The sequence below is a fragment of the Cheilinus undulatus genome, linkage group 13, assembly GCF_018320785.1.
Source record: "Cheilinus undulatus linkage group 13, ASM1832078v1, whole genome shotgun sequence".
NCBI lineage: Eukaryota > Metazoa > Chordata > Actinopteri > Labriformes > Labridae > Cheilinus > Cheilinus undulatus.
Window position 1 is genome coordinate 24,706,559 of NC_054877.1, and position 218,497 is coordinate 24,925,055.

Sequence of the window (218,497 nt, forward strand, 5' to 3'; positions counted from 1 at the left end):
TTTTAGGGCCAGATTACGATCTCAATTTTAACATGATTTTTTCATTCCATTTTTAAGACAAATTTGTAAGTTAATAACCAGAAAAAAAAATCCTCAGTATAATTTTTAAAATACTGTGTCAACAAGTCAGGTCTGTCTTAAAATCATCTTTTTTTTGTTTCTGTGATATTTTCATTAGGGACATGCAAGGACTTGCTGGACTCCTGATATCAAGAGGTACATCAATTTGTTTATGTAGTAATGAGTATGGAGTGTGCTCAATGCCAGACCTGAAACAGCAATATTTGGATAAAAAACTAGGCCAGTTTTGATGCTGAGCTCATGTTTACAGCAGCACTTAAGTCTAAAAGTCAACTTCTACGTTCAGCTGTCTAGCAGTATGATTGAGATTTTCAGTGTATCGTAACTCGTGGTTTTTATCTCAAATCCAATAATTCTCAGCAGCAAAGCAAACAATGTTTTGACCTGAATTAAGCAGTTTGACATATAAAAGACCTTAACTCATTTGGACTTTAAACCCGAGTCTCCTCTCTACAATTCATACAGATACAGATAAAAACAAAATTATTAGCCCCCAAATGGTGTTGAACAGAGAAAGAATTTTTTTACACAACTTTTCCAAACATTCTAGTTTTATTTTATCTAATTTTTATGTTGAATTCCTTTATTTTCTTTGCATATAAAAACAAAATTATTTCACCCCCCCCAAAAATCTACCAGGGTCAAAATGATCAGCCCCCTTTAGAGCCGCCTTTTGTTGGGCCAAAGCATGAACTATTGTTACAATGATATGCTTTGACTATTTTTTGTTTTTTTTTATAATTAAAATTTTATTTGCTTTTATGTCAATGAACAAAAACAAAGAATAAACAAAAAGAAATCTATAATTACAAACTTAAACAAAACAGGCAGGAAGCATGACTGACATTGATAAAGATAGAGTACATTTGATACAATAATGCAGGAGCTGAACCATTATACTAATGTGCTTATACAGTCCATCCTTTCCTTGACCAGATCAGGTTCTTACTTCCAGAATATGCCGGCTAAAATCGGCCCACTGCTCCTTAGATAAATCATCCTTCTTGTTTAGTTTTCCAAGCATCTTTTCACATGCAACTATTGCCATAATATCTTCTTTCCACATCTTCAGTGTCAAAATTTTTGGCTCCTTCGAGAACCGCAGGATTAATCAAACACGTTATCATCCAGTCATCAATACTCTAAATGCATTCTTGCTTAAGTGAGGTACAACTGTTTTGTCTCCGAGGAGACATGACTGTGGCAATCTAGGCAAACGACATTTTAACCAATCTTCCATAAGATCCAAAACACATTTCCATAATGTCCCATAACACGTGAATATAAGTACCACATTCTGTTTTATACTTCCAACACAAACCATCTTTATTTAATCCCATATTGTGTAATCTTGTAGGAGTGTAATAGTATCTGTTAAGGATCTTATATTGTATAAATTTTCCCCTGGCTTCTTTAATACATTTCCCATTATTGGAGAGAATCCTGTCCCATGTTTCATCATCTACTGTATATCCTAGATCTTTCTCCCAAAACCCCTTGAGATTTCTTGTTTTGTTGTTGCTTAACCATGGGCATATTTCATACCATTTGACGCTTTAACCGAAATTACTGGAAGGTGAAAATATTGTTCAATTATATTTTTCTCCTGAGGAAAATGAAATGTTCCTTCCATACAGTGTCTTATTTGTAAATACTTCCAAAAATATCCACGACCTTCCAAATTAAATTTCTCCCTCATCCTGTTATAAGACAGAAAATTACCATTCTCAAACAAATCTGTAAGTGTTCTGATATCATGTCTTAGCCAATGGGCTTAATAAACTGTTTGCTTGCCTATTTTTACTTTAGGGTTAAACCATAAAGATGCATACTTCTGATTATTTGGAGAGATTTTACACATTTTATGAACCTCCAGCCATACCTTCCTAGAGTGAAGCAAGATAGGATTTATCCTGACATTTTTATCTTTCTTTAATATTTGTGATAATACCTCGATAGGTTTGAAAGGGGAGGTAAGCTCCTGTTCTATTAAGACCCAATCTAAGTCATCACTTCCATCCATCCAGTGTCTTGATATTTTAACCATTTCAAATGAAATGCTGTAGTATTATATATTTGGAAGTGAAAGGCCTCCAACTGTCTTGGGTTGACAGAGTTTGTCTAGATTAATTCTAGGTTTTCTTCCCTCCCAAAGAAAATGTTTTATCATGTTGTTGTACCTTTGTAGTAATTGGTCAGGTATATCCATAGGTATCATTCCAGTTAGCTAATTTATCTGTGGAACAATGACCATCTTAATTATATTAACTTTTCCCCATAAACGTAACCTAGTCCAGTTTTCAAGATTAACTTTGATCTTTTTTAGTAGTGTTTCATGTTGGAGGTCATAATTTCTCCTATCTCTGGATTCAGTTCTATTTCTAAATATTTCATACCTTTAGGAAACCACTTAAAATTGAAACTAGAGAGAGAGTTAGGGGTGCAAGTTTGAGAAACAGGCATAGCCTCAGATTTGTGCCAGTTAATTATATAACCAGACACCTTGATGCTTTGACTTTTTAATGCTTAAAGCTTGTAAAATCATGTTAAAACTGAGGGTTCTCTTCCAAATTACTCACAGCGTAAAAACTTCAGTAAGGTTTTGAGCTGTGTCAAGAAATGGAGTGAGAAGTGATATCAAGAAATTCAATGAGAGACACACAGAACAAGTCTGGCAGAGGATGGACAAGAAAGATTTCAAAGACTCTGTAAGGAAAACTAGTGAGAGATGTGTCTAAAGATCCAAGAACAACTGCCAAGACATGAAGGACTTAGCGAAGTCAGGAACTGTAGTCTCAAAGAAGACCATCACAAGATCTCTGCACAGGAATAGACAGGGAGGTTACAAACCAAGAAAAACTCCACTTCTAGCCTGGCTATGCTTTGCTGCTCCCTCTGCAAGCTGCTTTTAGCAACCCTCCTCCACCCCAGCTCCTTCTTTATGCCATATGTGCTTTAATCAATGTCATTCTGTAGTCATTGGTGCCTGCTCTGCCCTGGGTTTATTGCTGCTGCTTGTCCTGCCCCAGGCTTTCCTTGTAGGCACAGAGCAGAGATGTATTCTGTTCCTGCTTGATACTTTCCACATAGGCTTGTGGAAGGGCAGGGGGATCCCAGAACAGCCACACTGCCAAATAGAAATAACAACAATAAACGTAATTTAATAACTGCTGAGAAATGGATAACCCCAATTTATGAGTATTTCTTGACAAAGTGGTTCTGACTGAAATGGCTGTTAAAGAAAATAAAGCCTTGCAGACTTCGACCAATTTGAAATTTCTTTAATGGATTTGTCAAAAGTCCGTTCATCACTAATCCCTACATTTATTCATTAAATCATAAAAATATTCACTAAATCTCCATCACACTTGATCCATCTCAGCAATTTGTTCTTAAAGAGTGCCACATGGTTCTAATCTTGGACCATCCTATTTTTCAGAGGAAAATAACCGAGGAGTCAATGACCTGCTTGCTGTTACGATAAAGATGCTCTGGACTCCTTTGTAGTTTTGGCAAACCTTTAAACAGTTCAGTGTAGATAAGTAAGAGCTACACCCATATGTAGCTATCTTATCAGCATGGCACTAGCATGGGCTCTAATGACAGCTGCCGAGTGCAGTAAACCCACTAAAGGAATCCTGCGTGTGATGTTATACAAGTCATGCATGAGGGTATATCTGTCTTTGGGTGGAAAATTAACCTTAAATCAGTTTTTCATTGAATGAGTATACACATACAGTGCCGTGAAAAAAGTATTTGCTCTCTTTCTGATTCCTGAGTTTTTTGCATATTTATCAAACTTAAATGTTTCAGATCATCAAACCAATTTTTGGATTTCACAAAGACAACCCAAGTAAATAGAAAATGCAGTGTCTGGATGATTATTTAATTTCTTAAGGGGGGAATAAACCCAAACCTTTCTGGCCCTGTGTGAAAAAGTAATTCCCCCCTGAACCTAATAACTGGTTGTGCCACCCTTGGCAGCAATAACTGAAATCAAGTTTTCGCGATAACTGGTGGTGAGTCTTTCACATTGCTGTGGAGGAATTTTGGCCCACTCTTCTTTGCAAAATTGATGTAATTCAGCCATATTGGGGGGTTTTCCAGCATGAACTGCCTGTTTAAGGTCACACCACAGCATCTCAATTGGATTCAAGTCCGAACCCTGACTGGGCCACTCCAAAACCTTCATTTTGTTTTTCTTGAGCCATTCAGAGGTGGACTTGCTGGGATATTTGGGGTTGTTGTCCTGCTGCATAACCCAGGAGCGCTTGAGCTTGAGGGCATGAATTGATGGCCAGATGTTCGCCTTCAGGATTTTCTGGTAGACAGCAGAATTCATTGTTCCATCAATCACAGGAAGTGGTCCAGGTCCTGAAGCAGCAAAGCAGTCCCAGACCATCACACTGCCACCACCATGTTTGACTGTTGGCGGGATGATCTTTTATCAACTGCTGTGTTAGTTTTACTCCAGATGTAACAGGCCACACACCTTCCAAAAAGTTCAACTTTTGTCTCATCAGTCCACAGAATATTTCTCCAAAAGCCTTGGGGATCATCAGGATGTTTCTTGGCAAATGTGAGATGAGCATTTGTGTTCTTTTTTGTCAGCAGTGGTTTTGGCCTTGGAACTCTCCCATGATGCCATTTTTGCCCAGTGTCTTTCTTATGGTTGAGTCATGAACTCTGACCTTTCTCCATTTGTGTATAATGGCTCTGACTGTGGTTTGCTGGAGTCCCAAAGCCTTGGAAATGGCTTTGTAATCTTTTCCAGAGTGATAGATTTCAATCACCTTGTTTCTCAACTCTTCTTGAATTTCTTTCCCATGACGCATTTCTTTCTGAGATCTTGTAGCCTACTTCACTTTGTCCGACAGCTTCTGTTTAAGTGATTTCTTAATTCAACAAACCTGGTGGTAATTAGGCCTGAGTGTGGCCAGTGAAATTGAGCTCAGCTCTCCAAAAACTGTGGTGAATCACAGTTAACTCATGATTTAACAAGGGGGGATTACTTTATCACACAGGGTCAGATAGGTTTGGATGTTTTTCCCCCTTAAGAAATTAAATAATCATTCAAACACTGCATTTTGTATTTATTTGGGTTGTCTTTGTGAAATATAAAAAATTGGTTTGATGATCCGAAACATTTAAGTGTGATAAATATGCAAAAACATCAGGAATCAGAAAGGGGGCAAATACTTTATCACAGCACTGTAGAACTTTCAAATAGTCTTGTATAATTATTAGCAGTGATTATTTGATCCTAAATTTGATCCACAATTTTATGAAGGGTAGGCTTAGCTGCTCCTAAAATCTTGGAATCATGACATTTCCCCTTTTAAATCAGGACCAGATCTTCGTTTAGAAAAAAGTGTTCCACAAGCCCTAAATAGAGCTCCTTTAAGGTGAACAACTATTAGGAACAGTGAGTAGGACTTCTCTTTGGAGGCTTAAGCACTTTTCAAATAGAGAAGAAAATACTGACACTGAAGAATATCCATATTTAACAACACCAACAAAAAACATATGCAGACATTTTGGTCCATTTTAGACTTTCTGTGGTGCAAAGTGAGGCATGCATGATGAGTGTGGTTCACTCCACGGGTGCATCTGATCACTGATTACATACACTAGTACATTTTAAATGTATGTCATCTTCTGACTTATTTTATTCTTCTGTCTTTTGCACAAACAAAAAATTAAAACAATGAATCATTCTGCTATGAAACCCCAAATTGTGTCTGAATGGAACTTGTTAGTTCATGCAGGACACCCAGACGTGAACAGCTAATGGCCAGCTGATCCCAGTTATTGGCTCCCAGCTCCCTGCATGCAATAATGTTGATGCACCCTGCTGCTGCTACTGGAAAAGCTTACCTCCACCACCCCAGCCTCCTCCTTCTTAGCATAAAGCTTTTTGCATCCTCGTATTCAGATTCATGCTACTATGGATGAATTGCTTTTGAGCTAATTTCATTGTATCTAAAATATATGGTCAAATGTATTTATCACTATGGGGATTTCTGGCGATGTGCTCCCTGAGAAGTCAAAGCAAGCTGCTTGACTAACCAAGGGAGCATCTTTTAAGGAGAGCCTTCTATGCCAGGTAAAACTGTATATCCATCCTGCAATAAAAGGGTTAAATGTGTGACTAGTGTTCCTGAATGAAATATACTGTCAAAAAATCATTATACTTTGCAGTCATAACTATATTCCATGTGGTATTTTGAGAGTGGTCATTAAATCTCAGTTTATGTAACAATGTCATTTAGCAGAGTAAGTACAACACAAGCAAGATCTAGAGAAGACGAAACAACATTAGTGAGTACCACAAAGTGCTTCAAGTCCTTTTGAATGCAAGTGCTGCCATGCAGTGTTAACGGCAATATCAACTTTAACCATCTTCCCACTAAATGGGGACTTCTGAAAGAGTTATCAGTTATCAGATATCAATCTTTGTTGCAGGATGTGGAAGCATTTTGCTACCAACAGTGCTCATGTTGGCCTGGCTAGAGTTAATATTGTACCACAACGATCAACCCTGGATTCTTTTTGTTTGCACAAAGTTCATCTTAGGACATCTGCGACACACAAAACAAATAAGCAAATCCAGTGCATTTCGTGCCCTAAATCTTTTGTCAGATCTTTGAAACGACATCTAGTGAGGTCTGTGTAAACGAACCCATATGGCATAGATTAGTGCCAGATGTGTGTCTGCTATGTTTGTTTCACGTGTGTAGAAGATTAGTAAATCCAGTTTCAAGACACATGAAAGCAGCAGCCGCAGCAACCAAACATAGTGGCAGTGTAGGCTGAAAGACTATCTCTAAAATGTAAGATTTTCAGGTTAATCTGGTAAGATTTTATGAAAGTTATGTTCTTAAAATTGTTTCTCAGTTGTTTGTTGAGTAAGTCATACAATTACCATTTCATTAACATCAGTATTTTTTTAGTTTAATGAAGAAATGTGAAATTTTAAAAAGTCTGATGAACTCAATCTGTATAACTGATTTATGTGCAGTAATATTTAAATTACAAATCAATATTTCTCTTTTTAAAATATAGTTTATTCTTGACTTTCACTGAAAAACCACCAATGTAGAATTGAACTATTGTGTGGTGTGCTGTGATGCAACAGTAATAACCTCATTAACCCACTCCATTCTTATGAGAAATACTGTAATGTTTTGTCAAATGAATTATTTTTAAAAAGTTAATTACACACCCACAACAGTAAAAGGTAGTAGGCCACTTGTAGTTTTAATCAGGCAGTTAACCGTACAGCTTTACAATGCAGGGACTGTTTTTCAAAACAGTGGTGCTTAGTATCATAAAATAACATCTAACAAGGTTTATAAATACATTTACATGCCAAAAATACAATCAGAGTTCAATCACTCCAAACTTAAGATTACTGTAGCTGTTGTAATATAATACTGAATCATCAGCTCAGGAGATAATGAGTAAGCAGTATCTGACAGATACTGCTATCTGTTATGTTGTGTAGCAATAACTAATTTATTGTTGCAGCTAAGCAAACCTTCAATTGCTCTGGCATAGTTTTAGCAAGTGGGCAATTACACTGTAAAACAGTGAAGCTCAGAGACTGCAGTTCTGAGAAGTTACAAGCAGAAAAGAAGAGCCTGTATAAAACTTTACCATTAACTTGCTGTGAAACCAGTACAGTTACATTTCATTAATGCATGACCTATCTTGATCAACAGGTTGAGCATTACATGGGACACGGAGGTGATTAAAGATATCACTTACTCCTTCTGGCATTCGGGTTACACAAACAAATCTGTGTTCAGTTCTACAAAATATCAAATCAGACTGCCTTACAATCATTACTGTCCAACAGCGTGCATAAAAAATACCATCAAAGCAACAGCACCTTTCTTAAAGTTTAAAAGCATTTTTTCTTCAAATACATTCAATTATTTCATCATTATTAATGAGAGCATATGAGAAAAGTGTAGAACTTCAAACGGTAAAACAAAGTGCATTAATCTCATAGTACTGAATCTATAAACAAATGCAGCCAAGCACGATTTTTAGATTTGACTTGTTTCTTTTTAGTAATGTTACAATCACATTAAACTCAATGCACACAGGCCACTGTGGAAGTTAATTCAACTATTTTCAAAGTGCAAGATAAGAGTGAATAGCCATGAAACATGATTATCAGATTAAAGCCAACAGACATGATTAAAGTTTTAGAGCCATAACAATGATTGTTTTAATATCTGAGTCTGTATCGAAACTGAACATCTCTGTCAGGCTGCATCGATCCAAAACCCCAGCGCCTGAAGTCGATTCCTGGTATCGTCTCATCCGGGTTCTTCAGCTCAAAATCAAAGTAGACCAACATGAGGAAAACAAACTGTTTCAACTCGTTGGTGGCAAAGAAACGCCCAGGGCACATGGAGACCCCAGCACCCCAGGGCATGGTGTAGTACTTCACCTTCTTCCCTCCTTTGTAGAAATCTGTTTTCCTTGATCCATCTGGATTCAGAAAGCGGTTGTACTTGAATGACTGTGGGTCTGGGTGGATCTCAGGGTCAATCTGAACAGCGATGTAAGGAAACAGAGCAACTCTGTCCCCCTTGCGTATAGAATATTCACGCCCATCGGCCATCTTGATGGTCATATCCTGGAGCACTGCTCTGGTAAGAAGGGGTGCAGCAGTGAGTCGTAGGGTTTCTTCCACAGTGCTGTCTAAGACTGGTGTTTTCATCAGCATCTCACGTGTCAGGTCAAGCAAAGGGCCACCACGTTTGACTTCCTGCCCAGACTCCCTCACGACCTTGTCGACCTCTTCCTTCACTGCTGCCATGGCTTCTGGGTGCTTCATGAGGAAGAGGAGCAGCCAGAAGGCAGACGGCCCGGTGTTTCCCTGAGAGGCCCACAGGAGCACAAACATGTACCTGTCGATCATAGACTCACTCTCTCCCAGCTCTTCTTTGGCCTGCTGCATGTCCCACACCCAACGACTGATGTTGTCCTTTATCTTCATTTTCTGCACCGACAGAGTGTTCCAGAAGTATCCCAGAAGCCTCTTTACCTCCATCCTTCCCCTGGGTGTAAGGACCCCGTAAGCCAGGTTGGGAAACAGCTGGTCATATTTACGGAACTCATAGAATAGGGCCTCTGATTCAGCTCTGTCTTTCTCTTTGGCTTTTTCTTCACTCCCCTCTGACTTGTGTGGCCAGTTACCATAGAGGGACAAGTAGCCAGCCCTGAAAACAACATTGTAGCTGTACATAAACAGTCCCTCTTCCACCCAGGTCTTTTGGTCAGCAGCTGATCCCATGGTGTTCAACATCAGGTTCTGCAGATTACTCATCATAGCCTGTGTCATCACCTCTAGGCCGTCCCCTTTCAGATGCTTGTTGCTGGAATTCTGGAGAATGTTGTGGTCGGATCTATCGGCTTTGTAACCAAACACTCTGTGCACCAGATGCACGGCGAACTCATTGAAGTCCAGCTTTTCTCGGCTTTCCTTCACAAGCGCCCCAAACGACAGAGGGTCCTGAAAGAATGTGATGTAAAACCCTCCCAGCTGCACTGTGAAAACATCGCCATGCTTTTGCATCATCCTCTCTAGGAACTTTAATGTGTTCCTGCGAAACTCCAAGACATGACCCAGCCAAGGGATGAGCCCCTTGTCCAGAGGAGGCTCTCTTGGTCTTCGTTGTCGAAACACTCCGAGGAGGTAGAGCCCTCCAATCAAAGCTGAGAGAAAGGCCAGAAGGATTGGCAGCAGCAGCCCCATGTCTGATTTCTCTGCGAGCAACACAGGGGTTTGGAGTCAGGGTCCAAATGCAGCGTGATAAAAAGAGTTTTGCTCCTCCCTTTTCTTCCTGCCTATGGTATTCCAGGAACTACTCAACCCTCTTCCACTAAAATAGAAATAGAAAGTGAGTCCCATTTTATTTTGCATTGTACCAAATATGATGACTTCAGAGAAGTATTGCTTCATGAAATGATTTGCCAAAATCCTGAAATTCAGCAGTTGACTGATGAGCAAAAATTGGAATTGCTTTTTAAGTTTGATGTGTTTAAGCTTGCTAATTTTGTCTCAAAAGCCTGGAAAAAAAAGACAAGATACTTTATCTAACTAATTAATTAATTTTTAGTTTGTCTTCATCTTCCTTTCTGTTCTATAATGATGAGAGAACTACCATGCACTCTGATCCTGGTTTTGTTTGAATTCTTGGTGTCATGTAAGCCCATGTGGGCTGGGCACATGATTGTATGTATGACATAATAATAAATTCAAAACTTCAAACTTCAAACTTCAAACTTCCACTTAAAGACAAAACTGTGAAATTTACACTGACATAATCAACAGTATTTCTTTGGGTAACAACATCTTAACCAGGTCTAAACCACACAGATGCTGTTGAATAAAAACACCTTGTTGTGTTTAATGAGTTGTGTGTGTTTTTCTCTATCCTTAAAGTAAGCACATCACAGTGTAAGAAATGTATGAGTCAATCTTTGAGCAATGCACTCAGAAACTGAAATGGAAGATTTTCTAAAATTAGTTTCAGCGCACTTTAAGTCATCCCATGTTTTTACATGAACAGAGATTATGCACATAAAGTTAGACTAAGCAGATGTAGTCACAGTCACAAAGTAGAGCAAACACAGCTGAGTAATGGTTTTTGTGTTGACAGATAATCATCATGTGAACGTTTCTGATAAGAAAAGCACACTGAAAGTCACATGCAAATGCATTTTTCAAATAGGTCATCAACTGAAAACAATTGTGCACTTTTCAAAGTCTGTGGAAAGCAGGGGAGTGAAGTTTCAAATATGTTTATTTATTTGCACTAATATGTAATGTGACAAGTGACACAAATTTCCAGAGGTGTAGGACCAATTTTCATCCTCTTTGCTCCTTTTTTTATTAGCTGTTACAGCCAAGAGTTGCATTGAACAAATGTTTTAATTTTAAGCATTGTCAAGAATTTGCTTGGCAATTGCATTAGATTCATAGTTCCATTTCTATGTTATATCACCATTTAGAGATCAAATACAAACCTGTTTGAGCAAAGTGGAATAACTATGAATATAGCCATGACCCTTACAATAACTGAGTGTAATCATGTGGCCACAGCTGATTTAATGTCTAATCTGAAAAGTCCGCAATTTATTCAACATCAGGACCCTGACAACCTAAACTCTGACTGAAACCTGTGTAGAGACCTTTATGTAGAGCAAATGTCCTACATGTCAGAGCTGAGTTTTTGCCTGTCTGACATAGACAGGTTTATGCACGATCTCTTTACCTTTCTGCCCTCTGCTACTATTTTAAGTGTATTTTTTGTATCTGTGAGAACTGGACGATGTCTGTTTCACTATAGAAATGAAGCAACATGAAAATAAGCAGAGAAACTCCTTAAATGGCTCAGTGTGTATGTCGAAGTTTCCTAAATCAATATTTAAAGCACTGAATTCACTGTAAGTCTAAAAATATTAATTCAAAATGTGTGCCACTTTGTTTCAAAGTCTGCACAGTGGAGGGTCATCTGCTGGCAGTGGTTTAGTGTCAGCAATCACAAAAGTGGACCTATAGCACCACCTGCTGGATTGCATAGTAAGAACATTAGTTAAAAGCAGCTATGGCAGGAAGCTGACAGTAGGCTGTTTCTTTCTTCTTTGAATGTTTCCCTGCTCATTGTTGAAAGGATCAAAGGACACATACTTTTTAATCTATCTATTTAGAGAGGAAAGTGAATAAAGAAGGACACTAGAGAGTGGGGAATAAAATACAGGTAAGGAGCAACAGGTCTGACATGAATCTAGGCTGCTTGCTTTGGAGGACTACAGCCTCTATTGGCACCACCAACCCACTAGGCCAAGAGTGAATCATCATGAAAGTCCACTTTCCCTCCTAAATCCCCTTCACTAGAAATCTTATTGATGCTGAAGCTAATTGGACAATTGTGTTACATGACAACATGAGTTTTCTTCCAGGGTAAACTAGGACTAACAGATTAAATAGATAATAGATTGTCTATTTAATCCAGGGGTTCTTTACCTTTTCAGACAGGGACCCCCACTATCCTTGTGTTAAATAATGTCATATTACATACAGCCATAAACACTCACTTGGCCTTTCTCAACACTGGAATAAGAACAACAAAACATAATCTAACCATCTTTAGAATAATATTTTCTGTAGAAATGTGTTGTAAGAAAGGTTGGAAGCAGATGTAACCCCTGGCTTAATCCATGTAGCAAATGAAAGTCGTGTTTTGGCAGTAAACTATGGCCAAAATGCTTAGTTCCTTTCAACCTCTAGTAGGTACTCCTCCCCCCAGTAGGAGGCCTCTTCTTGGTCTCGGTTAAACAGAGATGTGTCCATTAGACTGTCATATATTAGCTTGATTTGGTACCCTTCCCCACACTTCCTCTGCTCCAGAGTCTGGTTACTGACACTCGCTGCTGTGCATATAGGTTTGAGTATAGCTGTTGTGCTATGAAAACCCATTTCATGAAGCTTTGGATCCACAGTTCATGTTCAGATGTAGCTCTAGAAGAAGTTTTGAGACTCTGTAGTTAATGATTCACTACACTAAATCTACACCCAAAATAATTTGGTGGTTAAGTTATGAGAACAGTTTCACTTAAAGCTTTAAAAGTTTAAGAGATAGCTCTGACAGCAAAGGTCAGATGAGGGCGTGAAATAGGAAATGGTTACTGAAATCATCAAAACAAGCAGGCTGAGAGCTCTTTAAGAGTGTATGTGGACTAAACTTCAATGTGTAGGAGACAGGTTATTGTCATTTTTATTCAGGCATGAACGATGATATTCATCCTGTGTCATATTAGTCACAAAACATCTATTTGGTTAAATTACTGTGAGATTACAAGTGACATGATTGCATTCAATGAACCCTCAAAACACTTTGATAACTTGACAGACGGACAGACAGACAGACAGACAGACGGACAGATAGATACTTTATTAATCCTGAGGGAAATTCAAGAAAGGATGATAAGATAATAGGAAATGGTAAAGGCCTGTTTAAAAAAAGGTAAAGGCCTGTTTAAAACTGACAGTTATAACTTTATAAAATGCAAATAAACTTATATAATTTTTGTATTTGTAGTTGATTAAGTTATATACATAAGATAAATGTGCAGAGTTGTGAGTGTATTCTGGCTTCTTCTGATCATGTATACTTCTGAGTGAATTTTCTTTGTTGCCATCAGATCTCATAATGTTTTACCTGTTTGTAAAACTAACTTCCATTTAAAATTGTTCATTCCTTGCAATCAGATTATTAAATGCTCCTGAGGTTCTTTAGGTTTCAATGTTTTTTTCTCTCTTTCAGTCGTTTGTCTTCTACCCTCAAAGATCATTTTATCATTTAAGGATATATCTCTAATATCTCATTATTTTTTGGCAACCTAATTAATATCAGCAGTTTTTAGGTCTTGTTGTGTATTTTAGCTTACACATTGTTACTTTCTGTGTCAATGTGTTTTATCAATGTTTTATGTACAAGCTGCTATGAACTAATTGCCCCATGAGGGATTAACTGAATTAAAAGTTGTTGAATTGAACTGAAGATGCGTTACTACATTGTTCTTACTGCTATATTACTGAAGGATTCATTTAAAATGTTAACTATTTATGGGATATGGTACTACATTGCAGTGTTAATCAAAAGATAAATGAAGAAAAAATAGCATTTCAAATAATGATCTTAAAGGGTTATCTGGAAGATAAATGCCTGGTGATCCCAGGCCCAGCCCTCCTTCATTCATCTCTGTCTTTTAATCCACAGTGGCCTGGCCCAAGATAACTAGGGACAGATACTCAATAATTGCATAAATGTAACGCCACATGCTCATTAAGTCCTCAAAGCATTTTCATTTCCATTTTTGGGAAGATTGAACAGAAGCTTGAACAAAAACATGATTAGCTACTTCTTAATGAGGTATAAAAGACCTACTCTACTGAATTGCTGAACTTGCTTAATTTATTGATTTAGGCCTCACAAAAAACACAGTACAAATCCTTTAATTAGCTGCCCCAGCTGGTTTCACCTGATTCAGACACAATGACGTTATACACCATGTTAGTTAGAAATTCAACTTAATAAGATTTATTATCAATTAAGGAATTTTTATATATCAATCAACATATGATTGTATTTTATCAATTATTATGATTATTATTATTATAAATAATAAATATAGGTTTTTGAGGTAGTTTTGCCTCAAGTAACCTAAACAAGGGTACTGAGCTAAAAATGTAGACTATAAAAACGCATTATTAGAATGAGCCAAATAGCTTTTTTCGGACGTTGTTCTCAAGCGGGTGCCGCACGTTGCAGAAACGTGCAACCACGAGGCGTCATGACCTGGGCCCACTGTTGCGTCATTCCAGAGATCAGCACACAGATCAAGATCAATCCCTTCCACTACAGCAATCACCGCTCCAATAGGCCGCATGTCTCTCGTGCTGTGGTGTTGAACAATAAACCTTTAATGTTAACAGAGATTACAGAAATGCAGAAAGCCCTGGAGTATCCACTGACAACGGGATAACTTAGAGTAGCGGGACATTGAGATAGTGACCGTTTAAAAACTTACTTTTCTTTATATCATCCACTTACGCAATAATGTGACAGACACAGATAGAATTACAGCCTGGTGGGTAGAAAATCTGCCGATTGCGTAAAAATTCTCAGATCTATTTTATTAAATACAAACGAATCGCTCATTTGGAAAGGAGAACCATCTCACTCTAATATCACGGTCTTTGTTCTTGAGAGGGCTGAACATTTGAAGCTGCGTTCAATGCACGTCGGATTTTTCCGTCACGTCAAAATGCTGCACTGTAAAAATAGCACACAGAGGTGGAAAAGGTGCGAGACTATTGTACTCAGGTTTCTATGGTTGGAATTTACTTGAGTAAAAATAATGATCCGTAAATCTACTCAAGTAAGAAGTTTATAATTTAAACTTTACTATAAGTACTTTGTAAGTATTGAGAAATCATACAATAAAATATGATCTTTTCTTAGTTGCAAGAAAAAACAACACAATTTGGATCTCCAACTTGTTTGTCCAGGTAAAGTCACGTCTTTATTTGTTTTGGGATGTGATGTGGAATCGTTCTCTTTCTATGTGCTTCTGTGTAGTCAACAGAGGTGGAAGAAGTTTGTACTCAAGTAAAAGTAGGCTACAGTTACTCTGGTTAACCCTTTAAAGCTGATTGTATCATATTTCATACACACTTTTCTGAGACCTCTGTCTTATCCAGTGGTTTTCAGCCTGGGGGTCAGTGCCCTCAGGAAGACACTGAGAGGGGATTGCCAGATGCCTTCCAAAAAATAAACATTTTCAAATGACTTCAAATTGGTGTAATTTACATTTAATTAACCATGAATAAAATAAGTTAAATGTACATAGTCTTTTGGTGAGATGTATGCTCTAATCAAGGTAATGTTTAAGAAAAATCTTGAAATGTAGGTCTGCACATGACTATTCTTGAATGTGCATGGCTGTGTTCAACTATGCTTCAACCACCTTCAGGTACAGTGGGGGTCCCTGGCCTCTGGCCCCTTTATTTTGAGGGTTGTGGGATGAAAAGTTCGAGAACCCTTGGTCTAATCAACATGATGAATAATTTCCTTAAAAAACTTTGGTATACAATCTGATAAATGATTATAAAAATGCCTCCTAGTGGATGTAGCAATTGCCAGAAATGTCAAATGCATTAAATGTGATACCAAAAAGTGAAATTTTGAGGCAGTTTTTCTTCATTTGTATTTCAGTAGAAGGTTAAATAAACACCTCAGTTCCAAAAAGCAAAAAAAAAATCTGCCTATTATTGGTACTGATTAAAAAAATACTCTATAGTACAAGTATCCCCCCCCCCAAAAAAAAAAACAAAACAAAAACAAAAACAAAAACAAAAAAAAGACTGCTTAATTACACTAATTTGAGTAAATGTAATTAGTATTACCCCTGCTAGTACATGAGCTCATGAGTATAGTCTGGTCTGGTTTAATTATACAAAAACAATTTTATGATTAAGAAAACAGCTCGTGACAATTATTTTGTATATTATATTCCTGAATTTTTTTTTGGTTAGTCTAAATGTTATCTTTTAAATTCTACATCACTAAGTGCTCATTCAACACATTCACAACATAATTTAATAACACATAATCGAATAAATAAAAGCGCGACAATTTCCGGTTACTCTTTATCTTTCCAATTTTATTCTTTACCTTGAACATAACGCTTGGTTGATCAGCTGCTGACGTCAGAGCAGCGTGCAGAGGCAGTTACATCACGTACACCGGCTATTTCCTTCATACAGTTCGTGCGATCTGTCGATCGTAAGACACGTAAAACCTCTTTTGGATAATATCTTCGCAGGCGAATTAAACATCAAATCTCACTCTTAAACAGGTACGTGTCACTTAAGGTTTTTGGGGGTGTTACTGAAGGTTTTGACTCTTGTCATGACTACAGACGTTGTTCTCGATTAATTTAGTCCCTGTGGTGTTTCCTGTTTTTGGCTTTTGTCCAAACTATCAGCAACAACAAATGGCGTAGTTTAGTTTTGTACTAAGATTGGTGTTGCTTTCAAAATAATGGTTCTATGAGCTATTAAGCCCTCTAGAGGGGTGTGACTCCTCTCTGCCCTTCATGCGTAACCTCTGAGCTGTTCAAGTGATATCATTAACATTAGCTCGTAACAACGACTTACTAACGAGCTTTAAGGAAGAAATAAACAGTCATGTATCAAGTGGCTCCTAATTGAACCCCTGTTCATAACTGTAACACATGTAGTCAGTGAAGACTTATTTTGAAGGAACACTGCCCCCCCTACAATGAACGAGCTAGCATGTCATGTTTGGTTATACCATCGACTAGATACTGTTGGTGTTCCTAAACTTATTATTTTCTTTTCAGTCAAAATGTCTGATTACGAAGAGAATGAGTCCAAGTTTATGCGAAAAGCGAAGGAAAATCCATTCGTCCCAGTAGGTGAGTACGTGTTGTACTTTATGTGTTACATCATGGAGGTAATTCCAAACTTCAGCTGTAACAAAGAAGTTGCCTGTAAGTGCACCCCAATGTCCTGGATGTTGATTTGTATTTTTGTCCCTTTGCAGGAATGGCTGGATTCTTTGCCATTGTTGGGTACAGACTGCTGAAAATGAAAAGTCGGGGAGATACGAAGATGTCAGTTCACCTGATTCACATGCGTGTCGCTGCCCAAGGATTTGTGGTTGGAGCCATGACTCTTGGTAAATAACCTAGAATAGCACATTATGTTACAGATATTATCTTCATTGTTAAAACATGCTTGTATTTTTATGTTCTCTTTCTATGTTTTTCCATAAATAACTTGTCCTACTTTTGACAAAAGTGTTAAAATAGGGCAAGCTTGTATCTTTATTCACACTTATGATAAATGCCCTGAAGATTTGGGGTTAGGCTTTTGATAAGGCGTTACGGCTGTCGTGTAATTTATCTCCTGTTTCTTGTCTGTTTTCAGGGGTCGTGTATACAATGTACAGAGACTTCATACTCAAACCCAGAGAAGAGCAGAAAGCAGTCACACACAAGTGAACATGGACTCTTGCACTGATATTTTAAGTCCCTTAATATTACCTCATATTAAGGTGTGTAAAACCTTTTTTTTTTTTAGAGATGTGTCATAGTTTTTGTATGCACACGTCCCTTCACCACCTCACCGCTACTGTATATATTTATAACTTATTGATTAAAAATCCTATCCTCTAAATAGTGTACCAGATGGTAAGGCCATCACTTCTGTAATGAAAAGCAGATTCATATGTTATACTGTGTGTTTGCAGTGGTAAAGCCAGCTTGTTTGCTACGATTGTGATAAGGTGACATGACACTCAGAGGTTTGCTGCCTTTAATTTGAAGTATATAAGTTAAATGACAGTAAAACAGTGTGAGTAGGCTCAGTAAAGATGTAAACAGCAATGGGAGGTAGCATGATCTTTTTCCCATTGTCATTGTTGGGTGATCTTTTACAAGCTGCAGTGTTTTACATACTATCTATGATTTTTTGCCAAATTAAGAATACTTGCACCTTCATCCATTTAAAAAAAAATAGTTTGCCATGTAAGTTAAGGGATCAATACTGAGGGCTTTGACAACAGGTGATCTTCTGAAAGCCTTATTTTTTACATGGACACAAATTGACCATTCACAGTGTCAGATTATCCCCTAACAACTTTCTTAACAGCTTGTAATAGCTTATTTCCACTCAAAACAAATAAAAATGTTTGCAGAAAAAGTAGTTGTTTAGATTACTGGAATTATTATATAATAAATGTAAAACCAGGTCCTTTTTTCCATGCCATTTTCATTATGTTGTGACGTGGGTCCAGTGTTTCATTACAGCAGCATAATACTGCACATCTTCATGAGAGACGCAAGCTAAAATACCTGAGGTACACCTACAAACTTTGTAGTAGAAATATCATACTGTACAGCCTATCTTGTGATATGCTTACGTATATGCCTTGTTAAGTTATTAACAGAGATGTGTTGAGTTGTTGTGTGCAAATACAGAGGAATATTTTTGAAGGTTTTTAATTTTCTTTTGGAAATAAAAATGACAATGACCTGTCTCTTTGCTTTGAAATTGTTTGGTTGTGAATGTGTTCTAAACATCTCCATGGTGCGTTGAGACTGCCTTTTCACCACTGTGGCTTTTTCTTATACATGCTAAGGCACAGTCTGTTGTCTGTGGTGTGCATCTAAAACTAAACCAGTTAAAAACTGTAGTTAGCAATTTGCCTGTACGAAAGAAGATGTCAGTTTAACACAAATAGTTTGATGTATAGCCCCAGAAATAATAAATACCTAAATAAAAGATAAATTAGGGATGTGAGATAATATCAACATGATATTAGTATCAGCAGGTATTGGCTAATAAGTTAACTATTGGTATAGGCAGGTATGAAAATTTCTGCTCATATTTACATTCAATACATAGGCTGTAAATATCAGTGTATATCAGCTGTAAATATTGGATGTTTGTACACTAAAGGTAGTGGGGTTTGAGGCAGGACCAACATTAGCTTTAAGTCCTATTCTTTTATCTAATCCTTAAAAGTAAAAGAGTGAGTAAAAGACTAAGGTTTGTTTCTTTGTTCATCCTTAAACCTTAACGTGTGTTTTCAGGACCAAAGTTTTATGTCTGAACTACATTTATACATCAGTATCAGCCAAAGTGAATAAATATTGGCATATCAGATCTCAGGAAATATCCAATATCATGCATTCATGTGTCAGGCGAACAATGAATGTGACAGTGATAATGTGATACTTTCAGAAGGCTTGGTTTCAGTTAGGTGTATCTCTTGCACACACCTAAATGAACAAACTCTTTCCTTGTGTGTAATATCAATCTTTCTGCTTGTAAAACCTTGAATTACAACATGTTAAGTGCTCTTTTTATTGTACACCAACAGTGTCCAAAAGTTCCAACCCATAAAACCCTCACACAATTTTAAACATTTCCCTACCACTCCCACCAAATGAGACTTATCTGCCTAGTCACTGTTTATAGTCCCACCCTAAAACCTTATTTAAACAGGAAATGCATCACTGCAATTCACCATAATTAACCTCATCATTGACTTTGGAACTCCTGTGATTGCATAGTAGGTCTATTGCTCATGATTGAGAAGACAATGAGTCTTTATGAAATCCAGGAAAGAGTGAAATTATGATCTTGTGACACTGAATGTCTGCTCACAAATGACGCAATGACAGGGCACAGCTATCAGTCGTTTGATTGTTAAAATTACAGCTCAGGAGAGTGTATACCAGCATGATTATGCAAATTCTGAAGCTCTTAACAGCTCCAGAGGTTTTAAACAGAACCTGCCATGTCATCGTAATAAAAGTTGTCTCTTACCTTTACACCAAGTTTGAGGGACTACTGAGGCATTTCAGAGGCTTCTACTGGGGTCACTATCAACAAAGAAAAGTAAAAGCACAATGGTATGTTTCCACTGTTAATAAATGCATGATCATTAAATTGTTAGGAGTAACTGTTACAAACAAGTAACTGGTATGAGCCGCTGTGACAGCACTTAATTATTCAACCTGTTTGTTATTTTCAATGAGCATAACCGACACAGTGGATCACCTTAATACAGTTTAGAGGTAATGTACCGAATGTCTTCCTCTAGTGGCCATTTTGGATATTACACGAATACCAGGATGCTACTTCTTTTTTCACACTTACTAGGTGAAATATTCACTCCTGGCAAGCTAATAAATGCTCCAAGATATCTCTTTCACTTCTATTTATGGTTTAAAAGCAAAAAATATAAGCTGGGCAACCACACTCAATGGTAACATTAAGCTAATTTTGGTCAAAATACAAGCACCTTTTAGCTAACTTTCAACCTCGTTTCCCGCTGATTATTGTTCCGAGAAACTATTCGTCGGTTAGGAATACTGTCAAAATAAAGCATCCCCAATTTGAGACAAATATTTTTTAAAGAAATACAACTTATTAAAACGCAGCTCTAGTTGATGAGGGAGTTCTGTCCTTTTGTTCCCATTGCTACTGTCTTGGTCCCGCGAGATTTTACCATGTTATCGTGTCTACCGTTGCTAAGGACGCGAGAGCTTTGTAGGAAAGCTACTCTCCCGGGGTCCAGCAGTTTTTGATGTGTTTTTGAAGGAGCTACACGGATAATAAACGGTAAGCTATACCATCCTTTTACAGCTTTCACTTATGACGCTTAGTAAGAATTTAGAAGACGGAGGACATGGTTCTGACCGGAATTTGACGTCTTAACATGTTTCATTTACTAACAAGACATACGTCGCCAAAGTCACCTATCATTTAGGGAAGACTACCGCTGGATTCATAGTAAATACTCTTAAACATAGCCTAGACAAGTATTAATGGGTGATTTTGCAGAAACGTGCATTTTAGCTGATTCATACTTTAAAAAAAAAATTAAAACCACATATTATTTGAACGATCTTACTTCCTTAAGAGAAAAATTCTTTAAGCACCACATGTCTGTCCCAGTTATCATGTATATTGTCGATTCAGAAAGTTTTCAGACCCCCTTTACTTTTTAGAATTTTCCTCTGTAGCCTGATTCTATAGTAATATATATATATATATATATATATATATATATATATATATATATATATATATATTCTTATTAATCTACACTCAGTTTCCCATAATGACAAAATTAAAACAGATTTATGTGCAAAATTATTTGATATAAAACTGAAATATCACATTGACATGTTTTCAGACCCTTTTTGCAAGAACACTTGAAACACTTTAACTAAGGTACCTCCCATTCTCATGATTTTTCTTGAGATATTCCAACACCTTGATTGGAGTCCACCTGTGTAAAACTTACGTGATTTGACATTATTTTGAAAGGCACACATCTTTCCATTGAAAGCCTTAGCTGACAATGCATTTCAGAGCAAAAACCAAGCCATGAGGTCAAAGGAACTGCCTGCAGAGCTCAGAGACAGGATTGTTGCGAGGCACAGATCAGGGGAAGGCTACTAACAAAAACTATTGCACTGAAGGTTTCCAAGAGCACAGAGGCCTCCCTGATTCTCAAAAGGAAGAAGTTTGGCACAACCAGATCAATCCATGTAAAAGCCAAGTGGGCTTTCATGTGTTTTGCACTGGCCTGGGGCTTCCAGATCAAAGAAACATCATTCTTTTTGCAAATTATATTTATTCAATGTATCATATAACAATACAATTGTAGTAGGAGTAGTTTTTTTTTTTTTCGTCCAGTGACAGAACAGTAACAACAACAACAACCAAAAAATAAATACATAAAATAAAGAGAGGCAAGGAAAGCACACAAAGTGGGGATGAAAATTCAGAAATGCTAGTGAAAGAGAGAGAAACCTAAGACATATAATGACATTTTAAACAGGATTGCAACATAAGCAGAATCCAACATGTTTTATGGCGTCAAGGATGGCCCAAATTAGAGATATGTTCAGATAACAGTACTTTTTTCCTGGGATGCATTTAAGGCATAAATACAAGGATTGATATCAGGATTTGCAGCAACAAAGGAAAGCAGATTTGAATGACAAAACTGAGGGAGGAAAAACAATTGTAGAGAAAAAACACAATGTGTAATAGTCTGTAATAGAACTTTAACTGAAATACAGGATATAAAGTTGAAACCTGACAGCCTGTTACTCAAGAAAGGTAACAGTTTTAGACAATGCTAACAAACTTAGTTCTATTTATGCTTATAAATCAGGTAAACATTTAACTTCACTAGTGAAAAAAGTTCTCAAGAGACTACCTATTTATCTAAAAGATAAAGCATCACACTTAATTTATAGAAATAATCAGACGATTAACAAATAATTCAGATCATTTAATGAGAATTTATATACATCTGAAATAAAAGAACTCATCCCTTCCTAAAAGCACTTGATTTGAAATGCCTATCAGAGGAACAAAAAGAAGAACTTAATAAAGAGTTTACATGCAGAAAATCACAACGTCCCCTTAAAAAAGCTTCAAAAGCAGATGGCCTTCCAGCGGGATTTTATTCATTAGTTTAGTCAAGTATAGAGCCGTTCTTTAGGGAATTGGTCAACTCTGCCCATCAAAATCATAAACTTTCAGAAACAATGTATTTGGCAATGAACCCAGCAATGCCAAAGTCTTGCACAATGCAATACAGCATCTGATTGCAGACACACTACTTTATTTCATTGTAATTATTTTCTCCTTTCTCTTTAAATCATAGATCATGGAGCATGAGGATGAACTGAATGGCCTGCGACTTCAGTTCCAAGAGCTACAAAAACAGCAGGAGAAACGAAAACTCGAAAGAAAAAAGGAGAAAGAAAAGGTTGAGCTTAGTGCTAGTGTTAACCAGGATGATTTGGATTTATCTCAGCAAGGAGTCCAGGCAGACAGCCTTGAAAGTAGGTGAGTGAAGTGTTATGCCTCTCTTATTAATTTTGGATTTTCACGAACACAGTATTAATCACTAACATAAATTAGTTTGAACAGTTGTGATTGCAATATAATCTTTCAGACTACTACAGAGTGAGAATGAAAAGTTGCTGGACCAGCTGAGGGGGCTAAAGGATGAAAATGGTCGCCTCTTCAAGCTTGTCAGTGAGAAGGATTTTGAAATTAAACACCTGAAGAGGAAAATAGAAGAAGAACGACTGGCTTTTGCTGGTACATTATCATAACTTTGTTTTTCTCAAAAGTAATGTTCCAGATTAATCAGTGACTTATCTTGACTCATCCTCTTGTCCTTGTAGGTACACCAGGCTTAGCAGGTGATAAAGCAGCTGCAAAGATTGTTGAGCTTTCTAGGAAGAATAGAGAACTGACTGCTGAAATAGAGCATGAAAAGATTAAATCTAAACAAAACAGCAACAGAATCAAAGATCTGGAGAAAGAGGTTATGTGCATCATTTAAGCTGATTTGAAGAATGGACATTTGTCAAATCAAAACACTGCTGAAACAGTACATAACATATAAAGACGTAAATGTTGATAGTTCATGCTTTTTTCTACAGCTGCAGGGTGCTTTGGTAACATCAACACCTGGGCAAAAGACTGATAAGAAGTCACAGAACAAGAGTTCATCTGATGGCACAGAGGTAATTATTTATGAGCAAATTCACAAAAGGACAGTTCTTAGTCATCCTGACTGTGATGAATAAGGCTTTAATTGAATCATATTTAATTGTTTTTGATTTTTTTTACAAAAGCAGGAAAATCCAGTGGTCAAATCTTTGCAGGAGAAACTAGCTGCTGCTCAGCTGAAAGTGATCGAGTATCGTAATCAGGTTCAAGCTGTTAAACAGGAGTTGAAAGTTGCACAGAAGGTATTTATTATTTTCATCTGATTTAGACTCAAAAGAAAAATATGAATCAAGAAAGCTTGGATCAGGGACTTTGGGAAAACCAGCAAGACACAGGGAAGAAGCTAGATTTTGAAATGATTCCCCCTGAAAATGTCAAGCCCAATCCATCCAAACACATTCAAGCAAAATAGCTCAGGCTATGTTCACACTCCAGGCCTTAATGCTCAATTCTGAGCTTTTCTCAGATTTGATTGTTTTGTTTGCCTATTCACACTGCAGTCACCTTCCAAAAGATCAGATACATATCTGATTCAGAACCATATACGAAAGTGGCCTGAATCCGATTCGAAATGGTCAGATTCAATGTGACTTGCTCTGTTCACACTGTCAGAAAAAATCAGATACGAGTCACACGTGAGCAAAAAAATTAGATTCAGGTCACTTTCAACTGCAGTGTGAACGTAGCCTAGCTTGCGGTGCGAGTACAAGAGGGAGTTTTACATTTTGTTCAGCCTGATTTTACAGTTTAATTAAAGAAAAGAGAAGAAAATGTCCCTGAAGTTGTTTTTCTTACTTGTTTAATGCAACTAATATTTATAAATGTGAGCTGCTATTGTGACTGCAGGTTTTGATCAGTGAAGTTGGGGAGGAGGTCAATTTCCAGCAACTGCTGAGCTGTCCAGGGAGCTTCAGAGGCCGGTCCCAGCAGATCCTGGCTCTTCAGACAAGGGTAAGTAAAAATTTGTGGTGATTCCATATAATATGTAAAGTCACTTTGCAGAATTCAACAAGTCCTGCCATTCAGTCCTCCTAAAACCGGACATTGGGCAACAGGTGAAGGACCTTGAGCTGCAGCTGAACCAGGCAACCCAGCGAAAGCAGCCGAGTGTCCTGAGTATAGAGGAAGAGTTTCAGGGCATGGGGGTCCTACAGAAAACCCCACCTCAGGAAAGGAACCTCAGCTACATCCGCGCCATGGAAAAGGAGAAGAGAGAAGCTTTTGAGGTGTGTGCAGTGAGTGTATTTGAATAGAAATAAGATTTTGTTTATGCACCAAAGGTCACCTTTCATATTTGTGCAGAGGATTTCAGCAGACTATGAGGCTCTCCTGAAGGACCATGAGGATCTGAAGAAGAAGCTGGAAGCATCAAAAGCCAGGAGCAAATCTCTGTCTGGTGAAATGAAAACTTTAAAGGTCCAGATCTCTACCCTGCTGGAGAAGGGAAAACATGATGATGAGCTTGTGGATGCCCTGTTGGTAAGACATTATTATTCCAAAGATACATAAATATCTACTCATAATATAAATAGACATATTATACTTTCTTAATTCTGTGCCATAGTAGAGAGCATTAGAGCATGTATAGCTGCATTTTTTCATTTCTGTGTTTAACACAGTGAATCGATATTTTTTTTTTTTCCAGAAAAGAAGCTATGATTTTAGATTGTTTGCTGTGTGAAATGTTCTTTTCAAAATACTGTAACTGGACTTAGGTTTTCATTTGAAAACAAAAGAAATATATAATACATCTTTTTTAGCTTGGCTGTTGAAGTCAAGTTATTTGATGTGTGACAGCGGTTAAGCCCAGCTTACAAATTGGGATGTCGGAGCAGCAGCTGAATTGAGTGATAAAATGCATTAGAAATATAATACAATAAATAAATACGATATAATAACAAAACTCTTACCTTGAAACGCATACAAAATAACTTTAAAATCAGGGATTCAAAACCACATTTACAAGTCTCAGGCTGGCTGCACACTAGATGATCTTAAGCCAGAGATTAGGGCCCATTTTTCTCCTTCAACAGTCTGGGGGTGTGACCTGACATGAGGCTTGTTGCACCTGATTATTTATGTACTAATAATGCTCAAATGTGTGGTGTCAATGACCTTCTCACTGCTTAAAAGCAAGCCAGAGCCTGACCCCCTGATCTAGGATCATAAGTATCAGGCGTGTTTGATGTTCACTACACTAGGTTAGGCTGACTTGGATGGAATACACAACAATAATGTGTGGACTCGGTAGCATTACCAACTGGATGTTGCTTGCCTTTATGGTTCTCAAACCTAAATATATAATTATATTTTCTTCTCAGCCAAGATTGCACCCATATCCTGGACCCATTTTTTGTTTTCCGCTGCAAAATAGCACACATGCCAGAGCCAGCTGATGATGTTGGTCATCCTAAATATCACTGTGAAGTTTGTTGACTAAACTATGACTAAAAATAGTCATAATTTAGTAAACTTTTTCCTTTTTTCCATGATGAACACTAGACAAAACCTAGGTAAAAATATGTATAGATAAATGGATCTTTGATGATTACAATTTTGATGAAAAGTAAGTTTAGTTTTAGTCAAGGAGACTAAAATGAGAGTAAAATATCAGTGCTGGACTGTTGGTCATCAAGATCCATGATATTTCTCTGCTGCGCATATAACCTGTAAAAATACAATCAGAGATTGGATAAAGGGCATTTAAGATATGCTAGAATTTTCTCTATATTTTTTTACCTTTTCAGAAGGACGCTGTAAAATACAATAAGAAGAGACGCAGTTTAAGAAACATTTAATAACTTTTGAACCATGAATTGTAGCATCTTTCTGTTTCTTTCCTCTGGAAGCTGGCCATTGTGACACTCAAAACACTATCCATGACTTTAGAGGCTTTTCCAGAGAGCCTGGAACTTTGTGGACTTTCCTGGATCTACAAAGATTACATCCACACCAGTATATCTGACATTAAAGGACCTAAAACCAATAGCAGGCTGTTCCGTTGTCATGTCATGCTTTATCAAAATGAACAACTCACATGGTGGAGATGGCCTGAATAGCTCATAATGGAAAGAGAGCAAGACAGACAGCCTGTGATATGGCCCTCTGTGCCACTGTAGACAGGAAATGCTTTGAGAAATGGCACGAATAGAGCCAATACAAGAAGCACACAGACTGTGAAACTATGTGAATATTTTCACTTCATATTTTCAACTCTATGCAAAAACTTCTTATTCATTATTGTTTACCGTGTGTAATACATTAAAGTATTTTTGTTTTAATTCCTGTTTAGTTTATTCTTTGACTTTATAGTTCCATAACATCTTTAAAATTCAAATGACATTACTGGAACATACATATCCTTAAAGCCCAGGCTGTCTTATGAAAGAAGATGTTTAAAGCGTCACTGTGCACCACAGGGTTGACGTTTTACAAGCTTTTTAAGACAATCTATCCAGACAAGGCATAATGGTTAAAAAATAGCTTAAGGCTCAAAGGGTTAAATAATTAAAGTATTGGTAGTGCATTGATAGGAATTTTTTTTTTTACATTTATATTAGTTTTATAGTATGGCTGATAATATTAGTTCAAAACCAAAAAGGTTTTGACTTAAAGCAATACAGAAAATGTAAGAACCTTATTTTGATTAAAACTGGAGGAAAACTTTATAGAGTGAAGATGACTACAATGTGGCTAAAACCAAAAGACCTTTTTATCCCAAGACTAAAACTAAATTGAAAAAGCCGCCAATATTAATACTGCTCAATATCTGTTTTTCTTTTGAAATCATGTTTGATCAAGCCAGATTCTGTGAATTCACCATTGTGAAATCGTTACTAACAGCATGTCCATGGTTTTGCGATTTGGCCAAATTGTCTAGTAGATGATAACTTGTTGAAACTGTTCTTACATCTGTGGTCTCCAGCCTTTTTAAAATAGGTTAAGATTTGATTTGTCTAGTCTGTAGTCAGCCTAAACCCACCACTGACGAGAGGAAGAAGGGTTCTCGGTAAAACCTCCACGGTTCAGTGTATTTCTTCCTGCTCTTACAGAAGCAGCAGTCCCAGATGCAAGAGGTGCTGAAACGGCTCAGCCAACAGCAGAGAGTACAGACCAAAGACACCCAGCCAACCCCGAGACCACAGCAGAGCAGTGAGTCTTCAGAGCACAGCCCGCTCAAGAAGCTCCAGGAGATGCTTTCCCTCAAAGATGCCAGGATCAAAGAACTAGAGGAGGAAATGCAGCAGCTCCCTGTCAAGGTGATTAAAAAAATCACTGAAGCCTCATGACATGTAAACTCACTCAAGCTTGACATGAGACGTTTCAGTCTACTTAAACCCTCCTCTGTCATTCACATGGACTGTATGTTCACAGCTGTTGCAGGAAGAGAGCGGTGACAGACAAACAAGCCTCAGGACAGAAGTGTGCAGTTATGGATTTCACCCTGAAGAGGGAGACATTATCAAAAGAATGGGAGCTATAGGGTATGTGTGCTGATGGTTTTAATGTTGAATGATAGATGGAGTTTGAATGCTATTTGATTACTTATGAAAAATTATTTACTGACATTTATTAAGACTGTTGATCTTGTGTAAATAAATCAGCTGTGATAACTGCTAATTTTGTCTGGCAGCCTCGCAGTTTTTAAGTTGTTTGCTGCTCCACAGCTTTGAGAGTGCATTCTGTTAGGATCTCTGCTAATATGACAGACTTTTTCCCCAGATCTGTATAGATTTGGTCATAAACTAGTGATTCCTTCTGTGGGAAGCAGAATAGAAATCAAGTAATTGAAAAAGATGCTTTATATAAAGGTTTTTTTTTCCCACAGTTACGTCTGTTACATAACCTTTGATGTGTTATAAATTGATGTCTAAAATTATACTAAATTCCATATCCTTTGCGCTTAAGGCTACAAGCTTCTTAAAACATCAAGTTTTTGGCTGATGTAAGGGCATTGATTACTCATTGTCAGGAGTATTTAGCCCGGAGAAGGACAGATTGCTTAACAACCTATACACAAAGATCTATTTTTATCCATTTTAGGTCTCTAGATGTCACATGCTCACAAGATTCCGTATAGTTTTCTTACATTTACATTAAAAACCGGCAGACAGTCTTTGAAAGCAATGCAGAATTATCTGACAGCTCAAAATGTCAGATATTTATTTTGAATAAAGGCCCATTCTAAAAAAAAAAGTTTTCCATCAAAGTTTTCAGGCTGTCATGTGAATGAAAATCTATAAACTATTTGGCCAAATTGTTAGTGAAGTACCAGTTTATTTTGTTAAGGCAAAGCAACGTTTCCTTCAATTACAGTCACAAAAGCTGAAGTGGATTATGTCCTCAAGAAGGATTGAATTCAGCTGATAAGTTCATATTAAATTGCTGTTGCCCCCTTTAAGTAGCCCCTTGGATTTTGAATGTCCATCACTTGTGCAGTTTAGCCTTCATTATTCTCTGACACAAACTAAACTTACTTTTCGACAGTTTTAGCACCAAATGTGTAGTATTTAGTGAATAGTCAGTTGTTTTTACTCCAAAAGTGTTTTTATTAAACTCTAAAAGATTATGCTTTCCATAATGAACAAAATAAAAACAACTCTAAAGCAATTGTACTCAATACAGAGTAATAAAGAACCGAGCTGTCAGAACTTTTTTTACTCTGTTAAAGAGTTGTACTTAATCCTTTCAGCGCTGTATTCCATACTATATAGAGTAGTTTTTTCTACTCATTATAGAACAATTTCTTCTCCATAAACAAATTGGTAACACTTTATGTAGAGCTCTATCTATCTCTAAATGGATGTATGCCCCTCCATTTATAAAAAAAACTACATTTTTCTCTAAATGGATAACTCTGCTGCTTTTCCACCTATAAATGGAGGGACAACAAAAAAATGTTGTTTTTTTTTGCCTAAGCATCAGACTTGGTGTTCCACTAAAGAAACAATTGTGATGAACACATGACAAGGATCAAGGAGCAGAGTACGAGAAGAGGTAGTCAGGTTAAAGGAGTTTATTTCACAACAACAATAGTGTAAGCAATGGTGAGTGTACTGGCTGATGGTTGACGGAAGCCCTGCAAAGAGGTGGAGGCACTGCAAAAAAAGAACATAATAGAGTTAGACAAGGCAAAAAAAACTCACCGAAAAATCTCTGGATTCAAAGGTTGAAGAGGAGCCAGTTCACCTGACTAGAAGCAATAGTACACACAGGTGTCTAAGGCTACGTTCACACTCCAGCCCTTAATGCTCAATTCTGGTCTTTTTTCAGATCTGATTGTTTTGTTTGCCTGATCACATTGCAGTCAACTTAAAAAAAGATCAGATATGTGTCTGATTTAGAACCACATACAAAAGTGACCTGAATCTGATTCGAAAAGGTCAGATTCAATGCGACTTGCGCTGTTCACACTGTCAGAAAAAAAATCAGATATGAATCATATGTGAGCAAAAAAAAATCAGATTCAGGTCACTTTTAAGTGCAATGTGAATGTAGCCTAACAGTTCATCACGAGGTGAGGAGGTCTTGATTGTCAATTAGCTGCAGCTGGGACTGTCCGTGAGTGATGGCAGCTGAATTAAAACATAAGAAGAGGGTGTGGTTAAAGTTTTACTCCAGCACAATCTCATCAGTGCTGGTAATAAATACACCCAAAAAATAAGAGTAAATAGTACTATTTTTGAGTAAGATACTTGTAACTGGAAAAATTACTCCCCAGATTTTCCTGTGTTTACTGTAATATGGTACACTTAAATGCAGTACACTGAACTTAATCACAGTAGGCACTGCTGCTGTTTTGCACTAACAGGAAGTGACATTGGTGTAACTACCTCTGTCTTCTTCTTTTACCTTTTTTTTTATAACAACAGACATCTAACAGACATTGGACGATTATCTTAATTCAGACAGCTATTTTCACTTAGTGTTGAATTCATATCACTTGTATTTCATACTTACATTCAACTCAATAAAACACAATTACCAGTGTCTATTAAAAGTATTTACCCCTTGGATGTTTTACCCTTGTATTGGTTTTGTAAATCAATCAAATCAATAAATCATTATAAACAATGGTCAATATAATATGGCTTTTTTGACAAAAAACACCCTCTTTAATGTCAAAAGGAAAACAGATTTTTACAAAATATTGTCCATTAAATAAAATATGCTAGTAATCTCACAACTACTAGTGAAATGGGGATCATCAGAGTGCAGTGAATGTGTGTATGGTGACTGTAGTGTAAAATTAACCTGACATGCCAGAAAGACTGTTTCATATATCCATTGCATGTATATTTCACAATTATTTTGAAAGCTTGCTATCAAGACATTTGGGAAGGACAGGACTGTTAAAATATTCTTGGAAGTTGATTGGATGAACATTCTGATGAATCCACCAGCTTTGCAAGGTTAGAATAAAGACACCTTTGTTTGGAAGTTCTAGTCACTGGTTAATCAATATTCCTGGCTACCATTACACCATGAAGACAAAAGAACACTGCAAGCAACTCAGAGAAAAGGTTATGAAAAGTAAAAGTCAGGTGACGGATACAAAAGATTTCCAAGGCACTGAACATTCCCTGGAGTTCAGTTAAATCCATCATGAAGAAATGGAAGGAATATGGCACGTGTAAATCTGCCTGGATCAGACCGTCCTCACAAACTGACAAACTGAGTGCAAGGAGACCAGTAAGACAGGGTACCAAGATACCTATGACTACTTTAAAAGAACTACTGTTGACTGGATTCTTCACCAGTGAAACCTTTATGGAAGAGAGAAAACCATTTTTGAAGAAAACTCAGATCCTGACCGGAGTTTGCCAAAAGGCATGTGTGACTGCATGGTCAAGTGGAAGAAAGGTCTTAAGTCTGATGAGACCAAAATGGTGCTTTTTGGCCATCAGACAAGACTCTATGCTTGCCAGACACCAAACACTGCACATCACCAAAAACACACCATCCCCACTGTGAAGCACGGTGGTGGTAGCATCATGCTGTGCATTTTGGACAAGGATTTATTTTTCAGCAATACAATGACCAGGTGCATAAAGTGAAGGCCACACAGAAATAGTTTAAAGACAGCAAGGTTAACGTTCTGGAGTAGCTGAGTCAAAGCCCAGACCTCAATCCAGTAGAGAATTTGTGGCTGAACTTGAAAAGGGCTGTTCATGCCCAATCCTTGTGCAACCTAGCAGAGCTTGAGCAGTTTTGAAAGAATAATGGAGCAACACTGCAGTGTCCAAATGTGCAAGCCTGACTGATCAAATGCCTTTTATAGACACTGTACAGCTAATCAGTGGTGGATGGGGGCATAATTGAGACTAGGGGTCTTTTTACTGAGTGTTTATCCTTTCAGTAGGGTACAAGTTTGTTCTGTTTATTTCAAATTTTACATACAGGCAAGTGTTTTTGAGGTTTGGGATTTTTTGTATAGAGGTCTGAAAATCAGATCTTTGTTTCTTTTTCCCTCTGAAGCTTTATATATTTTGTCCCCATCAACGGAAATGTCATTATTCCACCTGATGACTAACTGTGAGACTTTGTCTCCCGCAGGGACACAGAGATGAAAAAGATACTATTGGAGGCAGAACAGAAGAATCCTCCAGTGCCCCCCAGGATACAAATCCTGGAGCAACAACTGGAGAGCACAAGACTAGATCCAAAGTGAGGGCTATGAAGGCAGCAAGGTTAGAACTTTACACTGATGCTATATAACAGCCTTATGTAAGTAGTAACATGTCATTAAGAAGCTTTCACATATGATGTTTTCACCTGTCTGTCTTTTCTGTGGCAGTCAGTATTTGTTTCCATCAGGAGTAGTGTCTCTCATCCATGGGTGGCAGGATTTTCTCAGCAGCACTAACCGTCCAGAGAAAAAACTGAATAAACTATATATATAGTTAATAACTGAATTCCCATCTTTGCATTGCTGAGATTATTTTCATCAAAGAGGAGGATTTCCATGTTTTTCCAATTCACCATAACAGTCGACCATGTCAGTGGTCACTGCCTGCAGACAGAGCTTATTATGATGTCTGGCCTGCACGGAGATGCTCATGCTCTTCTATGATGTCTCCTGGCTGGTCGTTCAGCTGGAGGAAACAGAGGTGCCAAGGGCACAGCTAAAGATCGCCATCCACCGTGACCTCGGGCTCAGCTGTGACGTGATGAGACAAGTCAAGCGTGTTCTTTTTTTTTTTTTCTTGCAAGCTCTGTGGCAGCCTAGACAAGACACTAAGCAGGGAAAACGGGCTGGTTCCTGCTCAGTCTCACGTCCAGCTGAGCCCTACCTTCTCCTGTCACAGTGACACACAGCAGGCCACAGGAAACAAGCTCCCCTTTTCTGCCACTTGGACATCATATAGATCCTCTCAAAGGGAGGTTTTGATGGTTCTTTTGTGCCTTTGCTGACCTCAGTTAACCACTTGAGTGCCTGTAATAGCAGCAGTTTCCAGCTTCACCCTGATGACATCAGACAGGAACTCCCACTGATTACATAGATGTTTGACACTGATCGGCTGCTCTTCCTACGCTGTCTTAAAAATGCCACTGTCACATTTTATCAATCCTGTGGATGCCTTTTCTGCCGCTGGGAACCTTACCTTAATATATGGCAGCAAGGCTTACCATCAGGGGGGATTAAGGGGCGAGCTTTCTGGGGCTCAGCCAAATGGAGGGCCATAGACGCCAGCAAAATTCTGAGAGACTGTAAAGTTGATCTTTGATAGCCATATTTTATATTTAATATGAACAATAACCACCCAACCTACCAAAAAATAAATGTTATTAATTTATTGCTGTTGTACAATAAAGCCTTTTTCTCTGGACAGAATCACACTTTTTGGTTATGTTTACAATGTGGATGGATCATTAACTAAACCATTTGGAAAGAAATGTCAGACTTGATAAGCCATGATGTGCACAAACATAAGGAATAAGGTAGAAAGAACAGAAATAACTTTAAGGGAAAAGTAATTAAATAATTGTGAAAGAGGTGAAAAGGGTGACAGATTGGAAAAATTGGGTTGAAAGTGGCAATAATGGGTAAAAAGAAGCAAAAGTGTGATAAATGTGGCAGAATGAGGTTAGGAAAAGCACAAAAAGGGGTCAAAATGGTGAAAAACGGATAAAAAGTGGTACAAATTGGATAAATAGGCATAAGATAAATCAAAATTTGTTTAAAAGTGGCAAAGGGGCTGGTTTAAGTGGTGAGAAGGGGTAAAGAAGGGCATAAAAAGGTAAATAAAAAAACCTGTGAAAAGCAGTTTCAAAAGTGGCAAAAATTGGTTAAAAATCCCTTTTCTTGAAACAGAATGGCCTTATTTGGTAATGATAACAATGTGGATAGGCACATTAACTAAACCTAATTGGTAAGCTGTGATGCGCACAAACATAAGGATGTTTTAACATACAGTAAGAGAAACCGATACAACTTTAAGGGAATAATAATTAAGCAATTACAAAAACTGGTGAAAATTGGAAAGAAAAATGGTGGAGAGGTTAAAAGAGGTGAAATTGTTAAAAAATGGCAAAAATAGGGGAAGAGATGCAAAATGGGTTAGAGAGGCAAGAGATGGCAAAAATAGGATAAAAGCAGCAAATAAGATGAAGAAATAACTACATAAAGCTGTATGCGGTTCAAGTTGCAAAAATATGAGTTAAAAGTGTACAAAAATGGGCTAAAAGTGGAAAGTGTGGCACAAGTGAGCAAGAGCAGTGGTGAAAAGCGGTTAAAAAGTGACCAAAAATGCTTAAAGAAGCGAAAATGGGCTGAAAAGTGGTAAAAATGGGTTAAAAGTGGCAAAGAAGTGGCAAAAATGAGTGGAAACATTGGTGAAAAGAGCAGTGACAACATTGTTAAATAGTGGCATGAATGAATAATTTCAACTTCAGAACCCAATGATAGCTTCACATAATTTTCAGCTCCAAAATGAGGGAGCTACCAGTCCAACCCACATGCAGTGATATCATCAATAAATCCCAATTGAAGAGGGCCCTTCCTCTGGGTTTTTCAGGGCCCCTGCCAATACTGTAGGCAGGCCTGTATTGCAGGTATAAAGAGCAAAATGTCAATTTTTTTGAAAGTTTTAGCTGACCCGTGTGACATCCAGTTTCAACAATGAAATGGCAACAAAATCTCCTTCATGGCTGTAACAGTCCTGAAGTTTATTAAATGTTTTCCTTTTGCCTTCTGTAAGATTTTGACAGGCCAGTTCAAACAGTAAAAATCCTTCTGAAGTTTTTAGAAAACTTCAGTATTCCTTTTTAATATTACTGCTAATCGTTTCTGACTTGAAACCAGCTGTGTGGGAATAGCGGTTGTGAATGAATGTGGAGTCAAGCTGCACAAACTCCCACTGTAGTCCTCCATATACTCCCTAGAGCATGTCACATGCGTGTACAGTGTGTGATTTTCGAGCGTCTTAATCCAAAGGTTGTCTGGATACGCATAGCCTCTGCATTTAAACTAACATCCGAGTTTTTTTTTTCATCCAATGTAGCCAAAAGGGTTTCAGCAGAAGCCCCCCTTCCTCCTCCTGCTTCTACTCTCCCCTCCACATCACGGTTAATTTAAAACCATGGCTGCGTTAGTGTGCTCCTTCAAATACCGCACTATTTCTTCCAGGACCCTGTGGGAGATTGGCAGGTCCCCATTGGACTGAGCGAGAAAGTGCCACAAGACAAAAATATCAGCATTTGGACATGATGAAGAAAGCCTTTATGCACAGGGTAACAAAAAACAGCTTGTGTTAAATACCTCCTGGATAGAAGGTGAGGCCTGCTTTAATGTAGACAAGTGGGATATGTCATTGGATGAGATAACATTAGCCTACATAGCCTCCAGGGCTGCCAAATGTGCCTCAAATGTAGCAATGTACGTCAGGATGTGTGTTGATGGAGCAAATACTAGTCATGGTCTCTTACTGCACCCAATTCCAGGCAAAATGTTTAACTTAATAAATTTTTGTTTGGTTGTTTTTTAAACCTGCCATGACATAACTTTATGTTTTCCAGAAGTCATGTGGGATATCTCCCCAAATGTGCATAAACAAGAGCTTTATGTTAAGCATGTGTAGTTGATAGGAACATGGCCAGTAGAAACTGCATTTGGGTCTTAAATAAAGTTTCCTGCTCTTCATTACTCATTTTTAATTTCGGTGAAAAACCACTGTTGACACAGATTAATTTGGCCACTCTTGTTTGCTCCAGTGATTAAAGAGTATCATCACTCTCAAATAAATTACACTCAGCCAAACAATTTTAATATTGTTTTATGTAGCTGTATTACGCAGAGAGGTGTAGATTTATTCCAAAATGCCCAATAACCCACCAAACCAAACACAAACTTATGTAAACACAGCGTACGTAAACAGCCTCAACTATTTGTCATTCCAGGTTTGAATGACTCCTTTCTCCATCCTTCTCCTCAGAGGTATTCCCTCGTTCTGGACCGATGCTTCCTGCAGACCATTGACTGCATCCAGAAACTAAAGTAAACAGTGGAGCTGTGAACGTAGAGGTTAAAGTTAGCCATCAGTATATGAGGGATCTGTGAACTTTACTCAGGCCAGAAAACGGTTTGTGCCCTCTATGAGTCCATTCATCTCCCAGTGCCTCTCATTTACATGTAATGGAAAGAAAATAAACAGCGGGCTCCTAATGTGCTCATTTACAGTAAGTAGATATAAAGTAATGAGCTGTTATCTTTGTGAAGACAGGAGAGAAACACTGATGAGTTTTTTTGCAAATTAATATAGATAAAAGTCTGCAGGATGAGTTAAGTTGCTAACACACGTGACCACTCATTAGATTGATCTTGATTTTCATCTGTGCCTATTGCACGCTTAAACCAAACTTTTTAGTCATGCTCTCCTTTTTTATATGCTTTTCTTGGCTTCCTATTTGCCTAAAGGCTTTTTCTGTGTCCTCATATCAGCAACCTTGAACAAAGGTGACATGGCCTGCAGTGATTGTCATGTCCTGTCAACCTTTTATGATGTGTTTTGAAATTTAAATTGGACACAGTTTTGGAAAACCCACCTCACAAGGAGCAAAATATCAGCCTCAATCTGCACAGCTGTACCCACATTCTCCACCTCACACGCTTCTCTTCTTTCAAAACTGACTGTGTCTGCTGAGCCCAGAGTAGACAAAAAGATTTACAGTGCAACAAGGCCATTTAAGAAAGTTGTAAAGGACAGTTGCAGCTGTCTGAACTGAGCTATTGCAGCCCAAATGACTGATGGTGTTGTCTGTTTGTTGTCCAGTTTGTCAAGTTGCCAACTGCTGGTTTTAGAAAGAAAGGCATGTCATATCTTTTAACAGCAAATCAGCACCTTGGCGAAACTGCTCCAGGAATAACTGTGAAAAACTGACAGAAAATGGGATTTCTACCAGCCTCATACTCATGGCATAAATTGGCGTAACCTCTAGGTATTCAATCAAAGCACCCACAGATTATTCCAGAGAGATTTAATACGAGTTGAACAATAATTTATTGTACATATTTTGATGAGAGAGAAATGGTAGGGATAGGATTCCCCTATGGAGTCTAGATACTGTTAATGAGGGATGCAGGATCAGGTGAGGAGTAGACTTCTGAGAAGCTGGATCAGGACACCAATAAGATGATAAACTGAATGGAGATGGCTGGGGTGAAGGAGGGTTGCTGCAATGAAATTACAGGTTGACTGTGAAAGAATGGACTATAGATTTCAAATACGACAGGTGCATGATGATTGGTCAAAGAAGGATTTGGGAAATCTAAATTTCATAGCCACTCACTATCCTTTTCCTCATCAAGAACATACACTATAAGTTATGTGCAGCTATAAGACAGGCATAGAAGGCAGTAATGGAAAAATGGAGTCATTGCCATGAAATGATATTGTCCTCGCAGTAGCAGTGGTGTGAACTAAGGCTTTCAGAATGTAGCTTGTTGCAAGCAATTGCAGGTTTGAAGCCTTCTTGTTGCCAATCTTTAATTTAAAATGTTTTAACTGCTTAACTCTGCAACTGAAACACAGCAAGAAATCTAATGAAGAAACTGGGCATACAAACCACCTTTTGCAGTTTGATAAGGTGCAGAGGACTAACGTTTGGACGTGCACTGCGTCTTCATTAGAGCAAACAGTAGTGGTTTAAATCTCTCCCTTCTAGAGAGGTGTTGTTGAACAAACTCCTCAGGAGATAGGTTTCTTAAATGCATGCTCATCACCATTGAATGACTCAACCCTCTGTGACTGACACTGTAGACAAGAAGAAACAGATTATTTAAAGTTCAATAACTTCTGAACCATACATCAACCCTAACTTTATTTCCTCTTGCAGCCTGCCATGACACTGTCCATGCCTTCATAGCCCTTATGGAGGATTTTCTAGCAAGCCTGAAACTTGGGTGACTGTCCAGGTCTTTCAAGATTAAATCCACACCAGTCACTCTGATATTGAACATTTTTGTCAATTTTTCATCAAGTTTTCGATCATATCTACTGCTATCCACCATATTGTTTTCCTACAGTGGCTGTGGCTCTGTGTCACTCTAGACAGGAACTGCTTTGAATAAAGGCCAAAAACAGCCAGTACAAAGAAATGCTAGGACTTTTTGTAAATTTGTACATATTGTAAAGATTTTGTTTTGTTATTGAAGGATAATTTTTTTACTTTTTGGTCACCGTGATATGGGAACACAAGTTTGTGCTAAGAAGGTCATAGTCATGATCATTTATGTGTTTATTGTGTTTAAGACAGTAAGTTCAGGTGAGACAAAATGGTTAGAAAATAGCTCAAGGATCAGAGGGTTAATGAAGAATGTATTATTTTGCACAGTTTGTCGTAGCAGGTGATTTACTATCTATTAAAATTGTTGGCCTATGTATATTAAATCACAAATCAAAGCCACAAGTCAAATACCTTGATGTATCCTCTTTTCTATTGATATGTGCATATGAAAATACTATTAATGTGTGTCTTTGGCTTTTCAATTGAAGCATGCTGTGAATATGAACAAAAATGCAATGGGAAATCCTTTCCTTTCCATCATGTACTATGTGCTTTTTGTTGCGTATGTTAGCTGGAATTGTAGTTTGGGTTGACTTTAGTGTTGTCTATTGCTTTTCTCACTACTACCTTGTTTTTATTTTTAGCATGTTTTAAAGAAAGAAAGAAAAAAGGCAAGAAATAAATCAAAGCTTGACAAACAGGGAGCAAAATGTAAGCCCAAGATTTAATGGCTGGGTAATTTAAATTCAAGAGAATACTTCTCCGGATGGCTGGCCGGAGAGGTGATTGCTTATGATTTCACAGGTGTCTCCCTATGGGCATTCTCGGTTGAGTGTTTGGCAATTAGCACAAGGGCTGCCAGTTTTTAATAATATATGTTGTGTGTGTAGAGTTTTTTCACTTAGTGTGAGGCTGTGAATTCGCACTTTTTATTTGGGCCCTGACTGATTTTTGCCTCTTATGTTTTAAGTTTCCATAACAGGATTTAATTTTTTAGTTTTTGAGTGACAGTAATAAAACTGTTGTGTGAAAGCAATCATCTTCATTTCAGTATTTTGTTTCTTCATTGCACTCAGTAAATATTAATTTTCTTTATGGCTATCATTATTTAATCAACTGGATGTACAGAAAAGTGGCTTGTTTATGGAACCAATAAAATAAAAAATAGACATGATAATTTAAGTGCTATAAATTGTCCTTTATCAAATAATACAAGCAGAAGTGAAGAGGTTTCTCTGGATGGTAAAGAAATAGGAATATGTCCTTGTGGTGACTTTGGAGTCCAATTTCATAGCTGTGTTTTTGTTTTTCTGAAATCAGCAAAAGAGCCCAGATAGACTCCAAAACACTCTAAACTCATGCCAGGGTTTCCGTGAGAGCTGCACTCTTTGACACACAAAAGTATTTTGCAGTTTTTAACCCTCCTTGCTCCACTTTAAAGACTCTTTCCGCTCCAAATTGCTGCTTTTACTGCCAATCTTGACTGTTTGTTCGCCGTCGCCTTACTCCCAACTCCAAGATGGAAGAATAATTTACAGACTCCAAATTGAAGAGTTTACTGTGTTTTAGCCTCCTCAAAATAATACATTCAAGAAACATACTATCTCACATGTGATGGTCATCTAGGCAAAATATGATGCTCTTGACATGTGATGCTGCATTTTTATGTACCTGTCAAAGCAGATGGACGTGTAGTGTATACATTAAAACATGCCTTTTTATTTATAGCCAGTTAGCAGCAGAGCTGGATGTTTGATTCACTGGCTGTGTAATGTGTGTGTCCATCATCACTGGTGCAGATATCCTCATGGTTTTCAGCCAGTTGAAGGGCAGGTCTTTTAATGGATATATAGGCTAGTTGTTCTAAACCGCCTTTAACATGTGTGGACACAATGCATATTGACATTTTGCACACAGTTCTGACCTGTTGCCTTCTGGAGATGAGTGCCTCTCATGTCAGGCTGCTGCTTTTTATGGTTTTACCTTTTTCTGATACTTCACAGCAGAGAGAGAGAGAGAAATAATTAGGAGAGAAAAAAGGATGGCATGCCTTCTCATCACCCCAGGAAGCTTTTCACTACTTCCTGAAATTCTGTGTGTGCATCATAAATACAAATGTGTGAATCTATGTTTTAGCACAATAAATACATCCACTCACTGATACTTAATGGCTCCTCATTACATCTGCAGATAATTTTCAACCACTTTGAATGGATGCGTTAAAAACTGTACGTAAACAAACAAGAAATATTCCATGTTTCAAAGCTCAACCAACATTCCTAAGATGCATCATTAAAACAGAGCCAACAACCAAATCAAAAATATACATGTAATTATTTCTGTCTTTCTGTGCCATGAACAAGCTGAAAGCCAGCAGAAAAGACAGTGTGTAGTTAGGTGATACACCTTGCTAAAAATAGCACAGATTTCAACACCCTAAGCAAAAGCTCTATCACCTTACTTGTCCTCACCCCCTGATACCCGGCTTTAATGGCTCAGAGCTTGTTTCTTCCCTCACACAGGATCACACAAAATCTCTCCAAAAGGAGGCCTTTACTCCCTGTGCTGCAGTATGACAAGTGATTTGACCTTCAGTATTTCAGAGGATGTTGTCCACTTAAACTGGACCCTGAGCAGGGGGTTCTTTGGAGAATGCTTCACATCATGGACCAAAAGAAACCAGTGAAGGATTAGGGGATTAACTGAAAAGCAAAGATGTTGAAAATAAGCAGTGACAATGTGCTGAAATACAGTGAACCCCCCAAGTATACACCTCCTTGGATGTTTTACCCTTTTATTGATGTAATAAATCAATCTTCTTCTCAGCAGCTGACACTGGAAACCTTGTGGATTGTAAAATGAATATGGCAAAATCAAGGAAATCCTCGAGGACAATCTTTTTCAGTTTGCAAAAGAACTACGTTTTGGGAGAAGATTTATTTTTCAGTAAGACAATGGCTGGAAGCATCAGCAAAAGCTACACAGAGATGGTTTAAAGACAACAAGGTGAATGCTCTGGAGTGGCTGAGTCAAAGCCCAGACCTCAGTCTAATAAAGAATTTGCAGCCAAACTTGAAAAAGGTGGTTTACGTGATGCCCGTGCAACCTGTCAGAGCTTTAGCAGTTTTGCAAAGAAGAATGGAGTAAAATTGCAGTGTCCAGCTGTGCAAGCTTGACTGAGAACCATCCACACAGACTCAGTGCTGTGATTGCAGCCAAAGGTGAATCTACTAAATACTGACGTGAAGGGAGCGGATATTTATGCAGTCACTTATTTTACCTTACATTTTTTTTTTTTTTTTTAAATTGACATTACTTTCTAGAAATCTGTTTTCAATTTGGCTTTGAAGAAATTTTATGTATTTTTTGTGTAATAAAAAGGTCTAACTATATTGTGCATGACTGATTTATAAAACCAATAAAGCGTAAAACATCAAAAGAGGGGAATACTTTTTTATAGCTACTGTAAACAGGAATCAAGCTTGGCTAGAAATCATTCCTAAAATTTTTTCCCTTCCAAAACCAGCATTATGGCTGCTTAATGAATTACGTACATATAGATTTGGCTCTGTTAAGAAAGTCACATTGGACAAAGCTCAAAAGGAAATTCATGTTAGCTTAATATTTCTGATGGCTTATGTCAATATCACTGGCACTGCTCTCTCCTGGCTAAGAGCTTACCTCACTGACAGACAATAGTTCATTCACATCAACAGATGCACCTCCTCTTAGAGACCCTGTAAAGTTAAATGCTAAAGTGATGCGATACTAAAGTTCAGTAAACTATCTGTTGATAGACACAGTCTATCCCTGCCAAGTCTGTCAATAAAAGCCTCCAATGTTAAGCATCACTGAAGACTTCATTTTGAAGAACAACTTCAGGAAATGGAGTGTTTTCAGCAGCAACTTAGACGTCTCATTGCGGGAGAGAACATTAACTTTGCATAACTCAGAAAATGAGATATAAGAAATACCTGTTGAATTAAATACAGGATGAGAAAATAAAACTGAGACTTTTTAGCTCTAAACTGTCTGCCTGTTATGACATAATTGTGATTGTTTCTCAGGTTAGCTCACACAGAGAGCTGACAGGTCCAGCAGAGCAGACGGATAATTTCCTCCAGTCAGGTTATAGCATTTTGAAGCTTACTATTATAAACTTGGAGATTTTTGTTTTTTCTTTTGGACTTAAATTTTGCCTGGTGGTTCATGGCCTGTCATACAACAAGCCTAAATAACAGATTTATCATCACTTTACACAATCTTAAAGCTCTTTTTTGACAAGGTGGCCCCTGAGGCTCACTGCTTGGACTCCTCTTGTTCATTACCTCCACTTGGAAATATCATCATCCATTATAACCCTAACCCTATCTGCCAAAATAATATTATGGTTGAGCACCAGTTTCCTACACTAAGTTCCGATCAACCTGTCAATCTGACATCATGACTATTTACCCAAAATTGTTTGAAATTTTATCTTCAAAACTGACAACTCCACCCTTTTTCTCTCTCTGAATGTCTTGTTATCATTTTGGACAGTCACCCTTGTGTTGATCCCTTGAGCAACACGTCACCTAGCTCACTAAAATAATCTTTTGCCCTAAAACATAGCCTCCATCTGTCCATTACTACCATTCCCTGCTGCTGAAACCTCCATTCATTCCTTTATTACATTCACACTTGACGGCTGCAATAGCATCCTTTGTGCTTCGTCTTCCAAAGTTATCAATAAACTTTCCACAACTGGCTGCTATGATCTCACCCCTGTCCTTTAAAATTCCCCTTTCCTAGTCCACACAAAACTAAATGCAAAAAAATCTGCATTTTTTCACACAGAAAATCTCTGTGTTTGGCACTATTTTGAGAGGCAACCTTTGGCCATGTGCTCTTCTGCCTCAGTGTATCCTGCCACCAGACCAGCAATTAGATCTCCAGGCTTCGACAGGGACAACAATAACGAACCAAACTAAAAATATTATTTAAGCTCAGTTCATTAAAAGAATAAAGCAATAAAAAAAAACACAGCCATAAATTTACTTGCATTCTAAATTTCCATTCAGATCTTCTGGTCGGGGCCAGATTTTCCTAAATTATCTTTGGAAAGTTGAAGAACGTCTGTAACACAGTCCAAAACAACTCATTTTTTAGTTTTGCTCTACCTTAGTTTGTTGTTGTCTGTCGAGGCCTGCATGCCCAAACAGCTGATAGGATATGCTGAGGTGGAAGAGCACGTAGCCAAAGTTGCCTTGCAACATCGAGTCAGACACAGAGGCTTTCTGGGTGAAAAATAGAAAGTTTACAAATTTTTCAATACAGTGTACATTTGAGCCAACTTTTTTTTTTGGTCAATTTCTACATAAAACTCACTAATTTACAATTGCAATTGCAATTACAATTACAATCAACATAGAGCTTACTCTTCATGGTTTTTTAGGTTGCTATCCTTGGTTATAAACCCTCTCTGCTCCCTCAAAACTTCCCTCCCATTGAAGAGAACTTGGACCTCAGTAGGAATAAAATAGGAGCATTATAATGGTACTGATAATAAATGCTCTCTCTCAAACATTTAAATGATCTGGTTAACAACTAAAATATCCAACTTAACTAAGCTAATGCATTTTAAAAGCCTCAGCCACAGTAAAACAGATTTGTTATGGTAATTAGTAATTGCCTGATTAAAGTCTTTAACTTTCTTTTGATTAGGACGGCAATGTGCAGGACGAAGTATTATGACTCATTCATGAGCCGTTCTAAGAAGACATTTCCTCTTAGAACACATTTCTGCAATATTCCTAAGTGTCTTTATTGGGTTTTGTAAGGTTTATGGCGAAACAGAAACCCTTCCCATATAGTGTTAACAAATTTATTAGACCACCTGTCATATTTGTCTCAAAGACCATCCAGCATCATGAAGTGCTTTAATGCAAACTCTTTCAGTGAGCTCTCCACATTTTACCATTTTGAACAGGAATGAGGAATTTCAAACTGAATTCACCCAAATTTGAGCCAGCTCACTGGGCTTCTCTGAGAAGTCAGAAATTAATCAAGCGCAACATTCAACCACTAAAATGAATTTTTCTGTTCAGGAATGCAAGTAAATAACTATAATTTGACATATTAATCAAGAAATAATAATGTGCTTTACTATTTTTCAGCTTTTTTTTTTGGAAATCAGTAAATTTAAAAATTCATGGATAACACTAATAATTATATTTTAGCATTAAAAATATCATTTGGGTTAAAGACCTTCTACATATTGGTGTATTAACCATTGCAGAAACATAAAAAATGATTTTGGTAATTACCAATGCTGTTAATTTAGGGCAGCTGTGGCATAAACCTTACTTTGGTTAGGGTTAGGGTGGTCTAATAAATTTGTTAAGCACTGTAACAACCTGCTCTGTTTACTTTTTAGAGATAAAGACACATCTTACTACCAAGCTGTTAGGCTCAAATTACTCAAATTACACAAACCATTACCAAAAATCAGCTAAGCTAATTGTCCCGTCGTTTTTTTTTTTTCTTTTCTTTCTTTTTTCTTTCTTTCTTTCTTTTCCCCTACAGGAAACAGACCAACATCAAAAATAAATGCTTTCCATGGCTTGATATAATAGAAGCCCTCCTAAGTCTGTGATTAGAGCCTTGTAACTAGCTACTGTCTGCTTTTTATTTTTAGGAGTGAGTTCCTAAATGGATCATTTTGTTATATGTAGTTGGCCAGTCAGAATGAAGTATGTTATAAGTCTGTGAGAAAACATTTAGGAATGAAAACTAAACAAGACAAGACATGGTAAGACATGAAATACCAAAGACTGATTTCAAGCTAGTATATGAAGTGATGGGATCTGTCATTATAATTCTTTATGATGTGAAATCAGCCCTATTTTAACAAAGGTGTGATAAAGAACATCAGGAGAAGAGTATGAAGCAGCATCATAATACACACGAGGTTGCTTTATAAACATTATCACCCTCGCCTGCTGCCATGTTGCTAATTTTCCTGAATATTTCCTTCTGTGTTTACCTTGACTACAAAAAGAAATTTGGGTACTGGCAGGAAAAAATGCTGGCAAAGCAAGGGCAAAAATCTGGTCATGTTCACTGGACCTTATTTGAACCATCTGAAGAAAAATATCTAGAAAAATTTTAAAAAGATATTGGTGAATGAGGCCAGTCTAGTGATTGTGACATGGACTTTTATTGTGTACTTTCTCCAGCACAAATTCAAGAAAATTCAAGAAACATTTCTGAAGATTTTGCTATTTAAGGCCTATTGTTGCTACAGGATAATCATGTTACTCCAGGATGTTGAACATTCAATGACAAATCTAAGAACCTGAGGAGGTGCACAGCTGATGTAGTGCTGGTTTAGTGATTGCATTCAACACCTCTGACAAAAGCCAATAATGGGAAGGTACCTCTGATTAAAGCTGAGATCTAGTGTACTCATTATCACCAAAAAAAAAAAAACACTCAAGGAGGAGTTCAGGCAAACATCACCTATCTATTGTCATCAGGGAAACAAGACTTAAGAGCTCTGTATACAGTATCAAAGTGTGCACTCCTTAATCTATAGACATTTGTGTTGTGTCCCAGTTTCTATGACAACGAATGGTTGAGTTATATTTCTTTAAGACAAGCTGGTGATGCAAAACTTTCACAGAGCCAAAGAAAGACTTATAAAATTTAAATTCATTGACCAAAACTCCACTTTGATGAATGACATTTTTAGTACAGAGCCTTCAATGACACTGGACTGATGCTGTTAATTCCCATATGAACTCTTTCTTTCTTTGCACTTTTCTGTCTGAAATCTATTGGATGTGTGTGAAGTGTGTATATTGCCTGGATGTTATTGCAATTAGACTGTCAGAAGATATGCCTTCATAAAAATAACTAGACAAGTGTCCCTGTATGTGCCTATATACGGTAGATATTCTGTTCGAAAAAATACAACACAGCATTCAGAAAGTGGAAACTTCCTCTGGTAAAGTAACGTATTTCCAATAAAACTGCTCTTATTGATGCACTAACCTTGAATATATAGTGGCACACAATTGCAAACTTTTCAGAGTGAAATAGGGGACACAATATTTAGTTTGGTGTTTAAAAGGAGTGTATAAGGGAAAAATGAGTATTTGACCAGTAGTTTTAATAAACTCGTTTAATTTCATTTTTAAACCTCCCCTTTCTCCAAATGGCTCCCCTGAAAAGAGATGTATACCACCAACACCATCTAAGAATAATTTTGATACATTTCTTACAAAATAGAATTTAAATTTAAAAAGGCATGACTCACCAATGGCAGTCACTTGAACTGAACCTGTTCTTTGTTGTCTTCTTTGTGCGTCATTGCCATATCAATAGAGGCAGATCCGCCACACAAAGGCATGCAAGTAGACGAAAAATATGTGAGTTTTCACAGACATAATAACTTCATGTTGCCGTGTCTCCTGATGACAGGGTCACTTGACGCCCTTTTTAACTGTATTTTAGATATTAAATCATGGATGGCAGAGAACTTTTTAGAGCTCAACCAGGACAAAGTGTGAGTGTGACCATTTCTCTCTCAAGCCAATGCAGAGACATTGAATCATGCTTTTATCACTTGTAGAATTGACTATTGTAACGCTCTTCTTTCTGGTCTCTCTAAAAAAAATATCTCACACCTGCAGCTTCTCCACGACTCAGCTGCAAAAATGCTGACAAAGACCAGAAGGAGAGAGATCACATTACACCGGTTTTAAGGTCTCTGCATTGGCTACCCCTAGATTTTAAGATTTTTTTTTTTTTTACTGTTTTTTGAAGCTCTTAATGGCCTTGGCCATTCTTATTTTTCTGATTTGCTTTTACCTTATGATCCCAGTAGAGCCCTTAGGTCTTCAGGACGTTCCCTGTTAACAGTCCCCAAAGTAAGAGCTAAATTCTACGGTGAGGCATCTTTTTATTACTACAGCCCCCGTCTGTGGAACAGCTTAGCTGAAGACCTGAGGGCTGTGCCTAATGTTAAATTTTTTTTAAAGTAAACTCAAGACATACCTTTTTGGTCTGGCCTTTTACTAAATTTTAGATCATTAACTGAATTATTTTTTAGTTTTTTAGCATTTCTCTCTCTCTAGTTTTGATATATTATCTTTTAGTATTTTATCCTCTTATCATTATCTACCATAATCATAATCTTTCCTCATTTTGAATTTTTAAGATGGCGTTTCCAAAGTATTCACCTTCCTGCTTTTACTAAATCCCTTGCTCATGATATAAAACGGACTTAGTAAATAGATTTGAGCTTTTATAGCGCTTTTCTAGACGTCTGACTACTCAATGCGCTTTACTTGCCAATATTGTGTTTGGATTAAGGGGTGGGGATGAGGCAACAGGGATGAGGAGGGAGGGATGGGGTGGGGTAGTCATGTATTCTTTCTTTTATATTCTGTTTGTGTGTAAAGCATTTTGTGCTACATTGTTTTGTATGAAAAGTGCTATACGTATAAAGATTGATTGATTGGTCGATTGAATATGCAACTGCAGATTGGCTGGCTTGCTGAACATCGACCAGCCAGCTACATTTGGACATTTTGGAAATGTGTTTTGGGTCATTATCCTGTTGTAGGATAAAATTGGCCACAAGCAAATGCTGTCCACAGAGTATGGCAGGGCATTTCAAAATCTTGTGATAGCTTTCCTCCCCCAGTCTACCTCGTCCAAAGCCCCCCAGACCATCATGCTGCCTCCAACTCACTTGACTGATGGTTTTAGGCACTATTCTTGCATTTTTGCATTTGTTCTGCGTCTCAAAAAATGTTCTTCTGATTGATCCAAAGACCTAAAACTTGGACTCATCTGTGCACAACACCTTTTTCCAGTCTTCCAGTGTCCAGTCCTTTTGCTCCCTTATTATTACCTCCGCCAAGGAGGTTATGTGATCGGATGGGTTTGTTCGTTTATTTGTTAGTTTGTTAGCAACATAACTCAAAAAGTCATGGACGGATTTTGATGAAATTTTCAGGAAATGTCAGAAATGGCATAAGGAAGAACTGATTAGATTTCGGGAGAGATATGGATCACCGTCTGGATCCAGGAATTTTTTAAGTATTCTGTACTATTGGGAGATAGGGCTAATGGCGGAGGTCTGCACTGTTACCACTTTACACCAGGAGATGGCGGACATGAGTAACTTCAATCCAAGCAGCAGTTTTTGGGTGTATTTCTATTCAAAGTTTTGGAGTTTATAGAGTTTGAAAGATGCACGTCTGGTCGAGGAGACGAGTCAGAGCGTAACAGAGAGAAAGACAGCAAATTGTAGCGAGAATACTCAATGCTTGGAGGAATAGAGGAATATTCACCCTCTGCCATGACTTCCAGTCGTCCGGTGAGACCATGGGTGCGTCTGATGGCACCCATAGCAAAGCCAATGCTTTGCCTCACCGTGTTTCCACCCCACCGGGGAGGGAGTAATCGGTGAATGCCGTGGTGTATATGTATATACATATAGGTGACTATTAAATTTTGATCATAAATTGATTCAGTAAAATTAATTTAGTGTCAACGCTGTGCTTTTTAGTCCGAAAACTCGCATATTTTTTAACCTGCCTTTATTTAATATGCCGGCGATGCACAAAGAAAACAACAACGGCAATAGAAGATAAGATATGGCAGTGCTCATCCAGCTGTCGGTATGAAGGTGAGGTCCTCAGCTGCATCCAGTGACTCTTGAAAATGAGTGTCTTAAGTATTGAAAAGGGGTTTAAAGGCAAAAATGATGAAACGTGTTAAAATATGGAAAAAAACATGGTTAAAACTGTCAAAAAAGGGTGAAAAAGTGTGAAAATGGGTTATAAGCGACAACAATGGGTTACTAAGGCAAAATAGGCAAAAAAAAAAAAAATAATGGGTTGAAACTTGCAAAAAAACACTTGCCTCTGGTTGTGAAAAGAGGCTAAAATGTAGCACAAATAGGCCAAAGGGGGTGATAATGTTTCAAAGAGTCAAAAAAGGGTCAGATGCATAATACATTTAGCAAAATGGTTGGAAATAATGACAAAAGGGTTAAAAATTGGCAAAAAATAAGTGATTTGAACATTATGCTACAGGTGTTCTAATCTCATCTTTAGAAACACCAAGAATGGAAATCCATAGTCAATTCTGAACAGAAACAAAGATCCACTCTGGTGTAGCATGCTTCAAAACTGGAGCCGTTAGCATACCAGTTCTCATTTTACCTCACTAAAGAAGAAGTGGATTTTTACTCCCTGATTCTGAGGCAACAAATGCGATGACGCTCACAGCCATTTGCTTTACTGTCCTTTGCAGGCCATGCTGATGGTTAAATGTACTGCCCATCCCCCCATACTGAGTTAACTGCCTGTCCCCAGCAGGATGGGCTGGCTGTAAACCACACCAGGTCTATTAATTAATTAATGTACCCTAACTGCAGGGCTGGCTTCCTCCATTGAAATGAAGCACTTTTGTTCTGCCTGCAGTGTGAACTGCTTCTGTGTATTTGGGTTCCTGCAGAAAGGAAAGGAGAAACGGAGGTAGAGGAGAATTTCAGCAGACAACTGTGGATGGGAGGGAGCCATCAGCACCGTTGTGACCATTAATCACCCAGGGCCATTGTGATCCTGTCCTGTAAACGGCGCCAGTGCAGGCAGGCGGGCAGACAGAGGAGGAGAGGAAGAAGAGGCAGAGGGGAGAGTGGGCAGGGTGGCTGCAGGGACAAAAAAGGGGCAAAGAATGGTTGATCAGCCTGTGTGTCCACCACAGCTCCTGCTGCTGCGAGGCTGGGGAGCAGTGCTGCTGTCTCAGTGCTTGTCCTCTGTGTTCTCGCAGATCCCGGATCCTGAGGTAAGAGCCTGATACATTACGAGTCCTCCACAGGTCTCTGGTAGGAATCATCCAGAGAATTTCTGTGTGGTGGGTACAGGTGCTCTGCTTTCTTAAGGGTTGTTATTGTCTGTGTGCTGGGCTCGCCTGACTTAATCAGGAGCATGTGAACATATGTTGAAACCTGATACATATTATGTTCTTACAGCATGATCAGTCAGGCACCGGGTGCAAACAGGAGGATCAATGTAGCGAGTCCTTGTATGACAAGTTGTTTTTGTGCTTTTTCTCTGAAGAGAGGAGAGAAATAAGAAAGAAAATGAGACACAATCAGTTAAATCCTGTTTTTCTAAATCAAGCTTGTAAAAAGTTTGCCTCTTGTGCACAAATGTAACAGAAAAAGTGCCATATTGCAAACAGGCCATGCCTTTATGAAGGATGCATGTTCATACAAGTTGTATGACAGAAGACAAATTGCATTATGAGAAACCCTACTGGGTGAAATTGCTGTATGCATGCAAGAAGACAGAAGATAAAGGTGCTTTCATATTCATACCTACCCAACCCTCCTTACACATTTGTCTTTCTTTGAACCCTGCTGCATTATAAACAAACTAAAGGTCTCCAAAGGCATCAGAAAATGCTGGACACTTCGCCTCACTGACTGCGTGCATGACGTACACATAGCTTTTAAAAGGAGATAAAGGGAAGCTTGCTTTGGTGGAAGGAGCTTAATGAGGACGTGATGCTCTAGTGGGTTTACCAAGGTTATGATCAATACTCTCATCCTACGCAGAGGGCAGACAATAAGTGACATCACTTTGCTCCCATGTGGTTCATGTAGTTATTCCACTCATCCTTCAGTTAGGGACAAATAATAAAGAAACAATGAAAAATATATGTGTATATTGTGCACTTTAACACAAGTTTTAAGTAATCTGTTTTTTTTTTTCCTATTTTTAGATGTTAATCCCCATTTAGATCACACTAATCTCGATTGATTAGTCCCTTAAAAGCCTTCAAAAAAGAAAACCTGACCAGACAAATCCAAACCTATTGATGAGTTGAAATGTGGTTATCTCACTGTTAACTGGAGGTACTTTGAGGTCTGTATGTGATAACTTTGTCTTGTTTGTTACACCAGAAGAAAACTTGAGGCTTACAGCCTCTAATCCTGCCATATGAAACGGCCCAACAGAGGAAAGGACTTATCATTACATAATCACTCTTGAGGCCAATGCTGGTTTTATCTAAGAGCAGTGCTGCAAATCTATATCAAGGCTTATCCTGCTGTTGGCGTTGCATAAATACAAGTGTATTGAGCGGGATTGTTTTGCAGCATTCTTTTGAAAGTTTGCAGCCCTTTAGTGTTGTGCAGGAGACAAATGAGGGCTCTGATGGCATCTCATACTCTCACTATCGGCACTAAACCTTTGTATAGTGCATTACATTTGAGAGGAAAAAATGGTTTTGCCTTTTCCAAATGCTACAAGCCTGGAAACAAAGAGGCTCTGGAAAAGTCCCCTGTTTGTTGAGTTTGATCGTCCTTTGGGCCGCTGTTACAGACTCTCGAAAACAAAAACAAGATGTGTGTGCTTCTTTTTTGCCTTTTAGAACTGGCAAGCATAATTTATTAGCCTAACTGCAATTTTTATATCTATGTGGGGTAGGTTTTTCAGTTAGAACTTTACAGATTAGATATTTTGGTTATCTACTGGTGAATTATTTTACATCATCTGTTTCACCAGATTTTTCTTCAGTCATCTACAATATTCTGCACGGCACTTTGTCTAACCTGGTGCAGCTTTCTATGCCGAGGCTTTGCTGTGTCGGCCTCTGGCTCTGTGAGGTTGGAGTATGCTTGATCCTCACTATGAAAATTTAACATGTCATTGTTATGTAAGTACAGGAGGATGAAAAGAGGAGGATGAAAGAATCTGTGAATACTGAGAGTTAAATGAGATGGAAAATGAAATTAATTTTATTCGATACTGTCTGATGTATCAAGATCTACGGGAAACATTATTTAGAAAAGTTAAGGAACCTGGTCTTGATTTAATTTATATGGATGACAGTACTTTAATGAAATATCTTTCTGATAATAGTTTTGCTTTGTCTGACTATCTTACTACTATAATTGGAGAGCTGTCTGTCTGGATGTCTCGATTTGCAAACCTCCAGTTGTCATTCATACCTCTCAGAGGACTTCTTGGGTATACTGGGTCGAAACTGGAACCATGACAAAATCATAAATACAGTATGTATAGATTTTGTTTAAAATAGCAAAATAGCTGTTTCTAGCCTCAGTTTGCCCCCCCTCACGTCCCCATCCACCAAAACCGCTGATGTGCTGACGTACGCTGAGTGTAGTGCGTCACTTTGGCGTATATATAGTTAACTACAAGCACCCTCGCAATTTAGCTGCTTTTCTCTTAGCCTCCTTTTTTTCTCTTTCACCACAACTTAGCCTAGCTTAGCCTCACCTTCTTTTGCTGCTTCTGTCTCTCCTGCTCAGTGTGCCAGATGTTCAACTTTACCCGTCCTCCTCTACCAATAGTGGGATATGTGTTAAATGTAGTTTATCTGTAGCTCTGGAGGACAGGGTACCTCTTTAGGAAACGCACCTCCACACCACTGAATCCAATCCTTTATTCTCAGCTCTAGCTAGCCAGACCCCTTGTAGCCAGTGAAAGTCAATCTAGCAATTCATTGATGAGCTCTAACCTATGTCATGAACTATTTTAAATCTGTTATGTTTCTCTGTCTTGTTTATTGCCTGAATTATTTTTATGCTGAGCCTAAGAGCCTAAGGCAAATTTACATCTTTATGGAACAATAAAGATGTATTCTGTTCTACGCTATTCTGGAGCAGCTGGATAGATTTTAAGCACAAGCAAACACCAACAATGAAGAGAAGTTAGAGAGAGGGGGGAATGTCTAAAGGTTGTCCTCTTGGGTTGATCATATCGAACAGATGATTGAACAAATGTCCCACTTCTATAAAAACCTTTACACTCTCCACCCTTGTTGTTTCCCCCCTTGTTGTTTTTTTCTGTTCACCCTCACACTGATGTTATTAGTGAAGGCAGCAAATGTAATAAATATCATTATTCTGACCCAGTGCTTGATGGTTTATGGACCCAGGAATAGAGTTTCCAAGACAACCTTTCATTATTCAATCAGATGCAGTAGACAGGAGATTTTCTCACAATGATTTCTTATTAGAAAATCTGTGCTGTGATGGCTAAGGTAAAGTGATCCAGCTATTGATTTAGCACAATGGCTAAAAGAGTCCCCATTCCTAAGCTATAGAGAGATATGTTTAGAAATATGAGACATGTTTGTTTTGGCCTTTAAAGGTTGATATTTGACAGAGAATTAAAAAAAATGTCAGAGGATGTGACATTTTGAATACAACCATCTGTCTGCTCTCATGCCATTGAGGTGTGAAGGTTTCAGCTCTTTATGGTGTTGAGTAATATTTTTTTTTTTTTCAAAGACACATCAACAAAAGGTACAGGTGGAATGTATATTTTTTTGACCTATTGAAAAACACAGCTGTTTTTTTCAAGCCACCTTTTTTGTTTGTTTTGCTTCCATTACCACACACATTTAATCAGCATCATATGATTTAAAAAATTAAATTCACTTTCATTTCATGTTAATTTTTCTCCATAATCTCTCCCTTTTAATTTCTTCGTCTTCATTAATTTTTTCTCTACTGATTGACTACATATGTAATTCTTATTTTGAAGTCGGTCAGCTGCCTCACTGCATAGCCTTGGCATTTAATTAAGTGAGCATCCTTATCATCACTGGTTTATGTTATTTCACCTATTTACAAAAAGATCAGTGCTTTAAGGTGTAGGTAGGAAAATAGGATGGATGGATGGATGGATGCATGGATTACTGGTTGGGTAGGTCGGTAGAATGAGCCATGGATGGGTAGAAGAATGGATGGATGGATGGACGGACGGTTGGATGGATGAATGAATGGATGGTTGGAAAGTTGGATGGATGATAGATAGATAGATAGATAGATAGATAGATAGATAGATAGATAGATAGATGACTCTTAGGTAACCTAAAGATAACCTAGATAAGTTTGACGTGTTATTATGCTTGAGTTATATGGTTTGTTTTCTTCTTAAGTTTTGTTCCCTCTTGTGCATCAAAGCCTGTTTTATTTGCTGAGCCAGCTTCTTAAAAAATCCTTGTCCTCTCTTTTGTTCACAGCTTTTACCCACAGATCCCCCGAAGAAGCCTGATCCTGTCAACTCAGAGACTGTAGTTTTCTGGGGACTGCGGTTATGGCAGGTCATCGGCATCTTCTCTGTCTTTGTTTTAGCAGTTGGTCAGTATATCTCCTAAAAACATTTTGTTGAGCCTTACCCAAAACAATCTTTAAATAGAGCACTATATTTAACGTTTAACTGAGGGCCATGTAAGTAAGACTGCAGCCATTAACAGCCAAAAAGTAGTGATGATCCCAGGCAGATAATTCCACATCCAATTATATTAGACCTGCATTCACTTGACAAGTCAAGAAAACACTCAAAACTGTTAAAAATTAAGATTGGTTTATTTAAAAGGGATGGTTTGCATGTTGGTAGCTTTAGCAGTGCTAACAATGCCATGCCATACAACTCACATACCAAAGCAATGGGCGTCAACATTCAACATAGTCTCCTTACAACTTTATCTCCTGTTTTTGGATCAAAATAGTTTAAATCCATACTGTTTCTTAGAGGTGCAATTGGTGCTATCAGGTCATTGTTGTTTACATTGTGTTACCAAGCAAGGCAGTAGCCATTAACTGTAGCTATAGTGCCTACTAGTGGAGGGCAGCTGTGTCAAAGTTTAGACCGAGTTTGCAAACCACTACTGTGAGATCAGCATCCGTCAGAACAGCAGGGAGTTAATCTGCCTGTACAATATTTAAGATTTTTTGAATCAACTTTATTCATGAACACAGCATTGCAGTTGCATTTATAAAACAATCACTTTGCAAACGTTTCAGACTGAGCAACATTTCATAAATAAAACCGGGAAAAAGGTCAGATGTCTCATCCAGGATTAAATTGTGTATAGACCCGTTTTAGGAGGAGTTATCTAAACAGTGGCTCATTTTAGCTTTGTTAACTTTAGCTAAGGCAAACAAAGCTGCACTAGCTACATAGTGAACATTGCAATGTAAGCCAAAGTAACTACCTTAGTTTTAGGTTAAGCTAACAGAGCTAAAGCTAGCCATTGTTTGCATAACTTCTTCTAAAATGGGTACATCTTTGGCAAATGTAGCATAATCTAGCATAGCTAGCATAGCTGTGATTACTGTAGCTTCAGCAACATTAGTTATGTAGCTATGTTACCTATGTAGCAATGTAACTTCATTAGCTTTAGATTTAGCCATGTAACCTACATATAGGGTTTCCACCTTTAAAATAAAGGACACCCAACACTCCTCAGGGCCACAACCACAACAGGCCAGAGGAATGGGTTACCAGTACCATGCCTATTATTACTATTTTGAGTTTTTGGTTTTTTTTTTTCTGTTTTGTTTTGTTTTGTTTTGTTTTTTTAAGCCAGTCAGTAACACAAAGAGTGTCTTCTTAATACACTGAAAGTTGCAGTTACACTGCAATTTATTTTTAAAGAAGTGCTGTCAGTTAAAGAACGTGGTTGGAGATTTATATTCTCTTGTTGTTTTGAAAGATACTTTTTTTTATTTGTTGTTTTGAAGGATCATATTTGACCTCTTAAACCCACGCCTCCAATATCAAAAGAAACTATTCATAAATCCTTTACATAAGGTTTAAATAAATACATTTTTATGAACTTGAGTAGATTTGCCAACCAGTTATTTTACTTCCAATTAAGTAAAATGTATTCAAAGACACTTCCCTTTTACTTGAGTAGCTACATGACTCCTTCAGTCTCCTCCCCTTTACATCATTATATAAAAGAGCAATGTTAGCACAGTTTGAATTAAATATTTGGCATCTGTCCGGGGGCAGTGTCTGAGATCTGCATGCAGACTGTCTTGAATGAAATAAACTTAGGTTTTGTTTTTGTCACCCTTCTTTCAGTCATCACTCTCTGCTGTATTTTCAAATGCCGGATCCCAAGAACTAAAAAGGAAATTGAGGCACGGCACGCGCAGAGGCAGGCCGCCAAAAAATATGCCAACACGCTAGAGACGGTGCCACCTCTGAATGAGCTGACTGAGATCCCAGGATGTGAGTACCTCTACTAATATATCTCTCTCTTACTTATACAACTTCAATAATTTAGCAATAAATCAACAACATTGGAAGCACAAGCTGTTAGTCTCTGATAATGGCTGTGATGCCTTTTACCTTATTGATCGCTATTGATGCCACTGAGTCCTTTAACAATGCATCAGACAATCAGACAAATGGGAGACTGGAAAAGGATTGAATTTTTGGACATCAAAGTCCTTTTACATGACTTATTTATGCAGAGCACATGATGCCCCCTTCAGCCCATTCTGTGATTGCTTTACACAAAAGCTTTCCACAGATCTGAGCAAGCATGTGAGTTTGAATGTCTATTTCTAAGCAGTAGAATGTTTTTCTAAATGGTCAAATCTATCAGGTCTCACAAGGCTCTGCTGTTGTAGTGCCACTTTCTGTAATTCACTTCTTTTGCTGCCTGTGTGCTGTTATACTTCTTTTCTCTTCTCTTCTCTTCTCTTCTCTTCTCTTCTCTTCTCTTCTCTCCTCTTCTCTTCTCTTCTCTCAGCTATCCCAGATGCTCCTGCCGTACAGACGGTCTCTGAGCAGGTCGAAAGTGAGCCCTCAGTCGTTAGGCCCAGTGAAGAGCAACTCAGCTCCCTCACCTTGTCAGACACAGGATGATCTCTTCTTTTCATCCCTCATCTTCTTTCATACAAATCATTTTTTTTTATAAATCACAGTGTCCTCATTAGTAGCTTCTCTTTCAATGTCACACAGCCAAGTGTTAGAGACTCCTTTTATTGCATCTAACAGCCACACATCCTGCCATCAGCCCATTCAGCAGTCCTTTTATCAGGACATACAAGCGCAGTATAGAAAAATATTTAAAAAATCAGAGTGTACTAAAGTGGAAATCTAATTGAAGTGCTTTCTACATTTCCTTGGAAAGTCAAATAAAGCACTATAGAAATCTTCCAAACCTTTCTGTAATTTTTTAGACTTTCACCATTCTGAAAAGCATACATGCTGATTTTAAGATATGTGAGTGACAAACATGCACTAATAAACATCTAGAAACAAGGCACTGCAATCAATTTCAAGTGAAGATAAACATCTCAAAGTTATTTCTGTTGTTTTTTTGTATGTCACTTGAGGCCTTAGAAATTCTTTCCTATGGTTTGCAAAGTCCATTAGATCTTAAAAACCTGTAAAGTGAAATCCAAAATTTGTGTCTTAACACACTGTTGGAATATGGTTGCTGTAAACATGTGAAAACACTGAGATTTACATGTGACGGAATTTTGGATTGAGACTGTTAGAAAGTTTTTCACCTCTTTCCTGGCTGGGATTAATTTAGGCAGGGCAAATATGTGGGCTGCAGATGTCTATCCTGGAGCAAATTTTACTGCCTCATTTTTCCTGATTTTGAAGCTTAATTTTATAAAATTAGAGATTTTTATTTGACTGAAATTTGACCTGGGGGTTCATAACATAGTGACCTGTCATACGACAAACCTAAATACAGATTTATTTTCACTTTACAGGGTCTTTAAACCGTGCCCCTGCTACAACACACTGTTATTATCCTCCACCATCTTCTCACAGAAGCAGGAGAGGATAGGGAGAAGCTCACATGAAAAAAACATGTATGAAACATGTTTTAGCTTCTGAATGACACATAAACAAACTGAATGAAGCACCATTGCTTCAGTGTGAACACAGAGCTGATTACAGTAAACCCAGAGTTTTGCCTTATCTGTCATTTTTTTTTATGGGCTATGCAACATTTCAGACTTTCTCAAGTCACTTTGTAAGTTTCATGAACAGGAAGAGAGCGGTTTATCTCTGCCATAAACCGGCATATCACTGTCTGCCCCAGCACTTACAAAAAGCCTGCATTTATTAGGGTCTGGCTGCAGGCCATACATCTCTGACGCCCCCTTTTTTAAACTGTTCATTTGAGACGTTGTCTATGTCAGAACTTAAATACATGCTAAAACTTTAGAAATAAAATCAGATTAAACTTTTGTTTAGGGTCAGGCTCAGGGTAAAAGTAGCGGTTATGATACCTAAAGATAAAAGTAGAAAACAAGACCTGGAATACCTAGTTACCTAATGTTTTATAAAGCTGAGTAAACAGTCTGATTATAGGAAGAAAGCGTTCCTCCTTGAAAACATTCTAATCAGCAAAGGTTACATAGCTCCGTTAGCTATGTAGATAACATAGCTACATAGCTGATCTATCTAATAAGGCTAAAGCACACAAAGTAGTTAAGTAAGCTGGATAGCTACATTATCTGTGTAGCTACATTAGCTTTAGCTATATTTTCTAAAGCTTACATTGCTAAAGCTAACTTAGCTACACTGGCTTATGTAATAATGTTAATTACATATCAGGCATAACTACAGTATGTTAGCTGTAACTTAAGCTAACAAAACTAAAGCAAGCCAAAATTCATCTATCTACTTCTAAAACAGGTTGATACATAATTTAATCCCAGATTAGACCTCTGACCTTTTTTGTGTTTCATTTATGAAATGTTGCTTTGTCTGTAATGTTTGCAATATGGTTATAAACAAAATGTAAAACTGGAAATATGTTGAACCACAATTATAGGACTTCTGTTCTGACAGAGGTGGGTAGGGGACTAGGTTAACCTTATGAGCAGAATGCAGCTGCCTGACTCTGTGCCAGAGAAGAGAAAAAGTCAGTTTCTGGCTCAAATCTCTGTTATGATACTTTAAATGATCGTTAGACCACTGTGGCTGATAGATTTGGCAAATTTACCTCACAATGAACAAAAATGCAGAATTTAACTGACTGTTAACTTTCAGTAAAGGCAGTGACATCAGCTAACAATGGACTGTACTGAGATGAACTGCTCTGTGATTTTGTATTGTAGTGTTAGAGGGGCGGGGTCATTTCCACTGTGGGCTCATGACATCCATGCCCTCATATTTGCTCTGCCCACATGAAACCAAGCCAGGAAAGAGGTGAAAAACTTTCTAACGGTCTCAATCCAAAATTCAGTCGCATTCAGATCTCAGTGTTTTCACATGTTTACAGCAGCCATATTCTAACATATCTGGTGTGTTCAAAACCTTTGGATTTCACTTTACAGGGTCTTGAAAGCACAAGAATCTGTCAGCTTTGAGTAAATCATTTGATTTGTTGTTGTTTTTCATTGTCAGCAGCGAGATGGTGCATGCAGCATGCCTGTATGTGCATTGTGATTGTTTATTTCCCCGAGATACTTCTTAAAGAAAACTATCACTCCTGCTGTCTGCTGCAAGTGTGAATAAATCTGATTTTTCCTGTCAGCTACACTGGTCTCAGCTGTTTTTCTGCATTCTCCTTTTCCTCTCTCTTTCTCTGAGGACTCTGGTTTGGTTCCTTGTGTGCTATCCCAGCTGCTTAGCTGTGGCCTTTTCAGGTTAAGAAATGTGACAAATAGGGACTGACATCTGTCTCTGCCTGTTCCTCTACATGTGACATTATGCATTTAGATGCACCAATGCATTCATCGATTATTGCGTGGTTAATTACAGGGAGGAAAATAAAGCACTCAGATGTCAATAGGTTTTTTTTCTTGCATGATTACAGCGTCAAACTCCCATTCTAATCCTACTGTGGCGAGACCGTGTAACTCTTCAATCACCAGAAGCACCAGGGAGAGTTGAGGTTTTAAATCCTCTTGCGTGACTATATGAGCATCATCCATGTGGCTGGGAGGGAGCCTAAAGGGGACGCGCACTGACTGCAGCCTTTATAAAGAATCATGATGAAAACATTTATTAGCTGATGAACTCCCTACAAGCCATGATGTAATGGTTGCTTTCTGAGTTACTTAGGAGGAGAACCGCATTGATCTAGCAGCAAATATGCAAATTATTACTTTTCTGCAGAGATTATATAATACTTAGGATGCACTAAAATGAATAATGCAGTAAAATCATTCATAAAGCAAATATAAGAGAGAAAAAAAAACAAAGTTTCCTCTTTAGAAAGTGCGCTTGCAAAACAATGGTGCGCTTATGAAATCTTCCTCCTGAGGATTAACTTAAATAACATCAGACATTACTCAATTACATTTTGTAAATGAGGATCAAGAAATGCAGAATCTTATTGTCTGAGTGCATGCATGGATAACAGAAGCTTGTCAAATCTGTTTACATGTTTGGGGATAATTATCTAACAGTGTATTCAAGGACACAAAATGCGTAACTCGGAGGGGCGGACCCCTTTCCCCATAAATTGACCTTTAAGATACGAAAATATGACCCATTTAAGAATTTCTTCAACACTGAGGTATTCTTACCAAGCTGTAAAAAGCCTCTTAGACAGTATCTTCACAAGAGAAGAAAGCCAAGAGCCTCTTCAGTTTCACAGCCAATGTTTGCTGCAACCACACTGAGAAGGGATAACACAGCATCGTTTTATCCTGCGGTCCCCTTTGTCCCTCACACAGACAGAAAATAAAATAGCTGCATTGAAGAGACAGCGTGATATATATATCATAGTGATATATCAGTCTCTCTGTGTGCATCAACCTGAGGTACCTGCTCCTTTTATCAAACAAAGGCAGTTATGCCAGGTAGCCTGATATAATCTTCTTTCTTCTGAAACTCTTTACTCATTCATCTAAATGGGTAACAAGGAAAAGGTCATTAAAGGGTCACAGCACATTGACCAGATTTAAATGACTTGCAGAAAAACCTTTTTAGATGTTCTAATATACAGCTGTCCCCCTTAACATCCTCACAAGGACTACGACTACGATACCAGTATAGCTTTTCTTGCTGAAAAGCACTGTTTGCTGTTTGACCACAGCTGCCCTGTATCTTTGACTGGGAACATTGTATCAATGCCGTCAATGATGATTAAGGTTACCAACTTTTTCAGTAAGTCTCAGTCTGCAAAACATCTGAACCTATGTGATCATATATTAACCTGACATGCCAGATGGATTTGTTTCACACATCCATCTGGGAAAGCTTCAATAGGAAACGTTTGAGAAAAGGCAGAGGCTTTGAAAAAACTCGGAGTATGACTGGATGAACATTCTGTCTGTCACATCTCTACGGGCCAATCAGAGCAACAAAACACAGGACATAGCAGCTATTGAGCTGCGTGTGTGCAGCTACCGAGGAATAATGCCTTTTAACGAAGAAATGTTGTCAAGTTCTGATAAAACTTACGCTTCAGCAGCATCCACGCTAAGCTCTTCTGCCATAATTGCACTGGCCTCTTGCTGCTGCTTGTTTACTATGTCACGACTGTGTCGTGCCTGAAAGTACTGCCCCTCATTGCTGATTGGTCCTGTCACTTTCTAACCGGGCCCAAATGGTTCAGATGGGAGCTTTGCAAGATGGATTCACCAGTGAGAAACAAGGAAACGGGCGTATCCATCTGCTTTGCAAGGTTAATCGTATATGCGGTTTCAGTGAAACTATTTTGAATGTTATATTAAAGGTGACATATACCCATTTAAAACTTTTTTTTTTTTTGCCTAAGATTTATTTTTGGGCATTTTGGTGCCTTTATTGGATGGAGGGGGACGGTGGATGGGGTCGGGGGTGGGGCCGGGGGTGTGGGTGGGGGGCCTCAGGCTGGATTTGAACCCCAGCCGCCCATGTATATGGGGAGCGCCTTTGACCACGAGGCCACCTGCCCCCCCCCATTTAAAACTTTTAACACAGTCCCATTTGGTCTAAATGAAACATATGTGCCATGCTTTGGTCAAAATACAACTGGATAAAGCACAAGAGGATCTAAATAGTCCCCCTCAGAATGCTCAGTGTTAGGCCCAGTCCACACGGAGACGAATTCAGGAGTATACATAAAAGATTTTTGTTGCATCGGCATTTCATCCACAGGGAAACGGCGCTTTGGGAGGCCGTAAATGCTACTTTTTGAAACCGGATACCAGAGTGAACAAATCTGTAAATGCTTAACGTTTCATCTCCGTGTGGACACTCAACCACATCTTTCTTGAAATGATTACATCATACATAGCGTAGCCACTTATGCTGCATGCGCTGTCGAATCAAAGCAACACTGGTGGATTACAGGGTTGTGTTCGTGCTGCAGATGCTACTGAGCTTATTATGGCTTTATCAGCAAAATCTGATGCTCCTTTACCACCACTGAGAACAGCACGGTAGATGTTCTTAAATCCGACACGCAGAACAACCAGAAGGACAAGTAGGAGAAAGTTTGTTTTCTGTAATCTTCTTCTCTCTTTTGGTGCATTTCCGTGGCAGCGCCACTTACAGGCCTGGCATATATACTACAGCGTTTTCAGTTGTTCTCAGTGGTTCTGTGCTTACACGGACATTTCCTGAAATCCTGTGTTTACGGAAAACTTTTTCAAAATGAAACGGAAATATATCTTTTTTGTCTCCATGTGAAATAATAATAATAATTATAATAATAATAAGTTTATTTATAAAGCACCTATCAAAAACAGCAAAGTCACAAAGTGCTTTACAAAGAGATAAAAGAAACACAGGCAATGATGCAAAGGCACAATGAAAGAACACACAGTCAGTACACTAAAACAGGTTAAGTAAAGGCCAGACCAAACAAGAAGGTCTTTAGCTGCTTTTTAAAGGAATAAACAGTGTCTATTGATCTTAAAGCCAATGGAAGTGAGTTCCAAGGATTTGGAGCAATGACCTTAAACGCACAGTCTCCTTTGGTTTTAAAGGGGACATATTATGCAAAAATCACTTATTCAGGCTTTTCTAACAAAAATATGTGCCCCTGGTCTGTCCACAATCCCCAAAAATAAGAAAAGTCCATTCCCTTCCACCCTTTCTTTCTCCACCTTTTAGAAAATGTGTGCTGAAACAAGCCATTCTCAGATTTTACCTTCATGATGTCATGTTGGGAGTCAGCACCGGCCCCAGGTTCGGATGACCCTCCCTGCTTGGAAGAAAGTTCTGCCCTCGTCTGCTGATCTTCCTCTCAGCTGCCAGCTGAGAAGCCGGATAGTTCAATGGGTTACCCTGCTGACTATAGTCTGGAGATTGATGGTCTGAATCTTAGTCAGGACCTAAACTTTGGATAAAATCATCTGTAACCTTGTAACATCAGGAGCGCCACGTCCATTTCCTGAAAGGGGCGTGGTCAGGGGCGGAGTCAGACAGATCAGTAAAATTTAAAGCCACAGACACAGAAATGGCTCGTTCTGAGCGGGGCTGAAACAGACAGATTTTTAGACATGCAAAAATACAATACCAGAGTGTTTTTTTTTTCAGCAACAAATTTCACAGACATGTTTTGAGGACATCTTAGAACAATATAAACTTGTCTTAACAGGGTGAAATATGTCCCCTTTAAGTCTGGAGTGTGAAACAACCAACAGACCCTGATCTAAGTACCGAAGAGTCCTGCTGGGATTGTAAGGTTGTAAAAGTTCAGACAGGTATACTGGTGCTTGACCATGCAGGGCTTTAAAAGTAAACATAAGAATCTTGAAATGTATTCTGAAATGTATGGGAAGCCAGTGGAGAGAATGTAGAATTGGTGTAATGTGTGACATTTTTGAGGACTTGGTTAGTAGTCTGGCTGCAGCGTTTTGAACTAATTGTTGATGATTTTTTCCAAATGTTCAGACAATTTAATTTACCACATGTGGATTCCAATCAAGGTGTAGAAACATCTCAGCAAGCATTAAGAGAAATGGGAGGAAACTGAGTTAAATGTCAAGTGTTGATTATTTTACTGAGATCAGCTGACATTTATGGTCTAAATTTCCCCTAAAGGCGAAAACAAGAAGAATGCTTATTGTCTCTGTGATATGAGGCATACAGTATGTGGAAGCTCCTCACAGCATGGATTCATCTTGTGGCTTTATTAACATACTGTTACAGCTCCAAATGTCCCTATGAATATGCCATTAGCTGAGTATCTATACTGCCTGCAGTGAGCATCATTAATATTAAAAAGACTTCAATTTTCAGCTGAAATAAAGACCTTTACTACTGCCTTTCTAATGACTTCTGCACATGCACTCAAAGCTACGCTCTCCAGTGGTCTTAGATTTTGTTCTCAGCTAAGAAAGCTGAAGAGTGTTAATCTCAATTAAGAAAACTTTGGTGACTGTCAGAATCTTCTCAGCAACTGTGTGAGAGGGTTTGAAGAACTAATGTTTTCCTGAGAATGGCTGGTGAATAAAGCACAGTGTATGACAGGTAAATATGGATTTTAAAAAAGCTTCGTAGTTACAGCTCTTCATTTAGCCTTCACCAAACCACATAGGCCTCCAGTGGTGAGTCAGCTCTGAATGCATGTCAAAGAAAAGAGACACGGTAAAATTCACCCTGACTGAAGCGGAAATGCACCAACAAGAATGAGAGTAGGAAAAAAAAATGTTCTACAATAAGTCAGCTTTCACTATAAAATAAAGGTCCAAAATAAGTTCAGGTTTCCTTTACCCCCCTCCGGCAACCTCTGACATCTGGATTGTGTTTGTCGCTGGGTTTCCTGGTCCTCGTTTGTGTATTCAGTGTTACTGAAGCATTTGAAAAGCAAATGTTCATGCTGCTACTGGGGGAAACATAGAAAAAAGAAAAAAGTAATCACACCCTGTTTGGCATCAACAGGAATCTGTCCTCTGAGCAATTTTCACAGCCTTTACACAATAGTTGTTGAAGTGTAAATGATGCAATGTGTAAAGTCTCACACGTGGCTCTTTGGAAGGGTCTGTTAGAGCCCAGGAGCTTTAACGTCCGCTCTGTTGTAAAGATATACCTTTTCTTCGAAAACTCTTGGCTCTGATGTTAGAAATTAATTAAAATACCTGGAAAATGTTTCAGTTCTACAGTTCAAGGATGAGGATTCTTTGTTCTTCATGTGGTGGGTCAGGACCTAAAAGAGAGACATGTAGATGCATCCTGTGATAACAAGTACATTTCTGATTTCTTGACTTAATTATTTTATCTTGTGATAACAGTCTTTTTCCAATGAGAATATGTTAGTAGGGTTTTGTAGGGAGCCAATGTATAGTAAACACAACATTATTATCTTTATGAAATGTATAAAGAGAATGAAATGTAAGAAATACATTGATGAGAAAAAGACAACAAAATACAGTAATTAAAAAATACAGAATAATGATCATGATAGTGGCTATCAGTGATAATGATTGATAATGATTGTAAAAAATAAAAATAACATGAATATGCACATGGGATGATGTGCATGTAGGGTTTTACCTTTAACGTTTGGTATCCTAACCATTACCTTAACTTTAAGCCTTAGCCTAAATGGAAATTTAATACAATTTTATTTGCAAAGTTTTGGTGTGTATTCCTGTTCTGAGATATACAACATCTCAGATGAATGGTCTACAGCCAGACTGTCTTGTAAATGTCTGAAAACACAAGACTTTTGACTTGTCCACTGAGCTTTGTTCAGGTTTTTGAAGTGAAATGACATATAAAGGAGAGGTGACATCTTTATTTTACATCACTGTGGCTGCAGGGAGTTATTGCAGTGGCTTAACCAAAGTGTGCTGAAAGGGATAATAGTGATTAATTAATGTGATTAACACAAATTATTGCTCTAACTATGAACCTTAATTGTGATTAATCCATTAAAGCTGTCATGGGTTTTTTTCTGTGATCAGATACATCTAGCTCCAAACTAAAGTGGTTGATAATTTTCTTTAATTTAGGACATTGTCAATCCATCACTGACTGTGTTGCGCCTGAATGCACTGAATAAAAAAATGTTCATTGAACTGAACAGTTCAGTTTTCAAGTCATGAACGGGAGCATGAGCGTATTTCTCGCTGGAGACAGAGAATGAATGTTGATGCCCTGAGAGGTATGGAGCTCTGACAAATCAGTGTACTGGAGCAACATTTCCTGTGATCGTAGAGGGGACTGTGTTCTGAGAAAGAGAAGATCGTGTAGCCAACTACATTTTCAGCGACTGCTTTTAAGTGTAAATTGTTAAACACGTGCTTGGATGCTTTTTAACATGTAGCAAAGTAGCCCAAAAGCCTACAATACTTACACTAAAATTAACCCTTCTCAAATCAAAGTGAAAAATGTATTTAAAAAAAATACTAAAAAAACAAGCACCCCATAAAAACTATTCATTTCATTTAATGAGAGTAAATGTAGTTTGCTGCTTTCCAGAACTGTTTACTACGTTTCTATCACAGGCAGTGAATTATCTTTAATAAGCATTAAGACTTCAAACAAGGGTGAGTGTGGACTGATGTGGTGCGTTAATTTCAGTGTGATGTACTTACCATAGTTGAAGGTAATGGGGCTGTATGCTCTATTCCAGCAGTTCTCAACCTTTTCTCTAAGGGGGCCTTTAAAATTTTGAAAAATCCTAAGTCACCCCGTACAAAGAGCATTTAAAAAAATCACCTCCCTATGACTGATGAGGGATTTATGGAGTAATAGAATGAGTGAGATAAATCTCTAAAGCAGTCTTGTGCATCTGTTTAAATGCCTTGGATGAAATGAGTAGCGGTCATGCAGATCTTAAAAATGCACTTTGATGTGTTTCCCACTCCATGATCACCTGCTGATGTGACCCCTCCCCCACATTATCCTTATTCTAATTTGACTTTAGAAGCGTATTCTAATTATTAATGCTAGGATAGCCAAAGATCAAATATTCATAGTAGGCTAATTCTTGCTTACATATAAAACATTTAGAAGGCACCCCAAGGTGCCATGGTACCCCTGTTGAGATAGGCTTCTCTGTTCATTCAAGAGCGTCTGAAATAAAGAGCTCAAAACTGCCTGCAACTTTTACAGAGGAAAGGACGCGTTGGGGACGATGGTTGAATCAGTGTGACACCAGCCTTTGACACTGGGAAATACTGCACTTATCACTGAAGTATGCAAAATGATAATGTAATGGTATAAAGATTCCTTCTTCTATTATGGGAACTTTTCATCTCTTCTAAACAAAGACAATAAAAAAAGAGCGTAAAGTGGTTATGGTAAGCTTCTAGCTGAGGTTTTTATCTTGTTAGAACTTTTTTGTGTATAGCACAGGCCAGGTTAAGCTGGCTGTTAGCTTGCTAGCTGCATGTCTACCTGACAAACTTGATTTAAACTTGAAAACAGTCGAGTTAATTTGGCTAATTAGTAGTCAAAAATATAATTACTGGCCACATTCCCTTGGCAAATACTAACAACATCTTTTCATGAATATATAAAAACCAGAAGATGAAGTGTGATTGGTTGTATTAGCTGCACTCCTCTCATGTGGAATAAACTACCACAGAAAAGTATGTGTGCTGGTAATAGCTGAAACCTGAGGCACTGTTGTCTGTCCTTCCATTTATTCATTCATCTGTCTGTCTGTCCCTCTGTCCGTTCCTGTGGAGCCGATATCTTAAGATTGCTCTGAGAGATTTTCTTCAGATGTTGCATAGATGTCCAATTGTCAAGGCCGTTGGACTTAATGGTGATCCCTTAGGATCTCTATGAATCACATTACAGAAAAACTTCTCCAGCCTTTCTTTTTCACCCACCACTACTTACCTGTCCAGCTATTGGATACCCTATGGAGGCATATCACAGGTTTAGTTCTAGGTATCTAATATTTTGAAACAATTTTTCATGTGGACTTTTCAGGTGAAGATGGCTTCTAGTAAGTGTAATGAGAAGTTTTGTCAACAAAGAAGAATGAAAAAACAGATATATTTTCATAAATGCCTATTCCTTACCTTTTTCTGCTTTAAGTGAATCCTAAATAGGAATGAGGGAGACACCATCTGACACACAAAGCTTACAACTAACTTTTGTCCTCCTTCTGTTACACAGAAAGCACTTGAAGCGATGCTATAACAAGAAGAAACAGACCAGAGAAACAGATGTGTCTTCATTACATACAACCTACTTAGCCTGGCCTTCTGTAGCATTACACTCTCTCTTCATCATAGCACTCCAGGCAGGACCCCAATGTTACCTGATGCAGCTGTGAAGCCTTCAGCTGTTTTCCTTTTTTTCATGTGTGTTTGCAGCTGCAAAGGCAGAGGAGAAGGAGGAGGTGTCGACAGTCTCGGGGAAAGTGGATGGCGAAAAAGGAGAGAAGAAGTCCAAGGAGGGCAAGAAAGAAGGCAAGGGTGCCAAAGAGGGGAAAGGGGAGGAGAAGGATGCTAAGAAGGGTGAAAAAAGTGAAAAGGGAGCACCTAAGAAGGAGGCCGGCGATGGAAAAGGAAAGAAATCTGGTGAGAAGGGAGACAAAGGAGGGGAGAAAGGAGAAAAAGGAGGCAAAGGAGGGGCAAAAGGGGGAGCGAAGAAAGCTCAAAAGTGAGCTCTGGCATTCATGGACAAAAACTTTTTCATATTTTTGCTGCTACCTTTTGTGTACTTCTTTTCTAAGATGACTTTTATTATATTATATAAAAATAAACAAAAAAACTTTTGTGCACATCTGTGTCAAGAAAGCCCCAGGACATCAGAGTACAGTAAAACTGTAGATTTATTGTCACAATTCACTGATGAACATTAGAGAGCAGAAACAGTTAACACTGATATCGAAAGCGTGCCTTCATCACTGTATGAGGTGTGCTTTAGCAAACACGCCTCCACATACTGCATCCAAAGCATTAAGACTCATATGGACTTCACTGAGATAAATAAAAGACAACAAAACACCGTATACTTCCATGAGAGGTATTTAAAATACAACAAAATACAACATTAGCTCTGTGATTATGGGCCTTACTGTACACTTGATTCAAAACACAATCATTTTACATGTTACAATCAGAACAAAATACTGTTTTATAGCATTAAAGTGCTCAAATTAGAGTTTTCCATGTGTTTCTTTTTTTGATTTAAGATTTTTATGCTCTGATACCAGCCATTGATTACTGAAGAATGTATGCTTTACATAACAGTAACACTTACATATCAATCAATGGAAAGCAGTTTAGAAATGAAAAACAAGTACCTCATTTTCATTGTGATGGCGAATGTTTTATGTACATCAGCTTTACTCTTTACCTGGGTTGAAAATTTCAGAATAGGGCTCCCAGGAAATTGGTAAAAAGGGAACATATTCCATCTTAAGAGACCACTTAATTTTAATAATTTTTTAACTTAGTAGTTTTTTTTTGAGTGCCAGTAAATTACCACATCATCATTAGACAAAGATTTCCTCTATCCTCCATCAGAGTGGCCTTCGGGGACTTGCAATTACACAGTTAGCCACTCATACTTGATTAGCTGTGATGATTAATTTGCATTAGATGTTCAAGTTAGGTTCAATTTGGATTTTGGATGAATCAAAGCACTTCTCAGAACTCAGAATGTTCAAACTGAAAGAGTTGGTATTTGTTTGGCTTACATGGATGCTAAAGATATTTCTAAAACGGTTTGAATGTTTTCTATTTGCCAAAAAATTCTCATTTGTGGTGAGAAAATGTATTCCCAGGGGCGTGTTGGAATACAAATTTTAATCAGACAGAACAAGAATTCCTGGGATTATAAAAAAAAAAGAAATGCAATGGCAACCAGTGCCCTTCTGTGACCTCATGTTTTGAAGGCAATGAATGTCTGTGGCCCTGACTCCTGAGCAACATCAAAACAAGTCTAAAAGCCTGATTCACAAATGAATTGCTTTTCCAACCAAATGATTCAAAAAGATGTCAGTTAAGGTTCCTTCTCACCCAGGTCATGGTGATCCAACTTTTCATCAAGAGGGCAACTGGACTTAATTAAGGTTTTTGAAGATGTTTCACCCCTCCTCCAAAGGCTTCTTCAGAACTGAAGAAGCCAATCAAGTCCAGTTGCCCCCTTGACATTTCCTCTCCTTGACATAGTTGATGTTTCCTGCTGCAGCCTGTACTATTTACACTATCTGATTAAGGATGCATGATATTATCGGGGTGATATCATTATTGGCACATACTGAAGCTGTAAATATTACATGTACAAACAAAGACGTAAGTGGAGTTTTAGGCTGAACCAACAGACCTACATCAGCTGAAGTCTGCTTCAAAGTCTGTTTTAAAGGTCACATACTTTACCCCTTTAAAACAAGTTTATATTGGTCTCAGAAGTTTCCAAAACATGCTTGTAAGGTTCGTTGCTGAAAAAAACACTCCAGTATTGAATTTTTGCATGTCTAAAACCCTCTGTTTCTGCCCTGCTCAGAACGAGCTGTTTTTGTGTCTTTAAATCTTAATGAGCTTTCTGACTCCACCCCTTACTCTGCCTCTCTAGATGCAGCTTAATAAAGCTGCTCTTCTGATCTAGGATCGGGGGGGGGGGGGGGGAACTTTCTTCTGAGTGAGGAGGGCCAACCTAACCTGGGGGCGGTACTGACTCTCCACTTGACATCATGAGGGTAAAATCTGAGAGCGGCTTGTTTTAGCACACATTTTCTGAAAGGCTGTGGGGGGGGGGGGGGGTTTTCTCTTTGTATGGGGGAAATTTACAAGCAGTGACTTTCTGTTGCCGGTGGGGGGACACAATGAAGTTTATCAAGATTCAAATTTTTTTTCAGGCAAAGACTGTTATCAAACATATAAGATTGTTTCTGATACAAAGTTTGCCAAGTTATGACTGTATAAAAATATATGGCAAGAGAAACTGGCAGCTTTTGTTGAGGCCATGCCCTCTGACAAAAACTCAGATTTTTGCACAGAGCTGAATCAGCTTCTTTAGGCTTTCCTGACACAAATTTTCTGTTATATCTTGGACTGGCTTGAAACAGTAGCTTTTACTGTAAATCTTGATATTTCACACTGTTACTGGGAGGTGATACGATCTGTACAAAATGCATTCAGGTATGAGCCCTCTACATATGTGGAAAGTTTCACTCATATTGGACCACGCACAGCTGAGTTGTACACAACTTCCTGTTTCTTGAAAATATACAAATTTAGGGATGCTTGCCATGCTTTTAGAGTTTTGTAAACAAGGCGAGTAACTTTGCATCATTAAGGTTTCTACTGTGAGTGACCTGAAATTGAGCTCAATTAGATTAAGTTTCTAGGACAAGTTTATTCTGTAAGGACCCCTGGAAATGCGCACATACCTCAATTTTGACTAATTTATTCAAGACAGTGGGTTTCCTGTTGGAGCTAGGTTATTGCTACAAGAGGGTTTTTTGTAGATCATGTCAAGTCCAATCTACCCCCCAAATTTCAGAGTTCTAGGACAAAGTTAGAGGGGGCTTTATCTTTGAAAACTGTTGAAGGCTCTATTGAGGCAGTCTGGGTGGTGCATATTTGTAACCCACATAATCCTGTCCTGATGCGCTTCCAAAATGCCATGACTTTTAAGGATTTTGAAACCCTCAAAAGTCCTTGCACTACTCGGTGCTCAGGCCCTAATTACTTCAAATAAATCACCTGCAAATTAAGTTACTTTATCACTATTATGAATTAATCAAGAGGGAATCAGTGAAAAGCTGAGGACAACTGAACTCTTCATCTACAGGTGGAGACCGTCATGAGCTGCAACGCTAACGTGGATGCAAGTTTTTTTCTTTTCCAGCATATTCAGATGAAAAATGAGAGAAAAAAAGCAGAGCAGAGAATTTTTTTCAAAATACTGTTGGCACTTAATGCTTTGTGAGTCAGACGCAGCAGATCGGGACCGAATTATGCAGTTTTTGGAGTTATAAGCGGCTGCAATCCATTCTTAGTGAATCAGGCCCAGTGTCTTTTTTATGGGATGTGTTCAAAATACAGAAACGAAACCATTTTAACATTTAACTTACTGGTAAACAGTACAGGAGGACTGTAATGTTTAGTGATTGGTTCAGTAAATAAATCAGACACAGAAGTATTGATTAACCTTTAGTAGTGTTTTAACCAACTGGACAGACTAATAGGGAGTGAAATACCTAAACAAAAAAAAAGACGCCAAGGAATAAAACTTGGACAAAGTTATTTTGAAGTCACCTAAAAAAACAGCTTGCTGTTCTCAATACTGGGTGAGGTAAAAAAAAAAACAAAACAAAACAAAAAAAAACACACTGTTTTACAAATAAAACATTTTGTTTAAGTCACGTGTGGCTGGAATGAATGTAGGGCTGTTTTTACTGGCCACTGTAAACAAGATCATGTTTAAAATTTAAAGAAAAGGCAGTTAAATATTTCCCTCTGCTATCATATCATGCCTTTTCTTTTTTGGTGTAGGATGCAGTGTGACCTAACCTGCAGAAAAAGCAGGATTAGCTGCTTACAGGGATCGAAACATATCCTGGAATGCTTCATTTAATGCTTGTTTGAATGCCCTATGTCACCTGCAAATATTTTTTTTAACTATATACATCCTCAAATATTGCAAAAATTCTGTAAACCAACACATGGTAAAAACACTGAAACATAGCTTTATAACATACCCATACACATGAACACTATTAGCTCACAATAAGAATGTATTTCTGATCTTTGTAAACATTATGACTTGTACTTATTTACATCAAAAAGCAGCATATCACTGGAGCAAATTTAATGCGTCATTCATTCCCAGGTTCTCCTTCATAATCTGCACAATTGTTATTGTAATTTTTTTCTTGAATTCCTCATTTAATTAACATTCCAGTGGAATTGAAGACATTTCCTGCCAAGTGTGTTTTTTTAAAGATGGGTTTCCTGCTTTAAAAAATGTGTGAGAACACATGATACCAATTTTGTCCCATTTCCATAAAGTTCCTCTTTACCTCGGCTCACACTGAACCCAAAAAGAGAGGCAACGCTCTCAAAAGAGTCTTCTCTTTGGCACCATGGTGAGAGAGAGGGGGGGGGGGGATTCTAGGAGAAAATCTAAATATGAAACATTCATTGAACTTTTCAATGTCTGCTTGAATTAAGAGAAATAAAAAACAGGTTCTTCTGTACCAGTAAAATTTGTTCAACATTTGAGGAAAAAAACCCAGCTTCATATAAAACACCTCAGAGAAATGCTGACTTTGCTATAACACAACTTGAAAGTATAAAAATAGGTGTGCAACAACAGAGGACTTCAATTACCTGAGTACCTTCCCTTTAACACTGAAGTGAAGTGGACTTAAGTCATGAGATACCATGCTGTGGAGCATGAACGGTAGCATTAATTATCTTTAAGCAGAGCCTACATGCACAGTCTTACTGAAAACTTGCTGGAGGAACTCCCAACACATGTGCCTCTAAGTGCACTCAGAAATCCACCTAGCTTTAAGGTGATTAAGGCCATTCCTGGCAGCTGCTGTAACTAAATGTTAGATTCATCCATGAAAGCTACGCACAAGCAAAAAAAAAAAAAAAAAAAAAAAAAAACCAATCCAAAAAATATAGTTCTGGCAGTTAAAAAGGAAACAAAAAATGTCAGTCTGTCTTTGTCTTATTACACATTCACTGTGGCAGGCGGTTGGTGAAAGAGTTAAAGGAATTAGCCACTAAAATTAGGGATACCCTTCTTCATTTAGAGGCAGCCCGGCTCACTGAAGTGAAACATCCCTTTTTAGGGACATAAGCCTCATCATGCGGCAATGTTCTGGCTCACTTCACAGGAGAGAAAAACTGGCAGTGTGATGAAGCTATCCGTACGGAACAGTTTCCTTTTTATGCATCCCAAGTGGCCTGAAGTTTACATGACTGTCTCCCTCTCCTCCTCAACCACGGGGGAGGGTTTCTCATCCTCGCAGGGCCGCGTGGCTGCAGAATGCTCCTCATCAGGCAGGTGGAGCTCCTGTCCCAATGAAGGTATGGAGTTCTCAGAGACCGAGCCGTTCTTTACGTACCCGGGAAGATTCCTGTGCCCATTCACAGGCACGGGGCCCAGCCTGGTGGTGAGGTGGAGGGCATGTGGCCCCCTGGCGGTGACGTTAGTAACGCTGGTGTGTGACACCATAGGTCCATAGCTGTACGTGTTACTACCACTCCGAGCTTTTCTTTTGAAGTCCAGAGCCAAAGTTCTCCTGCTCCATGACTTTTTGATCTCAGCTTGCACCTTAAAGGAAAGAAGGTTGTTTAGACCAATTAGAGCTAGACATATCAGGTAGGATGATCTTGGTTTAAAAGGCTTCACATTCCTTACCTCTCCGTTGCAGAAGCAGTATATAATTGCCACTAAGAAACCCTGAAAAAGAGAAAGATTTTCTTATTTGTAGGCCAGTTAGCTTCAGTTTGCTCTTGAGTTAACATTTTCCAAATCCAATTAATTTCCTAGGCCTTTATTTACTTTACTATTTGAAATGATTGGTCTTTTATTTGGTGTCAGTATGAGACAGCATAGATGGAAAAGACTGTAAAATTGTTCATATAGGCCTGTGGCTAACAGTAGCTGTATAAATATGATGAGTTAATATTTTTCCACAATAAATGATTCATGTATCACCATAACAAATGACATCCTTCACTCTTCAACCAAAAAAATCATGCTCTTCTCTTGTATAGGCAGTAATTTGGACAAACTGAAATTTCACATTGACTTAAGCATTCAGACCTTTTGCAACAACACTCAAAATTTAGCTCAGGTAACCCCTCTATTTCTCTTAATCATTACTGACATGTTTCTATACCTTGATTGGAGTCCATGTGTGTTGAATCAAATTAAATAGACATGATTTGGCACACACCTCTCTTTAGAAGACCTTACAACTGATAGTAAGTATCAGAGCAAAAACCAAGCCCTATGGTCAAAGGAATTGACTGCAGAGCTCAGAGATAGGTTTGTTGCAAGGCACAGGTCTGGGGAAAGCTACACAAAATGTTCTGTTGCGCTGAAGGTTCCCAAGAGCGCAGTGGCCTCCATAATAAGTCTTTCACAACCAGGACTCTTCCAAGAGCTGGTCACCTGGCAAACCTGAGCCATCAAGGGAGAAGGGCTTTAGTAAGAGAAGTGGCCATGAACCTGATGGTCATGCTGACTAACCTCCAGAGATCTGTGTGGGGATGGGACAAAACTACAGACTGACAACCATCACTGCAGCCCTCCACCAATGTGGATTTATAGCAGATATGCTAGGCGTAAGCCTCTCCTCAGTGCAAAACACATAAAAGTCTGCTTGGAGTTTGCAAAAAATCACCTGAAGGACCCTCAGACTGTGAGAAACAAGGTTCTCTGGTCTGTTGAAACCAAGATTGAACTGGCCTCAATTCTAAACATTATGTCTGTTTTAAACCAGGCACTACTCATCACCTGCCCAATACTATCCCAACACGTAGCACAGTGGTTGCAGCATCATGCTGTGGGGGTGATTTTCAGCAGCAGGAACAGGGAAACTGGTCAAGGTTGAGGGAAAGCTGAATAGAGTAGAGTACAGACATATTCAATGGAAACCTGTTCTGCAGTGCTAAGGACCTCAGACCGGGCTGAAGGTTCACCTCTCAACATGACATCGAACCTAAGCAAATAGCCAATACATCACAGGAGTGACTTAGGGACAACTGTGTGAATGTCCTAGAGAGGCCCAGCCAGAGCTCTGACTTGAACCCCATCAAACATCCCTGGAGAGACCTGAAAACGGCCCCATCCAACCTGACTGAGCTTGAGAGGATCTGCAAAGAAGAATGTCAGAAAATCCCCCAATCTACGTGTGCAAAGCTTGTTGCTTCCAAAAGCTGCTTCAACTAAGCACTAGTAGGGTCTGAGTACATGTCATTATGATATTTCATGTTTTTCTTTTGAATAAATTTGCAAATCTGAATACTTTCTGAATGCACTGCAATTTTGGCTTCCTTGTGTGAGACTTTTAAAGGGAAACTTGTTTGACATTGTAAAGCATGAGCACATAAATCATGAGCAATGTCACCCATTGTAAGCGATTGAGTCGCACAATGTGAGCTAACAATTCACCAAGATTTTTATGGAACTAGCTTGAAATGTGCACGATAGGCAGTGTGCACCCTTTAAAAATTCAGTGAATACTTAATTAGACTGTCAGGGCAAAATTAATATTTCTGACTTTTTTCATTGCAGCAGCTTTACCTGGAAAGAGTTAAACAGCATCTCATAGTGCATCTGGATCAGCCAGGGAATTCCAGAGACTTCTGTGTACGGCATGGCATTGAATATGATGTAGTGCACCCCAAAGAGCGGCATCAGCACCAACGTGGACTTCAGAAGTTTCCTGTCAGAGAGGATCAACTTGTTTATTAAAACTTGAGATGATCCAGAATGATGACAATTAGCACAATGCTAACATGTTATACCTGTACTGTTGTCTTGTGTCGCACCTTCCAGCATTTGTTTCTCGTAGCTTGGTTGCCAACACTCTAATTATGTTCAAAAATAAGATAAAATTGACCTGCAGTGAAAACAGAAACATAATGACAAAATGTCATTATCACATAATACCGGGTTAAATCCTGCAGCTGCAGCTCCGTAGGAGCAGTGAATTACAGTTCTCTTCTCCACAGCAGGTGAAAGGTTCAAGCAGTGAGCATGTACTCACCACGACGGCTGCCAGGATAGGCACTTGATAGATCCATTTCAAATTGCCTGCACTCAAGTCCCAGCACCTGCGGGGTTCAACAGCAACAAAATGGATCAGTACGAGATAAGTAAGGATCAAGCAGCAAGGTGAGATGAAGAGGGTGAAAGAAGACATAGAGAGGTCTAGTGTCTCCTTCCTCTAGTTATCAATTGTGATGAAAAAGAAGTTCTGCTACATAGATTATTTCATGACTTTTTTCTTATGAATCTTTTCACTTAAAAGCTTCCTCTTTCCTGAATGACTTTTAAAGATCTCAGACTTAAGAAGTAAAGTCACTAAGAGAAGAAGATGTTTGCCTTTTTAGTATTTGATAATAAAACAGTCTGAATGTAACCTGGCATGCCAGATGGATTTGTTTCGCACATCTGTAAAACCACTCACAGACAGTGTTTGGGAAAAAAACTCGGAGGCTGATTGGATGAACGTTATGTCATATATTTACAGGCCAATCAGAGCAACAAAACACATGACATAGTGGTTACAGAGCTGCGCCCCTACCAAAGGCGTAAACTCCATAAAGAACTGCATAACGCAAACCATGGCGAATGCAGACATGTCAGTACACGACTTTTGTCATTTCTGAAAAGAAAACAACTCAATGCTGTTCTTTGTTCTGCTTTTAATGAAGAATTGTCAACCGGTAAAACTTACGCTTTAGCATTACCCACGCTAATCTTTTGGACCATTTAGAGTTTGATTTGTTTGAGAAATATTTTTACAAAGAGGTGTTATTTATTTCATTATGATTTCTATTTTAATGGAAATCACAGAAGACTACTAACACTGTGTTTTTTGATTTTATGTAAAAAACTTAAGGTATTTAACATAGTAAAAGTCATAGAGCTGTGCTCAATTGTCTAAAAAAATGAAGTATTGTATTAATATCAGGCAAAATTTTTGGTATTCTGAGAAAAAAAGGATTTAGTCCAACAGTTTTTGAAAAAACAAAACAACATGCAATTATCAATCATGGATCAAAATGCTGAATGTTTCTTATTTCAAAACCAAAGTGGTACTGAATGAACAGCTATTTGGGAGCCGAAAAAGCCAAAAAGAGCAGGAATTGGGACCCAGTTCTCAACCCACAGACATTAGGAACAGCACAACTACACACCTAAACAAAAAGTCACTCTGCCAGAACACACAATTCAGTCAGGCATTTCAACAGACATCCCAGATAGATGCTGTCAGCCATACACTAGGTTTTAACCTAGTCTTGTTAGGAGAATCATCCTTCTTTGGTTTGTTTTCACCAATGCTTTATGTATCTCAACATCATTCTAAATGAGGGAAAACTAAAGGATTTTTGAGACTTAATAAAGATCACACGCATATAATGTTGCCAAAAGACAAAAATCAATGCTTTGTTTCTTCAAAAAAATATGAATATGTTTTGGTGAGTATTGAATCTTTACAACAATAATGTAGACATTAATCATGAAGATTTCTTACTCTGTGTCTGCAAAGGCTGCTCTCACAGTTGCCCAGACTGTCACAAACATAGCTGGTACTCCTGAAAGATTAAAAAAACAAACAAAAAGATACGAATTCTTGTGATAAAACAGCCCATAATTATGAGCAAATTATGACATCAAAGGTCCATAACACACATGTAGAGGCGGGGTAGCACAGCATCCACATTGTATGCGCTGTGCTTATGTGACTTTACGCACAGTGTGTACAATGCAGGAACTGTAAAGCCCATACTCATGCAACAAGCTATTCTTTCTGCCTTAGTCTAGTTTTTCATAGAATAGTAAGGTTTTTTTTTTTTTAGAGCACCTTCAGAGTTTTTACCTATCAATTAGACTGCCATACGTTGTACCTTATGTACTTAAACATGCATGATTTAAAGTAAATAAATTAATCACTTAATTGGATATATCTGCACAACTGTGGATTAACACAAATCATCAGTCAATCACATAAAAGTCACTTAAATCAAAACTTTAAATCCAGTTAAATACCCTTTTCCCTATCCTGATGCTTGGTTTTAGCTCCAGCAGATTGGTGATCATCATTTTGATCATGTCTATTTGTCTTTATGCATTGGATGCTGCCATGTGATTGGGTTAATGATTATGAAGTACATGCAAGCCCACACTGAGTGATTGAAATGTACCTAAATCATGCAAAACTCACCCCATCCAATCAGAGTGAATCCCCAAAGGTACTTTCTGTCTGAGAAGAAGGTCATGAAGATGAGACTGTGTAGGTACAGTCCCTCCACCAGGATCCAGTAGTAATTGGTCGCCAAGAAGTACATGAACAAGGTCACAACCACCTTGCAGCCAATCTGAGCACAATGAAAGAAAAGAAGAGCACAATCAATCAATACTCACACTGAAAAATAAGCAGAAAGAATGCTTATACTGTATGTGATTAGTATTCTAGGTGGTAAACTTCATTGCAAACAATCACTAAAATTTTTTCTTTATAATTTTGCTTAATGTTGCAACTTTTAATTGACTGCAGAAATGTCCTTAAAACCTAAATTGAGATCTGATCGGCTATTATATTTGTTGCTCCTACAGTAAAGTATAAATGCACAGGTAACCCCAAAAAATTAGAATGTCATGAAAAAGTTAATTTTCATTCAATTTATTCTAGAGTCATCTCATACAAAGTAAAATATTTTAAGACTTCTTTTTTGCTTAAATCTTGATGATTATGGCCAACTTTCAAAGAAAAAACTTGGATACCAACTCTGAGAACAGCCTTCTCTTTCAGCAAGACCTTCTGTGGCGTACCCTCCTTGTGTAGAGTATCAATGATTGCCAAGTTGCAATAGTCAAGTCAGCAGTCTTCCCAATGATTGTAGTTGAGTGTACTAAATCTGAGTGAGATAATTAAGGCTCAGGAAAACTTTGTAAATGGGACTTTCTGGCAATATTCTAATATTTTAAGATTGTGGATGTTTGAATTTGTGGGCTGTAGCCAAAAATCAACAAAAAAAAGTCTTGAAATATTTTACTTTGTATGAGATGAATCTAGAAACAATAGAGGTTTACTTCTTTGAAGTAAAAAAAAAGTGAACTGTTACATGATTCTCATTTTTTGAAATGCACCTGTATAATTCTGTGACAAAAAGACGCCAAGGTGCAGAATTTTAGGCCACTGAAAACACCTTTTGGAAAACTTAGACACTCTGTTCATAGCATTTATGTGTGGACAGGTAACACATGGTTTTGGGCTTGTAACATGACACTGTGCATCAGTTTCTCCTCACTGGTGTGCAATGTTATCACCTTCACTGGCATGACAATGAAGGATGCCAAAGTTGTGCTGTTGCTGACTGGATTTTTCTAAATGCTTACACTTACACACAATAGCTCTCTCACTATGTTGATGAACAGAGGTCACTGCTGCTCCAGGGTGTATAGAAATGCACACAGCTTTACGCATGTCCGATTGATATGTGCCTGGGTCAATAAAGCGGATATTTGGGAAGTGAAAGGCAAGATACTCTTCATTATCAAAGCAGGTGAGTGCTAATTTGCTAAATTCAGCTTTGTTTATGTTACCTAATAAAAGTACCAGGATTATTGTCAGCTGCCACCTTCAGTCAATGTTCTTGTTCAAGTTAACACAATACTTTATGGCAGGATGAGGAAGAATTGTTTTATTTGTTCCCTCAAGGGACAGAAAGCGTCATATTGCATTAATCCACTATCTTGTCCTCTTTTTCTTCTCAAGTGAAATTCTGTCAGAGTACAACCTGGGCTTGTTATTCGATTGTACAACAGCTGTCATGTTTAAAACATTAAAAGTAAAACTGGCTTGAAGACTTAAGTGGTGACCATGTTATGCAACTTGTCATTCAGCGTACAGCTCTAGGAAGTGGGGCTGTCAATATTTATCTACAGTCCTATTCGAATTTCAGTTATGTTTTACAGATTTCTAATTATATTTGAATATTTATGCACATTTTTTATTAATATGTATGTAAAACATTCAGTTGCTTTAATCACCATGTAGTTACACATTTGTCCACTAGCGGACCCTCAAATATTACATTACAGATGTAAGAAGAAGAAAAAATGAGCTAAAAGCAAAAGTAGTTCATGTTAATTTTTATGTACTTTTTTACTGCAAACACAGCCACCTGCATCATTTAGAGGCATTTGACGGCTATTTCTGGTACTGATGGTCAACTTTAAAATGAAAAAAACGAATTAGAAATTAAATGTCAAACAAAAATAAATTAAATTGCGCTGCTTACGGCAGTGATGACATCATGTTTATAATGAACAAAACATTTAAAAAAAAATGTTGGTACTATCTTGTTCCTACATGTTTTTACCTAATAACACAAGGCAATCCACATCTTCTGAATCTACTGTAGAACAGAGCGTTTTTTGTCCACTATAGTCCCAGCCGTGGGGGAAAACCCTCTGACGGAGGTGACCGGGATGCACAAATAACGGCGTGCCAGCTTGGACACGAGAGGATATCTGGACTGGAACTAGGCCAAATTTGAGTCATCAAAAACATCTCTAAGTTTATAAAACTAAGCCTCAAAATCATGAAAAAGCTGCTCTAGGATGGTGTGGGCGTGACGATTGAATGAGCTGAAGCCATGCCCACTCATGAGAAATATGATCCTCTCAGAGTTTAAAAAATGCTTCTGATCAGAGTGCAGCTGCAAAAGCAGAGAGACAGAAGTTGGGGATTAAATTTACAGTTTTCTGGCACATATCTCTCCGACATGATGCTTTTAATGATCCATAGGCCACTGTGGCTGATAGATTTGGTAAATTTACTTCACTATGAACAAAAAAACCCAGCATTTACCTGACTTAACTTTTAATGAAGGCAGTGACATTAGCGAACAACAGAGTGTACTGAGAGGAACTGCTTTGTAGTTTTATATCATTGTAGCGTTAGTGAGGTGGGGTATTTTCCCATAGCAGCCGGTGACATCACAGTCTGCTATATTTGCCCTGTCCAAGATAAAACAAGCCTGGAAAGAGGTGAAAAACTTTTTAACGGTGTAAATCAAAAATTCAGTCACACATAGTTCAGTGTTTTCACATTTTTACAGCAACCTTATTCCAACATATCTAGTGTGTTAAGACAGACATTTAGATTTCACTTTATAGGGACTTCAACCTTTAAACTGTATTTAAAGTACAGTTCTGATTTTTCACTTTTATCATTTTAGGACGTGGTAGTCTTAAGTTATAGTGCACTAGCACTTATTTTTTAGAGGTTCATATCAGTTACTTTGGTCTAAAAAAAACGTTGTTGGGGCTTATTTTCACTAAATAATTTTCTTGCATTAATCTAATAGCCTAGATCATAAGAGGAGAGCTGCTGTGAATGAACACGACTGGTAGGATACAAGCTTCAGGCTGTTTGGTCAGGACCACCAGTCAGAAAAGGAAAGACTGATGTTCAGAAGAAAACAGTGACAGTGGTATTTTTGTCTGAGTGAGCAATTTTGTCTGTTTTGATTGAGAGCCCCCCTGCCAAAGAATTTGGGGATTTTAGACTGTAATTTTCAATAAGGCAGTGGATAGAGTAGGAAATCGGGGAGAGGAAGGGACAAGCAGGAAAGGAGCCATAGGTTGAACTTGAACCCGGGCAATCCACCTGGGGGGCTACAGCCTTCAGACATAGGATCCGACAACCCGCTTGGCCATCTGCACCCATAGCATATATACTTCATAAAAAGTTATGCATTGGTTTATGTTTTATCTTAATAGTTAAATGCAAGCAAAGATTTGACTCATAAAAAAGCATCTGGGGATGAAAAGAGGGGTTGGTTTTACTCCTAATGAGGAATAATGTAGCATCAACCTCCACACAGAAATACAGCTCTTTAGATGTTTCTGCCATTTTTTAAATCTCATCCTTATCAGAAACCAATATGCCTCGGTGCTCCTGTTTCTCTGCACTTATTACCCATCTCATTATTTTCATCTCTATCTTTTTTAAAACAGTCTGTTTATTTGCTGACAGAAATTCTTCAGATGTAGCAGCTTGTTTATGATGGAGCATATCTTTAACTGGAGTTTCACACACTTAAAGGAGAAAGAAGTCATGTTAACATGGGACAGGGAGGGGTAAATACCTGCTGAACAATAACAACTGATAACTAAAATTTAAGAAAAAGAAAAAAGTTGTGTAAAAAATGAAAAGAACCAGGATACTCCAGAGAGACTAAAAAAAAGGTGGGTATACTCTTTGGAGACGAAAAAAGAAGTGGGTATACTCCCTACATCCACATATAACCTGCACCACACCACTAATTTTAGGATATCAGCAGTTAAAAGGTTCAAGACTGTTTGAGTGCAGCCTGCACCTCTCGGACTCCCTGTCTTACAGACCACTACCCTGAGACACCATCTTAGTCAGGGTAGAAATAGATGCTAAAACTTTCAAAATAAAATTAGATTGAACTTCTGGTTAGGGTTAGGGCAATGGTCAAGGTGAAGGTTATGATACCAAAAGACAAAAGTAAAAAAACCTGACCATCACAAACTAATTACAAAACATTTAATGAAGCAGAGTAAACAGTCTGAAACACAAAAAACTCCAACAAAGAGCAAAACTAACATAGCTTCCATAGCTAATGCTACATTTGCTTTAGCTACATTTGCTATTTATCGACATCACCTTTGTAGCTAACATATCTACATTAGCTCCAGCAATGTTAGCTTAAGCTCACACTGTTAAAGCTAAAGCTAACCTAGCAACACTGGCTTACGTATTAATGTTAACTACATAGCTAGCGTAGCTACCATAGCTTAAGCTAACGCAGCTAAAGTAAAACACTGTTCTTGTTTCTACTTCTGAAACAGGTCTACACATCATTTTATCTCTGATTAGACTGCTGACCATTTTTTGTGTTTATCAAATGTTCAGTCTGTCATGTTTGCAATGTGGTTATTGCATGAACATAATGGTCAGACTTTGAAAAAAACCCTAAGACAGGAAACCCGTTGTTCCAGTAGTGGTCTGCAAGAGGGGGTGTCTGAGAGCTGCAGTCTGCAGCCAGATGCCTCTCAAAAAGTTTTGGGTCTCCATTATTTTATATTCTGTTTCATAAATGGGGCAAACATTTTCAATGGGTGCCAAGTCAGCCTGTGAACCACACAGACCATCTAACTGTTCTAATATGCAGAGACCTTCCTTGTAAAAGACGTTGTTTACTTGGTAAAAGACGTTAGTCCAGTTAGTTAGACCTTATCAATATAGTCCAGCTTTAATGGCATCTATACAAATGTACAGAATACCCATGCCATGAACACCAATGCATGCTATAGACCATTTGCATGTGATGTAGCAGTGGTCTGACCTGCCCCTGCCTGTATGACAAAAGAGGATCTTACTTACACTTAGTGGGTGAAGACTAATGCTAGCAAACACCATTTAAAATAAGACCATATGTAATGGTGACTTCAATGACACGTTGAAAACAGAGGAGTACTTAAAATGCACCTTTGTGTTGTCTGGTCTGGTGAGCATTTTTGGATCTTTTGATCAAACACTACACAAAGGTATTTGTGTGGACCACTATGAAGACATTGTTTTTGAGTTATGACTTGCACAATTTGCCAGTCACTATTATTTCTGTAGGCCAATGCCAATGACTTTATGCCTCTCAAATACACCTACTTAATTATAGACTAAAATGTATAGTAGCATGTTGCAATAGTTTTCAATCATAATGGGTTTCAGTGTTTGTCAAAGCTTCATATTGTATATTTGTTTATGCATTATAGTTCTTTTGGTAGCAAGGTTATAGAGAGATAAATAAATGAATAAATAAAAGAGTTTTTTTTTTTAAGTACCTCAGAGTCCTGTTCTTGAATGAGGGTAAAATGCATCATGAAATTGACAGACTAATAGGGGCTGCATCAGCAGTAATGACAGCGTTGTACCATGCACAGCTATGGTGAAAACGTGTTGTAGGGTTAGAGCACAGAAAACCGAAGGGAGCTTAAGGTAGAGCTGCTTCCCCTTTGCATCAAAAGGAGCCAAGTTAGTTGGTTTGGGTATTTGATTAGGACGCCTCCTCCTGGAACCCTCTCCTTGGAGGTTTTCTGGGCATGCTAAACTGGGCACCATTTGGCCTGGGTATGCGTGAAGTACCCAGAGGGAGCTGGAAACCGTTGATGGAGAGGGGCATCTGGGTCAACTTGCACTGTGTTTACAGCTTTTCATAGCCTTCTGTCCATGGATTTTACCCTATGCACTGACCTGGCATGACACAACATAGACAAAACATTATGCTTTCACACTTCAAAGATGTTGCATACAAAAGTTGCGTGGATATATTCAATAGCTCCTATTCTCTAGAATGATCAAATATCAACTCACTACCTAGAAATGATTGGCTGATTTTAAACTATTTTAGGGTATGACATTCAACAGAGGGAGTAGTTCAGAAGGTGTTTTTCTATATTCAGGTACATTAAATGCATGGATACAGCTCAAGGACACTCTGGGAATTAGGGCTACCTTCATTAATGCATTAATTGTGATTAATTTTAGAGCATTTTTGAAACTGTGATAAATCTCATGCTTCAATTGTCCTTTTCAGCACACTTTGGCTAAGCAATGTCTCCCTGCAGCCACAATGATTTGATGTTCATGTCTTTTTTTACTTTAAAACCGCACTGAAAATTCACATTTCTTCATCATTAAGTTTATGTCATAATTTTAGATCTATTTGAATGTCTTTATTTTCTTTCAAAATAAAAGCAGGTCATCATGATCATGAGTAACACTTAAACAGCTGTACGAGAGTATTACATCACTAAATCCTTCTTGTCATCACCATCTTAGCGTGGCTGCAAACATAAACATAACTTTAGGTCCAGCAGCCTTGAAATTCTCATTTGTTATCTTTTAAAGCATCACGCATCCTTCTTACAAGCGCCGCTAGAAAAAAAACTGTATTTCTAATTTACCTTGTTACAGTTATCTGCCTCTTGGAAATGATAACATTTATCTTTTTTTCGCCCAGTAATACTCGTGTCTCCTCTATCAGCTGTTTATTTAATCCTGATGATGAAGTTTTGTTGCAAGATAGTTATGCAAGATAGCCTAGTACAATAAAAATTCAAGGCTGTAGGAGCTAAATTTGTCCATGAAAAATTAATTATTCTCAGCAGATTTCTTTGTTATAACAAGACTGAGCTGGCAAAGCATTTCTGTGTTTGTATGTGCCATAAAATTTTGCTGCCATGCTTCGGATGGTTATGATAAGTGATTAATATGAGGATTGATGAAAAAAACATACATGTAATAACTTCCAAAATTAAAACATGACTTAATCATGTGAAGTTGGCATTTTTAACCTTTCAAAACAAGATTTATATTTCATATTTCCTAATCTATCTGTTTGTAATGTTCCAAACCTAGCTGTCTGCAACTTGAAAAGCTGAATTTCTGGTGTCTGCATCAGACAGCTTGATTTGAGCTAAGTTCAGACTAGGTCTGAAAGATTTAGAAAAATAATCTAATTGCCATTTTTTTTTACCCCCAATATTGCAATTGCAATTTAATATGTGATTTTTAAAAATTCCATATTTTATGTATTTCCTAACAAACAAGTAATGATCATTTTATATTGTAACTGACATAATATTGGATAGATTAAATCAAGGCTGAACAATTTTTTTTTAAATAAAATTTCAAAACACGATTATTTTTACTCTTATTGCAAATTTGATTTGAACTGTTGTATTGAAGGGAATGATGCTTTTATGTCTCTAAATTTTAAAAGGGAAAAAAAAGAAAATGGGATTTTCTGCAAACTATTCTATAAAAAATTGATGGTTGAATTTTTGTATGATGTGTAGAGCAAAACATCTCAGCATCAAACGTGTATTTGACACACATTTAAGGTCATAGAGATATTGTACTCCCTGAATTTGAAAATTGTGAGTGAGACTGTTGGCAATTTAATCTAAACTTTGATTTATTGCCCAGCCCTAGTTCAGATGCTGGGGTTCTGCTAGGCTCTTTCCAGCAATGTTCTCAAACTGTCTCTGTGGTCTCTACTGGGCTCCAGGGCTCCAGTTAAAGATGGAACAAAAATCCAAAATGAAACAGAATCAATTTTAGATGTAGAATAGTGGAATTCTAAAATGTGGAGATTAAACATGATACACTACAGAATTCTAAGAATCTTTAGACAACGCTTAAATGAATTAAAGCAGTCATGGTCCCTTTTTGTAACCTTTCACATGCTTAACTCCTTTTTTATTCGTGATGTGCTTTTCTGTACATGTGTTAATGTGTTCTTCAACTATTTAACCAAAGGTTACTAGGAATAGGATGTCAGAGCAACAGGCTGCAGCCTTTGAGTCAAAGTGACATTTTATGGTTTCTTTGCAGACTGAGTTAATTTCCCCTGGGTTCCTCTGTCTTTCTGTTTTTGTATTAGGAGAGGTTTCACAAATGGTGATTGATTTAATCATGTCCTACAAACAATCACTCAATAAATTCCAGCATTCACTTGAAATGAGCATCATTGCACACCACCTTCCAAATCATACTGAAGGGACATTTGTCTTGTTATCAATCGTTAAAATAGTCAGTGTTACGCCCTTGTATTGGCAGTCAGTTGGAAAATTCCTGAATCCCAGCCTGATCAAGTCACTCATTGATTCAGTCGATCTCCACTCTGCTTTCAGCTTAAGCTGTTCTCGCTGTTTTGTGATAGCTCATAGAACATACTTCCTTTCACTGCTCCTCTTTTCCCGCTGTGCTCATTATCATTTGGCCTCATTCAATTTGATTTGAATCTCTGAATGCTATTGTTTTTTAATAGATATGATTCAGAAGCTTAAAATCCGCTTCCTACTCTGTACAATCTGATGTCCATGACATCATGTCATGTTTGGTAATGTCAGCAGGAGGGGGTGTCTCCAACTTGTGGTTTTGAATGCGGCTCAGTAATTGGAGTAATATGTCACACCTGGGTCCAGTGTGTAGAGATTATTTAAGCTCCTGTAGCCACACACTCTCAATCTTCTCACTCTGTCTCTCTGCTTTGCTTTTTTATGATTTGACAACAGTTACACAGGTTGTATCTGAAATCACACACTCATTCAATACTCAATATTCCTTAATAGTGAGCCGTCTCTAGTCGAATCCATAGTGCACTTATCAACACTATAATAAGAAAGACTTTGCGGGGCACAGATTGACAAAAAATTTAAATAAGGCAACTGTTTTTTAGATTTAAGCAAAATATTGATACATATTTTTATATTTTTGTGCTTTATCTTATATATTTGTGCGTACGATGGTCTCATGTCTGTATTCATCATAACCAAAAAACTATATTTGGTTGTGAAAGCTGTTGCCCATTTTCTTGTCCAAATTGCAGCAAATTAAAAAAGAAAAAACACTGTATGTGTTAATTGTGTTTGCACACTGATCTTTTTTCTCTGAACTGGTGAGAATTTAGTGCTAGTCATCTAAATTAATTATTGACTGCTCAGAGCTGCATCTGCAGCTCCCTTCCTCTCTCTCTCTCTCTCTCTCTCTCTTTCTTTCACACTGACGCCTCATTTTGAATGCTGTGGTATGCCGATGTATCAGGTGGATATCAACCATGAACATAATAGATAAAAGCAAAAAAAGGACTCCTAGTAATGTAATGGAGAGATTCAATTGAAAAGTTATGCTCCATCTCTCCAACTTGGCACATAATCATGCCGCACAAGCAAGTGCAAACAACCCTTGAAGATTTTTGTCAGTTTTTCTTTTATCAAAGAGTGAAAGAGCCACAGAGTCATCTTTCCTGCTTCTTTCCTATGCAGTGTGCCATCATTGTTCCGCAATTCTTTTTGCAATGAATAGAAACATACATTCATTGGACTCTGTGTTAATGTTTTCTTTTAAATAAGATGCAAGGATGTAAAAAAACACATTCAACAATAACTGATTCAGTGTACAAAGACCTTCAGTCTTTCTTGTAACTGATTATTGGTATCAGTTAAATTGCCTCAAAAATATTCACTTTTCTGTGGTTTTGTTTTCAATGTGTTCATGCCTGCTCTGTTCCTCTTGTTCTATGTCACATATGAGAAATGCCATTTTTGACCTTTGAATATGCATCGTGGTTAATATTCCTGGGACCTTTCACAATGCATTATGGGATAGAATGTGCAGTGTATAGGGTATAACAATGCTCTGTCATAATTTGGGGACCACTTTAAAATGGTGTTTTCATTATAAAGTGAATATGGTGTGATCTTGGACACAGACACACACATATTGCCTCCACGCATAAACACACACTTCTGATGTTACTGACATTATCCTCCTGAGACCTGAGCTTTTGTTTGGAATGGATTTTTAGTTTCCCCCACTTATTTGGAATAAGTAGGACCTGATAAGTTTAAAAGCCCTGCCTTATCTTTGAACAGGAATTAGTTTTGAGTAAAAATGAAGTCCACAAATCTCCTGAAGGTCAGGTTTCTGCAGAAAATACAGGACTGATCTGTTTTTACCTCCCCCAAGGAGGTTATGTGATCGCGTGGGTTTGTTAGTTTGTCAGTTTGTTTGTTAGCAACATAACTCAAAAAGTTGTGGACGGATTTTCATGAAATGTTCAGGAAATCTGACCAAATCGGCATAAGAAAGAACTGATTAGATTTGGAAGTGATTCGGATCACCATCTGGATCCAGGAATTTCTTTAAAGGATTCTGTACTATTGGAAGATAGGGCTAATAGCGGAGGTCTGCGCTGTTACCACTTTACACCAGGAGATGGCGGACATGAGTAACTTCAATCCCAGCAGCATTTTTGGGTGTGTTTCTATTTAAAGTTTTGGAGTTTATAGAGTTTGAAAGACGCATGCCCAGTCGGGGAGATGAGTCAGAGTGTAACAGAGAGAAAGACAGCGAATTGTAGCGAGAATACTCACAATGCTGGGAGGAATATTCACCCTCTGCCATGACTTTCAGTCGTTCCATGAGACCATGGGTGAGACTATCAGTGCATTTGTTGGCACTGGCAGGCAATGCTTCTGCCATGACAGTCCACCCGTAGCGAAGCCAATGCTTTACCTCACCATGTTTCCACCCCACCAGGGAGGGAATAATCAGCGAATGCCATGGTGGGGGGCACATAGGGACGGATCCAGGAATTTTTTTAAGGATTCTTCACTATTGGGAGATAGGGCTAATGGCGGAGGTCTGTGCTCTCTGAGTGCTTTTCCAGTTTAGGAAATGTTTTGGCTTTGAATTGGCAAGTTGGTCGGTTATGGGGGTCTCCAGTCAGGCAGAAATGGTGTCAGTCATTAACAAAGGTATGGTGGAGTCATTTTGATGGACCACAAGGACTTGTTATGGCCAAGCATGAACAAAATTTCCACCAAATGTTCTGAATTTCTTGGAAATTTTCCTTTCCCAAAATTCATTACAAATTCCCTAAAATTTCAGTGAAGATTCTTAAACATTTTTGTACTGTTCTCCATAAAAAAGTACGCCAAAATTTCTTCAAATATTTCTCAAATGTTTCAGTGAAACTTCATCATAAAACCTAAACGCTATAATAATATTCCTCCCCCAAATATCCCATGTAAATTCCTGAAAATATTAAAACAAATTTCCTTAAATTTCTGAGCAAATTTTTCCTAAAATTTCCCAAAAATATAAATACATTCATCAAGATTCCACGAACATTATAATTCCCACAAACAGCCAAACAAATTCCCTGAAATTTCTAAGAAATAATATAAAATCTTGGTGATACTTCTTGAACATTTTTGTACTCCATAAAGAAGTAGCCCAAAATTTCTTCAAATATTCCTCAAATGCTGCAGTGACACGTTATCATAAAGCCAACACACCCAAGATTCCATGAAAATGGCAGAAAAGTGCCCCAAACATAAAAAAATCCCTATAATTTCACAGAAATTGCCTAACATTTCAGTGAAAATTCTTAAACAGTTTTTTATAAAGTACTCCACAAAAAGTAGGCCAAAATTTTCAGTGAAACTTTACCATAAAGCCCAAAAAATCTACAAAATTTTCAAATTCCATTAAAACTCCTGAAAAATTTCTTAAACAAACCCCAGAAATTTCAAGGCAAATTCTCCTTTAAAATGTCTCAAATTCCACTTAAGTATAAATACATCCCCAAAAGCCCTTGAAAAAGGCAAATAAAAAATCCCCCAAACAAATGCCCTAAATTTTCACAAAAAATTACCTAAAAGTTCTGTTGCATTCTTGAACGTTTTTGAGCCCTACTCGATAAAAAATCCCCCAAAAGTTTACATATTCCTCAGTTGTTGCAGCGAAACTTCATCATATCGCCTAAACAGTCCAATAAAATGTTTTCCCCCATATTCCATGCAAGTGCCTGAAAAAATTAAATTCCCCAAAATTTCAAAGCAAATTTCCCCTATAAAGTTCTTAGGAAATTACTGTATGAACATATTCCCAAGAGTCCATGAAAATGGCAGAAACTCCCCTTAAACAAATTCCCTGAAATTTTCCTCCCTAAAATTCTCATTTAAATTTCCAAAGATTAAGAAATCAATTCCCCAAGTGTATAAACACCTTAAAGCAGAATCCTCCCAAAAATTATGAAAGATTTTCCAAATGTAGACGAAAATGCCTGAAAATGACAATTCCCCCAAACATCCAAACAAATTTCCCAATTCCCATAAAAATACCAAAAATAATTCAAAGCAAATTTCCCCAAGACTCCAACTGAAACTCTCCAAAATATACAAATATATCCCCACATATCTATGAAAATGTCATCTCAATTTCTCCCAGCATTTCAAGCATATTACTTAAACTTTAACAGACATTTTTAACAATTATCTCAAAAATTCTCTGTAATGTCCTCATATGTACATTCTGGGACTTAAGAAGGTAATACTTGGCTGAGTACATATTTTATTTGAACTTAATTGATATGGTGTAGTGTGACATACTAAAAATGTTGTTTTGATGGTTTGATTTGGTCCAATTTTTCAAACAACTAATGGTTTGAAACTTTATCATGGTGATGTCTCCTTGTCCACCTGAGGTCATGATAATATACAAAGAAGCTTTGCTGCAGAAGCCTCTTGTGCTTTTTTCATTTTCATGAAAAGACCAAAGCAGAAACAGAGACATCAAAGACAGATCACTCGAACAGGCTATGATGAATACCCATTCACAAAAGTGAAATAAAATACAGCGCATGACAGATAGGAGGCAAACACTGCATACATAGTAATCTGTTAAAAAGTCTATCATATGAAGTCCTTATTATCAAGACTAACAATGAGTTCCCATGTCAGTTGAAAAGGCTGTTGTGGCTTTAGGGTATATAGCACTTTTTTCTAATACTGTAAGGCTGGCAGGTTTTATTTGCTTAACACTCGAGTATACAGTGAGCAAAGGCACAAATATCAGTATTCCTTTAATATGTAACATATATCAGCAGCTTTAACGAAGCCCTTTTAATCATAACTCATTATGCAGAGCCCTAGGATAAAAATGTCAGCTAAATATATTGCACAAATTATTTGTTTGCATATTAAAGCATGCATGAAAAGTTCCCAGTCTTTACCCATTTTTTAAACTTGACTCTGAAAGGGGAAAGCCAAGTCTTGGCCTTGTAAAAGGCTGGCATGCTGACAAACAGTGCAGTTTATTTGCTCCAGTGCTGGAAAAGCAGGTGAGACTTAGCGAAATACCACTTCCTTTCTGGAAGCAAAATATTTCACGCTCAACATCTCTACAAATCAAATTATCTGTCTATGCAATGCAATCAAAGAAGAAGTATTATTTTTGGGATTTTACTTAGTTGTCACATTCCTGCTTTGTGGAAATCTTCAAGGAGGCCATGTTTGACTTGACCTCAGTTATTTTCGCCGTGCTGGTTTACTTACAAACTGTGTTTTGTTGGCTGGCGGTGCCTCAGTGATAGACTTGAGGTCTTCCACTGTGACTCTTTCCATGTTTTCCAAGGCCGATCCAGAGTAGAGCACAACATCTTTCACGAAAATGCTGATAGCTCTTAGCATGTAGGACACAAACAGATGCATGTGGATGTAGTTCCTGGTGCAGTGTAACCGTCTGGGGAGAAAACAAACAAGAGTGGCAAGGTCAAAAGATACAACTCTGCTTCTGTGTGTTTCTGTGTCTGTAATTGTTTGATCGACCTGGCACACCTTCATAAAAGTGTGTTTTATTTTTTTCCTGCACACACATAAACAACACTCATTTTAATTAGAGCCAGCTGAGCTCCACGCTGACTATCACACATTCTTGGAGATTTAGGGGCTTTGAAATGCACAAATATTGAATTGCTCGCCTCAAAGTGAGCTGTAAAAACAAAATTGCAAGCATATGTCGAGGAAAGCATGCAAATTTCCCTCCGCAGACGAGTGTGGAGTTTATCTGTCAAATGTTCTTCCAAAACATCCTGTCTGAGCATTTACTGTGGAATGGGGCTTTGAGGTCATGCTGTTGGATTGAAATCAGGTGTTGGATCAATGACTGTTGAAGGTTACGTCACAACAAAGTCAAGAAAAATAGCAAAATATTTATCACTGTTCTAAAAAAACCCACAGGTACTCTGATTATTCCCCTGATATTCATAATTGATCCTTCCTTTTTCTAAAGCTTTTTAATGAGCTGAATATTTGCTGAGCTACCCTTTGAAAAGTATTGATTCAGGAGTGGTGGGCTGAAACTAATCTAGGGGACAGTTCCCTGGTGAAAACCCCTGAACACAACTGCTAATGTGAAATATCCTTCTTTTTTCTCCCTGGAAAACATTTATGAGCTCTCCTGTCCACATACTGACATGTTGACGGGGAAATGCTGAGCGCTCAGCAGCACGGGCCAGAATGTCAGATGGGCCCCTGGGATAACTTATTAAACTCATTTGGCCTGTAGATTTCCTGGTGCTAGTTGGAAAGCATTCCCAAAGCTGTCTGAGTGCTGGCCTGTATGGTAAGTCACACTGTCAGAGGCATTGGTAAACAGCGCCTTCACATCGATTCCTGATACTCCCCATGCTAAACAAAATAAGCAAATAGGGAGAAATCTGACCTGCATTAATCAGCTTGAAAAATATGAATTCAACCTTGTTTGAAGACAGAATGAGAAAGTCAGCCATTACTTGGCCAATGCACACCTTCAAAACCTCAATCAGGACTATGGATCCCTCCTTTAAAAAACATACTAATGGTAAAATGCATCTGAATTTTTCATTCCAAAATGAAATTATATGTCTTATATTGCTGAATCATTAATGCAGAACTTAAATAACTTGATGCATTAGTAACTCGTTTGATTTTTTTTCAATCAACATTTTTTGGAAGGCCATTTGCTTACCCACTGTATATAACTGCAAAATACAAATTCTATGTTAGTTGTAGCCCGGGCCGTTTAAACATTGTGTTTATAAAAGCAAATTCTTCTTCAAATTTCTTTCAGTGGCAAGATATGAAGCCTAGTGGTGGTTCATGCAGGTCACACTAGTTATACGCCCAGCAGTGATCAGCTCACGGCCAGCTGATCCTAATTATTGCCTCCAAGATCCCACAGCCAATCATGCCTCTATGTCTCAACATAGTGGCGAATTTAACCCCTTAAACCCTGTTGTATCATATTTGATACATACTTTTATGATACCTCAACTCAACTCAACTCAAACTTTATTTATAAAGCACATTTAAAACAACCGGGGTTGACCAAAGTGCTGTACAGATCAAAGCAGTGCAGATACAATACCAAGATACATAAACACAGTGCAAATATATAAATATATTAAAAGTTAAAAATTAGTTAAGATTTTGCCAGATGTCCACTCAACCTTGATCAAAAGCCAGGGAGAAGAGGTGAGTCTTGAGAGATAATTTAAAAACCTCAATTGATTCCGCAGAGTGGATATGCCAGGGCAAGTTGTTCCAGAGTCGAGGGGCAGCCGTCACAAAGGCTTGGTCACCTTTGGTTTTGTACCTTGTTTTGGGGGTGATCAACAACAACTGACCTCTATCTAAGCGAACATACAAAGCGAAGACAAAACTTGAAGTGGCTGGAAAAATAAATAAATATGAGTACGAAACAACACAACATCTACTACTGCACTGACAAATAAACCTGTTTAATAAAGCATCAATGATTCAGTCAAACTGATGCAAAAACAATAGTGCACTAGTTTCCTTAAATTTCCCAGGCGTGAGCTGAACAACAACTTCCAGAGCATCTGGAGTGACTGAGCTGTCACTCAAAAAACTCATTGGCCAATAGGGATACATCCCAGAAAAGCCACATGTGACACTTGTGTCAGAACTGAGAGCAAAAACTCAAGAAACGCAAACAAAGGATCAGGCAGCTCAAATACAAAATGAGAAGCGAGTGCAAAAGTCTGATCACTGAGAGAGAAAAAGAGGAACTGTAAACAAAAAGATGGATGTTAAAATTCAAAGACAAATAATTTGGTTGCGATTTCAAATTTGTTCTCCAAAAATTTTTTTGCTTGGATCAGATTTTTTTGTTCTTAAATGCTAATTTGTGTTTGATACTGAGAAAGTTTGTTTGAATCTTCTTGACAAAAATTTCATTTCATACTTAGAGAGCTGCTGTTTTGAGGTAAACAGCCATCCACCCTCACAGAGCTTCATTTTTCAGGATGCACCACAGGTTCTCAAGGGTTCACAGGGTTGAGGTCAGGGGATGATGGTGGCCACACCATAATTTTTTCTCTCTTCATGTCCATAGCAGCCAAGACCTCAGTGGTATTTTTGGCAGCATGGGATGGTGTATTGTCTTCCAAAAAAAGTTTTTATTCTGGAAGGCACAGTTCTTCTTTTTATACCACGGCAGGAAATGAGTGGTTAGGAATTCCACATATTTCGCTGAGGTCATTTCGACACCTTCAGTCACCTTAAAGCGGCCTACCAACTCACTTCATGATTCCAGCCTAAAACATCACTCCACCATCTCCTTGCTTCCGTTACAGCCTTGTTGGAACATATTGGACATCCACCAACCACCCAGAGCTCCAACCATCTGGATCATCCAGTGTAGCATGGCATTTATCAGAGAATAAAACAGTTTGAAAAGTAGTCTTCATATATTTCTGAGCCCACAAAAATTGTTTCTCCTTGTGGGCATTGGTTAAGAGTGGCTAAAAAAAAGCTCTTTGCATATTGGCAAGCTGTTTGTGACTCATATGGATTTTTCTAAGTTGCTCTCTTAATACAATGAATTTGCCTAACAGAAACTTTCCTCAATACACCTTTAACTGAATGAACCTGTCTGCGCTTATGCCATGCTGACATGGTCAGACCTCTGATAATTTGCTTTAATCATGACATGCATTTAAAGGGATATTTGGGATTTTTGAAGTTGGGTCGTGTGAGGTACTTGGCTATAGTAGTGGTGTTATGATTTCTGTGGAAGTTGATCCTGTGGTTATTATGAGATCAGAGAGATCCGTGGCATAATGGCTGTAGATGGGAACTTTTTATCCATGTAGTTCAACGAGTTTTGCGTAAAAATGGGCCAAGATAATATGTTGCCTTGCCTGTATGCTGTGTCGAAAACTTACAAAGCACTTCATTTCTTCCAACCCCCACCCCCCCCCCGTGTCAGACACTAATTTACGACTCAGCTTTCAGCATTTTGTCTCCTTCTGCTGCACACTGATATTGTCTGATCAGCTGTGTGGGTCTGCAGACTTCTACAGGGACAAGAACACCACACCGAGCTAAAACAAAGATAATATGAGCGATTTCAACTCGAGTGATGATGATGTGCCATTTACTGTGCATGTGAGAAGATATTTGTATGAACCGGAGTACACTGAAGACAAATGCATAGAGATGGAGAGTCAGCAGGCTGAAAGAGGGTGCAGAGAAACTTAATTTGATAGTTTTGAGCAGGAGAGATCCCAAGTTACTTGGTGATGTAGGTGTGGAAAATGTGAACCCATGCTCAGGATCGCTCATATTATCTTTGTTTTAGCTTAGCTCTGAGCTTGTAATAGAGCAACTTTCACAGAAATCACTGGAGGCTAATATCACTACTATAGCCAAGCCCCTTATACAACCCAACTTCAAAAATCATGAAATATCCCTTTAATGAAATGACAATTATATAATATCTAAAAACATTCTAAATATCTGAAAATACTGAAGCTCTACAGGATATCAGGAGAATGCACAGACAATTTAAGACACACACAAAACAGTAAAGAAGAGGATCTTCAGCTTTACTTTAAAAACCTCACAAGAACATGACTGTTCACATCAAGAGGTAGCCTCATTTATCATGATGGTGGCCTGAATAAAAAAAAGTCCCACAAATAGTCTTTTTATCGACCACGGGGACTGAAAAAAAAACAAACAAAAAAAACAAACAAACAAAAAAAAAAACATTCCCCTGCAAACACAGTGACCTTGGATGCATGTTTACCAGGTTAGTCAAGGTATACATACACCGTTATAACTCTATAGCTGCACTACACCACTGGATGATAGTAGATGTTCAACATCTGCAGTATTACACATAAAGTAAATAATCCCCTTATAACCTTGTCCAAAATAACTTGAAAGTGGAATTCATGATGGATCCGTACATCTGTTTGGTGTATATTTCAGCCACATCATTCCTCATCTGCAGCAGTCTTCAAAATAACCAACAGAGCAGGCGTATGTGATAAGTTTATTAAAAAAATGCAAATTTCAGGGCTCAACACGGCCATGCCTTTTGGCAAACAAAAAAGTTTTGCTAATTTCTCATTGTCAAGGTCTCATCTAACAGTATGCCAAAGTACAAATCAAAGAGAAGTTAAAACCTGTATGACCTCTGGAGCAGACCCAAAATTACCCAATTTTGGCTTATTTAGAAAGGGGATAAAGGAAACCGGCTCTCAAGTGAGAGCCGGCTCATGTCATATAAAAGAGTTGGCCCTTAGAATCGACTTGTATGGGAATGACACATCACTACAGCTTGTAACTTGTCATCTTGAATCAAGTAATTATTTTTGTCTAATCTAGTCTAGTTCATTATTACACTGGCTCATGATCATTACAGACCTGCAGTATATCAAACTCCACTCTTTAGGATCAAAAAGGTACCCCAACAGAAAGATGCCAACAAAGCAGGGCAGTATTAATCCATTATTTCAGTACCCTTTTCCAACGTTTGACTGTGAAAACACAAATAATTGCACACTACACAGCGTTCCAAATTATTATACAAATTGGATTTTAGTGTCATAAACATTCAAATTTTTGTTTTTCAATTAAATTCATGGATGGTATTGTGTCTCAGGGTTCTTTGGATCACTGGAATCAGTCTCAGACACCTGTGATAATTATTTTGCCAGGTGGGCCCAATTAAAGGAAAACTACTTAAGAACGACATTCCATATTAATAAGCAGGCCACAGGTTTCAAGCAATATGGGAAAAGAAAAGGATCTCACTGCTGCTGAAAAGTTTCAAATAGTGTAATGCCTTGGACAAGGTATGAAAACATTAGATATTTCATGAAAAGTTAAGTGTGATCATCAGACTGTGAAGATATTTGTGGCTGATTCAGAGCACAGACGGGTTCATGCAGATAAAAGCATAATGAGGAAGGTTTCTGCCAGACAAATCTATCAGATTAAGAGAGCAGCTGCTGAAAATGCCATTACAAAACAGCAAACAGGTATTTGAAGCAGCTGGTGCCTCTGGAGTCCCACGAACCTCAAGGTGTAGGATCCTCCAGAGGCTTGCGGTCATGTATAAACCTAGTATTCAACCACCTCTAACCAATGCTCACAAGCAGAAACGGTTGAAGTGGGCCCAGAAATACATGAAGACTCATTTTCAAACAGTCTTGTTTAATGATGAGTGCCGTGTAACCCTGGATCGTCCAGATGGGTGGAGTAGTGGATGGTTGGAGGATGGCCACCATGTCAGGCCCATCCTCCCCTGACCTCAACCCTATTGAGAACCTTTGGAGCATCCTCAAGCAAAACATCTATGAGGGTGGTGGGAGGCAGTTCACATGAAAACTGCAACTCTGGGAGGCTATTCTGACATCCTGCAAAGAAATTCAAGCAGAAACTCTCCAAAAACTCACAAGTTTAATGGCTGCAAGAATTGTGAAGGTGATATCGAAGAAGGGCTCCAACGTTAACATGTGACTTGGCCTGTTAAGATGTTTTTTATCGAAATAGCTTTTGATTTCAGTAAATATGACCTCCCAGTGTTGCAAATTCAACACATGACCATTTTCAGTTCGTTACAACCAATAAAATGTTTTGAAACTTTGCTGGGCATTATAATGTGGAACAGTGCATTTTGAGGATTTTATTTTAGAAAAAAAAATAATGGTTATCATCATGAAGTTTGTTCAAAAACATTTGAATTATGCTCTAACAGCTGATGACTTGAAAAATATTCTGACTGTCATTTGCATTAATATTTAGGAAAATAAGAGAATACTATCATTTGCATAGTAATTTGGAAAGAGGGGTATACTGAACTTACTGAAACAGGCTGCTTGGTGGAAATGTCACTAGACTGTTAGACGTGAACAGTAGTATAAAATCCTTGTTCCTCTAAGGTTTAATTAAAGTGATCTTTGTAAGCTTAACAGGATGAAAAAGTCAGTACCAAAAGTCAGTTTGTGTGTTAGAGAAACCTAAAATCAGCCGGAAAATAACAGAAGAGCCTAAATGTCAGAGAACAGAGCATGCATTGCTGCAATCCTGAGGGCAGACTCGTCCTCTAAAAGCCCACATACTTTATCATAGTTTGTTAACAAAAAAGTCAGAGGTAATGTTTGATACACATGCATGGTTCATGTTTTCGCCTTGACTGAAATGTCTCTGCATTGCATGTCTTCATAGCTGTGACAGATTGCATGATTTCATGGCAGAGCCTAGTTTTTTTCATTAAGTCATCCTGAAATTAATATGCCCTCGCCTGCACAGTATGATTACAACAACAGCATGATCAGAAATTGTTCATCATGCTATCAGACAGAGAGAGTCCCTGTTATTAGACCTCTCTGCAATTGCTTTAACCCTGACGTCTGATCATTTAAATTTAAGCTCTTCGGAGCATCTGTGTTTGAATATATTGATTAGAAAAATTTAAGAAGTGCATTCACTCACCGGAAATATCCCAAGATGAGCACAGCCACCATGAGTGATCCCAAAGAGATGGAGTAGCCCACAGTGTAAATGAGATACAGACGGTGAAAGACCTCCTGTTGAAATAGTAGAATTTGTTAGAATATCACTTGGGAAGACGAATGAAGCACAACACAACCTACTTTTACTACTAGACTTCACAAGATGAAATATTTAAAAAAGAAAAAAAAAACCCGTAAGTCTTATTTTTTTGGGCCACAACAAAAGGAAAATGCAATAACAATTTGTTAAGATTTCTAGTAACATATTTGTGCCTTACAAAAAGAATCGAATGGTTAAGTTTATGAATGAAAAATGTTGCAATGTAAATCTTATATGGAACATAACATATAACTGATCAAAGGTTAAGGGAAAAGAACACACGTTTAAAAAGCACATCAGGACAAAAGATCTAGGAGACAATGCACACCTTCAATTTACTTCATTTCCCATGATAACATGCAAATCTTGGCTAATGAGACATTAACTCATTATTATGAGAAATGCAGCTTTGTTATTCAAAGATAGCAAGATATTATATATCAGTTGGGATGCAGAGAAAACAACCAAAATTTACTTTTTGCCATTGCAAAACAGAATAAAATAAAAGATTCAAGTGTATGTCGACTTAGGGCTTCGGTACATCATGGGTTCTCATCTACTGTACACCATATTTCTTTTTGTTTCTCTCTAAAAACAGATCCATGGCCAAACCGTAGAAAAATCGAACACATAGTAGTAGTTCAGGCAGGCCACGGAGTAGAGTGCTGCAATATATTCAAGGTCAGCTAATCTTACACAACCCCTAAACAGCTGACGACCAGCAGGTTTATTCAAGCATGATATTGGCTTGTTGCACTCATGCTGCCATATCTAAACTGCTCTAGCCTGGCTAAGCTTTGCTGCTCCCTCTGCAAGCTGCTTTTTGCAACCCTCCTCCACCCCAGCTCTTCTTCTATGCTTTACCTGACTTAATCAATGTCATTCTGTTGTCACTGAAGCCTGCTCTGCTCTGGGTTTTTTGCTCAGGCTTTCCTTGTAGGCACAGGAAGGGCAGGAACTTGTGCTGTCCTGCTTGATGCTTTACAAACTGTCCCAGAAGATCCTAGACACGTGAAAGTTTGCAGAATGTGTAGAGCATATCTCTGCTGAAAGAAAATGAGTTTCTCCGAGCCTCTCTAATGTGAGTGGGGGGTTAGATGAAAGGAAAAGACTCAAGTGAGCACCACAGAGACACAATTTAAGGGACTTGGGATGAGCCACATGTTGCAAAAGTCTCACCAAACAGAAAATAGGACAGAAAAATGCTTGGAATTACCTAAATATAAACGACAGAACCTACTTTTGTTTTGAGATTTTGTTGATGAATACTAATAGCACATTACATTTTGATAAATATAGCAGTTTTTTAAAATCATTTTTTAATTTTCTTTAAATATTTGTTTTCTAAAGGACAGCTAAAGAAGGTCAGTAAATATGGTGAGGAGAGAGTAGGCTTATGCTCAAAAAATCAATATACAAACATACTGTCATGTGCACCTTGCTGATATGCATATCAATACAGATTTTACAGAATTCATAAGGCCATAGATGCTGTGATGGCTGTTTCATAATATACAGTCCCCTCCAAAAGTATTGGAACAATGGGTCCAATTACTTTATTTTCGCTGGAGACTAAAAACATTTTGGTTTGACACCAAAAGATGAATATGAGACAAGAGATCAATATTTCAGCTTTTATTTCCAAGTATTTACATCTGGATCTGATACACAACTTAGGAGATAGCTTTATGGTTGCAAGAGAAAGTATGTGAACCCTTTGGGATTTCTTGGATTTCTGCATAAATTGCTCATAAAATGTGTTCTGATCTTCATCTAAGTCACAACAACAGACAAACACAGTCTGCTTAAACTAATACCGCACAAAAAATGATATGTTTTCATGTTTTTATTGAACAAAACATGTAAACATTCACAGCAGGGTGGAAAAAGTATGTGAACCTTTGGATCTAATAACTGGTTGACCCTCCTTTAGCAGCAATAACCTCAACCAAACATTTCCTGTAGTTGCATATCAGACCTGCACAACGGTCAGGAGGAATTTTGGACCATTCCTCTTTACAAAACTGTTTCAGTTCAGCAATATTTTTGGGATGTCTGGTGTGAATCGCTCTCTTGAGGTTATACCACAGCATCTCAATCGGGTTGAGGCCAGGACTCTGACTGGGCCACTCCAGAAGGCATATTTTCTTCTGTTGAAGCCATTCTGTTGTTGATTTACTTCTATGCTTTAGGTCGTTGTCCTGTTGCATCACCCATCCTCTGTTGAGCTTCAGTTGGCGGACAGATGGTCTTAAGTTTTCCTGCAAAATGTCTTGATAAACTTGGGAATTCATTTTTCCGTCATTGACAGCAATCCGTCAAGGCCCTGAGGCAGCAAAGCAGCCCCAAACCATGATGGCCCCTCCACCATATTTCACAGTTGGGATGAGGTTTTGATGTTGGCATGCTGTGCCTTTTTTTCTCCACACATAGCGTTGTGTGTTCCTTCCAAACAACTCAATTTTGGTTTCATCTGTCCACAGAATATTTTGCCAGAACATCCAGGTGCTCTTTTGCAAACTTCAAACATGCAGCAATGTTTTGTTGGACAGCAGTGGCTTCCTCCGTGGTGTCCTCCCATGAACTCCATTCTTGTTTAATGTTTTACTTATTGTAGATTTGTCAACACAAATGTTGGCATGTGCCAGAGATTTCTGTAAGTCTTTAGCTGACACTCTAGAATTCTTCTTCACCTCATTGAGCATTCTGCGCCTTTACAGGACGACCATGCCTAGAGAGAGTAGCAACAGTGCTGAACTTTCTCCATTTGTAGACAGTCTGCCTATTGTGGACACATGAACATCAAGGCTTTTAGAGATACTTTTGTAACCCTTTCCAGCTTCATGCAAGTCAACAATTTTTCATTGTAGGTCTTCTGAGAGCTCTTTTGTGCCAGGCATGGTTCACATCAGGCAATGCTTCTTGAGAACAGCAAACTCAAAACTGGTGTGTGTTTTATATAGGGCAGGGCAGCTTTAATCAACACATCCAATCTCATCACATTGATTGGACTCCAGCTTGGCTGACTCCTGGCTCCAATTAGCTCTTGGAGAAGTCATTAGTCTAGGGGTTCATATACTTTTTCCACCCTGCACTGTGAATGTTTACATGTTTTGTTCAATAAAAACATGAAAACATATCATTTTTTGTGCGGTATTAGTTTAAGCAGACTGTGTTTGTCTATTGTTGTGACTTACATGACGATCAGAACACATTTTATGAGCAATTTATGCAGAAATCCAAGAAATCCCAAAGGGTTCACATACTTTCTCTTGCAACTGTATTTATAAAAGAACACCACATTTTTAGCTGAGCAAAATTATTGGAACAGGTAGACTTATAACAGATTAAAGTGAATAAGACTTAATATTAATAATTAGTTGGAAACCTTTTTCTTGCAGTGACTGCATCAAGCCTGTGACCCACTGACGTCACCAAACTGTTGTATTCTTCTTTTGTGATGCTTTTCTAGGCTTTCACCGTAGCTTCTTTCAGTTGTTGTTTGTTTGGGGGGTTACTCCCTTCAGTCTCCTCTGTAGCTGGTAAAATGCATACTCTACAGGGTTCAAGTCTGGAGATTGACTTGGCCAGTCTAAAACCTTCCACCTTCTGCCTATGATGAACTCCTTTGTTGTTTCGGCAGTGTGTTTGGGTCATTATCTTGCATGATGGTGATACCTTCACACCTGTCTTCTGGCGGTTGTTGCTGATACTGCTAACAGTTGTTTTAGGGTCTTTCTTTACAGCTCTCACAATGTTTCTGTCGTCAACGGCTGATGTTTTCCTTAGAGTAACTATTCACAACTGTTACTGAGTACACCAGTGGTTTCTTTCTTCTTCAGGCCTTTCCAAATGGTTGTACTGGCTATGGCAAATGTTTTTGCAGTGGCTCTGATTGATTTTACACCTTCTCTCAGCTGCACAATCGCTTGTTTTTCACCCACAGACAGCTCTCTGGTTTTTATATTTTTTTAACACCTCTATAAATACAGTCTGCACAGGCAAAACCCAAATCTGAAACTGAGCGTAGACATTCAGTGCTATTTAAAGTGTGAATAATCAGTGTAAGAGGACACACCTGAACAAAAAAAAAAACATACCTGTCAGTCACATGTTCAAATACTTCTGCTCACAAAAATGGGTGGGTTCACACAAATAATTATATCTTCAAAGTGGTGTATCGGATACAGATGTAAACATCTGGAAATAAAAGCTGAGATGTTGATCTATTGTCTCATACTCATCTTTTGATGTCAAACCAAAATGTTTTAGTCTACAGCAAAAATAAATGAATTGGACCCACCGTTCCAATACTTTTGGGGGGGACTGTATATTCCCCATGGTGTGGTTGACAAAAAACCCAGCAGGCAGCAGCAGTCATAGAACTGCACGGTGCAGCCCCAGTTCATGCCCCTCTCCTGAGACCAAAACAAGTTGGTACTCTGACCAGAAACACGGTTAGTGTTTATCTCATAGCCAGCAGGCTAAAGGCAAAGATACAGGGTAATTGTGTGTTTCTGAAAAGAAGAAGAGGCTTTATTATCACTGCACTGGTAAGACAATACAACAAAACCTCGTTGGCAGCAGTTAAGCAGCAGATAAAATAACAATAAATAATAGAGAATAGAAAAGAATAAATATTCTTAAAAATGTGTAGTCATAGTTGAAGCTTTAAAACATATCAGTAGTTAAGATAAGATAAAATAGGATAAGATAAGATAAGATATTCCTTTATTAGTCCCACAAGGGGAAATTCCAATTTACAGCTGTGAAAAAGTGTCTTATACAAAGCAGGCCATTGGCAGCAGAAACACAATGGAAATAGAGGACAAATAAAGTAGTTTTCAAGAGCACTAATAAATACAAAAATACAAAATATGGAATATAAAAATGTCAACATACAAAATATAAATAGTATTTACAAACAGTTATGTACATGTTGGATATATTACAGATTGGGTGTGGTGGAGATATTAATATGTACACCTATATACACATATATATACACACACACACATATATATATATATATATGTATATATATATATATATATATATATATATATACATATATATATATATATATATATATATATATATATATACACAAACATGTGTACAGATTATACATATAAATATGAGTTATTGCACAGATTATTTTGAGCAGTTTCTGTTGTGGAGTCTAACAGCTGATAAAAGGTAAGACCTGCGATACCTCTCCATCACACACTTCGGGTGCAGCATTCTGTCACTAATGGAGTTCCTTAGTGCAGTGAGTGTGTTTTGGAGGGGGTGGGAGTCATTGTCCATCATGGAGGACAGCTTGGCTGTCATCCTCCAGTTAAAAGTAGAGGTTAAAAGGTACAGTCAGACAATCATGGTAAAAGCAGAGTCACAATATTGCACAAGAAAGGGCACTGTCGTGAATGTCCGCAGTATTTATCCATCCACTTCCAGTGTGAAAGCTTCAGCAGACTGTCCACAGCACCAGGGAAGAAACTATTTCCCTGCCTGTTTGTGTGTGCTCTGTGAACCCTCAGTCTGCCTGATGGAAGGATGGAAAAGTGAGAGTCTCTGGGGTGTGTAGGACCCCTGAGGATTTCTTTGCCCGCTTGTTCAAGCAGGCTTTATAGATATCCTCCATCCTGGGCAGTGGAGATCTGATGATCCACTGGGCCATTTTGATCACCCACTGCAGGCTCTTCCTCTCTGCCACAGTGCAGTTAGAGTACCACACTGTGCAGCAGTAAGTAAGTGTGGACTCCATGTGCTCCGATAGAATGTTGTCAGCAGCTCCTTCGGCAGCCCACATCTCAGAGGGTCCTCAGAAAGAAGGGCCTTTGCTGGGCCTTTTTAACCAGGTGTGTGGTGTTCAATCTCCAGGTGAGGTCATTGGAGATGTGGACCCCCAAAAATTTGAAACTGCTGACTCTCTCCACCTCATTACCTTTAATGTTCAGTCCTGGGTGGACTGTCCTCCTTTTCCTAAAGTTGAAATCATCTCCTTCATCTTTCTTGTGTCTAGAATCAGGTCATTCTCCCTGCTCCAGACTGCCAGTGTATGGACCTCTTCTCTGTAGGCCCATTCATCATTGTTACTAATCAGGCCTACGATGGTCGTGTCGTCCACAAATTTAAACAGGATGCTGGTGTTTTTGGTGGCCCTGCAGTCATGGGTAAACAGGGATTAGAGGGCAGGACTGAGCACACAGCCCAGACCCAGTGTCCTCAGTTTCTCCACCAGCTTGCTGGGGTTGATGGAGTTAAAAGCCAAGCTGTAATCTACAAACAGCATCCTCACGTAGGCATTTGGCTTCTCCAGGTGAGTGAGGGCTGTGTGAAGAGCCAGTGTGACTACATCCTCTGTAGATCTGTTTTCCTTGTAGGCAAACTGCTGCTGAAATACATCGGGGGGCACACCAGCCTTGATGTGGTTCAGAATCAGTCTCTCGAAGCATTTCATGATGTCTGATGTCAAAGCAACTGGCCGGCTCGTACTGCAGGGATCTTTGGCACAGGGGTGATGGTTGCTGTTTTAAAGCAGGTGGGGGCCAAGGAGAGTTGAAGGGACATGTTGAAGATGTCTGTAAACACGTCTCCAAGTTGGTCAGCACACTCCCGCAGGACCCTGCCCGGGACCCGGTCTGGACCTGACGCCTTCCTGGTGTTTGTTTTTTCAGGACCTGCTTCACCTGATAGGGTTGCAGAGTGAGTGGCTGCTCACCCTCAGATGATGAAGCCAGTGGTGTTGTGAAGACAGGGTCCTTGCTGGAGCTGTCATCAAACTGGGCATAGAATCTGTTGAGCTGGTCCGGTAGGGGGACATCGGCCTGCCTGTAGGTGTCTCGGTTGCCGGATCTGAGAGCTGTGTCGTGGGCTCTATGCAGCTTCCTCACTGTGTTACTGAACCAGGGCTTCTGGTTTGGGAACACTGTAAGTTGTTGTTTTTGTTATCACGTTATCAATACAGAGGTTGACATATGCTAACACTGTGGAGGAGTACTGCTCAATGTCTGAGTCCATAAACAAATCCCACCTGGTGTCATCAAAGCAGTCTTGGAGTGATCAAGTGGCCCCCTCTGTCCATCTTTGTACAGTTTTTATCTGGGGCTTTGTTGTGGCGATGAGAGGTCTGTAGGCTGGTGTCAGGAACAGGGAGAAATGGTCAGACTGTCCCAGGTGGGGGCACACAAGGGTCTTGTATGCTCTAGAGATGTTTGTGTACACCTAGTCCAGTGTTTTGTTTCCCCTTGTTTTGATTTTAACGTTCTTGTGAAACCTGGGTAACACAATTCCCAGATTTGTGTGGTTAAAATCCCCTGCCACAACGAAGACGTTCTCAGGAAGCCTGTTCTGCTCTCTGCTGATGATGTCACACAGGGTTCCCATAGCAACTGTAGCGTTTGCCCGTGGGTGCACATGCACAGCCATAATGTAGATAGCGCTGAACTCGCGGGGTTGGTAGAAAGGTCTACATCTCAGCAGTAAATATTTCACATCAGGGCAGCAGTGTCTCTGGACAATCTGTGTGTCTCTGCACCACAGATTATTGACAAACACACACACACACCTCCGCCTCTCATCTTCCTGGAGTCAGCTGTTTGGTCGGCTCTGTAGAGGCTGCAGCCTGCTAGCTCCACGGCTACATCCGGGATGTTTTCATGTAGCCAGGTCTCCGTTGTAACCATGACACAGCTGCCTGCCAGGTGGGAGTTAGTCCATAAACGTATATCGTCAGTCTTGTTGACACGTGAGTGTGAATTAGTGAGGAAGATGCTGGGGATTGCGAGCCTGCCTGGGGCAACCCTTAGCCTAGCATGCACCCCAGCTCTCTTACCCCGCTTCTGTTTACACTCACAAAGTCTCCTGTGTCTCCTCTCCGGCTGGAGTCTGGTCTCAATACGCCAAACAGAGCTTGTGATCTCCACCGAAATGGTGTCAAATAGAATCGAGGGACGTTTATCGCTAAAACCTCATAACTGGAGGATTTTGGCCTGAGAATAAGATAGATTTTCCCTATTTCTGCTGCCAGTGACTGAGAAGTGCCTGGCCGCTGCGTGTACTTGCGCCGCCATATCATACTCGTAGGCCCAGCAGAAGGTCAGGAGTTGGACAAGAGTAATGGAGGTGTAAGGAGGTAAAGCACTGCTGCAACACCAATCTTCATCGACACAAACATCAGGCTTATTGGCAGTTAGCAACAACTGCTAGACTCACCAGGCTAGTCTGTGTCATCCCAACATGCACTGAGAGGTTAACTTGAATTCTTATCAGGAGATCATTAGCAACACTTTACACTTTATTCGTAAAGAGATGAGCAGAACAGCGGCACTGATAACAACGGCTTCAGGCTGCTGCTTAAGTAGTGTGAGTAACTCTGTTTAATCCTCACTTATCACAGAAACAGTGCAATCAAAGTGGGCTTAAAGTAAAGAAAAAAAGGAGTATTATCTAAAAGTATTACACAACATCAGCTAGAGAGACAACAAAGAGGGCCATTTTAAGATTAAATATAAATTCTTTGAATTTCTTAATTGAAAAATCTTGTTTATTGCCTACTCATTATCTGTGTAATAATGCAGATGTTTCAATAAACCAGAAATGGCTTAATGATGGTATTAATGAGAACAACACTTGGTTTTAGACAGTTTGAGTGTTAGGGTTGTATTTTGTGCAAACTCACAATAAACAAGTTAAAGCTCCACTGAGAACACTACCTCAGACCACATCAGTGCAGGAGAAAAAGGTTAAACTGGCGTTTATTTAGCCCAATCAAAATGCTTTAATATCACTGCGTTTTTAGATTCATTGTCTCTTGGCACCACAAACGTCTCAAGCACCCAGAATTAGTGATGGAAACAGACTATGACATGGGTGGTGGGGCTGAGAAAGGCTGGGTGGAGCAGTTTGATCCTCCAGCAGTGAGTTGGCAGCCAGAGGACACTGCAAGGAGAGCCACCAACCAGACTACTCTGTGCGTCAACAACATGAAGGGGCCAAGAGCCCCATGTGATGTAACTAGATCCTCCACTGCTGTTATCACTTAGCATCAGAGTCCTGCACTGAAAGGAAAAAAAAGAAAAAAAAAAAAAAAAAAAAAAAAAACTCAGAAAAAGTGGGTGTCTCAGTTGTGGTGGTGGTCGGCGGTATGGGAGTCGGGGGCTTTCGTTGGTGCATATGCATTTGTCATTAACTGCTGCAGCCGCACACTCTGGAGCCCATCAACATAAACAACTGATGTCAGAGAGAGATTGAAGGGCGGCATGATGAGGTTATACCCACATCCTCTGCTCCACATGCAAGCAGTGGAGAGGAAAATGCATCTAGGATGGAAGATGTTTTTTTTTCTTCATTATAATAACAATGAAAAAAGAAATTCATCTATCAATTGAGTCTGATTTCAACTTTTTTTTTTTATTGAATGACTGATTATTCTCTTGTCTGCAGCCCTCTTTACTATGCAAGGCTTTTGTAGACCTTAGCAACAAGAATTTAACTATAAGCTCTAACAATATAACCCCCTTATTCAGTGAAAAGCTATACATTGTTTGAGTAGAGCTATTTCACAAGCCATTTAGTGCAATATGAATGCTTTGTCTCATATAACAAGAAAACCTTCATATGCATGCAATAATGACTAAGTAAGTGCCGCTTTCTCCTTTATAGCCAAGTCTAGCTTTTTCCGCCCTTATTACAATACCCAGCAGTCCTATTAAGTGTTAGAAAGAAACACACAGGATCACGGTGCCTTTTCTTCCAGTCTCAGAGGGGATAATGGGAGTTAAAGAGCTGCCGTGTTTGCTTTACAAAACAATTTTCTCAACATGCACTGTGGTGTGGTGGTGATGTCAGTGCCGCTGGTATTTATAATCCCAGGTTTGACTCTCACATGCTGATTTATGTTACAGATGGTTAAGCCTAATTATAATGTTTAGCTAATATGCAGCATAAAAAGATGTTACTTTCAGCTGGGAAAGAAAGGCGTTGTGGTTATTTTTAAGACAGTGATTTTGAAACTGTAAGGGTGTAAATGCTGGAAAAAGAAAGCTGGAAGAAGTGACCCTCATTGTGTTGTACTTTCCCCTGTGTTTCCCAACGATGACACTGCTATGCTTGAAGAGTAAATAAACCCCACAGTTTCAGCTGAGGTGCATCTACCCTGGAATAAAAAAAGCCTTTAGAACTTCATGTAAAGAGCAGCAAGAGAGGGTGGATTAGACAGGGCCACTCCTACATACTGTCCCATATCAGCCACACAGAGGTGGGTAGTAACATGTTACATTTACTCCATTACATGTACTTGAGTAGTTTTTTGAAAACTCCACTTCTGAGAAGTTATTCCGCAGAGTAATTTTTACTCCTACTCTGTTACATTTGTGATGAAAAAACTATACTTCTACTCGTTACATTGGACATGCACTGGTCGCTACTTTTACTTGTCTATAATTTATTTTCAGTCAGTATTTTTTTACACTCAGCTGAGCTCTCACAGCAGTGTGAGATAAAATCCTCAGCACCACAGAGTAAAAGGAGGAGTGACCTCTCCCCCTTAACTATTAACAGTTGGAGATAATGGCTGAAGATGAAATACCTGCGTCTCCTTGAGAAGAGCATGTTCATCCCTGGTTCAACGTCAATACTCTTCGCCTTTCAAACGACGAGGAACAACAGCCACATAATGTGCTGCCTACTGTGTCTACCTAAAACCGGTGGAAATCTCAGGTTTCAAAAATAGCATGTCAAATCTACGAAAGCACGTTATGATAAGTAAGCTAAACAAGCTAACGACTGCACTGCTATTTAGTGAAACAAATAAGTTCAAATCTGTGTTTTAATTTGTAGACTGCAAAGACACAGTGATAAATGATGTCACATGTCCAACCACCTCTGCAACTATGCCACAAATGGTTTTACAAGTCATTTAACATTACATCATAGGTGATACTATTATGTGTGTGGCATATGTCTTATATCAGTGATTATACCTAACATGGTTATAACATGGCGCTAGTGGGCTAAAGTTGTCTTTTGTTTTAATAAGTTCAAGTTTGGCTTGCCTGTTGAGCGATAATCAGGATAAAAATTCATAAATTGGAGCTGAAAAGTTAAAATTAAATAAAAAAGGGCAAAAAGTCAGAAATGAGGCAAGTTCATAAGATCAATTTCATAAATATGAGCCAAAAATCATTAACACAAGAGAAAATTAATATAATGTGACTAAAAAGTAAGAACTGCAAGGTATAAATTCATGTATGTGAGATTAAAATCATCATAAAGAAATAAGATAATTATTATGAGAGTCTATTTTTTTCTCATTATATTGAATTTTTCATCCATTAATTGTGATTAACAAACATAACTTGACTGCTGCTTTATGTATTAAATTAGGTTTTTTATTTCTTTTACTTTAGGTAAGTTAAGCTACTTTATTTATAACAATGTGCAGTTTACATTACTACCCCTGAAAAATATGTCATAATGGAAAATGTTTTAATAAATTGCACAAAATGAAGTTACTCATGAAGTTACTCACTCCTTGAGCAGTCTTTTAATAAGGTACTACAAGCTTCCTGAAATGATGATATATGGTCATGCAGAGGCCACATTGCAGGAACTGCAATGATACTGTATTCAAATACATGTACACCTGTGGAAACAGGCCTGATTGTAACACCTGAATTCAATAACCCAAATGTGGCCAAATACTTTTGTCAATATAATGTATATGGTTATAGCTAGTATGCTAGCTAGTATGTTACAGCCCTTGTTTTAAGAAAGATATGTTTTTTTTGATGAAGGAATCTTCTAGTGTGTGGTGTTTGGTGTTGTCAGCTTCTGCACACTTTACATTGAAAGAACGAAACTGTTAAATCTGCTATGAGATATCATCATTTATGGAATATCTCCCATTTACAAAATCAACTGAAATCATGTGACAGGCTTAAATCTAGAAAATTTACATGACAAGCCTTTTGGTTCTGGTTCAGCAGAACAAACACAAACATAGGAGGTGCTGTAACATCACAGTTCTAAATAATCAATTTTTAATGTCTTATCTGAAACATCTAGGTTATTACAAGACCCCCAAGGTATTCTCTAATACCCTGTGTTCCCCAAAAATGAGGCATGAGCCAAAAATGTAACAGGCTTGTTCCTTTGTCCAGTTGGACATTTGTGCCAGATCTATAAATAGCTCCTGCAGCAGTTCCTATTATATCTCAAAGGAAATGAAAGGGAACATTGCACAGAAAACTGTGCAGGTCAGTATGATACCACTGTGACCTCAGAGTAACAAGACACACCAGATACACTGTTTGACACATCAACTGCATGGGATATATTTCACATTCATCTGAGCCATCAATGGTGCTCAGGAAGAGCAGAACCTTTCAACGAAAAAATCTCCAAAGGTGATAGGACAGTAGTTTTTGTCTGCCATATTCATTGTGGGCCAATCAGAGCAACAAAACATAAAAATAGTAGATGTGCACCACCATATGGAATAAATTACATAACCAGAGCTTGACAGGCAGGGGTTATCATTGTTCACTATCACAGCAGCTTGTTGGTCAATTAAACTCTTGAAAAAGCAGGTTGGGAGAAGAGCAACTACATCTTTTCCACCAAGAAAATCTGTCATTGTGGTAGCTATTTTAACACTAATCTCTTCATAGACTCCCATTGTTTATCAGTTTGCAGTTGTTTCAGCTATACCATGGCATGGCTACTGCCTTATTCTCGTAAATGATGCTGATTGAACTGTTCATTCTCTAACCAGGGAGTGCATCAGCTTGAAGCTTTGCAAGATGGATCAACCTGACAACAGACATGGAATCTTGCCAAATTTATCTGCTTTGCAAGCACACATACAGATGATACATGGGCTGTTCACCCAGGTGTATTTGCAGTTGCCAAAGTTTACTTGCTGACGATTTCTACTTCTTTTTTGGGTCCATATATACTCAGCATCCATGGACAAGAGAAGGAAAGCCACCAGTTTGTTCCCTGTATTATTTGAGAAACATGAGAATGTAAAAGTTCAGCTTCTTGTGCTGTAGTTTCACAATTTTTGCTGCTGCTTTCTGCTTGTATTATCCTGTACTCCTGCATCAAAGATGATCCTTGCAATATGCTACTTCATCCACAAAAAGCATTTACACATGCATCTCACCTGCAATGACTGTGGAATACAGAGTGAAGCATTTTAAAAGATGAGTGGTTTTATATGTAGTGGTAGACCCATTATTGGTTTGAACAATTATGGAGACAGATATTTGGCATTTGGCTGATTAATGAGTACCGGTATTTTATTCTACAGATAATAAAAAAGTTAATCAAAAGGTACACTACTTTGGTTCCATTGCAAAGTGTGTGTCTTCCCCTCTGGCTTTATTTTTACTGTCCACAGTAGCAACAAATTAACCTTGCAAAGCAGATGGATTTGCTAGAATCCATCTCTGCTGTTTCTTTTTATGCAACATAAGTTCTCCTCCTGTACATGTCAGTTTCAGTGTAAAATAGACTGTTCTATAAAAGCTGAATACCTAAAACCTGTATACAGTACAGGTAAGACAAACAACCTGTAAGAATAAAAAATCTTGAGGAATAGGTGATATGGAGAGTACCTAAGCTGTTGAAAATGAACTTTTAATAATTTTCAGAATTATCAAAAGAGGTAAAAAGAGGTAATGTGGGTCATTGGTGGTAAAAATTCATTTTTACTTTAATTAACTTTTGCACTTTTAGTACATTTCAGAGCCTGTACTTTTTGTACTTGAATAAAGGAGTTAAATTAGTCCTTCTACTTCCATCAGAGTATTTTCTCACGCAAGTATTTGTACAGAATGTGAGTACTTTTGCCACCTCTGAGTACCAGCCAATCAAAAATTAAGCCTTGGTGCTACTGACACAGTGAGTGTATGGCATCACTTCCTGTTTTTCTGCTTCTACTGTATTGTTTTGAGCTGTGTCTCATGTTGATAGGACAGAGGCTAAATTGTTTAATTATTTGCCTATTTTTTTAACATGTTATTTTACTTTTCCAACATCAAGTACAATCTGTATATCATAACAAATGCATATCGGTTCCAAATATTGGTTATCAATTTTGTATTAATTATTATCTGATTGGCATCAGCCCTGTGAACAATTATCAATTGGCTGAGAAATACTTTCAATACTGTCTCCCCACTACCCAACTATAGAACTATCTTTCAGAAACACCGGCAAGGTTAACGTCTGAGCTTTTTGACAGAAAATGTAATCCTTTATTCATTAGTCTTGTGGAAACTGATATAAGATTACATTATAATTGGTTAAGTGTGTAAATTTAGTTTATTTTTGTCACATCTTCCAGAAGCAGAGAGATTATTTTTGTTAATGCACTTGTTGTATTTTAATATTTGAAAAAGCAACATTACATAAAAAGGCTGCAGCATCTATATTTCCTCTTATTTTTGCCTAGTTGTGGCATTAAAAACTTGAAGCTTCTGTCATTATCTGTGAGTGCATTTCTCCTCTGAACGGAATGCTTGTCTGGCAAGTTTTGCAATTTGCAATTAAAACTAATGAGAATCTGTTTTGAGTTTATGTTTGAGTGGACATTAACCTAATTGCTGCTTCACATTATCACAAAGCAACCACATTAACATCCTGTCGTTACTCCAACTGTCATCCACTCAACATTCAATTAAATATGACTTAAGTTCACTCATGCTGTACATTAGTGAGGTAGCATGTATACAAATGTGCAGCACATGCACAAAGGGACTGCAATTGTGTGATAAACATGTTGAATAGATTCCTAAAAGGCTGTAATACAGTGTGACAGTGTTGTCTGAGTATGCATTCATTAAAGGTATTGCTCCTGATCACTGTAGGTGTGCCACAATGATTACACTCCTCTCACCTTTTCATGGCTGTGGTTGTAATGGTAGAGGAATTTTGCACATTCATTATAATTAGCCCATGTCTTGTTGGGGGCAGCCAGTTCCCATGTTCCATTGTTGTCACATCGACGGTATGCGAGCCCTGCAAAAAAAAAAAATATAAATGTCAGACAAGAAATAATTATAACAATTACAGATCCTGCAAGTTGTTTTCCAAAAGTCAATTTCTCAACCTAAACACGCGTCTTAATTCAATCTGCATAACTGTATTAATTGCAAAGAGACTGCAGTGATGAGAGGCCTCGTGCTCTTTCCAGTAGTGAAAATGAGCTTTAGGGTGGACCTTTTGTCAGGCCAGTCTTACCTTTGTGGTTGAAGTCGTAGATGTACTCTGGACAGGAGGTGGATACAAGTTTTCCCGGAGCTCCTTCAGGCCAACAAACAATCCCATCCCACTCTGGTGAGCAGTAACCTTCTGTGGAAACAACAGCAGAGTTGACGTTTAAAGACTGAGGCACCTCTTTTTGTTTCAGGATTTAATGGCCACAGGGTTTTTTACATGAGCAGGACACAGTGTGCTTTCTGCTGTCCTTAAAAAAGCAGGCCAGATACATGAACTTTACACTGCAAGTAAGAAAGAACAGTACTGTATCTGCTGAGTCTGACTGCAAATAACCATTGTTGTTGTTTTTTTTAAAGGACAACTTCATGGGTCACAAAGACAACAAACCCCACAGCTATTGTTTTATAATTAAGACTTGCAATCACGGAATTCCTATCATGCTGAAAACATGCTGTCTATTGAATCTGTATTCATCAGAGCCTCTTTGTTTTATGCAGCAGATAAAAAATTCCAGCACTGTTGATAGCATTGTACTGTTTTTATTTTGTAATGAATTAGATTCAATATGGATTTCATTTAAAAGGTTCCCTGTAACAAAGGCTGCATAGTTGTGCTGTTTGAAGCACATTTTCACATCAAAAAATTGTTATTTAAATAGCTATGAATGCCCTTTACAATAAAACTGTTTTAAATTAGCTTAAATTGATTAACTCTCTTTGAGACAAGATTTATGAAAAATAAACTAATGAAAGTAATGAGGAAAAATAATGAATGTAGGAAATAATTGCTTACTGGCTCTATTCAATCTTGGGAAAAAAACCCCAGCAAATCTGCACATTTCATATACACTGACTGAATATGACGCCATTGTTGCTTGCCTGGAATCTAACAACATTTCCACTTTTTCTTTACAGTACACCAAATTACTTTTCCATGGTCTGATTTTTCAGCCTTCGACTTCAATAATCAAGGAGCTGTGCTATTCTTGAGATCCATTTGTTGAAGTGACAGAGTAACACGAACATTTCAGTGGAAAAAAAAAAATCTGTTTCCAACCTCCGCTACCTCCTCTTAGTCCATTAAGCCCCACACACCAAATAATAAACATGCACTCCAGCTGTTGCCACTGTTACATTTCAGTCCATTTGGTGAGTTTGTCTGGCTTAAGAGGTTAGAAATGCAAACAACCAATCAATGTATACAGTCATGGACGAAAGTATTGGCACCCCTGAAATTTTTCCAGAAATACACCATTTCTCCCAGAAATTGTTGCAATTACAAATGTTTTGGTATACACATGTTTATTTCATTTATGTGCATTGGAGCAACACAAAAAATCCAGAGAAAGAAGACAAAATTGACATAATTTTACACAAAACTAAAAAAAATAGGCTGGACAAAATTATTGGCACCCTTTTAAAACTGTGGGTAAATCATTTTATTTCAAGCATGTGATGCTCACTTAAACTCACCTGTGGCAGTAACAGGTGCTGGCAATATAGAAATCACACCTGAAGCCAGTTAGAATGTATAAAAGTTGACTAAACCTTTGTGTTGTGTGCCTGTGTGTGTCACACCAAGCATGGAGAAGAGACAGAAGAGCCTAGAATCATCTGAGGTCTTAAAAAGCAAAACTGTGGAAAAATATGAACAATCTCAAGGTTTCAAGACTGTCTACAGAGATCTGGAAATTCCTTTGTCCACTGTGCATAATATAATCAAGAAGTTTATAACCCATGGAACTGTGGCTAATCTCCCTAGACATGGATGGAAGAGAACAACTGACAAAAGAATGCAACACAGGATAGTTGGAATGGTGGATAAACATCCTCAGTCAACTTCCACACAAATTCAGGCTGTCCTGCAGACTCAGGGTGCAAAAGTGTCAGCTCGGACAATACGTGGTCATCTGAATGAGATGAAGCGCTATGGCAGAAGACTGAGGAGAACCCCACTGCTGACAAAGAGGCATAAAAAAGCCTGACTGGAGTTTGCAAAAATGTAGGCTACCTGAGTAAACCTCAATCCTTCTGGGAGAACATTTTGCGGACAGATGAGACTAAGGTAGAGCTTTTGGGAAAAGCACGTCATTCTACTGTTTACAGAAAACAGAATGAAGCAAAAAGAAAAGAACACAGTACCTACAGTCAAACATGGTGGAGGTTCAAGGATGTTTAAGGGTTGTTTTGCTGCCTCTGGCACTGGGTGCCTTGACCGTGTGCAAGGAATCATGAAATCTGGAGACTATCAAAAGATTTTGGGCCACAATGTAGGGCCTAGTGTCAGAAAGCTGGGTCTGCATCAGAGGTCATGGGTGTTCCAGCAGGACAACGACCCCAAACATACCTCAAAAGCACCAAGAAATGGTTGGAGACAAAGCGCTGGAGAGTTCTGAAGTGGCCAGCAATGAGTCCGGATCTAAATCCCATTGAACACCTATGGCGAGATCTTAAAACTGCTGTTGCAAGAAGCACCCTTCAAATCTGAGAGACCTGGAGCAGTTAGCAAAAGAAGAGTGGTCCAAAAATCCAGTTGAGAGGTGTAAGAAGCTTGTTGATGGTTATAGGAAGTGATTGGGTTCAGCTATTTTTTTCCAAGGGTGTGAAACCAACTCTTAAGTTCAGGGTGCCAATAATTTTGTCCAGCCCATTTTTTGAGTTTTGTGTAAAAAATTATGTCAATTTTGTCTTTTTTCTTCTGATTTTTTGTGTTGCTCCAATGCACATAAAGGCAATGAACACATGTATACCAAAAACATTTGTAATTGCAACAATTTCTGGGAGAAATTGTGTATTTTCTGGAAAAATTCCAGAGGTGCCAATATTTTCATCCATGACTGTATGTCCAAAACAGTAGCAACAGTTGTGTGCTACAGCAAGCAAGACACAGACTGAGCTACCAGCACTTCTGATGAAGCTTGATAATACTGAAGGAAGTACTTTCATGGCATTTTTAAACAAGGCAGCAATCATTGTTTGTTCATTTGGACTTTTTTGAACATACCAAATACAAAGTGGCAGGAAATATCAGATACAGATCAAACACACATTTCTCTTAAAAGTTGGTGTATCATATCGCTGGAGTTGGGCCAACACCTTTCATCTCCGTTTGCATGATTTTTTTTCCATAAATCAGCTCTATTAGTCACACTTTACATCTGTCAGTGGGTTTTAACAAATTTTAAAACCATAAAAAGTGCCAAATAGACGCTGACTATGACAATTCAGTATTAAATTATTTGAAAAGTACAGCAATCTTTTTTGTGTTTACTGAAAAGTGGTGATTTTGAAGACAGGAGGTTTTGGCCTGACACCAGTGCTAAGCACTTTTAACACCTTAGTTTTCCTCAATACCAGTAGGATAAATACACTGGTATAAAATGCTGAGACAATGCTGCCATAACTTCAAGTGAAACCAAAAGCTAACCCATGACACATTGCTTGACTCCATTTTTTAGCTGCTTTTCTCCCTCATAATCCTTAATTCAAAGAAAGTTGTGGCCACTGGTAAGTAAATACATCCTGGTTTGATTGAAAAGACTACTCAATTGATAGATGGAGCCCCACACGACCTGTGGGTCAGTACTTTACAACTATCATCGTACACTGAGAGTTTATCCAGCTAGCTAGGGTGCCAACTTCACATAGTGGAAACAGATGGTAGATGAAGAATAACACAGCTGCAGGTACAAGGTGATAAGGCCAAAAGTCTAAATCAGGTAAGGTAATGATTTATATTGCTGTATTACAAAATTAAAAGGAATAATGTATTTAATTGCATATTCAGGTGCTACTAGCTCCATTCTCTCCGTAAAACAAGCCAAAAATGGCATTTTAAAAGTCATGTCTGTAGTTTTAAGCAGAGGTGAAAAAAGTGAACGACTGTTGTAGTCAAGGAAAAGTACACTGGCACTAGTTACATTCTAACCTGAAATGCCAGATGGATTTGTTTCACTCATCCATCTGGAAAACCTTCCATAGACAGCGTTTGGGAAAGGGCAGCGCCTTTGAAAAAAAAGCTTGGAGGGTGATTGGATGAATGTTCTGTGTGTCACATCTTTACAAGCCTATCAGAACAACAAAACGTGATGTCGTAGCCCCTGCCAAGGTGTGCCTCTACCGAGCTGTAAACTCCACAGATAACTGCATTACACAAACCACAACTGTAGACACAACAGTACAAGACTTTTGTCGCTTTTTGAAAAGAAAACAACTCACTGCTGTTCTTTGTTCTTCTTTTAACAAAGAAATGTTGTCAAGATCTAATAAAACTTACACTTCAGCAGCATCCACGCTAATGTCTTCCACCATAACTGCACCGGCCTCTTGTTGCTGCCTGTTTACATCATGACTCTGCTGTGCCTGAAAGTACTGCCGCTCGACACTGATTGGTCCTGTCACTTTCCGACCGGGCTCAAACTGTTCAGATGGGAGCCTTGCAAGATGGATTCGCCAGTGAGAAACACGGAAATGGGCAAATGCATATGCTTTGCAAGGTTAGTTAAATTCTACTTAAGTACAAGTATAAGTCTATAAATCTACTCAAGTAAAAGTATTTAATTTTGGGTTTACTTTAAGTGCTGAGTACTGAATAGTTACTGGGGAGTTGTACAGTAAAATGTCTTTCCTTATTCCCAAACACAAAAGAAAAGATCTCCAATCAGGTTCTGCAGGTAAAGTCGCCCCTCAGTAAATACACAGCAGAATTAGTGTTTATTGAAATTAAAGATTTAAAATTATTACTTTAAAAGTGTAAAGAATATGTACTATGCATCCTACAGGAGCACCTCAAGTCACTGGCAGAAACTCTAACTCAGTAACCTTGCAAAACAGATGGATACTGCCGTCTCCTTGTTTTTCACTGGTGAATCCATCTTGCAAAGCTCCTATCTGAACTGTTTGGGCCCGGTTAGAAAGTGACAGGACCAATCAGCAAAGAGGGGCAATACTTCCGGGTGCAGCGGGGTCATGACGTAAGTAAGTAGCAACAAGAGGCCGGTGCCCTTATGGCAGAAGAAATTAGCGTGGATGCTGCTAAAGCGTCAGTTTTATCAGAACTTGATGACCTTTCTTTGTTAAAAGATGAACAAAGAACAGCCTGAGTTGTTTTCTTTTCAAAAACGACAAAAGTCTAGTACTTAGATGTCTATAGTTGCCGTGTTTTACGTTATTCCTCTTTTCCCAACCATTTCCTATTGAAGCTTTCCCAGATGGATGTGTGAAACAAATCCATCTGGTGTGTCAGGTTACTAACTCAGTGGATAACTTTAATCATAGTGTAAATGTGTCTCACATTAAAAAACAACAACAATCCACAAGAAATATGGCAAAAAGGAATCCCAGCTGGGATCACTGTACAACATCCAAACACCCCTAAACACATATAAAACATGCCCACATGTCCCCAGATTTGAAATTGCAATGGGCGGAGCTTAGGTCCTCTTTACAGAGATGAACTAACACTGGTGTATTAACACTGTCAAATAACACCAACACTGAAGACCATTTTAATCAGAATTGAGTTAAAATAACATTTAAAGAGTTAAATCAACTTGGAAATGTTTAACCCTAAGGTATCAACGCTCCAGGTTCTTGTTGTGTCCAACAGCTGTTTTGGGATGTGATGTGGAATCATTCTCTATGTGTGACTATGTAGTAAACAGAGGTGGAAAAAGTACAAGAGTACTGTACTCGAGTAAAAGTACAGTTACTTTGGTTAAAACTTACTTAAATAGAAGTAAAAGTACCGAGTTAAAAATGTACTCAAAAAAGTACAACCCCTAGATTTAAGTTTCATTTCACTACTGCTGAGGTGTGTTTAAACTGCTACTGACAACACCACATTTCCTGCTGTGGGTGTTCACAATAAAAGCTCTCTGAAAAAATAACGTAGTTTTACCAGAGGTACCAGCGAATGTATGGAGCTACAGTGTTTAGCTGGTTCTCTGACCATGTTTTCCACCAAAGGCCACTTCTTTGAATCACCATTGGCTTAAAACACATGAACCATGACTTTAAACATACCTTTAAACAGTTGTTTAAGCTGTTATGATACAAATTGCTGTCACACTGTGCTCAAGTCCAACAGAGTCCATCTATTTCTACACAGAGCTTGTCTTACAGCCCCAGGCAGGTTTACAGAGATGCTCTGCATGGCAAGAACACTGTTTATTTTGATGTTTCACACACATCAGTCTTGGAGAGGAGAGAACACACTTTTATCTGATTGCTGTGTTGCACGTTAATAACAATGACACGCCTGACACGTTTGGTAGGTCGACTGGCTGAGGGAGGCACTCCGCTGTCTATCAGCTATCACTCTGTTATGCTATAATTATTCACCCTCCACAGTAGGGTTGCCATCTTTGTTTGTGCCAAGTAAAGGACACATATTATGTTTGGAGCTCAGCTCCACAGCTGTGTAGAGAGGATTTGTGAAAATAGTGCACAAGAGAGAACATTTCCTCCTATTTTTGATGGCATCAAGCAGTATTTTTGTCCTTTTGGGCAGCTTAGGAAACACGTAAATCTGAGTAATTTGCATCTGAACTGGTATTTTCTTACAACAAAAAACAATCAAGAATCCTACTATTCTGTAGGTCCTTTTGATGCAGTGGCAGTGAGTAACAAACGTTTCAATGAAAAAACCTATGTCCTCAACCTCTGCTACCTTCTTTTACTCCATTAAGCCTCACACCCTGTGACGCCTAAAACATGTACATCACCTGTTGCCACTATTACATTTTGTTTCATATAGCAAGCCATGTTTGACGTAGTGGAAAGAAACACTGACAGCCAATCAATGCGAACCAGAAATGTTAACGATGGTGCAGTGAAAGTGAAATGTTTGGAACTGCTGGAAATGATATTTTTCAAGCTGTCTTAAGAAATCTTGGGTATAAATTTATCAGCTGATTTGATTCCTGAAGGAATGAAATCAACTTGGTCCTAACTGACGTCAGATACAGTACTGTTAAATACATGCCTATTTATCGAGACATTTCTTCAAATTACACTTCTAAGTCTTCATCTAGTTATATTAGTTTTTGCGTAAGTTATATGTTTTGATATACTGTACAAATGTTATAACCTTTTATTGTGCCTTTATAAAAAATCTATGTACTTTGTTATACTTTGTAGTTTTCTTTTTAAGCTGGACCTCAAGTCCACAACAAAGTCTGAACTGAATTAATACAAGTTTACCACTTGCCACTAGCTCAACAGGGAGTTCAAATGAAGAAGGGTCAAGACTTTATTTCCCATGGGAGACCCTAAAAATCAGACTGCATCTTGTGGAAATGTACCGATCATGAAAATTAAAGCTGAAACCCATATTTAAAGTAACAATTTAGCTGGTGGTATTTGGTTCTTTCTCTAGTTGTATTCTCTTGGTGTAAGGCTTCCACTGTGTGAACACTGTGTCCAGGTTCGACCATGAAAATAGATCCGTCTGTCCAGCATGTGACTTCTTCTGACCAATAATCAGCAGTTAGGTGAACTAGATTAAACTAAATGGAGACAAAAGATTAGCTACTTATATATGTAGATGTCACATTAATTGATGACTGATGTTTGTCAGTGGGGCTGATACTGATGTTAAACCAATGCAGTACCGCTCCTCTAGCATCTAAATCATCATATTCTTGATTTAACAGTATAGCTTCTTTGCAGATAACGTCATACAGCAGCATTTCCCCATGAGGGCAAGATGTGACTTATGCATAGAAAAATGCTGGCAAAAAGGCAATATTTTTTAACTGTTCACAACTATGCCAAGTTTTCAAAGTGTGAAAATAAAAACATTATCAATTGGTAAGCTACTCTTGTGTCCTTCCCGAAAAAAAACACTTGGAGAAATGGCAGCAGCCATGAATTTAAAAAGTCTGCTAGCTGTCCCGTTTTGTTCTCCAGTTGTGCCATGGTTTAGCTCATTGATCTCCAAACTTCCCTTTTATGTTGTGATAGGAAATCCACCTCTTGTAAGAGATCCAGATCATTTGGCTCAGCTCAGTAGAGCTGGTTGTTTGACTCCCAAATGGCTCTTCATTTGATCACAGTTTGGCCTTTGAAATTTGGATTAAATAACAAAGACTGGAGGAAATAAATCCGGCACTTAAACAGGAGCTCACATTAGAGAACCGTTTCATAGAACGGGCTCATTTGTGAATAGCACATCTAACTTGGGCTGCTTCTAACTTCTTCTATTGCAAGGCTTGAGTCTTTTCCTTGAGTCAGTCCCTCCCACCTGAGACTCATGGAGAGACTGAAGGAACCAAAGCAGAGGGCTGAACACCAAAGACTGATGGATTGTCAGATGTAAGATGTGGGCAGGATTGAGACACCTGTTGCAGGCTGGAGAGGATGGCATATGCTGTGGGAGTGGGCGGTAATGGTCAGAAATCTAGCAGTAGCAGGATTAAGAAAAGAGGAAATTTTCTGCCAAAAATAAAATATTTCTTTTGTGAAACATGAAGATCAAACTTGTAAATATTAAAGTATGAGTGCCTTTTTATGCCTTGATCTTTCAATTGAGTCTTCCATAGCTGCTGACTGTGTTCTTCTTCTAAAGATCACTGAAACATTTTTCATTTATTTTTAGAGAGGAATGTATAATACTCTTTAGTAATACATCTAAATCGGGTCAGATAAAAAAGCTACACATCTAAAGGTGAAAAGGCGCCATTTGTAAGAATAGAGTGCCCTTAATTGTCAGCTAAACCCTGGAGCTCAGCCCTCTGATAGTGGGAGCAGAGTCTGTTTCCCCACAGATTCCTGGCACATGCCTCCCTCCCTCATGGTTTGGCATTATATGTTGTATTATTGAAACCATCTGCCCCACTGTGACCACTAATAAGTAGTTGAGGATAAAACTAAAACTATCCTCTCTTTGCAGTAGATCCATTATTTTCTCATTCCTGTAATCAAACTTGCACAGAAACATGTGAAGCAATGACGGCATGCTTTTTATTTGCCTGTCACTTGGAGCGCAAAATTAAAGAGCAGACTGAGCAGAGCTGACTGAGTCTGACAGATCTTTGGTGGGAGAAAAAGCAGCATTTAATGTTTGAACACTGCACTGACCACACATCGTGAGAGTAAAAGTAGAATTGCTTTAGGTTTTGTTACCATAGGACCACCTACTAACAGGCTCAAATTAAACACCAAAAACACACACGTATAATTTCCCGCAGGTTTCTTGACCACATTTAAATATAAACGTGACTACGCAGGGAGTTTGGTATTAGTGATGTCAATGGGGTTTTTAGGAAGGTTTTCTTCCCCCCCGACTCATTTGATTCTGACCTGCAGATGTCAAAACACATACTGCCTTTTCTCATGATACATGCAAACTTTTTATAATGATTGCTGATGTTGTTCTTTGCCCAGACCACAAGCTTGAAGGCTGAGCTATTTTCACACTGCAAGGTCTGGGGCATTGAACCCACATCCCTCCACTGTCCTCTCCAGGCAAACCTCAGCATTTCCCTCAATGAAAACCTTGTTTCAGCAACGTAATGGAAGCTTTTGTGTATTTAAAGCACAAAGGAGAAATAAAAGCAAGTAGATTAAAGCTCGAAATACAACCAATTTTAAGGTTTTTGGCTCACACGGGACTTAATCCTCTCTTAGTGAAGCTGTAATAGCAGGATCGATTCATTTCTCTGAACAAATCCCACATTTCACACTAGAGTTTTAAAATAATCACACTCCACATCCTATAATAGTCCAGGAAACCACCAGAAAAAATACTCCTGGCTGAGGAAAAGCAAGCCAAATACAGATGTAACTAAAAAATGCACACTAGCAGCTACTCTCTGAGTTTACCTTAACTCTCACACACAAGGTCAGGCCATAATGCAAGCACAAAAGAGTGAATTCACTCCAATTCTCTCTGACCACTTCAAGGAAAACAGTTACACGGTTTGAGAGAGAGCACTACTCATTTCCTTAGACTTTATCTCCAGTCTTGACAGTCCACTTAATCTTTCTCAGCATCACAGGCAAACCACGACCCAGAATTTTAATGATTTCCACTTTACATAATTACAAACAAACAGCCACTTTAGTTCAAATCAAGTTCAAGTGGAGTCGAAGGGATTCATGAGCCGTGAAGTGGTGAAAAATCTCAAATCAAGCACGCTAAATGAGCGCATATGTGTTTATTCAATCATGGAGGGCAATCACTCTGGGGATTCTTTCTTTCCTTATTACGCTAATAAGTTTACTTTGATACACTTTAAGGTGAATGAGCATAGCCTTATAAATGAGGTCAGGAAACAGAGATCAGTGAGTCTCATCCAGTGTGTGTCCACATCATCAGGTAAACAGGTCAGCTCTGTTGCGCAGAGAAAACCTCAGAGCAGCAGCTCAGGCGGCTCACAGAGGTTCAGTCAGACGTTCCTGATGGGCTCATTAGAGCCCAGGTCCAGTTTTAATACCCCCCTCATGCTCACACAGAGAACCATGCCACTGGAATACTACAGTATAAAGTGAGCTTCAATCATCCATGCGTTAAAAAAAATTCCCTTTTCCTAAGTCAGCTATCAGACATACAAAGGTAACAAGTTTAAGGAAATGCTTGAAAACACTGAAATCCATGAATCACAGGAGTACATTTTTGGATTTTAGAAGCTTAACTAAAGCCATTCTTTGCATGACAAAATATTTCATCAGTCTTCCACTGTATTGCCAAATTGACATATTGTTCTGGCACTCATTGACTGTTTTGCCTGAGTATTAGGCAACCGTGATTGGTAGAGGACCCCTAGTTCAATTTTATACAAAAAATGCAGATGAAGTCAATCATGTTTATTCATGAATTAGTCATTTGTGAAATGGAACCCCCCTGAGGCTATCTGGAGTTGCAAGTAGAGGCCAAGACATCAGAATGCATTTTCTAAATCACTGTTACAAATATGATTTTTAAAGTATTAACCTAAACCTCTAAAATATCCTACATAGTATTCTGTATGGTGAAAGTGGAGCGATATAAATGAATTGAGTGCTTTTCTAGTCTTCTGATTTTACTCCCACATGTTCAAATTCCCTGTAAAAAAAAGTCTTGATTTTAGGTTTGTTGTATGACAGGCCACTGTGTTATGAACCACCGTTTCAAGTTCCAGTCATGATAAAAATCTCTAAGCTTGCAAAATGAAGCTTTAAAGTCATGAAATATGAGACAGTAATATCTGCTCTAGGATGGTGTGGGCGTGTCAGTTGAATGAGCTGAAGCTACACCCACTCATGAGAAATGCGATCCTCTAAAATTTTAAATAATGCTTCTCATCAGAGCACAGCTGCCTGGGTCGGTGCCAGATAAGAGACAGACATTAAGGATTAAATTTACTGTTTTCGGGCACAAATCTCTCTGTTATTGTGCTTTAATGACCCATAAGCCACAGTGGTTGATAGATTTTGGAAGTCTAAATTTCAATGAAATTTAACAGCCAGCATCACTGCAGGTGGGTGGGTGGGGGGGTAATTATCATATAAGACTGGTGATGTCATGGGCTCCTATGCTTGCCATGCTCAAATAAAACCAAGTCAGGAAAGAAGTGAATAACTTTCTAACAATTTAAATAAAAAATTCTTTCACACATGGATCTCAGTGTGCGAGTTCAAGCCAACTCTAACAGTTGTGGCTGAAAGTCAGCTGTTTAAATGAATCTCTTACAATTAGCGAGCATCAGTCTGCTGGTTGTGACGACCGGAGTGCTCACACTGTGGGAATGAGGTCGAGACGGACAGGAGCTGCATTTCCATTACCTTTAGAAATGTGCAAAATCTAAATAGCACAATGAAAAACTGGTAATGGAAACACCTGAATTTCAAAACACCTCTCAAATATCAATAAAAAGTTTTTACACTCTGGTGAGGAGGTTTTTCAGACGTTTTGATATAGAAATATATCCTAAAAGTGCAATGGAAACACTTTTTCCGCATTAACAAGTTACAGGACGTCATGTACAGTGTCACATGACCAGTTCACTCCAAAACAACATGGCTTGGTACATGTGAACAGAAGAGGAGATAAGACTTTTCTTAACATCATACTTACACACTTATACATGGCCTTACCATACATATGGGATTTGCCTCTGAACTATCGTCTGTTGCCTTTGTCTTTTGTTCAAAATTATCAAGGCAACCGCTGAGGATGTAATTATAACCATACCAAAATGCAACAGGTTTTGAACATTCAGCTTCCTTGCAGCTGACTCTTGCAATACGAGATTTAACGAGAATTGAGAGGCTTATGCACAAAACTCCCTTCAATGGATACACATTCAAAGTGAAATTGTACTTAGTCAACATTTAAGAGATATCGCTTATATTTTGTGAATAAATGTAATGGAAACCCAGCTTGTGACTCATATGGAGGTTGAAGTCATAATTAGTAATATCCTCTCTCTCTCGCGATCTCTCTCCATCCCACACCAACTACCAGCATCGCCTTCCGTGTAAGCTGGAGGTGTGCAGGTAGGAATATTTCCAGCTAGTTTATTTCCTTTATTATAGTAGGGTTGGGGGGCATTAGAAAGTCATTCCTGCATGATGCCCAATGATTTAAGATGCTTTTTAACAGTTTAAAAAGGAAAAAGTCTCCCAAAGTTGAGTATTCTGCCCATGGTTTGGCTCTCACTAAATGCGTTTACATGGACACTTCTAATCGGGTGAAACCCTCAACCTGATTAGAAATGCTGCATGTAAACACCTAAATCAACCCGATCAAGCCCCAGCCGATTAAAAATCTAATCGGTTGCAGAGGGGTGGTCTACACCTTTTCATGACCAGATCAGAGGGAAAATTCTTCCATGTAAACACCTTCACCCGATTGATCTGACACGTTCTTTCTGCGCATGCTCTTCGTCTTGACATAGCTGCATGGTGACGTATTGTCGGGAGCCGTTCTCGCCAGCAGAAACGGGGCACTAGACTCAAACGCCGGTAGTAGAGAAGCCAAGACTCAGGGGATGTCGGCCTCACTGGGGGACGGAGAAATAACAGAGCAGTGGGACTATATACCACTGGAAACCAATAGCAACCATAAATCATGTGACCTATGTGTCACATGATTTATGGTTGCTAGTGGTGACCATTGATGCAGTGGCCGCTATTCTGATTAAAAACGGGCACATATAAACACCTGATCGGATAGATCACACACAATGTAAATGCTTGACCCAAAACATTTAATCGGGTTGATTTCAACCAGATTGGAATAAGTGTCCATGTAAACGTGACTACTGTCAGAGTCGCCTGTCGGAAACATGTCAGAAATCCATCTGACCATTTGGGAGCAGCTGGTCAGGCTGTGATTAGGCCGTAATCAGCCATCATATCCCCCTATACACAGCACGACAAATGATGCATGATCAGCTGAAAGTGGTCATCACTACCAAGTCAGTCGTGAGACTCAAAAATCTGAATTGGATGAAATCCACAAAAAGTAAACCTGGCTTTACCCATTCACACCCATTCATGCAACATTCACACACTGATGGTAGAAGCTGCTAAGTGGAGTGGCCAACAGTATTGACTATTTCAGTTCATACATGCGCATTAATATTCACACCCCAATGATGCAGCAGTGTCTTCTGCATGAGGGAGCAGGGTTGCTGAAAATAAGGACTGATGATAGCGCTGCCTGCAGTAAACTGATTTCTTGAGCCATTGACTGATCTGTGCTACAGTTTTACTCCAGAGAGAGATGCACTGAGATCAAGATTGATTTTTGATTCAAAATTAGTTTATCTTTACATCAACAGTTGTTCAGTCATGACAGCTTAAATGATAAAGAAGCCACACTTTGTTGTTCTCAGCTTTCTTTTTACACTGACAGAAAAGCTTCTGAGGCTCAAACCTGTTTCATTCATGTCTGTACAGCTGTAAGCCCTGGTGTGGAGGAAAGAGAAATCACCCAGAGCAACACAAATAGAGGCATGATGTTGGACTTTTTCAAAGAAATAGGAACTGAATCAACTCAAGGCTGTATCTTTGAATGGAAACCAGTCCTACAAATACACTGTAATAAATGATTCTGTTGCCATGTACATTTTACTTAATATATTTGATAAAATATATTCAATACAAATATGTCCTTGATTTTGTGGCAATTGTTTAAGTAACTTTCATACAAAAATGTTTGAGATAGAATTTACTTATTTTGGTTACATTAAATATAATTTTTATGTTTATGTAATTTTAAATCAAGATAATTTTGAATGAATCCAACTCAATAGAATTAGTCAGTTTTTAATTGTCAAGCACTTCCGGTTATTTTGCGCCTTTTTTCTTTTGAATTCAGCAGGCTATCATCTGTTCACAAGACATAAAAAAAGTGCAGATGACTGGTGCTCCCTTTCCTCCATTGAACTCATCAATTTAATTTGATTGACAAAGGTAAGGAGACATATTTTGTTTATACTGTAATGTTAATGATGACTCGTGGGTGTTTGTTACGTTACAAAACAAAATTAGCAGTCAAAGTAATACAAAGAGAGACAGAGACACAGTAGCGACAGAAAGGTAAATTATGCTTATGTTAAAGTAGGCAATAGTGTGACAGTTTTACGCAATAATGTCAGGAAGATATCACGAGTGATTACACTGACAAAACCACAAGCTTTTATTTTGAAAGTTACTGATTGGTACTTCCTCATACAAGTTTTCGCTATTCCTTAAGGAAAACTGTTATGTTCTACAGAAACGCGGTTAAACTGTGGTGGAAATTAAACCGGGTTTATGTTAAGATGATAGCTTTCTGTCGCGGGGGATTGTTTAGGGCTATCCAGGGCTATCACGCTGTGTAAAATAAACGGTGCCTACTGTACTTCCGTTAGCTTGACTTCCTCTCTGTGTCGGTCTTCTTACCGAGCAGGTAACATATGACCGATTCTTTCTGTTATCACAAACGTTAACGAGAGTTATCTTAAAAAAACGTCGGGTCCGTGTATCAACAGTTTAATGTTTAAGAGCTGCATACTATTCCTGAAATGTAAATTGAGAAAAAGCCGGGAGGAATCGCTCGCGCGGGGAGGGATGTGAACATTCAACATGGCGAGCGCGTAGCTAGATTTCTCATTCTGCAGCTAAAGGTACGATAAAATGTCTCGAATAACGCGAGGAGAGAAATTGGCAATGCAGCTACAGTGTCTTGAGCCGTACTTTTTCAGTACAACAGAGCATGACAGCGACCAGGCCCCATTAAAAAGAACATGAAATTTATCACAACCAAGAGCTGTTAGCCCAGAGCTGCTAAATCACGCATTGACTGTGACTGTGAGACTCTTGCTTGCAGTTATCCCAACACGGTCTCTCGCATTACTTTTTTCACTTGCTGAAAAGCATAAACTGTTCCTCTTTATTTCATCCCCTTAGATTTACTGTATTACCTCACTCGCTGCTTCCTGACACCGTGCTTTTGCTAGCAGGCTACACGACATTTTTACAGTTTCCCTCTGTGTTCATTCTATTGTTGTGTATTCAAAGAACATGTCTTACTTTAAAAAATCCACATTAACTCCTCATTAATTAGAACTACTAAGGCAATTCAAAGTGAATTTGTGGATGTTCTTAAAAACTATATTTTTTTCAGACATGAAACATGCAGGAAAAAGTCATCCTAGGAGGTTAACCCAATACATTAAGAATATATATTCTCTTCTGAAAGGTAAGTTTATGTGTGAACACGTTTCATAAGCTGAACTGGGTTCTTTCTCTCTCTGTCATCAGAGTCATCAACCATTGTCCAAGTGTTCGAGCCATGAAGGACCGCTGGCCTGCCCTGTTTAACTGTTCCCAGGTGAGCATACTCTATTAATTGCTGTTAAGAGACAAGAAGTGAAAATATGAAGACCGTTCAATCAAGAAGCCACTCTGTCGAAGCGGCAGAAAATATTGTATGTGAATGCATGAAATGTGTACGATTTGGTGTGATGCCTTTTTCTCTTTTGTTGAAATTTCAGAGTATCACTACTGTGCCTCTGGAGCCCAGATTTATGGCTGCTTTGGACCTTCACACACCCAAGTTACTCAAGCTGTTTCTTGCCAAAGGTGGAGCACTTGGACAAAGACCGCAAATCATAATGGAACTAATGGAGGTACAATACCTTTTAAAATTAAAGGACGCTTTATTTATGAGATTCCTGTGCACTATTTTTTTACAACTCAAGATGGCAAAATCTTGTAAAAATTTGAAATTATGCATCCAGATAATATTTTAGCATGATATCTTCTTTTTAGTTTTGTGGTTATTATATTAATCTCTTGAGTTCTTTGTATTTTAGGTGCTGGCACATTAAGGTTTCCCCTGTCATTGTGCAGGCCTGGTGGGCCACTTAGTCATTGACAGGCCAAAATATCATTGATTTTCATAGATTTCCATGTAATCATTGTTTTCACCTGATGGTGTCTATGCTGCACTGCTCTGTAAACACCTGCCCTTCAGCTCTGCTCAGACCTCTGTCTCTCTGGCTACCTCCACCTTGTGACACTACATGACTGATCAGCAACAGGACCGCACAGTTACACCGGCAGTAAAAGTTAGCTCTTTGTTTGGCAGAGGTGTAAACAGAGCCTGCCTTTCCAGAGCCTGTTCACCTGTCCTTTACACTGATAGTTTGCACCATCATTAATTTCATAGAAAACCCTCTGCAGTGTTACAGTTTTTATGTTTCTAGAGTTTTCTCTGCTCATCTGCTCTACTGTCTACTGACACTCATAATCTGAGTTGCGATGTATGGCAGAGAACGGTGTGTTCAAATGCAGCTAAAGATCTCAGAAATCTTTCTTTGAATTGCCACAAATTTTACATTACCCTTAGTTAAAATACATAGGCTATACATGGGTCACTAAAGCACTTTTAATAAATGTTAAAATATTGACAGTGTTGCATTAATTTCTACATGGAAATCTACATCTTCAGTGTGCTGTGTTTCCTTGTGTTTTTATGGTTGGCTTATTAGTTGTTATATTTCTTGCCAGGATTCTTCACACTCTTCTGTTGAGAGGACCAGAGATGTTGACCTTTGGTGCCTGATAGAATACCTTGGTGAAAATGGAGAACATCTGATCACAGAATTCAATGTAGGTGAGCTTAATTTGCATTTAACCAAGTATTGATATTTGTTGATTAGATACTGCTGTCAATAGATTAATACAGCTGTGTCACAATTTTGTAAACATATTATTGCCCCACAGTACAGCTTCAGTGGCCCCTAAGATGATCAGTTTTGCAATATTAGCTCTGGAAACTGTCTAATGAAGATTTGGAGATCTTCCAGAGTTTCCCTTTCACAAATGTGTTAGCATGCAGGAGATTAATGTGAGACATGTTCACATGCTTTCTGAAAAGTGCTTGGGTTTGGTGAGAGGCAGCACCTGGATAGAGTGTGCAAGAGGCAGAACATGATGCAGAAAGCTGCAGTTGTGTGTTTTCATTAGTTTTTTTTTTATTTTCACCACAAATTTAACAGCCTTTATGTATGAGAAATCAAAGGATGTTCTCTCTTGCTTTACTGCTAGCTTTGCAGCGTTCAAAATGTTGCAGGTCAAATCAAGCATTCGTTGAATGCATTCACCAAACACACTAAAATAGAATCATCTATTGTCATCAGTTAACCTCCTCCCACAGCTGTGAATCCACTGTTTGGTGTTTGCATTTGCACATAAAGCTCCTCCAGATTATGCCTGGAAAATTTCAGTTTTGTAGTACATGCTTTAAATGGGCCTCTGATTCTCTGAACTCTACTGGAGGAAGGAACACCAATCATTGACAAAATACCTGCATGTTGAGATGGATATTATTGCAGTGTACCATAAAACGCCATTTCAAGTGGTGCAAAAACTATAGGCACAGATCTGTGGAGATGTGGAAATAGTAATTTTTTCAAATGTATTAGGCTTGACATAACATGTTTTAGTGTTTGTGTAGCACATACTAAGAAAGCAGTACGGACCTGAAGGTCTGTAAGCTCGGTTAAGCTAAGAGGGCTTTTTACCTGCATGGTTTGGATCCACCCGTTCTCTCAGAGACGAGGTTCTGTGCTAATCATTACAGAATAGTTCTGTGTGATCACCTTTTTCCTTCAATGAAACATTTTTGTCCTGATGTAGTGGTCTCTTCTTGAGTGACAGTGACAAGTGCTTTCTGAATGGTTTGATGATGAGGACCAAATGATGTGAATTGCATGCTGTGGCCTTTACAGTTCCCTTTTTCTAATCACTGGTGGATATTTGAACTTTTTTTTTGCTTTGTCATCTACCTTTACATTTGCATAGCTACCATTAAAATCCTATATCAAAAATCTTTGTGATACACAGTTTTGTAATTTGATGTGTTACAATCTCTTGATAGTTTAAGACCATGACACTGATTACAGTTTCATGTTGCAGGACACAGAGGACTTGGAGGAACTTGAGCAGCTTGTGGTGGCGATCACTGTGATCACAAAGGCTGGACATTCCACAAGTGACAACTCAAAGGAAATTGGAGTCGTCATTGAGGCCACAGAAGTTATCACAGGACTTGGAGACATAGCCAGAGCTTGCTGTCTCCTCTTTGGCTTGACCTAAACACTGAACCTCGATTATCCCGGGCAGCTTAAGTACACCTTTGAGGTATTCCAAAAACTTTTTATGGAACTGGATGCGTCAAAGCTGTCAAAGAAAGTCCAGTCCTTCAAGAGCAAACTTCTGGCTTGAAATAAGGCTGGGTCCACAGCACAGGCTGTTGTGCCACACAATGAATGTTAGTAACAATTTGGACACTTAAATGCAATTTCTGCTTTCGTCATCTGTTGTAAAATAGTTTTTCTACATTGTGTTAATGTGTATTTATTGCATTTTAACTATTTTTTATCTTGTGGCACCTGCACTTCAGCAGGATTTTTCTTTAAGACAGCAACTATTGTTCAACAGGTCTTCTGGGAGTCTCATTTGAGACAGGCATTTTATTTATTTGGAAATTGAAGTTGTGAAAACACTTTACAGAAGTCCTGATGTTTCCTGGAATACATTGCAATAGACTGATGTGTTTTTTCCAAAAAAAAAAAAAAAGGTTTCAAAGGCAGGGTCTTTTGTATGTTAAAGGCTGCTTGATATGCTGTACCTTTAATGAAGTCTAATTAAAAGTGTAACTTTTTGTAAAGCATTAAATGTTACTTAAGTAATATTTATTCTGTATTTTCTGTTCAACCAATTCTAATCTCAGACTAAATGTAGTCACAACACAAACATGTATTTAATTTCCAAGAAATGATTATGTTTACATTTTAATTAATTTTATTAAAGAAATTTAAAAAAAATGCACTTAATATAAAGATTAGTATTACTCAATTATATATCATTTATATATTGAATTTAATTATTTATATCAGTACCTTTTACTAATTTAGACATTTCTCTTATTAATATTTACTTAATACTGTTGTTTAGGTTTTAGTTAAATTATTTGTGTGCTATAGTGGAATCTACTTAATTTGAATGGGTAAATCTTATGGGTCTGATTTGATTTATATTAACTCAAATTTTAACATTAGTTAGATTTACTTAATAATATTGTGTGCAATCTGTTGCCTCAATTTTATTGAGTAGTTATGGTGTATCTTTTTTTACAGTGTACTACACTCACTCAGAACACTGATGGGGGAGGTGGCAGCTAACCTGCTGCTAGCTGTAGTTTTATATTTATTAATGGAACAGGAGAGTTCATTTTCTAATCTAACAATCTACAAGAAAACAATTAAGCCCATTTTTGTGTGTAAATGAGAAAACAAAGTGACTTTGCTTGGAGGTGGCTGTTGAAGTGTGACACAGGGCTGGCCAGTCACCACCACCAGTCAGGATGGATTATATCTGATGGAGGTCAGAGGAGCAGTCGAGTCACATCTGAGGGGGCCCTGATGTTTGACCTGCTGCTCTGCATTAGCATCTATTAAATAGGCTTTGAGAAAAATACAAAGCGCTGTTATATAAAGTCTTGATGTCTTACACAATATGGTTTTTGGCGCCTCCACTTTTCAAAAACAGCAATCCTGTCAGATATTTTTTTTGCATATAATTTCACATAGTGAACTATTTTCCAAACCATGAAAAATTGTGAAATACCCAATGTAACTAGTGGTAACGGTCAACAAAAGCTTTTGTGTCCTTAGTCGGGAAGTAAACACTTTTAATTATGTGTTTCATTTACAAGGGGGTATCGTTTGGAGGGTCTAAGAATCCCATGTGACCACAATGCACTGGGGTTAAAGAGAAAATAATACAATTGGTTTGGCTGTGGAATTCAAAATCTGACTCTGAACAATCAACTGGGAAACAGACAGAAACCACAGCGGGATATAGTAGAGGCCGTGGTTTACTGGAAAATGAACACCCATAAATACACAATTTAACCCCACGATCAGCTTCATATTAAATCCCAGCCTTAGGGAGGCCACTGGGAGGACAAAGGAAACAAAAACAATGTGAAATGTTGCTTCAGAAAGCTGCTTCAGACAAGAGGAGACTACAGTTTTAAAATATCAGCAGGAGGATTGAAATAAAAAACTAAAGTCAGCTGTTGTTGAGTACTGTTGTGTACATGATAATCAGCTGATTTTGCTCTTGTAATCAGCAATCACAGTCAAAGAAGCCACCAATCACGCTCAGTCAGGGCAGAAGGGTGGTCTTAACAATCTAACACACGTTTACTTCTACTTTCCCCCTGCTGTTGCTGCTGGTTACTGCTTCAATCCTACAGCTCCTGGCTAACCTGTCACTTAACTGTGATTGATGTCTTCCTCCATCACTACTCCACCAACATCTTATTGGCATCCGCTGGCCTTGTGCACGTATATCAGACCTGTGTGCTTAAGATTCACTCCTGGAGGATTATTGCATTCCTTACGGAATGTTTTCTCTCCAGCTGCAGCTCACCAGGGACATCCCTGAATAGACAAACACATTGTCTAAACACATTGGCAGAAAAAAAAAAAAAAAAAAAACATTGGCGGTGGTTAATGTTTCTCTCTTTCCTTGACAGAGATCTTTTCAAAGTGTAAGTGAAAGAGAAATCCTACTATTTAGAAAGCTTATTAAGGTGAATAAAGCCTGGCCTTGATGTTGCAATAACAAATCAGATCTCACAGTTGCACATTATCTGTTCCCTTTCTTAATGCTAAAGGAACTTTTGTCAAAGATAAATTACAATGGGCAGCCTTATGGATTTTATCTGATATCTATACAACATTCATTCAATGATGTGTAAGGTATGTCAACCATTGTCACTGTAATTGATTTATTAATACTGTGACATGAAGCTGAGGAATTTGAGAAAATAATCCAACTGCAATCTTTTTTACCCAATACTGCATTTTAATATGGAATTATTCTTTAAATTCCTCATCTTATGTAGTTTTCAACAAACATAAGCAATGAGTTATTCTATATTAGAAAATTAAACCAGGGCTTAATGATTCTGACAAAATATCCAACTGCAATTGTTTTCACTCATTCTGCAAACTCAAATTTTCTATTAAACCATTCTAAAAAAATCAACTGGTATATTTACAAACATTTTGGGTTAAAAAAATATTGCACCATCTGCGTTTTTAATGCTCTGAAATGTTTACTGCCGCAGAACATGTGTTCATGTTTGGTGTCAAGGCCTCAACCTTTAACGTCCTCACAGATTTATTTATGTTTAGTTATTTGAAGAGTGATGAAAGTATTTTTAAGTCCTTCAATTGCAGCCTGCAGGTGGATGAAAGGGAAGTTGTGAGGTTGAGCGCAGCACCGACGCAGGTCAGACCAAGTCATATCAAAGCAAAAGGAGAACACTTAAACCATGCTGCTTGAATAGACTGCCATTTGGGGGGACATTTGTTGTATTGTGAGGATGACTCACTTCAATAGTAAAGTTGGTTAGATATGGCTTGAGCAGTGTTCCTGAAATAGCTAAGAGGCATTAGTCTCCTAATATTTTACTTCAGCATCTTCTTGAAACACTTACTGTGAAGTTAAGAGGATAGGCTACACTTTAGATGACAATTTTTTATGTTAAAACTTCTCTGTGCACCATAGACTGGAGCCATCAACATACCAGCATAAAATGCTGAGGCCCGTCATACCACAAGCAACACCATAACCATCACCTGCTGCATGCCACCTGGCTCATTGACATTCAGCTAAATTCAGTATGTATTTATGTATCTGTACATTAGAGGCCACTGCTGAAAACATTACCTACAGAGCAATGCAGACCAGCATGGCAATGACATGTTCTAACAGCTGTCTCTCTTACTTCATAATCTTGCTTTTGAATTTAAACCTGTGAATTCTGGTTTTTGGTTCATACAAGAAAAGACTGTAGGAGGTGGCTAGCTCACAAGAGATCACAAGAAATCAGCTGATACTTCAGAGATACACAGCCGACAGACATGCAAACAACACAGAACAAAATAAAGCATGTTTGACAGACCAGTGCAACTTCATATATTTTTTCCAGTGATTTAAATTACATTTTCAAGTAAAATTTAAAAAAAAAAAAAAAAATTAACTTTATTTTGTAATAAATTTACAAGACATCAAACTCAGAATTTTTAATTAAAAAAAATAGCAAATTCACAATAAATAAATAAAAATTGAAAAATTTGGCTCAGAAAGTTGTAACTTTTGACATTTAAACTCAAAAATCTATAACCTAAAAGTCATACATTTATGAGAAAAGAAACTGAAAATACTGGTTTGATCAAATTCAACTGGATGCGGTCAGTGTGTTCTTTCGTTCTGTAGCCCCAGTTTATGCCAATATGTTTTCAAACTCCCCTTATCAATATAATATGATGATTCTAGGCTAAAATCACACGTATTTCGTACTTCTCTGTAAGACTGAAAGATAAAAGGTTTGATAAAAAATGAGTTGTGTTAAAAATCCAAACATAGCTATTTCAGCTCTCTTTTTATGAGTTAATAGAACACATTTTTAGTCTCAAGTGAACTTGATTACTTTAATTTTTTTTTTTGTCATTGTATTTGAATAATTTCATGACAGTCGTACCAGAATGTCATCTCATACTGTGTGACTGAATCGTTTCCAACCCACAACCATTGCGCACGAGTTGTACGCTCACACTGTACGATCCGACAGCCGTGCATGAACTGAGTGCTCACACCGTGCGAGTGAAATCAAGACAGACTGTGGCAGAAACCCAGAGAGTTTCCTTTTTAAAAAGTCTCACGCAATGAGCCTGAAGTGTTTCCAGTCATATTCTCTCTCTCCCACTATCTCTCTCTATCCCACACACACAAACTTCGTTACCATCCGTGTCAGCTGTCGGTCTGTGAGTAGGAATATTTCCTGCTCATTTATTTCCTTTATCAAAGCGGGGGTGCATTAGAAAGTCATGGTAATTTAGGATGCTGTCTGACATTTTACAAAGGAAACAATCCCCCAAAGTTAGAGAACAAAGAAGGGGGGTTGATCCCCTGAAGTTGTTTATTCCACTTGCATTTCTGCTCTCACTGTGAGGTGTCTGGAGTCGTACGACCAAAATATCCAACATGCCAGAAATCCTTTTACATGATCAGTTATGACACGTTTCGATTATTTTCAACCCCTTCAATTTTACAGTGCAATATGTTTGATTTGATTAGGCTCTCAACTGTAGTTCTTGTGCAAGGCAAAGGGCTTCAGCTGATATGATATTCTTCCCTACAATAGGCTATTTTTTACTTTAAAATCTTTAGACTTCAATCTTGTAAATTTGCAACTTTTAAACCAAAAATTTGGTTTTTTTCCCCTCGTAAATGAATGACTTTAAATTCTAAGTTTGGTTCCTAAAAATTTTAAGATTTAATAATCTCATTCTAACTTTTAGTTCTTCAAATTTGTGTTTTCTTAACTCAAAAATTGTGTGCTTTATTCATGTAAACTTGTATTTTCAAACTCATGAAATCTTGAGTTGTTGGCTCTGATATACCATCCTACCTGTAGGTAAACGGAGTTTTAGGAGACGTGATCGGACCAGACAACTGTCATGATAAAGGGATAGTGCTGCTATGGGGCCGGTGCATAGCTCAAATAAATAATGAAATCATACCAGCCCCAAAGTGGGTCGCCGCCCTGGGAAAATGCCTGCTACACCAGATTGCCAGTCCATCCCTGCTTGCAGAGTTGTCTGAGCATCTCCACTGTAAACAACCCAGCATGGCTACGGGGGCGGCTCTGCATTGGCGGAGAGCTCGGCCAGTATTTAAGACTCTACGAACTCCTAGTAACTCAGTTCATGTTGAGAAGATAAGAGAAAATAACTGAGAAGATAAGAGAAAATAACTGTCTTATCTTAATAGTCTTATCTGCTATGATCTGACAGCTGAACCTGCCATACAAAAGTCTCTGTCCTTTATCCACTTCATTTGCACTGCATAACGACAGAGCCACTTCCTGGTCTCGCAAAATATGGGATAGGTTGAGGGTCACAACCGTTTATCGTGTCACAAAAACCCCTAGTATATTAACATCCTTACATCCTTTTTTGTTAACTCACCAGGAATTTTATGCTTGGACTTGATGTTCTCCTCACACTTCTGTTTGGCTCTGAACAGCAGGCCGATCTGTTCCTCCTTAGTGAGCACGTCATCAGCATAGACCTGAGAAGACAAGACAAAAAAATAAGTGTTGATGTCCCGTGTGTTCAAGGTGGATGCTGACCTAGATTATCAAACAAAAAAAGCAGTGAGATTTTGTAATCAGAACAACATGATGAATGTGGGTAAGGCATGGATCTATAAAAAAGGTTCTGCTGCACTGAAGGTTCCTGATAGCATAGTGGCTTCCATAATTCTTAAATGGAAGAAATTTGACAAAACCAGGACCCTTCCAAAAACTGGCTGTCCGACTGTTGACTCTGGCTGCCTTCTAGAGCTCTTTTGTGGAGATGGGACAAAGTTCTAGAAAGACAACCACGTCTGCAGCCCTGCACCGATCTGGGATTATGGCAGAGTGGCTCTCCTCAGTGTACAACACATGAAAGCCTGCTTGGAATCTGTAAAAAACTCCAAATAAAAGCCAAGGAAGCTTTCAGTTTTTTTTAATAAATTTGCAAAATTTTCTAAAACTCTGTTTTCACTAATGCAATGTATGTTAAACATTTTAAGAAAAATCCTGAAAAAAATACTGGGATATAAGGCTCACAGGAATGGCCAAGGTGGATGAATGGGTGGAGAGATAGCAAAAAAAAAAATAAAAAATTAAAAATTTTTTTAAAAAAAGCCTCAATTTCTCAGGAACAGGCGTCACACAATTAGATGAACTTTTACAAAATCAAGTTAGTTGACTTCTCAAGGATGTATGACTACCATTCCATTCATCGATCTCCTCCATAGTGACTCATACTTGAAATACAGGGAGAGTCAAATTAGATTAAATTGCAATGTGGCCTGCTGCAATTTTCAAATCGCAGAAGATGCAATATTTATTTAACCTGAAATTTGTGTCAAATAGCAGTTTAAAACTTTTTTCCTTGCAGCAGAGATGTTATGCATTACATATCATGCAATCATCCATAGGCATTTTTTTAGAACAGTCTACAAAAATCATACTTTTTTGCATGTTTTTCTTATTGAATATAAGAATGACATAATAATAATGACTCCCTTCAATATATCAATTCCTATCCAATTTGCAATATGAGTCAAAATCATCACAATTAGATATTTTTCAGAATCGTTCAGCTCTAGTTTTAGATAATATTGTGCTGGTTATAATATAGACTGATTCATGCTTGTGTTTGTTGGTTAAAAAACACAATATAAGGAAGTTAAGTAATAATCACAAATCAAATCACAATTGCAATACTGAGGAAAAAAATCACAATTAGATTATTTTCCCAAATCATTCAGCCCTACAAGTCAGTGCTAAAATTCTACTCTGGTGGCCCCTATGTAACCTTAAAAGAATACTAATAGTACAAACAACCTGTTCAAACTCACCAACAGACAGCTCAGTGCTCTCTCTCCCTTTCCCGTATCAAATGTCAGCGTAGTGTGTCTACCTCCCCACTATCAATATAGGCAGAGTAATCCATCCAGATTATCAGAAAGGAAGGGCTTTTCCTCATTACAATTTAAATGACTGGGCAAATGTTTAGTCTGTCACAATCATTACAGGCCGATCAGAGAGACAATGCATTTGGAAAAGTGGGCATGCACAGGCTCAGTGAATAATTACATAACATGATCGTTGCTCACTATCACTCAGTTGGTAAGTCAAACTCTGGCTTAAGTCAGTCAGAAGAAGAGCACTTTCAGTGAGGTTCCAGAAATACTGTCCAGTTGTGATAAAACTGCTAGCTATCCAAGCTAATCACCTCTCTGGCACCAGCCATTGTTTACAACTAAACCCTACTTGTTGCTACCAAATCATTCTCCTGAAATGATGCTGATTGGTCTGAAGTTTAGCAAGACAGATACACTTGATGACAGACGTGGAATCTGGTGAATCCATTAACTTGGCAGGGTTACCATTCCCCTCAGTCATTCCCAGAGTCAGCTTGGTTTATGTTTTCCCATGCTGTGCCTCCCCTGAAGTCTTCTAGCCCCCCATGAGAGGTGTGCCTCACACTTTAAAACAACTGTTCTGAGCGACTAAAAATATTTCTAATACCCTGAGAATGATATCGCTACCTGGAATAAACAATATTGGGCCTAGTATAAAGCCCGATATTGAAGTTCATGCATGCCTTCAATCTTCAACATAAACCTTTACAGAACCTTTTTACCGACATTCACTGAAGGGTAAACACTTTTTCAATCACAAAACAAAGTCCTTCCCATAGCTGCTTCACTATCCTGTACATCCCCAACCATAGAGCTGTGGACAGCACTGTCTGATTCCAGTTCTGTTGGTGAAATAATTGTCAGTCTTACCCAAAGTCATTTTCTCAGAATGCGAAAGAAACTGGGGGGTCTTGGATCTATGACAGCCTGCCCTTTATCTTGAAGGTCAGTTTAAGTTGTGCCTCACCACAACAGTGTTCTCCACCACAGCCGTACACACTCTTTATTTCGATTTTCACCCTGTCAAGAAACTAAAAGGTTTTCAAATACCTTGTTTTTTAACTCCACCTTTCAGTATTTGATTCACTTGTTGTTTCTTTTATTCTCAACATTTTCCTTGTCTTCATGACACATTACAAATATGAATGAGGTGAATGTTTCTGTTCTAATAGGTCACAGTGTCTGGCTCACTGTCTGCCTGTGGATTTATACTGTGGTCATATCGACTTCTGTTATACTTAAGCTAGAAAAAGGAAGTGGAAATGAAATCATAAACATGAACTACAATATAAAAACAGGTTTTTTTCATCTCATCTAGAGTTTTTATGGTGTATATTGTAGCAGGATGCAAAGCATCCTCACAATGAAGCCCTAACATGTAATTCATACAGAGTAGCCTCAAGTACCATTAAAAATCCTCTCTGGTCTTTTCTTCTTGCCTCAGTGACGTAGAGCAAACAGAACAAATTAAAAACAGACATTTGCTCAATCAGCTGTACTTATGCTTGCCTGTTTTAAACAGAATTTACACAAGTGGATACAAAGAAACCAAATCCTGCTCAAACAGTGTAGGCTGGTCTACTCAGTGAGAGGGATCACATTACAAAGAGCCAGGGTGGGCACAAAAGCAAGGGAGGGAAGAAAATAAAAGAATCTTAGAGCTAACAGGTGAAATTGCCTCCATGATTGGTTACACTATATATGCAATTTATTGATGATTTTCAGTGCAAACTGGACTTGATTGATAAAAAAAATCTGAAATTCAAATTCAACCTTCTACTATGACAACTATTAAAAAAAATGAAGGCATTTTTTGCACAATCTGGAACAAGACCACATCCCTTGGACAAACAACTCACTTGTTTCTGTATGTGGGAGAAAATCTAAGTAAAGTGAACTTAATTTGATTCAGTAGATTAAGCAAAACTAGTAAGTTATTTTTTGTATGTAATACATAAAACTCCCAAGTAAAAGCATCCTTATTTTATTGTGTAGATCAAACAAAACTAGTCTTTGTTTTAAACATTTCTATTATACTATTATGAAAAGCAGCTATTGTATCAGTAATAGATGCATTTGGACATTGTACACTTCCTTCATTTCACCTTACAATTGAGCTTATCAAAGAAGGCTACAGTCTGTATGTAAGAATGAGAGTCAAACTCATCACCAGGAAGTGCTCCTTTATACAGAGAGACTGGCTTTTTACAAATTAATCTCTTTAAAACACAGGTGGGATGTGACTAACTCAGTGGATAGCTTCATTCATGGTGCAAAAGTTTTGAACATCAAAAACAACAACAACCCATCAGAAGCACAAGTAAAGGAATCCCAGCAGTACAATACAACAGGCGACATTTAAACATGTCTAAACACACTTAAGCATTCTGCCATATGGCATCAAGGAACAAAAAAAATGTAGGGAAAAGAGAAAAAAAAAAGGGGGGGGGGGTTGTTTAACTTATAGCATTATTTCTGTCAATGTCGGTTTAATGTACAGGCATGTCTGTTTTACCAACTGTAGAAAAGAATACATGAAATGCAATTATGGAGTTTAGGAAATACAGTGTAAAATCTATATTCCAGTCAAATAATGTTGGCACGGCACCCTTTCTAAGCCCTCTGCAACCCTTGGGGGTTGGAGGATCTATCAGCTGGTCTGAGACAAAGTCTGGGCAATCCTCATATTGACAGGAAATGAGGAATTTCTCTGTATGCATGTTCATCTTCTATTCAGGGTGCGATCAGTCAGAAAGCCTTAAAATGCAACGCTCCATTAAACTTGGATATGGAACATGCTGAACAAGGAGGAACACAGCAACGCTTTTCCTCTCCTGTCTTTGAAAATACTCAACATTTTTTAATTTAATTCAATTCAATTCAATTCAACCTTTATTGTCATTGTACAAAAAAAGTATGAGATTTTTCCGTGCACCCTGGATAGATAAAAATAAATACACACTACACTACATACACACTCACTTTCATATCCACATTCACATTAAATAACATACATAGCATAAAAAATAAGATAAAAGATTTAAAAACGAGAGAAGATTGCACCTTTCTTACAATCATTTTTTCTCTCTAACTAGCAAGTTAGCCCACAGTAGGGGGAGAAAATGTGCCCACAAAGCACCAGAGTGGATGCTGACAGTAAATTGAAATTGTAAAATTTTGTGTTTTGAAATACAGAATGGAACAGAGTTAAGATCACAAGATCAGGTTTTGTTATGTGGATGAATGTAAAATATTCTTGTTCAGGAAAAAAAATGTTATGTCTTGTGTTTGTAAAAATATAAACTGACCTCAAAACTAGATGCATTTATGTAATGCTATAGCATGAAACTTCTTTGTTGATATCACAGATCCAGTTAAGTTAAACTTACTTCTGCTCAAAATTCTTTTCTCATTGTAGCTTTCAGTATGAAAAACAGAGATGGAAATACTAAAAAAAGATTTTCTCCACAGAAAAGGAGGGCATTACAACTAGATAAACTTCTAGATGTAATAAGAAAGTTCAAAAGCAATAACACCGTTATTGCCTTCTGGGCAAACATAAAGTCCTTAGGTAGAATATTTTATTGACCAGAAGAACAACCATCTGCAAAGTAAATAATGAAAAGTAGTTCACTTTCACACCTGAAACAGTTGTAAATATACGGCAAAACTACTCAAATATGTTTTAGAAACCTTCACAGACGTTTTTTTGTCTTTTCATCCCCCTATTTCAATAGGCAGGACCATGGATGGTATCAGAAAATCAGGGACAGAGAAAGAGGGAAAAGATGTGAGCAGCTACCGGTCAGACTCTAAGCTGGGTTACCCACTCCAAGGATCATAAACTCTGTACATGAGGCATGACAACTAACCTCTAGGCCACCGGCATCCCTTCGTTTTAATTTTTGTTTTTTTAGGCACACATGCAGCCCCACTGAAAATGGCTCTATGACCCACTGCTTAGTCCCAACCCACAAGTTGAGAACCACTGACTTACACAATACAAAATTGCCCTTGAATTTGAACATGTTAGATATTAAAGATAAAATGTAGTATTCACAAGAGACAATGAAAACGTCTTTAAAAAGCACATAAATGTTCTTGTATGGTTTTATTTGACATCCAGTGAGCTGTGATTATCATATCAATTCCACAGACAAAAAGTCAGCTCTAAGACACTAGCCATGGACTGCTTTCAGTTTGTTGCTTAAAAAAACAAAACAAAAAAGAGTGGTACTGTGCAAAAACTATTGATTTTCCTATCTTAAGTGTTTAAGGACTATTTATCATTTAAAACAGTCTTTAACTGTCATACTCCTGCATTCCAAATCTTACCACAGGGTACAAAGTATAGGCATCAAGATTTTCTTTTTGTATTCAGTGCGAGAGTAAGAATTAAGAAGCAGGCAGGACCCTGCTGGAGTAACATCTTTATATGTTCCATCTGTACGCAGCGTTTTAAGGTGGAAGCTGGTCAAGTCAAGAGAAAAAAGCAGTCTACCTTTTTAATAGGCCTGTACTTGAAAAATCAAAATGGATACTCTCACATTCTCCTTGCCAATACTTGAATTGATACAGATGTTACAGAATGGATATGGCTGCAGATGCTATTGATGCTACAGTAAATCCACCTGGTGGCAGCAGGCGCCAAACTGCATGATGGAGCAAATGCTTCAGATCAAAATAAACAAGCACGGATGAGAAATTCATCTGCTGCCACAAAGACTGAAATCAAAGATATTGGATTGTTTACGGTTTATTTTAATACCAGAAAGAGTTAAGCATGAGTCATGCAATATGCAAGCTATGCAAAAACAAGGTAAAATACCACTGTAAAATGACCAAACTTCCTCCACAGCAGATGACATAATACCATCCTAATAAAGAGTTAAAAACAACAGCTGGGCTCGCTATACTAGACTGGTTCATACCATTACATCAGAACTAAATGACACAGTAATTTCCCTAAACTTCAAGCAAGATCAGAAGATCACAAGCAACACTTTCATGCTTTATTTCTTAAGCTTCTAAATGCTTTATTTGATTCTATTTCTAAAGACTTAAGGTGTACAGGGTAGCTGACAACCAAGGTTCAGGCAGCTGTTTTAGGAGTGTTTTAAACACAGTTTTCATCCTCATTTATTGGGTCACGGAAACTGTGATGCCTACATTTTATGCCATTTTAAAGCAAAAATTAGGGATGTATAAAATTGGCTTTTTGCAAATATCCGATATGCCTACTTACTAAATCATTGTAGCCAGTGCCAATATTAAACAGATACAAAGTCCATTCAGAAAGTACTCAGACCCCCTTCTTTTTTTTTCAATTTTGCTATGTTGTAGCCATGCTACAATTGAAAAAAAAGAAAAAAAAACATACAGTGAAAACAGAATTCTTTACAAAATAAAAAATGAAAAACTGAAATATCTCATCACCATGAGTATTCAGGCCCTTTGCAGTAACACTTGAAATTTAGCTCAGGTGCTTCCCAATCTTTGCCGAGCTGTTTCTACACCTTGATTGGAGTCCATTTGGAAAAGCACACATCTCTCTGTAGAACGCCTCACAACTCATAGTGTGTATTAGAGCAAAAACCAAGACATGAGGTCAAATGAACTGCCTGCAGATCTCAGAGACAGGATTGTTACAAGGCAGAGATCTGCTGCACTGAAGGTTCCCAAGAGCACAGTGGCCTCTATAATTCTCGAATGGAAGATGTTTGGCACAACAGGACTCTCCCAAGAGCTGGTCAGTCGGCTTAACTGAGAAAACAGGGGAGAGGGACCTTAATAAGAGAGGTGACCAAGAATCTGATTGCCACTTTGACTGACCTCCAGAGATCCTGCATGGAAATGGACAAAGTTCAAGAAGGACAAGCATCACTGCAGCCCTCCACTGCTCTGGGATTATTGCTAAACGGAATCCTCTCCTCTAGGATGAAACAATCCGTCGCTGTTGACAATAATAATCAATGATGGTTTCCATTGCCAACAAGTTATACTGTTTGGCAGTGAGCCATCTGTCATTCATAATATCTCTGTCGAGAGTTGCACATGCTTAACAGTGATCCACAGGAAAAGAAAAAAACAGAGAAATAGCGGCAACTGATGCAACATCTGTGCGCCGCAAAACTGCGAAAGTCTGGGGATATTTCACTATCGACAGTTCAAAAAGAAGGATTGCTTGTAAAATATGTAAAGCATACCTTACATATCACGGGAGCACACCATGCATTTTTGCTTTCAATGCTAGCAAACGTTGGTCATCCACTGGCGATGTCGTCTTAACTTTTAACATCAATGTAACACTACAGTGCTGCAGACAGAAGCTGACATATTTCCCTTTTTACCTCTAACTCAATAATATAACGTTACGGTGGCATTTTCCCCCTCATCCCCATTTTCTACCTCTGATGTTAACACGACATAGGGAGTGATGCACGCCATCTCTTTCACTACTTATCAACAGTGGAGCGAACTATAACCAACATACAATAATTAGGCTTTACATTTCTTGAAGAAAATCATTCAACCTTACTTCAACACTAATTATGTTAAAAGCGAAGACAAAAATATTGCTTGAAATAAAATTTTAATAGTATAAGCCATAAAGTTTTATTAAATAAGTTTCTGAATGAAGAACTCTGATTTCTTCTCTTTATTTTTAGTTCATACATGTTTGTAAGTATGTGAAAGTGTTTTTTTTTTCCGGGAAAAAATTAAAATAAAATAAAACTAAGCCGTTAAAGCCAACAAGGGATCCCACTTGACTAGTCAACTCAATTGAGTGGTCGGCAAATTCTCGACTATAGGAATAGTAGTCAGTTGCATCCCCACTCTCCTCAGTAAAACACACATGAAAGCCTGCCTGGCTTTCTTTTGGGATTTTTAGCAAACTCTACATGGGCTTTGCACAGCAACAGAACTAGATGTCCTAGGCTCCTAATCTTGCATAATTTTGTGTTTCTGATCACTAGAAAATATAGGCAGACTCCTGATTATTGTCTTCTTACAGAGATATGCTGCAAATGTAACAGTGCAAAAAAGGTGTGATCTCTCTTTCTTAAAAGGCAGCTTCTCCAGGACTGGAGAACGTAATTTTCTCAAAGCTTTAATACTTTTTGATACCATTCAACAATTTTGACAGTCTCAGTATGGGACTTACGTTGCACGATTTCTTTTGAGCAATATCACGTTTATTAAATCATAAGCAAGAGGCTAAATCTCTGGTTTAATGTCAGATAAAATCTACTTTTTTACACTTAAAAACTGTTATAAAGAGGATACAGATGTTAACCCACAATTCAATAAGGCAGAGTCATATATCCTACACTGCTGTTAAATCCTCTATGTTTCCTTTCTACGAGCAGTTTAGGATCTTCTAAATCTGCATGCTGGGATGAGCACGGGACACAGTCATGTTGTGTATATTGTCTCTAATGCAAGTGCATTTAAACTGCAAATAACAAATTGTGGAGTTGATGCTGCATAGAAAAAAACCATGATACCTCAATCTATCAATATTTTCACTAGTTTGAGGCCTGAAATAAGGATGTCCAGTCTGAGGCTGAATAAGGTTACAGAATGAAGACGTTTATGGCTTTGCACAGCAAACAACCACAGATGGAACAACATTAGACCACAGGCGAACAAGGATAGATACTACCTGTTTACTCGACCAACTATGCCAATTTAGAATATTCCACTGAGGCGTTGACGATATTTTCATCTGAATGACTGGCTGGTGTTACTTTAGGTGAATGCCAGAAACACAGAGTCTGAATGGAAACATGTATAATTATCATCACTGTTAGGTAAATGGTTGTATCATCAACTCTACAGTTTCACAGTTTAAGTGTAAAAAACATGCTCTTGGGCTTATTTTGGATTACTTGTTACAGCTTGTGTAAAAATTTGCCATTTTATACAAACTCTTCAAAGTTGAATGAAATGTCAGCCAATTTACTGCACTTTTAAATTAAAAAAACACTCTAAGAGAAGCCAACAAACATCTTAGCCTTTGAGCTCTCTGGAAAGAGACTAAAAACAGGAATGGAGTTTTGGGGGAATGTCTTGCTTATACAGAAGCAGAGGAGTATCATTTACCATTCAAAGAAGAGTATCCTGGGTAATAAGTGTGCCCCCTGATTATTCCTTAAAACTATTCCTCCTACACTGGCCTGGCTCCAAACCTCCAAAGTAAACACAGCTCTCACAGGGAGAAACATGGACATTCTTATTTACTGCATTTCATTCAAAACACAGTAATCTTTTTGTTGAAAATGCTCCAGTATGTGCCAAAATGAAAATTAGAAAAATACACAGCGTATAAATATGTGTGTTTTCATCACTGGTGCCTAGAATACAAACTCCTCTTGGATAAACCACAGGTTTGTATTTGTCTCTGCAAACTGTGGCTGGACGGATTCGACTGCTGCTCTCTGCGAGGACATAAGACCAATATTGAGAGAACTACATTTAGGAGTTAAACCACTGCCGCTAAATACTGCTGCTATACAGTAGGAGAATTTTACTCTGAATTATTTAAGTCACCAGTTAAATTTAGGTACAAAAGTTTGCTACCACAAATGAATATCTTCACTGTTCATGTGTTGATTTTTGAGTATTTTTACGCCAAAGGAAACAAAAAATAAAGAAAATGTTGATAGACGTTGAGCATACATCGAGTGGAGACAGCAGATTTTTGGTCCATTCCCAACCGTCCTGATTGTGGACAGCCATACACTCTTTTTTTCCTAGAAAGTTGTCGTTAACCAAAGTCATTTCCTGAAATACCCTACAGTGAATAAGAGAGCCAGAAAACCGAGCGTGAGAGGTAAACTTTCATTAGAAAGCACAAAACACCCAAAAACTTGAATATACTACAAAGTTAACGCAATGATTCTCATGTAGTGGGTCAGGACCCAAATGTGGATGGGTTGCCTATGGGTGCCAGGAAAAAAATGGGCAAAAAGTCCATAATGTATATGGAGGCCCTATGGAGAACATACGGTAAATGCATATTTTTTTATGTTTTCCTTTGATGACAACAACATTTCTGTCTTTTTCCCATGATTTCAACTTATCAAGTGAATACAGATTAAAGAGGAGCACTCAAACAAAGCTGCATTAATCTATAATCATTCCTGGGCCCTATAATAAAAGTGTTAACAGTTTTCATTAATGCTCAGTTCATCTGGTAAAGGGGCAGTTGCATGAGCGAAATAAAAAGTTTAATCCAAAAATGTATAGTTAAAGAATTACAGAACAGCAACTGTCCTTCAAAAAGCAATCCAAGGTAAAAGGGTCTCCAGAGTACGTTTGCTTTAGTGTCTTTTTTTTTTCTGATGTTTAAGCACACTGCGATTAATCATTTCATCCCTTTTGCTGACTCCCTTCAACATGACATATAAAAGATAGTAAGGTATGAAATAGGATCCAGGCTTATTAATGGGAATAGTCAACCTGGAACCTGTTTCATGAGGAGAATTAGACCAGCAAAAGACCAGTAATGACAAAAATCAAGGAAAATTGACCTCAGTCTGTTTAAATTGATGGATGGTGTAGACTTATTGAGGCTTTTAATTCAACAAGGAAGCCGAAGTGTTTAAGTCTAATAGTGGCACCGGGGGGAAGGCTGTCGGATTAAGTGATGAGTTGACTGGGATGCTGAAAGGCAAGCTTAATGGTTCCAGCACCAAAGGGCCACTTAAGTGTCCAGGTGCTGAATTTGCTCAGTCAAACACTGGCTGGCATCCAGAATACCAGCTGGCATTCAGACAGCCACTCCATCTTCATGTGCAGTGAGAATAAAGAATGCTCAAGAGCAAATTAAACCAAACAGAAGAAATTCTCACGAGTGATTCATGTGAAAAATGTCCTAAATGTAAGAAGGACAAAAAGACATTTCATTTTTCTCAATATAAGACAAATTTAGATGTTCTGGTCCACAGACTTTTATCTACCTTTAAAACCTTTCATATATATCAAATCCTTTATGGGTAAATCTTTAGTTTGTGCAATGACATATTTGCATCTTTACCGAATGTATTGTATTGTATTGTATTTAGGAATGGTAATGTAAAACTCATAAGTAGTGACTTCTTATTGCCACATCATGGTGCTACGCAATATATCAAAATTTCAACTATGAATCTCTTCTGGTCTTGGCCGTTATTGAGGTAATTAAATTAGTCTGAAATACAATGAAGCCAGAGTTATGACTGTTTAAATCTATTGTTGGAAAAAATGGTGACTTTTAACCAGCTTCACCACCCTCAGACTAACCCCCAATTTCCGTATACAGCGTGCACGCCACGGAACGCCAGCAAATCGTACTCCTGAGCACTTCGCTCCCTCTCTAGTCTATCAGAGCATTTCCATAGCCGGCGCTCCAGTATGGCAGCAGCGCATGCCTGGACCGGCATTTCGCTTTGCTTTGTTTCAGATATGCCGCAGGTCTATTTTCAGCACCAGCCGCTGCCTTGTAAACCTCGTAAATTCACTGTCGTTCAGAAAGCTCCGACAATGGGAGTCACAAGCGTAGAACATCCGGTTCTTTCAAAATACAACACAATGCACGGACTCTCGATCGTAAATCATCACTGTATCAACATTATGTCTCCTCCTGCAGCGAGAGCAAAGGGTCACCGAGAGGACAGTTGGACACAGAGCTACAATGGCGCCATTGACGAGGAAAAGATACCTTTTGGGGATATTTAGCCAAAGAATTTTGCAGAAAACCACACATCCTTTAAGCCAACATTAACCTTTTAACTTCCTAATGTACTCACTCAATGGTGGAAGCAATAATATCATGGACTTATACCGGAAAGGATGATAAATTAACCCCAAAAGGTAAAATAGTCTGCTGTTGACATACTATTACTGTGTGAACTCGCAGTTCTCCCGGGATTTCTTCCAGCTGATCAGGACTGCACGCCGCGGCGCTGTGCTCTAGACTCGCTTCCAGTGGGCGAGGTCACTCTCCTTTGGTCGGAGCAAACCCGCAGTGCTTCAGTGCTCAGCGCACACGCTGTATATGGAAATCAGAGGTTAAAGTCACTGATTTTTGCACACAGCTAAATCCACTTCTTAAGACCTTTATCATACAAATTTAACGTAGATATCTTGAATCATCTTGAAACAGCAGCTTGCACTGTAAACCTTGAAATTTCCTGTCACCATTAGGGGGCACTTTAATCTGTGCCAAATATGACCATATGAATATCTGCAGGCAAGCACCCTCAAAATACCTGACCAGTAGGAGTCAGACTGGACAATCCACAGCTGAGTTTAAGGATGTTCCTAAGCATCTATTTACCTATTCGGCTAAACGCTCATTTACATTTTGTTTAACCAACTAGTCTAAAGAGAGGAAACCCCCCTAGAAAACAGTCAAATTCCTAACAGGGTCATTGTGTCAGCGCCTGTTATGCTAGCCTGATATACGTGGCTAGCATTAAAAGCTAGCACCGCCTGCCTTCGTTCCCCTTTGCAGATTAATATCCTGATTTGATATTTGGCGTCTTTTCACTTCGAGTGAGTAGTCATATGTGAGATCAACCCTCGACAGCCCACATACCACTTTATGTCCATTTACTACTTTAAAAAACTGTCGTACTGTGGTTTTCCTACTACACGCCAACAACTTAGCCACCGCTGAGCTTCTCATGTTTACATCCAGTGAAGTGCCACAGAAAGGCAGCAGCCATTAACTGAAGCTACTGCAGCCTCTAGTGGTGGCAGGTTTATTACAATTTTAAAGAGCATTATAGACAGGGATTTCAAGCCTGTGTTCATATAAAATAATAGGTAATTAGATTAACTGACTAGTAAATCCTGTGCCGGCTAATTTGATAAATGATTTTAACCATATTACCGATTAATCGCGTGCATCCCTAGCTAAGTTATAAACAACTTCCTGTTTTTCTAAATGAATTATGCAAATTTGAGGCCTCACCACGCACATGCCCTTTGACGAAGGATAAATTTCCGAAGAGTATTCCGTCATACATATCTCATCTAGCTGTATGCCAAAGTAGAAGTTGATCGGATGGAACCCCAAGGACCAGTTTGTCCAGATATGACCCCTGAAAATGACCAAAAAGAGCCAAATTTTGCTCATTTATTCAAAATGGCAGATGTCCCGTTGGAGTTGGAGTGTTGACCCAAGAGGCTTTTTTATAGCTCTCCCCAAACCACATCTGCACAAACTACACACAAACTATCAAAAATCTATGACAAAGTCAAAGGAGGGGGCTTTAACTTTGAAACTGTAGGTGAGAGCCATTAAGGCCTTTCTGAATGGTCACTCACTACTGGACACTTAAAAAAATCACCATTTTCACAAGATGTACCTGCAAAGTTTACATCTTTTTCACAGATGTTCAGGGCTTTAAAAGTCCATCTGATGACAGCAAATAAGAAAAACACTTTTTGATACATATAGGTTCTTGCACCACTCAGTGCTTGGGCCCTAATAACGATCTCTATCCCAGTCCCTGCCAGAGGCTGATGCTTTATGGGGGTTCCCTGCAAAGCAAAACTTGGGAACCTCGGCTATGAACTACAGTAATGCCAGCTCAATAAACAGGACACTAAATAACTAAACACTAGTTTCCCTTGTAAAAAAGTGTTTTGTTGCCATAAAGTCATGTCAACAGTTTGTGTATTATGTTGAACTCAAAACCTCAACAACTGAAGTTCACAAAGTTCCAGAAAGTTCAAAGACACAAGAGAAACGCCAAAGTCAACCAATCACACTTCAGTCCTTGACAAGGCAATCCACTGAGATATGACTTCCTTCCCACTGAAACCCTGCCACACCAATGCCAATCACGTTCCACTGCTGTTGGCAAAGCTTCACCTCCAACACCCCAGCCTCTTCCCTTTTAGCCTTAAGCTTTTTTTTTGCCTTCATATTCACTTCTATACTTCTAAGGAGTGGATTACTGGCAAACTAAATTTCATAATATTTATAAATGGTTAAATCTACAAGTTTGTCTTGTGAAGTGTTCTGCACAAACTGTCATATTGCAGTGTTAAATCCCATAATCACGTACTGAGCACATGTTGTTCCACCAGGCAAAGACGTTACAACTGAATGTCAATTATTATCATCATCATCTCTACGATCATGTCCAGATAGGGACCCTGGAAGCACCACAGAAGATTACTTTACAAACAAGAACCAAACATGAGCCTGAATGTTTTACATTTTTCTTCATTTTTCACTGTCCACAGTAAATATTTTGGTTTAATTAACTGGTTTTAATTTGAGCATAAATGAAACCTGATTTAAAAAACATGAGACTGGTATTAAAACAAGTGAAGAGAGGTGGGAAGCTGTATAATTATAGACACAGATATACAGTTTTAAATCTCAGCATGAATCATCTGATTATATCTCTTTGACTAATTGACCTGGAAACACAAACTGTTTAAATTTTGTCACTTCAGATTTCCAATGGTGCCTCTGTCTGTGTGCTCATCCGGGCACCAACCATGAGATTTTTAAGCTAAATGGTCGTATTAAGTGAGACTTTCCTCTGCAGATCACACTTCGTCACATGGATGATAAATAATATACAGTTAATATTTACTCTGCTGACTGCAAAGCTCCCCATTATGGGCATACAGTCCAATGTTTGTTTTATGTACTTGTTTTGGTCAGCTGCCATTCTTTACACTGTGGGCTAACATTCACTTCCTTGTTGTTGGCATATTTTCAAAATTTGATCCCAAGGGCTTTCAGACTTTTACTGTATGTTTCTTTTTCTCTGAATCTAGAAAATTATAACTCTGCTGAATCTTGTTTGTAATGGCCCGTCTGCTATCTGGAAAAAAACATGAATATGTTTCTCTTGACATATTGCACCACATGAATGTTTTAGCGGATGAGGTTCCTGGATATTCTAAACTCTATGAGTCAGTGCCACTCCTCTTCAACTGTGCAATTTGCATTTGATGATAAAAACCACAAACCACAAGACTGGTTGTCCTTTGGAAATGCTTGCAGACCACATTCTGACTTAAAGCAGCATTTAGCTCCTAATTATACCCCTTGCTTTGGTCGTAAGGCTGAAGAACAGCACTTTTGTCCTTGATGGAAACATTGTGTGTGCTCGCTCTGAGAAGCAGCAAACATCTCATGGAGCCGTGGTAGCTTTGATTGTGTTCTCTCAAACTCAAACAGAGCATTCTTGCGTTATGTAAGTGATTTAATATAAAAGTGTGGTACCGTGTGAAAGCAGCATTTTTAATTTTCATCAAAAGCTTAAAACTACGATTGGTTATGCAATAATCACATGCAGCAGACATTTCAGAACGTCTTAATGGACCTCAAAATAGTGTCACCTTTTAACTGGCAGGGACAAAGGGTTACCAAGATTTAAATATAGCCTTTTTATGTATGGATTATAAGGATTATAGGTCAAAAATATACATCTCTGTGTGGATTTGTTATCCATAAGAGCTTTTTTCCAGCTGTGACAGACCGTGCTCACTGCAGCATTAATGGCATATCATGGCCTTGCTGGCACGGCTTGGCAGCATCAGCGCTAATCCTCTAAATCACTGCATTTTAGGATAAAACACGAGACAATGTCAGAGTTCATGTCAGCTTTCAAAGAGCATCCTTCAATCATTTTCACCAGAAGGGGAAATCTGAGCATTGCATCCTTTTTTTTAAAAAATACTACACTCACACAGAATCTGTATTGCTAATTCATTTTTACATTATCAGCTGTAGTGCAGGTTCACCTGCAAATTGCCTTGACCTTCTGTAATTGTGAAATTGAAATAGGTAAGGTTGCAGAAAGTAGGTAACTGTATTATTTATTAGAATTGACAGCTGGTTCATTCTGATGGGTTCATCAATTTTTAAACCGGACTTTCACTAAAACATCCACTGCTACAAGGAAAATCTGTCTGAAAGCTTCCAAAGGTAGGATTTTTTGCAGTCATCATAAATGAAAGATGACGGAGGATTAGGTCGATGTACCTCAGCAGTTCAGGAGGAATCTCTTCATTCCCATCAGCCTCCTTGCTGTCACTCAACCCCTTTGTCTTTTATAATAAGACACCAGCAGGGAAGTTCTCACTTTATTGATCATCACAAAAGCTGAACTGACAATACAGTTTAGCACTTTCAAGAGTCAATATGGCTGTTAGTGGAACCACTGCTGAGCCACCATCAGCATTCTCAGCATGCATGGCGTTCTGCTCCCTCATGCCTCTAAATCTTCCAGACAGAGTCAACAACAAAGTGTAAACAATAAGAATGCCTACCATCATTTTATTCCATACGCTTACAAAAAGAACATGTGAGATATTCCTCTAGAATTTTTAATTCAACAAAGGCTTTTATACTGCAGTTTGCATCTGTGCAATTTATACACTGTACTTAAAAGGAATATGGTGAGTAGAGCTGCACAATTCACTGTGTTTAATCATGATAACAATATTGGTATTACCAAAATCAAAGAAACACTATTGATAGCAGGTATGTACATTTACGATTAGGGCTGTAATATTATTACATTATTAAATAACTGCATGTTAAAGTGGTCCTGACTGAAGTAAATCTATTGATTTGCTTAACTTCAAGCTTTCAATGTAAAAACTCAGTCCGAAAATGTCAGAAAAAACATCTAATAGTGATGATCATTTTAAAAAAATATATACAAAAATAAGACAGGTAAGATTTTTTGCAAACTGTTCTAAAAAGAATGATTGTTTCAGTGTTTGCAGGATGTAAAAGAGCATACCATCTATGCTGTAAACATTTTTCTTAGCCTTATTGATACTCGTCAATTCAGTACCCAACTGTCCTTTTATACTGTTTGGTGGACTGACAAAATTACAATTGCTTTTTTTTTTTTTTTTACGGATGTGGTATAAACTCAGTAGAGCTTAAGTAAAAAGGTTAAAACGGTTGTGATTTTGTGTTATAGCCATGTATTTCTGACAAAAAACAAGATGGACAGACATTCCTCATCTTCACAACTGTAATGATTTAAGTCTCTGGTAATAAACAGAATTGTCCTTTCACATACCCAAGTTTTGATCTCCACCCCTAGTTAATCATTGTTATGAGCCAAAGCACACAGCTTTGAGCAATCACACTGCCTGACATCTGATCTGAGGACACAGAAAATAAACCCAAAACAGCCCAATATGATTGATCCACAGTCATTCTCTGACCAATGTTTCCTTAAAGTTGTTAGCAACATAACTCAAAAAGTTATAGACGGATTTTGATTAAATTTTCAGAAAATGTCACAAATAGCATAAGACAGAACTGATTAGATTTTGGAACTGATCCGGATCACGGTGTGGATCCAGGAAATTTTTTAAAGGATTCTTTACTATTGGGAGATAGGGTTGATGGTGGAGGTCTGTACTCTCTGAGTGCTTTTCTAGTTTTTTATAGAATTAAGAAATTACAGGATCAGTTAAATAAGGCCTTAAAGTTTCAGGACATGTCAGAGGTTGATTTAAAGTCAGAAAGTCAGCCAATTTTGGCCAAAATAAAATTCAGAATAATTTCAATCTATATTAAAATCACGATCATTAATTTATCCACCTAAAACCTGTATAACTTGCTTCTCACCTATTTTTAGGTTAGAAATGGGCAAAAAAATACCGCCCTAGCATATTGTTTTGCCCACACTGCCCCCTTACAAATCATCACCTCCCTAAATATATCCATTGTTCCACTGTGTCACTCTTGACTGGTTTCCTGATGAATTTAAAGCTGCTGAAGAGCACAAAACATCTGTTCCCATGCAGATGTGAGAGCTAATATGACTGGAAAAAGTTTAAATGTTAAACATACATCCATTACTAAGAGCCTATTTTATTGTACAGTATGTTGCTACATATTAAAGAAGAAAAGTGGTTCCTTAAACATCTCCAGCAAGAAATGCATCTAATACACTGATGAAGCAGGTTCCTTTAATAAAATACTCTATATAAATGCATTATACTACATTACAGTTATATATCATATAATACATAATAGAGCTGATGGGGAATGCTGCAGTCAGACTTTGTTAGATTGGCAGCACTCTATCTTTTCTCAGTAAAAAATCAAAAATCAATAACTTTACTACCAAGCCTAATTTGCACGAATTGTTTTTTTATGCTGTTGTACAAAAGTCAGTGAAACTATGCAGGAACTAGTTCTTGTCCTTTAGACCTTCTGACTGCTACCACACCAATCCTGCAGACTTGTAAACACACTCTGTGCCATTACCATCCAGAGCAGAGCGCAACACAGCAATCAGCTGTGGCTGCAGTTTATTGTTTGAGTCCAGGAGCAGCCGTGTGCATTAAAGTGACACATGTTGAGGACAGCACTTCAAGCAATCAGCGCCTTTTCCTCTTTGAGGAACCCGGACAAGGTCACAATCCATACAAGACTCCTAATTGTAAGTGGATGCCTAATAAAGCCTCAAATTGTACTTAATCACCAAAGGTGTCTCTCAATGCCTGCTAATAATAAAACCTCCTGATTTGCTTATTGAAGAGGCTGCGGCGAGTGAACTCTGCTCTGAGTCACCTTGACTGAGGTGCTAATAATAGGGTCACTTAAGCACAAACATTCAGAATCAGTCACATAGGAGCTCACTAATTAAATATAACAGTAAAATATTCTTATATATTCCTGTTAAAATAAACATCTAAGAACGACACTAAAATTGGCATGATCAAATCAGTTAAATATTTTTGTATTTTCAGCACAAGGTGATTGTAAATGTCCTTTGCTAGTGGCTTTCCGCTGCTAAGAAAAATGCATAAAACATGAGAGCAAAAGCACTACTGACATTCAAAAATGCTATTTAAAATGTACATCTCTGCTCACAGCACAGCTGAAAGGGTTAACATAAATAACATGTAGCATAATTTCCTACATGACTTCCAGGAAAAAGCATTCACACTACATGAGTCCACTTTTAAGCCAGGCTATTGAAGAAAATTAAATCAAAATCAAATTGTAGATTCAATCAAGCCTTAATTCAAAACAGAGTTTTCAAGCTGGGTCCCTGTTACCCTGATTTACCTCAAAGCAGTCTTGGTTTGAGGTGCTTAAAAGCATGTTGATGCCATAAAAAGCTAGTCTTCCACATATCTGCACCCGCAAAGCAACTAAAGGAGACATTAAGACATACATATCCCATCATGGCTGCAGTTTAATGCTTGAATACATATCTGAAACAAAATGTCAATGCACACATTGAGGATAAAGATTCTCAGAAGGTCAGCAAGCCACATGGACAACAGCGCCCGCGGTGTACTGAGTACTGAGAGGCCTGCGACTGACCTGTCAGCATGAGCTTTCCAAGGTTGCACTTACTGCAAGGTCAACGGTGCTGAGGTCTCTGAACTGTGTTTTTATTTGACTGAAAATGACTTGAACTCGTGCAAAAAGGCAGCGTCTGAGGCAAAAGCAAACAGTGAGCACCGACTGAAACAGAGTGAGTCCATATTGAACAGTGTAGAGATTTCTTGAAAATTGAAAAGTTCAAATTGCTAACTTTTTAAGCCAACATTGACAGCACCATTAAACTCTATCAAACGTTATGCTAAGTCAGCATTAAATTAAGAGAGTGAGCACAGACGTAAGTAATAATACAGCTGATAAGCTCTTGGGTGATTAAACATACATCTTAATTCTGATGCAGTAACTCCTAACTAGCAGGAGGTGAGGCTCTGATTAACATATTGCCATATTACCCTCCTACCCAGATGTCAATAGGCCAAATCATTGGCTAAATTTGAGCTATAGAGTGAAGATAAAGTTACATATAGGCTAAAAGTTTAACCTGGCATATAACAATTCAGCTTGACTGATGCATGACTACATTTAGCACAGGTATATGTGGACGTTAACCCTTACCAAAAAAAAAAAAAAAAAATCAATGGCTGGTGCTAATAGCCATTATGGGTGCTGCAGTATTATTTCGTCCTGAACAGGCATTGCTCAGGGGTCATGGTCTAGTGCACGTAGTCTCATGACAAATACATCTGGGTAGAGACAAAAGACAACTACTTGCCAATCTAGGAGGTAGTAGCACTACTAACAAAGAACAGGACGAAGCGGGCACAGCAAAACTTCACGAGAAAAGTTAGCATCAGCAGCAAGAGCAGCAAAGCTACAAGACCCACCAGCTTCATGTTTTTAAAAAGTCCCTGGATGTGAAAGCAGAGAGGGTCAAGAACTTTAACAATGTTTACACATTTTGAAGGCTCTATGCTGACACGTAGAAGCAGAGAACTCGAGCTACAAGTGTTTATTTAAGTGCTGACTACTTTACACGAGTAGTGATTTTGCACAAGTAGCCAGTCCACCAGGTATTCAGCAACCACTATGAGACTAAGTCACTGCACACTTCATGAATCCTAAGTTTTATAAGTTGCCTTAAAATGCATGTATTTCAACTTGCACTTTTAAGTTGTCCTAATTGTATCATTTCATATTAGGAGACACTAGGCAATGCTATTATTCTATTCCTCTTATTTGTAGCATGTTTAATACACCTGAGAATGTATCAACTATCACAGGTTGCTCTACATGGATGAAATTTGATGCATCCTGAGTCCAAAATATGGAAATTAGAAAGTACAGATAGCAAGCATGCTCTCTGTAGATACAAACACTTATTTAAGATTATGAATGTCAATTCAGGAAATTTTAATTTGGAGACATTATTTATAGATAAAATGAAAGTACTTTACTTGCCTGTTGAACAAAATATAAATATAAATATATACATATATTGAAAGCAAAGAAGTCAGTGCAACCCATTAACCTTAAATTGTATAATGTTATCTAATTGTTTTGACACATCAATTTGTTAAAAAAAACATCCTCATGCACTCGCTATTCCTTTATATGCATATATTACAGCTATCCAGTATCCACTGAGAATAATGGGCTGCAAACCTGCCTTGAGCCTGCAGTTCACACACATAAAGACCTACATACACACAAAAATGTCACAACTCCAGCAGTGAAAAGACACAGTTAACTTTGACCAATGGCTAATATCATTAAATGTTGCAGGAAAAAAATACGCAAAACATTCTATGACGGCATCTTAATTTACAGTATTCCTAAATCTGACCTTTAGCACTAAATATTACAGCTATAAATGTTATTCCAGTCAGAACTTTAATAAATCCCTGCTGTACTTAACAACTCATTTAAATGCAGACCTTGAGCTTCAGATTTGAGTTGACTTGAAGTCAAGCTTTACAACCACGTTTAGATTTTGTATTCAGTTTGGCTCAAGCATAGGTCTCCATAATGCAGCATAGCTGAGCCAAACTTTGCAGTTATCTGAACATAAACTAGCTGAGATTTCCCTCTGACTGTGTGAGGATTTTTTTTACTTAGTGCTGGAAAATCTGGAGCTGTGAACTGCATACTTAGAAAACCCATAAGCCCCAGAGTTTAGCAATGAAACTAATAAAGGTCCTTTTAAGAAATGCAGCCTCCTCTCAGCCGTGAGCCGTATGCCAGGGGAGTATTCCTGCCCGAGGTTTGAGTTGCTTCCAAATCACGTAAACAACTGGATCCGATGTGTGAACTCCCGCTCCTTTTTGCACTCAATTATTCGGGGAAATGACACAGGACTGCCTACAAACTGGATTCTTGGTGCGTTTTTTTAAGGGACTAGAATAAGTCTGGGGGTTCTGTATATTTGAAACTCAATCCCCTCAGAAGCAGCGGGGGCAGGGCCGAGCTGGATCGACAGTCAAAGGCATCTACAGAGCTGAGAATTTTCACATGTCAACTTTACAGAGGTGCTCTGGGATTCCAAGCATAGTGCCCGTGAGGAAGTCTGCACCACAATATTGATACAGCAGCTAACTGATGGAAAAATGACCACATGAGACATCAGAGCTGGCAGCCAATTAGAGAGTAGAAAAACTGATTTGTTCTAATCAAACGCTTTTCTTCTGTCACACAATTTCTTAAGAGAACTTTGGAGTGAAAAGACGTTTTATCTCTTACAGTGTCTGAGAAGAGAAAACCTTATCATAGGGAGACAGGCTGCCTTTCATCCTAAAAGGTGTCAAAACTCTGACATGGTCAAGGCTTTAACTTGTCTGATAGCCATCGTCACATCGACTTCTGCATTCAGCTGAAACACGGACGTGTCTGCAGATGAAATCATCTCAATTATGACATGTCTGCAATGAGAAAGGAAATAACACGAAGTACAAGAGTTAAACTGTCACAAGAAGTGCCTTTGGACTTTTTCTTCTACTGCCTTGAACACATTTATTATCAGGAAACATTTTCAAAGTTCAGTTCGATATTTTATTTCTATTATTCTCTTTTGTATCCTTGTTAACTAATTCTGACTTAAATTGTTCAGTCATTTATTGCTCTTTTAAAATCACACCATTTGTGACTTGTTTTTGTACTTTACAACTTAAGCACTGTAAAACTTTATTATTAGTTATTTGTTAAAAAAAAAAAAAAGAAAGAAAGAAAGAAAAATAAGGATGTACGATATTGGATTTTTACCGAAATCCGATATGCTGATATTTACAGATTCATTTATGCTGATACCAATATGAATACAGATATTTAAATATGCTTTTTGGACAAGAAATTTCAGTCCTTTTGGACACACAGGTTTGAGGATGACCATGGAAACATATTTAAGTCCTTAAAAAACACTTTAAAGTTTAAAGAATGAGAATAAAGAATAAAGAAAGAGACCTCAACTGACATAGGTCTGTTGGTTCAGCCTAAAACTCCACTACTTTATTAGTACATATAAACAAAATTTACAGTTGATACATGCTAAAATACACAGGCAAAATATCGTATGTAAATAACGTATGTAAATATCTGCCGATACCAATAGCAGACTGATAATATCGTGCATCCTTACAAAAACACATAGAAGTTACAGTCAAAAGGCAGGGTAAAGCAAGTTTTTGTTATGCATTTAGCAATTCAAAGAGCATCACAGAGTTACAAACTCAGCTTTTCTTACTTTTTGAGCTTTTAAAAAAACATGAAATTAAGCCAACATAAGATCAAAAAGAGCAAAAGAAATGGGGCTTTAACCAAAAACATAACACTGAACAAAATACATATTGAAATAACCTCACATTTGGCAATAAAAAATCAGTTATCTGCACTGAAAACCTCTGGAGTCCCTGACTAGAGTGTTGTTCCCCAGCAGACACTGAATCTCCTACTGGTTTTATCAAGAAGTAATGGATTCATTCCACCTTGGAGCATCATCTTGTGGATTTGGGCTAACAGTTTGCTCCGTCTGTGTCATGCAGAGCCTTAAGCTGCCACAGAAATCCCCCGCAGCAGTGCTGTGGTGGTAATATCAACCCTCTCAGTCTGTACCAACTCCCAGACACGTCTTTAATGAGTCTCTTTAGTATTGAAATAAAGCTGCCTGATTATGGCAAAATTATATAAAATAATAAAAAAAAAAGAAATAAATGAAGAAAGTAAAATGATTACAGCTGCATTAAATGCAATTAATTAAGATTCATTATTTGTGTGTTATTTTTTATTTTTTTCTCATCACATTTATTGCATGCTTTATTATTCCTTTCTGCACACTTTGGTTAAGCCACATCTCTCAGCCACAGTGATGTAAAGTTAGACAACCACTGCTCCTTTATGACTTATTTTACTTTAAATAAATCTCACAGACTGCTAAGTGGGCAAGTCAAAAATCATCTGCACCTTGTGTTATGAATCATTTATCTTTTACTGTTCCCTAATTTCTTTTGTGATCCACTGCAAGTTCCTTTTTGTGTTTCATTTTGTGTCTAATCTTTAAGCTCCGTAAAGCTGCTTTATTGAGGTCTGAATTGAAACCAGCCAATCACTTTTAGTTTAAAGACAGCACAAAAGTCCAAAAGGAATAAAACAGTCCTAACTGCAAAACAGTGGAATTTCAAAAAGTGACACAAAAGGGAAGGTTAATCATGATTAGCTACAGAAATCCTGACATTAATCATGAGTTGTAGAGAAATGTTTACACCAAAGTTTCATTTAAACCATCACTCTATGTTTAGAGAGTGATGGTTTATTCATTTTGTTGCATTCGGACAAGCTAGAAGTCATTCTTAAACACAGTGCCTATCAACAGATTTCTACAAAGTAATGCCAATTTAAAAAAAGACTGAATAAGATTGTCCTTGATGATATTTCTATATTTTGCCACATTCATTGTAATTCTTTTTTTTTTTTTTTTAAGATTTATTTTTGGCCTTTTTGCCTTCATTGGATAGGACAGTGGATAGAGACGGAAACAGGGAAGAGACATGCAGGAAATATTGCCACGGGCCAGATTTGAACCCGAGTCGCCTGCGTATATGGCGCGCACCTTAACCACTCGACTACCAGCGTGCCCCACATTCATTGTAATTCTACCTTCACAAGTCTTCCAGGGTCGGCTGCTGAGAAGCATCCCCACAGCATGATGCTGCTATCACTGTGCTTCACAGTAGAGATGGTATGTTTGTGGTGATGTGCAGTGTTTACTGCAACTTGTCTGATGGCCACAGCTACAATTAAAATCTAACCTGCATCTCAGTTTGCTTAATTGAATATTTAGATGCCATTAAACAAATGATGACAATTTATTTATATAATTTGAAAATTCATAAAAATGATTCATTTAAAAATCAATAGAACATAGTAAAATCTGTTGAGTGAAAACAAGATAATAATAAAGGACTGATTTAGAATCAATCAATAGCAAATTAATAGCCTATGACTGAATAAAAGTGCCTTAACTTACGAAAAGGCAGCAGCAATGTCCTGTTCTTAAAGAGTTAATGGCTTGATAAGATATAAATTACCTGCTCTCCTCTGATCTTTCACCAGCAGCAACTTTTCTTTTAAACAGAAACATTTACAGGATAACTAAATCCTGAAAAGACAAATATAGTTTTTAATGGTGGAGGGTGGATCTCTTGCTGAAGTTCTTAAGCCCTGGATACATCATTAAAGTCTCTGATAGAGGTGTGATTTCTTTTACCAAGGTGCAAAAGTAGCATTGAGTCACTCATACCCCTACATTCTTCAGGTGGAAGAGGTAAGAAAAAAAGGCAGAGGTCACAGTAAGTCAAGAAAACAAGCTCCTTTCCTGAAACAAACACAGCCATGGTATAGTGTTACCATGCTGGTGTAACTGAAGACCCTCTTATTAACACACACGTTATGAGCCTGACTCACAGGCACTTGAAAAACAGAGAAACGTGTCAGTCAATTTGGGAGAGAAAAAAAAAAGTTGTATGCATTTTTACAGGAAAGTTCAAGTAATTAGATTAATCTGCAAGTATTTCAGGAATCCTCTAAGCTATACTGTAAAGCTCTGCGCTGAAATACCCAGTATAGAGATATGCGTGTGAGGGGCTTTTCCACACTACAAGTTGCCTCTGTGAGCTGCTGATCCCAGGAAAATTCAGGCAAACATGTTAACTGACCAGTGACGACAGCGGGTGAGTCATCGACAGCGACAGGCCGTGTAGAGCAGCAGCTGATACAGAGTTTACACCTCCGTGCTGCTTAAGTCCACATTACGTGCTGTAAAAGTAAATTACAAAACAGGATGTCTCAAATGTGCCCCTTTGGGTGGAGAAATTACATCTCAGCACACTGGGCATGAATACCATCTGTGAGCCAGAAAACGCCCTCTGAGATCCTTCGGCTCGGTACGCTACAACTGATTTCCATTTCTCTACACTCCACCGCGCACATTTACATGGCACTCTCAAGGCTGAGAGAGTAAACATAGTATTTTTGGAGTTTCAGTGACTCAATGAAGAGACATGTTACTGAAGGAGTGGGTGTAGAGCATGTGGTTCATCTCAAAGACATCAGAGCTTCCTGTGGTGAGGGCCAATATTGAACTGATCCACACCTTCTGACCCATTGTCCCCCCACTAGACCAGTGGGTTCTCTACTGGTGGGTCCGGCCGACCAAAAAAGGGTTCCAAATGTTTAGCCAGCTAACTGCGTGCATCCCCACATGACATCTTTTTTTGTTAAAACAAGAAAGTATCTCTAGTTCTTTCACATCAAACCTCTGCTGAGGACCAAATAATGTTTTTATTAAGTTTCTACAATATGAAGCATTAAGGTTTACAGAACAAGAAATCACCTTCTATGATCAACAACATGTTTTCGGTCTTCCAGCAACTTGTTGAATCCAGCACAGCTAGAGCTGAAGACCGTACCATGCTCCCACTTTCAGCTTTTTAAAAAATTCCTGTCATGCAAGTAGTGACAAATTTGCATTGTATGTTTGCACTTTTGTTATGTTTCCCCCAGAAACACCAGACTTAAAAGAGGTTGCTAATGGGGAAACTAACAAAAGACTTCACAGTAGAGGTGTAAGAGTGTCATTAATTTTGCAGTATCAGAAGTGTCTCAACACTGGCGTGGGTATGTGACAGTTTCAAACGATATAGGTCTTCAGTACAAAAAATTTATTTTTTTTAGTGGAGCAGAGCAAAAGAAAGTGGTAATTATAGTTATCATCAGCCATTGTGAACCTATCATCCTTTGTGCTCCACTCATTGGCTTGATCGAACAGAGCAAGAATAGATATGCTTTTAGTAGCGAGGGAGAACTGAGTGAAGAATTTTTTAAGAACCTGTTGAGGATCCAGTGACTTTTAAATTTGACATGTGGAAGCATTTTGGTTCCCCAAATGAGAAAGAAGAAAAGGTGACAGACAAGCAAAAGATAAAAAATAAAAAGGCAGACACTGGCAGACACCAAGACATTTCAAGAGATGTGAGGAGCAGAATCTGGCCAGGCCAAAAGACTCTTAAGGAAGTGAATATATCAGTCCTATAGCTATTATCAGTGGTGGACAACAAAGGTTTTGTGAGGGTTAATAAGAACACTGGAGCTAGGGGTGGGTGATATGGAAAAAAATCATATCACGATTTTTTTATGGCCAGATGACGATCTCGATTTTATCATGATTTTTTTTCATTAAATTTCTAAGACAAATTTGCAAGTTAGTGACCAGAAAAAACAACCTTTTCTCTGATTTTTATCTAATTCTTCTGCACCATCCTGCTGCTCAATGCATTATATGTATGTGGGGGTTTGTGTGTGTTTATGTATGTATATATGTATATATGTAGAGGTCTTATCTCACAATATATTAAGGTTCCAAACATTTATTTTCCTGCATTCTGGTCTGTTCTGTCTTCTGGAACCAACTTCTACATTTTCTGCACCACTTTAGAATTATTATGTGTGTCTTCGTCTGTGTTTTAAAATCTACTTTACTGTTTATTTAGCACATTTTGGCACATTGATTTGCATTTTAAAGTATATGGTCTTTAAAAAGAATTCCTGCAGCTGAAGCTTTAAACAAGTAGCCTTCACACAGTATGCAATTTAACATCACGTTTACTTCAGCCTTGTTTACAGACTGCCAAATAAAGAAAATATAAGTATGACACACACTTGATGAATTTTTGAGACAAGTGGTTATGCAGTTAAGTAGTGACTGTATGTTGTTTTAACGCAGTTTTGATTTTTATTTTAAAAAGGTCGTGTATATGTTGATTTACTGCTCTGAATAAGGCTGTGATGAGCAGTGACGTAAATGTGTCACGCTGGCACCTGCCTGCTGCTTACAATGATGGAGAGAAGAGGAAAGGTAGGATTACATGCTGCAGCAGTATGAATGTAGGCCAACAAAATGGATGTATATTAATGATTTTTACTGTTTGAAAAATTTTCTAATAATGATCCATGTCTGGACCTCACCGCCTCCCTCCGTAAAAAGACGCTGATGTTATAACATGTCTTTCACCTGTGACTGCGTTATCCTGACGCTCACTTGCCAGGTGGAAAGGCTTGTAAATAATAATTGAAAGCAAAACAATGTAACAGTTACATAGGCTACCTGTCTCAGACACACTTTACTCCGCTGACCGTGGTGTGCTTCATCTCTCTCACCTGTTTGAACCTTGGCAGACCGGAGGATGCTGTCTTTAGAGCTCATCAAAAAACGTTGATATGCTTTGTTCAGATTGATGAAATAAATATTTTTCTGCACACTAATGGTTCAGAAAACCAAGACGAAGCTTCCTATAAGAGTTAGAAATCGTCATGAGAACTAAATCTTAAGTTTCACCTTTCACTTTTTCAGGCTCCGCTGCATCAGGGAGCAGAAGGGGAGGGGGGAGGGAGCAAAGAGCGAGAAGCAGTAGAGCCGATCCTACGATAAAACAGATTAAGCAGATCGCCAGTACATTCTATTTCTTCACAATCTGAGATCATCTTATCACGCACCCCTAACTATAGCCAAACTATAAGTTTATTTTTTTAAGCCTTATGCACACCTACCACACCAGGGGATTATGGTTCCTAACTGCCACCCACTAAATCTATCAAAATGATAGACAAATTAAAAAATGGACTCAAAACAAAACAAAGGGGGGAGTCACTAGCTAAGATTTGTTCTTCCCCACACATGCAAACATGCGCTCAAACAATCTTTTCATAACTCAAAACCAAAGAAGAGGGTGTTGACACTCCTGATGCCCACAGACGACTGAACTGAGCAACAATTTCCTCCCTCTACAAGCCTCTCAGCCCTGCTGACTACCAATAGCCATTAGCTCTCAGGTGCACCGGATTATCCTGTGGGGAAATCTATCCATCACACTTTTAAAAATAAAGCAGTCAAGTCAACTACATCGACTGTAAATATCAGCCATATGGACAAGAAAGTTTAGGAAATCTTAGGCTGTATCAAGAGACCTCCATCAGCTTCAGTCGTCTTTGTTCATCCTCACTCCTGAAACTCCACAGTGTGTTTTAAAGACTGAAGCATTGAGTCTGAACCAACATTAACCGACAATGTTCAGTATAAGGTAATCGTTTGTGTGAGTAGCAGCCACTGACAGCATAGTCATATGGACATGAATCTATCCCCTTCAGCTGTACAAAAGTGAAGCCAAAATACCACTGCCATTTGCGGGGACATACTGACGTCATGTGGAGCCAAACATGCACTACAGGCATCTGAGCTAGAGCCCGACCGATTTATCAGCGGGCTGATTAATCAGGACAATTATAGCATTTCACAGATTAATCAACATCAGCCAATATGTAGCCGATGAACTTTTTTTTGCTTTTGGCTCTCTCTTTTTGTTCCCGTCCTTTATGCATGTATGAATGACAGGGTTGGAAATGAACTTTTCTGCCTTCCTGCCACATCAGGAGTAACTTCAGGACTTTATCAGGCAAATATTAAGTGTAAAGTTGACCTATGCTATGTCAAAAAGGCCTCCCCACATGGAAAAGAGTCTGACATCTAATGGATTTAACAAATAAATAACCAAAAGATTTTTAGGAACCTGTTTATCTTAACATATAACATATTTATAATAGGTAAGAATGTATTTTGGTAAATGTTCTTTATGATGATTGACTGTCCTTCACCGACTTTATCTATTCATTTTCTCTTGTCTCCAGTTATTATTCAAAAACATTGCATGTCTCCTTCTCCTCCTGTTGTCTCTATGCCTTTGTGATCTTTTGTCAATACTCCTACATTTATAAAGGTTGAAGAGCTTCTGTTGTAATCTGCACGTGGACGAGGTTTATTTAAGAGCGTAAATAACAGTCATAAATATTGCCAACAGTGTCAGGCACTATGAGAAACATGCATGCGAGGAATATAAAGATAAAGGGGTTGTCCTCCAGTTTATAGATCCCTGATGACTGAAAGTTAAAATGATTGTCAGGTGACTGTTCAGTCTGTATAGGAACGGATCCCCTCCAATATTCATGGCTTACCTGCCCCCACACACCTGTGAGGGGCCGTGTGTATTTCTGCCTGCTGGTGAGAAGATCAAGAGGGAGTTGGTGCTGACAACAGCTCAACCCTTGCTGATTTTAACCATGTTTCCCACCGGTTTGTCAGTTTACAGTGTGATATATGGGGGATTGCAGGACTTTCCTGTATTACAACAGTCAGACTTGTGACAATTCTAGAAATTGTGCACAATTGCCGCAATCTCGCATTGAAATCCAGCCCTCGTTTAACTACCTCAGATGTAAAACAAGTGGGGCATCGGTTCATACACAACTTTAGAGGATAAATCAGTTGCATTGGAGAACTCTCTGTCATGATACTGAGTCAAAGCATCCTAACAAACATTAAGACCCCAGCTCTGACACGGGGAGGTGGAGGCAGGGCTCTCTGGTCAGTGCATGTGTGGGTTTGCTCAGTCATGGAGTCAGAGGGAATGAGCAGAAATTAAATACATTCATGTAAACAAGATAAATAACATAAGGCTATTTAGTTTGTTTAGTAAATGGACCAGGTATAGACCTGCTCTATAGGAAAAATGTGCTTAAATGACTTCTGTTGTGATCTGGCACTATACAGGAAATACACTTGGATAAAACTGACTCAGTGTTCAAAGGGGACAGGGGGTGCCGTTAGGGTGGCATAGAATGGCAGGGGAAACACTACATTACCAACAATGAACATTCCTTTTGGACTTTTGTTTGGACAGAGATGTGCTGTCCATCTTAATATACAGTCAACGTTTAGTTATGTTTCACCAGAGGCAAAAAAGTAAATGACTGTTAAAACAGAGTGAAAGTGTACTTTTTTCTTCTTTGCAGAGATCTAAAAGAGAGAACAGTCTGAAGTGGACCGACCATTAAAGCATCTGCAGTCCTCATGGGAGTAGATGGGCAGCCACTCTACCGATATATGAAGAGGATGTATTCAATCTTGAATTTAATTCATTTGAAAAAGATCAAATGTCCATCATTATGCTGTTTTTGTCTCATGAGAGCCATTTCTCATCATGGGGAATAGTTTATATATTAAAATATTAAACATACAGACACAGGATTTCTGATAAGTAGTACTGAGAAAGAGCTTTTTAAGATTTAACCATTTAGTGGCCTTTTTTAACACCCTATTTGGAGAGGGAAAATAACCACTAGACATTTAGAAGTAGCTGCAACTATTAAATTTATCAAGGACAAACATCATCTAAATACAGCATTAAAAGCTCCCTACTGGATTAAAAAGCAAACTGTCTTTTTCTAAGATAGTTTTGAGGTCATTTTCTGACTGCTGTATCAGTGAAAATGAATGTACAGCTGTTAAAACAAAGGCATCTTTATAGGAAAATCAGAAATAATAAGGCAATTTTTATAGCGTAAATAAACTTTTCAAAAGTAATCTAAAATCCAATAAAAGTTTCTATTATTTCGTTTTTTCTCAATTTCCCTTTGACATAAAATCATTTATTGTAAAATGCTTTCAGCCCTGTATTGCTCTAATAACCAATCCTGACTGTAATGGTTACTCCAGATTAAAGGGATGCATGTGCTGTTGTTTGTTTGTTTGTTTAATGGTGTGGGTTTTAGTGGATTCAGATGGCAGATTGCCTGTATTCCCTCAACCTGGTCTGTGCAGCTTCCTGTCAGGAGCTGTGAGCTGTTATGTTAGCTTAGGCAAAACATCATGCAATCACTCTCGTCAGAATTTGCTTTTTGGTGGGGATTGAGGTGAATTTAAATAAATGTCTGGTTTTGAGGGGGGTTTTTTTCTCAATGTGAGCTGCAACATCATGACCTCTTTGAGAGACTGGTAAAGATAATAAGCACAACGAACCTCTACGGCTAAAAATGAAACAAAAAATAATTAAAACAATGAATTCATACTTTAGAAAAAAATGTGTCATTTTTCTAAGACTTTATCAAAGGTTATTTTAAAGAGTTGGGCTCTGATTTATCAATGAAAGAGCAATTTTCCATTTTTAAAAGCTCCTGTGAGACACTTGTAGTTTGTGTTGATTTAGGTGACCCTGCCCCACACTTAAGTAGTACGCCTTATCTTTTCCTATCTACTCCTATAGTGTTAAGTTAAACACTTTTCCAGAGTTTATAGCGTTCTACTAAGTTACAAGTTAAATTTACACCTTGGAAAATGTTAATATTTTAACCATTTTATAGTGTTATTTTATTATACATTAAAGTGTACTTTTAACACTAGGTGCTAGTTCCTTTCTCTTTGTGTTTTTAATTATATACAGCAATTATTAACCCATTGCAATGGGTTAATAATTGCAGGTAATGGCTAGCAGCCGAGAGAGTATCAATATTGTGTTTTTTTTTTCCTTTATGTAAAAAGTACCAGATTGTGGTAAATGGGTTCACAATATCGTCTGATATCGATCGTAGGCCTCTAAATCGACTCATATCGAAATCAAATCGTGGCAGACTTTGTGATATCGGCCAGTATCGAATCATTGTTCTGAGAATCGATATTGTATCGTATCATGATGAAACTGGTGATTTACACCCCTAGTACTGACATGTCTATAATCACCATGTTTCATGTTATTCATCGGTAGCTGTGCACGCGCATCTCGATAGCAGTTACTTCACGTGTTTTGTTGCTCTGATTGGCCCGTAGAGATGTGACAGACAGAACATTCATCCAATCAGACTCAGAGTTTTTTTTCAAATCCTCTGCTCTTTTCCAAATGCTCAGTATTGAAGCTTTCCCAGATGGATGTGTGAAACAAATCCTTCTGGCGTGTCAGGTTGAATCATAGCCTTAAATCATAGGAGGGGCCTAGGATTCATCATTACACTCTCCATGTCGAAAATTGTAACCAGCTACACCCATAAAAAATCACCTATCACACAATGTGTCTGAACCAATCTGTCATTTATGAAATGACACTTTACACCAATTCCCAATCCTGGTGCTGTTTGGCTCATGTCTTACCCTGCTCTCCTCATGCTTTTCATTTCTCTTCAGCTATCCTATCAAAATAAAGTCAAAAAGATCCAGAAATACTCTTTCAAACAGTCAAGTTTGAGTTTGACAAAACAATAATGGGACTGCATGACCTGAGCATGAGCATTTGTAGTGAAAAATTCTATTTGCAAAGCCTATTTCAGCAGCAGCTCCAGGCATTTAGAAAAAAAAGAAACATAATACTCATTAGTGTCATTGCTGATGGGCTTATTTGCTTCTGTAGGTCATTCATAAGCAACAGTATGGATTTCAGTCTGTTTCATAACCAGCTATAAAAGTCTATGCAGGAGATTTAAGTTAATGATGCACAGCCTTTCTGGTTCTCAGACTGTCACCTACAATTTGGTCTATCAAGCAAATAAACAACAGCAGCACAGAAGATTCTTCTTCCTCAAGTAGAATGTGTTTAATACAAAGGGAAAAAAAATACATCAGAAAAATACATCAGGAGCTAAAAAAAACATGCATCATTTATAGTTTTCTGAAACCCTGGTCATTTTTTACTCCAAATCTGCACTGTGCTACTTAATCACTGGTGACACACCTCCCACTGCTTCTGCTCTCACATTTGAAGGAGTAAAGGTCAGAATTTGAAGTCTGGCCATGCATCACTCACCCACACACACATACACATTCAAAAGAAAGAAAAAAATGAAAGAAATAATCCCTAAGAGTCAAACTAGAATGGAGACGGCGCTACAAATACATGATAACTATACTGTGGCAATACATCTATGGACGCACTCATTCTGTTTAATAAAAGGAATCAGTAATGACACCCAGACCCTGGTGAGTGAACACTGAGATGAGTAGATTGCTCCTGGCAGGCCTTTGTTGTTCCTTTTGTGTCTTAATGGGGCCTGATAAGAGGGAATCTGGATCAAAGCTACATCCAAACAGTATGAACTCTTACACTACATGCAGTCTGACAGTACAGGTCCGTATGTGCCCCACTGTCTATTCAAATGGGCTTTAGATTGATGTCAAATAATAAAAACTACAGCAAAGTTTTCTGAACATTTCATGTATTTCCTTTGAGTGAGAGACTAAAACAAGCCTGAAGGATTCTTAACGTAAGAAATCCTTTTTACATAAAAATCTAGTGTCAGAGATGACAGTTTGAACACTGTTTTAATATCAACCGGTTCAATAAAAGGAAGCTTCCTTTCATGTCAAGTGTAATTTTCTTTAAGGGGTGTCAGCTTCAATGGAAATGGATAAGTATTGTTCTCTCTAAAGAGAAGAACAGATCTGGTTTTTGTGGTTTTACAACAAGTCACTGCTTGGTTAAGAGACGAAGATCAAACCAAAATCACAGCAATAATGGCATATCTACTTGTTAGTTTTGCAATTTCAACTTAAATTTAGACAAAATACAGAAAGTGTTGTCTTTCATTTCTTAGGTTCAACTAAAATGTTCAGCATAAAGGCCAAATATGTATGAAAGCATTACTTAGAATTTGCATTTTGATCCTGAAAAAAATTGACAACATTCAATTGTTGTATTTTATCGACTGTGTTTACATGGAATTGAATATCCTGGTTTCTGTTTGTTTTGACTGCCTATAACAAGTGTTTGTGCATGTATACATTTTTAGAAATCAGGATGTTCCAGTATTCCGGTCTTGAGAAATTATTTTCTCTACCTGGAATCCTTGAAAGAACAGCATAGTGTGCCAGGTATAATCCATAACCTGTTTTCTACCTGCTGCAGACGTCCTGCACAGGGGTGACTTTGATTATACTGTTCATTTAACTTCAGAGACTTTGAAATATATTGGATGTGTGGCGGAGAGACAGCTGGTCAGACTTTTTCAGAGAGAGTGTTAATCAGCCTGCTGCGTCTGCAGCAGATCAGTCTGTGTGAGCTGACGGTAGTTGTGTCTAAACACGCTCATATTTTGATGAACAGTGAATTGAACACTATAATTTTTCAGCCATTAATGACACGTGAGAGTAGTTTACTGTGGAGACAGAGAATGACCACTCATGATATGAATTAACCAGAGTTCAGAGCTCTCTGAGGGGTAGTTGGATAGACAGCACACGGTAAACATGGTACTCTGTAAAGGCCTGAAATGCAGAACTTTTCTGGTGTACCTTTCAAAGTAAAAAGGAGCTTTTCAGATTACAACCACTTCATATTCATCATTATTTAAAAGATAAAGTTAGGAAGGCCTTTTCATTTAAGGTATCCCTTATATTCCTTGCCATCCTCTCACTCACTTTCCTTGTTTTTTTCTTACCTGTTCTTAAGTTGAGCACATGCTCTTAATGTAACTAATGATTGTTTTCTAAAAGCCAGTCTCTGAACAGGTGTGGCAAACACTCTGAAAAATTCAGATTAATATGTGTATTTTATGGTTGTGCACTAATAAGGACCTTTTCTTGCAAAAAACACAAAATTCACAGATTAAGTTAAACAGATGCCTGCGCATGTATAATGCAGTGATCAGAAACAGAGATACTTGTATTTCTCAAGTATGCAGGGATACAAATGACCAAGTTTCTCTGTGTGCATGTAAACACAGTATCCCAAATATGATTAAAACTGGGATAAGGCTGATAACCAAGTTACTTAAGTCCATGTAAACACACTCACTATGGTCTGAAATTTCAGTAAAAAAAAAAAGTTCCCCCAGCATGTTTATGTAGAGTGAAATTATGAATTGTAAGGGTGTTAGAAAAAAACAATAAATTATGGTGGTATTGCACGATTGTATCGATATTCTAAAATGCTGTGGCAATGTTTTTATTAAGAAATAATAACTCTGTTGGTGCAGTAGTTTTGTGATGTAATTTCAATCTTCAACCACAAGCTAGCAGCGGGCATTTGACCCTTCCCTCTTCTCTTCGGTGTAGATAATGAGATCACACTTCTTGCTATTATCATTAATTTCCTATCAATATTATCAGCAACCTTGTTTCAAGTGATTAAAACGTTAAAAACATTAAATAGCCTACAGCATCTTCACTGTAATAATCAGTGTTTATCATAGGAACAGACAGGGGGCGGTAATGCACCAGAGTGATGGATGCCAACCGCTGTAAAACTGAAGAAGAAGGAATAGACAGCCGCTGCTAACGTATTGGTACTCACAGTGACGTTAGTGGTCGTGAGTTGTAGAGTTTCTCATGTGGCTTCCACACAAACACACACTATTCTCTACCATAACAGACATTCTCCCCATTGCTACAGTCTGCTGAGCGTCTAGAGCCAGAGGAGGAGAAAGTGGACCTGTGGGCTAGCCGATGGGCTAACATCACGCCAAAAGCTAATCAGCCTTCACCTGAATGTGCTTTCCTGCAATAAAACTGGATTGAATTGAGATCATTAGGATTTTACTCTCTCTCACTCACACACACACATACTTCTACTATCACGGACTATTTCCATATCAATATTATCAGCAACCTTGTTTCCAGTGATTAACAGACACGTCTGGAGGGACTGTGAGCGAGAAGAGCTGCCGCTTATGTTTATATAACGTTATTGGGCTCACAGTAACGTTACTAGTAGTGAGTGTAGAGGACTGGGATGTTTATTACAAATTCAGGAGTGTCTGCTGCCTTAATTTACCCTCGAAACATAAAACTGCTCTCTGGAGCATCTCCTCTTGGTGAAACTTTTTCTCCTATAATCTCCGCCATGTGCATGCACACAGCTTTCAGTGCTGATTGGTTGTTACCCGTGCCCTGGCTCTGTGTAACCAATCAGATGGTGCTGTGGGTGGGACAATGCTGCAGCACAAACTGTGCTGGAGAGAGAGTAGTGACTCCAGACAGAGAGGCGTGGCCGTATCAGAATCAAAATTATCCAGTTTTAAATTGATCTCTTATCGGCCGTCAGATTAAAAAAAGAAAAAAAAAAAAAAAGGCAGATGCCGATATGCGTCAAAATGCTGAATATCAGCATCCCTAGTCCTCTGGTTCTTCTTCGCTGCTCTGAAAACGGTAGCTTGTGCACGCAGTGAAGAAGAATTGATTCCTGGTTTAAAATGCTAACATTTAGCATGGCTAGACAAAGCAAAATATAAAGTTAAACTAAATGGTATCAGATCCGTGCATAAACACATGTAATCGCCATTGTCAATACACTTGCATCAGATGTATTTCGGATACTTTTATTGGAACAACTCTAGAAAAATCTGCTTCATAACCCCAATAACAGGATGACTAAGTCAAGATCTCATGAAAATAAACAAAAGTTACACTCTCACTGCAAAAAGTGAGTGAAAAAAATCTGTGTATTCTAGTCCACCAAGGGCTTCATAGACTTTCTGGCACTTTTTCCCCATGCACATAATCACAACCCACTGAAAGCAGCTCCTTGACCCACTTTTGTGTCCTGACCCACCAGTTGAGAACCACAGCTCTAAAAAACCCAATTGGCATTTAAGGAGAAGCTTCTCTTAAAACCTTTTTCAGTCTCTTACACAAACTGGAAAAAAAAAACATTATGGTAACTCACAATGGGATAGAGTTCAAAGGGCATGCAGAATGAATTTTAACATAAAAGCCTTTTTCATGAACGCTCAAATGCACCAGCGGCTCATATGAATTAGTGAGAAGTAATCTGCTGCCCCCAATTACTTGAGACAGATTGAGATTGGATTATCCCACACTCTAATCTGTGTTATGAAGTTCCATTCAGGCTAATTTGAAATGAAGCTACTCTGAGAGATTATACCGTGGGTCATGCAGTGAGTGCTTTTTAGAGCCATAACTGTAAAGGCTTTTTGAATTATGAAAGGGAAAAGCAGGGAAGTGTTTTCTATCACAAGTCATTGTTTTAGTGCATAATTTATATCCTTTGACGGATTGATGGTGTCTGTGAACATCCTGTGGCTCTCTGTAAGTGGCTCTCTGCTCAAAACAATCCAAAAATTAGCAAAAACTGAAAAGAAGCATTTTAATTCAACACATCATAGGTGCAACTATTTACTCTATACGAATACTGAAGATTGAAGTTAAAGCAATCAGATGTTTAATGGTTTATAATCTGCTCTCTCTGCACACTGTAACATTTATATTTTGTTACAAAACTTTGCTATTGTAGATACAGATGCATGCTGCAGTTCCTCCATCGTGGATCGGACACATGCAAGTCATCAGGGAGGAAAACACAGTCATGAGGTAGAAATTAAACACTCGCTGAGCTCCCTGCGAGCGCCGCTTCCGCTTAATAAATGTAATAACTGGGTAAGTGAGGCAGCCAGTCACAGTGAACAAAGACAGTTCTTGAGGTTGACCTTTGTCTGCGAGCTGTCACTGCTACATGCCTGCTGAGGTGTAAAACACAGCGGAGACAGATTCGTTGTCTACTCTCCCATCAGCCAATTTCAATCGGATAATAACAATTTATGGACCTCACCAGTTCATTGTGGTAAACCAGGGTATCATTGTTTATGCGCTGAGCCTGCAGAGAGTGGCAAAATCCTTTAATTTCTAACTGTGTGTCCTGATTTTTTGTTTTCTTTCTTTAAACACAGACGCAGACTTTCCACTGTTAATTTTGGCTTTTAGTGTAATCGTCATCCCGTTTGGAAAAAATAGTTGCCTTTTTTGTGGGGAGGAAGACTAAGCAAACAGCAAAGCTTAAAAAAGCGGGTAAACATCCTTCACAGACAGTCTTTTAACGACTGAATGTTGAATCAGCTATAAATACACAGCTATGTTATAATTGTTTTTCTCTGCCATCTAGACCAATGAGCCTCGAGGTCCACTGCGGTGCAGGGATGGACCACATCAGTGGGAAAATGCACTATACCTCAGAGCCTGGGCGAACTGCCTGTTGAATGCACAACAGCCTCAGCCAAAACACACACAACCAACTTGGTACACTACTCTGCCTGCACTGTGGACATGTGTATGTGTCTATGAATTGTAATGGTGCTCTCAACTGTTGCCATAGCTGTTCAGAACACAAACACTACTGTCTGTCAGAAGAAAATTACTGCCAAAATCAATTAAGAGTACTGGAATTCCAGTGTTGGATTGCTGCAGGTGACATCTTTTCAAAGCCATGTAACAATGTGGAGGAAGCACAATGCCATGCCTACAACAGTAAAAAGGCTCTGAACTACAAAAACACCGCTTTTACTGCAACGGTAAGAGAATGCATGAATGCAAACACAGTTAAGAGTCTTCCCTCCTGTTATGTCTGTTGTTACAAACCTGTGTGTCTAGGAGATGAAAAATCAGGTTTAGTTTAACATCCAGCACAAGTACAACTGCAGAATCTGTTGCAATTTTCTCTGCTCTGTTTCTATGAATGAGATTTGTATCAAAAAGATTCAAACAAAACTTTTTCAGTGTCAAACAAAAGTTAGCATTTGAGAGCAATAAAATCTGATCCAAGCAGAAGAATGTTCACATCAATAGAACAAATTTGAAATAGCAACCAAATTATTAGTCTTTGAATTTTGAACATCTATCTTTTTTTACAGTTCCTGTTTTTCTCTCTCAGTGATCAGACTTTTGCTCTCGCTTCTCAATTTTGCGGTTGCGCTGCCTGATCCTTTGTTTACATTTCTTGAGGTTTTGCTCTCAGTTCTGACACAAACGTCACATGTGGACGGGCTTTTCTGGGGCGTATTCCTATTGGCCAGCGAGGTTTTTGAGTGATGGCTCAGTCACTCCAGATGCTCCGGAAGTTGTTGTTCAGCTCACGTCTGTGAAATGTAAGGAAACCAGCGGACTATCTTTTTTGCATCAGTTTGACTGAATGCTTTATGAAATCATACTATTGATTAAACAGGTTTATTTGTCAGTGCAGTGGTAGATGTTGTATTGTTTCATACACATACGTGTTTTATTGATTTTTCCAGCCACTTCAGGTGTTGTCTTCGCTTTGTACGTAAACTACGCCTATGTCATCAACTTGCCTATTAGCTCAGCGGTAATACAGATGTCTGTGACTCAGGAGACTGGGTTTCACGTCCCCACTATTTTATAATTATTAATGTCTGTATGGTTTCTTTTTCTTTTCATGATTTTCTGGAAAAAAAAACACTGCTAAATGACTAGTGAATTCTGAACAGTTTGTACTTTAGTTAACAGTCTGAGCCCCTTACCGGGCAGATGACTGGGTGTGTGTACTGGGCACATGAGCGACAGATGAAACCGCACTCACACTAAGCAGTCTGTGCTCGTACTGTGTTAAAGCCATTTGACCCTCCTCCCCTGTCCCCCCCTTGGCCTGCACTCACACTGTCCAACGCATCCAGGCCTGAGCAGGGATACGTCACACGTCATCACAGAATATATATAACCTAATATTACCTAATGGCCTAGTAATACACTAAATATTGTTGTTTAGGCTGTAAAATAGATACATGGCATCAGGATTATTTCACCTGACCTGGGATCAGCAGGCTATGTTAACAGAGCCCAGTGAGAACACAGAGAGGGGTTCGTATCGTTTTTAATTCCAAATCAAAAAATTTGTGCGTTACTGGCCTGTGATATCAGGCTACAGTGGATGATGACATTAATCTGTATTACAGCTGCCAATTACATGACTTTTAAAATAGCAATTAATCAAACAATTTGTATAGTTCATCAAAATAGTTTCCCTTTACTTTACCACTATTGAAATTCGTACAGTAAATTAAAAAAAAAAAAAGTTTTTCTTTCATTTTGGCTTTTGTACTCTTTCAAACTAAGGGTAACTGATTTCCTAAATGGATACAGACCAACTTTTATTTTGAAAGGAAATAAGAAACTTCAGGTAGATTGAAGGTGATGGCATGATTTTAATCTTGGAAAAGGAATTTGCTATGGATTGAAAAGAAAATAAGAGAAGAGTAAATAGTGAAATATTTGAAATAGAAGATGCAGATGAATTTTCACATGGCCACTGAGCTGCCTGTGAGTTTTTCAAAGACTGAGGAATAAGATACATTTGACTTATTTTACATCACTGTGGCTGCAGAGAGACTTAAAATGCTTCCCAAAGTGTGCCAATAGGGACAATAAAATGTGATTAATGCAAATAAAAGTATTAACACAGGTGCTGGTGAAGCTCTGTGGGTAGAGCAGGCGCCCATATAATGAGGCTATAGCCCTCAACGCACTAGTGGTGGTATTGATTCCTAGTCTTCCACCACTCTCCACATGTATCCTGTCTCTCTTAAGCTCCCCTATCCTAATAAAGGCAAGAATTTCCCAAAATAATCTTAACAGTATTAATGCTCTAACTATGGACCTTAATTAGTGCAATCAGAATTAATGCTGACAGCTCTGCTACATTTTTAATCACATTATTTTTTCTGACTCATTAATCTTAAATCAAAAAAGGTCTTTGACAGCAGATTCTATCATGGTTTTCTCTGATATGTGCATTAACGTGCCACCCAAGCTCACTGCAAGCTCAAGTGCTATAAGGTAATTATATTCACTAGGAAGAGGCAGAAATGTGATTCTGTTTCTGCATCTCTTTTTGAAAACAATACATTTCTCCTTTAACATGATATACAAGCAATCTAATGATTTACAGAATCAAAAGGTAACTGTGAACTTTGCATGTTATCATAGATTTGTGCTATTTAACTTCTCACTCCATCGTCCTCTGATGCAAACATTACAATGGTTATTGCAACAAAGCTGCTCATCCTGCAGCCTTCTGACATGCTGCTGGGATCTGTGCACAGAGATGCATCACTGGACTGCTAGAGACAACAAATCAAGACAATATTTCGCCCATTGCATAAGAGCCCTTTGTGCATGTGAGTAAAAATTTTGGACTTACCAGGCACAAAGTGCTGAGTAGTGAGATGAGCAGGAAGTCCAGGTTGTGCATCAGCAGAGCGGATCCCATCCCGGACCTGGGGCAGCTCTACCTCTCCGAGTCCTCGCGGCGCTCAAACAGACGGTGATGCTCAGATGAAATAATTTAAGCTACTTTACTCTCTTCAAAGTGGAGCGACTGGAGTTTTTTCTCACTCCATCTGGCCTCGCGATGCTAACGGCTTCCAGTGAAATCATAACTCGGTAATCGCCTCGCTCTGCCCTCGATTTAATTTCCTATAATCTTACTATATGCCCCAGCTAAGCTCGCGCTCTCACTCTTTATTTCTCTGCATCTGTCTCTCTCTTTCTTCCCTTCTTCTGAAATTACATCCACATGTCAGAACTATTTATGTCGCTCTCGCTCTGCGGTGGGAAGTTCAAATGATTCTTTGTAGGGGAAGAAACCAATGCTGTATTTTTAGGTCTTTTAAATTTCCCCTCAGACTAACTTAAACACTTCAGTATGGAGCTGTGTGACTTATGGTTTATTCCAGCCCCCCTTTCCAAAATGTTAGATCAGTGTTGGACTAAAAAAGAAGCCCTAAATGTGTCACTCCATCACCAAGTCGCTGTTGAATGTCACTGTTTGATTCCCTGTGACTTGATGCAGCATCTAGTGGCGTACAGTGCAGCAGCAGGGTCAAAAACAGGCTTTAAATTGAGCATTTAACCACGAAAAACAGACTTTTCATTGATTTTTTTCTACGTCATTGACGTAAAGTCACCCGCTACTAAAATTCCCTGTCACTGGCTCTTCATGAAATAGTATATAGACACAGCTTGGAAACGCGTCATGTATGTTATTTTCTAGAAAAGTCGCCGTTTTGCCTCATCAAAAACTAGCGTGGCAGTTATACAGCAACTGAATGTATGAAACTCCCCAACGGAGCCAAAAAATCTCCGAGAACCACACAAAAACGCAAACTTAACTTCAGGAATGTCTACTTACTACACAGAGAAAGCCAAAAAATGTCACCCTGACGGATACACACTTCTCGCACGCCTGAATGTTGCTGTAAAAGACGAAGTTTGTCGTGTTGTGAAGCTGCTCCAGATGTGGCAGGCGGCAGGTCGTGTTCACCAGTGAGTATGTGGATGGAAAAGGGGGGGCGGAGAGGAGGCAGGTAGGGTGGAGCGTCAAGGCCTCTGATTGGTGCGCACTCTCTTACGTGGGAATAAACCACGACTCCGAAATGACATATTTTCTCACCCCTCAAACAAACTCTACATTCAACAGATCGCAGAGCCTTTGCCAAACCGCTTTTTCCCCCTGCAGTCTCTCAAAAAGTTGCATCTAGTAGGATTGGATTACCGAGACATAATACAGGAGATGTCCGTTTTTAAAATAGTCTCAGTCTGCTGCTTTGCTGTGATTTGAATTAAGACTTTATTGGCAATTTTCTTAAACCACCTTCAGCTTATGTTTAGACATTAAACACTGGATGGTAAAACAGGACAATGTATGAAAGTTTATTTTTTTCTTAACTCAAACATATATTTCCTGACACGTCTGATTCTGGCCTGTTTTATTTAACTCATGTGTGTTTTGTTGACTTTGGCCCCACTTTGACATTTATTTCCTTATTGTTTGAGGTCCACCAGACCCCACAGCAGCATGGTTAATGGTAATACAAATAATGATAATAATAATAACTGCATAAGGAACCCATTTTACTTCAGTCTTCATTATCCTTTTCTTATTTGATCCACTGTTAGAAAAAATGACCACAAGTCAAGTTTAAAAAAAAAGGATATTGAACAAGCTTCACATGATAACCAAGAACACATGGGCAAGCTTGCATATTTTACAAGCACTACAAAATATATTTGTCTTTGTCTGTTGCTCTTTCTATGAACAGAATCATACTTAGTCATACTTAACCTGCATGAGCTAAAATGTCTTTGCATCCCAGTGTGTGTTTACATGATCATATCAATACGATAAGGGGGAGTAATCCTACCTGAAGTGTTGGGTGTAACACACAACTACGTAACGTGTTACTGTAATATTTAGTGCAACACGTTACTGCTGCTGACTTAGTAATCGCAATACATTAACTGTAAAATGATCATTTCAGTATTTGCGTTACTGTAAAGCTTCCATCTATGTGCTAAATGTGAGCAGAGAGAAAACAAATCAAGTGTCCCTTTTGCATGCTAAGGTAAAACGCATTGATCTAGATCCAGTGTTCAAAAAACACAGTCAATATTATTTGGCTTTTTAGACCAAAAACTCTTACGAGTCACAGTGAAAACACACTTCTACAAAGTAATTTCAATTAAGTACAAATACGTAGAGTAGAATAACAACAGCACAAATATTCACCCCCTTCAATTCAGTGTTTAGTAGAGGCACCTTTGGCCTGCAGTCACAGCACTGAGTCTGTGTGGATGAGTCTCAATCAGTGTACATCTGGACACTGCAATTTTACTCCATTCTTCTTTGCAAATCTGCTCAAGCAAGCTCTGACAGATTATGCAAAGATCTGGCATGAACGGCTCTTCTCAAGTCCAGTTTTGGATTGAGGTCTGGACTTTGACTCGACCATTCCGGAACATTCACCTTGTAGTCTTTAAGCCATTTCTGAGTAGTCTTCATTGTGTGCTTTGAATCACTGTCTTGCTGGACAATAAATCTTCTCCCAAGCTGTAGTTCCCTTGCAGACTGAAGATTGTCCTCCAGGATTTTCCTAGATTCTGCTGCATTCATTTTACCCTCTACATTTACAAGCCTTCCAGGGCTGGCTGCTGAGAAGCATCCCCACAGCATGGTGCTGCCACCATCGTGCTTCACTATGGGGATGTGGTGATGTGCAGTGTTTGTTGTCTGCCAAACAAAGCGTCTTCTCTGATGGCCAAAAAGTGTGGTTTCACCAGACCAAAGAACTTTCTCCTACTTGACCACTGAGTCTCCCACATGCCTTTAGGCAAACTCTAGGGGAGATTTGATATGTTTTTTTCAACAGTGACTTCCTCTTTGCCACTGGTGAAGAACACGGGCAACAGTTGTTGTAAAGTCTCTCTCATCTCAGCTGCCAAGGCTTGTAACTCCTTCAGAGTAGTTGTACTGTCTTGATGGCCTCTTTCACTAGTTTCCTTCTTGCATGATCACTCGGTTTGTGAGGACAGCCTGATATACTAAGATTTACACATGTGCCATATTCCCTCTATTTCTTGATGATGGATTTAACTGAGCTCCGGAGGATGTTCAGTGCCTTGGAAGTTTTTTTGCATCCATTCCCTGACTTTTTAATAAGCCTTTCTCTGAGTTGCTTGGAGTATTCCCAGTTTTTCCAGGATAAAGTTGCCTCCATCCAGCAGCAACTTTCATCTGGACCTCCACCTCAGGATTTCACTTCACACCAGGACACCACTCCTCCGCCTCACTGCCGTCTTTCCTGCTTCACACCCGTGGACACTCTCCAAGTGACTGAATGGGTCAAGAAGGCCAAGGCATCCACCTGCTCCCTCAACCCCATGCCCACACCACTGGTGAAAGCATCTCTGTCTGTTCTGTGCCCCATCATGGTAGTCATCATCAACACCTCATTATCATCTGGAATTGTCCCCTCATCCTTCAAAACTGCCTCAGTAACCTCCATCATCAAGAAGCCCGGGTCAGACCCGGAGGACCTCTCCAACTATCGACCAATCTCCAACCTTCCCTTCATCAGCAAAATTCTCGAAAAAGCAGTCGCTGCCCAATTCCAGCAACACATGTCCAACCATGAGCTCCATGAACCTCTCCAATCAGGATTTCGCACTCACCACAGCACTGAGACCGCCCTTATCAAAATAACCAACGACCTCCTCACAGCTGCAGATTCTGGACACATCAGCCTCCTCATCCTCCTTGACCTAACCGCTGCCTTCAACACAATATCCCACACCATCCTCCTTGACCGCCTGTCTCACCATCTTGGCATCACTGGTACAGCTCTCTCCTGGTTTCACTCGTATCTCTCACAAAGAAAACAGTTTGTTACCATTGGCACCTCTCACTCATCCCCCACCCCAGTTAACCAGGGCGTGCCTCAAGGCTCTGTTCTTGGACCTCTCCTTTTCACCATCTACATGCTTCCCCTTGGACAGATTATTCACAAACATGGTCTCAGCTTTCACTCTTATGCAGATGACACCCAACTCTATCTCAGCACCAAACCATCCACTCAGCTCCCTCCCCACTCCCTGGTAAACTGCCTCCATGACATCAAAGCCTGGATGACCTCTAACTAACTCAAACTCAACAGCAATAAAACAGAGCTCATGGTGGTGGCCCCCAAAGCACTGCTGCAGAAGGTTGGAGATCTCATGCGCGATGTGGACGGGACCTCCATCTGTCCGTCCTCCGAGGTCCGAAACCTGGGCGTCATCCTGGACTCCACCCTCTCCTTCCAGTCCCACATAAAGTCTGTCACCAAATCTGCCTTCTATCATCTCAAGAACATCTCCAGACTCCGACCATCACTCCCTGAGTCTGTGGCTGAAACACTCATCCATGCTTTCATAACCTCCCGCCTGGACTACTGTAATGGAGTCCTGTCTGGAGTTCCTAGCAAAACCCTGGACAGGCTTCAGTATGTCCAAAACTCTGCAGCTAGAGTTCTCACCCGCACTAGACCCTGGAAACACGTCACTCCAACCCTCATCCACCTCCACTGGCTCCCTATCAAGTCCCGTATCAACTACAAAGTCCTCCTCCTCACATACAAATCTCTCCATGCTCTGGCTCCCCAGTACCTTTCTGATCTCCACCATCCATACACACCATCCCGCAACCTTCGATCTTCAGACACCGGCCTACTTTCCATGCCCAAAACCAAACTCCGAACCTATGGAGACAAAGCCTTCAGTGCTGCAGCCCCCACCCTCTAGAACACTCCTCCTGCAGACATCCGTAACGCTCCATCTCTGGACATTTTCAAAAAAGGTCTCAAGCACCACCTGTTCACCACAGCCTACAGTCTTCACTAAACCACCCCTCACACTCATCCTACCCCTCACATAGTTTGTCCATGTCTATGTGTTCCTGTAAAGCGTCCTTGGGTTTCTTGAAAGGCGCTATATAAATTCAAGATATTATTATTATTATTATTTATTATCATAGTGCAATGGTTGCCAGGAATACTAATAAACCAGTGACTGGACATTCCAAACACAAGTGTCTTTATAGTACAACCACTTGAGAGACATTCACTGCTCTCAGGTGATCTCCACTTCTCTAATTGAGAGACTGCTAGCACCAATTGGCTGGACTACTGATGAAATAGGTCAGTCATTTTAAATGGGGTAAATATTTATGCAGTCACTTATTTTACCCTATGTATTTTTATTTGATGTTACTTTGTGGAAATCTGTTTCCACATTGACATTAAAGATTGTTTACCATCTGTTTTGTAAACAAAACAAAACAAAACAAAACAAAAAACAGGTTGATTACAGTCATTAACCAAAGTATTGGCATCCCTGGAATTTTTCCAGAAAATAATCCATTTCTCCCAGAAATTGTTGCAATTACAAATGTTTTTGATTTACACATTTATTTCCTTTATGTGCATTGGAACAACACAAAAATCCGAAGAAAAAAGCCAAAATTGGCATAATTTTACACAAGACTCAAAAAATGTGCCAGACAAAATTGTTGGCACCCTCAACTTAATATTTGGTTGCACACCCTTGGGAAAAAAACAACTGAAACCAAAGGCTTTCTATAACTATCAACAAGCTTCTTACACCTCTCAACTGGAATTTTGGACCACTCTTCTTTTGCAAACTGCTCCAGGTCTCTCAGATTTGAAGAGTGCCTTCTTGCAACAGCAATTTTGAGATCTCGCCATAGGTGTTCAATGGCATTTAGATCTGGATTCATTGCTGGCCACTTCAGAACTCTCCAGCACTTTGTCTTCAATCATTTCTTGGTGCCTTTGAGGTATGTTTCGAGTCATTGTCGTGCTGGAACACCCATGACCTCTGACACAGATCCAGTTTTCTGACACTAGGCCCTACATTGTGACCCAAAATCTTTTGACAGTCTCCAGATGTCATGATTGCTTGCACACAGTCAAGGCAGCCAGTGCCAGAGGCAGCAAAACAACCCCAGAACATCTTTGAACCTTCACCATGTTTGACTGTAGGTACTGTAATTTCCAGATCTCTGGAGATGGTCTTGTAACCTTGAGATTGTTCATATTTGTCCACAATTTTGCTTCTTAAGTCCTCTGACAATTCACGGCTCTTCTTTCATTTCTCCATGCTTGGTGTGACACACACAGGCACACAACACAAAGGTTGAGTCAACTTTTACACTGTGTCCCAAATTATTATGCAAATTGTATTTTAGTGTCATAAAAATTAATTTTTTGTTTTTAATTAAACTCATGGATGATATTGTGTCTCAGGGTTCTTTGGATCACTGAAATCAATATCAGCTGTGATAATTAGTTTGCCAGGTGAGCCCAATTAAAGGAAAACTACTTAAGAAGGACGTTCCACATTATTAAGCAGGCCACAGGTTTCAAGCAATATGGGAAAGAAAAGGATCTCTCTGCTGCCAAAAAGTGTCAAATAATGCAAAGCCTTGGACAAGGAATGAAAACAGAATTTCATGAAAAATTAAGCGTGTTCATCATACTGTGAAGAAATTTGTGGCTGATTCAGAGAACAGATGGGTTCATGCAGATAAAGGCATAATGAGAAAGGTTTCTGCTGAACAAATTCATCATATTAAGAGAGCAGCTGCTAAAATGCCATTACAAAGCAGCAAACAGGTATTTGAAGCTGCTGGTGCTTCTGGAGCTAGGAACCTCAAGGTGTAGGATCCTCCAGAAGCCTGCAGTCATGTATAACCTACTATGCGGCTGCCCTATCCAATGCTCATAAGCAGAAACAGTTGCAGTGGGCCCAGAAATACATGAAGACTCATTTTCAAACAGTCTCGTTGACTGATGACTGCCGTGCAACCCTGGATGGTCCAGATGGAGGAATAGTGGATGGTTGGTGGATGGCCACCATGTCCCAACAAGGCTGTCACGTCAGCAAGGAGGTGGCGGAGTCATGTTCTTGGCCAGATTTATGAGGAGAGAGGCCCCTTTAGGGTCCCTGAAGGTGTGAAAATGACCTCAGTGTAGAGTTTCTGACTGACCACTTTATTCCATGGTACAAAAAGAAGAACAGTACTTTCTGTAGAAAAATTACCTTCATGCATGACAATGCACCATCTGATGCTGCAAAGAATACCTCTGTGTCAGAGGAGAGAAACTCATGGTGTGGCCCCTAACCTTCCCTGACCTCAACCCTATTGAGAACCTTTGGAGCATCCTCAAGCAAAAGATCTATGAGGGTGGGAGGAAGTTCACATCAAAACAGCAGCTCTGGGAGGCTATTCTGACATCCTGCAAAGAAATTCCAGTAGAAACTCTCCAAAAACTCACAAGTTCAATGGATGCAAGAATTGTGAAGGTGATATCAAAGAGGGGCTCCTATGTTAACATGGGACTTTGCCTGTTAAGATGTTTTTGATTGAAATAGCTTTTGATTTTTGTAAAATGACCTCCTAATGCTGCAAATTCAACAAATGGCCATTTTCAGTTCTTTACAACCAATAAAATCTTTTAAAACTTTGTTGGGCATAATAATGTGGAACAGTGCATTTTGAAGTTTTTATTTTTTTTGTTTAATTGTTATCATTATGAAGTTTGTTCGAAAACATTTTATGCTCACATTTATGCTCTAACAGCTGATGACATGAAAATAATTCTGACTGTCATTTGCATTAATATTTAGGAAAAAAAGAGAAAAATGTCATGTGCTTAATAAATTGGGACACGGTGGACACATTCTAACTGGCTTCAGGTGTGATTTCTAGGTTGCCAGCACCTGTTACTTGACACAGGTGAGTTTAAATGAGCATCACATACTTGAAATAAAATGATTTACCCACAGTTTTAAAAGGGGGCCAATAATTTTGTCTGGCCCATATTTGAGTTTTGTGTAAAATTATGTCAATTTTGTTTTTTTTTTCTATGCTTTTTGTGTTGTTCCAATGCACATATGGAAAATAAACATGTGTATACCAAGAACATTTGTAATTGCAACAATTTCTGGGAGAAATGGTGTATTTTCTGGAAAAATTCCAGGGGTGCCAATACTTTGGTCCATGACTGTAAATTGACCATGATCGATTTATAATATTAAGGGGTGAATACTTTTTATTGGCACGATAAGTGGTGGGAGCCCTAAGAACAGCAGGGTTGTTACATGGAACGAGCAACAGTTAAATCTGCCATTATTTGTTGTCATGTGGGGCCTTTCACATGTGAGAAATTTTAAAACCTTTCAATGTGTTCCATGCTCAAAGCAGAAGAGATTCATGTGTTGGAGCAGATACTCATAAAAGAAAGTTCAATGACTGTATTGTACATTTTTGTTTCAGTTTCTTTCACATTTCCCTCTTTTCACAGCTAATCCTGTTGCAATGCTGCCATTTGTCCTGAGTCGGTTCTCATGTGATCACTAATTTAAATGACCTGTTGAATGAAAACATATAAACTCTTAAAATCTAAAGAGCTTATCATTTTATTTGTGTTCATAGCAGTCAACAGCCGTGCTGCTTTATGAGTAAAAAATTCCTTGCACTTAACCTCACAGGTCAGTAGATAATGGTGTAATTCACCAATCATGTCACTCGACTCTTCAATCCAGCAGAACGGAGGACATCAGAAACACTATAAAAAGCATTGTGAAAGCTTTTACTGTAATGGATTGCTGTGGTTTACTGAGAAAACATGACTCATAATACAATAGCTGAACATTGTTTGAGCATCACTGCCATTCACTGCCATATGTTCTTCAAATACAGAGAGCAGAAATTGTACACTGAAGTGAGCACATAAACATGCCGTTCATCCTCTAGTGGAATCATGTTGTTGACACTGTCACCATGGTATGACACCAAATTAAATTTTAATTATTCTGCACTCATTACATGCGCAGCCAACAGGATGTACATCAAGATATATGTGGCCCTTGAACTCGGCATGCAATTAAATATTGATGACAAACTCCCCTTTATAGCATTTAGAAATATATACAATAAATAGTTTATAACTAAGTGTAATGTAGGGAAAGACAGATGTTGCACTTTTTATTTGTTGAGGATATGTCAAAGAACATCAGTGTTGTTGTTCTAATTTAAGCCAATTTCATGCTCATGGGGCACCTATGACTCAGATGCATGTGAGCCATTAACTCTTTTACAGAAAGGTCTGAGGTGCGATCCCCAGCTCCTGCAGTCCCATGTCAAAGTGTCCTAACTGGGCAAGACACTGAACCCCAAATTACACCCAAGTGACATAGCTAGTGGTCTGTCGATGTGTGTGAATAGGACTAATAATTGGTTGTGTTGTTTTTTTGGCAATGTTGCCTGCAAAAGTTCTTCAAGTGTCAGGTCAGGTCAAGTATGAGATCATATGCCAGTTCAGTCAATCTTGCTCCTGTACTGTGCTTTGGTCGCTTGATGGCCATCATCCAGGCAAGCGCCAGCCCCAAGCTCCATTCCTCCAGGTATCCTCCCAGCTGCCCTCTCCATGACGCACGCGGTTGACCCTGGTGTCTGGACCAGCCCACCGAGTCCTGGGCACCCAGTATGTGGTGAGCTGGATGAGGCCAGGCACCTGTAAAAGTACAGCTGTGGTTGCTGTTTAAGAGTCAGAGAACAGAAGAAGTGGCCCACAAGGACTGTCTTAACCACACTGGCTTGTTTAAAGGCTCATTTGTGACTTCAGGAAGACAGTCTGGCTGTAGAGCATCTGATGGACACACTTTTACAGACCATTCATCTGACACGCCGTATATCTCCACGATCAAACTTTTGAAAACTTCTGTTTAGGGTTAGGGTAAGGGTTACAGTAAGAATACCAAAGTTAAAAGTCAAAAAACTGACCTGCAAAGCCTGATTACAAAACATTTCAAAAAGCAGAGTACGCAGTCTGCTTAACGGGAAAAACATTCATGAAAACATTCTAACGCAGCCAGCATAGCTTATGAAGTTCTGTTAGCTTTATAAGACACATAGCTAACAAAGCTAAGTAGCCCAATCTAAGCTCACAACACAGATATGTAAACTCTGTAGCTACATTAGCTTTAGCTATGTTTGCTAAAGCTAAAGCATACTTAGTTACATTGGCTTATTGAGTAACGCTATTGATGTAGCTAGCATTGGTAAGCCTGCTTAAGCTAAAGTTAACAAAGCTAAAGTGAGCCGCTGTTACTGTAACTACTTCCAAACATAATTTCATCCCCAGATGAAACCTCTGATCTTTTCTTCTCTGTTTTATTTATGAAATGCTGCCTAGTCTGTTATGTTTGCAGTGTGGTTAATTTGTTAATGTAACTACCAGACTTCGTTCATGAATAAAGTTAAATTAAAAAAAAAAAAAAAAAACTAGAAACATGCTGTACTGGCAAATTATAGCACTTTCTTTCTGAGATATATCGTGTCTCAGATGAATGTTCTGTGAGAGTGGCTCTCAGAGATGTACGGTCTACAGCCTGACCCATCTCACTTTCTGAGCAGATTTTCAGACCACTCTTTAGACACACCTCATTTCATTTCTCTCTTTCTACTTCTACTCTCCCCTCTTCCCTCCAAACTCTGTTAGAAAGAGATCAGCAGAAAGGTGTACATAAACATCCAAAATTAAAATTATGTGACCAATTTTCAGTGATGATATACATCTCAAAGATTATTCTGTTTTTATGTTTTTCTTAAAGGCCAAAAGAAAATATTTTTTTTCCCCTTTGATAGTAAGCTGTACACTTAACACCCTGTCATTATGCCCCTTGAGACATTTTCCCTGTGTGTGTGTGTGTGGGGGGGGGGGCTGTCCCTTTTCCCCTGCATGGTGGCAGAGCTAACAGTTACCCCAAATTTCTACATACTCCACCTATGCCCTGACACAGTTGTGAAACACACTGCAGAGCAAATCGCTCCCTTTGTAGTCAGCCTTTGCAATTCCACTGTATGCACTCCAGTACATCTCTGGCGTATCCCAGGACTGGCACTCTACTCTGCTCCACTGGAGATATGTATCAGGTCAATCCACATGGAGCATAATGATCCAAACATCTTGGAAAAGAAAGCAAAGCTCCCAAACAATTTCAAAACACCACACAATGCATAGTAAATCATCAGTACATCAGCTGACGTCCCATCCAGTAGCACAAGCTCCAGGTAACAGTGAGGTCTATGGGCCACAGACGAATAATTAACTTTTGATGATTAACCTCCAGGTGAACATTTTTGTGAACTCGCTCCAGACCAGTGTGCAATGTTGCTTTTTGTCGGTTGGAGCAAAGCACTGCAACGCAACTATGTGGCAAAATTGGAGTTTGAAAAATGGAGGGGTGCATTTGAAAAAAATGTATGAAACATGTTTGAGCCTCTGAGTGAAACACAAGGATGCTGAAGCAACTGATTCCTGTCGGTGTGATCATAGAGCTGAGAACAACAAATTGGACAATTTCTAAAGATGTATTTACTCCGAAGTAAAATTACATGGGGTATATGTGCTTTATAAGTGGGGCTGTCAACAATTAAACTTGTAAACACAAATAATGTCTTATTTTTCACCTATTGAAATTCCACTATTTGCATTCAAAACTGTTTTTGTTTCATTTTGGACCTTTGTTCTGTCTTAAAGTAAGGGTAATTGACTTTCTGTTTGGATACAGATATGCTTTATTTTGACAGAAAATAAGGAACATGGGTAGATTGAAGGTTATGATATGAATTTAACCATGAAAAAAGAAACCTGACATTGCAGTTGCTCACCCAGAGTGTGCTGGAAAGTACATAAAGCATAAGATTAATACATTAATGCTGACTGTCCTATTTATTATCATTCATAATAATTATTTGCTGTTGTTTTTTATGGACTTCTATGTGTGCTAATAAAGATGATGATGATGAATGCATATTAAACCTTTAAACTGTACGGACTAATGCAGTACAGTTACAACCTCAACAACCTCTGTTACACCCTCTGGTGACACCTTTGTTAATAAATGGTAACTGCAGACCAGTCACTATGCCCTGCTGGGGGTCTGTTTTTGAAAGTCAGGTTTTTATCTGAACCTCAAAATCGTTCCTTTGTCCTTAGTGTGATTCTTGCTTTGAAAGTTTTCTTTTGTGCAATCACCAATCTTCTCTGCGTTTGTCCAAAGAAGAATGTTTGCACAGATTACAGAAATTGAAATAAACGCTGCTCCAGAATAAAAGGTTTTATTCATTACCAATCCCAATTTTGTAACATTGCAAACTTCCAACTGTTTTTTCTTTAAATACCAACAGTTATCCCAACTTCAGGCAGCCTATTCAGACACACAACGCATTGTATTTTGTCTCCGACAGATAAGCAACAAAACATCTGTTTTGTTATGTTGTTTTTTTTCTTTTCTTTTCTTTGGGAGTGGGGGGAGGGGTATCACAATGATTTGATATATGTGGTTGAAAGTCCATTGTTGTTTGGAATTCACAGCTTTCAGTTACATAACCAGTGCTGGGGGCTGGAGGATAAAAAGAATTCTGGACAGTGGCGGTTAGCATTGACCACTACACTGAGCTGCAGTACACAACATTTGACTCTCTCTCTTCAATCTCTTAAAAAATGATGCACATTCACATTGTATGACAGTAGCACAAAAAATGAGGTATTGACTTAAGCTGCAAGTTGTAGGCACTTAGGACCTTTGCACTGCATTGGGGACACCTATCAAAATTGATTAAAACAGACAAGTATGATGCAGAACTTTGCTTGGGGGATGTTTACATACTGCAAATCCACAGTAGAGAATTGTGACCCTCACACCACCACAAGGATGGAAGTCTACAAAGATACATAAATTTCAATTCATTTTAAGCATAGGTGGCTCAATAATGCTACTGTTTGGAAATTAAAAGTCAAGAAATTCTTTGTCATCAAAGCAGACCATAACAATACCTAGTTCGTGTTACTTAAAGATTGTATAATGCTCACTGTCAGTCGTTACTCTCAGTACATGTTCTGGGGCTGCAATATTAGTAACCCTCTAAGAAAAAGTTAAATCATTTTTTAACTGTAAATCATAGCCACTTACTCTTTTCTCCTCTGGAAGCAGGCTGTTTTGTCATTTTCATGACGCTATTCACGCCTGTATAGCCCTCAAAGAAGTTTTTTTCGAACAAGCCTGGAACCTGGATGACTTTCTGGGGTTTTTAAAGATTCAGTCCACACCAGTAACTCTGACACTGAACCACTTTTTATCCATTTAATTAACCATTTTAGGATCATTTCTGTCCTTACTGACTAATGCTATCCACTATTTTGTATCCCACAATGCATTGTGATGGGAAGCCAGGCTGTTCGGTCGCTGCGCCACGCAAGTGGCTTTACACTAGGATCATGGAGGACACGACCTGGAATAGCTTATAATGAAAAGGGACACAGAAAGCCTGGGATTTGCCCCTCTGTGTCACTGCAGACAAGAAGTGCTGTGAATAATGGCACAAACAGAGCACAAAAAAGAAGCGCAAGGACATTTTGTTGTGAATATATTTTTATTGTAACAGAATGTTTTTTTTTTTTTTTTACTTTTTGGTCCAAAGGAGATGGGAGAACATGGTAATGCAAAAAAGAAAAAAAAGTCAAAGTCAAATTTCTGTTGAATTTTTTCTTTTGTTTTTATAGTCCCATAACTTATTAAAAATTCAAGTGACATCACTGCAGCACACTTTTTTTTATTAAAGCCCAGGTTTCCCTGAAAAAGGATGTTTGGAGGTTGAAATCCAGCTGAGCCTAAATAGTTAAAAAAAAAAAGGTTAAAAGACGGCCACATTCTGCTCTAGTTAACATAATATTTGATGTATGAGTAGAAATCTGTTTAGCATACAACCATGAATGAAAGTATTGGCACCCCTGGATTTTTCCCAGAAAATACACAATTTCTCCCAGCAGTTGTTACAATTACAAATGTTTTTGGTATACACGTTTATTTCATTTGTGCATTGGAACAACACAAAAAAGCATAAGAAAAAAACCAACATTGACATAATTTTACATTTTTTGGAAAACTCCAATCTGGCTTTTTTATGTCTCTTTGTCAGCAGTGGGGTTCTCCTCGGTCTCCTGCCATAGCGTTTCATCTCATTCAGATGACCACGTATGGTCCGAGCTGACACTTTTGCACCCTGAGTCTGCAGGACAGCCTGAATTGGTGTGGAAGTTGACTGAAGATGTTTATCCACCATTCCAACTATCCTGTGTTCCATTGTTCTGTCAATTTTTCTCTTCCATCCATGTCCAGGGAGATGGGGTTATAAACTTCTTGATTATATTACGCACAGTGGACAAAGGAATTTCCAGATCTCTGGAGATGGTCTTGAAACCTTGAGAATGTTCATATTTTCCACAAGTTTGCTTCTTAAGTCCTCAGACGATTCACGGCTCTTCTTTCTCTTCTCCATGCTTGGTGTGACACACACCGGCAAACAACACAAAGGTTGAGTCAACTTTTAGAGATTGTAACTGGCTTCAGGTGTGATTTCTAGATTGCCAGCACCTGTTACTGCCACAGGTGAGTTTAAATGAGCATCACATGCTTGAAATAAAATGATTTACCCACAGTTTTAAAAGGGTGCCAATAATTTTGTCCGTCCCATTTTTGAGTTTTGTGTAAAATTATGTCAATTTGTCTTTTTTTCTGTTTTGTTTTTGTTTTTTTCTTATTTTTTAACTTTTTGTTTATTTGGAAAAGCAATTATTACAACACGTCCCTTCTGGGTACAATTGAATTTCCACACCTTAAAAGTGGTCAAGAAAATGATCCCAACTAATCCATATTCTTAGTGGAATTAAAGAAGAGTATGAACAGGTTAGTGGGAGCAGCGGGGCTCGCTCCATTTGTTCTCATATCAGGAAAAAAACACTTTAAAGTTTATATGTTTACACAAACCTAAACAGAGATGTATATAAAGTAGATGGTTTCTATTACAATCATATCCAATTCACAGAGATTACAGGTTTTACATATTCTGTCCATTTTGACCAAATCCTGAAAAAAGATTCCCTTTGACCTGTGACAGAAAATGACAACTTCTCCAGAATGTAAATGTCCTGTACAATATCGATCCATTCTTCAATTGTGGGTGCTTCCGGTTTTAACCATTTTCTAGTGATAGTCTTTTTGCTTGCTGGCAGAAGCATTGCCAGCAGCTTTTTATCTTTCAGAGTCCAGTTATCAAATGAAATGTCTCCTAAATACAGGGCTTCAAATTTACAAGGAATTTTCTCTGTAAAGATGTTATTTAAATGTTCACACAACTGCTTCCAGAATGGTTTAATCAACTGACAACTACAAAAAATATGATAGTGATTTGCATTGTTTATCCCACAGAGTCTCCAACAGGTGTCTCCACTGCCCTGGTGTTTTTTTCTGGGCTGGAGTTACAAAAAATCTAACAATGTTTTTCCAACAGAATTCCCTTCATGTGTTGGAGCTTGAGGTCATCCATTGTAATTTGTAAATTTTTTCCCAGTTTTCAATTGAAATGGATATTTTTCCTTCTTTCTCCCACTTACTTCTTATATGGTCTGTATCCCCCTGTTTAGATGCTAGAATACCATTGTATAATCTGGAAACTACTTTTGTACGTGAACCGACTTTCAACAGAGACAGAAACACATGGAGGAATCCTGATTCAGCTGTTTCCCAAGTTTCTCGTAGATTTTGATTAAAATAAGTTCTGACCTGCAAATATCTATAAAAGTCGTCTTTTTCTAAACCATGAGACCTCTGAAGTTCTTCAAAACTCTGAAACACCCCCTTCTGGACAGATGTGTAGTAGTTGGTTAATCCTTTTGTGATCCATCTTTTGAATCTCACATCATTCTTGTCTGGCTTAAAAGCTGTCATGGGTGCATCACCTGAGTATCTCGAACTGATTTGTCAATCAACATGTTTTGGTGATCCTTCTCCAGGAATATAAAATTATATGAAATTGTATGAGTCGCGTGGTATCATCAACTGCTCTTGTAAATCTTTATCCATAACACAGATATTACAGGTGCTCCCTCCACAGATGAACCTTCTATATCTTTCCATCCTGCTTTATATGACTGAGAACACAAACAGATTAATGGCCTTAGTTGAGCTGCTAAGTAATAGTCCTGTAGGCTGGGAAGACCCAGTCTACCCTTTTCCTTCTTCAACTGCAGGATTCTGTACCTCACTCTAGCTCTTTTCCCTTGCCAAATATATCCTGATATTAATCTATCCCACTCTATGGACTGTCTTTCTGGTATCTGGATTGGTAGGCACTGAAATAAATACAGCAAACATGGAAGAATGTTCATTCTAACTGACTAGAATATAAATTCAAGAAAGGGGTCATACTCCATCTTTTTATATCAGATTTTAACTTTAGGGTTAGGGTCTGAAGTTGGCATCAAAAATCTTGGAAAAATCTTTGGTTAATGTGGCACCTAAATATTTTATAGATTCTTCTTCCCAATTCCAGCTATACAGGTTCCTAATCTTGTGTGGTGGGCTGTAGTTTAGTGTTATGACCTGAGTCTTGTTAATATTAATCTTGTAACCTGACAGTGAGTCATATTCCTCAATTATTTTCACAAGTTTGGGTAGGGTTTGAGTTGGGTTTGTTCTAGTTAACAGTAAATCATCCGCAAACAGGGACAGCTTTTGTTCACCAGATGTCATCAATACTCCTGTTATGTCGGGCTTCTGCCTTATCCACTGACTTAATGGCTCTGTAAGAAGGGCTCTTTCCAAAATAAATGGATCAGATAGATTTCTGTTAATCTTTATTTTAGCTGCTGGTTTATTGTACAAGGCAGCAATTACATCAATTAGGGTCTGAGGGAACCAAATGCAGACATTACATTTTAAAGCAAGGACCATCTGACCGAGTCAAACGCCTTCTCTGCATCCAAACTCAATTCAAGAGTCTCTATTTTTTGTTGCACAGCATGACTCAAAATATGCAATGTTTTTCTGATGTTGTCCTGAGTCTGTCTCTGTCTGATAAACCCTGTTTGGTCCTTATGTATTATCTCTGGTAAAATCTGTTCAAGTCTCAAAGAAATTATGGCAGTAAATAACTTATAATCGATATTTAGAACACTCACTGGGCGGTGGTTTCCACAATTCAACCTATCCTTCCCTTATGTGGGAATTACTGAAATGATTGCATCTCTCCGTGAAGAGGGGATAATTTTCTTTTCCAGTACACAATTAAATGCTCTTAATAAAGTAGGGACTAACTGGTCTTGCATTTCTTTATACCACTCCAAGTTGAAGCCATCAGTCCCCAGAGACTTTCCTCCCTTTAGCTTTCCAATTACCAATTGTAATTCTTCTTCAGTTATCTCTGATATTAACTGTTTATTCTGTTCATTTGTGACTGTAGGGAGAGAAAGGTGGGAAAGAAAGGTGTCTACCTGATGTTCATTGTTCAATTTAGGTTGGGAATATAAGGTTTGATAAAATTTTTTGAAACATTTCTGAATATTTTTCAATCCCGTTGCTAAATTATTTGTACACGTATTTGGTATTTTGTAAATAGTTCTATCAGCTTGATGTTTTCATAGTTTAAATGCTAGGAGCTTTAGAGATTTACCGCCTGCTTCATAATATTTCTGTTTCATAAATAAAAGTTTCTTTTGTATATGTTGTGTATTTAGTTCATCCAGTTCTCTTTTTAGGTCCTTAATTTTTGTTTGAGTTGCCTTCTTGAGGGTTTTAGAATGTTCTTTTTGTAGTTTCTTTAGATCTTCTTCCAATTTTTTTAGTTTTTGTTGTCTGATTTTATTTTCATTGGAGGAAATGGCTATTATTTTCCCTCTAATTACCGACTTTAATGCATCCCAAAGTATCGACGGCCCTACCTCTCCATTATCATTCTCTTCCAAGTACCTTTTGATTTCATCTTTCATTTTTTCTTTAATAATTTTGCTATTTAGTAAGTTTATATTCAACCTCCAAAGAGTGCATCTACTTTTCTTAGTCAGAACCAGTGAAACATAGATTGGGCTGCAGTCTGAGATAGTGCTCGGGCCAATTTCACAGCTTTCTATTCTATGGACATCATTTTTAAACATTAAAAAAATAATCTATCCTCAAGTATAAATCATAGGAGGGAGAGTAATGTGTGTAATCACGACTAGTTGGATTCTTGTCCCTCCATACATCCACTATTCGAAGTTCATTTATCATATTTCTAATTCTTTTACTGGTATTTTTTGTGATAGATTTTCCATTCGACGAATCCAATTTTGGGTTTAATCTAACATTAAAGTCCCCAGCACATATCACTATCCCTTGAGTTTTTGTTGCTACCAATTCAAATATAAATTTATAAAAAGACCAGTCACTACCAGGTGGAGCACAGACATTAATGAGACTTATCAGGACACCATCCATTTTACCACTAATTAAAACAAATCTACCTTCCTTTTCTTTATTTTCAGAAATATGCTCATAATTTAGGGCACTTGATATTAAAATTACCACCCCTCACCACCTCCCTGAGCCGTGGGTAGAAAAATAGACATATTTGAACCCCATTTTATTCAACTCAGCATGCTCAAAATCGTCTAGATGGGATTCCTGCAACAGTGCTATTTGAACCTTATCTTTCCTAAGTTTAGACAAGCTTTTCCATCTCTTTATCAGATTATGTATGCCGTTTATATTAAATAAAACCACCTTTATCTGTGTCCCTTCCATCTAAGTAGTGATCTCCTCTATTTCACTAATGAGTCTGAGGAGCCCCCTCCTGCCCGCTGAAGCTAGTAGAACGTGAACAGATAAAACAAAAACATATATAATTACAAAAATGGTAAAATAACAAGTTCTGCTTCCAATGCAGGGGTCTGTTAACTAGACCCTGTTAGGCTTCTCAAAGATGGCCCAAAAGGGAAAGTCCTCCTGAGTCTATTAGGGAGGGCCCTTACTGGTGGCTACAGCCCAGTTACAGAGTGAAACCCAACAAACATCATTTATGACTCCAGTGTCATGAACTCAGCCCTCTGTGGACTTATCTCCTAGAGGTTTAACCAAGGAAGAAAAACATGTTTCATTTTGAACTCAAAAAGCTGGTGGTGATATTCTCCTGAATGCCCGGAGCCTCTCCTTGTAGTTTTCTCCTCTTGTTGAGCTGGAGACGCCTTTCTGTACTCTCAACTCCTTCCTACTCCAGGACAGCTGCTCAATCTGCTCCTTCAGGGACTCTGGTGATCTGATGACTTTTACGTTGTAGCTTTTTTTAGCCAGATCCTCGGTAGCCTCCTCTATGGTGTCGTAGGTTCTGGTCCCCTCTTTGTGTCTCACTTGCAGCCTTGCTGGGAAGAGGGTCTGAAATGGGAACCCGTTCTCTTTCAGGGCCACACGAATCTCTGTGTACCCTCTGCGCTTTCTGAGGATAGCTGGTAGGTAGTCATGGTCTAGATTTATTCGTTTTTCACACCAAACAAATTCCTTATTTTGCCAAGCCTTGTGGAGTGACGTCTCTTTCATTTTAAAGCTCAGAAACCTCACAATTATTGAGCATGGCGGTGCCTTCTCCGGTGGCTGCGGTCCTAACGCCCGATGTGCCCGTTCCATTTGCAGATCTGCCCCGTCACCGTCCAGTCCAAGCCCCTCTTTCAGTAAAGTCTCCACGAACTTAACCATCGACGCCAAGTCTTTCTCCGTCCCCTCCGAAACACCATAAATCCTTACATTCTCTCGCCTTGACCGCCTCTCCAATTCCATTAGCTTATCATCCAGCTTAACATGTAGCTTTAGCAGCTCTGCTACCACTCCCTCTGTGTTTTCAGTCCTCTCCTCGTTTTCTCCAGCCGCTCCTCTACTTCATTAATTCTTACGTTTGCTTTTCTAATTTCCTCCTTGATAATCATTAGTTGCTCTTTATTTTCCTGGCTGAACCCTCTCAGTTCTTCTAGCAACACTTCTAAACTAGCCATCTCTTCAGCCTGTTCCTGCTAGCTTATCGCTACATTGCGTTAGCACTAACTTTTGTCACTTTTCGTCCTTTCTTTTCCAGAACGTTAGATACTAGTTGGGGCTTCGTTAGCCGTCTTACCCCCTTGTTACGCTGTTCATGGTGTTTTATTTCTCAGCTGAATGGGAGTATTTCTTTCTCTGGTTCTCTCGGGAGCTTCTTTACCGAGCTGCCATCCTGACAGCGTTCCGACCGGAAGTCCTTTTTTTTCTGCTTTTTGTGTTGTTCCAGTGCACATAAGTGAATTGCTCATCATCAAAACATCGGTCAATAGTCATTCCTACATTAAACTGAAGCTTAAGGTCTTGGCTTGAAATGTGTATCCCTGTCATTTTCCTATTTATCTTAACAAACAGGTAATCAATGATCAAAGACACTCTGACACATTGTGATGATCAACCTAATCATGGGGATGGTTACTGAGGAGCTGAATATTTTCAATTTCACATGAAAAACACAACAAGTCCTCTCACCTCAAGTTCAGCTGTCTTACTCTAGAGAAGACTATGTCAGTGAGCTCTGATCCCATTTCAGGACATTTCCATACCAAATTTTGGAGAGGGCCCTCTGGCACTGGTAGTGAGTGTGACAACCAACTCATATGACAACCAACCCCATTCTCCCTTATGTGATGTCACATGCAAGCCTTGAATAGGAGGTAGTTGAAAAACTGGTCTGTGCCATGCGGACGCCAAAGGTAACGCAGGAAAAGGGGAACGCTTTCTAAGGCCCAGCCACGTTGGGATGCCCATGAAGGTTGGTCAAAAAAATAGCATCTGAAATAATATCAAGCCTCCTTCCTATAACAGACTTTGTACAGCCATGCCAGATCATGTATAAAAGTTGGGGTCCTGGAATAGAAAGGTCAAGATAAAGAGGGGAGTTTGACCCCAATAATGATCTGTGAGCAAACCTTGATCAACCAGCTTCTATGTTGATCTGAATCAGGCTTTTGTGGCAGATTCAAGCCAGGTAGCTAGCACAAATGTCCCTAATTTGTACGTTGCAAGGAAGCATGATATTGGATTTTGCCAGTTTCCAATATGCTGATGTTTACAAATTAATTTTAGCTGATACAGATATTCATACTGATATTTCAATGTTTTTCAGACCAAAAAATTTTTACCTTAAAACACACAATTTAAAGTTAGGGCTGAACAATTTAACAAACGTTGGTCCTTGAAAAATACTTAAGTTTGAGGAATGAGGATGAAGAAAGAACAAGACTTCAGCCGCCTACAACATAAATGTTTTCAGTTTTACAGCTAATATAGCAGCTGTAAAATGTTCCTATCTGCCAATGCTGATATCATGCTGATTATATAGTGCATACCTAATGCACTAATATTATTAAATCAGATCCAAGAAGGTCCCTTTAATTGAATCTATAGGGGCCAGTAATTTCTGTGGGTGGGCCTACAAAGAGAAATAACAATGTATGTATGTGGCAACTTATATGACACAGGGACAAAACACAAGGGCTTTTATAAATGCACTGCAGGCTCTCTCACCACTCTGGAACCACATTTAATCATTTCTGTGCTCTCTGAAGACAAGGCAGTGAGTCATATTTCTTTACTTATCCTTCTTTCTGTATGATGGTGAAGTATTTTCTATAGAAGAGGCTCTACTTGCCTCCCATGAGCACAAAAGTACTTTACACCAGGGAACTTTGCCATGGAATAAGTTAACATAGCCTCTGAAGGTCCACATGCCATTTCTTTTTCATAATGTCATGTGATGCAAAAAAAAAAAAAAACTCAAAAGGAGGACCCAAATGCAGATTCAAAAAGGATTTAATAAAATAAACTAAAGTCCAAGGAAAAACAACTGAGGATCCATGAAGGGAAAACATAAAACTAAACTTACTTAAATCAAAGTCCACTGGGGATGACATTCGGGAAGACATGCAACGAACTGACAAGAACCAGAGAACTTAAATACACAGGGGGTGATTGCACAAGGAGAAACAGGTGTGCATAACGAAACACAGGTGAAACTAGTGAGGGTAATCACAAAGGAGGGAAACTGAAGCAGGAAGAAAAAACTAGAATCACACACAAGGGAAGGCAACTACAAAATAAAACAGGAAACAAGGGACACTACACAAGAAGCACACAATGACTCTGGACCAGGAGGAGAATCAAACATGAGACACTAGGAGGGAGCAAGGAAGCAAATAGAAAGACAGGGAGTAACACTAAACATGAAACACAGGGAGTAACACTAAACATGAAACACAGGGAGTAACACTAAATATGAAACACAGGGAGTAACACTAAATATGAAACACAGGGAGTAACACTAAACATGAAACACAGGGAGTAGCACTAAATATGAAACACAGGGAGTAACACTAAACATGAAACACAGGGAGTAACTAAACATGAAACACAGGGAGTAACTAAACATGAAACACAGGGAGTAACTAAACATGAAACACAGGGAGTAACACTAAACATGAAACACAGGGAGTAACACTAAACATGAAACACAGGGAGTAACACTAAACATGAAACACAGGGAGTAACACTAAACATGAAACACAGGGAGTAACACTAAATATGAAACACAGGGAGTAACACTAAATATGAAACACAGGGAGTAACACTAAATATGAAACACAGGGAGTAACACTAAATATGAAACACAGGGAGTAACACTAAACATGAAACACAGGGAGTAACACTAAATATGAAACACAGGGAGTAACACTAAATATGAAACACAGGGAGTAACACTAAACATGAAACACAGGGAGTAACTAAACATGAAACACAGGGAGTAACACTAAACATGAAACACAGGGAGTAACTAAACATGAAACACAGGGAGTAACACTAAACATGAACACAGGGAGTAACTAAACATGAAACACAGGGAGTAACTAAACATGAACACAGGGAGTAACGCTAAACATGAAACACAGGGAGTAACTAAACATGAACACAGGGAGTAACGCTAAACATGAAACACAGGGAGTAACTAAACATGAAACACAGGGAGTAACTAAACATGAAACACAGGGAGTAACTAAACATGAAACACAGGGAGTAACACTAAACATGAACACAGGGAGTAACTAAACATGAAACACAGGGAGTAACTAAACATGAAACACAGGGAGTAACTAAACATGAACACAGGGAGTAACGCTAAACATGAAACACAGGGAGTAACTAAACATGAAACACAGGGAGTAACACTAAACATGAACACAGGGAGTAACTAAACATGAAACACAGGGAGTAACACTAAACATGAACACAGGGAGTAACTAAACATGAAACACAGGGAGTAACTAAACATGAAACACAGGGAGTAACTAAACATGAAACACAGGGAGTAACTAAACATGAAACACAGGGAGTAAAACTAAACATGAACACAGGGAGTAACTAAACATGAACACAGGGAGTAACTAAACATGAAACACAGGGAGTAACTAAACATGAAACACAGGGAGTAACTAAACATGAAACACAGGGAGTAACTAAACATGAAACACAGGGAGTAACTAAACATGAAACACAGGGAGTAACACTAAACATGAAACACAGGGAGTAACTAAACATGAAACACAGGGAGTAACTAAACATGAAACACAGGGAGTAACTAAACATGAACACAGGGAGTAACTAAACATGAAACACAGGGAGTAACTAAACATGAAACACAGGGAGTAACACTAAACATGAAACACAGGGAGTAACTAAACATGAAACACAGGGAGTAACTAAACATGAAACACAGGGAGTAACTAAACATGAACACAGGGAGTAACTAAACATGAAACACAGGGAGTAACTAAACATGAAACACAGGGAGTAACACTAAACATGAAACACAGGGAGTAACACTAAATATGAAACACAGGGAGTAGCACTAAATATGAAACACAGGGAGTAACACTAAACATGAAACACAGGGAGTAACACTAAACATGAAACACAGGGAGTAACACTAAATATGAAACACAGGGAGTAACACTAAATATGAAACACAGGGAGTAACACTAAATATGAAACACAGGGAGTAACACTAAACATGAAACACAGGGAGTAACACTAAACATGAAACACAGGGAGTAACTAAACATGAAACACAGGGAGTAACCAAACATGAAACACAGGGAGTAACACTAAACATGAAACACAGGGAGTAACACTAAACATGAAACACAGGGAGTAACACTAAACATGAAACAGAGGGAGGAACTAAACATGAAACACAGGGAGGAACTAAAAAAGAAGTACAGGGAATTAACTAAACATGAAGCACAAGGAGTCAAACTAAAGACTAGAACACGATCTAACATAAAGCACAAAACACACAGCAACACAAGGACTGCAAGAAACACCAAAGAAACTAAACACCAGGAATATACAAACAAGGAAAACCTAAATACAATGTAAAACTAGAAACATGGAAATCACATCATAACCAAAGGAAAACACGAGGGAACTCAGGAACATAATAAATCAGAATCTGGATCATGACACATAATGCCAACCACTGATAGGCTTTCAAGTGACTTTAGAGGAAATCAATCATTTTTTTCAATGGTCTGAATTGCTTTTGTAGACCAAAATGAGGCATTGGTATTAAATGGAGTCTTTCATAAGCAGGCAACAAGTAGTTATGAAACTAAATTAAACAAAATCTCCTTATTTGAAGGCAGAGTGAGAATAAAAAAACAGTATAAGGTTCTTGTGGCAAGCAATGCTGTATTACCAAATCTTTAACCCATTGTAGAGCAGTTCAAAAAAGCCCAAATCTATTATAAAGTGCATGTTGTTCATCCATAATAACTTCATTTACATTTCTTTAGAGATTTTTTTTTTTGCCTTTTTTTTAATAAAAGCTGTAGCTTAACAGGGGCCACATGACTGAGAGTGTGGAGGGAGAAATTTCAGGAAGCCAAATGTGCCACCAAAAAAGGAATGAAACATAAAGATATGGAATAAGACTGGACTGTATCAGTTTGGTCTGGAAAGCTTGTAAAGGTAGAGGATAAAATGAATGCAGCAAAATATTGGAAAATCCTGGATGACAATCTTATTCAGTCTACAGGACAACTATGGCTTGTGAGAAGATTTGTTTTCCAGGAAGACAATGTCTTGAAACATACAGCGAAAGCTACACAGAAATGGTTTAAAAACAAGGTGAATGTTCAGGAGTGGCTGAATCAAGGCTCAGACCTCAATCAAACAGAGAATTTGAGGCTGGACTTGAAAAGGGCTGTTCACCCTGTGCAAGCTAGCAGAGCTTGAGCAGTTCTGCAAAAGGGAAGAATGGAGTAAAATTGTAGTGTTCACATGTGCAAGCTTGATTGAGACCTATCCACACAGACTCAGTGCTGTGGTTTAAGCCAAAGATGCCTCTGCTAAATGCTGACTTGAAGGGGGTGAGTATTTATGCGGTCACTCATTTTACAATACTTACCTTATTAAATGAACATTACTTTGTAGACATTTGTTTTTACTTTGACATTAAAGAGAGGGGTCGTTTCAATTCTTTTGTCAAAAAAGCCAAACAACAGACCATGACTGACTTCTAAAATCGATAAAGGGGAAAACATCTAAGGGGGAGATAATTTTTATAGGCACTGTATATCAACATAAAACATATCTCTGTAATATTTTTAAGCTCTTATCTATTTTGTCTACAGCAAAGAATGACATTTTCAAAGGACTTATGATCCCTACAGGAGGAGGGGATGAATCATTTCAAATGGATGTCAAAGATCAGAGCCAGCATAAAGCACAATATGGAGGATAGTGGCGTGGAGATACCATAACAGGCTTTGAGGCATGCTTAACCTTTTAAAGGAAAGGTATTTTTAAGAGAGGGGTTACAAAAATAAAAGAAACCCTTACAAGATTACTCGTGCATGTCATAAGAACGGCTCCTCGGTTAATCCCTTACAGCTTCAGTAAGTGGAGTTCCTATGGAGAAGCAGCAGGGTGCAATGCTCTGCATGGCAGATGGCTAAATGTATGTCTTATCACAGTTGTCTTTGTTTATGACACCTTTCATACAGTTCCTTGCCGCTCACCACAGGAATGGTGTGAGGGAGTCTTGGGCTGATTAAGGTAAAGGATAATGTTACCACCGTGACCTCAGAAGGTGATGAACACATAGAGGAATAAAAGAAAGGAAATGAGAAGTGGAAAAAAGGAACATATATTAATATTCTCAGTGCACAACAAAACAAATGGAAGTTCTTCATTGACATTAAAAATGGAATGGTTAAATTTTTCCTTTTATTGTTGAAACATTGAACAGAGCAACACAGGAACAGACTCATCAGAACGCTCAAAAACACAAAAGTCCTGTTCCTTTCCGCCAGAAAGCCTCCATGTTTGGCACTATTTTGCAATGCAGTGTTCCTCTATGTGTTCTTCCGCCTCACCTCCTGATCAGCTTCCACACAGACAGAAATGGCTAATGCCATTACTATTGCCAAGTACCTTATACAAAATAACTTCAAAAATACAGAAATATCCCTTTAAGTATATTCTAAGAAGGTTGTAAGATCAGGCAATTTTCTGTGCAATTTTCAGAATGTATCCAAAAGAACATGTGTAGACTTCTTTTTTCATGCGTGCTTATTGCATAAATTGTACAAATTAGATAATAACACTTGGGAGAGAAGGTGAATTGAAGCATAGGTTTGGTCAGAAGTAGGTGCAGAGTCTGTGTGAAACATTCGGTTTTGCATTTGCAGAAAATATTTTTCCATTTTTTATCTTCTCATTGCACTGGTTGATTTTCCCCTGAATACTGAAGATGCTAGATGTCCCCTGAATGATTGGATTCCATTATCCATCTTGGCCATCCTCTGCTAGCTTTTTCTATTTTTACACCATCCATAATCAGATAAAGAAGCAGGTGTCCCCATACTGCGTTTCTGGTCGCTTCAAGCATTTGCTGAAAAGAATGAAGCAATACTGTACCTTGAAAATCTAGCAGCGTTCATGAAAAGGGAAAATGAAATCCTATATCTGTGTGACGCATTCCCCAAAAGTGGTGTAAAAACCGACACATAAATTCAAAGCACATGTATGTTTTGGACACATGATGATTTTCATGTGTGAAGGCCTTTTTGTACTATGGTCTTATAAAACATGCACAGCTAAACACTTAGACATGTGCACCTATACTTTCAGTTTTATCTATCACAAATTAACTTTCATTTCATGTTTCCACTTTACAGTTCACAGTTCCCCTGCAGTATAACCTTGAGGAGTACATTTACATATTTATTTTTCATGTGAGTGCTTCACATTCATAGGAGAATTGTATTAGAATGGGGTTTTCTCATGATAATGCATGGCACCTTGGAAAAGCATCAGGGATCCTGATAGTAATACATTTTCTTTCTTTTATTCTAAGTCAATTCCATTAACTGAGGCCGTGACTTGAAGACAAAATGCCACATACAATACAGTAATTAGTCAACCAAAACAATCCACCAGAGGAGGCTTTTTCCAATACGATCAGGGTCAGCTTATCTTCGCTACAGTGACTCTTGTTGTGATGACAGCTCACCCACTAAGGTCTCCCAAAGGTTGAGGCCAGAAATAGCAAGAAAGGAACAAATGTGTCCAAAGAAACTTCATCCCTGACACCATGAACACGAGCTACACTGACGATGTAGAAGCAGTTGTGGTTGCGAACGTCAGTCTTCTGACTTGATGTCTGAGGAAATATTCCGCAAACATATGGCTTAGAAAGATAAGGCAGTGTGACGAACCGATGACTTTTACTGACCTCTACATACAACTGAGAAATCACTTTGATACTAAACAAGCTCTGATCCACTCTCCTATGATCTGGAATCAACAAATAAGAGCTAGTATCAGTGCAAACATTTTTCAAAGGGTGCAACTTAATCAGCAGAATTTAATCTCTGTTGCTGTCAATCTTATAATCCAGAAACTAGGGTATTTCTAATGTGTTCAGGGAAAATCTGAGCAGAATTCACAGCAAATGCTCAACATTTTCCTTGAAATATTAATTTACAATTAAAACTGATGTTCTGGTACAAAAGCAGGCAGTAACTGCACACACAGTCTAAGCATTGAATGTGTTGTAATGTTTGACTGTCAACAAAGTCCAGCAGTGTCAACAGATTCCAAAGAAACCAATGTCTTTTGCAACATGACTGGTGGTGACAAAAAAATTCACCTAACCAGACGTAAACAGAGCAGGGGGAGGGCACAATGGTGTCAAAGTCCAGAGGGAAAATCCATGTGAAAAACAGCTTCCATACAACTGTAACATGACATCATATCAGTAGTTTATAAGAACATCTTGAGGTCTGTTTAGTAGACCTGGGGAATCTCATCAATGCTGTCTTGTGTTCATTTTCAGAAAAACAGCTGTTGTTGTAATGTTGTAATGTTTGACAAGGTCTCAGCAATGTATCACTGCTTGGTGGTTATCTAGACCAGTGTTTTTCAAAGTGGGGGCAAAATAAAAACAGAGTTTTAGAAATGTTAGCGAACTTAAAAAGAAAAAACTGAAATAATACATTGACAAGAATTCAGACCCTTTACTCTGAATAGTCAACGAACCTTAGTTAGCAATTACAGCCTCAAGTCTTTTTGAAGGTATGCAACAGGCTTTGCACACCTGGACTGGGGGATTTTCTGCCATTCTTCTTTGCAATGTCAGTCAGGATGGATGAGGACCATCAGTGGACAGCCATTTTCAGGTCTCTCCAGAGATGTTCGAGGGTTCCGGTCAGGGTTCTTACGGTGGCCCTGAAGTCCAACAGGAAATAAATATTTCAAAAGCGCAAAATATATTTCACGATACACAAAAACATTTCACAATACACAAAAACATTTTACAATACACAAAAACATTTTACAATACACAAAAACATTTTACAATACACAAAAACATTTCACCGATCGCAAAATACATTTCACAAAACACAAAAACATTTCACATTACACAAAAACATTTCACAAAACACAAAAACATTTCACCGATCGCAAAATACATTTCACAAAACACAAAAACATTTCACAATACACAAAAACATTTCACAAAACACAAAAACATTTCACAATACACAAAAACATTTCACAATACACAAAAACATTTCACAAAACACAAAAACATTTCACAATACACAAAAACATTTCACAATACACAAATACATTTCACAATACACAAAAACATTTCACAATACACAAAAACATTTCACCGATCGCAAAATACATTTCACAAAACACAAAAACATTTCACCGATCGCAAAATACATTTCATGAAACCGGAAAGGGTAGGACCATGGTGCTTGTTTGTGATTGGCTAAACCCAAGTCTGTCCGGCATCAGTCATTTATCATTTCCTGTTTACACTTCTTACCGCAATGGCTGAGCCAACGCGAAATTTGAAGTGTCTACCGGCATGGAAGAGGAACTTGAGTTGATAGCGGAATACTTCAACAAGGGAAATACATATAGTGTGATTCTTGATATGCTCTCCTCGTATCATGACATACACATTTCAGTTGGAAGCCTAAAATCGCGCTGAAAGTGTCATGCCAAAAGAAGTACCCCCGGTAGGATTTGTATCCCCCTGCCGCCTTTGCCGAAGGAGCTGACTATCGACTATCAGGCGTAGATTTCGCCTCAGTGAATAAAAATGACAATAAAAGAATGTATAAAGCAGAAGATTAGTTTTGATCATCTGTTTTATTCATCATTATCGTGTTTTTGTCAGTAATATCTTTTAAAATAAGATCTTTTAAGTAAACGTTTTAATACTGCAGCTTGGTGCACACTCATTACGCCGAACTGAGAACGCATCTTTTTCCTCCTGCGTCCTGTCATTGTATTTTGGCGGCGTGTTGGTCATCAAATCTGGGTCCACGCTGCTGTACATGAGTAACAGACATATTTTCTTCATAACTTTTATCATCTTCTATTAGCGCTGTTTAGCGTCAAGCCGCTGACATGCACTCACCACTTCCCACTTCCGCCTCGAGGTATTTCAAAATAAAGGTCCTGCATAGCCATTTCACTGAATATTAACTTGTCTATTGACCAGTCTGAACAAGATTTATGTACAGAGAGCTCAATGTCAGACCATTTATTTCAACACATCGTCCACTTTGACTGCATCCCACTCTAAACAAGTGTTTCACAGTGTAAAGAACTGTAAAAAACAAAGGAACATTTAATTGCGATCAAATATGTCATCTCTTCAGGGTGTATAAATGGTGCAAAGTGTATCCCCCCTCCAGAATGCTCAAATCATGAACTACCATCATAACATTCATTTTGTGTTCATTTCTGATCAAGCCTGATAATACTGGAGAGTTTGAACAGGTTAACTCACTTCTATTTCAAGTTACAGGGGGATACAAATTATTTCAGGGCCAAATCTAGGCCTGATGTATTTGTTATCCCCGCTCTAATTTCAAGAGTAATGCTTCAAACTTCTCCAAAGTCCCAAATGTTATCAGTGGTGATGAGAGCTGGCCAAGAAAAGACAACTGAGGCAGGGGCCCTCAACCCTGGCTTGTGGGTGGGGAGCACAAATTATTTCAGGGCCAAATCAGGGCCTGATTTGTTATATCCCCTCTAACTTAAAGAGGAAAGCTCAAAACGGTTCCAATTTCACAAATGTCATCAGTTGTCATGAGAGCTGGCCAAGAAAAGTCTATTGAGGCAGGGGGCCCCACCTATTCAAATATGTCATCTCTTCGGGGTGTATACATGGTGTACTACTGCCTTGTCTTTGCTTTAATGCAAATTTCAAATGATTTTAGGTCTCATTTTAGCCTTGCCAGGATTTGTACCCCCATCCACAAGGAATAGGTGGGGCCCCCTGCCTCAATAGACTTTTCTTGGCCAGCTCTCATGACAACTGATGACATTTGTGAAATTGGAACCGTTTTGAGCTTTCCTCTTTAAGTTAGAGGGGATATAACAAATCAGGCCCTGATTTGGCCCTGAAATAATTTGTGCTCCCCACCCACAAGCCAGGGTTGAGGGCCCCTGCCTCAGTTGTCTTTTCTTGGCCAGCTCTCATCACCACTGATAACATTTGGGACTTTGGAGAAGTTTGAAGCATTACTCTTGAAATTAGAGCGGGGATAACAAATACATCAGGCCTAGATTTGGCCCTGAAATAATTTGTATCCCCCTGTAACTTGAAATAGAAGTGAGTTAACCTGTTCAAACTCTCCAGTATTATCAGGCTTGATCAGAAATGAACACAAAATGAATGTTATGATGGTAGTTCATGATTTGAGCATTCTGGAGGGGGGATACACTTTGCACCATTTATACACCCTGAAGAGATGACATATTTGATCGCAATTAAATGTTCCTTTGTTTTTTACAGTTCTTTACACTGTGAAACACTTGTTTAGAGTGGGATGCAGTCAAAGTGGACGATGTGTTGAAATAAATGGTCTGAAATTGAGCTCTCTGTACATAAATCTTGTTCAGACTGGTCAATAGACAAGTTAATATTCAGTGAAATGGCTATGCAGGACCTTTATTTTAAAATACCTCGAGGCGGAAGTGGGAAGTGGTGAGTGCATGTCAGCGGCTTGACGCTAAACAGCGCTAATAGAAGATGATAAAAGTTATGAAGAAAATATGTCTGTTACTCATGTACAGCAGCGTGGACCCAGATTTGATGACCAACACGCCGCCAAAATACAATGACAGGACGCAGGAGGAAAAAGATGCGTTCTCAGTTCGGCGTAATGAGTGTGCACCAAGCTGCAGTATTAAAACGTTTACTTAAAAGATCTTATTTTAAAAGATATTACTGACAAAAACACGATAATGATGAATAAAACAGATGATCAAAACTAATCTTCTGCTTTATACATTCTTTTATTGTCATTTTTATTCACTGAGGCGAAATCTACGCCTGATAGTCGATAGTCAGCTCCTTCGGCAAAGGCGGCAGGGGGATACAAATCCTACCGGGGGTACTTCTTTTGGCACGACACTTTCAGCGCGATTTTAGGCTTCCAACTGAAATGTGTATGTCATGATACGAGGAGAGCATATCAAGAATCACACTATATGTATTTCCCTTGTTGAAGTATTCCGCTATCAACTCAAGTTCCTCTTCCATGCCGGTAGACACTTCAAATTTCGCGTTGGCTCAGCCATTGCGGTAAGAAGTGTAAACAGGAAATGATAAATGACTGATGCCGGACAGACTTGGGTTTAGCCAATCACAAACAAGCACCATGGTCCTACCCTTTCCGGTTTCATGAAATGTATTTTGCGATCGGTGAAATGTTTTTGTGTTTTGTGAAATGTATTTTGCGATCGGTGAAATGTTTTTGTGTATTGTGAAATGTTTTTGTGTATTGTGAAATGTTTTTGTGTATTGTGAAATGTATTTGTGTATTGTGAAATGTTTTTGTGTATTGTGAAATGTTTTTGTGTTTTGTGAAATGTATTTGTGTATTGTGAAATGTTTTTGTGTTTTGTGAAATGTATTTGTGTATTGTGAAATGTTTTTGTGTATTGTGAAATGTTTTTGTGTTTTGTGAAATGTATTTGTGTATTGTGAAATGTTTTTGTGTATTGTGAAATGTTTTTGTGTATTGTGAAATGTTTTTGTGTTTTGTGAAATGTTTTTGTGTTTTGTGAAATGTATTTTGCGATCGGTGAAATGTTTTTGTGTATTGTGAAATGTTTTTGTGTATTGTGAAATGTTTTTGTGTATTGTGAAATGTTTTTGTGTTTTGTGAAATGTATTTTGCGATCGGTGAAATGTTTTTGTGTATTGTGAAATGTTTTTGTGTATTGTGAAATGTATTTTGCGATCGGTGAAATGTTTTTGTGTATTGTGAAATGTTTTTGTGTTTTGTGAAATGTTTTCGTGTATTGTGAAATGTTTTTGTGTACCGTGAAATATATTTTGCGCTTTTGAAATATTTATTTCCTGTTGGCCTTCAGGGCCACCGTAGGTTCTGGTTGGGCCACTCTAAAACATTCACAGAGTCGTCCCAAAGCGGTAAACGGACCTGAGCTTGTATAGCGCTCTTCCAGTCATCTGACAACTCAAAGCACCTTAACACCGCGGGTCACTCCTACCCAATCACACCCGTCCACTCACACATTGATTCACCGATGGCAGGTTGCCATGGAGAAGTGTCCATCAGTATTAGCTAATCTCATTCATACACTTCTATACCCATTTATACACCACTTGCACAGCAGTGGGAGCAAACTGGGGTTAAGTGTCTTGCCCAAGGACACACCGACATGTGACTACAGGAGCTGAAGATCTAACCCATAACCTTCCGGTTAAGAGACGACCAACTTGACCTACTGAGCCACAGTTGCCTCACTCCTGTGTTGTCCTGGCTGTGTCCCTAGGGTCACTGTCATGTTGGAAGGTGTGCCTTCGGCCCAGTCTAAGGTCCTGAGCACTGCTGAACGGTTTTCATTGAGGGAATCTCTGTCATTTGCATCACTTCTGTCAACCCTGACCAGTCTCCCAGTCTCTGCTGCTGAAAAACACCCCCACAACATGATGCAGGTACCCCCATGTTTCCCTGTTTTCACTGTTGGGTTGGTATTAGGCAGGTGATGAGCAGTGCCTGGTTTAAAATTGAAGCCAGCTAAATGAACTACATATCTACATTATCTGTGCAGCTTTTTTAGCTAGAGTTACATTTGCTAAAGCTCACTTTGCTCAAACTAAGCTAAAGATAATGGAGCTATGTAGTAAAGCGAAGCTCATAAAGCAGCTAATGTATGTTATCTGCGCAGCTAAGTTAGCTTTAGCTATGTTACTTATGGGGTCTCAGATGTGAGAGTGGCTGTCAGAAATGTACAGTCTGAAGCCAGACCCCTTCTGGTACCATGATGTTTTGAATAAAAAGTACTGAAGAATACTAATAGTTTTGGTATACCATGCAATACTACAGTGGAATATGCGGAATAACTTTCTAAGCTTTCCTTGTACAAAATTTACAGCAGTAGATAACCATGGCTGAATATTTTCCACAGACTATTTTGAGGAGTATTTTAGCACTGTCATGCATGTCCCTTTTGTCATTCAGGCAGGGGCAGACATTGTGATGTCAGATGCAAATGGTCAACACTTAAATAAGGACAGCAGTACAGTGTAATTTTTTTTAGCTTTAACCATAGCTTGTCCTAATTGTGCATGCTAACATACTGAGTGTGGTAAACAAGAATGATGTGAGCTCAGCAGAGTGGGCCATTACTCCCATCAACAACAAACAGCAGCAGCAGGCCAGTGGAGAACAGCTGCGATGAGAGAGACTTGTTTTTAAGTTTTGACACTGCGTCTGACTCTGCACTGTGCCGTGACCACAACCCAGTGTGTGACTGCAGGACAAACAAGTGTGCCTTGTCACCGGCAGTGAGCACAATCACCTCGCAGCAAGGGTGTTCTGATGTGAGGACAGAGGGTGTCGCTGCTTTTGAGACACAGGAGATGAATGTCTCTATAATGACCATTACATGTAATGAGAGTTTAAGAGTTTCATAGGAGGAAAAAGAGTGGATCGTGCAGATAAAACACAGAGAACTGAGATAATGAATGAGAGCGATTTGTCATCCACTTGGTGTCAGAATATCCTCACACAAGGTCATCTCAGTGGTGTCAGAGTGATTAAGTGATGCTGCTCAGCAGGATCAGCGTCCAAAACATCCAGGCAACCCCATCAGCTCTGTGTGTTTATCTGTGAGGTGAGGATGAAAAATGTTGACAGCAAGTGATTTCCCCCTTGGATTAGAAAAAAAGATGCTATGTTTTAATCAGGCCACGCTTATTCCCTTTGCAACCAAAGGAGGGCACTGTGGTCCAGCTGTGGGCTGTGATGTCCATGTCTGATAGAAGAAATGTTGACAATTTATAATTTCAGCCTGTAGTCTAACATCCTGCACCTGAATTGATTATACCACTTCCTCCTAACCCTTCAAATGGTAATCTCTGATTCATGGGTATAATGCTTGTGCAGGCTGAAGGCACAAACAATTCTAAGGATGTTTAAATGAACTGAACTTCCTTTTTTAATCTCCTTTTACCTCTTTACATTTCGTTTTCTGCACTGTCTTCTTTTCCATCCAGTATATTGTATGGTCCAGTACTTTTTCATATCTTTATCTCAGAATAATGATTAAAAATAGGAAAAGAGCAACACATCAAAATTCACTGAATCATAAATTGCCTATATGCAAAACACATGCATGCACACATGACTTGGAAAAGCAGAAATGTTGTTTATTAGTGCTAAAATGTTTTTACGGAAATCCCGCTGTGAGTCCCCAAAAAGCTGTGTTTATATTATCTTTCTAAATGAGAATTTCTGCCAAGCAGCACGGCAACACAGTGTATGTTGGACCAGAGCCTGTGCAGACTGGCACTGTCACTAATTCTGCACGCTGAGCTGGATGGCACATGAGGTCCTAGCTGGACAGACGACGGTATAATTACATGCTTGCGGATTTCACTGACTGCCCTGTGGATTTGATAGTGAACACGTAACAGCATCTACCAGGAATCCAGCTGGTGTATATTAACCACATTATTAGTATTAGCATTGGCTCCGATGTTATATACCCCGACTGCTGGTAAATCATTGCAGTGGAACAGTTAGGCCACAGCTGCACACAGAGCGATCACAGAGATCATGACTGTTAATGAAGTTATAAAACACAGCTCATACTGCAGTTTGGAGCAATTAAGAGTTGTATTTTGATGCATTTTCTGTCACCCATCAGAGGTTGGTCCGCAGGAACAGAGAGACTAACTGATCTATTCCTGGTCTCTTCTATTTGGTAGACATTGTTCAATGAAAATTACATTTAAAGGCTTACTATTTGACTTTAAGAGCAGAATTTCCGACTAAAACAAATGCTTTCCCACCTCTGCCAACCTAGAATGCCAGATAGACTGTTTCACATGTCAATAACATGCAACACACATATCTCAGATTCAATGGGACAACGCCCGTGGACAGTATTTAGAAAGTGTGGAACATTTTTAAAAGGCAAGAAAGTAGTGCAATACCTTGAAGTACAATTGGATGAATGTTCTGGAGCACTTCTGAAAGACTCAATTTATAATCAATGATGGTGTGAGGTTCTCCACTTGATGAAAGACTGCATGAGCAAACAGTCCAACAGTTTATGAACAGTGTTTCTCTACGTGCAGCTGCAGAATATCATCAAATGAATCAGAGAGTCTAAAGAAAAAACATCATGTAAGGGACAAAGCTGAAAACTGACATTGTGACCTTCCATCCCCACAGCAGTACTGCCCTGAAATCTTGTTTCAATCTGCGATGGATATTACAACATGGCCTTGTGAACACCTCAGAAAACTACTGTCAGCTACAGTACATTGCTTCATCTAAAAATGTAAGTGAATAGTAGAGTTGCCACCCGTCCCGTTTTCCCCAGAATTGTTCTCTTTTTTTTACCAGCTGTCCCTGGAAAAAAAGAAATCTCTCCCGGGACACAATTTGTCCCATTTTTGGGGGAAGATGCAAAAACCTCATTTGATTTCCTTCGTTCTGTAGTCTAGAAAGGTCCCCCGTGCTTCTGTGGCTATTCAAAATTGTCTCTGTTTTTTTCCCGTCTATGTGT

General features: G+C 38.5%; 5 protein-coding genes across 5 annotated transcripts; 3 read left to right on the forward strand and 2 right to left on the reverse strand.

The window, feature by feature from the left end:
- Positions 1 to 7,327: 7,327 nt before the first annotated feature.
- Positions 7,328 to 9,886, reverse strand: LOC121519631 (5-beta-cholestane-3-alpha,7-alpha-diol 12-alpha-hydroxylase-like). Its single transcript, XM_041802419.1, has one exon. It carries the CDS (start codon positions 9,854 to 9,856, stop codon positions 8,321 to 8,323), a length of 1,536 nt encoding a protein of 511 aa, XP_041658353.1. The 5' UTR covers positions 9,857 to 9,886; the 3' UTR covers positions 7,328 to 8,320.
- Positions 9,887 to 16,383: 6,497 nt separating this feature from the next.
- Positions 16,384 to 18,748, forward strand: higd1a (HIG1 hypoxia inducible domain family, member 1A). Its single transcript, XM_041802483.1, has 4 exons — positions 16,384 to 16,527; positions 17,035 to 17,109; positions 17,238 to 17,372; positions 17,624 to 18,748. Exons 2-4 carry the CDS (start codon positions 17,040 to 17,042, stop codon positions 17,695 to 17,697), a joined length of 279 nt encoding a protein of 92 aa, XP_041658417.1. The 5' UTR covers positions 16,384 to 16,527; positions 17,035 to 17,039; the 3' UTR covers positions 17,698 to 18,748.
- A 2,021-nt stretch (positions 18,749 to 20,769) lies between these two features.
- On the forward strand, positions 20,770 to 28,249 carry ccdc13 (coiled-coil domain containing 13). The gene is made up of 11 exons (XM_041804275.1): positions 20,770 to 20,827; positions 22,893 to 23,077; positions 23,187 to 23,335; positions 23,422 to 23,564; positions 23,683 to 23,766; positions 23,878 to 23,994; positions 24,599 to 24,703; positions 24,808 to 24,978; positions 25,055 to 25,231; positions 27,805 to 28,011; positions 28,136 to 28,249. The coding sequence occupies exons 2-11, from the start codon at positions 22,896 to 22,898 to the stop codon at positions 28,247 to 28,249; spliced, it is 1,449 nt and encodes a 482-aa protein (XP_041660209.1). The 5' UTR covers positions 20,770 to 20,827; positions 22,893 to 22,895.
- Positions 28,250 to 49,990: 21,741 nt separating this feature from the next.
- tmie (transmembrane inner ear) lies at positions 49,991 to 68,575 on the forward strand. The gene is made up of 4 exons (XM_041803569.1): positions 49,991 to 50,101; positions 54,317 to 54,434; positions 56,167 to 56,316; positions 68,283 to 68,575. The coding sequence occupies exons 1-4, from the start codon at positions 49,991 to 49,993 to the stop codon at positions 68,573 to 68,575; spliced, it is 672 nt and encodes a 223-aa protein (XP_041659503.1).
- Positions 68,576 to 73,704: 5,129 nt separating this feature from the next.
- pth1r (parathyroid hormone 1 receptor) lies at positions 73,705 to 181,844 on the reverse strand. Its single transcript, XM_041803570.1, has 14 exons — positions 181,776 to 181,844; positions 181,585 to 181,692; positions 139,679 to 139,781; positions 115,171 to 115,281; positions 114,827 to 114,948; positions 99,799 to 99,893; positions 92,563 to 92,749; positions 78,842 to 78,995; positions 78,152 to 78,212; positions 76,658 to 76,724; positions 76,416 to 76,510; positions 76,192 to 76,333; positions 74,299 to 74,340; positions 73,705 to 74,211 (listed from the first exon to the last, which is right to left on the reverse strand). Exons 1-14 carry the CDS (start codon positions 181,842 to 181,844, stop codon positions 73,849 to 73,851), a joined length of 1,719 nt encoding a protein of 572 aa, XP_041659504.1. The 3' UTR covers positions 73,705 to 73,848.
- Between the last annotated feature and the right edge of the window lie 36,653 nt (positions 181,845 to 218,497).

Coding starts and splice junctions, on each gene's coding strand:
- pth1r (XM_041803570.1), bottom strand. CDS start 181,844: ATGGGATCCGCTCTGCTGATGCACAACCTGGACTTCCTGCTCATCTCA. Junction 181,693..181,775: donor TACTCAGCACTTTGTGCCTG/GTAAGTCCAAAA, acceptor TGTCTCTAGCAG/TCCAGTGATGCATCTCTGTG. Junction 114,949..115,170: donor CTACGACTTCAACCACAAAG/GTAAGACTGGCC, acceptor TTTTTTTTGCAG/GGCTCGCATACCGTCGATGT.
- ccdc13 (XM_041804275.1), top strand. CDS start 22,896: ATGGAGCATGAGGATGAACTGAATGGCCTGCGACTTCAGTTCCAAGAG. Junction 23,078..23,186: donor GCAGACAGCCTTGAAAGTAG/GTGAGTGAAGTG, acceptor ATAATCTTTCAG/ACTACTACAGAGTGAGAATG. Junction 23,565..23,682: donor TCAAAGATCTGGAGAAAGAG/GTTATGTGCATC, acceptor TTTTTTCTACAG/CTGCAGGGTGCTTTGGTAAC.
- tmie (XM_041803569.1), top strand. CDS start 49,991: ATGGTTGATCAGCCTGTGTGTCCACCACAGCTCCTGCTGCTGCGAGGC. Junction 50,102..54,316: donor CGCAGATCCCGGATCCTGAG/GTAAGAGCCTGA, acceptor TTTTGTTCACAG/CTTTTACCCACAGATCCCCC. Junction 54,435..56,166: donor TGTCTTTGTTTTAGCAGTTG/GTCAGTATATCT, acceptor CCCTTCTTTCAG/TCATCACTCTCTGCTGTATT.
- LOC121519631 (XM_041802419.1), bottom strand. CDS start 9,856: ATGGGGCTGCTGCTGCCAATCCTTCTGGCCTTTCTCTCAGCTTTGATT.
- higd1a (XM_041802483.1), top strand. CDS start 17,040: ATGTCTGATTACGAAGAGAATGAGTCCAAGTTTATGCGAAAAGCGAAG. Junction 17,110..17,237: donor AAATCCATTCGTCCCAGTAG/GTGAGTACGTGT, acceptor GTCCCTTTGCAG/GAATGGCTGGATTCTTTGCC. Junction 17,373..17,623: donor GGTTGGAGCCATGACTCTTG/GTAAATAACCTA, acceptor GTCTGTTTTCAG/GGGTCGTGTATACAATGTAC.